This window comes from Felis catus, chromosome B3 (assembly GCF_018350175.1).
Source record: "Felis catus isolate Fca126 chromosome B3, F.catus_Fca126_mat1.0, whole genome shotgun sequence".
NCBI lineage: Eukaryota > Metazoa > Chordata > Mammalia > Carnivora > Felidae > Felis > Felis catus.
Genome location: NC_058373.1, coordinates 125202793 through 125409429, shown reverse-complemented (window position 1 = coordinate 125409429; position 206637 = coordinate 125202793). Strand labels below are relative to the sequence as shown.

General features: G+C 39.3%; 1 protein-coding gene and 1 pseudogene across 7 annotated transcripts; both read right to left on the bottom strand.

The window, feature by feature from the left end:
• Window positions 1-42294: 42294 nt before the first annotated feature.
• TSHR (thyroid stimulating hormone receptor) lies at window positions 42295-206273 on the bottom strand. Of its 7 annotated transcripts, none has more exons than XM_019831721.2 (12): window positions 206138-206273; window positions 205543-205863; window positions 114629-114700; window positions 109372-109446; window positions 89265-89339; window positions 85891-85965; window positions 84399-84476; window positions 81063-81131; window positions 74141-74161; window positions 68610-68687; window positions 47055-47243; window positions 42295-44692 (listed from the first exon to the last, which is right to left on the bottom strand). In XM_019831721.2, exons 2-12 carry the CDS (start codon window positions 205710-205712, stop codon window positions 43282-43284), a joined length of 2313 nt encoding a protein of 770 aa, XP_019687280.1. In that variant the 5' UTR covers window positions 205713-205863; window positions 206138-206273; the 3' UTR covers window positions 42295-43281.
• Window positions 181076-182656, bottom strand: LOC102900915 (annotated as a pseudogene).
• Window positions 206274-206637: the final 364 nt, after the last annotated feature.

Here is a 206637-nt window from a genome sequence, read left to right as displayed (position 1 = left end):
GTGAGCATGGGAGAAGACAGATATTTGGGGGAGGAAATGAAAAGATTCATATTTGATATATTTTTAAGTGTGTGGTGCCTGTTAAGGCATCCAGGTTGAGGTATCAAGATGTCAAGTTGGACATAAGCAGATGAGCTCAGGAATGTCTGAGCTAAATAACATCTTTGGAAATTATTATCATATGGAGAACATTTAAAGCCGTAGAAATGATTCACCTAAGCAAGAGCACAAAGAGAGATAACAGAGAAAGGAAGACGGTCCAAGATCAATCCTAAAGGCACTCCCAAGGCAGAGATTGGGAAGAAGAGTAGTTAACAACTGGCTACATAATTTGCAGAACCTAATTAATGCAAAATGAAAATGTGGGGCCCTTTGTTCGAAACTTACTAAAAATTTCAAGACGGTGACAGCAGAGCATTAAACCAAGAGTGAGGCCCTGTGTGGCTGCACATGTCACACGCCCTTGAAGCTATATCTGAGAATCAGTGGGGTGAATGAGGAAGCAAGGCCGGTAAAGTAGGAAGAAAGGGGAGAAGCTGTCAGTAAGGACAGTGTTTTGGTGAGGATTAGGCCATCCTACTGCTCTGGCTATGGTCATGGTTTCAGGGGTGGGAGTGTGACCTAAGAAGTCATTCTGTGAACTTTGGGACTCTTGCTTGAAATACTCAAAATTTCTCTTGGCAGATTGGAATGAGGAAGCACGTAGCTCCAGTTCAACTAGCAGCTATTCTATGACCTTGAGGAGAATCAAGCCTTTATAGACACAGGACAGAGAGGCAGAGCAGAAGATGGAAAGAAACAATATCCTTAATGACAACTCAGTAGGTAATTTATTCCATTTCTAGTTATCATAGATAATGATTTTATATTTTCTGTTTACCATTCTTTTTCTTTATTTCTTCTCCCTCCGCCCCTTGCTTTCCATTAGCTGTATACAATTTTCTGCATTTTCCCTTGCTGATTTGCTGGCTTGGTTTAGGCTTAGGTTATGAGACTGTGTCTTTACTCTCATGCTTCCTTAGAATTGCAGGGGCCTATATGCATATCCGTGGATACACAGTGGAAAATACTATAGAGTGAAATAACACAGGCTTTGGAACCAGATTGATCTGAAGTCTAGTGCCAGCCATACCTACATTCTCTGAGCCTTGATTCCCTCATCTGAAAAATGGACATAATAATGGTTATCTTTCATCTTTGTTGGGAGGTACAGTATGTGTAAAGTGTAGGGCACATGTTAGACTCTGAAAATATTTTATTATGTTGGTAAAAAGGGCTTTAGGGTTCTTCTGGTTTGAGTTTCATACTCTACACTTGAATCTTTAAAATGCCAAAATGTGATGCAAAGTGGCCGATGTTGTGCAACTAATAAAAGGTATAGCCAGAAGGTCTACCTAGGTAGGTTGCCTTTCCATTTCTCGAGGCAGGCAACCTATAGTGATGTTACATGACCATGATTTGTTGAACTTGATTAATCATATACAATAGTGCTTATTTATTCTTATTTGCAATACAAGAACAGGACTTCTCTTCCTACACCCAGCCTACTTTATGTATTTATACCAAATGCATGTGTTCCTTGGCATTGAGTCTGTGTCCCATTTGACAACCTGTCAGCCCGTCCTGTTGGTTTTAAGAACAGATACAAAATGATTTATAAAAATACCTCATAAATAAATTTATATATATATCCCATTTAACTCAAAGTCAAGTAATTACCCTCCTAGACTTTCTATCTTCTCCAAGGCTTATTGGTGAGAAGCTGCTGAAAGCTTTGTTGTCTTTTCAAAATAAAAGTCAACTTTATTCTGAAAGGCAAGCTTTGGGGGCCAGAGAGGGATACCTGGGGACCATCAGAATGTCTGTGTTTACTTAGCCTTGTACCTCCTTGTGTGAAATACGCCTAACTGTAATCAGAGAAACAGCCACAGCTGGCTGCTTTGCTGTTTTAAATCTCAGGGAACTCCATTTAATGGAGTAATTTCTATTCCTTCATAGTCACCTGTTTACAAGAGTTCTAAAAATATGAAAAAGCTCAACATCTGAAAACTTTACATATCCCATAGGATGAGGGAAATTTAGGAGTCATTGGGGTCTGTTTTGTTTTGTTTTGTTTTGTTTTGTTTTGTTTTGTTTTGTTTTGTTTTAGGGATAGCTGCTTGGAGGCCATGAAGCTGATCACAATTTAGGGGATTATGAGCAGCCTCCAGAGAAGAATATTCTATAGGGTTCCATAGGGGTGAATATTGAGTCACTGGACTATACATTCCATTAGGGCATTGACTGTCTTTCAAGTTCATAACTATATTTCCAGGACTGGACTCTGTGCGAGGCATGTAGAAGTACACATGTGTTGAATGAATGAGTGATGAGTGAATAAAAGTGGTGCATTGGTTAATTGGAAGGAAGTCAGAGACCTATGTCCTTCATTTTGAAAAGAGCTCGCTGACTTTCCTGCACAGCCATGGGGACTTCCACATTGTGGATAGCACAGGGGAGGGTGGCAGTGCAGGACAGGGCAAGCGGTCCAGGAAAACCAAGAATTCCGGCCAGCTTAGTTTTGACAGATGATGAGAATAAAAGCTCCCTATGGCTGTTTCATTTCAACAGGATGAATGAGAGATCTTTGTGGTTTAGTCTTCACAGAACACTTTGCCTGTTTCGTTTCATGCCAAGCAGGATGGAGGGCAGGGCTGTGCCTCTGTTTCTGGAAGTAGGAAGTGGTTCCTTACCAGCCTCTGTATCTAGAAACAGGGGCCAAAATCTCCAGGTACCCAGTCTGATGCTTGCACTCAAGACTTTGACTTTTTTTTTTCAGTTCTTTTAATGTGTTAAAGGATAGAAACATAAAATTTACCATTTTAATAGTTTTAAGTGTGCAGCTTATGGTATTAAACACATAAAGAGCTACCCTCACCACCATGCATCTTTAGAACTGTTTTCGTCTTATAAAACTGAAACTCTATGCCCATTAAACAGTAACCTCCATTCTTCCTTTTCCTCAGCCCCTGATAACCACCCTTCTACTTTCTGCGACTTTAAGTATAGCACCTCAGTGAACTCATGCATTTTTTATCTCTTTTTGACTGGTTTATGTCACTTAGCACAATGTCCTCAGGTTTAACCATGCTGTCAAATGTGTCAGAATTTCCTGCCTTTTTAAGGCTGAATAATATCTTATTGTGTGTATTTACCACAGTTTGCTTATATAAATTTATCCGTTGATGGACCGTTAGGTTGCTTCTGTTTTTGGTATTATGAATAATACTGCTATGGACATGGGTATACAAATGTCTCTTTGAGACCCTGCTTCCAGTTTTGCAGGGGTAGGGAGGGAGTGACGTTGATGTATCATATGGAAATTCTATGTTTAATTTTTTGAGGAACTGCCATACTCTTTTCTGCAGCAACGGTACTCCCACCAACAGTGTGCAAGGGTTCCAATTTCTCCACATCCTTGAGGACACTTGTTTGATTTTTGTTTGCTTGTTTTTCTCTTTGTTTCCATCCTCGTAAGGTGGTATCTCACTGTGGTTTTGGTTTGCATTTCTTTAATGATTAGTGATATTGAGCATCTTTTCATGTGTTTATGGACCATCTGTATGCCTTCTTTGGAGAAATGTCTGTTTAAGTCTTTTGCCCATTTCTGAGTCAAATTGTTTGTTTTTGTTGTTGAGTTTTAAAAGTTTTTTTTTTTTTAAGAGAGAACCACTTACTATTTATTGCTTAATTTTTCCCAACTTCCAAGTTTCTCATCTTTATTTTTTTTTCCAATATATGAAATTTATTGTCAAATTGGTTTCCATACAACACCCAGTGCTCATCCCAAAAGGTGCCCTCCTCAATACCCATCCCCCACCCTCCCTTCCCTCCCACCCCCCATCAACCTTCAGTTTGTTCTCAGTTTTTTTTTTTTTTTTTTTTTTTAACGTTTATTTATTTTTGGGACAGAGAGAGACAGAGCATGAACGGGGTAGGGTCAGAGAGAGGGAGACACAGAATCTGAAACAGGCTCCAGGCTCTGAGCTGTCAGCACAGAGCCCGATGCGGGGCTCGAACTCACGGACCGTGAGATCATGACCCGAGGTGAAGTCGGCTGCCCAACCGATTGAGCCACCCAGGCGCCCCTGTTCTCAGTTTTTAAGAGTCTCTCATGCTTTGGCTCTCTCCCACTCTAACCTCTTTTTTTTTCTTTTTCCTTCCCCTCCCCCATGGGTTTCTGTTAAGTTTCTCAGGATCCACATATGAGTGAAACCATATGGTATATGTCTTTCTCTGTATGGCTTATTTCACTTAGCATCACACTCTCCAGTTCCATCCACGTTGCTACAAAGGGCCATATTCCGTTCTTTCTCATTGCCATGTAGTACTCCATGGTGTATATAAACCACAATTTCTTTTTCCATTCATCAGTTGATGGACATCTAGGCTCTTTCCATCATTTGGCTATTGTTGAGAGTGCTGCTATAAACATTGGGGTACAAGTGCCCCTATGCATCAGTACTCCTGTATCCCTTGGGTAAATTCCTAGCAGTGCTATTGCTGGGTCATAGGGTAGGTCTATTTTTAATTTTCTGAGGAACCTCCACACTGTTTTCCAGAGTGGCTGCACCAGTTTGCATTCCCACCAACAGTGCAAGAGGGTTCCCGTTTCTCCACATCCTCTCCAGCATCTATAGTCTCCTGATTTGTTCATTTTGGCCACTCTGACTGGCATGAGGTGATATCTGAGTGTGGTTTTGATTTGTATTTCCCTGATAAGGAGTGACGTTGAGCATCTTTTCATGTGCCTGTTGGCCATCCGGATGTCTTCTTTAGAGAAGTGTCTCTTCATGTTTTCTGCCCATTTCTTCACTGGGTTATTTGTTTTTCGGGTGTGGAGTTTGGTGAGCTCTTTATAGATTTTGGATACTAGCCCCTTGTCCGATATGTCATTTGCAAAGATCTTTTCCCATTCCGTGGGTTGCCTTTTAGTTTTGTTGGTTGTTTCCTTTGCTGTGCAGAAGCTTTTTATCTTCATAAGGTCCCAGTAATTCATTTTTGCTTTTAATTCCCTTGCCTTTGGGGATGTGTCGAGTAAGAGATTGCTACAGCTGAGGTCAGAGAGGTCTTTTCCTGCTTTCTCCTCTAGGGTTTTGATGGTTTCCTGTCTCACATTCAGGTCCTTTATCCATTTTGAGTTTATTTTTGTGAATGGTGTGAGAAAGTGGTCTAGTTTCAACCTTCTGCGTGTTGCTGTCCAGTTCTCCCAGCACCATTTGTTAAAGAGACTGTCTTTTTTCCATTGGATGTTCTTTCCTGCTTTGTCAAAGATTAGTTGGCCATACGTTTGTGGGTCTAGTTCTGGGGTTTCTATTCTATTCCATTGGTCTATGTGTCTGTTTTTGTGCCAATACCATGCTGTCTTGATGATGACAGCTTTGTAGTAGAGGCTAAAGTCTGGGATTGTGATGCCTCCTGCTTTGGTCTTCTTCTTCAAAATTACTTTGGCTATTCGGGGCTTTTTGTGGTTCCATATGAATTTTAGAATTGCTTGTTCTAGTTTCGAGAATGCTGGTGCAATTTAGATCGGGATTGCATTGAATGTGTAGATAGCTTTGGGTAGTATTGACATTTTGACAATATTTATTCTTCCAATCCATGAGCAGGGAATGTCTTTCCATTTCTTTATATCTTCTTCAACTACCTTCATAAGCTTTCTATAGTTTTCAGCATACAGATCTTTTTCATCTTTGGTTAGATTTATTCCTAGGTATTTTATGCTTCTTGGTGCAATTGTGAATGGGATCAGTTTCTTTATTTGTCTTTCTGTTGCTTCATTGTTAGTGTATAAGAATGCAACTGATTTCTGTACATTGATTTTGTATCCTGCAACTTTGCTGAATTCATGTATCAGTTCTAGCAGACTTTTGGTGGAGTCTATCGGATTTTCCATGTATAATATCACGTCATCTGCAAAAAGCGAAAGCTTGACTTCATCTTTGCCAATTTTGATGCCTTTGATTTCCTTTTGTCTGATTGCTGATGCTAGAACTTCCACACTATGTTAAATAACACAGGTGAGAGTGGGCATCCCTGTTGTGTTCCTGATCTCAGGGAAAAAGCTCTCAGTTTTTCCCCGTTGAGGATGATGTGAGCTGTGGGCTTTTCATAAATGGCTTTGATGATGTTTAAGTATGTTCCTTCTATCCCGACTTTCTCAAGGTTTTTATTAAGAAAGGGTGCTGAATTTTGTCAAAGGCCTTTTCTGCATCGATTGACAGGATCATATGGTTCTTATCTTTTCTTTTATTAATGTGATGTATCACGTTGATTAATTTGCGAATGTTGAACCAGCCCTGCATCCCAGGAATGAATCCCACTTGATCATGGTGAATAATTCTTTTTATATGCTGTTGAATTCGATTTGCTAGTATCTTATTGAGAATTTTTGCATCCATTTTCATCAGGGATATTGGCCTGTAGTTCTCTTTTTTGACTGGGTCTCTGTCTGGTTTAGGAATCAAAGTAATACTGGCTTCATAGAATGAGTCTGGAAGTTTTCCTTCCCTTTCTATTTCTTGGAATAGCTTGAGAAGAATAGGTATTATCTCTGCTTTAAACGTCTGGTAGAACTCCCCTGGGAAGCCATCTGGTCCTGGACTCTTATTTGTTGGGAGATTTTTGATAACAGATTCAATTTCTTCGCTGGTTATGGGTCTGTTCAAGCTTTCTACTTCCTCCTCATTGAGTTTTGGAAGAGTGTGGGTGTTTAGGAATTTGTCCATTTCTTCCAGGTTGTCCAATTTGTTGGCATATAATTTTTCATAGTATTCCCTGATAATTGTTTGTATCTCTGAGGGATTGGTTGTAATAATTCCATTTTCATTAATGATTTTATCTATTTGGGTCATCTCCCTTTTCTTTTTGAGAAGCCTGGCTAGAGGTTTGTCAATTTTGTTATTTTTTCAAAAAACCAACTCTTGGTTTCGTTGATCTGCTCTACAGTTTTTTTAGATTCTATATTGTTTATTTCTGCTCTGATCTTTATTATTTCTCTTCTTATGCTGGGTTTAGGCTATCTTTGCTGTTCTGCTTCTATTTCCTTTAGGTGTGCTGTTAGATTTTGTATTTGGGATTTTTCTTGTTTCTTGAGATAGGCCTGGATTGCAATGTATTTTCCTCTCAGGACTGCCTTCGCTGTGTCCCAAAGCATTTGGATTGTTGTATTTTCATTTTCGTTTGTTTCCATATATTTTGTAATCTCTTTTCTAATTGCCTGGTTGACCCACTCATTGTTTAGTAGGGTGTTCTTTAACCTCCATGCTTTTGGAGGTTTTCCAGACTTTTTCCTGTGGTTGATTTCAAGCTTCATAGCATTGTGGTCTGAAAGTATGCATGGTATAATTTCAATTCTTGTATACTTATGAAGGGCTGTTTTGTGACCCAGTATATGATCTATCTTGGAGAATGTTCCATGTGCACTTGAGAAGAAAGTATATTCTGTTGCTTTGGGATGCAGAGTTCTAAATATATGTCAAGTCCATCTGATGCAATGTGTCATTCAGGGCCCTTGTTTCTTTATTGACCATGTGTCTAGATGATCTATCCATTTCTGTAAGTGGAGTGTTAAAGTCCCCTGCAATTACCACATTATTATCAATAAGGTTGCTTATGTTTATGAGTAATTGTTTTATGTATTTGGGGGCTCCGGTATTTGGCGCATAGACATTTATAATTGTTAGCTCTTCCTGATAGATAGACCCTGTGATTATTATATAATGCCCTTCTTCATCTCTTGTTACAGCCTTTAATTGAAAGTCTAGTTTGTCTGATAGAAGTATGGCTACTCCAGCTTTCTTTTGGCTTCCAGTAGCATGATAAATAGTTCTCCATCCCCTCACTCTCAATCTAAAGGTGTCCTCAGGTCTAAAATGAGTCTCTTGTAGACAGCAAATAGATGGGTCTTGTTTTTTTATCCATTCTGATACCCTATGTCTTTTGGTTGGTTCACTTAATCCATTTACATTCAGTGTTGTTATAGAAAGATACGGGTTTAGAGTCATTGTGATGTCTGTATGTTTTATGCTTGTAGCGATGTCTCTGGTACTTTGTCTCACAGGATCCCCCTTAGGATCTCTTGTAGGGCTGGTTTAGTGGTGACAAATTCCTTCAGTTTGTGTTTATTTGGGAAGACCTTTATCTCTCCTTCTACTCTAAATGACAGACTTGCTGGATAAAGGATTCTTGGCTGCATATTTTTTCTGTTCAGCACATTGTAGATCTCATGCCAATCCTTTCTGGCCTGCCAAGTTTCAAAAGAGAGATCAGTCACGAGTCTTATAGGTCTCCCTTTATATGTTAGGGCACGTTTACCCCTTGCTGCTTTCAGAATTTTCTCTTTATCCTGTATTTTGCCAGTTTCACTATGATATGTCGTGCAGAAGATCGATTCAAGTTACGTCTGAAGGGAGTTCTCTGTGCCTCTTGGATTTCAATGTCTTTTTCCTTCCCCAGTTCAGGGAAGTTCTCAGCTATTATTTCTTCAAGTACACCTTCAGCACCTTTCCCTCTCTCTTCCTCCTCTGGGATACCAATTATGCGTATATTATTTCTTTTTAGCGTATCACTTAGTTCTCTAATTTTCCCCTCATACTCCTGGATTTTTTTATCTCTCTTTTTCTCAGCTCCCTCTTTTTCCATAATTTTATCTTCTAGTTCACCTATTCTCTCCTCTGCCTCTTCAATCCGAGCCGTCATCGTTTCCATTTTGTTTTGCATTTCGTTTACAGTGTTTTTCAGCTCCTCCTGACTGTTCCTTAGTCCCTTGATCTCTGTAGCAAGAGATTCTCTGCTGTCCTCTATAGTGTTTTCAAGCCCAGCGATTAATTTTATGACTATTATTCTAAATTCACTTTCTGTTATATTATTTAAATCCTTTTTGATCAGTTCATTAGCTGTTGTTATTTCCTGGAGATTCTTCTGAGGGGAATTCTTCCGTTTGGTCATTTTGGATAGTCCCTGGAGTGGTGCGGACCTGCAGGGCACTTCCCCTGTGCTGTGGTGCAGAACTGGAGTTGGTAGGCGGAGCCACAGTCAGACCTGATGTCTGTCCCCAGCCCACCGCTGGGGCCACAGTCAGACTGGTGTGAGCCTTCTCTTCCCCTCTCCTAGGGATGGGATTCACTGTGGAGTGGTGTGGCCCTTCTGGGCTACTTGCACACTGCCAGGGTTGTGGTGCTGGGGATCTGGCGTATTATCTGGGGATCTGGCGTATTAGCTGGGGTGGGTAGGCAAGGTGCATGGGGGCAGGAGGGGCAGGTTTAGCTCGCTTCTCCTTAGGTGATCCACTTCAGGAGGGGCCCTGTGGCAGCGGGAGGGAGTCAGACCCGCTGCGGGAGGGGTGGCTCTGCAGAAGCACAGCGTTGGATATTTGCGTGGATCAAGCAAGTTCCCTGGCAGGAACTGGTTCCCTTTGGGATTTTGGCTGGGGGATGGGCGAGGGAGATGGCGCTGGCGAGCGCCTTTGTTCCCCGGCAAACAGCTCTGTCGTCCCAGGGCTCAGCAACTCTCCCTCCCTTTGTCCTCCAGCCTTCCCGCATTCCGAGCAGAGCTGTTAACTTATGACCTCCCAGATGCTAAGTCCCGCTTGCTGTCGGAACACACTCTGTCTGGCCCCTCCGCTTTTGTAAGCCAGTCCTGGGGACTCTGCTTGGCCGGCAGGCTGCCCCTCCGCCCCGGCTCCCTCCTGCCAGTCCGTGCAGCACACACCGCCTCTCCGCCCTTCCTACCCTCTTCTGTGGGCCTCTCGTCTGCGCTTGTTCTGGAGACTCCATTCTGCTAGTCTTCTGGTGGTTTTCTGGGTTAGTTAGGCAGGTGTAGGTGGAATCTAAGTGATCAGCAGGACGCGCGGTGAGCCCAGCGTCCTCCTACGCCGCCATCTTCCCTTGGTCCCCGAGTTAGAAGTTTTCTAAGTGTTCTGGATATAATTCCTTATCAGAGACATGATTTGCAAATATTTTCTCCCACTTCAGTGGTTTGCCATTTTATTTTGTTGATACCATCTTTTGATGTATAAAATTTTCTAGTTTTCATGAAGTCGTACTTGCCTATTTTTTTTAAATTTTCTTGTCTGTGCCTTTGGTATCATATCCCAGAAATCATTGCCAAATCCAATGTCATGAAGCTCTTACCCTAGGGTATCTTCTATTTTTTATAGTTTTGTGTCTTGCTGTTAGGTACGTGATTAACTTTGAGTTAGTTTTTGCATATGGTATTAGGCAAGGGCCCAATTCCATTCTTCAAGTTTTCTTAGCAACATTTGTTGAAAAGACTATCTTTTTCCCATTGAATAGTCTTAGAACCCTTCTCAAAAATAATTTGACCATGTATGTAAGGGTTTATTTTGGGGATCTCTCTTCCATGGTGTGTATTTTGTCTTTATACCTGTGCTACACTGTTTTAATTACTGTTGCTTTGTAGTAAGTTTTAAAATCAGAGGACTTTGAATCTTGGGGTCATGAAATGAAATTATAGGAGCAGTCAGAAGTCCTTTATATGTTCAAGTCCAGTGGTTTGAGCCTTCTAAAACAATTTTTGCTAGAGCAGGTCTGTGGTTTTTGCCTCCCCTTGCTTATTCCTGCCTGAGATTGCTTTCCCAGCCCTCTTGTTAATTCTGCAGACTGCTGTAGCCTTCAAGCCAATTCCCTTTTCCACTTAAGTCAACCAGAGTTTATTTCTCTTATTTGCAACCAAGAACCTTGATGGTATAGCTCAGTTCACCTGGGAATGAGCAACCTTAAGCATTTACTTGGCATGAAAAGCTTTACTAATCATGCAAAGGAGTATCTGTTGCATGGCTCAGTAGCAAGTTTCATGGTCAGTTACATTTCTATACAGTATTCAAACACTTCCACATTTATCTTTTGGCAAGAGGGGGAAAAAGATTTGATTTAGCAAAACTGTGGAAATAATGAGGCATGTCCTAAGAATCACCTTCCTCCCCTTGCAGAGAGGCTTCTACCTTTATATTAACCTTTTTTCCCATTAAGCATTTAATATCCTAATCATGAGATACACAAAATAGCAATGTATAGACACTATTATTATGAATATTAGTTATTGTTTGTTATGATTGTGGTTGGCTAATTATCCTTGAGAACAAAAGAGTTACATTTTTGTCCTTTACTTGTTGTATTATTCATGTGTTGAGTACCTACTCTGTGCGCAATGAGAGCTAGATCCCAAATGCAACCCAACACAGTCTTGGTGGAATGACTAGTTGTGAGGGATGGAAGCGTCAGGTCATGATGCTTCATCCCTCACATAGCTGCTCATTGGAGGCCAAGCTGGGGCTTGTCTGGAGGAGGCCACTGGAGGCCTATTTGTAGGGAATGAAGGAGTGTATTGAGGATCCATAGTCATCGATGTCTCCCTAAACCTATTTGAGCCCAAGTCTGCTTGCATTGACTGGGTCCTTTCTCCAAAACTTTCTCTCTTTTCTTGGTGTGAGCACATATCAAGATCCCAGGCCCTATCCTGACATGTCATTCAGTTTATATATTCTACATTATAAGGCATATGTATATATGTACTTAATGTTATTTTCATGTTCTTAAAATCCTCTTTTTGACATGTTTCATATATTCTGGAGCTTTCCCATAGAATTCCACTTCTCATCATCAAAGGACCTTGTATGGGGAGTTCTTGTTCTCAAAGAGGGCATTAAAGATGGAAGGAGAAGGTCACTAAAAGATTTTTAATTTTAAAAAATTTTTTTAAGCTTTTTAATTTATTTTGAGAGAGAGAGAGAGAGAGAGAGAGAGCGAGCACATAAGTGGAGAAGGGCAGAGATAAGAGATAGAATCCCAAGTAGGTTCTTTGCCATCAGTGCAGAGCCCAATGTGGTGCTCAAACTCACTAACAGTGAGATCATGACCTGCGTAGAGATCAAGAGTTGAACACTCAAATGACTGTGCCACCCTGGAACCCTGAAAGAGACTTAAGAATGAACATTTCTTAGGACACCTGGGTGACTCAGTTGGTTAAGCGTCCAACTACGGCTCAAGTCATGATCTCGCAGTTTGTGAGTTTGAGCCCCGTGTCAGGCTCTGTGCTGACAGCTCAGAGCCTGAAGCCTGCTTCAGAGTCTATGTCTCCCTCTCTCTTCCACTCGTCCACTTGAGCTCTCTCTCACTCAAAAATAAATAAACATTAAAACAGATTTAAAAATAGAATGAATATTTGAGTGTCAAGTGCTTTCCTTACTTTCTTAATTCCCATAATAGTCCTCAAGGTGATTATTTTTATCTTCCTTCTACAGATGGTTGATTGAGCTTTATGGAGGTTAAGTAATTTGCCTCAGATCACATGGCAAAATGATAGTGAGGTCATTGCTTGAGTGAGGTCAAGATCATAGTTAAGACTAGGGGTGCCTAGGTGGCTCAGTCAGTTCAGCATCCAGTTTTGGCTTAGGTCATGATTTTGCCATTTGTGAGTTCGAGAACCACCTCGGGCTCTCTGCTGACAGCTTGGAGCCTGGAGCCTGCTTTGGATTCTGTGTCTCCCTCTCTTTCTGCCCCTCCCCTGCTCACATTCTGTTTCTCTTTCTCTCTCAAAAATAAACATTAAAAAAAAAAAATTAAGGTCCTAGTTAGGACTAGTTGGTCTCTCTGTCACTGAGTTTTCAGGAATAAATGGTGTCCACTTTAGCTAAACCTGCTGGCAAGAGGCTGTGGCTCTTGTGGCAGCCTGGTCTGCTATTTATGTTCAGAGGATGCACTTGTGTTCTGGGAGCACTCCTCCAGTCCTTACTGTCCGTACTTACCGCTCTGAAAAGGCAGGGAAACAAACACAACGGACCAGGGCCATGATGGCAAAGTCAGTCTGGAGAGTGGTTCTGTGCTGAGCTGGCATCAGCAAAGTGGAGAGTTACTGTTTTCTTCCCTCTACTGATGGTGTCAGGTTAAATGAGTTAAAGGAAAAGAGTGCCTTTTCAGAAAAAAAAAAATCAATATTTTTGTTTGCCCGAGGGAAAGTTGTCTATATTCAGCTCACACCACTTCTCTTCTGCAGGTTTATTCCCAAGAGCTTCCTAATGCAATTGAAGTGGCTTCTGAGGAAGGATCAGATTTTTGGTATAAGTTTGAATTGACCTAAATACCACAGTTAGTATTGTGTGTTTTTTTTTTTTTTTAATGTTCATTTATTTATTTTTGAGAGAGAGAGAGATAGTGAGAAGGGAAGGGACAGAGAGACGGAGACAGAGAATCCCAAACAGGCTCTGCACTGTCAGCACAGAGCCCGATGTGGGGCTCAAACTCATGAACTGTGAGATCATGACCTGAGTCAAAATCAAGAGTAGGTTGCCTAACCAACTGAACCACCCAGGGGCCCTGTGTTGAGTTTTAATAATAATATACTTGTTAGCTTCCTTTGTATTACGTACTTTAAAAAAAAAAACATTTTTACATTTTCTACATTTGACATAAATGAAATAAGACAATCACAAAAATTCTAATACTCTATGATTACACCAATATGAGGTATCTAAAGATGTCAGATACATAGAAACAGAAATTAGAAAGGTGGTTGCTACAGGCTAGAGGGAGGGGGAAATGGGGAGTTGTTTAATGAGCAGAATTTCATTTTTGCAAGATGAAAAATTTCTGGCGATTGGTTGCACAACAGTGTGAATATACTTGGCACTACTAAGCTGTATATACTTAAAAATGGCTAAGATGGTAAATTTTTTAATTTGTTTTTACCACAGTAAAAAAAAAAATAAGCCTAGGTATCTTTTAATAAACATTGTCTTCAGTATAGAAATTAATTGGACAACTCTCGATTATACAATCAGACCCCAATACTTGGGGCACAGCCATACTCACCTGTTTGTTTGTTTTTTTAATTTTAATTTTAATTTTTTTTACTAATTTTATTTTTTTACTTTAAATCCAAATTAGTTAGCGTATAGTGCAACAATGATTTCAGGAGTACATTCCTTAATGCCCCTTACCCATTTAGCCCATACCCTCTCCCACAACCCCTCCAGTAACCCTGTTTGTTCTCCATATTTGAGAACCTCTTATGTTCTGTCCCCCTCCCTATTTTTATATAATTTTGGTTCCCTTCCCTTGTGTTCATCTGTTCTGTGTCTTAAAGTCCTCCTATGAATGAAGTCATATGATTTTTTGTCTTTCTCTAACTGACTAATTTCACTTAGCATGATACTCTCTAGTTCCATCCACAGAGTTGCAAATGGATTGCAAAAAGATTTCATTCTTTTTGATTGCCGAATAATACCCCCTTGTATATAAATACCACATCTTCTTTATCCTTTCATCCATTGATGGACATTTGGGCTGTTTCCATACTTTGGCTATTGTTGATAGTGCTGCTACAAACATGGGGGTGCATGTGTCCCTTTGAAACAGCATACCTGTATCCCGTGGATAAATACCTAGTAGTGCAATTGCTGGGTTGTAAGGGTAGTTCTATTTTTAATTTTTTGAGGAACCTCCATACTGTTTTCCAGAGTGGCTGCGCCAGCTTGCATTCCCAGCAGCAATGCAAAAGAGATCCTCTTTCTCCGCATCCTCACCAACATCTGTTATTGCTTAACTTGTTAATGTTAGCCATTCTGACAGGTGTGAGGTGGTATCTCATTGTGGTTTTGATTTGTATTTCCCTGTTGACGAGTGATGTTGAGCATTTTTTCATGTGTCGGTTGGCCATCTGGATGTCTTCCTTGGAGAAGTGTCTATTCATGTCTTTTGCCCATTTCTTCGCTGGATTCTTTGTTTTTGGGGTGTTGAGTTTGAGAAGTTCTTTATAGATTTTGGATACTAACCCTTTATCTGATATGTTGTTTGCAAATATTTTCTCCCATTCCGTCAGTTGCCTTTTAGTTTTGCTGATTGTTTCCTTCACTGTGCTGAAGATTTTTATTTTCATGAGGTCCCAGTAGTTCATTTTTGTTTTTGTTTCCCTTGCCTCTGGAGACGTGTTGACTGAGAAGTTGCTGCAGCCAAGATCAAAGAGGTTTTTGCCAGTTTTCTCCTCAAGGATTTTGATGGCTTCCTGTCTTACATTGACGTCTTTCATCCATTTTGAGTTTCTTTTTGTGTCTGGTGTAAAAAAGTGGTCCAGGTTCATTATTCTGCATGTCACTGTCCGGTTTTCCTAGCACCACTTGCTGAAGAGACTGTCTTTATTCCATTGGATATTCTTTCCCGCTTTGTCAAAGATTAGTTGTCCACACATTTGTGGGTCCATTTCTGGGTTCTCTCTTCTGTTCCATTGATCTGAGTGTTTTTGTGCCAGTACCATACTGTCTTGATGATTACAGCTTTATAGTACAGTTTGAAGTCTAGGATTGTGATGCCTCCTGCTTTGGTTTTCATTTTCAAGATTGCTTTGGCTATTCAGGGTCTTTTCTGGTTCCATACAAATTTTAGGATTATTTGTTCTGGCTCTGTGAAGAATGCTGGTGTTATTTTGATAGGGATTGCATTGAATATGTAGATTTCTTTGGGTAGTATTGACATTTTAACAGTATTTGTTCTTCCTATTCAGAGGCATGGAATATTTTTCCATTTTTTTGTGTGTCTTCGATTTCTTTCATAAGCTTTCTATAGTTTTCAGTGTATAGATTTTTTACCTCTTTGGTTAGATTTATTCCTAGGTATTTTATGGGTTTTGGTGCAATTGTAAATGGGATTGATTCCTTGATTTCTCTTTTTGTTGTTTCATTGTTGGTGACTGGGAATGCAACTAATTTCTGTGTATTGATTTTATATCCTGCAACTTTGCCAAATTCATGAATCAGTTCTGGCAGTTTTTTGGTGGAATCTTTTGGGTTTTCCATATAGAGTATCATGTCATCTGAGAAGAGTAAAAGTTTGACTTCCTCCTGGCTGATTTGGATGCCTTTTATTCCATTGTGTGTCTGATTGCTGAAGCTAGGGCTTCCAATACTATGTTGAATAACAGTGGTGAGAGTGGACATCTCTGTCTTGTTCCTGACCTTAGGGGGAAAGCTCTCAGTTTTTCCCCATTGAGGATGATATTAGTGTTGGTTCTTTTGTATATGGCTTTTATGATCTTGAGGTATGATACTTCTATCCCTACTTTCTTGAGGGTTTTTATCAAGAAATGATGCTGTATTTTGTCAAATGCTTTCTCTGCATCTATTTAGAGGATCATATGGTTCTTGTCCTTTCTTTTATTGAAGTGAGGCATCACATTGATTGTTTTGCAGATATTGAACGAGCCCTGCATCCCAGGTATAAATCCCACTTGGTTGTGGTGAGTAATTTTTTTTAATGTATTGTTGGAGCCGGTTGGCTACTATCTTGTTGAGGATTTTTGCATCCATGTTCATCAGGGAAATTGGTCTATAGTTCTCCTTTTTAGTGGGGACTCTGTCTGGTTTTGGAATCAACGTAATGCTGGCTTCATAGAATGAGTGTGGAAGTTTTCCTTCCATTTCTATTTTCTGTAACACCTTTAAGAGAATAGGTGTTAACTCTTCCTTAAATGTTTGGTAGAATTCCCCTGGAAAGCCATCTGGCCCTGGACTCTTGTTTTTTGGGAGATTTTTGATTACTAATTATTTCTTTACTGGTTATGGTTCTGTTCAAGTTTTCTATTTCTTCCTGTTTCAGTTTTGGTAGTTTATATGTTTCTAGAAATTTGTCCATTTCTTCCAGATTGCCCATTTTATTGGTGTATAACTACTCATAATATTCTCTTATTATTGTTTTTATTTCTGTTTTGTTGGTTTTTATCTCTCCTCTTTCATTCTTGATTTTATTTATTTGGGTCCTTTCCTTTTTCTTTTTGATCAAACTGCTAGTGATTTATCAATTTTGTTAATTCTTTCAAAGAACCAGTTTCTGGTTTCATCTGTTCTACTGTTTTTATTTATTTTTTTTATTTTTTTATTTTTTGGTTTTGATAGCATTGATTTTTGCTCTAATGTTTATTATTTCCTGTCTTCTGCTGGTTTTGGGTTTTGTGTGCTGTTCTTTTTCCAGCTCCTTGAGGCATAAGGTTAGGTTGTGTATCTGAGACCTTTCTTTCTTCTTTAGGAAGGCCTGGATTGCTATATACTTTCCTCTTATGTCTGCCTTTCCTGTGTCCCAGAGGTTTTGGGTTGTGGTGTTACCATTTTCATTGGCTTCCATGAAGTTTTTAATTTCCTCTTTAACTCCTTGGTTAATCCATTCATTCTTTAGTAGGATGTTCTCTAGTCTCCAGGTATTTGTTACCTTTCCAATTTTTTTCTTGTGGTTGATTTCAAGTTTCATATTGTTGTGGTCTAAAAATATGCACTGTATGATCTCGATCTTTTTGTACTTGTTGAGGGCTGATTTGTGTCCCAGTATATGGTCTGTTCTGGAAAACTTTCCATGTGCACTGGAGAAGAATGTATACTCCACTACTTTGGGATGAAATGTTCTGAATATATCTGTTAAGTCCATCTGGTCCAGTATGCCATTCAAAGCCATTGTTTCCTTGTTCATTTTTTTGATTACATGATTTGTCCATTGTTGTGAGTGGAGTGTTGAAGTCCCCTACTATTATGGCATTATTATCAATGAGCTTCTTTATGTTTGTGACTAATTGATTTATATTTTGGGTGCTTCCACATTTGGCGCATAAATGTTTACAATTGTTAGGTCTTCTTGGTGGATAGACCCCTTAAATATGATATAATGCCCTTCTTCATCTCTTGTTATAGTCTTTATTTTAAACTCTAGATTGTCTGATATAAGTATGGCTAATCCGGCTTTCTTTTGTTGACCATTAGCATGATAGATGGTTCTCTTTCCCCTTACTTTCAATCTGAAGGTGTCTTTAGGTCTCAAGTCGGTCTCTTGTAAACAGCATGTAGATGGATCTTGTTTTCTTATCCATTCTGTTACCCTAAGTCTTTCAATTGGAGTATTGAGTCCATTGATGTTTAGAGTGAGTACGGAAAGATATGAATTTATGCCATTATGTTCCTTGTAGAGTTGGAGTTTCTCGTGGTGTTCTCTGGTCCTTTCTAGTCTTTGTTGCTTTTGGTCTTTATTTATTTTTGTGTGTGTGTGTGTGGTTTTTTTTTCCATCTTTTCTCCCCTCAGTGTCTCCCTTAGAATTTCGTTAGTGGTCACAAACTCCTTTAATTTTTGTTTGTCTGGGAAACTTTTTATCTCTCCTTCTATTTTGAATGACAGCCTTACTGGATAAAGAATTCTTGGCCGCATATTTTTCTAATTCAGCACATTGAATATATCCTGCCACTCCTTTCTGGCTTGTCAAATTTCTGTGGATAGGTCTGCTGCAAACCTGATCTGTCTTCCCTTGTAGGTCAGGGACTTTTTTCCCTTGATGCTTTCATGATTCTGTCCTTGCCTGAGTATTTTGTGAATTTGACTATGATATGCCTTGTTGATGGTCAGTTTTTGTAGAATCCAATGGGAGTCCTCTGTGCTTCCTGGATTTTTTATGTCTGTGTCTTTCCCCAGGTTAGGAAAGTTTTCTGCTATGATTTGCTCACATAACCTTTCTACCCCTTTATATCTCTCTTCATTTTCTGCGACCCCTAAGATTCTGATGTTGTTCCTTTTTAATGAGTCACTGATTTCTCTAATTTTTAAATCGTGCTTTTCTGCCTTAATCTCCCTTTTTTTTCCTGCTTCATTATTCTCCATTAGTTTGTCCTCTATGTTGTTGATTCTCTCTGCTGCTTCATCCATCCTTCCTGCTGTGGCATCCATTCAAGATTGCAGCTCAGTTATAGCATTTTTTATTTCATCCTGACTAGTTTTACTTCTTTTATCTCCACAGAAAGGGATTCTAGTATATTTTCAACTACAGCTAATGTTCTTATTATTGTGACTCTAAATTCTGGTTTAGACATCTTGCTTGTATCTGTGTTAGTTAAGTCCCTGGCTGTCGTTTCTTCCTGCTCTTTCTTTTGGGGTGAATTCCTTCGTTTCATCATTTTGAAGGGAGAAAAGGAATTAATGAAGTAAAAAAAAATTAAAATAAAAATATTAAAATTAAAAACTTAAAAACAAACACACACACACAAATTGAATAAGTGATGCTAGATCCTAGGTGTGTTTTGGTCTGGGTGTTGAAAGGGGCTTGATAGATTAGGGAAAAAAGGGGAAAGGAAAAAAAAGAAATCCTTTGAAAATTTGAAAAAAAAAATGAATACACTGAAATAGACTAAAATCAAGTGATGGAAGTAAAATAGAATTTGAAAAAATTTACACAAAAGTTAAAAATATAGTAGAAAAAAATTAAAATATTTTTAATAAAAATTTAAAATAAAAATGAATTTTGTATCTTTTTGTATTCATGAAAAAGAAAAGAAATGAAAAAAGAAAAAAGAAAAAAAGAAAGAAAATTGAATAGATGGACCAGTGAGCAGACTGAAATACGAATGAAATTACTTCTTTTTCCCCAGGAAGTCGAACTATGAAGTGCTTTATAGTCCATAAACTAAGCAGGTGGAGAGACTTGTGTTCCTGAAGAGTGAGGTTGGCCTATTTGAGTGGGGCTTAGTGTAATGGCTCCATTCTCCACTAGATGGCGCTGCTTAGCTTACTGGGGTGGATTGTTGTGGCACTTGTAGGTGCGCATGCACATGCACTGGAGTGGTGATAATGGCGTCACCCAGCTACCCAGTGTCTAGTATTAGAACTCTGTTCTCCCTTATCAGCAATCATGCACCCATCCTTTGTCTTTGGCTTCCATCCACTCCCCGCTGTTACACTGTCCATGACCAAGCCCCAGGCAGCACCTCCCTCCTGAGTTTTATCTCAGATGCGGCTTTTTCCCGACCCCTTATTTCTGCAGAACTGCGGCTTTGACCCGTTCTGCCCCTCTGCAGGAGGGTCACACTGAGCAATGGCTGGGTGCCAGCTGCATCCAGGAACGTTTGTGGCACCATGCAGCTGCCAATGTCCAGAGACTGGTCGGGTGCCAGCCCACTCCAGAAAACGTTCAGGCGATTGTGTAGCAGCAGCATTTCAGGGATTATGGCAAATCACAACACACATCTGGTACCAGGCTTCACTCCCAGTGATCTTGTTCCAGCACCAGCAAATGTGGTTGTTCTCCCAGGTCCACTGGGGCCTTTGCCTGTTGGGGGTCCACATAGCCTCTACCAGATGTCCTCCCAGCAGGGGAACCGCCTCTCCCCATGTGGTCTGAAGACCGCAGACTTCACTCTGCTCCTTGGGATTCACCATCCTCACCAGAGCACCACCAGGTATTGAGCTGCAGAGTTTCAGACTCTGTGCTCCCCCTGTTTATAGAGTCTTAATGGAATTTAAACCCTCTTCTTTCTCCTTTCTCCCTTTTTAATTCAGTCCCTATGGCAGTTTCCACTTTTCCACTTTCTCTCCAGCTGCTTTTGCGGGGGGGGGGGGGGGATGCTTTGCCATATTCTTCCCCCCACACACCGCCTCTGTCCTCTCTCTGCATGCAAAAACAGCTCCCTGCCCTTCGTGGCTTCTCTCTCCCTCAGTTCACCTCTCCATGCTGCATACCTGCTGAATTCTGTGGCTCGGGTTGTACAGATTTTTGTGTTAATCCTCAGATCAGCTTCCTAGGTGTGCAGGATGGTTCAGTGTTGGTCTGACTGTATTTCATGGACATGAGACACAAAAAAACTTCCATGCTGTTCCACCGTCTTAGCTCCTCCCCATACTCACCTGTTTTGAAAGTAAATTCCCCTGGGCTCCAAATTGTTTGCATTTGGGGCTAAGCTCCTGCATCCAACTCTGGTGGTGTTACATATATCTGTGTTTAGACAGTAGATTAGAAAGAAACAGTAGGAGCTCAACAATTTTAAGAACAGAAACAGAATTTAGTTATTAAATTATTCCTTCAACGTGACCACTGGGAATTTTTATTTGTTTTTAAATATAAAACAGTGAAACAGTGTCAACTATGAAGTACAATCATTTCATTTGGTAAATGTAAATTTAGTCCATAAATGAATATATTTGCTTCATTTCATGACTATTACTGAAAATAATTGTGTCATATATGGGAGAAGGAGGTGTTAAAAATGAAATGTTCTGGGTGTCAAATATGCTAGGAACTGGGCATCAAGATCAGACCCTATTCTTTAATGATTTGAAAACAAACACTTACATTAACTAAGGAAATAGTGGCACAGTGGGGAGAGCCTGGGTTTCAGAGTTAGATGGATTTGAATTTGAATTCAGACTCCACTTTTCCTCAGCAGACTTTGGGCAAGGCTTTTAAACCCTTTATCTGCTTAAGGGGGATAAGGATACCTCTCTTGTAAGGATATTTTGCCCTGAATAAAGGAGAAAGTGACTGCAAAGCACCTAGCACAGGTATAGGATGGAGTAAGCATGATACGTGCTAGTGCAGTGGTTTCCTTGGGCCCACCAACCAGGTGGCTTACAAGAACACAAATTCATTCTCACAGTTCTGGAGATCAGAAGATCAAAGTCAAGGGGTCAGCAGGGCTGTGTCCCCTCTGAAAGCTCCAGGGGGGAGAGTCTCTCCTTGCCTCCTCAGCTTCTGGTGGCCCAGATGTTCCTTGAATTATAGCTCCAATCTCTGCCTCATTTCTCTTGGCCTTTTCCTCAGTGTGTCTAATAACTCCCTGCCTCACTCTCATACAGACATTCATCACTGAGGCACCTGGGTGGCTCAGCTGGTTAAGCATCCATCTGACTCTTGGTTTCTGCTCATGTCATGATCTCAACATTTGTGAGTTCAAGCCCCATGTCAGGCTTTGCGCTGACAGCACAGAGCCTGGTTGGGATTCTCTTTCTCCCCCTCTCTTTGCCCCTCCCTCTCTCCCTCTCTCAAAAATAAATAAAAAACATTAAAAGGAAAAAGACATTCATCACCGAATTTAGGGCCCCCTTGGGTAATCTAGGATAATCTCATCTCGAGATCTTTAACTTAATTACATCTGCAAAGACCTTTTTTCCAAATAAGGTCACATTTACAAGTTCCAGGACATCGCCATATCTTTTGGGGGCCACCAGTCAACCTGCTACAGCTAGCCAATGGTATTATGAATATTAAACACTGAATATATATTGGGCTCTGTGCAGAGTATATCCCAGAAAGAGTCCAGGCCTCTTTCGTCACATGGCAGAGCTCATTTGGTTCTTTGTCTTCTCTTTTCACTTTATGGTTCAAAGAATTTGGTAGACCTTACATACTCCTTCATTTCAGTATTTTCTTGCCCCTAGATCTTGGCAACTGAAAGAAAGTTCATGGGATACCTGGGTGGCTCAGTCGGCTGAGCGTCTGACTTCAGCTCAGGTCATAATCTCACGGCTCGTGGGTTTGGGCACTGCGTCCCACTCTGTGCTGACAGCTCAGAGCCTGGAGCCTGCTTCAGATTCAGTGTCTCCCTCTCTCTCTGCCCCTCCCTCGTTCACACTCTCTCTCTTTGAAAAATAAATAAATGTTACAAAAAAGTTAAAAAAAATAAAAAGAAAGTTCATGATTAGGAAGGTGAGGAGGCCTTTGTTTCTGATGCACTCTTGATTTTGTGCTCTACTTAATGAAACAGTCCCTGCCGTGTTATAAATACATTTGAGAAAAGAGAGAATTAGATCAAAAAGTCAAGTGGCCCAGTCAAGTGCTAAGCATGTAACATCAGGGCCTTGTTTCTACTGTCTCACTTTTGCTGCCCTTTGCTTTGGGTTTTCTGACTAGCTTTAAATCACCCAGTGTGAAATGCTCAAGCTCTGCTGTTGGCAGGAAAGGAATTTTGCAATCACCAGTGCATAATCAACCCAACTGGTATCATTGCTTTTTGTCGTTTCACAGAGGAGTAGGATAAATACGCCAGCCACACTCTGTGTTTAAGTGTAAGATTTTGGTTTGCTGCTCATCTCTGGCCTTTGGGAAGGGGGGGTGGGGTTGAGGGAAAATGGAGAGAGGAAAATAACCATTGCTAGACCTTGGCACAGGATGCTTGTCAGAGCAGGTAGGTCTGGGGTGGGATAAAAAAGCCACTCTGCATTGATCATAAGTCTTGCTCCTTGTTACTAAGTAACAAGAGGAAGGGAAAGTTGGTGCGACCTCTTAAGCAACATGCAGCTTCTCTGAAGTGGGGAGTACACTTGTAACTGCCTCTCTCAAGCTCAGACATTAAACCGTACTCGAGGATGACAGGGCCAAATGCCAGGGCTATTGCTTGGGGCTGCTGTGCTTGACTGTTCCATTTGGAAAAGAGGAGTGGAGGGCTGGGAGTTACCTGTGTAAACACCAACTCATAGTCAGGAGTCTCAGTTGCATGGTTCAAAAATCCAACCCATATTGGCTTAAGCAAAAAGAGAAATTTAATGACTTGGGATACCAGGCTTTAAGCAAGGTTGGAAGCACAGGTTCAACTAATGTTATCAAGACTTTCTCTCTAGCTCCATCTAAATGTAAAGTTTCACTTTGCATTTTAATCTCATTCTGGTCTACCCTTGACAGACTATGTCAGAGGAAGATGGTAACCACCAGTAGCTTTACATATTAATCCTTAAAGTTTGTATACCTCTCTTAACTTCCTATTTTGAAAATTTTGGACAAGTGCGCCAATTGGCCTGGCTTGGATCCTATGCCCAATCTTGGACTAATCACCATATCCAAAGAATGCAAGTCCATAATTGACCCAAGCTGGGTCACATGTCCACTTTTACCTAAGGATGGCAGGGATGGAACACTATTGACAACTGAGTAAGGACCACACGGAGCAGGAAAAATGTCCTGAAGCAAAAGGAGGTATGGTTTCTTTAATTCATCCACTTATCCATTCATTCACTCATTCAGTGTATACAATTTATTGAGTGTCTACAATGTGACAGGCACTGTTCTAGGTGCTAGGAATACAAGTCCCTGATCTCATGGAGCTCGCCTTCTAATTGAGAAAGACAGATAATTCATAAGTAAAAATTTTAAATTAAATACATCGATAAATAAGTGAATAAAATAATATTGGGAAATAATAAGTACAATTGAGACCAAATAAGGATGATGAAATACACAGCAATCAGGGGCATAGGTACCACTCCAGAAAGTGTGGCTGGGGAAGTCTTCTTGGAGGAAATAACATTTGAGCTGAGACACGAAGGGTCAAGAGGAGCTAGACTTTGCTAAACTCTTGGGTAAACATGTTTTAGGAAGAGGAAATAGCACCGACAATGTCTTTTGGGTGAGAAGGTGTTTTCTGTTTTGTTCATTGATTGTACCTCAAGTATCTAAAACATTACCTGAGACATAGCTGATGTTCAGTACACATGCCTTGAATGAAAGCACTGAAGGAAGGCCCACATGGCTGGAGTGTTGTAAATAAGAGAAAGAATGAAAGAAGATGAGGTCAAGGATTAAGAAGGGCTAGAAGGTAGGGACTGTAGGCCCTGGTGATTAAGACACTGGATTAAATTCTGAGTCCATGGCAGTTTATTGGATAGTTGAAAGCAGAAGGTAACATGATTTATTTCCTCCCCCTACCTTTTTTTTTTTTTAAACATCATTACATATTTCCAAAAGAGAGTGGATGGTAATAATACCAGTCAAAAATCATAGAAACCAAAATGCCCCTACAACTTAGTACAGTCTTAGCAGTTTTCATATGCTTGTCCACATGTGTGATCCTCACTTCCACTGCAGAACAGACGTTATTCCCTGCAGTGGGAAGGGATACATTGCTATTTAACACAAACAAACAAAAAAGGACTGTCTGGTTCTTCAAGGAGATAACAGGAGGAGTGGCATGATCCATTGTAGAGGAAGGGTGTGTCTTTATACTGCTCCCTTTCTCCTTAAAGACATTGATGCACAAGTTTAGCCACTTCCAGGAATGTGATCCTGTAAAGACTAATATCACAGCTACTGCTGTGTTTGGGGTTGAGGCAAAGGAATAGGGAAAGATAGCTGGCCTTCTATTTTTGAAGCACCTTAATGAGTTTCCCATGTTAAAAAGTAGGCTGCAGAAGTTTTAGGGTAACGAGTGAAGGACTGTTGTATGAAAAATGATGTGACATTGTTGGAACCTGAAGGTTGGTTAGAGAAGAAGGAAGAGAAGTAGAGATGGCTAGTCCTGTCCCACATGGAGTTCCCTGAGAAGAAAAACATAATTGAGGATGGTTGAGGGACTTTTGAGAACAGCAGTGTCTATGGTTCAAATTTAATGCATATGAGAGTATGATTCTGGGTATGAGGCATCCCCCCACCCTCATCACCACATCCCTTTTACTTTTAAGCCTTCAAAAAATGGTTTGATACATTAAAAAAGCTTGTCACCGTGGTGGGGAATTAAAGGAAAAAGGCGTTTTTTTATGTGTTGGGCTACTGAGAGTGAAGGGAAGATTAAACTACAGGAGGCAAGATGTGAGTGCGAATGAAGATTCAGGCATTTTCTGGTACCAATGAGGCCATGCTAACAAGTTTGTGTCTAAATCATGGCCTATATTACAGACCAAGGCGAAAATATAAAGAAGCAGAACTGAGTTTCAGGCCCGTACACTGTCTGGCCATGGCTTTGTGTTCCCTGGCCTGTGAATCAGCAGCAGAACAATTAGTCATTGTTATAATATCCTGGCTGGGAGAATGACATCAAAGGGTAAAGGACACAGGAGACATGTCTGTCAATCACACTTGGGGACAGCTGAGGATACATGTCTTCCTTGTGTCCCAGCTGTGCAGCCTGCAGAGGGAAAGAGTGCTCTCTAGGTGAGGATTTGATCTGTGACATCCATCAACTGTGAATACATTGATGGGCCCTGAATCTCTGGCAAGAGCAGAGGGGAGAAACATATTTTCAAGTAGCTCTAAGTACTTGTCTAGCTCAAAGCTACTTAACTTTCTTCCTCCTCCTCCTCCTCCTTCTCTTTTTGTTCCATTGGTTGATGATGACCCTTCAATTTGGCAAGTTCTTGACCTCATCCACTGACCTGACAGACTAGCTGAGTAAGTGTCTGTAGTAAGCACACCTAGTGACGCAGGTATCTTTCATCAAGGTTCTCTTTTTTATTCCTCATGAAAAGGTCATTCATATTTAGCAGTTTGGTTTTAGGTCATGTTAACCTTACCCACATTTGGATAAAAACTTCATCCCTTGCCACATTTTGACTCTGAGACTGGGTCTGCCAGATCCATTTGGAGCTGCTATTAAAAAGCACATCTGTCCAGCAGCTGGACTTACCCAGGACACAGGTGAGAACTTAGATGTACACAAATGTGGCATGTAACAAGTTAAGAGACTCTTTGATCCCAGTGTAAGAGAATATGTGTTTGACTCATGGGAGACCTTCTACTACTTACTTTACATAAAGTGAAACTAAAATTTTCTGTCAATTCTGTAATAAAATCAAACCTATATTTACATTGGCCAAGGAGCAAGACCTTCCATGAAGAGAAGGTACCTGAACTTTAAAGCTTCAACTTCCATTTTTCCTCTCCTTGTCTTCTCAATACTAATCTTGGCAGGCAAGGGATTGATTTTGATAAGGTGTTGATACTCTATAATATGATTGGTGGATTATGTGGTTGGATTAATAGGATAAGTCTAGCTACTGGGTGACCCAGATGCAGAAATAGGAGTAGAAGCTTCAAGAAAGAAGATGTAGAAATGGCCCAACTTCTAGAAACCTTGGGTATTATAGATCCTATAGATCCTAAATCTCAGTGTAATATTGGAGGTTGGAAATGTATCATGGTATGTGATATACAAGTATGAACTTTCATAGAAGGTCGAGCTACCTAGGGAAGAAGGAGCCAATAGGACCAGCTAAAAGGATAGCAAGAACAGTGTGACTGGCAAGAGAGCTAGAAAGGTATCTAGCAAGGTAAGGAGGCAGTTTGCCTCCTTGTGGGCCTGAAGTTGAGATCATCACAAATAAGCAGGTTGATTATTGAGTCATGTTACTTCTTTATTTCTATAACCCCATGGGTTTTTAATAAGGCTTAATTAAATATTCCTCTTCTCAACTGGCTACTGTCGTACCCCAGTACCGGGCAGTGTCCATCCAGAACAGACACCTTTTTCTAATTTGTTTAAGTGTCTAGTGTGGGCTAGCTGTGGCCTTGAATGTGCTATGAGGAACAAGGGAGGAGTCTTATGATTGTGACTGGATCAAACGCTACAGGAGGACCAGGCCCTGCCTGAGGTCAATGATAATTCATGAGAGAACCCCAAGAGGAAGAGAATCTTCTGCAGATGGTGTTGGAGCCCTAATACAGAATTGCATAATTAGTATGTATGAAATGTGTTGCAAATGTGCCTCAATGTTGGATCAATCCTTAGGGAAGCTGGCCAAGTTGTGGGGCAGCTCTGGCTGAGAGTAGCCTCATTCATTTACCTAGTGTTCATGCAGTATGATTGTGTTCGCAGTGTGCCATGATGTGAACAAGTTTGGGGAACATTGTTGTAAGGTATCACTTGTCAGAGTACATGGGTTTTATATCTTGAAGGTAATAACTAATCTTCTTCGTACTGATTATCTGTTTCCCAGAATGACCACAAACAAACATTAGAAAGTGATGAAGTAGGAAAATGTCTGCTAAATAACCTTGACCTTCAGTGAGTTTCTAAGACAGAAGTGCTGGAGGATCCTGCAGTGAACATGCATAGGTTGCTGCAAAGGATGAAATCTGGAACATTGGAGAGAATATGAGCTATTTAACTCAGAGTTAAGTAGCTGTGACAGTCTCTATTTAAAGCTGACAAACCATTCTTACTCTTACCAGTGTTAGTAGTGTGTACCTATGATAATCTGAGCTACTGATAACATTATTGTGTGCATTCTTTCTTTGAAATGTCCCCAGGCCAGCCTCCTTGTTTATATTCTCCTAAATCATAGCACCCCTTTTTTAACAGTCAGGTCCTTGACATATAGTTATGCGGTGTCCACTGAGTAGAGGTCAAACTTTACAGTCTGGCACCTCCGTGATCTGGCTTCAGTCTACCCGAATCAGTGAAGATAATGGCAGGAAACGAATGACTCACTCAAAGAGTTTAAAGGAGAATTGAATGAGCAGACTTCCAGAGTGGTGGATAAGGTTGGAAGAACCAATCAGGGATGATGAAACACCCAGGACTTAGCCACAGTAAAGTAATTACCACCCTGGGGCTAAATGGACAGGAAAGCAGGCCTGATACTAGACCCTGGAGAGAACTTGGAGCCAAAGAAGAGACACATCCTAGACAGAAGCTGTAACCAAAGAACTACTACTGCTAAAACAGTCAAGAGGCAGAGAGGCATCTGGGGACAAATACCCAAACTGTTGCTCTTCCTGCACTCTGATCTCAAGCCAGTGTCTCCATTGCCAAACCAACTGGAATCAAGAGGGCAACAGAGCGTGGGTGATGCAGTCTGTAGGGGTCAGCCTCTGCAGAACAGAAAATGTTGGGAATGCCTCTAGGAGAATAACCAGCACATTCCTTGCTTCCTTCTAATCCTCTAATCCTATGCATTAGTCATGCTGGTTGCTTTTCTTAATGGTACTATGGCAGTTCACACTTCTCTGAATTTGCTCATACTTATGCCTGGAACTCCTTTCTCACTACCCTCCTATATTAATATATTTGAAGTCTTACTTGTCCTTTAAATCCAAGGTTAAAGATGACCTTTAAGACTTCTATGATCCCCAAACAGATTCTCTGGGCCAGGAGTAAGTATGGCTTGCAAAGCTGAAAATATTTACTCTCTTTGCTCAATTTGTTTTCTGGTTTCAGGTCTCACATTTAGGTACTCAATCCATTTTGAGTTAATTTTAGTTCTGTGAAAATGCTATTGGTATTTTGATAGGGATTGCATTGAATCTGTAGATTGCTTTGGGTAGTATGGAAATTTTAACAATGTTAATTCTTTCAATACATGAGCATGTTATATCTTTCTGTTTGTTTGTGGTATATTCAGTTTCTTTCATAAGTGTCTTACACTTTTTAGAGTATAGGTCTTTTACCTCCTTGGTTAAATTTATTTCTAGGAGTTGTATTCTTTTGGGGAAAATTGTAAATGGGATTGTTTTTATAATTTCCCTTTCTGGTATATCCTTATTAGTGTATAGAAATGCAACAGATTTCTGAATACTAATTTTGTCTTGCAACTTTTCTGAATTCATTTATTAATTCTAATAGTTTTTTGGTAGAGTCTTTAGTGTTTTCTATATGTAGTATCATGTTATCTGCAAATAGTGACAGTTTTACTTCTTCCTTTCCAGTTCAGATGCCTTTTATTTCTTTTTCTTGTCTGATTTCTGCAGCTAGTACTATATTGAGTAATAGTGGTGAGAATGGACATCCTTGTCTTATTCCTGATCTTAGAGGAAATGCTTTCAGTTTTTCACCATTGAGTATGATGTTAACTGAGAGTTTTTCATGTAAGGCCTTTGTTATGTTGAGGTATGTTTTCTCTAAGCCCACTTTGTTAAGAGTTTTTACCATGAATGAAGTTGTATTTTGTCAAATAATCTTTCTGCATCTATTGAGATGATCATATGATTTTATCCTTCCTCTTATTAATGAATGTTATATGTCACACTGATTGATTTGCAAATATTGAACCATCCTTGTATCCTGGGAATAAATCCCACTTAATTGTGGGGAATGATCCTTTCATTGTATTGTTGAATTAGATTTGCTCATGATTCATTGGGTATTTTTGCATCTATGTTCTTCACAGATATTGGCAGGTAGTTTTATTTTTTTTTATAGTATCTTTAACTGGCTTTAGTATTGGGATAATGCTGGCCTTATAGAATGAATTTGGAAGTTTTCCTTCCTGTTCAAGTTTTTGGAATAGTTTGAGAATAGTTATTAACTCTTATTTAATTTTTTTAATGTTTGTTTATTTTTGAGAGAGAGACAGAGTGTGAGCAGGCGAGGGGAAGATAGAGAGGGAGACACAGAATCTGAAGTAGGCTCCAGGGTCCAAGCTATCAGCACATAGCCCGACACAGGGCCTGAACTCATGAACCACAAGACCATGACCTGAGCCGAAGTCGGACACCTAACCAACTGAGCCACCCAGGCGCCCCATTAACTCTTATTTAAATATTTGGTAGAATTCACCTGTGAAGCCTTCTGGTCCTGGACTTTTGTTTCTTGGGAGTTGTTTGATCAATTCATTTTTGTTACTAGTAATTGATCTGTTCAAATTTTCTATTTCTTCCTGATTCATTATTGGAAGACTGTATGTTTCCAGGAATTTATCTATTTCTTCTAGATTGCCTAGTTTGTTGGCCTACAATTTTTCATAGCATTCTCTTATTATTCTATTTCTGTGGTGTCAATTGTTATTTCTCCTCCTTCATTTCTGACTTTATTTATTTGAGTCCTCTCTCTTATATTCTGATGAGTCTGGCTAAAGGCTTATCAATTTTGTTTATGCGAGGAGATGATAAGTGCAATAGAAAATAATAGAGGAACATGGAACAAGTTACAATTTTAAGTAGAATGGTTATGACAGGACTCACTAAAAAGGTACCACTTAGGCAAAGGCTTGATGGAGGTGAGGGATTTGTTCATAGAGCTATCTCAGGCAAAAGTATTCCAGACAATGATGAGTCAATGCCAGGGGTCTGGTTAGGGAGTCTGTTGGTGTGATCAAGGAGTAGCAGGAAGGCAGAGCAGCTGGAAAAAAGTCAATAAAGAGGATTGTAAGAAATGAAAACAGTGAGGCAATTGGGGCCAAATCATACGGACTTTGGCTTCTGCTGAAAGAACTGGAGAGCCACTTACAAGACTGTGCAGAGGAATGACCTGATCTGACTGAAGTTTTAAGAGAACCACTCTACTCAATCTGTTGAGAATATACCAGAGGTTGGCAAATTGTTCTTGAAGGAGCCAGAGAGTAAATATTTTAGGCTATGTGAGCTATATAGTTTTTCTCCCAACTCTGCTATTGTAGCATATGTTTTTTTTTTTTTTTTTTTTTTTTTAAATTTTTTTTTTCAACGTTTATTTATTTTTGGGACAGAGAGAGACAGAGCATGAACAGGGAAGGGGCAGAGAGAGAGGGAGACACAGAATCGGAAACAGGCTCCAGGCTCTGAGCCATCAGCCCAGAGCCCGACGCGGGGCTCGAACTCACAGACCGCGAGATCGTGACCTGGCTGAAGTCGGACGCTTAACCGACTGCGCCACCCAGGCGCCCCTGTAGCATATGTTTATCCATACACATGAATGAGCCACGACTGTGTTCCATTAAAACTTTTATAGGGACCAAAATTTGAGTTGCATATAATTTTCATGTAGCCTCAAAATAGTCTTCTTCTTTTGATTTCTTTAACCATTTTGATCTCAGGATGTACAAAACCAGGAAGTTGGACCAATTTAGCCAGTAGGCAGTAGTTTGTCAACCTCTTAAATAGATTGTAAGGGGATAAAAGAACAATGGAGACCATTTAGTAATCCAAGGCAGAGAGATGATGATAATTTAGACCAAGGGAACAGCAGTTAAGGTGTAAGAAGTGGTCCTATTCTAAATGTGTTTTGAAGGTTAAGCCAAAAAGACTTGCTGATGATTTGGATATGGGTCATGAGAGAAAGGAAGAATGAAGGAAGCTCAGGATTTTCATCTGAGCACCTTGAAGGGTATGTTGCCATCAACTGAGATAGGGAAGTGTGAGAACTAAGCCCATTGACCCAATCAAAGGAGTGACACAGAGACTCGGGGCACAATGAAGTGAAGCCTTAATCAACGTTCTTGCAAGAGCAGGTGTCTAATGGACAGGCATACTTGGGGCAGTTACAGCAGGCAATTTGTCTCCTAGCATGAAGTCCTTTCCCTGATTCCTCATTGGCTGAGTACTACAGAGATTACAGCCTTACCTGGAAGTCACCTATGCCCATGTAAGGCCAGAAAGTAGTCTGATTGGAACAAATGTACATTCCTTGAGGTGATGCAGAAACTTCAGTTCTTTGGCTCATGCTCATTGCAAAGCCTGTAAAAAATAAGCCTGTGAAATGAAGAGGTGAAGAAGAACCAGGAACTGAAGTGTCTAAGGGCTTGGGACTCCAATGTGGTGGGGATGGGGATGTTTGTACATATTTCCAATAGGTTGTAGACCTATTGTTAACTAGACAGCACAGTTTTTATTTGGTATTTCTGAAAATGAATCATCTCACTTACTTCTCACAGGAAGACTGTAAGTGAAGTGGGTTTTAGGGTAGAAGATCAGAAGTTTCATTTGACATCTTGACTTTGAGATGCCTATTAGATGGTGAGGAGGCAGATGGATATACACCTTTGGAGTTTGAAGAAAAGTGTGGTGTGAAGATATTCTTTGGGGAATCATCACAAATAGATAATGTTTAAAGCCTTATGACTGTGTGAGATCAGCCAGAGAATAAACATTAATAGAAAAGACAAAAGAACTGAAGACTGAACCCCGGTATCAAAACATTAAAAGGTTGATGCAAAGAGAGAAAGGAGCAGTCAGTAAGTTAAGTGGAACACCAAAATAGTGTGGTGTCCTGGAAGCAGAGGGAAGAAAGGGAATCAATGAGGAAGAAGTGAACAATACACCAGATACTGCTATAACAATATACTGCTAGATCAATTTCGATGAACTGAAAATTGACCATTGGATTTAGCAACACGGACTCATGGATGACTTTAATGAGCTTGGTTTCCATTGAGCTGTGGGATTGAAAACCTAGTTAAGAGTGGGTTTAACAGAGGATAGGAGGAAAGCAATTTACAGCAGTGAGAAGGGCAATTCTTTTTTTCTAGCTTTGTGACAAAGGAGCCAACACCAGAGAAATGATGGGGGAGAAGTAGAGTCAAGAGAGACTTTTTTAACATAGGAAAAATAATGTCATGTTTGTATGCTGATGGGGGTAACGAGAGAAGGAGAATCCAAAGTATGATAACTTTATTATTTTATAATAACTCAAAGAGGAACATCTATACTCCATTTACTAGAATATGGGTATCCTTGTCTATAATTACACAAGGTAAATAATATACATAGATAACAAAAATAATTAGAATAATGAGCTGTAAAAAGTTTTTGATTTTTTAAAATGTTAATTGAATTCTGAGAGAGAGAGACAGAGAGAGAACACATACCAAGTGAGTGGGGAAGGGGCTGAGGGAGAGGGAGACAGGATCCCAACCAGGCTCTGCATTGTCAGCACAGAGCCTGATGTGGGGCTCAAGCTCATGAACCTCGAGATCATGACCTGAGCCAAAGTTTGATGTTTAACCCACTGAGCCACTCAGGCACCCCAAAGTCTTTGATGTTTAATTGGCAATTTTGTTTGCTACCTTAGAATTTAGGACTGTTTCTTTTGGGATAAGTTATATGACCCAATTCTGTTAAAGAAGCTGAGCTAGAGGTGCCGGCTGGCTCAGTCATTGGAGAATGCGACTCTTTTATTTATTTATTTTTTGAATGTTTATTATTTTTGAGAGAAAGAGAAAGAGAAAGAGAAAGAGAAAGAGAGAGAGAGAGAGAGAGAGAGAGAGAGCAAGCTGGGGAGGGGCAGAGGGACAGGGAGACACAGAATCCAAAGCAGGATCCAGGCTCTGAGCTGTCAGCATAGAGCCCAAAGCGGGGCTCAAACCCACAAACTGTGAGATCATGACCTGAACTGAAGTTGGACACCCAGCTGACTGGGCCACCCAGGTGCCCCTGGAACATGCAACTCTTGATCTTGGGGTTGTGAATTTGAGCCCCATGTTGGGTGTAGAGATTGCATAAATAAATAAATCTAAACATAAATAGAAGCTGACCTGATGCCTTAATTTTCCTCTTTATTAAATTTTCCTGTAGTATAGGCATTTGATATCATTCCACTGACCTTACTTAGCCTTAATTACCTGTAATTTTATTATCAACAACTTGATGATGATTTTTCCCTTGAAAAATATTTCTGTATGTTAAGGCTAATACCAATTTGTACACTTTGTCCTCCCCTTCTTAGTTCAGAGCAAGCACAATCAGAGGAAATGCAGGGGACTAGGAAACAAATCAGTGATTGTCAACTTCCACGTTCCCATTTAACACTTAGTTGACAATTTTCAGAAGGCTTTGTAATTGGAAAGCTAAAGTCATAGAAATAGTTATAAAGTTTTAGCAGACAGTTTTGAAAAGAAATTTCCAAACCTCTCTATGGAATTAAGACCAACATTAGATAATCTACTGATTTTCCAGCCTACTGGTGTCTCCCTAAACTCAGACTTTGAATAAACAAATTGAGTTTTGTCTTTCAATTAATTATCATTTAAATTAGGACATCTCTTAATACATAAGAGCACTTTGTATAAGACAAAACTGAAGATTGTCTTAGGCATGTTTGAGAAGGTTTATTCAATAAAACCTTAAAGCAAATAGGTGGATTAGATGTTCCCACACATTTTTTCCAAATATTGATTTTTTTAAACATTTTTTTTGAGATAGAGCACATGTGCACAAGCAGGGGAAAGGCAGAGAGAGAGAGAAGGAAAGAGAGAGAGAGAGAAAGAGAGAGAGAGAGAGAGAGAGAGAGAGAGAGAGAGAATCTTAAGCAGGCTCCATGCTCAGTGCAGAACACCACACAGGGCTCAATCCCACAGCACTAGGATTGTGACCTGAGCCAAAATCAAGAGTCAGACCCTCAACCAGCTGAGCCACTCACGTGCCCCCGATTTTTTTTTGATGGTTGTTATTAATATATCAAAAAAGTTAAAGAATCTTTCTCTGAAAATGGTGGACAGCACTATACAATTTCTGAGGCAGCAATGTAAATATGAAATTATTAGCCCCTGCATTTCCTTTTCAGCTAACTGGAGCAGACAATACTAAGCAACAGCCACAGGTTTCCTTTTCATTCTGTATAATTACCGTCTCTAATCTTGAACCAATCATTCCTACTCCCATACTCTGTACTATTGCCATAGCCAGCTTATGATGATTCTTGAAAATTTCTGTATATACCCCAGATAATACATCTATCACCAGTGGCCCCTTTACCCTTTATAATCATGGCATGAGGGGTATAGAAGTGGTATTTTTGGGACTCAGGGTAGAATAGAATGAGTGGTTAGAGAGAGGGTATTAGGACCAGGATAAAATAGAAGAGTTGGTATAGGTTGAGGCTCTTCCAGATGGTAGACAGAGTGTGGCTACAGGGTGAGTGGGTTTGGAGAGAACTTAGGAGTACCATATAGGCTGGATGGTCGGTTAAAGAAGAAGAAAATACTTTAACTTCCTTCAGTTATTGCTCCCACTAGTGGCTCAACTCCACCAATTAAAATAAAACCACATAGCAACTTGGATGTCTGGGAAGACCTGAGAGTGCCAGAGGTGTGTGCTCACTTTTTCCCTTTCTCCAGAGTTGGCCCACAGATAGTGAAAACAGGTATGACATCAGGCATCTCTTTTTTCATCTGGACTGTGGCTTCGATTGGTCAGGGTATCTCATTTCTCCAACATTTGTTGAAGCTATTAATACCTCCCCCAGTTCTTTTTTCTGTCAGAATGCTTAAGGAACACTGAGAAATCAGAGAAATATCTGAGAACAAATAGAGTGAATTGGTTCTATTTGTTATTAATAACAAATCCTAGGAGTCCCATATTCCCAGAGATCCACAAATCATTTGCCAATATCTAGTTTGACAATAGCTAGATTTGTCCACTATCATACCAGAAGCCTTTTCACGTGATGTCTGGAGAACTGAGGTGGAATGTAAGAAAATTTAAACCTGGGGTTTGCTAAAAAGAAATAGAGATGATATAGTTTTATTTTTCTCAAACTTTTACTTCATCTACTTACTATGGCCCTTATTAAGAAACTTTACAAGCCTCCTACAGAACTGAGGATCTTTAAGACTTTTTTGCAACTCTCTCTGGAGTTAGACCTTTAGATGTAATGCCTGTGGTGGAAGAAAACAGAGTCATGGGAATAAGTTATAAATAGGCTTTTGTCAGAATACTTCCTGCCTGAGGGTCAGATCTGTAGTGCTGTTTTTGATTGTAAATTTACTAATGATTAGAATCCTTTGTTTAAACCCTATTATGGTAAATTATTAATACATCATTACATGGTTCCCATAGGCCTGAGCTATTTCTATAGTGCATTGTGACTCTAATACCCCCAAATGGGCCACAAGGAAACATGTTGTTGTCTTTTAAGACTGAGAGGCACATGATTGATGTACAATTAGACTCTTTATTGTGTCCTGTCAAATAGCAATTGCCATCACCTCCCTAATCCCCTCTAAAATACTTCAATAAATGAAATAGAATATTCCTAAATATTACCAAATTCTCAAAATATATTCCAAAATTATACTAAATGGGTGACAGAATCAAAGTTGTTTATACTATCTTGATTACCCTATTTTGTTTAAAGTTTTACTTTTTACTTACTAAATTCATATGATAGATAATAATTAGTTGCTTAATTTTCCTACTGGAGAAAATTTTAATTTAATATGATTAAGCCGTCCAATAGAATAAGTCACAAAGAGTTTTTACTTTTTTGCCAGATATAGCTACCAAATAGGCACTTTAAGATTCACTGGCTTGCTCTCTCTTTCTCTCAAAATAAATAAATAAACTTAAAAATAAGAGGGGGTCACCTAGGTAACTTGGTCAGTTAAGTGTCCAACTCTTGATTTTGTCTCAAGTCATGATCTCATGGTCGTGAGACTGTGCCGCGTCAAGATCTGCAGGGAGTGCGGAGCCTGCTTGGGATTCTCTCTCTCCCTCTTTCTCTTCCCCTCCCCTGTTTGTGCTCTCTCTCTCAAAATAAATAAATAAACTTAAAAAAAAAAGACTCACTAACTTAGATTTATTACATCCTAAAAGTCGAAATTTTGCAATGGCTAGATTTTTGTTCAAGTCACTTTCAAAAATGTGGTCTGCCTCCTTCTCTTATAATTCTTAAGACATAATAATTCAACACTATGATAAAATTGCCCAATCTGCACCTTTCTTTAAATGTCACATGTTTTTTAAGTTTTGTTTGTTTGTTTATTTTTGAGAGAGTGAGCAAGAGTAGGGGAGGGGCAGAGAGAGAGGGAGAGAGAGAACCCCAAGTAGGCTCTGCACTGCCAGTGCTGAGCCTGATGCAGGGTTCCAACCCACGAACCAAGAGATCATGACCTGAAATCAAGAGTTGGAGGCTTTACTGACTGAGTCAACCAGGTGTCCCTAAATGCCACATTTTTAATGTTAATTATCTTAAAGCGTAATACTATTATAATAATTTCCATTCCACTGTCTTAAAAAAGTATGCACATGATTAAAAAAAACAGCAGTACACAAGGGCACCAGCTGAAAATTTTCCATCTGTATTAGTTTGCTCGGGATGCTGTAACAGAGTACCACCTGCTGGTGACTCAAATAACGGAAATTTATTTACTCCAACCTCTGAATTGAGAAGTCCAAAATGGAAGTGCTTGCAGATTTAGTTTCTGGGGTGGGCTGTCTTCAATGGCTACTTTCTGGCTGTGTCCTCCGGTGACCTTTTGTCTGTGCCCCACCCTTATGACTTATTTAACCTTAATTATCTCCATAAAGGCCCTGTATCCAAATATAGTCACATGGGGTGGGTGGGGTTAGGGCTTCAACCTATAAATTTGTGGCAGGGGAACATAATTCCGTCTATAACACCACTCAATCCCTAGTCTCAATCTCCAGAGAAAACCATTTTCAGTCGATTTTTGACTTTAATTCTTCTGGTGGTTATTTTTATAATTCTGTTATATACTTAAACATCTGGTTTTTTAGAGTATAGATATTTAGACAATATAACTTTTGGCTGGATATAATGAAGAATAGGAAATTAGTTGATTTAACATTATCTGCTAACTCCCAGCTTTAAAAAAAAATCTTTGCTAGTATTAATTTTAACATTTTCAGTTGGTTGATTTTATAACTGTAAAAAACAAATTTCGGTTTCTTATTCTATTAACTGTAGACATTCTCTCTTTTCTATGGTGTAAAAGAAGAAATTATCTCCTTTACCATGTCCTACACCTCTCCTCTTTCCCTCCCCCTTCTGACTTTTGTCAGCAATACCATTACTTTGACTTGCCAGGGTTTGTAATATTTATATTCTATTGTTAAATATAAGTGAGTCATATAATTTGCTTTTAAAGCAATTACAGTATGATGGCATACAACTATTATTAATTATAAAACAAATAGTATGTTAAGATCCATTGAGAAAGAAATACATGATTTTCTAAAGTACAACTTCAAGTAATTTTTCAGAAGGAGGATATAAGGAACATTAAACACATGATTCTCATGTAAATATAAAATGAACATTTTTCAAAGATTTTATTCAACGTATAATTTAATGAAGAAACTAGCAAGATGTTAAAACTGGTCCAAAGAAACACTTAAGAAGCTAAGTATGTATTAGCGATGTACAAATGTTAGGATGATACTGCTGGGTTAGATAAAAAGCTGGTTAATGTCCAGCTGGGCCATACACCATGCAGAAGTTATTTGAATCTCCATGAGATGAAAATCTGCTGGACAAGTTAGCCTCTGTCCTGACCGAGTTATAAAATAGCCTAGGCAATAAGAAGTCAAACCCAGCACTGCATCAAAACAACACCCAGTTATCTTCTTGCTTATTTCCAAGTTGTGGATATTTGACATAAGTAATCTTACCAAGTACTTACATATATAAACATGTTGTTATTTTGCCCTTATACTTGGATGGTGATTTAACTGGGTAGAGCGTCCTGGGTTTAAAACATTTTTTTCCCCAAAACATTGAAAGCATTGCTCCATTGTCTTCTGATAGACAGTGTTGTTAAAGGTCAATCTGAGTGTTAATCCTTTCTGATACCCAACTTCTCACTCTCTCTCTCTCTCAAATATTTCAGATCTCCCCTTTCTGACAGTTTATAAGAACTGTTCTCATGTGAATTTTTTTTCATTCACCCCTGTTAGTGCTAAGGGGACACTTTTGATCTTTATCAGCTCACTTTGTCAGCTCAAGATTTTCTCCTTCTGTTTCCCTGGTTATTGTGTTTTCTACATTTTCTCTAGAACTCCTGTTACACAGATGTTGGACTTTGAGACTGATCCTCTATATCTTTCAACTTTTGTCTCATATTTCACATCTTTTGTTTATTTGTTCAACATTTAGGAGATTTATTCTACTTCAACTCCCATTCTTTCTATTAAAACTCTTGCTTTGAGGGGCACCTGGGTGGCTCAGTGGGTTGAGTGTCAGACTCATTTTCAGCTCAGGTCAGCATCTCACAGTTGTGAGACTGAGACCTGCATCAGGTACTGTGCAGAGCATGGAGCCTGCTTTAGATTCTCTCTTCTCTCTCTCTCTCTTTCTCTCTCTCTTTCTGCCCTTCTGCCCATCACCTGCTCACCATCTCTCTCTCTCTCTCTCTCTCTCTCTTTCTTTCTCAAAACAAAGAAACAAAACAAAAAACCAAAAACTCTTGCTTTGGCAATCCCATTTTAAATTTGCCAAAACTCCTCATTTTTCATTACTACTTTTTTTTAAGTAGCTTGCTATTGTTTTAGGGTCCAGTTTTTTGTCAAATTTCTCTGATGTTACTAACTAGAATTAAAGAAAAAATACACTGTCTCTGAACTATGCTTTCCCCCACTGGAGAAATGACCTGTTTGTTCAGTTTGGTCTTTTTTTGTGTGCTATTGATGTGCAGTTCATTTTCCTCAGATGTCTGGTAATTGTTGTCATTCACCTATATTTTTGAATGAAAGATAAGGATTGATAACTCAGGTTAATGTTGTATATTTTTCTCCAAGATGCCTTTCCGTGACTGGGGGGCTGATAGTGATGCCTATGTCAATGTCCAGGCTCTGTTGTATGATGTGAGAGCAGAAGTAGGTGAGTGGGCTGCATCTGCCACTGCCCCAGACCAGGAACTTGGCCCCATTTACACTGATCACTTAATTCCTTTACAATCACTTTGTTGATTTCAGCCTGGGGCAAACACTGAATTCTAACTAACATAGGAAGAGTCAATGGGGGAGCCACATGAAACAGATTTGCAATTAATTACTTTAATTAGCCCCTTGGTCCTGTGACTTTCAGGCTTAGATGTCTGTCTAGGACTATGCAGGGAAGAACACATCCCTCTAGAACTGCAGCCTTACTCGGTCATTGCGTTCTGGGCCACAGCCTTCTCCAGTCGGTTATCTATCAACTCAAGGCCATAGACTTTCCATCCTTCAGAAAGCCACAGAGACTGGTCTGTTCTGGTGCCATTCCCCCTGTTCACAGTATGGTTTTGGCTTGGTCCCAGTTTTTACTTCTTTATTGTCATTTCAGTGGAATTTGAAAGAGAAGGTCGGTAGGTGCCAGGACTCCATTCACTGCTCTGAGCTAGAACATTTATATCTTTTAAAACAGAATGCATTGCTACCAAGTTTTACCTGTCCCCTCTACTGTGTTATTATACATTTTCCCCCAAAGACTCCAAGCAGTTAGGAGTATTTATTTTCAAACTGTTATTGTTTTGAATTCTTGTGAATACAGTTTTCATTTTTTGCCCTCACTTTTGCCTTATTGCCACTCTCATGGTACTTCCCAGAATTATACTCTCTTCTTCTAATTGGCTGCTTCTAGTATACAGTAGGTTATCCATAAAGCAAGAATCATAAACTTTGAGGGTGTTTTGAGAGACACTCCTATGGGCAACATGTCTAAGCTTTAGGGCATGAAGTTTGTGACATCTATTCTGATTGGCCTGACACTGTTTATCCTGTTATTTGGGTCTATCTTCAGATAGTTGAAAGCTGCCAGATAAATTAAACTCCAACCAGGCATTATAGATTTATTACCTTCACTAGAGCACTATTTAAATTCCTAATGTCAACACTAATCACATTTTTTCTCTTAGCCATCACTGCAGGTCAATGGATCATAATTCAATTCCTCATGAATAAGTTTTTTACATAAAGACCATTTATTATCAAGACACAATTTTATACTTAAGTTATTGGCAGTCAATAATTTGTTTTAATATGATTTAATTAGCAAATTTCTCAACTGTTTTTTTTTCCTGTCTTGAGTTTTAACACATGTAATGGTAACCCTAAAAGAAGCTCACAAATTAGACAAAGCAATACTCTAGGATTCAGCACAATCATTTCAAAGGAAGAAAATTTATTTCATGTTGTGAATGAAAATTTGAGTAACAACTGTGTTGAAGTTTCTTTTCTAGGACTGTTTCCAAAATGTTATCTCAACTACTCGAGATAAAACTCACTATCAGGATGTGAGATTTCAAAATGTTACAGGTGAGAAACACAAGCATCACACATCTGTTTAGTTTCATTAGTTACAAGTGAACTGGTGGATAAGTCATGATTTCAGTGTGTAGAGTATTTCTATTAAGATGCTGAGGTCTCAGTGATGATCGGAAATGGGTATTGCTATGGGGAGATTCTAGGTGAGTCAGGGGGACCATCTCTGGGGCCCCATTGGGTCCACTAACCCCACTCCACAGACTTACAACAACAAAAGCTTCAAATTCCTTGGTGTGGTTCATGAGCACTGAGAAGCAAATGCCATCTCTGCTGGGGATGTAATGAAGGGTCTGTCTTGACAGATAATCTGGAGAGTACATCTATAGATAAAGATAGATCCTAACCATTTTAAGTAAGGGAGCACTGTTGGGGAACAGATTTTATGTCCAATGATCAACAGGCTGGAAAGAGCTAGTAGTTTCAGAAAGAAGAAACTTCTCTTGATAGCTTTAGTGTCGCTTTACCTGAGTGCTTGACAGCTTTAGTACTATATTATGGGTTGGAAACAGGTAAGTAAAGAAACCAATCCCCGAAGACAAGTTAAATGTTTTCAATTGAATCTGCACAGTGACATAGTAACTCCAAATAACCAAAATGTGCAAAACTTTTATTCTATAATATGAATACTAACCTGTTTTGGCCTGATAATTGTAGCTGTGTAGATCTAGTAATTAGATGAGTAATTCAGATCCAGCCCAATTGGGTCAGTCCATAGAACGTTTGGTTCAGATATCACAACCAAAAATGAACCAAGAAATTTCCTGTGTTGTACCTCTAGACTCCAAAGAGAAATAGATGGCAGCCCTACAAGATAGGAAAAACAGATTCTACTTTCTTAGTGCTTTTCTTTTTCCTTTGTCATGGAAACATGTTTTAAGGGAAAGGGATACACATAGAGATTTAAAACTGGAAGAGGCCATCAAGTTCCTTCATTTCTTTCTTTTTCTTTTTTTAAGTATATTTATTTTGAGAGAGAGAGCACATACACACACATATACACACACGTGTGCGTGCACACACACACACACACATATTGGGGGGAAGGGCAGAGAGAGGGAGAGACAGAATTCCAAGCAGGCTCTGAGTTGTCAGTGCAGAGCCCAGTGTGGGGACTGAACTCAGGAACTGTGAGATCATGACCTGAGCCGAGATCAAAATGTTGGATGCTTAACCAACTGAGTCACAAGGTGCCCTAGGCTCCTTCATTTCTACAGACTTAGAGGTGGCCCAGTGATTTGCACAAGGTCCAACAGTTACCTCGCATCCAGCCTGCTTTGTTAATCAATGGGTGATTTAGTGTGCTCTGCTCATAATTCCCACTTGCTGCTGCTTAGAAATATTTCTAGAGTTCACGTCTTTTATGCTATGGGACTAGCCAAGAAGAACAATTCTTAGTTTGCTCAGTCACATAAAAACTGAAATTGCCAGTTTTTTTCTGGGCAACACATAACAGTTGGGTCACATCAGGTAGATTCTTGTGAAGAGATGATTAGTAGTTTCAGAGTCTGAAAAAACAAAGCTAAGCCTTTCCCCTCCTTCACCTCATAATAGCTGCTCCTGTATCCTGTTTGACTTTTCAGTTTTGAGGAATTCACATTCTCTTTGGTTGTATCAGGGAATGTGAAAATGGACCAAGCCAACATAAAGCTAATTTTATATTGTGGTCACCAGCTAAGTTAATAGCATTTGCCATTTGCTGAATCTTCAGTATGAAATGCTATCTAAAAGTGAGAAGCTCAGTGTTGACCTACTTCAGTTGATATTTGTTGAGCATCTTACACAATGTTGTCACTGCAGTTAGCATCAAGCAAGTCTTCTAGAAAGTGTCAGTTATTTTGATATCACCTGGGATTCAGACGTGCTGGTAGCTTTTCTTCCTCCTGGGAGATGATTAGGTTAATGCTACCTCTCTCCAGAGATGAAATTTTGCCCCATGAAACATCACCTGCACAAGGGTTAGGTCAGTCATCTTGTGTATGTAATGGGCTAGGAATACATGTTCAAGAAACCAGCCTTTTATAAGTCCCATACCACTGCGGCTAGTGTAGGGACAGCTTACAAAACTGTTTGATTATACTCTTTCGAGATGTGGCTCTGCTTATTTGGGGTTAGATGGGAGTTTTCAAGCAGTTCATAGTCATCCTGCATGTTGGGGAGACTTTGCCTCATGTTCCGGGTAACCTTTTGGACCTGAATACCAGTGCTATTCTTTGGAGAAACCCTCTGGCCTCGGTATGCCTGAGCCTGGCGTTTACAGATGCCAAACTTGCTGAGCAGGATAAATACATCCCTCTGGAAGGTTTTTGTGAAAATAGCATAGAGAAATGGATTGGCACAGGAGTTAAGTGGATAGAAGAGAACTAGCAAGATTTTGGAGTTGGTAACAGTGATGAGAGGCTTGTTCATAAGTGCTGACAGAGCATAGAATGAGATTGGAGCCATGCACATGAAGTCAGTGAAGATCAACACAGCCATCCTTTTCGCAATTTTGGTGTCTTTGTCCCCGGTGTTGTACTGGGGATTTCGGACTGTGATGTAGATCTTCACGTAACAGGAGCAGACAATGATAAAGGCGACTATGTTGAGCAACAGAACAAGGATAATATATGCCAGGGCAAGAGGTGTCTCAGTGTCCATGGGCAGGCAGATGCTGACCTTGGCATAGCTGCTTATTCCCACCAAAGGGAGCAGGGCCAGCAGGAAGCAGCAAACCCAGCCCCCAACCATGATGGCATATGCGTGCCTGAGGCGCATCTTCCGGTCCAGGCGCATGGCGAAGGTAATGGCATACCAGCGCTCCAGAGTGATGACTGTCAGTGTATACACTGACAATTCACTGGCAAAGACAGTGAAGAAACCAGCCGCATTGCATCCAGGGCCTGTCTGCCAGTCAATGGCATGGTTGTAGTACTCAGAATGAGTGTAGAGGTCTACAGAGGCAATGAGGAGCAGATACATCCCCATGCAGAAATCTGCAAAGGCCAAGTTGCACATGAGAAAGCGTGGGACAGTCAGTTTGTAGTGGCTGGTAAGGAGGATGATCAGGACAAAGACATTGCCCAGGAGAGCCAGCAGACTAACAAACCACACCACAATTCTCAGGAACTTGTAGCCCATTATGTCTTCACAGGGGTTGAACTCGTCTGACTTGGGAGTACACACCATGTCTTCATTGCCTCCACACACAGTGTAGTCATAATGGCTATCGAAGGCCTGTAGGGTCTCTTCTTGTGGGTTTTTAAGCTCCTGGCCAAAACCAAGGATCTCGTCTTGTTCTTCAAAGAAGACATAATAATGAGAGTTGCTGCGAGTATCCTGGAACTTAGAGTTGTCCTTATATCCAGCATGGCTGTCACCTAGATACTCTTCATATTCCTGGTCGAAGGGACCATTCAAAGCATTCACAGATTTTCTCTGACGCAGGCTCCGAATACTGCTGTCATTACACATGAAGGACTCAAGGATTCTGTAAGGCAACAGAAAGAAGTCACTGCTTGCTGAAAACCCCTAATGGTCCCCCCAGGACTTAGCAAAATATGCAGAATACTTACTGTGATCTACATGAGTCGACAAGATTCTACATAATCTAGTCAGGCTTGTTTCTCCTACATTACTTCCTATTACCCACCCTACCCCTTCCCCTGCTGTACTCCAGTGACATTGGCCCTTATTTCTCATCTGCACCCAGTTCAAGAACAATAATGAGTAAAAAAGCATGGATGGTAGAGTCAGTCTGCCTAGGTTAGGATTTGGTTCTACCATTTACTAGCTGTTCACGTTGGGCAGGCCTATGAAGCTTGGCTTTTCCCATTTTTATTTATTTATTAAAAAAATTTTTTTAACGTTTATTTACTATTGAAAAACAGAGACAGTCAGAGCGTGAGCAGGGGAGGGGCAGAGAGAGAGGGAGGCACAGAATCTGAAGCAGGCTCCAGGCTCTGAGCTGTCAGCACAGAGCCCGACGTGGGGCCCGAACTCAGAAACCACAAGATCATGACCTGAGCTGAAGTTGGACGCTTAATTGACTGAGCCACACAGGTGCCCCTGGCTTATCCCATTTTTAAAGTGGAAGGAGTATCTATTTCATATAGGGTCGTTAAAGGATCAGATGAGTATATTTTTTAAAACTCTTACAAAGAGCACCTGGAACACTGATATGCCATGTATGTGTTGGTTATTATTATTACTATTCAGAGCTTTTGAACTCCATGTTCCCTTTGCCTGAAAAACGCATAGCTGCTTCTACTCATTATTCAGTTTTAAATTCAAATGTTCCTTTCTCAGTGAGGCCTTCCCTGATCTCCTTAAATAAACTGTCCTACTTTGTGTTTATTTCCTTTGTAGTAGTATCTGATATCTTCTTACTTGCTTATTTATTTTCTGACTTCCCCCACTAGACTGAAAACAAAATGCGGGAGGGCTTTTGCCCGACCTATTCATTGCTATGGGATTGGACAGTGCCAAGCACGTGCTAGGTGCTTAATAAATACTTATCAAACAAATGAATAAATGGACATGATCATGCAGGCAGGCTCATGGAAGTGAGATTCAGTTTTTCACTAGCTTGCCGCACTGACATCAAAAGGGATTCTTTAATTTGTTTCAGCTGCAGAAGCAGATGTTAATTCATCTATTGGGCTCTGGTTAAAATGCCTAAAGGACTGCCTATTTCAGCTTGTTTGGAGGTTAACGAGAAAACTGGACCCTGCCCTTGAGGTACGCTCTAGCCTCCCACCCATCCCTGGTGCTTTTCTACCCCGAGGCCACACAGCCTCAGTATCAAGCCTGCTCTCACCACCCCATACCTGACTTCTGGCTTTCTGCAGGCATTAGGCCATACTGGCCTTCTTTGCACAGCTGCTCAACTTTCCCCTTTGCTTGTGCCCCCACAACTAGATCCCATTTTATTTCTTTTTAAAAAAATATTTATTTATTTTTGAGAGAGAGAGAGAGAGAGAGAGAGAGCACGAGCAGGGGAGGAACACACACACACACACACACACACACAGAATCTGAAGCAGGCTTCAGTCTCTGAGCTGTCAGCACAGAGCCTGACACAAGACTTGAACTCATGAACCCGTGAGATCATGACCTGAGCCGAAGTCAGACCCTCAACCAAATGAGCCACCCAGGCGCCCCTAGATCCCGTTTTATTTCTGACTGCAAATATGAGTCAGAAAGTCAGCCGGTAGATATTATATAGAAACTGAGCAGAAGTGAGTAAATGATAAATGAAGGTGGTGTTAGGACACAAGAGGGGAAATAATGCAGAGTAAAAATGTAAGTGAAGAAAAGATTCAGACAAAGCACAAAGAGGCCATTCCTCCTTTGCAGCTCGTAAGCAGCCTGATAATAAAAGAATACATACCATAGCTAATGTTTTTTGAGAATTTAAAATATTCCAGGTAATTGTGATAGGTGTTTTCTATTCAGTTTCCCATTTACTCTTATCAAACCCTCTGTGAATAGTAACATTACCATCTCCACAGAGGCTCAGGGAGATTGAGTAAGCAAGCTGGAATAACACAACTAGAAAGTGGCTGAGCTAGGGTACAAAGTCAGTTGACTAGTAATCATGTAGTATGATCTCTACAAGATTCTATATGATCCCCACCCCCCCTCCCTGCTGTGATCCAGTGACACTGGTCTTATTTCACATTTGCAGTCACTTTGAGTCTGCAGTCATTGTGTCCCACGGATTTCATGATACTCATGGATGCTTCCATTCTTTCTACCTGGCTCTCAAACCACAGACCTTTCCCAAACCCAGAAATTAATTCAACTTGCACTGAAACCTTTTGTTGCTTTTTCCAGACATCTGTATTTACCCTCTGATTTTCTTCTGATTCTTAAAAGCACAGCAGTGGCTTGGATAAGAAAGGTCAGCCCGTGTGAGGTGAAGGAAACTCAAGGTAAGTGGAAGTTTCTTTAGAGTCCAAGTGTTTCTTGCTATCAATTCCTTCAGGTGCTCCAGGCCTTTGGATGGCAGGGCAGTGACACTGGTGTAAGAGACGTCCCTAGGGAGGACAGAACAGAGTAGTTCAGAGAGGCGGTGAGCAGCCAGAACCTTCTACTTCTTGGCTAGAAAGTCAGGCAGGCCTGAGATTAACAGGGGTGTGTTCTCTTCTGCTGTTGAATACAGACTCAGTTCTTTAGATACTGCCACCAGCTGAAAGAGGAATATTTGGTTTCTAAGTTGATATGTTACAAAGGACTCCCCATTTTTATCACTTGGAATTCCAGTATGCATCGATACAGATAATAGCTTCACAGACATTTTCTTTTATTCATTGCAATACATGCAAACTCTTGGAATCTGAGATGGATATCAATTTTATTCCAGAAATTACAACATATAACTACTAAAGTGTCTCACAACATAAGAGAAATATATTTGAATGGGTTTAAAGGGGCCTGAATTGCTCTCAGTCTCTATGGGGTCTAGGGTTTGGGGATTAATAAGCTGTTCACTGATAGGGGCCAACACTAGTGTTATGAAAATCTTCTCCTAATGATGCAGAGCTTGGGAGTTATATAGTGAATTCCTGACTCCGAACAACCTCCCTACGCTTCCTTTAGGAGGCTGTCAACATATTTCCTGTAAAGAAAACTCCAGTATTTACATTAGTAATCAAGTCACCTCTGAAAATAATGAGGAAGGTGGTGAGGCTGGAAGCAACATAGACACTAGTGTTAGTTACTCAAGTAGAAGTAATTCACATTGTAGTGTAGCATTTCCTGTTCTTTTCTCAGTCCCAGACAGTCCAGATTATATATCCTGCTCCATCATTTTGTCTTGCTTGCATTGAATAATAGCTTGAATAAAACCATGAACATTTAACCTAATATCTCTCATTTTATATTTTATCAATTAAAATAGTCACTGAATAGTCTTAGATTTTACATGATTTTTACATGATTTTTATTATGAATTTTTAAATAATTACACTTAAAATGTTTAATATAGTTAGTAGTACTGATTAGCAAGTGAATTCCAATATTTACAGCTTCTTCCTCCATGTCGTTGCCATTGTACTTAGCTGGGATTTACATTCTCTGGGTTCAAGGCTGCTAGAACATGCTAGTCATTTTTTACAAACACGAAGCTCTCACATTAAGTCCGTTCTTACTACAGAGCTGTAATTCTCAGGGAAGGGTGCCACATTTGCTATTCTGTGTTGTATGTACTTTAAAAATTCTATAATTCAGCATTTCTCAAACTTGCCTGGTGGTAAGAATTACCCTTGGCACTCATTACTGTATGATCCCAGCTAATTTTGAAAACTAAGCAAGTATGTGTGGGAAACTGGCATAAATGAACCACTTTGCAGTTAATGAGCGAGTTGAGGGATTTTGGAGCCAACCATAGGGGAATTGTGAAGTAAGTGAAGCTAGACGTTGCTCTTCTGCCTCATCTGTCCTGTTGATGCTGTATTTTCCCTTTTAGACATGCTGTCTTCAAGGTGTTGCTATCTTCCTGCCTTCGGTTTTCTGAAAGCAACTTATGTGTCTCTTTATGCAGTGATGCAGTCATGTCAGTGAAACAAGAGAGCATCTCTTGGCTCATTTTCCCTGCTTTGCTATCTGTTGGATACACTGATTGCGTGTGTTCATCTGAAAGAGCTTATCCTTCCAAGTACTGCGTTTGCATTTTAATAGCTATTTCTTGAGAAAATACTTTAGGAACCATCCCAATTACTGAATGGCAAAACACCCCAAAACTAAGTGGCATCAAACAACAGTCTTTTTATTGTTAGCATAGCTTTTGTGGGTCAGAAATTTGAACAGGGCGTGGCAGGGGTGGCTTATCTCTGCTCTATGATGTCTGGGGCTCAGCTAGGAAGACTTGCCAGGGCAAGTCAGTGATGGGGGCTGGTATTATATGCAGACTCCTTCACTTACATGCCTGGGCCAGGGCTGAGACGACTCAAAGCTCAGCGCAGCTGGACTGTTAAGATGGCTTCTCCATGGGGCGTGGGCTTCTCACATCAGGGCAGTCAGGTTCTGAGAGGGAGCATTTTGAGAGGAAGCATCTGGGGTGTCCCAAGAGAACTAGTAGATTGAAAGGTGGGGAACGTAGAACCCATCTCACAATTGGAGGAGTGTCAAAGAATTTGGGCCTTAGTTAAAAAACAAACAAACAAACAAACTGCTATAGTAATCCATGTGGTGAGGATGGGATTGAGGCAGATATTTGCCATTCTGTAAATCAGTGTTTCTTGTCCAGGCACCAGCATGGACCAGCATCAGAATTACATGCAATACAGACTCCTGAGCCATACCCCAAACCAACGGGAGGAATCTGAATTACTTAAGATGCTCTCTAGGTAATTTAGAATCTCACCTCAATTCTCAGAACATTTTTATGAAGCAGATGGAAATTAAATCAAAGACAAAGAAATAAGGCATGTTATATCCAAAGAGACGCAGCAAACAATGGTAACTATAATTTGGATCTAGAGTTCAGGTTCAGTGCTCCAGGAACTCTTCTCTACTCCTTATCATCAATCAGGTCTCTGGAGTCTTTGAATATACATCCAGGTGCAGTAACCCTCCAGGGACTCATTAGGAATCTGTTGGGGAGAAACTGATTCCATGCTGTGTCTGAGTGTCTGCAACCCAAGCATATCTCAGATGGCCACCAATTGGGTCTCAGAGGGGCTGAATTGGGAGGGTGCTTGGACATGCATGGAGAAAAGCAGGTGTTGGGAAATGTATAAAACTTATGATAGAAACATCTGTAACATAATGGGTACATGGCATATAGTAGGTGTTCAATAAATGTCAATTCCCTTCTTGCCCAATTTGGAGTTTATCTTGAGTCAGAAGCAAGGAACCCAGAAAATATAGCTCCAGGCCAGATTTTGACTTACATATCCAACTGCTTATTTGACATCTCATCCTGGATGCCTCATAGGCAACTCCAATTTAACAGGTCCATCCTACACTTAGCTTTTGATTCCCCATCCCCACCCAACGTACCCTTTTCCATTAAATCTAGCAAAACAAAACAAAACAAACATCCAAAAAACTTTTGAATCCATGTATTTCCATCTCCAGTTTAAACTCTCTAGTCTAAGCTAATGCCATCTGTTGGTACAATAGCTTTCTTGTCTACCCTTCCTCCCTTCCAGTCCATCCTTCACATAGCAGCCAAAGTAGTCATCACATATGGGTTGAGTCATAACATATGGGTTGAATAACCTTTCAGTGACTTCCCAATGTACCATGAATAACATTTACTCTTCCTGCCATGCTCTTTAATGTCCTACAGATCTGGCCTATGCACTCATCTCAGGCACCTAAGGCCACTTACAGCCCAAATTAGAATCTATTGGAACCATCTGACTCCCTGCTGTCGAGAGCCACTTGATGAAGCTCTAACTATCCATTAGGCCTACTGTTACCTAAAGTGCTCCTGAGCTGCTGCCCTTTCCTGATGTAGGTTGCTCCACTCATGCTACTTTGGTACTTTATAGAGTCAAGCAAGAGGACTGACTGCTTTTTCTTGTTATTGGGGATTTAACCCCTCTTGCAGAGAGCTACAGTTTTAATCAGATATAATCTGGCTGCTATCAGAAAGGAAGGTAGTTCCTTTATATTTGAACACGGTTGTAACACTGACTCTCCACTCAAAGAATTCCTGATTCTTCCCTCCAAGCCTACTGGTGTTTATTTCCTATTTTCTGTCTACCATCTTGTGGGGTTTGTGTTCTCATGGAGTCTCTTTTGATCTTGCCCTACATTTATGCCATGAATGTCTATACTAAGATGCAATTGAGCTATACCCCTCATCAGAGGATAGCTCAGTTGTTTATAAGTCTTTAGCCATTTACAGTCTCCTGGTTCTCATTACAACCACCTTAGTTTAGGTCTGAATTACATTTCACCTGAGGTGTGCAAAAACTTTCTGCCTGGTCTTAGAAACCTTCTAATCCCACTTTCAGACTTAAAGACAGAATGTTCTTTCTAAAACTTGGATCTCAACATATTGCTTTCCAGCTTGAAGCCATGGTTCCTCCAAAGTCTATACAATTCTAGCCTCTTAGAAGAGTGCTCCTTGTCCCCAGTGGAAATTTCTTCCTAAATCCTGTGTAGTGTTCTTGATTTTTTCCCTTTCATTGGAGGAAATGTTTGAGTAATTTCTTAGAAAGGCTATATATGAAAGAGATATTTTCTGCATTCTTGCATGTCTGAAAATGACTTTTTTTTTCCCTATCCTTATATTCAGTTGATACTTCACCTGGCTGTAAAATTTCAGGTTGTAAATAGTTTTTCTTCAGATTTCTAAAGGCTTTACTCTACTGAATTCTATCATTCATTGTTGCTTTTGGTAAGAAAGATGAGATTTAGTTTCTTATTCTTTGGTCATTGACTGGTTTTTACTCTCTGGTAGCTTTTATGGCTCTCTCTCTCTCTTTAATTTCCAGTTTTACTGAGATATAATTGATGTATAACATATGTAAGTTTAAGGTATACAGCATGATGATCTGATACATGTATATTTTGTGAAATGATTATACGGCACTCTCTTTGTTCCCAGTGTGAGATTTCATGAAGGTAACCCTTGATATGGATCTTTTTGCACTTATTGTGCTGGCCACTGAGGGTGGGGGTGGAGCCTTCAACCTGGAGGGCTATGTTCTTCAGGTTTAGGACAATTTTTGGTATTGTTTCCAGGGTAACTTACTCCTCGTATTTTCTTTGTTCCCTCTCTGTAATTCCTAGGAAGTGAAAAAGGAACTTCCTATATTCATCAGACTTATTCCCATTTTTTTCTTGTAATTTCTCCTATTATTTTTTATTGAATCTAATGGTAGAATTCTTTGACCATATCATCCATCTCTTCTACTTAATTTAAAGAATTAATTAAAAAATTTTGTTTCCAGGGGCGTTTGGGTGGCTCAGTCAGTTAAGTGTTGGACTCTTGATTTCAGCTCAGGTCATGATCTCATGAGTTCATGAGTTCAATCCCCACATTAGGCTCTGTGCTAACAGTGAGGAGCCTGCTTGAGATTCTATCTCTCTCTACTCTTTTCCCGTTCACATTTGTTCTCTCTCTCTCTCTCTTTCTCAAAATAAATAAATAAAACTTAAACTTTTGTTTCCAGCTTCATTGAGGTATAATTGACAAATAAAAATTGTATAGAGTTACGGTGTATAATGTGGTGTTTCGATATATGTGTACATTTTGAAATAATTACCACAATTCAACCAATTAACATATCCATCACCTCACACAGTTTTTTTTTTTAATGGGGAGAATATTTAAGATCTACTCTCTTAGTAAATTTCAAGTATACAAAATGGTATTATCAACTGTAGTCACTCTGGTATACATCAGGTCCTCAGACCTTAATACATCCTGCATAACTGAAACTTTGTACCCTTTGACCAATATCTCCCTATTTCCCCATCCTTCAATCCCTGGCAACCACCAATCTACTCTCTTACTATGAGTTCAACATTTTTAGATTCCACATATACATGAGATCATGCAGGATTTGTCTTCCTGTGCCTGGCTTTGAATTTTTAGTTTTAGTTTCATGAAAGCTGGGACTCTGCCTATTCTGTTCATTGCTGTATTTTTGACACTTAGACTGGTGCTTGAAAGACAGAAAGTTGTGACTATATATTTGTCAAATACAAAGATACATTTTAAGAAGAGCTTTCATGTTTTCCTTTTTTATAGTGTATTTGAGGAAGCACACTATGTTTAGAATGTTTAGAAGAATGGCTTTTAAATTCAGACTATCTGGATTTGAATCCTGGCTTCTATACTTACTACCAGTCACTTAACCTTTTTGTGCCTCAGTTTCTTTATGTCGGGTTTGTTGAACAATAGCTGACAGTGTGTTCTCAAAAAATATCTATTATCATTATTGTCACCTTGCAATGAGACATGTCTTCTCAGATTTATCTCAGGTCACTAATTGTTGCTTTGTTGAAAGTTCTCTCCTGTTCTCTTCAATGTGTTTGGCTCCTCCAGGCTTATTTCCACCCCACTTGTTTATCTTGGTTTTGATCTTTCAAGTCACAAACGTTCTTTGGCCGGTGATCCTAGGTTGCATGCTCATGCTTAAAAACAAGGTACTGAAAATCTAATTGGGAGCTTATCCACTGGCGAGAATCTGCTTTAGGACAATTGTGTGGCCTATATGCTGGTGTATCCTAAAAATGCCAGAATATGGAGGTTTTTTGTTTGTTTGTTTTAGAATTTGTCAACTTCTTCAGAAAAGAGACTTCACATTTCTAGCCTAGAGGGAAGGCACTCTTGGCTGCTGGCATTTTACATGAATAGGGCGGTGGGTTAACATTTCCAGATACAGACCTTCAATAAATCCTTCTGTTTATAGCCCCACGTTTCACTCTGCCACTTGCCACCCCCATCACCTCCAAATCCCACACCCTTCAGAGGTTCTGCAAGGCAAGGCAGCTGCCTCCTCAGGTGTGCTTCCTCTGAGTACTCATGTTTGTCTCCTTCTCTTCTGCCTTTTCTCATTCAGAATTCTGTAGCTCACCAGACCACCCACGCACTCTCATCTGTCCTCTCCGTCCTTGTGGATTTATGTATATCAAAATGCCATTCCCATCATTTTAGGGGCCTCTCAAGAGGGAGAGGAAATAAAAGCTTAGGTTGAATTTATCACCTTAACTCTTAGTCATTACTCCATTTAATATGTAGATCTGTGCAAGAGCTTAGAACAGATACTTGTTGAGTGTTGAGTCAGCCAGACAACTAGACAACTAGGCAGATTCCCATCTCTGGTGTTGATGGAGAGAACGAGCCTCAGTCTGACAAAATCCCCAAACTCAACAAGGCAGGGATCATTTTAAGTTATTTGAAGCTGTATCTTTCCTCATTCACCTAATTTTTTATTTGACCACTTTGAATCCAGGATTTACTAACAGTGTACCTTCTTTCCTAAAATAAAACTTGCAAAACCTAGCAAGATTTAAACATTTTGTTTTGGAGTGAGAGAATATGGAGAGCAGCTATCAGCACTAAAGGGGCCCAAAATGATTTGTGAGTGTAGCCAAATGGATGGAGACCTACAGGCTGGAGGGCTGCCCTCTCTCTTAGTGACTTTGGCACTTTCCACAAAGAGCTCATTAAGTGTTGGGTACCAAGCTTCCTGAGAATTTGTCTCTAGCAAGTATTTACTCACAAAACAATGCAGCGGAGCTAAGCCTGGCAGACAGTAGGAAATCTAATTGTCTAGGTCATGGGAACCACCTCAAGTTATGTGTCTAATGAAAGTAACAGGACATGAATTTGGAAGGAGTGAGACCTGCAGGGTTATATACAGGGCAAGAATATCATGGAATTTTAATGATGCCAGGAAAAAAAAAAAAAGACCCAATTGATATTCGGTGTCATCAGAAGAACAAATTTCTCCTCAAGCAATTATGTATTCTAACATCCCCAAACATGGAAATAATTTCCATTTTTGTGATATGCATTGTCATTGTTATTTAAGATGAACGAGAGACAGAATGCCAGATGGGGAGGGGCAGAGAGAGAAGGAGACACAGAATCCAAAGCAGGCTCCAGGCTCCAAGCTGTCAGCACAGCTGACATGGGGCTCCAACCCACCAACCGTGAGATCACGACCTGAAACGAAGTCGGATGTTTAACCGACTGAGCCATCCAGGCGCCCCCAGTTGTAAATTAAATAAGCACTAATTAGCCTGCCAGTGTTTCAGCAGCAATTTCAAGTCTCTTTAATGTTTGCTTGTAATAAATGTGGGCTTTTCCTAAAGGTCAATAGGTGGAAGCTGACCCATTAAAAATGTATAGTCACATCTGCAAATTGGTAGATGAAACGCATCTAAAACAGAAAGAAGATTAATTTACCATTTAAAAGGCAGTTTAATTTATTAATACTGACTCAGAAAGGGCTTAAAAGCTTAAAGGCTTAAAAGCTATATGTTCAAGAGTGAGCCTGATTGATTATGAGCATTTTAAAACATGATATGCATTTATTCAACAAATATTTATTGATTGCTTTTTATGTATTGATCTATGATACAAGCAGCTAGGGCTCTAGCAGTAAAGTAAATGGGAAGAAATTCTTGTTCCTCTCATGCTTATATTCTAGTGGAGAGAGAGGGACAATGAAAAAAAATAAGTAAAACACAGAGTATATTTGGGGCACCTGGGTGGCTCAACCAGAGCATCTGACTTCAGCTCAGGTCATGATCTCATGGCTTGTGAGTTCGAGCCTTGCCTCAGGCTCTGTGCCGGCAGCTCAGACAGGCTCTGTGCTGGCAGCTCAGAGCCTGGAGCCTGCTTCAGATTCTGTGTCTCCCTCTCTCTCTGCCCCTCCCCTGCTCATGCTTTGTCTCTCTCTTTCTCTCAAAAAAATAAATAAGCATTAAAAAAAACACATCGTATATTTGATAATAATAATAAGTACTATGGGAAAGAGGAAGACAGGGAAGAGGAAAGGAAGAGCTTAAGAATGGGGTCACAATTGGGGAGGGTGTCAGGGAAGGCCTCATGGAGGAGACAGTTGAGCAGAGGTCCAATGGAGGTGAGGGAGAGAGAGAGAAACATGTTGATGCCTGAGGCAAGAACAGTGCAGGCTGGGAGACTAGTGTCATAGGCCCTGCTATGTTTGAGGAAGCAAGGAGGCCAGTGTGGCTGGAGCTGAGACAGTGGGGGAGTCGAAAATGTGGGTGATATCAGAGAGGTAACGGGGAGCTAGATCATATTCCTACGAGGCTGTAGGCCATCAGAAGGACTTTGTCTTTTATCAGAGTGAGATCAGAAGTCTTCAGAGGAATGGTATAATCTGACCAAGGATTTCAAAGGACCAGTCTGGATACTGCTTTGAAAGTAAACCAAAGAGAGCAAAGGGTAGAAACAAGAAGACCAAGGTCCAAGGAAGGTGCCTTGGACCAGAGTGGTAGCACTGGAACTGCTGAGAATGGTTGGAGTTTCTACAGATTGAAAAGGTAGAGCCAATGGAACTTTCTCATGCATTGGATATGGGTGGGAAAGAGGGGAGTCAAGAATGACTCTGAGAGGGGTGCCTGGGTGGCTCAGTGGGCTAAGCATCTGACTTAGGTTCAGGTCATGATCTTGTGGTTCGTGAGTTTGAGCCTTACCTCAGGCTCTTACATCAAGGCACTCGGAGCCTGGAGCCTGCTTCAGATTCTCTGTCTCCCTCTCTCTGTCTGCCCATCCCCCACTCATGCTCTATCTCTGTCTCTCTCAAAAATAAATAAACATTAAAGAAAATTTAAACAAAAGGTTAAAAGAATGATTCTGAGATTTATGGTCCGCAACTAAAAAATAGACTTTCCATTTCCTAAAATGGGGAAGTGAGGCAGGTATGGAGGGAAAGATCACGGGTTCAGTTTTGGACAGGTTGAGTTTGAGATGCCTATTAGACATCCAGATGGTGATAGTGATAAGCATGCAGGAGAAACATACAGGAAGGAAGTGCAATGTGTGCAGCTTGCAAATTTAAATAGGGTGTTCAGGGAAGACCTCGATGAGAAGATTACATTTAAGCAAAAATTGAAGGAGGCGAAGGAGCAAGTCCCATGGATACCTGGGGGGAAAGCCATCTATGTAGAGAAGACAGTGCACAACCCCTACGTGGCAACATGTTGGAGGGGGATGTGTTCAGTGTGGCTGGTGTGGAGTGTTGAGTAGGAAAGAAGTAGGAGATGGAATCAGAGAACAGATCATGGATAGGGAGCTGTTTCAGCAAAGTCTTTGCTATTTGTAAGGACTGGAGCATTTTAAGCAGAAATTGAAGAAAATGATCTAGGAAAGTTGGAGAATTACAACAGGTGCAAGAACAATCATATGTGAAAGGGGCTCACTTTGTGCCCCTTTGTGCCCCTAGGAAGAGACGGTGTTTCTGGGTCAGTTAGTGCTGGTTTGCATTCTAGCACCATCGCTTATGGCCAGATGACCTTGGGGACTTACCTATTATCTCTGCACCTCAGTTTCTCTTTGTTAAATAGGGATAATAACACCTGCTACTGAATAGTTAAAAAGGGTAAAGGTGATATACTATCTGTAAAGAACAGAGAACACAGCTGAAGCTCAAAAATATAATTGCTTTGTAACTCAGAAATCACTGTTAACCTTTCCTCTATCTCTCAAGTTTGTATAATTATATTTCTTTTAAGCCTTTTGCTTCTGTGACCTATGAAATCCCATGGAACTTACCATATAAGCATAATGGATTCTTCAAAGACAAACTACCCATATACTGTAAGTCAGTATGGTCAGCTCTCCACCAAACAATGACAAGAGGAAACGATGGCAATTTATTGCCAATATTCAGATACTGAAATAAAAACCTATCCTTTTTTTTTAAATTTTTTTTTTCAACGTTTATTTATTTTTGGGACAGAGAGAGACAGAGCATGAACGGGGGAGGGGCAGAGAGAGAGGGAGACACAGAATGGGAAACAGGCTCCAGGCTCCGAGCCATCAGCCCAGAGCCTGACGTGGGGCTCGAACTCGCGGACCGCAAGATCGTGACCTGGCTGAAGTCGGACGCTTAACCGACTGCGCCACCCAGGCGCCCCAAAAACCTATCCTTGTCCTTAGTGTTGAATCCTCTCCCTCTCCTCCCCAAAACACATACGAAATGACCATCACCACAGTGGCTAAAGGACCTCAATGCTACTGGTGAGACGTGAAAAGTCCACTTTCTTTTAAGGTGTTTATTTCCTTTAGACTCAGAAACAGAACATAATTAACAAAATGGATTTCAGTGACTTGGCAGAAATAGTGTGTCAGAATGATAACTCTTAACTACCTTATTTCCTGTCGCAAGAGTAAAAATCTCAGAAGAGTCAAAGAATTTAGCATTCATCTATACTTACTTGGGAAGAACTGAGTGCCTAATTGTGCACACCAAAAACTGTTTCATGTGCTTATGTTTGTGGGTTATTTGTTGAAAATTTTAATCCTAGGTTAATTTATCCCTCCTATCAGTAATTCTGTTGTCAGCATCTTCTAGTTAATTGTAAAATCATGAGTAAAACGTGCTATAGAGTAATGATTTTTGCCTCATCTATTTGGCTCTATGCAATCTTTTTTTCACCCCATGACTGATTGAGACTTTATGTGGGTGAAATCACCAAAAACTCTGAGAGGAGTAGTGTTGGAGGGGTCAGAACCCTCTGGGATTGATAGGATGAAATAAAATAATTTATACAAAATATTTAGCAGACAGCCTAGTAGGCGCTTACTTAAAGGTAGATTGTTTATACTTAAAATTGCAAAGACGATGTGCTCTGACTTCGTTACGGTTGAGGACTCCTGACTAAAGAGCAGTGATTGGTTAATAAAACTGTTCAGAATTTATATGTTTTAGAACATTTTGTAAGCATTGTTTTCCTAGAATTCAGACTCAGCAAATATTCTTTTATGTTCTATCAGTTTTGATCAAAGTAAAAAGCCCTTACTTAAAGAACTAATTTTAGCAAAACCATGTTACAAGAAACAGTTGATGGGTTTGTGAATTATTCATTTTTATAAATGAAAGGTCATCCCAGTTTACTGTCCATATTGGCATAGATATGAGAACATTTATTCAGACTGAATCCCCTGGTGGAAAACGCATGATCATTTGAGGCCATTGCTCCAGGACACTGGCTCTTGGTGCTTTGGAGAACTTCTCTTTCAGTTAAAGTAAAAAAATTTTTTTTTTTAAATTTTTTAGCGTTTTATTTATTTTTGAGACAGAGAGAGACAGAGCATGAATGGGGGAGGGGCAGAGAGAGAGGGAGACACAGAATCTGAAACAGGCTCCAGGCTCTGAGCTGTCAGCACAGAGCCCGACGCAGGGCTCAAACTCACGGATGGTGAGATCGTGACCTGAGCCGAAGTCGGCCGCTTAACCGACTGAGCCACCCAGGCGCCCCTAAAGTAAAAAACTTTTGAGGATGATAGTAGTTGAAATTTTAGTCAGTTGAAGAAATGCAAAGGTTCATATGATTTTGAGGACCTTTGTAATAACTCCATCACCTCTCTCCCACCAAGAGTCAGCCCTCTAGTTTAGGAATTCTCTGCAATGTTTTCTCATTAGGTATAAAAAGTAACCCTACCATGATAGATTGCTGTGACTTAAAGTATTAGCTCTGTTTTCTCATATCAGTGGCTATGGTAGTAAGAGATGCTACTGATCAATAAATTTGGATTTTTTTGTTATCCAACTCTTGTGAATTGTTGACATGAGTCTTCCAGTCTGAAGATTCCTAGGACTGAAGTAGGCCATCCTACTTCAAGAAGCCAGCATGCACACAATTATGGAAAGGTTTCTATCTACTCTTTCTCTTCAAATTCTTCTGTGACCTTCCTTGTAGCTCTCAAGGACTGAACAAAATGGTCGCAAGCCATCTCCTTGCCTCTGGAGACACAGGTGTGTGTCTTAGGAGGGATGACCCACTTCGGTTGCTTCCCCAACAACTTGGATCCCTTGGCAAAGGTCTGCTGGCTTGATGGCTTGATGCCCGAGCCAGAAACTGTAAGAGTATGTTTACCTTTGCAACTCATTTATCACTCCAGTGAGCAGAGCAGCCTAGCAGACAAACCTCCTCTGGTTTTCCACCCCTAGGAGGTTCCCTTCCTGTCCAAGAGAGCTGCCCCAAAGGCTCTGTTTGACAAACACAGAAAGGAAGACAAGGAGTGCCAGGCTGATTAGGTCTTTGGATTTGATCTTGTCCCTCTCTTTGGAGGTCCAGTGCCTGCCAAATAGCCAGGAGATATAGATGAGCAGTCACAGCACAGTTGTTGGGACAGAGGTATCCAAGACTAATAGTGTCAGGGCCAAGGGTGGGTGAAGGTGAAAGGAAGAAGGCATGGGGGTGAGTTGAAAAGGGCCACAAACTGTAATGGGTTATATAACTATTACTAATATTTCCATAGTAATTCTTCAGTGGGCCATCCTTGACCTGCTGAGTCAGGTCATGTTCCTCACAACATGATTTCAACACAATACACTTTTCCAACACTATCCTTTGCCCCAAATTATGTTTTGTTGCTGTTATTGTTACTATTCTTTGAACACATCCTATGTTTTTCAGTAGAATTGCCTTTGTTCTTTCTCCATCTCTGTTGCAATTCTACCCCTTATCTGAAGCCCATCAAATACCATCTTTTTTAATGAGGCCTTTGCTGGTCACCCTACCTAGAAATGGTATCTTGATTCCCTAAATATCTGTCATGGCTCTTTTGACATCAAACTTACAGTTATTTATTCACATTTCTCCTAAATTTGGCTGTAACCTCTTTAAAAGCAGAAGTTATGTCTTATCCTTATAACATTCATGGAGTTCAGTAGGTGCTCAGGAAAATGTAGAATAAGTGAGTAAATGAACACCTTGCACAAGTTTGCTTCATTTTCTTAAAAAAATTTTTTTAATGTGTATTTATTTTTGAGAGACAGAGCATGAGCAGGGGAGGGGCACAGAGAGAGGGAGACACAGAACCCGCAACAGGCTTCAGGCACTGATGTGTCAGCACAGAGGGCTGTGCTGACGCAGGGCTTGAACCCATGAACCGGGAGATCATGACCTAAGCCAAAGTTGGACGCTTAACCAACTGAGTCACCCAGGCACTCCTACAAGTTTGCTTCAGATTAGCTATTTCTCCTTAGAAAGGAAAGAGAAAAGGAGAGGTTCAACTATGGATGGTGATGGCCTGGGGGTCAGGACTAAAGCTGATTTCATTTAGGACTAAAATGTACTCAGGATTGCAACTCAACAACAAAAAGACAAACAATCTAATCAAATAAGGTAAGATATTTGAACAGACCCCTGACAAAAGAAAATATACAAATGGTTATGAGGTACACGAAAAAGTACTCAACATCATTAATAATCAGGGAAAACAGAGTAAACCATAATGAGAAACCACTTTATAGCAACTAGAATGGCTAAATCAAAAAGACTGACAATATAATGAGTAAGCAAATATCAAACTTTCATACCTCTCTGGTTTGAGTAGAAAATGGGATTTTTGGGAGGCATTATTTCCTATGAAGTTAAATGTAATCTGTCCTGTGACCTAACAATTTTACTCCTAGACTTTAACATTAGAAAAATACATAGATATGTGGTTGTATACGGAAGGTGGAGCATGAGGGAATTTTCTGGTTGATGAAAATGTTTGAAGCCTTGACTAAGATAGGATAAGATAATTTTGCCCAAACTTATCAAATTGTATACTTGAAAACTGCATGTTATTGTATGGAAATTATATCTCAATAAAAAAATAAATTTGTACAGGCTCATACCTAGAAAATTATGCATTCAACACACCAGTGGACTTCAGATATGCCCAAAAGAACTGTGCCACAATTTTTCAGCCATCTAATACTATGATTTTGTGAAGATCATTGAGTAAAAGATAAGAACATAAGGTGCTTATTCTTCTGTAAACCCAGATGGCAGTGCCTTGATCTTTAGATTTTTAAATAATTCATTTGATCAGCTAATAGCAACAAAAGTTTATTTTTGTTGAGGCATGTTACACAGACTCAAGGATATTGTTACAGAGCTGTTCTCTTCTTAGGAGATACTTATAATAGTAACTGGGACTATTATAATCATTTTCAGTGGTAGGTTAAATGCTTATTAACGTAAGTTACATAATTTAGACCTTAGAGAACTCTGGTTATTATGGAAGGCATTGCATTTCAGTGCATTCTTTCCTTTGGGATTATAAACACCGAGAGCTTCTCTTTCAAAATAAGATTAAAAGAAAACAAGATAATCAAAAATGAAAAGCATAAAAATAGAAAATCAGATTGCATGTCTTGATTAGAAAAACAATAGGTAATAAATGTTATTGAACTCCCAAACTATATTAAAAGGCTTTAAAAAATAGGAAAGGGTGGAGAACAGGCCGTACTTTAGATGTTGCACCTGTTTTGAATTAGATTCTTTTTTGAGAAATGACCTTGAGAAAAGATGATAAACTAAGTGGGCAAAATTTACTGTTTTTGTTGACTGTTAGAAATGACTGTATTCTTTCTCAAATATCTTTATGAAGCAGAAATATATACCAGCCATTTTTCTTCTCTTTAGTTGGAGTTTAAGGTGTTCCAAGTTGGCTTTAACACCAACTCACACCCAAATCATGGCTATTTGGTATTCAGTTACAACTTATCAAATATTTATTGAATACTTGCTGTCTTGTCTTTTGAAGCAGGGAAATTACAGAAAGTGTAAGACATAGTCGATTTCCTTAGGATCTTAAAATCTGGTTAATAGGGAGAAGATCTGTGGGAAATACAGTGATAAAGATTTTGACAAATGTTCAAGACAAGAGGTACATGGTGATGTTACAAAGCCATTCATGAGTAGTTACTAGATGCTCTTTAAGACAACTGCCTGAAATTTGAAGGGTGAGATTGAACTCTTTGTTCATTTCTTACTTTCCTGCTACTGGCATTTCAAATGCTGCCATATCCATTGTCCTCTTTTCCTGTGCTTTGTGGTTTTCTTTTTAAATTAAATTCTAATTTTCATTAAAATAATGTGTGGACCTATTTTTAAAAAGCAAACTACACTGGAAGCTTAGTTATACAGGCTCTGGTGCAATTCCTCCCTGCAGTCTGCTTTCTGATGCCCTGAAAACAACTACTTTTAACTTTTAACTGGTATTTTTTCCCCATAATTGTAAATATATTTTGATTTATTGGCTTTTGATTTACCCACTGACTTCCTGCTAGGGAAGATGAGGATTTAGGTCTCTTCTATCACCCTACACACAAATTCTCCTGACACCCCCTCTAATCTCCTGAAACAGTTTTAGGACATATTTGGTTAAGCTTATATTTAGTATTTTGGTTATTACAACTCTGCATATTTTGATTTCATTTCCTTTCTTGTGTAGCTTTATTTCCTTATGAAACATCTTTATGAAACATCTCTCTTATTTATGTACCTTGTTTGGATGGACTTCTTGCTAAGTCTTGCACATGCTCTAAAGTTCTCTAAAACATCTATCAAAATAGTTTTTCATACAGCCAATCCTGTCAGATAATGTATCAATCTATTTTATTTCCAGAACTTTCTCTTGGACTCTCTTGGTGGGGAGGGTTATCAGAAGTCTCCATTCTAGCCATTTATTGAGATTTCCTCCATAATCACATCCCCCATTACCACCTACATTCCAAAGCATCTCAAATACATCTCTAGCCCTGATCTCTCGTGTTACTTTCCCATCTGTAGCTATCACAGTCTACTTGGATGTGTCACACATACCTCAGACTGTTCTTCACCACTATACCAACTCCTCCCACAGTCTTCCCTTTCTCAGGAAGTAGTGATCCCATTCGTCTGACTGCTCACGCCAAAACCCTTGCAGTTGTCTTTGATTCTTCTCTTTTTCTCATTCCCTATGTACATTCCATCAGCACATCATATTGGCTTTACCTTTAAAATATAGTCTGAACTGACCGTTTCTTATTGCCTTCACTGCTACTACCTTGTTACAAGCTGCTATCACCTCATGCCTACATTATTTTTATACATTCCTAAGTGGTGTCCCAGCTCCCAGACTTGGCACCCTACTCTCAACACAACAGCCAATGTGACCCTACTAAAACAAAGGTCAGATCATGGCAAAAGACTCCAATGGCTTCCTCTATATCTAGGAGCAAATAAAAGACCTTAAAGTGACATTTAAGGCCATCCACAAGTTGCTCTCCCCACCCCATTATCTTTTTGACCACAACTTCTATCTTTTTCCTATTTAGTTTACTCTTCTTGAGCTACAACAGCCTCCTTGCTATTCCTCAAACATGCCAGGAATGTTCTTACCCGGGGGTCTTTGCACTTTGTCTAGAATGCTTTTCTTTCTGGTAGTCACATGCCTTGTTCCTTTATGACTGTCATATTTTTTCCCAATTGTTACCTTCTCAAAGAGGCTTTCCCTGACCACCTGTCAAAATAGGAACCCCCCCCCCCCATCAAAAGCTCCTAACGAAGAGTGCTGAGCTTAGCCTATGATCAATAAATGTTTACTGTACATTTTCAGAGGTCGATTAGGAAGAATTTAATCGAACTGATGCAAATGGGTCAGAATGACAGGGAAGGAGTAGAAATTTCAGGCAAGTGAGATAACTAAATCAGAGCTAAGTTCTGAAAAACCTGAAATTAGAAAATTTCTCTCATATTGTCATAATATTTGAGAACAAGTGATTTAACCAAAGGAGAGACAGAGAGGAGAAAGAGCCAGAGCTCGGGACTGAAATACTGGGGGCAGTGATCGCTAGTGAGAAAGATTAGGAAGGAGTGAGCAGAAAAGCTTAGAAAGGTAAGAATAATGAAGTATCAAGAGGCAGGAAGAAGCGAAGGTAATCACAATGCTTAACACTCGTGAAGCATATACAAAGTGCTTTTAGTTTATTTTCTTACTTAAGCTTCACTACTTTTAGTAACTCTGCTTTGACAAATAAGATCACTGAGACATGGGTCTCACAATTAGTGATGAAAGCAGGAGTCAAGTCCAGGCCTCGCTCCTAATCTAGCTCACTTTTCACAACCTGGCCTGTGTCCAGAAGCAGGAATTGCATTGTCAAGTAGTTGCACAGCTGCTCTTAACTTGGCCAGAGAGTCTTGAAAAAAAAAAATCTTGCCAATACTATCAAAACAACTTTTAAGCAACAGAAACAAATAGATACATTAATTTACCACTTAGAAAGAAGTATAAATGGACAGTCTCCCTTAAGGACAAACTACTGAAATATCTTTAAAATGTGACTGCTATTTAAAGGCTACAGCATTTACAGAAGTGTGATTCAAGTATTTATTGTATACCGTATTAATTTTGCTAACATTTTTAAAGCTAGTACTATGTTTTAGGCATTGTAAAACGAAGTAGAACTGTAGAAACAAGACAGGCATAACCCTGCCCTCTAGGAGCTCTTGGAGAGATAGACAGAAACATATTACTGGTGCCTTGAGATGCATACATAGAGGGGCTAGAGTACAGAAGAAGAAAAGGTTATCTTTCCCTAAGGAGAATAAGGGTCAAGAACGACCAGTGAGGAGGAGGTTTTTGGTTGAAAGATAAAATGGTAGTAGGTGCTAATCAGATAGATGAGGTTGTGGTAGGGTTTTCCAAGCAGAACGAAGAAAGAGTTTAACATAGCCATGTAAGTAGGTTGGAGTATTAGGAGAGCTAATACAGACAGATCATTGGTCAGGGGTGTATAGTGGTGTGAGAGACAAAGCTGAAGATTATAATGGAGCCTTGCGTGCCACACCAAGGTCTTTATCCTGAGGGGTACAGGAGACCAGAATTGGTGTTAAGATCCAATTTGCATTTTAACACACACAGGCTTGGGGAAGACGGAATTGAGAGGGACTGAGATAGAAGGCAAAGGGAGATTTGGAGGCTCTTGTCATCTAGACTAGTGCTACTCAAAGCTTGGTGCCCACTGGCCAACTGTTTCTTATGAGTCCTTGACAAATGTGAGAAGCTTGTACTGTAAGGCAAGCCAATGACTTCATGAAGCACACTGTTCAGTTGGGGCAACTTTGCTTTTATGGGAAGATTTTCTCCATAAAGGAAGCTGTATTTTGATGTACATTCTGGGGCTAGCCATTCACCTTGTAGTGGCCCCGATTTGAGTGGTCGTAGTCTACATCATTGGTCTTTAAATTCTTCCAAGGTCACATATTCACATGCAAAAACTGTTTGAGTATGTGCCTTTAACCTGTGTACATTTATGATCTCCATGCACACATTACTGTAATACCATGTTATATACACTATAAAACACACTAAACATACATTTTAAAAGGATAAGATGAAAATAAATGAGTAACCTTTTAAAAAAATTTCACTAAAGTGAAAGCACTGTAATTAAATATACTTCACTAATTTTGAAAATTTCTGTTTAACCCTTTCTGATATAGCTATTCAGAAGTCTGCTTCTGTTTCAGTCTAGGTTTAAGTGGCTGTCAGTGAAAAAGTCACCTCACAAAGATAGATGGTTCCCCATGGACTAAGGCAGGCATGGCTGTACTCACTAAGTTAAGATTCTCAACTCTCAATCCAATTCAGGAACTAAATGCAAGTTTTTTATTGAAATTCATATTCTTGGATGTCCATCAGTTGTTTTTGCACACTAACCTATGCATGTGTCATTTTCATATTTTATACACGTGGATTTTAAGACCATTGTAATTATTGATTTGAAATATTTTTAAAAAGGATAAAATTCAATTTCTGGTTTTAACAAACATAATTTTCATAAGTGATATTCACCATTCTCATCAGGAAGATTACATAACTTGGAAATGTTTTTAAATACCTGTTTCTAAAGGCCATTTCCAAAGCACAAATTTCTTCAGAGAAACAACATTAATTAGTGAAATATCACCTTTATCCTGAAGGAGCAGTTATAATTCTTTAAAATTTTTTAAAAAATGTTTTTATTTTTTCGAGAGAAAGAGAGAGACAGAGCATGAGCAGAGGAGGGGCAGAGAAAGAGGGAGACACAGAAATCTGAAGCAGGCTCCAGGCTCTGAGCTGTCAGCACAGAGCCCGACTCGGAGCTCAAACCCATGAACTGTGAGATCATGACCTGAGCCAAAGTTGGATGCTTAACCAACTAAGCCACCTAGGTGCCCCTTGAAGGAGCAGTTATAAAGTTGTCTTTTTTTTAATGTTTATTTTTTTATTTTGAGAGAGAGAGAGAGAGAGAGAGGGAGAGGGAGAGGGAGAGAGAACAAGTGGGGGAAGGGCAGAGAGAGAGACGGAAGGAGAGAATCCAAAGCAGGCTCCTCACTGTCAGATCAGAGCCCAACAGAGCGCTCGATCCCACAAACTGTGAGATCATGATTTGAGCCAAAATCAAGAGGTGGCTCAACAGACTGAGCCACCCTGAGTCCCTATAAAGTCATCTTTTAAAAGTATCTTCCAGGTTAAAAAAAAATCACATAGAAGGCCAGCACATTTTTTTTTCACTTGACTTTTTGTAGAAAGAAAAATGTATAATGCTTTTAAGTACTTTGCCCTCAGTTAACAATGAATCCCATGTGGTATAGTGGATTTTTAGGGTCACTCTGCCCTCTCATATGGCACCTATGTGTTAAGAAAATAAGGCCATATGGGCACCTGGGTGGTTCAGCCCATTGAGCGTCCAACTTCAGCTCAGGTCATGGCCTCACACTCATGAGTTTGAGCCCCCAATTGGGCTCTCTGTTGTCAGCACAGAGCTCACTTCAGATCTTCTGTCCCCTTCTCCCTGCCCCTCCATTGCTCACGTGCTCTTTCTCTCTCTCTCTCTCTCAAAAATAAAAATAAAACATTAATTTAGAAAAGAAAGAAAATAAGGTCATAAATTCACTTAACTAGGTGCATTCAATCTAAAAAGGAAGTACAATTGTTAGAAGTGAGTGACGATGTTAAGTACTCAAGACTGTGGATCACCCACTGTTCCCTGGGAATGTGTCCGTTCCTTACCTGACACCTGAGGGGCTGCAGTCATCTGTGTATATAGTACCAAAACTTAATTTGTCCTTATTTAAAAACATTTCTTAATGTTTATTTTTGAGAGAGAAAGAGAGAGACAGAGTGTGAGCGGGGAGGGGCAGAGAGAGAAGGAGACCCACAATTTGAAGCAGGCTCCAGGCTCTGAGCTGTCAGCGCAGAGCCTCACGTGGGGCTCGAACCCATGAACTGTGAGATCATGACCTGAGCCAAAGTCAGACCCTTAATGAACTGACCCACCCAGGTGCCACCTTATTTTTAAAATCTTAAATATAAATAGAACCTCTAATATTTATCCTTGCCTCTAATGGATTACCTTGTGCCTTCTCCTGGGGTGCTGTGTTCTGCTTTGGCAAGGACTGGACCAGATGTTCAATGGTGAGATTCTAAACTGCTGTTTTTAAAAATAATTATGTCTCATCTTTTCCAGTGATTGTAAATTTTACCAGATAGGAGTCAGACAATTTATACTCTTCCTTCTTCATGCCAAGCATTGTGCAATGCACATTCACACACATTTTTCTCTGCACAGAGTGCCTGCCACCTGTTTGTAGACCTTGTGTCTCAGAATTTTGCAAACAGCACCTGCTCAAAGATGCCTGTTTTGTTTTTTTTTTTTTTTTTGCACTGGGGGCCTCCATGAATGTCCAACCAAGGTGGCTTCCTAATGAGGCATCCGGATGGTACGGTGGAGTGTGAGGGCTTCTGAGTGTCAAAGAACAAGAACTTTCTTCCAAGCAGTAGCCTATACAGCTGGGTGGAAGACTACTGAGGATGTCTTTAGCCAAGACAACATGGCCTACGTGTAAACATCAGCCGCTTCTCTTAGTGACTGTCCTTTATTCCAAATAAAATAAAATAAAGACCGACATATTCTTCTGTATGTCTTACTCACAGCAAGGTTGGTCCACTGTATACTCCTCCAAATGCATCTTGGTCAATAGCTGTCAAGTACTTATTCTTGTTCAGGTAACTCGAGAGAGAGAAAGAGAGAGAGAGAGAGAATGAATTAGGTGAGGTTAAGCGAATTGACGCAAATTCCAAAATAAAATGTGAGCATGGTTTCCCTAGCTATTAACTGGTTTCTAAGAATTTGGAAAACACCTTACCTTCTTCTGGCTTAAGCACTCAAAACATTCTAGGTTTTAGTGGTGCAAGGTTTATACATATTAATTACGGCAGAAGTCTTTGAAAGTGAGCATGTTCAGGATCCAGTTTGCATATCTAGATTTTATAAAAATTGTCTCATTCCCTATTTACAGGCATACCTCAGAGATGCTGCATATTTGGTTCCAGACCACCACAATAAAATGAGTCAAGTGAATTTTTTGGTTTCCCATTGCATATAAAAGTTGTGTTTAGACCATATTGCAGACTTTTAATTGTACAATAGCATCATGTCTAAAAACCCAATGTACATATCTTAATTGAACACTTTGTTGCTAAAAAATGCTAACAGTCACCTGAACTTAAGCAAGTCATAATCTCTTTGTTGGCGGAGGGACTTGCTTTGATGATGACGGCTGCTGACTGATCGGGGTGGTGGCTGCTGAAGGTCAGAGTGAATGTGGCAATTTCTTAGGACAACAGTGAAGTTTGCTACATTGATTGACTCTTCTCTTCAAGAATTATTTCTCTGTAGCATGTGATGCTGTGTGATAGCATTTTACCCACAGAACGTCTTTCAAAGTTGGGGTCAATCTTCTCAAACCCTGCCTCAACTAAATTTATGTCATAATCTAAATCCTTGAGTTATCATTTGAACAATCTTCACAGCATCTTCTCCAGGTGTGGATTCCAACTCAAGAAACCACTTTCTTTCCTCATCCATAAGGAGCAACTCCTCATCCATTCAAATTTTATCATGAGATGGCAGCAATTTAAATATAATAACAATAAACAAGTTTGAAATATTGTGATAATTACCAAAATGTGACAGACACAAAATGAGCAAATGCTGTTGAAAAATGGCACCAGTAGAGTTTGCTTGATGCAGGGTTGATTCAAACCTTCAATTTGTAAAATGCAATATTTGTGACTCACAATAAAGGGAAGCGTGGTAAAATGAGGTATGCCTGTACCTGATCAGTGGTGACTGTAGTTTTCAATCCACTTCAGTGCCAACTGATTTAAATTTTCTCAATATTGGTCAATATTCCCATTTGCTTCTGAAGCCTGGGCTTAAATCAGGAAGGGAGGGGTCCCTGGGTGGCTCAGTCGGTTGAGCATCTGACTTTGGCTCAGGTCATGATATCACAGTTCATGAGTTCCAGCCCTGTGTCAGGCTCTGTGCTGACAGCTCAGTGCCTGGAGCCTGCTTTGGATTCTGTGTCTCCCTCTCTCTCTGCCCCTCCCCTGCTTGCACACCATTTTTCTCTTTCTGTGTCTCTCTCAAAAAATAAACATTAAGAATATTTTAAATCAGGAAGGGAATGACCATGGTGAAGGTGATGAATTTCTTTGGGGCAGGGTTGCCTGGTTTAGCAAGTAAAAATACAAGATGCCCAGATAAACAATGAATAACTTTTAGCATAAGTATTCCCCATGTAACTTTTGAAACATTCCTATACTAAAAAGTTGTAGTTTATCTGAAATTAAAATTTAATTAGGTGGCACGTATTATCTCTGACAATCGTGTTTGTTGGGGGTGGGGCAGGTTATATAGATAAGATTACAGACAATGAATGTGTAAATGAGTGAATAAAAACAAAATCAGGGGTGTCTGTGTGGCTCAGTTGGTTAAGCATCCAACTTTGGCTCAGGTCGCGATCTCACAATTCATGGATTTGAGCCCCTTGTCAGGCTCTGTGCTGACCAGCTGGAGCCTGGAGCCTGCTTCTGATTCTGTGTCTCCCTCTCTCTCTGCCCCAACTCAGACTCTGTCTCTCTTTCTCTCTCTCAAAATAAGAAACATTAAAAAATAAAAAAAAAAATCAATGTAGCTCTCTTCAAAAGCAGTGAGGTGGGTGAATTTCAACTTTTAGTGACACATGAGATTGTTTTAAGGAAAAAATAATCCCGAATGAAAGAAGACTCAGCATATGGTGTGGTGGCCACGTGACTTTCTTGATGGCAGTGACAGACAGCTGGTTTACAAATGCCACAGGGTACGGGCAGGACATGGCTTTTCAGGAAGTGACTGAGAAAATCCTAAGCTTCTAGGACATTGTTAAGTCTGAAATGGAGGGGTTCAATTAATCTCATACATACACACACACACACACACACACACACACACAAAGACCCGATTAAGATGTGGCAGGAGTCACGTGTGCCTTCTGGTTAAATGGCTGTCATGTCAGGCTGTCAATAACAGGCTTCATGTGGTCACTGTATGACTGTCCCTCAACCCTCCGTGTCCATGAAATTCCTTTGATCAGTGATAGCTAGAGCAGGCAAGAACCATCTTGGAGAAACAATCGGAGAGAAGACCCTGAACAGCATGATTTTGTAAAAAGACAACTAAGCAGAGTGCTGCACTGGCTGGCATCTCTTTTTGTATTCTTTGGACCTTGCAACTTGCAGATCACATTCCGTTCCCAGACTCATGTGAGGATCGGTGAGCTCATCTCAGTTTTTCCTCTTCATTGCAGACTGCTACAAGTGAAAATCGGCTTGCTCTAATCATTAGAAATTATTGTAAAACTAAATAATTGCTTGTCCAATTCTGTAGTGTTTTCATCTGATATTCAATACGCCCCCAAGGATAAGGAGACTGGTTGATAAGCATTGCAGTTTACCAGAAACGCCGCAGAAGATTTCAAACTGGGAAAGCCAGCCAGAGTCCAGGAGGGGAGAAAGGATGGAGAGAGGGTGCAGCCAGCTTGAACGGAGATGAACTGAGTCTTGGGGGAGGCTGTGTTCTCTAAAACCAGCAGGGTTGTTGGGCACTTTATCTCTTAGAGTTAATTAGGTGCTCGCTCAAAAATGAAACTATTAGGGGCGCCTGGGTGGCTTAGCCAGTAAGAGTCTGACTGGCTCAGGTCATGATCTCACTGTTCATGGGTTTGAGCCCCATGTCGGGTTCTGTGCTGACAGCTCAGAGCATGGAGCCTGCTTCAGATTCTGTATCTCCCTCTCTCTCTCTGCTCCTCCCCTATTCACACTCTGTCTCTCCCTCAAAAATAAAGATTTAAAAAATGAAAATATTAGTCCACGTGTAGGTGTTTCAAGGGGCTTCCTTATTATCACAGATTGTGCTAATTCCGTGAAGCTTTTTACCTTGGGTTCAGATTGCTGATCCCACTTTCCATTTGAAGCTAAGAGGATGGGATGGGGACATAGATTTTTAAAACCCTTAATATCCAAGAGGAAAGTGGTTTTGTTTTGTTTTGTTTTGTTTTGTTTTGTTTTTATCATCCTCATTTATCACATAATGTTACCTGAGAATGTCAGTCTGGTTAGACGGATGCCTTCACCATGATTTAGGCTGATTCTCCTAGAATCCACATTCTATAAACAAGCTTGGATAAATCAATCACAAACCTTGGTAGGCTACATGAGTAAGCTATTCCAGACAATGATTCCTTTACAGGGATGGGGTATGTGATCATTTTTGCAAGGATATCCTTTTGCAAGGATATGGTTGACATAAATGAGCTTAATAGACAGTGTAAAGTCTTTGAGTCAGAGTTGAAAGGAAAGACTTCTTGAAATCCAGGATTTCTAAATACAAATACTGTGAAGGGCTTATGGGAAAAGAACTAACATTTCCTTTAGAAATGATACGGACACTGCTATGGGTGTGTTCAATGCTTTACACTGCTTATGATGTGTATCTCACAGTTAAGGAACAATGTAGTCAGAAAAATGAGGATGGTCAGGAATTAGTTGGGGAAGAATATCCAATTGATGAACTTAGCATGGAAGATACAATATTTATAGCTCACATCCTTGTTCATTGGACTTATCCTTGGCATGTAGCAGCCATTCAGTAAAAACTTGATGGATGAATAAATGAATGCCCAGTTGCTGGGTAACTCCTAGCTAGAGGTGCCCTATATATTATGTTTAGGTGAGGAAGTGACCTATGTCAGAGGGAGGAGGTTGACACTGTGGCAAGGAAAGTTGTGGTTGCTGTGGAGCTTTGCTCTCTGGGGAATTTTGGATATATTTCAGCTCCAAGATGGAATTTCAGCCTGCATTTCCATAGTCCCTTTAGGGGAAATTTGGGCTGGCACCTGTTTATGTTGTGAGACTCATGGGAATACTTCTGTAAGGAACCATGTTTCCCCATCTATGCGTTGGTTATTTGGAAAAATTAAAGGGAACCCCTGCCCAGCCCTCATTGCTCCATGGAAATCCTTTTGGTAGCAGAAATCAGATCTGTCTATAAACAGTAACAGGTGAGAAAATGCTCAAGGTTTCAATAGACAGAGGTAAAAGCCAGCCTTAGAGCATATCTTACAAGCCATTCAAATACTCCATAGGAAATAATAGCCTGCTTAATGCCATAATCTTCTCTATTGTCATCTTGTCCCAGTGCTCCAAACTGTGGTGTTTTGTGTCTAGTCAACTAATGTGTGAGGCTCATTAGCACATGAATTGTGTTGACTTCTCTGTTCATAATGACTAGCTGTTCAGTATGTTCTTAGCAGATCAACATGGTATTTTTTTTTCTTGCCCAAATGTTTACTGTCAGATAGTAGCTAGTTACTTGAGTTTGACAATAGAAAATACAACACCGAGAATCAGACATTAAGTAACATATCCCTATGCCAGATTGTGTGAAAGAGAGGGTGGAAAAGAGGTTCCAAAGAATGAATGTGTGGCTTAATTTACAACTGGGAGCAGTTCAACTTCTGCTGAGCAAGGGATGCTTGTATTATCATTAATTTCACATCTGAGTGATGACAGTGTGCTTGGTTCCATATGAAATCACAGGACCAAGTGCTTTTACACATCTGCCATGATTTTCACGAACTTTTACCCAACTACAGCTGAAGCATCTGTGCTTGTTCTTAATGTGAAATTTGTCCAACTTGGCTGCAATTGCATTCTTTGGTTCCACTAAAAAAAGGTCTAAATGAAGTTAAATCTGCTAATTTCAGTAAATTGACACAAGGCGGATGATGGGGAATCATTGTTCTTTCAGACGATGACACATTGTTTAAATTAGAACCTAAAGATACACAAACATACTTCTGGAGAATTTAGCAATTTGCTAACATGCTAAGTGTAATGTTTGTACACAAATAGAATAATAGTAGGATATTGATGTGTTCACATTAGTTTAAAATCACAGTTAGCATTGAGACCAGAAGCAACAGCCCTATGTTAAAATCACAAAGTGAATACTATTTCATTATTACTATGGAAACTTGACCTCTGTTTTCTCCATCTGCAGCTCAACTCTTATCTTCCTGTAGTTCCCAAACCACCTTAGCCCCATCATCATCTTGATTTTACCTTGTATTTATATGATACCTTTCACTGAAGTGCTTAACTCTGAAAAAAAAAATAAGTTTCCATGAGCCAGGAATCAGAAACTGAGGGTAGAATGATGAATAGATAGAACATTGTTTTATAACGGAATTTCAAATTTGGATTCAAAATACTAATTGGAAAGAAAGATCTTTGTTTTCTATTATGATTGGATCTGAACTTTCAAATCCTAAAATATTTTTGTCCAGATACTTCTCTTTATCCCATACTTGCCTTTGACCTTTACCAGGAATTGGAAGACTATATATTTTATCACACAGTCATCCTCATTGAGTACCCTCATCTAGAGCAGAGGTCCACAGACTACGACCATCTGGTCAAATCTTGCCTGCCACCTGTTTTTGTAAATAAAGTTTTATTGGAACACAGGCTCATTATTATTATTATGTACTGTATGTGGCTGCTGTTACACTATAATGGCAGAGTTGAGTAGCTGCAACTGAGATCATATGGCCCACAAAGCCCGAAATATTCATCTGGCCCTTTCCAAAAATGTTTGCTGATCTCTGATCTAGATTTCTAAAAGTCAATAAACAAACGATTCTCATTTAAATATTTCTCACGTTAGTTAAATCCTCCCAAAAACCTTTAACATTTCACATAAAAATGTCAAGAAAGTATGGTGAAAATGGTGCACTGATTTCTTTCCTATGTTTAAAGGCATAGTTACAGTGAGTACAAAAGACTATAATTCAGGGAACCGTGAAATGAAATCCATTTCCCCCAACTTTATAATTCTCTGCCATTATCCAGGCCTCTTGTAGAACCCAGGACATGGTCAGAGGAGAAAGATGGTGAGAAGGTAGAGAGAGTCTTCTTACATAGCCTCTTCATAGGTTTAACTTCAGAAGATCATCAGATGATCTGAAACTCTACTGGCTCTTAGATTCTCCATAGACTGCCTCTAAAATAGACCTTGTTAAATTTATCTGCCACTCAACAAAGTTACATATCAAAAGATTCTTCTTGAGTAGCATTTCCCCAAAAGTGTTCTGTGGAACACCAATCCAGAGAGAGGCTTCTGGAACCAAGAGCTCCCTGGGAAGCTCTGCATACTGCCTTCCTCTCTTGGATACCAATAATTCAGCTTGTCCTAGTAAAAGACCCAAGAAGTCTGCCTTTACACTTTGTTGAAATTTATAAGGGTATGAATAGCTTTTTAAAAATAACATCCATGGGGTGCCTGGGTGGCTCAGTCGGTTGAGTGACTGACTCTTGATTTCAGCCCAGGTCATGATCACAGGGTTGTGGGATTGCGCCCTGTATTGGGCTTCAAACTGAGCATGGAGGCTGCTTAAGATTTTCTCTCTCTCTCCCTCTGCCCCTCTCTCCCAGTTGCGTGCTCTCTCTCTAAAATAAAAACAATAAAAAAATAAAATAAAAGTAACATCCATTAATTTACCATGGAAAAAAAATTCAAGGAACGTAGTTTGGAAAATGACACAAGAGCTGGGGAGAATCTGGGATAGAAATTATTGCTCCCTTGTTAGTGTTTCCATCTTTTCAATAGAAAATGTCTCTAAATTCCTGTGATATTCTGCAGCTGATTTGATGACCGAAGCTATAAAATAATATGCTGCTACACTTATGCTGAGAGTCACGTAGCACAGCAGTCTCCAGATTACAGAAGATTCACTTTGGAAATCTCTTTAAGTCTTTGTGGAGTTCTCCAACGTGACCAAAAGGCCATTTATGAGTAAGCATGAGATGTATTGAAGCAAAATGGTCAACATACATGGCCTAACTTCAATCCCAGTCCTTTGAATTTAATAACATTTTACCAGCCAGCCTTTTTTCATCAAGGTGTCTCCCACTCAGACCTCATTTGGAAGTTCGCTGAATTGGTGACCTTGCTGCATTGGTAAAGCCAGGTTCTCACTGAGGAATGACACCATTGCTTGGGGTGACTCTTTTCTGAAACTTCTACAGATTATTTCTTGAGTCTTGAGTGGCCTCTTTTCTCTCCCAAGTGCACTCTTCTTAGCTGCAAGATATTTTAGCTTCTGTATTTTGTGCCTGTAATAGACTGAGCTAAGAAGTGTTCTTAGCCCATTTTCCTGGGCTAAGCAACAAACCACAGTAGCCAGAGGAGTTGCCTGTCCAAGCCTTGGTCGTGGCTGCTAGGTCAGCAAATATGAATCCCAGGAGGGCACAGGAAAAAGAGTCTTGAACAAGGGGATCCAGGTCCTGGCTTTGGTTTGGCTCCACCAGCTAGCTTTACCAAATTTAAAAAGCCATGTTAAAAAAAAAAAATCATGTGTTTGTTCACTTTGGGCTTCATTCTCTTCATACGCAACTGTGACTGTTGGACAAAAAGACTGATAATAACATACTCTGCAGCCACGGTTCTTGATTCTTGCTTTACACCGGACTCACATAGGGAGATTTTTTAATGGCCATGCCCTGGCTACACCCAAACCAATTACACCAGAATGTGTGGTAAAACCTAGGCATCTGCGCTTCCAAATCTCTTCAGGTGATTTCAGTTTTTGGCCAGTATTAAGAACTATGCTATGTAGCCCTAAAGGCTGAATTTTACACCCCACATCTTTGTGCTTAAAAAATGATAGCTGAGGGGTGCCTGAGTGGCTCAGTTGGTTGAGCGTCTGGCTTCGGCTCAAGTCATGATCTCACAGTTCGTGGGTTCAAGCCCTGCGTTGGGCTCTGTGCTGACAACTTGGAGCCTAGAGCCTGCTTTGGATTATGTGTCTCCCTCTCTCTCTGCCCCTCACCTGCTTGTGCTCTGTCTCTGTCTCTCTCTTAGATATAAATAAACACTAAAAAAAATTTTAAAAAAATGAGAGTGATGGAGAGTGATACCTGTCAATGACTACATATAGCAAGATAAAGGAACAGATAATTTAAAGCACAGCTCCTAATCATGGGCTTTAAAATCTTTTGCTTGTGACAAATAAAATTTTTACAAACAAATGACTCTATACCTGAGGTTGGGTTCTGGGTTTTTTTAATCTCATCTAGCATTCTGAAAAAGTGGTTTTGGTTCAGAAAAGAGCCAGCCAGACACACTGAATTCAGGAGCCTTACGACCACCTTTGGTCTCCCTTGAACGTTTCTTCACTGTCCCCACCCCTGCCCTTACTAATGTGGCTCTCTGTTGCCTTAATGCTAACATCTTAATGCACCTGCTGTCTAGCATGGTTGTGTGACAGTCTTCTGATATCTTTATACCCTAGGCATCTCAAATTGTCTTAATTATTTTAAGAAGTCCCAATTCTCTGCTTTATTCACAGAAAATTTGAATTGGGAAAATTATTTCCCTTAAGGCCACAGCTTTCTAGGAATAGTTGAATCAAGGAGGAAAATATTTGCTTAGATTCACATAATATTGAAGTTGAATGCTAATAATTAAAAAAAAAACTTGATAAATCTAGGGAAAATCATGCTTATACCTCCAAGTAAGTAGGCCAATGTTATTGAATATTTAGTGTTTAGTTATTTTCTTTTTTTTTTAATGTTTATTTTTGAGAGAGAGAGGGAGGGAGGGAGGGGCAGAGAGGAAAGGGGACAGAGGATCCAAATCAGGGTCTGTGCTGACAGCAGTGAGCTCGATGTGGGGCTCAAATTCACAAAGAGATCATGACCTGAGCTGACATTGGACGCTTAACTGACTGAGCCACCTGGGCACCCCAGTGTTTAGTTATTTTCAATCTGAAATGGATATTTTAGATATGGCTCATTTCTCCCTACTGTACTTTGACCCTTAGTACTGCTGCCCTCAAGTTGACGCCACTAAGAACGCATGCTCAGTGTAGGCAGGGAGCACATTTCTCTTCTCCATCTTTGTGTCACCTGTGAATAGCACAGTACCTGGCTCATTGTAGGTGTTAATAAATACGTTGAAAAATAAATGAAGGATTATGTAAGATTTGTATGATAAAGTTAAGACAGAAGTAGGGTCTTTCCAATACTGTAAATAAAATTGATGTATAAGTTTTCATGTTACTCTATTGAGTCTTTTCAGTCTTCTTTTATATTTGTGTATTTTTAAAATGACTAAAACCTTAATGAGACAGTTTAGAGAAAAGTACTCTAATCTCTATTTTTTAAGTTTATTTATTTGCAACAGAGACAGAGAGAGAGAGAGAAAGAGAGAGAGAGAGAGAGAGGGCACAAGTGGGGGGGGGTGGGAAGAGAGATAGAGGGAGAGAGAGAGAATCCCAAGCAGGCTCCACACTGTCAGTACAGAGCCCAACGTGGGGCTTGATTTCATGAACTGTGAAATCATGACCTTAGCTGAAATCAAGAGTCTGACGCTTAACCAAATGAGCCACCCAGGTGCCCCTCTAATCTCTATCTGATAAAGATCATGAGAAAACCAAAAGCCTGGCAAAGAGTGAACCCCCACTTCAAATGGAACTCATAAGGCCATGCTGGGGTTTAATGACTTCAAAACCTATTAGAATTTATTCTTTAAAGATGGAATCCTACCAGAATTAACCACTTAACTCCTAAGTCAGAACAAGACCACTTAATCTGCATGTGTGTTATTTGTCTGCTTGTTTGCATCCAGGGCCCCTGCACATGATTCTGTAGGTCATCCACCTTCCCCTGCTTGAGTGTGGTCCACACATCAGCAGCAGCATCATGACCTGGGAGCTTGTTAGACATGCAGAGTCCTGGGGCCACCCCAGATCTACTTAATCTGATTCTGCATTTTAACAAGATCCCCCAGATGGTTTACATGTTCAGTAAAGTTTGAGAAGCACTGTATAAGAACAGATCTAGAACCATAGGCCTTCAGGTTTTGCGACAATCACTCCCTGAATGTAAAATAACTACATATGAAATGTTTAAAGGGAAAAAAAGATGGAATCACAAATATGAGTAAGCAGTAAGACTGCCAAAAATGAGCAGGCAGGGGCACCTGGGTGACTCAGTCGGTTGGTTGTCCGTCTTCAGCTCAGGTCATGATCTCACGGTCCGTGAGTTCAAGTCCCATGTTGGGCTCTGTGCTGACAGCTCAAAGCCTGGAGCCTGCTTCAGATTCTGTGTCTCCCTCTCTCTCTCTCTGACCCTCCCCCTCTCACACTGTGTCTCTCTCTCCACTCTCAAAAATAAATAAACATTAAAAAAATTTTTTTAAATAAGCAGGCAAATTTTTTAAAAAAGTAGATAGAAGTTCTAGAATTGAAGAAAATATAATTGTTGAAAAAATACTCAGCGATATGTTATTAAACAAACAAAAATCTGTTGTTTGTTGTTCCAGCTGACTCTTACCACGGGGAGTTTTCTTTCTTCTATGTGTGATTTAAAAAAAGATGTTTGTTTATTTATTTATTTTGAGAGAGAGAGAGAGAGAGAGAGTCGTGAAAGCAGGGGAAAGAGAGAGAGAGAGAGAGAGAGAGAGAGAGAGAGAGAATCCCAAGCAGGCTCCACGCTTTCCACACAGAGCCCTGCACAGGGCTCGATCTCACAACCATGAGATCATGATGTGAGCTGATCTCAGGAGTCAAACGTTTGACTGAGCCACCCAGGCGCTCCCTCCTATATGTGATTTTTGACTGTGAGCTCATACATATCTGATTGATCTTGATCTTTAAAAAATCTAGGGGGCCTGCACTGGTTTTTTTCCTTCTGTCGAGGTTTGCATTTATTTCTGCTGGAATCAGAAGGTACTCCTAGGGTGGTACCACTCCAGCTCTGGTCCAGGTTCTCTGGCTTAATCTAGAAGTCTCTGATTTACCTCACTACCCTGCCTTCTCACTGCACTAAAGCCTAGTATCTTGGCACCACTGATGTTGGCAGCCATCCCTAGGAATGTCCACCTTCTGTAAGCACCCACCACTTTGGCTTCAGCTCCTGGTTTCTTTTCCCTCTCTTGGAGCTATGACATAAAATATAATCTTTTTAAATGTATGATCTAGTGGTTTGGTAGTAGGAAGGCCCTACAAATTAATTCGTCCACGACACCATGGGAAGGAGACTCTACTAAAGCTATTTTATCATTTATTAGATATTAGGTTAAAACACAAATTAGTAGGGCTGAGCCAGTCCACAAGCTCTTAGATACAACATATATTCTGGTGTCGATACTGGGGGCCCTAAAGATCTGACAGAAAAGTACAACAAAGACAGAACCCCAGTTCGATGGCTATCTTTTGGTCAACATCCTGTTCTAGGCATTATTTATTTTGGGGGCAGGCAAAAGTTGGATATGTCAACTTTTTTTTTGCCTATGGGATAGGCAAAAGTTTGATTCAGCCATTTTTGAGTGAATCAAATATAGACTAAACCTTTTGGAAAAGTGCTAGAAAACACAAAAAAGATAAACCTTACTTTCTGAACAGCTTTGGACTCAATTAAAGACACCTTTTACTTCATGTACATATAGATGAATGTTTACACACACACACACACACACACACACACACACCTACAAGAAAACTGAGATGTGAGGGCGATCTGGCTGTGACATCTGTCACCCATTGATCACCAGGGTTGAGTCCATTGATCTGGCTGGCTAGGCAGGTGTGCACCACTCCATATGCATCCCTCCTGAAGCTGTGCACTTGGTCGAAGAGGACAACCTGGCCCTGTAGAGAAGCACTCTTCTTCAGTCAAGGGTTTATAAGTAGCTGCACAATCCTGCTAGAACCTCCAAACAAGCTCTCAAGGAAACTGAAGATGAGACCATGGTTCTCCATTTTATCAAGGATAAAACTTCGGGATTTAGAATTGGAGTCATTGTAAGTATATACTAAAGCTGCCTCTTGCTAAGTTATTTAACATCATTTCCACGTTTTGGTCATGCTAACTCTGGGTTTGAGGAATGCTCTGGTAGAACCTATCTCTAACAGAATTGTGACCCATGGGATGATCCCCCATTGAATGGATGTGGGAATGTGAAGGAAAACAATGGTTTCCATGATTACCCTTGACTTACACAGCATCCAGCTTTGTGCCATTGAAAGCATGTCCTTGGATTGAAGTAAAGCCATTGTTGTATAGTTTCCTACAATCAACAGAGAGAGGAGAAATCAGTGACCCATAAGAGGTGAGGGTTGGGCTTCAGTGTTGTGGTATCAGAAATGTGCATGAAGGTTCTCAGGTCCCACAAGAAAACTTTACAGTATGTCTTGCTTGGAACATAGAGTAATATCTCCCAGGGTGAATCCCCATTTTCCACACATCTCCCAGTAACTTCAAACTGTTTCTCAGAAGTGGATTTAGTTGGAAGAGCAAAGATTTGCCACGATTAAGAATTTATTTTGTGTGTTTTTTTTTTCATTTTTATTATTTTTTATTTTTTAAATATGAAATTTATTGCCAAATTGGTTTCCATGCAACACCCAGTGCTCATCCCAACAGGTGCCCTCCTCAACGCCCATCACCCACCCCCCATCAACCATGGGGGGAGGGGGAAAAAAAGATTGATTTTTAAATGTTTTACCTATACTCAAAAAAGAAGAGTTTCAGGTAACAGTTAATTCAATGTCAGTAATGGAGGAATAACTTCAGTTTCTTAAGAGGTCAATTTTAAAAGATACTATTCATCTGAATGCATAAGCTTTATATTTTCCTATTTAAAATGCCACTTCACATTTGTGTTTTATCCACATTTTTGTCCTCAGGGCTTATCATAGATTAAATGCTTAATAGTTGCGGGCTGAATCAAATCGAACTTCAAAGACAAATCTAAGAAAACAGGTAGAGCATTCTCTTTTGTGGAAATTTTGATGTTTTAAGTGGTTGCTATGTTTCCATGACTAGCTACTTTGTGCGGTGATCCCTGGGACTGGACTGAAGTGTCATCTCCTCTATGTACTACTCAAGTTACTGAGAGATGGGGGTGACTTGCCAAGGCCACATTGAGGCGGAGCTGCCGGGAGTCAGGATTTCTGTCCTCAGGAAGTGATTCTTCCTAAGTACCCAAAGGAAAAGGAGCCCTAGCCATGGGAGCTCTGGTCTCCAGGGGGATGCATGGGGGCTATTGGCATCCAGAAAGAGAAGGCAGCCATGACCACAGTCAAGTACAACTAGTGACAGTTGTAGGGGAATTCTGAAAACCTTTGTACCCACCACCTGTTAACTCTGGTGACACGCTATGAAGCATGCAAAAGACTCTTCACTTGGAATTTTATCTGGCTCTGTCACTTCATCATATGTGATCCTGAGAATTTCTCAACCTCTATTGTCCTCAGCTTTCTTATCTGTAAGAAATATGATATTAATACCTAACCAAAACGTTGCTGGGAGGATCAAATAGCTATATGTTTACTGGTGAGAGACACTTAGGACATGACCGTGTTAAAAGGGATACCCTGAAAACTGGCATTTATCCTATGTAGTTGTGGAGAACTGAGACTAATCTTTGTTTTTATTTTTGATTAGTTTTAAATAATCATACAATGAATTTAATTCCAGCTACTAATGTGTCCTGGGTGAGGATTGCAATGCACAGAGGTGCTAGGCACAGAGGCTGAAGAAAGCTCTGATAATTTTTTCTGAACTAGAGTTCTTTTATATTATATGTGAGAATCGTGAGTTTGAGATTTCTGTTCTCCCAAACTTTACTGAGATTCCTAGACAATGAAAATATTCTTTGTTGGAATTACATTTCAGAGATTAAATAAAACTCTTACTGGACAAACAGGCTTTAAAAAGGGAAAAAAGTGAAAGAAGAAAAAATAGTGAAAAAGAAAAAAAAAAAAGGATTGCAAACTCTGAAACTCTATCCTAACAGGAATATGCATGTAAATTCTGCTGTTGGACTCATACCCTTTCATACTTTTTGAGCATGAGCTTCAAAGAAGCAAGAACATTCTTTTTCAGGAATGTAAAAATAATCATCTGAAAAGATAGTGGGCAACTCGTGCCATCCCCACCACTAGATGGCAGGAAGCATGAGATTCCCTTATTTGGATGTTTGTTAAACACCTACTGGGGCCTGTGCTCAGTGGGACAACCAGCAGCTTTTACTTGAGAGGGCTGCTTGGGATATGAGGTCCTTAGGAAAAAAAATGCCAAAAGCTGAAGGTAACCTTCTGTAAAGAAATTGAGAAAGTATTTACATACAATGAGTGGTAAGTGGTACAATGGAAACCTTTACAGAGGAGACAAATGGCCTTGGGGTTTGGGACTGAGCAGGCTAAGACTCCAGGTCTTTGCTGTGTTGTCAGATGAAATGGTGGCCAAGAACGAGTCTCTTTTCAAGAGAGCTCTCTCCTTGTTTCGAGAAGGATGAACTGAAATGTTCCACTGTGGATAGAGTCCCAGAGGTTGAGATAGCTTCAGAGGGCCTAGATTGATAGACTTAGAATGGCTTGGAAGCAGCCCCTTACAAGAATGGCAGGGGAGGCTTGGATCAATTGTGCTGGGGAATAATCCAAACAAATTTATATATGATAAAGAACCCCTGGACTGTAGTGTGACCAGAGAAAGGGAGCTGGGTGACAATCCAGGCAAAAACACCACCAGGCCTGAGCTTGGACAGTGGTATTGAAGCTAGAGACAAGGGATCCTTTGGACAACCTCAATTTTATTTTGTGGCTAATTTCATGAAAGAGGGGAATTTCCTACCAGTTTGGAGAATTAACTTTTATACTTCTATTAGACTTATTAGAACATTTTATAAATTTCTCTAATAAACTTCTCCTTTATCTAAAGAGCAGAACCCATTCAAACTCTGGAAAAGTAATGATATAGAACAATACTGTTTTCTATTCAATATGGCTTTATAGGAGTTTCATAATAGTTGTGATGACCAAGTTGAATGTGAGTACAGAGAGCATGAGAAGCCCTTAGTGGCATTATTTTCGAACTCAGTGACCTTGGAAGAGTTCAATTTGCTCTAAGCCCAGGTTCTTCCTCTACACAATATGGATACTAGAATACAGTTATATTATAAGGTATGCAGGTCAAATCTGGTCCAGTACTTGTTTTTGTAAATGAAATTTTATTGGAACAGACAGACTCACTAGTTTATGTATTGTGTATGGCTACCTTTTTCAGTTGCCACAAAGGCCATGTGGTTTATAAAACCTAAATGGTCTTTTACAGATAAATCATGCTGACCATTTGTAGAGGAGAATACTTGTCTTGTTACCTAAACCATTTGGTCGTCTACTGAGTACCATACCATAAGGCAATCCTCTTAATTAACTACTTTAGTAGATGATACAGCACATCCTATAGTATATTTCTTGGATGGGCTATGAAAATACGACAGTGGTCCAAATAAAAATTGCATTTTGGTAGAAGTAGAACTGGCAATACTCACAGTGTCAAGGTTTCATTGCACAGTCCCTGAAAAGCATTCGCAGGGATGGACGTCATGTAAGGGTTGTCTGTAATTTCACTGCAAAAGAGGGGGAAAAAACACTTGGTAAAAAAAAATGCTTTCCTTCTGGAGCTGGGCTCTTGCTCTACCTATGCTCTCAAATAAATAACCTGACACAATTTAGTTTAATCTTGTTTCTTTTTAAGTTTCATTGACATTTCTTAGCTGCTAGTGGCTAGAGGTCCAGTGAGGTGCTGAGAGCTGTCCCAGGTGGACACGCAGTCACAGCCCCAAACGTGCAGGAAGCAAGTGCACTTTGAGTGTGGGCTGAGGTCCCCGACTTAATCCTCATTTGCAAGGGGAGCAGGTGGATCTAGAGTATTCTTGTAAATCTGCGACCAATACTTTGTCCAGAGTAACTAGAGTTTTCTAAGTGTATGGAACCTATAAGAAAGGTTGGTAGAAGGAGATCAATGAATTTCTTTTCATGAATATTACAGAGTGTCCTCTACTTGCAAAACACTGCCAGCAGATGCTTCCGGAGAACATTTGTGTGCCAGTCTAGTTGCAAGAAGACTGCCTACATTTTGAACTGAGCTCTTCTGCAGCAAAAGAGTGTGGTCATTTTTTTCTAGCAAAATCCTGAGAGTTCAGATCCTATCACTCCACATTTTCCTGTAGCGCAGACTCAACCTGTAACTGCATAAGTCCTTTTACTTCTATACAGGTAAGACACTTGACTGTGTCACAGGTTTTGGAAAAGGGCACATGGCCACCAATCAGAAATCACAGGAAGCAGTTTTAACACCCCTAGTTACTACTCCTTGGGACTCTTCTCAGACAAAATCACTTAGATTCTCAATTCCTCAGTTTCTTCATTTGTAGAATGGAAAAAAATATAACTTCCATTTATACCTTATAAGGTGGTTGAGAGAAGTAAACATAATGCCTGGGAAAGTGTTTGAAAAGCTATTAAAAACTATGTGGAAAATAAAGTATCATCATTATCATCAAATTTCCCTTCCATTCAATAATTGCATCAGCAAACACGCATGCCAAAATTTGTCCCATCAAACAACAACAACAAAAAGAAGCCTTTTCTCCTGACCCAATATCCTCTAACTACCGCTCTTTTTTAAGAGTAAAACTTCTCAAAAGAGTTGATGGCCACTGTCTCTAACTCTTCCCTTCTGACTCTTTTTCTTTCTTTTTTTTGTTTCCTTCTGACTCTTTCTTGAGCCAACTCCAACCAGACTTCATGCTGGAGCTCCTGTGGAACTGCTCTTGTCAGAGTCACCAAAGTGCCATATTACTAAACCCAATGGTCATTTCTCAGTCCCTGCCTTGCTTCACCCACCAGTGTGTTTGTAACAGCTGATCTCTCTTCCCCTTGAGACAATTGCTTCACTTGGTTTTTACCAACCCTTATGACTACATCCTACTTCTTGTCAGTGACAAAATACTGCCAAATATTGCATGTGTGTATACTTACAGTATAAAGAATACATCAGTAGAATAAACTTTGGTCAGGTCAGGGAATACTGCAAGTCCAGTGTTGAAAATGCCACTAAAGTGCATGAAAGAGAAGAAAAGAACAGAAATAAGGTAAGAAAATCAACACATAGGAAGCAGAATAGTGTAATAGCATGGGTTCTGAAGTCAGACTAGAATCAAATCCTAACTCTTTCTTTCAATACCTGAGTGACTGTAGGCAAGTCCTAAACCTTGAATGGGATGTTGTTCCCTCAAGGTACAAGAATCTAATTTGGTCCACTAGGGTTAATACATTTTCTTCTGTTTAGAGGAATATGAGGATTCTTTCCAAGGAATCCAAGTAGAATTCCTAGAAATAGGAATTCAGGTTTCTGTGTGTGTGTGTGTGTGTGTGTGTGTGTGTGTGTGTGTGATATTTCCCTGTTTTAATTGGAGGACATTATGGGAAGGGCAGTGGAATAGGGGGAGGATGGGGTAGATAGACAATATAATACCCAGCTCCAAGCCAGGCTTCCTCTTTAGAACTCCACATTATATTGTGTTCATTATTTTGCCAAGAATGATTTTTCCATGAAAGTCACCTGGGAATAGCATGGCAGCAGTACTATTTAGAAAATATGTCTAGACAAGGAATACAATCAATCAATGATAATGTCTTCACTCTCCAAAGTTTGTGTCATCAGGGGAAAATGTCAAGATTAAAAGATGTACATAAAACAGTACTAATACAGCAACTCTCAGGCTCCTGATGCCTCTCAGATTTGGTTAATTTAATATTTGTTGCAGCTACTACAATGTAGGTAGTGGAAATAGATTTTTTTTGACAGGTGTGGCATGGCATGGAGTGAGACTTAGATAACCACCAAGAAAGTTTTAAAGGAAGTCTTCCAGCAGAGAAAAAACTCTTATTCCATTGATATACCTTCTTAGGCAAATTCTGACCTGACTCCTTTTATTTTATTTTATTTTATTTTATTTTATTTTATTTTATTTTATTTATTTTATTTTCTGTTTTGTTTATTTATTTATTTATTTATTTAGAGAGACAGAGAAACAGAGACAGGAAGAGAGGGCATGTGTAGTCATGAGCAAGTAAGGGAGGGGCAGAGAGAGAGAGGAGAGAGAATCCCAAGCAGACTCCACGCTCAGTGCAGAGCCTGATGTGGGGCTCGATCTCATGATCACGAGATCATGACCTGAGGTGTAATCAAGTTGGATGCTCAACCTACTGAGCCACCCAGGTGCCCCTGACCTGACTCCTTTTAGAGGGGAAGGCATAAGATTTGAAAGAAAACAGGAGGCCGAGGTCTCAGAAAGAGCAAATGGGATATTCCAGATAGCAAAGGAGAGAATTCAGATTCCATATAGAACATGTGAAGAGCAGTAAACAAACAACAAACAGACTAGTCAATTGCAATAGAGGTTCATGTGGAAGAGTGTGGAGGGAAGAAGGCTCTGGAGTTAAGGGAGGATCATGTATTGGGGCTGGAAATGCCAGATTAGGAACCGGGATCTCTTGTTTCTTCAAAACCCCAAACAAGTCCATCTCCTTTTTGACGTGCCCTCAAATTTCCTGGACCCCAAATAATGTTGTACCTCTCATTTATCACCTACCATTATTTTCCAGTAGGAGAGGAATTTTTTGATTCCATTTATGGGAACTGGCATATGTTGGGAACAATATGTTCCCAACTAGATTGTAAGCTTCTTGAAGCTTAAGGACAATGTTTTATTATCCTATATGTTCCCTGCAGAGTTCTGCACATACTGAGGGATCATCGTATCAAAGAATTATTGATTGATTGAAACTCAAGATCCATACAGGAGTGATTGCCTTGTCCCATAAGTTTTTTTTTTTTTTTTAATTTTTTTTTTCAACGTTTATTTATTTTTTTTGGGACAGAGAGAGACAGAGCATGAACGGGGGAGGGGCAGAGAGGGAGGGAGACACAGAATCGGAAACAGGCTCCAGGCTCTGAGCAGTCAGCCCAGAGCCTGACGCGGGGCTCGAACTCACGGACCGCGAGATTGTGACCTGGCTGAAGTCGGACGCTTAACCGACTGCGCCACCCAGGCGCCCCAACTGTAAGTTTTTATTACTCCCCAGATACGCCTCCAGCCACATCTTCCATCGCTATTCTCCTCTATTCTCTCTGCATCTCCCACTCCCACCTCTTCAATACTGAACTATTTTTAGGTCCCACATGAGACACATGTTTCCATACCTCTGTGTCTTTATCATGCTAATCCATCTACCTGTATTTTTCTTCTACCTCTCCCCCTTCTTTTCCTGGATGACTTCAATTCATCTTTAAAGACCTAATTCATAAAATATATATGAATATACACTTTTATTTAAAAGCCCTAGATGGAAACAACCTAATATTTTAATTGTGATTATTTCTCAGTATTCGGATTAAGGTTGATTTTAATTTTTTCCCCTCATAATGTTTTTGTGTTCTAATCTTTTACAATGCATGTGAGCAGGAGAGAAGGGAAGAAGGGAAGGGTGCTTCCAGAGGGTGCCTAGAGGACCTGAGGCCACACATACACATCCATTGAACACATTTTTTTTTTTTAATTTTTTTTTCAACGTTTATTTATTTTTGGGACAGAGAGAGAGCATGAACGGGGGAGGGGCAGAGAGAGAGGGAGACACAGAATCGGAAACAGGCTCCGAGCCATCAGCCCAGAGCCCCACGCGGGGCTCGAACTCACAGACCGCGAGATCGTGACCTGGCTGAAGTCGGACGCTTAACTGACTGCGCCACCCAGGCGCCCCTGAACACATTTTTTATTGAGCACCTGCTCTGTGCCAGGCAGTAAAGATGCAATAGAGAGAAAAAGTGCTGTGGTCCCTGCTCTCAAATAGGTTATATCTAGCTCATAAGGTGTCACCAAAGCAAAGCAATAGTGTTGTCTCCTCCATTTTTGTCCTCCCAACTTCCAAGAGATTAGGTTTTGCCCTTTGTGGCTTTTTCTTTTCTCTGTGACAGTCACTTTAACATTGTTGTGGTACCCATTTCCTAAGAAAATTGCCCAATGGCCTCTCAGAGTTTTTTGTTTTGTTTTGTTCTGTTACACTCCATTTAAGGGTATTTTCTTCCTCATGTCTCTTGGATTAAGTCTTTGCTCCCAGCATTATGTGCTGACTTTTAAATAGGTTTTTCAAATGTGGATCATTTCACCTGATACCTTCCCTGATGGGAAAGGTTGGGGTGTAAATCACAGGATGTGATTTGTTTCAGGCCATATACCACAAAAATGGCTCTGGTCCACAGCATCCTAGGGAGACTCCTGGCTGGCAACAGCATTGTAACTCTCTTTAGAAAAAAAGGGTGGGGATAGGATGGGGTAGAAGTTAATACTTACAGGAACTTCAGGAGGGGGAGCTCTTTTAGGGCACCAGGATCTATGTAAGTTAAACTTCTGGTATTCCGAATCTCTCTGTAAGAGTTACAAGAAACACATTCACAGTAATATGTCCATTTCTGTCCTTGTCAAAGAATACACATTTACGTGGTGCCCCAGGAACTGTCTCTGCCAGGAATCAGCCCCATCAACAACAAGCTCCTCCTGGCTCCTCCCAGGGACACAATAACTATTCAGCCCTCCCCATCATTGGCTTAGTTTCAGTCCATCTGAATTTATGGGTGACCTTTCTCTTAATTGCAGTCTCATATCCTTCCCCCGCCCCCACCAAATTTTTTATATTTAAATAGGAAAGAAAAGCCCCTCCAACGGCTGTTGAGGACACATATCTTTATTCTTAATAGCACACATATCCTGGCCTTGGGTTGGGAAGTTGAACAGACTGAATGATGGATGACAGCAAGGCAATAAGAGCAGAGAGCTTCCTTCTGTCAGTTGCTACTTCAGAGGTCGTGGTTGTAGTGTCTCAGCGGTTCGCTTGAGTTTATTTTTCTATATCAGTAATTTAAGACTTCAGCACATGTGGTGTGATATCATGTATGTCTGTAACTCACATACTAAGGTGTATGTACATGCCAATCAAAATGCATAGTTAGCATTAGTGAAATTCCTGACTGTTAGAAATAGGTTCTCATTGGCAAAATTAACTGTCTTCAACACACGTGTATTGGTTGAAAGCGTTTACAGGCACTCCCTATGCTTATATGAAGAGGACAGAAGAACCCAGTAAGACCTGTATCCTTTCCCCTAGGGGATGGCACCTAAGGCACCTAAAGGAACGTGCATCCACTTGTTGATAGAAACAACTAGAAGTAACAACTAGAACAACCACTGGTAGAGAGTCACAACCTAGCATCTGGCCTGGACTTTTTCTTAACAGTTTTACGGAGGAAGAATTTTCATAAAATTCACATATTGCAGGTATACAGTTAGGTAATTTGTAGCAAATTTATACAATTGTGCAGCCACCATTACACCCCAGTTTTAGAATCCTTCTGTCAATTTCTGTCAAGGACAAAAGTGATTGCATGCCCATTTGTAGTTAATTCCCACCCCGTCCTCCATGACTAGGAACCACTGATCTGCTTTCTACCTCTAAATTTGCCCTATCTGGATGTTTCATATAAATGAATTATACATATGTAGTCTTCTGCATCTGGCTTCTTTCACTTAGCTTGGCGTCTGTGAGGTTCATACACATCACAGCATATGTCAGTGCTTTGCTCCTTCTTATTGCTGAGTACTCAGGTGGAACTCAGATCAACTGTTGACTCTGCCTCTTCTTTCTGGCTACATGATCTTGGACAAGTGTCTTGACCTCTTTGAGCCATAGTTTCCTCATCTATAAAATAGGGATAATAATAGCACATTTTTAAGAAGACTCTTGTGAAAATTAAATAATGTCTGTGAGGGGTTGGACATGTAGCTGAGCACACAGTGAAGGCTCTGTGAACAATAGTTTTACTCTGTTATTCTCCTGAATGGACTGAAAGCTAGAACAGACATCAGAGACTCGAGGTTGGAGGTGATGCAATGTTCACACAAATTTAAAAACAACAATAACAACAACAAAACACTAGGTTTGGTATTTCACTAAGGATGTTGAGTATGAGACAGATCTTGGGAAAGAGAGGATAGAATTAACTCTGAGAACAGAAACCATCTACCCATCCCCTCACCCCACCTCAGCTCACTGTCTTATTAAGATAAACTACTGGTCCATTATATTCATTAGCATAAATTTTGCAGAGACAGATAATGTTATTGCTCATTACTGGAACTTCTTGAAAGACATATCAGTGCTTCAACAGAAAGCATCAATAATTTATATCCCAAGACTCTTGGAACCCCTCACCCCCAAATCAAGATCCTGATCCTACATGGAAAGAACCACTTATTTATTTAAAAAAAAATTAAGTTTATTCACTCTGAGAGAGAGAGAGAGAGAGAGAGAGTGCACAAGTTGGGGAGGGGCAGAGAGAGAGAGAGAAAGAATCCCAGGTAGGCTCTGCACTCAGTGCAGAGCCCGACGTGGGGCTTGAACTCATGAACCATGAGATTATGACCTGAGCTGAAGGCAGAGGCTTAAATTACTGAGCCACCCAGGTGCCCCTACTTATTTATTTTCAAATGTTTGTTTATTTTTGAGAAAGCACAAGAGGGGGAGGGGCAGAGAGAGGAGGACAGAGCATCTGAAGCAGGGCTCTGCCCTGACAGCAGTGAGCCTGATGTGGGGCTCGAACTCATGGAACCACAGGATCATAACTTGAGCCAAAGTGAGATGCTCAACTGAGCCACCGAAGTGCCCAGGAAAGAACCACTTTATTTATTGTTTTAAAGTTTATTTATTTGAGAGAGAGAGTGTGTGAGTTGGGGAGGGGTAGAGAGAGGGAGAGAGAGACAGAATCCTAAGTAGGCTGTGCACTGCCAGCACGGAGCCCAATGCAGGGCTTTGACACACTAACCATGAGATCATGTTCTGAACCGAAATCAAGAGTTGGAGGTTTAACCGACCGAGCCACGCAGGTGCACCCAGAAAGGCCCACTTTTAAGTACATATAAAATTTTGTCCTGGTTTGAAACTAAAAGCCCTGTATTTCTGGAGCTCTGCCCGCCCTGGGTAAACTGGGATACTTGGCTACCGCATTGCACAATCTCATAGTTGTCCCACCTGTCCCTCTAAAGATACTTTAGATGCTTCCATGTGGAAGTGCTCTCTCTCTCTCTCTCTCTCTGGTGAGCAATAAACTCCTTGTCAGAGCTTTCCTTTTGGGGAGAAGGGTTCGAACTGCTGTCAGTCAGATGTAAACGAGTTAGGAGAGTTTGCAAACTGTCTGAGTGTGGTTTGCAGTCTGGAAAGCTGCTCCATGAGAGAGTACTGTTGAACAAGCCGGACTTGAGTGAGGGCCCCAAGAGAGAGCCACAGTGCAAGGCAGCCAGCCAGCTGAAGCCGCTTTAGGGGTAGTGGCTAGGGAAAGGAGAGACTGCTGTGGGCTCCAGCTGATTAAATGAGGCTGAAGCTACCTGACGGCTCTAAGGGCAAAAAGCCGTGGGAGAGGCTGCAAGGAGAGGTGGGGAGAGACAAAAGAGGTGGATTTCTTAGGGGAAATCTAAGAGTACAAAAAGGGACAGACAGACAAGAGTTACCTCAAGAAAACATCAAGGAAAAGAAGCCACTTTCTGAGGTAAGAAGACAGCTGATCATGCTCATAAGTGACTTAAAAAAAATAAAATCTTTGCTGAGAGAAAGATAAATAGATACTGTATGACTTCACTTATATGTGGAATCTAAAAAAGCCAAATTCCAGGGCACCTGGGTAGTTGCATCTATTAAGCGTCTGACTCCTTGATTTTGGCTCCGGTCATGACTTCCAGGTTCATGACATCAAGTCCCCTGTTGGGCTCTGTGCTGACAGCACAGAGCCTGCTTGGGATTCTCTGTCTCCTCTCTCTCTGCCCCTCTCACATTTGTTTTCTCTCTCTCTCTAAAAAATAAATAAACTTAAAAAATAAAAATAGAAAAGCCAAACTCAGAGAAATAGGGACTACAGTGGTGCTCACCAGGGGCTGGGGAAGGACGGGGAGATGGGGAGATACTGGTGAAAGCGTACATCTATTTATCAGATTAACAAATTCTGGGGATCTAATGTACAGCATGCTAATATACTTGAAAGTTGCTAAGAGAGATCTTAAATGTCCTCACCACAAAAAAGAAATGGCAATTATATGACAGGATGGATGTGTTAGCTAATGCTATGGTGGTAATAATTTTGCAGTATACGAATGCATCAAATCAACACATTGTACACTTTCACCTTACACAGTGTTACATGTCAATTATACCTCAAAACTAGAAAAAATAAAAACCCTACTGCAGCACAGAAGGGGGAGGGGCACGGACTGCCAGCTTAGCTAATGGAGACAGATGTGAGAAGCGAATGCAGCTGGCATAACCTTTTCAAAGACAGAAAGCAGAGAGGAGTGGAGGTAAGCACTCTTGAACCTCTGATAAGAGGAAGAGGGTGAAGGAGGAGTCCGAATTTGAATGAGTTCCAAGCATGCCTGGGAGGGTGAACTTGAATCACACAATTTTGCGTTAAGGGCAATTTCAGCCAAACAGTGCAGGAGGCGACTATGTTGCCAGGAAGCTGGGGACACCAACAGAAAGAAAACATGTATGCCATTGCGGCACAGCAGGTTGGAATAGAGAGGACCCCAGAGTGAGTCTGAACAAAAGCTGGAGACGGCGGTGTCCCCGGCTCAGTGGCCTGGGTCCCTGGCTGACTGCCCACCTTCTCCTCCACCCAGGACTGTCCCAGGAGCAAGTAATAGCCTTCGCTTATCTTAGGGCTGTTAACGTAGTTTTATTTTTGTCTATTTTTTACCGCAATTAGCCTGCCCAAATGAATACAATAAGCATCAATAAAATTCTTTAAATACAGGGCGCAGTGTTAATTGTGGTCATCGCTGGTAGATAGTTCTGGAATCTAGGAATGTGTAATTTTCGCTTTTTATTTTATCATGTTTAAAATTAAAAAAAAAATGAAACAAGAGGCGCCTGGGTGGCTTGGTTGGTTAAGGGTCCAACTCTTGATTTTGGCTCAGCTCATGATCTCACAGTTTGGTGAGTTTGAGCCCCATGTCGGGCTCTGTGCTGAACCTGCTTGAGATTCTCTCTCTCTCTGCCCCTCCCTGCTTGTGTTCTCTCTGTCTCTCTCAAAATTAAAAACAAACGTAAAAAAAAAAAAAAGCATACAAAAAATTCCCCAAATTAAAAAAAGGCAAAGGAATATATATTCTGTATAAAAGTTTAAAAAATATATCTCCAGTGCCAGATCAGCTGCTTCAATCTTCTAGAATGCTCTTCTATGGAGTGGGGCTTTTTAGATGTGCAGAGAAATATTTGAGGATCTTGAAGCTCACTGATTACAAAAGCCCAGCCTTGGAGATTTAAAGGGTAATAAGGCACTGAGTATACTTATCACTCAGGATAGCTCTACCAGCGAGGGGGTGGGAGAGCTGACTTAAATGAAGCAGGTAACAATCATCCTCATTTTTCAGACAAAACAATGAAGACACGTATAGCAAGGGTATACATAATCTCCTGTTACACAGAGGCAGCCCTGGGTCTTAACCTAGGAATTGTGACCCTAAATACTGCTTTATTTTTAATTTTTTTAATGGTGTTTAAAGGAGATCATCCACCAGAACTAAAAAGAAATTTAAATACTCATTATTGTTTCATTTCCCTTCATTGGATTTCAAATAAACTGGGCATTTAAATGACCTGTGTTAACAGTGATGCCCTGAATGCCTTGTTTTCACAAACCAGCAGATCAATACTCTAGCATACATTAGGTTTATTTAATCATCTGACTAGATTCCGGGCTTTTTCTTTGGAGAAACATTTGTTCATTCTTAGTAAGAGTAAAGAACTGAGAAATTGGCTTGTTCAAAACAGCTGGCATTGAGGCAGGCACTTAGTACACCCCCAGACAGTATGGGAAATCAGCAAAGTGACAGAAGAGAGTTCCCAGGTTGGGGAGAGAGAGAAAAAGGAAGAGAAATGAAGGTTTAAATCCTTCTACTATTAAGGAACGTTCCAACTACTTATTTCCTTCCATTTTCCTGTGCCCGCTTTCCCTCTCAACTACTCACCAGGCGTCAGAACATGGTACTTGCCTGTGATCCTTAGCCTTAGAGATATTTGTCCAGCCTCAGCACCCCCTCCCCTCCCCAGTTCATGAGTAGAAAGCATGCCAAGCTGGGAAACAAACTGAGGGTAATAATAAAGCTGATTTGGCATTTCACCTGTAAAGTGAGAGGGGGACCACGGCAGGCCGGGAGACGAGACAGTTTTAGACTTGCAGGAGCACAGACACTGAGTTGGAACGAGATGTCTGGAGACAAGACAAGCTTCCCTGGCTGGCATGGTTAAACTTTTAAGAAAAACAAATGCAGGGGCACCTGGGTGGCTCAGTCGGTTAAGCATCCATGATCTCAGGATCGTGATCTCAAGGTTATGAGATTGAGCCCCATGTCAGGTTCCATGCTTAGTGTGGAGATTAAGATTCAGTCTCTCTCTCTCTCTGGCCCCTCTTCCCAGCTCATTCATGCTCTCTCTCTCAAAAAAAATAAATTAATTAAAAATTAAAAAAGAAATACAAATATAATAATGTGTAAGACTGTGTAAAACAAGAAACTGAATGTGAATAATGGACAAAATCCTAGCTCTCGGCCAGCCCCCAGATTCTTTTCAACTCTTCAATTTGATTTTCAATTTTTTTTCTAGTCTGCTTTTAAGAAGCAGTAGTTCCGAAAAAAGTGGGAGGCATGGGGCACATGGGTGGCTCAGTCGGTTAAGTGTCCATGATCTCAGGGTTATGAGATTGAGTCCCATGTCAGGCTCCATGCTTAGTGCGGAGATTAAGGTTCCTTCTCTCTCTTCCTGTGCCCCTCTCCCCAGCTCATTCGTGCTCTCTCTCCCTTTCTCTCTCTCACTCTCTTGCTCTCTAAATAAATACGAAAGAAATACAAATGCAATAATGTGCAAAACTATGTGTGTAAAACAAGAAGCCGAATGTGAATAATAGCCAAAATCCTAGGTCTCGGCCAGGCCCCAGCTTCTTTTCAACTCTTACTTCAATTTGAGTTTCAATTTTTTTCTAGTCTGCTTTTAAGAAGCAGTAGTTCCGAAAAAAGTGGGAGGCATGGGGCACATGGGTGGCTCGGTCAGTTAAATGTCTGACTTCCGCTCAGGTCATGATCTCCCGGTTCCTGGGCTTGAGCTCCTCATCTGGCTCTGTGCTGACAGCACGGACCCTGCTTTGGATCCTCTGCCTCCCTCTGTCTGCTTCTTCCAAGGTTGCATCCTCTCTCTCTCAAAAATAAAGAAACACTGAAAAATTTTTTTTTAAAAAGTGGGAGGCAGGCCACTTTCGCTTTGATTAGGTCTGTTCACTCTAGTGGGCACAGTGGAGAGAGATTCATTAAAACTAAAGGAACTTTACTGGACGTTTATTACGTGCAACTTTACTGTATTCTCTGGGAGGCATAGGGAGGGAGTAAGTAGTTACTTAACTACTTTAGAAACAAGGTGTGTATATATTGGCAAAGCCATAATTTTGTTACCTTAAATACTTTAAATGCGGCACAGTAGTGAGGTGAAAACTGGTACGAAGAACTAGGTAAATTAATTTTAAGGTAACATTTTCTGATAGGCTTTTATCACATAAGTCCCCCATGTAGTATTTTAACATCAAGTATTAATTTTAAGATTGATGCATATTGAAGGAACCCTTAATTTTTATTTTTTGTTTTTTTACTTTATTTTTTAATGTTTATTTATTTTTGTGTGTGTGAGAGAGAGAGAGAGAGACAGCATGAGAGGGGGAGGGGCAGAGAGAGAGGGAGACACAGAATCTGAAGCAGGCTCCAGGCTCTGAGCTGTCAGCACAGAGCCCGACGTGGGTCTCAAACCCACGGACTGTGAGATCATGACCTGAGCTGAAGTCAGACATTCAACCGACTGAGACACCCAGGTGCCCCTGAATTTTTACTATTATAAATTATTACTATTTACTATTACTATTACATTTACTATTATAAATTAATTCTGAGACAACTGGATTTCTATGTAAACTTTTTCTCACTCCTCTGTTTATTTTTTTAGGGAAAATTTATAGAAGTGGAATTACCAGGTCAAAAAGTATGGTCTGTCAAAGCTCTTGGTGTATACTAGATCCTTAGCTTTTGATGTCCTGATTTTTAGGCTAGCAGTAACTTTTTGCTAATAGTCTATAAATTCACAGAATTTTTTTTTCCAAATTACCAATTCTTTTTCAATGAGAGAAATCTTAATTATTTTACTTTGATAATTATCAATGAAGTGTTTCACTACTAACATTCCATTACTAAGGGGAAAATAATCTATAACTGAAAGGTGGTATTCATAATGTTGATGCACCTTTTAATTTATTGAGGAATTAAAAAATAATAGATGTTAATTCAAAGAGAGTTTATAAGTCTTCAGATTTTTATATTTATTTTTAAATGTTTATTTATTTTTGAAAGAGAAAGTGAGTGGGAGGAGGTGCAGAGAGCGAGGAGGAACAGAGGATCCAAAGCGGATTATGTGCTGACGGCGGAGAGCCCTATGCAGGGCTCGAACTCATGACCCGTGAGATCATGACCTGAACTGAAGTCCAACGTTCAACTGACTGAGCCACCCACTCTGACATATCCTCAGATTTTTAAAGCTGATTGAAGAAAATGTAAGTGTTCCAGCAGATTTTTCCAGTAGAAATAGGACATTATAAAAGTGATTTTCTGGGGCAACTGGGTGGCTCAGTCAGTTAAGTGTCTGACTTGATTTTGGCTCAGTTTGTCTGACTTGATTTGATCTCACAGTTCCAGGCATCAAACCCCATGCTGGGCTCTGTGTTGGCAGCACAGAACCTGCTTGGGATTCTCTCTCTTCCACTCTCTCTGCCCCTACCCCCACTCTCAAAATAAATAAATAAACTTTTAAAAAAAGTGATTTTCCAAATTGCCTGTATGATGCATATAGCTAATTAATTGCATGACTATTGAATCATCGGGACTAAGATGAGTACTTTTGAAATCCCTAATAAATCCACTTGACTCAATTTAATGAAGCAGTGAATATTAAATCTTATCACATTATCTGCCATAAATCACAATTTTTATCTACCCAGTTTATAGAATTTTTATTGTGATTTTTAAAAAAATCCACATAAAAGTAAAAACATCCTTCTAATGGCAGCCTTTTCTTTATTTCTGTTTTTAATTGAAGAGAGATGGTTTTGCCAGACACTCTTGGTTTCAAATTCTGACTCTGAAATTTCTTAGCGGAGTAAATTAGGGCACAAGCCCCATGAAGTATGTATTACCATCTTCAGTTTGTGTCGTGGAAACTGAGGCTTAGTGAGATTAAGTGAGAGAAGATACATGAAGCACTTTTAGCAGAGCGCTTGCCCTTAAAAGGTGTTCAGTAATTGCGGCTGCTACTATTAGGGGGAACAATGGCAACAATCTGTGTACAATTGAAACCATGAACTAGAAGATAGAAGTGACCAGGTTTCATCATTTTACAGATGTAAGTCTTTATCAAATGTATACTTTGGGGGCCAAACTGTACCCCAGTGGTAGTTTAAAACCCAGGAGAACTGATTTAAATCCACTTAGGACTCTCAATAACTTATAAAGAAACCTGCCATTCTTGTAGTTTTCTTATACAAATCTTCAACGTCTTTCACCCATTGTTAACTAATACATAATTGCTACCTCTTCTGGGTATCTGTTGTCGTATAACAAATTACCCCAAACTAAGTGGGGTAACAATTTTGTGGATTAGGATTTCAAGCATTGCTAAAGTGGGCTTTTCTTCTGCTTCATGTGGCATCCACTGGGATCACTGGTTGGTATTTAGCTGGTGTCTGGATCAATCTAGAGGTCCAAAGTAGTTGTGCTTCTATGCCTGGCCCTTTGAAGGTGATCGCTAGAAAGCTAGGCTCAGCTAGGCCCTTCTCCATCTCCGTGTAGTAATTCAGAGCCTCCCCATATGGTCTTGCCTTCAACAGGGTTTACACAGTGGCTTAAGGCTCCAAGCATCTAAAGTGAAAGCTGCCAGTTCACTTAGAAACTGGGCCTGAAAATGCATGGTGTCACTTACACCGTAATCTATTGATGTACCGAAAAAACATTTCAAAATTTGAATAAAACCAGAAATCCATAGGCCCAGGAATTCCAGAAAACCAAAAGCTGGTTAAATACAAAGACAATGTCACCTAGGTATATTATTTTGAAAGCCCAGAATATAAAGCCTTAAAAGCAGCCCGAGAAAAGAGGGCATGTTCGTTATAGGAGAACAATGATAAGAATAGGAATGACTACTCATCAGAAACAATGAAGGCCAGAAGACATTGAAAGATACCTTCAAAGGGCTGAAACAGATTGCCTTGTTAGAAGTCTATACCCAGTGAAAATAATTTTTAAATATTAAGGTAAAATAAAAGTGTCTTCAGATAAAGAAAGCTGACAAAATTTGTGGCCAGCAGAACCACACTAACATGCTAAAGGAAGTCCTTCAAACTTACGGAATTGATTGAATCATTGGAAAGAATGAACACCGGAAACATTAAATATGTGAGTATATATAAGAGACTAGTTTCACTTAAATTCTTTAAAAGTCAATCAACTCTTTAGAAAATATAGTAATGTATTATGGAATTTATAACATATATAGAAATAAAATATGTGGCAAAAATATCACTGAAGATGGGAAGAGGTAAATGCAGTAATAATTTTAAGTTTCTTACATGTCATGGGCATTGGTATGATAAGCCTTCTTGATGGACTATGTTAAATGAAGGATGTATTTTGTAATCCCTTGAATAACCACAAAAAATATTACAAAGAGCTAAAAAGTTAAAAGGTAGAATAAAATATTAAAAAACAAAAGCAAAGACAAACTGATTAATCCAAAAGAAGCCAAAGGAGGAATAAAGGAACAAAGAAGATAAATAGAAAATAATTGAAAATGGCAGACTTCAACTATATCAATAACTGAAGTAAATGTAATGGACCAACTACTCCAACTGAAAGGCAGAGATTGTCAGACTGGATATAAAAGCAAGGTCCAATTATATAAAATATATTATATATATAAATACATAAAGTTATTGAACTCAATTTTCTTACTATAAAATTATAGTAGCTACTTAGAAGTGCAAAGATTAAGTGAAGTGTTGAACATTTAGCATAGTGTTGGGAGACAGTACATTTTCTAAACATATGTCAGTACACACATATACCAAATGTTCTATCAATCAGAATTTTTATTAATTCAGACGGACCTCTTTCAATTCATTATTTTAAAAGAGTGTGTTCAGTATATATCCACTTATTCCTTCTGGGGGCTTTAATCTGATAGTTTCTTTGTAGTTTGATGTAGGTGATTGGCACATAAAACACACTGCCTTGTGGAAACTATTATCACACATTTGTATAATCACAAATTTTAATAAGTTCTGTAGAGGATTCAATGATGGATTCACAAGGAGAATAATGTAGGTGGGGGGTGGGTGGGTAGGATCCAGGGTATGTCTAAGTAATATTCAGGAAGAGAAAATAAATAATCAGTAGAGTTAAATGGGCAAAGACCGAGATTAAAGAACTTGGTAGACACAGGCAAAAGCATTTGAAGGTCTTCAGGTGGGGAAGATCTTGGACTGTCCAAGGAATTAAAGAACACAGGTTCACAGGAATGGAGTGAGATGAGGAGACAGATGTGGGCAGGGGCCAGCTGCAGTCCTGGGCCTGGAAGTTTCCTTTGAAAACCGTGGATTTATCTTAAGAGCAAAATCACTCTGGCTATTGTGCAGAAATGAATTAGAGGGGTCCCAAACAGGCAAGATTAGTTAAGCTATGAAATTACTGTATCCCAAGCAAGAAATGATGATGGCTTGAGCAAGGGTTATGGCAGTGGAGAGTAAAGGGTATAATTTTTATATATTAGAGTAGTAGAATTAACAGTATGTGGTGAAGGATTAGAGGGGGGTGATGAGGAAAGAAGGTATAGTGATACCCCTCAGGTGTCTGGAATTTGCAATAAGATGAATGGAAGTGCCATGTGCTGCCTCAGCAAATACCGTAGGAGTGGTGGATTTTGGAAGAAGAGGTAGATTTCATTTGGGGCATTTAAGGAGTGACATACATGTGAGACATCTGAGAGGAGATGTCAAGGAGACCAAAAGGTAAATGGCCCAAGAATAAAAAGAGAGGCCTGGACCAGTTATGTCAATCTGAGAATAGTTGGATAAGGTCACATGGGGGAAAATCACAGAGTAAGAAGAGAAGAAGACACAGCACTTGGGCACGTGGAACTCCAGTGTTTAAAAGTGTGGAAGTATAAGGAACCAGGAAAGGAGAATGAGAAAGACTGGCCATCATGGTAGAGGATGACCAGGAGTGTGGGATCACAGAGGCCAAGGGAGGAGGGTTTAGGTAAGAATATAATGAGGGGTACCTGGGTGGCTCAGTTGGTTGAGCTCCCGACTCTTGATTTTGGCTCAAGTCATGACCCAGGGTGATGGGATCGAGCCCCACATTGGGCTCTACATTGAACATGGAGCCTGCTTGAGATTCTCTCTCTCTCTCTCTCTCTCTCTCTCTCTCCCTCCCTCCTCCTCTCCCCCTCTCCCTCTCTCTCTGCCCCTCTCCTTCGCTTGTTCTCTCTCAAATAAAATAAAAAAGAATGATCCACTGTTTTGAATCCTGTGTATAGCTAAGATGTAATTTAGCATAACGTTAGCACAGGGTTAAACGTAACTATTTGTTGAATGAATAGGTAGCTTTTTATCTTTGGAATGCCAGATCTAGGTCACCAACAATTTTAGTGCATATTTTCTAGCATTGCAATTCCTACCACAGAGTACAGTCTAAGCATGAAGTGGGAAGTGAGCTCAGAGGAGTAATGTAGTGCATTAGCAGAGACATTTGAAAAAGTAATGAAAGGACGTTTAGAAGTGGGGATGATGGGCTGTGAGTCCTTCCATACAGCCTATTTACCAAATCACACAGCCAAAAGCGAGGAAGAGGGCAGCTGAGGAAAGACATCCATGAAACAGAGTAACATTATGTTCTTTAACTGCTTATGTTCTTACTGAGGCCTTTGAGTAAGTGTTGACAATATGCACTGACATTTGCCATCTACACTTCAGTATCTATATTGTAGCAAATCCAACTTGATGAAGGACTCTGTTTCCTAAATAAATCAGAGGGCTTCAGTTCTCTGCTCAAGAGTCCTAGGGAGGTTTGGCTGATGGTGCTATGCTGTTTATAGATGAAACAAATCATTCTTTATTGATATCTTAAAAACAATTTTTTTAATGTTTATTTATATTTGAGAGAGACAGAGCATGAGCGGGGGAGGGGCAGAGAGAGAGGGACACAGAATCTGAAGCAGGCTCTGGGCTCTGTGCTGTTAGCCCAGAGGCCCATGCAGGGCTCAGATTCAGAAGTGGTGAGGTCATGACCTGAGCCCAAGTAGCTGTTTAACCTACTGAGCCACCCAGGCGCCCCTCTGTATTGATATTTTGTTTCATGCTTTCCTGTCTATCTCAATTCTTTGAGGGAGGGAGAGGGATTCTTTAGCTCTGTTTTTCTCATGCAAGTAGTATAATGCTTTGTTTATAGTCATTTCTTAATAAATGATTACAAACTAAAGGCATTAAGCATTTGGGTGGTAGGAGCCCAAAAGTCTTCACTATCCTTTTCCTTTGTGCCAACGAAACTCATTTGCAGATATGTATTAGGCAGATCTGGAGAAAGGCAAGATGCGTTATTCTCCTATTTTCTAAGATGTTAGACTCTTAAGATCTCATATACATAAGAGAGATATCCTTTTAAAAATCCATTTCTAAACTCATCCTCCTTTTAGTTTTTGTATTTAATAGTTTTCTTTCCTCCTCAAAGTTAACACTTTCCCTCAGAGGGAGAAAATGCATATTTCTAAGAGAAATGTTAACTACTAGAATCTTTATGAGGAAAAGGCCACAATAAAAACAAAACAGTTGCTTTTAAGAGCTGCAGGATGCATATGGAGCTTTGTCACAAATTAATTTCTTTGATTTTTTTTTTGGAGAGGGGCAGAGAATCAAAATGGTATAATAAGGGAGCGTTATATTTGGAGTCTGGAGATTTGGTTTTGAATTTAAGCCGTTGTTCTTACTGACCTAGATTCTCAGTTCTCTTGGATATTGTACTTTCTTTAGTTTCAATTTGCTGTTCCTTTGTAAATTTCTTGTGATAGATACGTAAAATACGTAATTTATCGTCAGCCTTCATTTTTAATCTGTCTTTTTAAAGCCGTACATTTTCTTTAACTATGACTTTAACTGCATCTCATGGGTTTTGATTTGTCATATTTTTATTGTCACTTAAGTTAAAATTGCTTCCTAGTGTCTACTGATTTCTTCTTTGACCCATGGTTATTTAGAAGTGCATTTTTTATTAGTCAGAGAACATACTTGATTTTAATTTTTTGTAAGCTATTGAGACTTGCTTTCATGGCTCTGCATATGGTCAATTTAAAAAAAAAAATTTTTTTTAATTAAGTAAACTCTACACCCAATGTGGAGCTTGAACTTAAGACCCTAAGATAAAGAGTCACATGCTCCACCAACTGAGCCACACAGGCACCCCTGCATGTGGTCAGTTTTAATAAATATTACATGTGTCCTTGAAAAGAAAGAATATGTACTCTGCAATTGTTGGGAACAATATTTTATACAAGTCAGTAAGCTTAAGTTTGCAAATGATGTTCTTCAAACCTTATTAATTTCTTATCAGTATTACTTTTTTGGTATGCATAGTCTGTAAGATAAAACCCTATTAAAACAAATCCCCACTATGATTGTGGATTATCTATTTTTTTTCAGTTCTATACATTTCTGCTTTTACATGGTTTGAAGCTATGCCCTTACAGATATTCAAATTTAGAATCATTATATCTGTCTATAGTAATTCTTTTTATCATAATAAAATTTCCCTTTTTATATACAGGAAGACTTCATGGTCAACATGTATTGGTATATTTATATCAATTTTCTCTTAGTTATTGTTTGCATGTTAATATTTTTATCTTTACACTTTCAGTCTTTTTATTTATTTATTTATTTTTTTTAAATTTTTTTTTTCAACGTTTATTTATTTTTCGGACAGAGAGAGACAGAGCATGAACGGGGGAGGGGCAGAGAGAGAGGGAGACACAGAATCGGAAACAGGCTCCAGGCTCTGAGCCATCAGCCCAGAGCCTGACGCGGGGCTCGAACTCACGGACCGCGAGATCGTGACCTGGCTGAAGTCGGACGCTTAACCGACTGCGCCACCCAGGCGCCCCACTTTCAGTCTTTTTATATCATTGTATTTAAAGTATGTCCCTTGTAAGCAGCATACTATTGAGTTTTTAGTTTTATTAACCTATCTGGCAATCTTTGTATTTTAACTAGAATAGTAAGTCCTTTTACATTTAACACAGTTAATATAAATATTACTTGGGGTTAAATCTATTTGTTGCAGAAGTTCTTTATTCTAATTTCTTGCTCTTTTTTGTATTATTTTTATTATTCTGTTCCTCACTACTATTAGCTTGTTAGTTATCCATTCTTTTACAATTATTTTAGTTGTTGCCCTATGGATTAAAACATGTATTCATTATTTATAAAAGTCTAACACAAGGGGTGCCTGGGTGGCTCAGTTGGTCAAGCATCTGACCTCGGCTCAGGTCATGATCTTGCAGTTCGTGGGTTAGAGCCCCACGACAGGCTTTGTGCTGACAGGTCTGAGTCTGGAGCCTGCTTCGGATTCTGTGTCTCCCTCTCTCTCTGCTCCTCCCCTGCTCATGCTCTGTCTCTCTCTCTCCTTCAAAAATAAATAAAAACATTAAAAAAAAAGTCTAATACAAGTTAGTACTGTTACCATTTCTCAGACAATTCAAGGACCTTAGAACAATTAAAAAATTTTTTAATGTTTATTTATTTTTGAGAGAGAGAGACAGAAAGAGCATGAGTGGGGGAGGGGCAGAGAGAGAGAGAGAGAGAGAGAGAGAGAGAGGGAGGGAGACATAGAATCTGAAACAGGCTCCAGGCTGTCAGCACAGAGCCCCACACAGGGCTTGAACTCATGAACCGTGAGATCATAATCTGAGCTGAAGTCAGACGCTTAACCGACTTAGGCGCCCAGGTGTCCTGGACCTTAGAACAATTTAACACCATTTATAACCCTCCCATTCTTTATTTGCTATTGTGTATTTTAATTCTGTGGATATAGTTAGTCCTTGCTTTGCATGGTTCCAATATGCATAATATTCAGTTACCATTATTTATTTAAATTTAAATAATATCTGGTCCCGACCACATGGTTCAAATTTTGGCTATCATAATATATTGTGTGAATAACTGCACAAAACTTCGCTGCCAGCTCTTCAGTCTATGCATCACTATGTACATAACAGATGTGTATCATGATAGGTGACCAGTTACACTTCTTTCAAAGTCATTGGTCATCAGTCACTGAGCATCTGTTATCCAGTTCATCTATTAACAGTAACACTGTGCAGCTGTATTGGCTCCTTGCCTTCCAGTGGTAAACCCATATGACATTTTGCAAAAGTGGATAATTGAAAGAGGGAACTGACCGGCAGAGATAAAAGTGCAGCAGAGAAACAAAATGTGATAATGCTGGAAGTGAAATTTGAATTGAATATAAATGGAGTCATAGAAGAAATAGCTGAGCGTGTGAATGTTGATACATCCACTATTTGAGAGACTCTAGATATTCAATCACAGGAAATTTGTGAGGGCAAATTATTGACATTACTGAGCAAAATGGTTGTGAATGAAAGGATGAAAATGCCCCAAAAGAAAAGACGCTGATTAAAAAAACAAAATTCAATTAAAAGAACTGTAAGAAATATTTTATGACATTGAAAGAGCAGAGAATTAAATATTGGAAACTGATCCAGACCTAGAAAGAAGAATGACAATTTGCCAAGACATTGACGTGATGTTCTAGTAAGTTACATAGCAAAGAGAAAAAGGCATGTACTGTTCAAACTACTCTTGATTTTTTTTTTACAAAGAAATAAAACATTTTAATTGTAAACTTTAATTTTAAAGTTTAAAATTACAGTGTGCTAAATAAGTATCAGTGTACTATTTTTCCTTCCCCTATACATTTATAACCAACAGTAAAGGAGATTTTACTGTTTTGATAAACACTTTTAAAAGTCACAAAACAATCCTAATTTTTTCATTGATTATTAAGATCACTTTGCATAGTTTCAGCATGCAGTTTTATGATCCTACACCCATCATGCAGCACAAGAATTGCCTGTGTTTTTAAATTTATTTATTTATTTATTTATTTATTTATTTATTTATTTATTTATTTAAAATATTTCTAGTGTTTATTTATTTTTGAGAGAGAGAGAGAGACAGAGTGCGAGCATGGGAGGGGCAGAGAGAGAGGGAGACGTAGAATCTGAAGCAGGCTCCAGGCTCTGAGCTGTCAGCACAGAGCCTGATGCGGGGCTTGAACTCACAAACTGTGAGATCATGACCTGAGCTGAAGTTGGACACTTAACTGACTGAGCCACCCAGGCACCCCTAAATTTTTTTAAATGTTTACTTATTTTTGAGAGAGAGAGAGAGAGAGAGTGAGAGAGAGAGAGAGAGAGAGAGAGAGAGAGACAGAATGTGAGCGGGGAAGGGGCAGAGAGAGGGGGAGACACAGAGTCTGAAGCAGGCTCTGAGCTGTCAGCACAGAGCCCAACGCAGGGCTCGAACCCACAAACTGTGAGATCATGACCTGAGCCAGTCAAATGCTTAACCTACTGAGCCCCAAGAATTGCCTGTATTTTAAACCCAGAAAAATATTTTTTGTTTAGTTTTGTGCAGTCCAGTGTCATTTATATTTACCTTTTGTATTGCTTGCTTTTCATTTCCTTCTGTACTTCTGGGCAACTATTTGGCATTATTTTCCTTTAACCTTAAAATTCCCTTTAGTAGGTTCTTCATATGAAGAACTTTTGTTTGCTTGAAATGTCTTTCTTTTGCCTTCAATTTCGAAGAAATTGGCAGATATTTACCATTGTTAATTTTGTTGTTATCCTTATCGTAGGTATCTTTCTATTGCTTTTATAGACTGTATCATTTCTGTTGAATGAATGATCAACTATCAATCCTGTTTCTACTTCTTTGAAAGTGTATATGTGTTTTTCCCCCTTTGGCTGCTTTTAGTGATTTTCACATCGTCTTTGGTTTTTAATACCTTTACCATGACGTGCCTTGATGTGTTTTCTTTGTATTTATCCTGTTGGGGTTTGTGGTAATTATATCTGTGACTTGACATCCTTTATGAATTTTAGAAAATTCTCTTTAAATATTGCTTCTCTCCTTCTTTCTCTTTTCTTTTTTGGGACCCAATTACAGGTATTCCAGACTTTTTACTGTGCCATATATTTTTTATTTTCTTTTTCTCTCCATGGTTCAGCCTGGATAAATACAAATATAAATATATTTAAAGTTTATTTCTTTATTTTGAGACAGAGACAGCACAAGGGGGAGGGGTGGGGCAGGGGCAGAGAGGGAGACAGAGAATCCAAAGCAGGCTCTGCACTGTCATTGTGGAGCCTGATGTAGGACTCAGTCCCATGGAACCATGAGATCATGACCTGAGCTGAAACCAAGAGTTGGATGCTTAACTGACTGAGCCATCCAGGCGCTGTGGTTGGATATATTTTTCTGACTTAATCTTCCAGGTTACTGATTCTCTTTTGAGCTGTGTCTAATTTGTTGTTAAACTCGTGCTTGGATTTTATTTCAGTTATTGAATTTTTAAGTTCTTGTTTCTATTTGATCCTTTTTATAGTTTCTAATTCTATTTTGAAATTCTCTAGTCTTTAAAATTTTGAATATATTAATTATAGTTATTAATTAAAGATCTGTGCCTAATAACTCCAAAACTCTAACATTTGAGTTTCCTCTCATTTTCTGTTGTTTGTTTTCTTCTCCTGCTTTTTTTCCCCATATGTTCTTGTTTTGTTTTTTTCTGTGCCTTGTTATTTTTTGTTGATTCAAAGCCAGGCATTAGTCTTTGTGAGAGTTGATCTATTTTCCATACTTCTGTGATGAAGCTGTTTAGGGATCCCAGCTAAAATCTTGGGATGTTAGTTTACTGAGGAGCCCTCCTCCTTCATAAGTCCTGAACTCCAATCTTTGATTCACTAGCCCTATGATATTGCCTAATCTTCTGTTCAGTCGGAGCCTCTCAGTTGTTGATTACAATTCACAGAACACCTCAAGAGGAAAACAATAGAATGTTGTTTTGAGGATTTGCTTCTCTAGTTACTTTCAGAGTAATGATTGATCTGTTGGAAGCTTGCCTACCATAGCTAAAAGCAACATTCTGAGCCTCAGTGTTCTTGAAGGCAGCAAAATGCAGTGCATAGGGAAAGAATTTTCCAGTAAGATATTTATGGTGTAAAGATTCTGCTCTGATCCTTTAGTAACTGAGTGACTAAGGAAAACATATTTATCCTTTATGAATTTATGTTTTCCTTATATAAATAATAAAAAAATAATATCTACTTAATAAGGTTGTTTTTTTGAACCTTAAATATAGAACATAGAACGTTTATCATAATGTCTAGAACATACTAGGTATTTATAGAAAATAGGTATTTTTGTTTCTTCAAGGAAATAGTTAATATTTCATAGTATTTCATAAAATTAAGTGGCTGCCTAGAAGGATGTAATGTGATTATTTACAACTTTTAATCAATTGTAATGGACTAGAGAAATAAAAACAGAATAATTATTGACGAAATGTGCTGCCTGGTTTTGACATGGTAGGCATGGTGCTTAATGCTTACATGCATTATATCATTCAATATGTATGCTCACCATATGAAGTTAAAACTCTTATTAGCTTTATTTTACAAATAAGGAATGTGAGGCTAGGAAAGATTACATGATTGTGCAAGGTTAGACAGTGGGTAGACAGAGAAACCAGGGTTCCAACCCAATTATAATCAACTCTAAGGCCAGAGTTTGTATCCTGACTCCTGTTCTAATCTCATGAAGCTACATTTCTCTTCTATGTTTTCCTAACTGAGGAAAAATGTTAGATATACAGAATCTTGCACAGGCCTGGAATCCAGTTAGTAGTCAGTAAATATGTATTGACTCACTGATATCCACACCAATGAAATCTGCTGACATACTAGTAATAGAATGAAATGACAATTTGAGAAGAGAACTTCTAGTTTTGACTTTACCTTTCAACCATGGAAATGGGATTTTGGATGGATTAACAAACTGTGAGAACAAGTCAAGAATTTAATCAGACACAGAAGTTTTGAACCATGGTCGAACACCCAGCTGTTAACAGCCATTTGGAGCCCAGAATTATCAATCAAGACTGGCTATGGTGGGGTCTGTGCTGCACTTTTCATTGTACTTACATGTGAGTCATTTTACTCAAATTGTAGAAGGAATGTGATTCCAGTCGCTGCAGAGTTGCATCTATTGACAAGTAGCTGAATATCATAAAAATATAATGCAAAGTAGAAAGTTAGTAGGGTTGTGAATGCCAGACATACTTCAAACATACTGATTTTGTTAAAACTTCTTTGTCAGGGGCTTCCCAGATCAGACAACATGTATAACCTCCATGATTTCTCCCTAATTATGCTCCAATTAGTTATACTTTTTTCAAATCCTGTGATACCTGAAAGCTTCCCAATTCATTAGGTCCTATTCATCCCTAAGGTTTCATTTAAATGACACTTCCTTCAGAAGCTTTTCCTGAATTTCCCGATTAGGTAAAATTTCCCTTAAGTATCCCTTATTGCACCAAGAACTCCTTTCATTAATTATCACAGTACAACTTTCTAATTGTTTGGATATTGTCTGATTAGGCTGTACATTCTCTGAAATGGAGAACAGTGTCTGCTTTGTGTGGCCTTTGAATTTTGAGTGTCTGTCATAGTGCCTGGCATGTAGTAGAGCCTCAGTGAATATGTGTTAAGGTAATGAATAAACAGTGAATTACTCAAAATAGCAGAAAATGAAAGAAATTAGAAAAGAACACAATAATAAAAAAGAGGCATTTTTAACAGTGTAACTGCATGGGATTAGAAATAGAGTCTCAAAGAAGATGAGAAATTTATAATTCTCTAGCGGAACATTCCGTAGGGTAGTGACTACATGTCTACTCAAGACTTCTTTATTTTGATTAATCTGAAAATTCAAGACTTTTCTGGAACTTTGTAAGCAAAGGATAACTCAAATAAAGGCTTTAATTATTATAAAAGAGAAAAGAGAAACTTCTAAGTACAACTTGTCAAGAATACCTAAGGAATACTGTTTCAAATAGCCTCCACAAATTCCATCTTGTTATAAGAATGACTAACGCAGCCAAACTCAGTGACTGCTTTTTATTGAGAGGTATCTCTATATTTGGGAAAATTAAATATTAATAGATGGTGTCCACCTGTTGTAATAACAGAGATTCTCAACCCTGGCCATTCAGCTAAACTACCTGGGAGGCTCTTAAAAGATACATATGTCTAAGACTCGGTCCAGGATAACTAAATCAGAATTTATGAGGGATGATGTGCAAATACTTTTATTTAAAAAAATCTATCTTTTGGGGCGCCTGGGTGGCGCAGTCGGTTAAGCGTCCGACTTCAGCCAGGTCACGATCTCGCGGTCCGTGAGTTCGAGCCCCGCGTCGGGCTCTGGGCTGATGGCTCGGAGCCTGGAGCCTGTTTCCGATTCTGTGTCTCCCTCTCTCTCTGCCCCTCACCCGTTCATGCTCTGTCTCTCTCTGTCCCCAAAATAAATAAACGTTGAAAAAAAAATCTATCTTTAAATTTTGAATTAAATCTGCCAGTAAAATGTTTTCATTAATACAATGTTTATAAAAGGAACTCTGTTCTATTTGAGTTTTTATCACGTCATTGGGAATGTTCTAATGGTCCTGTACTTCCTGTTTTATCTCTTCTCTAAATAATTATCCTTTGATTTATCAGGTCACCCAAGCCATTGCCACTTGTAGATAACATTACATAAATTATTTTAATCCAAATATATTTTTAGTATGGAAGGAGCAATGGAAGACATTGAAAAGATTATTTTTTGTGTGTGTATGTGTGTGTAGAGATCTGCAGAGATTTATAATGGATGAAGCTGTGCCATTTGTAGGAAAAGATGAATTTTGAAAGCTACAAACTTGTTTTCCTAACTTTATAACATACCTATTGCTCTGAATTTTCTCCTGAATTTCTTAGTTTAGAAGTGTGAAGCTTTCTCAAAGGGTTACTAGAATGGTCATTCTGTCCACGTCATAAGAAGTTCCAGTTTCTCCAACTGAATGATACATCCTTAAAGGGCTCTTATGGCTCAATTGGGAAGACAAGATGTAGGAACCATTTATTCACTGGGGTGAAAGATGTGATTCTCTGCTTGCTTATCCCTTTTTTATAAACAGGAAAAATCAGATCCCATCTCTTCCTCAAATTTCTTCTTAGCATGTAAGTCTTATGTAATCACTAGGGTGACCATATCATTTATCATCCAAACTAGGATATTTTTGTGAGTTACACAGGGTGCTATTAATAATTATGCATGAATAATAGGTGGAAATTTGTACTGAACCAGTACAAACCTATCCAGGATTGCCCAAATGTTTTCTCTCTTGCCCCCTAGGCAGACAAGACCTTTAACTATTACTTATGTATGTCTGCATGTTTTCATTCAACAAATATCTATTGAATATTTACTCTGTGTCAGTAAGTGGGCATTGACAAAACAGACCTGTTCCCCAGCTTCAAGGAACTCATAGTAATGGGTGATATAGGTACATAAATGAGATTAGCATATACAGTGATAAGTGCTCTGATGTGCTTCAGGAAACATTTAACCCAGACTAGAGAATTCAGCATATTCTCCACGGAGGAAGTCTTAACAGGACCTTCAGATCTGCCTGGATGTCCTGTATATCTCAGCCAACCCTCCCTCTTTTATTGTCCATCACTTTTATTTCAAACCTTCTCAAATTTCTAACTCTCCTAACTTCACCCTCAATAATTAGCAGATAATCTTTTAATAATTTGTAGAAAAGATTGAAAGCTTGAGATGAAAATTCCTTGAATTCTCCACCAATAAACCTATTAATCACCTGCATGGCTTCATCTCTTACTACTACTTTCTTGTTACAATGTAAAAGATGACAATTTTCTTGTACCAAGTCAATCCCTTTATTTGGATCCCATCGCTTCTTGCCTTCTCAGGGACCCCCGAATTGTTTGTTCTTCATTCTCTTTAGCCTATCCCTCTCCAATGATGCCCTTCACTGGTCCCGATTACATCTGCCTGGAATGAAGGAAAAAATCATGTCTATGTCCTGATTACCTGCTGGACCCATAGCTTGCTTGATGCCTCAAAGGTAACTCAAATGCCATATGCCCCAAACGAACTCCTAACTGTCTCCTCGATTCTCCACAGCAAATTCGCACAAAACTTCTCTATCTCAGCAAATATGCTCATCAACCACACAGGTGTCCTGGTCAGACACTTGGATGAAATTCTCCATCTCTTCCCACCTCCAAATCAATCAACTTTTGAGTTTGTTAGTTCTCTTATTTATTTCTCAAACCTGGCCACTTTTTCTTTATTTCCCCTCAACCATTAGCATTCAGTTCACCATCCCCTCTGCCCCAGGGACACTGCAACAACATCCTCACAAGTTTCCTGTCTCTAGTCTTACTCCATTTGACTCCCTTTCCACAGAACAAGCGAATGTTTCTAACACACCTGATCTGCCACTTCCATCCTGATAACCATTTAGTGGCTTGGACCTTAGGGAAGATTTCAAATTCCTTTACGTGGTTCACAAGGCCTTGGACTTGCTTATTCCCCAGTTTCATTTCTCTCTACTGCCCTTCTTCCCACTTAAGCTTCAGCCTCAACAAGTTTATTTTAATTTAACCAACAGTGCAGCTTTCCCCTTCTTCTTGGAACTATCTTTCTACTTATTTCCCCCCCAGATCACAAGTTAGGTGTCATTTCCTCTAGGAAGCCCTCTATGACCACACTCTCCATCTAGGTAAGATGCTTCTTATATGAGTTACACAGCACTCTCTAACTGACTACACCATAGTATATCTCTTAGGAAGGAAAGTGGAAACTCCATGAGTTTTGTCAGATGTCATATGTGAAGCATTTAGCGAAGTGCCAGGCACAGAGTAGGGCCCGATAAATATTTGTTGAATGAATGAATAAAGTAATGGTCAAGCTATTGGGACATCCAAGCAGAGACACCAAATAAGCAATTATATAAGAAGATGAGAAGGGTATTTCAAGTTGTTTAACTTTTAGGCCACTAAACGCTGGTGCTGTTAAACGGAGAAGAAGGAACAGTTTAGCAGGAAGATGAGTTTATTTTGGCTATGCTGTTTGAAGTGACTATGGGACATCAAGATGATCATACTTGGGAAGAAGCTTTAATTCAGGCCTGAATTGTAGCAACAAGTCAGGGCTAGAGATACTCATTTAGGAACTAACTGTATTGGGTAACAGTGAAGCCAAAGGAATGGGAGTGTCCATTCAAGGAGAAGAGGGTATGAAGGAACTGGGACAAAAGAAGAATGAACTGATATTTAAGGAACTGAATGAAATGAAATAGGAAGTTAGGAGAGGAGAGTGAGGATGAGGAAGAGTAGTTCAGGTAAGATGTTAAAAAGAAGGATGAGAGAACAATATCAAGGAAATCAAAGGAGACAAGAATTTGAAAATAGAAGGGCTGTTCAGGAAATCAAAGACTGCAGAGATACATAGTTGGAATGGTTTCTCAGCCTCAGCCCTGTTGACATTTTGGACTAGAAAATTGTTGTGGGAGGATATCCTGTGCCTTGTCGGGTGTTCAGCAGATCCTTCGCCTCTATCCATTCAATGCCAGTAGCACCCTCCTTTCTAGTTGTATCAACTAAAAATGTCAAATGCCCCTGAAATGACACAACAGACACTCGATAAATGGTCATGAAATGAATCAATTGAGCCAAAACCCACACAGGTTGCTCCTGGTTGTATTGTCATTTGGTGTACCTGAATTATCTTTGTGGCTTGTCAGAATCCATTAAACGAAATAAGGCCCTGGTTTATTTCATATACAGTTATACTCTTTGTCAACTCAACATGGAAGTCCTTTTTATCCTTACTCTTGAGTGCATAACAATTCAGTTTTCCAAGGTTTAGAATTATTTTTGTGGGGTTTTTTTGTTTGTTTTTTTAATGAGAGAAGTCTGAAATCATTAGCTACATTTCTGACAAAATGTAAACATTTGTCCTGGTAAAAAGTGAATCAAGAATCCGTAACTGGGAGAGATGGACTAGCCAGTGTGTGTATGGGAGAGATTCCCAGCTAACACTCTGTTGCATCCCAAGATACATTAAAATACGTTGAGAATTATTAAATTGTCAAGATCAAATGAATTTAATTTTGCAGTACGTTTAAGAAATTAGGAATTCAGGATTGGAGATGTAGCAAAATCAAATAAACATCTTTTACATATACTTTTCAAGTACATTGGAAATGCAAATATCATTGTTTTATGCAGATACAATGTATAACAAGTATTTTTCTTGATAGAACACATTTAGAAAATAACATGGCTGGCACAGTTGCAAACTTCTCTTTATATTAAAAAAGTGACTTACATCCTGGAAATATTGGGCAGATTTGAAAATGCACGACTGGGAATGGTTTTCAGATGAGTCTCTATAAATTTCCTATAAAGATAACAGTTACACAATTAGAGTTTTAATCATTGGATTTTTCTAATAAGTCACCTTAATTATGAGCAATACATTATGAGAGGTATCCTGGTCCTTATGACATCCATTTTATCATACATAATCAACAAAAATAATACTCAAGGAAAAACAAACATACAGTTTTCCCCCAACAAACCAAGAACTGAGAGTGAGAGTCAAATGCAGAAAATAAAACTTCAAACGTCATCTTTGAATTTGTGGTAAACTCGTATACCTTGTGTGACATCATATTCAAATTATTAACTGGATGGCAATATCCCATATTTATGTTTCAGCATAAAGCCGAATGTTGCCTTAATATGGTTTCACAAATTTAGGCCTCATAAATTATCCATCCTTTCTCATAGGTCTCTCACTTACATTCCCTTAATTGGATTGATTAAAACCTATTGGTCCAGATCCAAGATTCTGAATTTAAAAATAAAAGCATAGCAACTTATTCAATTAAAATCTCCCAGTAAAAGTGGGCCATGCCAAAGGAAAACAAAGGATCAGGTACACACCTGTTGGGTATCACCCAAGGAGATTGAGTTTCTCAAGCTCAAAGATAGTCCTGCATATAGAACCTGCTCTAAGGGCATGGATCTTGAGGACATGCTTATTGTAAAATTGCACACACTGCTTATAGATAATGTGGACTTAATTTGTAACTTCACTGTCTAAAAATTTGGGAGTTCAAAAGTAAATGACCTATTACGAAAATTAGAGTAAGTTTACAATGGTATGTAAGAAAGTTGACTTGGAACAGAAATACCATCTAAATGTAATTTAATAGATTTGGGGTAAAAGATTCAAATAATGTTTATATTCTTTCACAATGCATGAATTTCTGAAATATATAATTCATGTTTCTTGAATTCTCTCTTTCTCTGTCACACACATAAACACATACACACTTGAAGTGAGAACAAAGATCTTTTTCCTACTACTGATTTAGTTGTAGTTGATGGAGTTCGGGACACGCTATCCCAAAGCATGGCAATTTAGCATGTTGAACATTTTAAGCTGGAGGAATCTGAGAAACAACAGGTGCATTAAGGACTCTGATCTCCTTCTCCTCTGAAGCAAGTCATAAGACTCTCGTGTGGGGGGTGCCCTGCCTATATCCTTATCTCAGAAAACACCAAGGGAATCTGAATGAACACTGAATAAGCTCCCTTCAGTTTTCTACCCTTTTGTTCTATCACATTTTCCCATGACTTTACATTCCTCATCAAAACAGCATAAAAACACTCAGGTTTAATCACCTCTTTGGGTCTTCATTTCTTTATGAAGGCTTCCATGACACATAAACATTTTCCATTAAATAAATTTGTACGTTCTTCTCTTGTTAATCCATCTTCTGTTATAAAGCCCCAGCTGAGGAACTAGAAGGGTAGAAGGAAAAACATACTATTTTCCTCCTCTACAGTTTCTGGTGATGAGGATTGGATAGTAGAAGGCTGGGATACTCCATCACCTTGGAGACTGCAGCTAAGGTCTGGGACAACTGGCAGAAAGCCAGCAGAATGTAAGAATTCTTAACGTATCAGTTTTCAGGATCTTTATCTTCCTTGAGAGAGGAAGGTAAACACTTCTCCTTGCTGTTTCCTTTCCAAATTCAGGTTAGCAGGAAAAAATATTTGTATTTGTCAAATCTTTGGATAGTGACCCTTTTGAGTTTAGTGTTAAGTACCCATTGTTTATTGATCCTTTCCCTCCCAGAGTCAGCTATTGTCTTCCTGTTTAGGTTTTTGTTTTGTTTTGTTTTTGTGTTTTGAGAATCTTGCTTGGCTTTTTACCTGCCAGGCTATGCAGATCTTCAGTTGCCTTTTAAGAAATTTGCCTAGGAAACAAAGATTCTGTGTTTTATCAAACTAATTTCCTGTGCTTCATGTTGTCTTTATAAGGTCTTTTGATTACTTACTTATTAAGGTCTCTAATATTAAAAGAGGGTTTTGTTCACAACTATGTAATGTTCTATATTTGCCTTAAAAATCTTCTATTGTCATTTGGTTAAATAGTTGACCAAGACCTTATTTAATCAAGTGTTCAGATCTTTTGATATTCTTGACAAGTTTCCCCAAATCAAATTCTAAATAAAGTCTTTCTGACTTTGAACTAACTTTGAGCTTTTCCGGAGGATTCCTGCAAAGCAGACTTAAAAAGGGCCTGTATTATCAATCAATTTTCTTGTTGTACTTGTATAAATAATTGGGCCAAGTTTAATAAGACTAGATTTATTTTTGCAAATAAAAATAGTCTTTGATTATCTATGGTAGAAATGGAGGTGGCTGTAGAGAAAAATTTTGTTTCAGTTAGAAAGTATTACCCACCCTTGTGAATGTTTGCCGTCTTTGAACTATTTTTCATTTCCTTGTAAATTAGATTCCATTTTGTACATCTTGTCAGTTGTTACCATATCCAGTTTTCTCTCACCTTCCTGACTTGTCATCACTAAAAACGAAAACTACCCATTTTTCAAAGTCCTATAAGCCGAAGCTGGATGATGATATAAACTTTTAGGGAATCACCACAACAGATCATGTATGGGTACTCTTTGTACCTATAACTGTGTGGGTCACTCAGAAATTTCACTGGAACATCTAATTCCATCACCAGAGACATTCACACTGCAAACCAAAAAAATTTATTGGTTGTTACTCCCTGCCCTTACTACCCTACCTACAGGTGCTTTGAGCCCAACATCTAGAAATCGTGACTGACCACCCTCTGGGTTCAAAAATTGAATTTATAGTTTGTTGGAACCATTAACCTTTGTTTTTCTTTTATTTCCATAGAAATGTATCTCATTAAATGCCTGATTACTAACACCGTTAGAAGCCTAACAGATGGGTGCCCTTGCTGCCACTCATATCATCACCTTTTGAAATGAAACAACTCTTTAGGATTGACCTATTCCTAGGACTGAGAGCCTGGTTTGCTAGGACAGGGGATGATCGATCTACCCACTAAGTTTCTGGACTGTCAAACTTCTTGGGGAAAATTTCAGATGAGAGAATAATGGGGTTTAAAACATGCTACCCCAAAATATAATACCTTGGCATATTGCATATTTTAAGCTGAAGGGATTGAGAAACAGTAGGTTCAGGAAGAACTCTCTGAGCCCCTTCTCCTCTGAAGCAGGTCATAAAAGACTCTCATATGAGAGGTGCCCTCCCTATACCCAGATAAAAGAGCAATCTTATTTCTGAAGACAGAGGGATGCCAAGGGTAATCTGAACACATAGGCTTTGCTAGATTTCCCCAGTTTACTACCCTTAGCTCATACCCCTTTGTCCAGTGACATTTATCACCACCTTCCATTTTTTATCTAACCTAGTATAAAAATGTCATTTCTTCAAGTCTTCATTTCTTCCTAAAGGCTCCCAAGTCATGTACAACTTAAATAAGTATTCTTTTCTCTTGTTAATGTGTCTTTGGTGATAGAGCCCTAGCTGAGAAGTTAGAAGGGTAGGAAAAGATGTTTCTCTTCCTCTACACAGCATAACATGTTTTAAAAGACAAAATATTTGAAATGCTGACATTTTACTCATTCTTCTCAGCCACGTTTCTCACCAAAGAAAGCCCACCAATACAAATGGACTAATAAGGATTATGGATTTCAGAACCATGATACAATGATTCTGAGATACAATATGCACAATAAATCTTAAACAAAAATGAATGGGGGAATGACAGCAATTCTAGCCCTAGATGAACATTAATTATCAATTATTAGTGGATGAACTTAGTTTATATCATGATGATTATAACATAGCCTGACACAGAAGACTGATTTTAATAATGTTAAACAAATGAATTATCACAATAGAAATTGATCACATAAATTGCCAAATTCAGTTTAGCAGTTTGTACATTTTACCTGGATATATTCATAGTAATATACACATAATCTGGAAAAATAAACTCATTATTGAGTTAAAACATACTTTTAAACTCTTGGTATTAATTACCTTAGTTACAACTCTAAAATTTATCACCTATTAGCTTAAGCTTTCCTTCACTTTCTTCTCTTTTTTGAGTTTATTACTTTATTTTGAGAGAGACAGAGTGTGAGCAGGGGGAGGGTCAAAAAGAGGGGGAGAATTTCCAGCACTGACAGCACAGAGCCCAATTTGGCTGGAACTCATTAACCTGTGAGATCATGACCTGAGCTGAAATCAGGAGTCAGACATTCAACCAACTGAGCCACCCAGGCGCCCCTTCTCTCTAACTTTTAAAATGTTATTAGCCTGAACATTATGAAAACATGTAGGAAGAGTTTTCTTCCAAAGTACCTTTTTCTCTTCAAATAAAGAGCAAAAAATAATTGGCTGGAACATGGCGTCTAGCTGATGAAATAATAAAGACAGCATGTTTGTTTACAGAGCCTGTGTTCCATTTTCCCCCAATAGTCTTACTGTAAGTTGAGGATTATGGAGAATAAATTATTGTGATACGTGGATGCCTTGTAGCTCCCTAGCTAATCCCAGGTGCATGAGCTTTAAAACTCATAGAGGTTTCATGGTTGTTTTGTTAGGCGGTATTTTGTAGCTAGAGCTAACTGATACATGGTTATATGACCTATTTCTCTGTGCCTTCACACGGGCAAGCAGCTGCATGTGTTTTCCATTGTCTATGTTTTCAAAAGCAAAACATTTATTTAAAGAATTGTGTAACATTGTGATTACTGCTTTAAAAGCAGATGGTAGAGGAAAAAAAGCAAATGATTGTGATTATTTGGCTAGAATATTTTATTTTACTTTCAGAATAAATTTTGAATATTTGTGCAAAAGGAAAAAGACACATTTAAGTATATATTCTGTTGACAAAAACATTAGCAAAGCTTCAAGGTGTTATACTACTGTCCAAAGAATTAGCATCAAAATAGTATTTATTTTGGATGAAAATATACTAGGTACTGAAGAGACTTAGTTTTTTATGTTTTTGATGGTTCAAAATGAGAAGGCAGTGATTATTCTTGCTATAATGAAAAAAACTCAGAAAATGTGCCTCATACAAATAGTAGCAGTATTTACTATTAATGACTAGGGGCATCACATACAATTCATTGGGGGAAAAAAGCTTATAGTTTTATACCTAAGTGAGGTATGTACACTTAGTAGTTAAACAAGTTGGCTTTAGGATATGGAAAGAATAAATATTTAATAATGAACATTTATATTAATAAATTTATTTTAGAATAAATAAGAGAGAATAAATATTTAAGTTCATGATGTAATTTAATTTATTTTTATATGAGTTATGTAACCAAGAATGATCCACAAAGGTATGCCTTAGAATCAAATGTTTCCTTTCAGCCTTGCCAAATGTCTGCATTTAGAAGATATAATGGTGAAACAGAAATGCATGTGAAGTGCCAGTGATTGACTTGAAGAATTTGCAGAATAGGATCCATTTTTAAGGACTGTCTTTTTTGTTCTTGCAGTAGCAATGCGGGAGGGGAACCTGGTTAATGCTAGTAAAGAGAACAGACAGTTCTCTGTGTTCCAACAACAACAATTTGTGCTATTAAATTTTTCACATGATGGTAGGGTCATTTCACTGAAATTTTAACAACATGCAAATCCAATCAACATTCTAACATTTTGTTTTGTGTGAGTTCCCTGTAATCATAAATACATAGTTTTTATGTATGTGTGTACACGTTGGTGTGAGGTTTAGTTAATTGATGCTGCGTGGGAAACATCCTATTTATCAAAAAATATAAATTATGAATGGATGAGCATGACTGAATTTTACTGGGTTGAGAAGCATAGTTGATCTTCCTTGCCATGGCTAAGCTTGTGTGTGCCAGAAACACCAACTTCCCATTTAATCTCTTGGCAATCAGGCTGAGAATATTTTGTGATTTTGCATCAAGCTTGTTAAATATCACCACTTGGATTTCAAAGGCCTCCTTTTGTATTAAATACCTGTATCAATCAATCAACCAATATCTCACTGAGATATGTCAAGTGCATAACATTGAAATAGTCATTGTGACCATAGAAAGTACTAGTAGTAGAAAAAGAAGAAATTGTTACAAATAATGCAGATACTTAAATATTATGAAACTGTGGATTATAAAATGGGCAAATTAATATGACATTTATCACTTGCCTGCTGTTTTTACTTTGCTGAGAAGATTCTCATTAGTGAATTTATTTTACTATTGTGTTATATATATATATATATATATATATATATATATATATATACACACACATACATACATACATACACACACACACACACACTGTGGTAAGTTATGAGGAATGTAGCAAGTACAGGAATTAAAGTCAGGGATGTAGATCCAGAAGGATCATGCAGCCAAATATTTGGGACTCTTTATATAACATACAGACTGTATTTTTAAATATGAAAAAATTATTATTTAAAAATTTTTTAAATATTTATATTTGAGAGAGGGAGAGAGCATGAGCACGGGCAAATGGGGGAGGGGCAGAGAGAGACAGAGACAGAATCAGAAGCAGGCTCCAGACTCTGAGCTATCGGCACAGAGCCAGAAGTGGGGCTCCAACCCAAGAGCCCTGAGATCATGACCTAAGCCAAAGTCAGACACTCAACTGACTGAACCACCCAGGTGTCCCTAAATATGAAAAACATTTTAATCTGTACTATGTGTGTTTTCTGTTTCAGTGGTAGAATGGCATTTTAGTCAATGTTCCTACTGAATTATTTATAAGTAACATAAAAATACCAGGTGATACCTACAATTCAAGGTACTATATTGCAACCCACCACCAGATTCCAAATGGAGATGTGAATCATCATTTTGGGACAGTTAATTTCTGTTTGAGCTTTAACTTTTGTGATCTTGGACTTAGAAATACAAGCAATGTCTTGACAAGTTTGGCTCTATGGAAATTGTCTAGCTTAGGCCATCTGGGATAGTTTTCTATACACAACAAATAATTTGGTTTAGTTCTCCAGATTAAAAAATATATATACATAATTTGGTTTTATTTCATTATTTGGGACACTTTGTGTATTAAAACTTAAAATATTTTTTAAGTTTATTTATTTATTACTTTTTGAGAGAGAGAGTAAGAGACTGTACAAGTGGGAGAGAGGCAGAGAGGGAGAGAGCAAAAATCCCAAACATGCTCTAGCATGGAGCCCAACATGGGGCTCAAACTCACGAACCATGAGATCATGACCTGAGCTGAAATCAAGTGTTGGATGCTTAACTGAGCCACCCAGGCACCCCTGTATTAAAAGTTTTTAATACAAATTTAACGTATAATTTACAGCCAGTAAGATGCATAAATCTTAAATGTATAATTATATACTTAAGTGTATACAAGTATGTATGTGTACTTATACTTTCCATATGTACACATCTATTCTCATGACCAGGACTTGGATCAAAATATAGACTATTCCCCTGCCATGCACCTTTTCTGACCAAAACACTTTGAAACTAGGTGTCAACCATAAGAAAAAATCTGGAAAGACCATAAATACATGGAGGTTAAACAACATGCTACTAAACAATGAATGGGTCAATGAGGAAATCAAAGAAGAAATTTAAAAATACATGGAAACATGAAAATACAAGAGTCAAAACTTTTGGGATGGACAAAAGTGGTCCTCGGAGGAAAGTATATGGCAAGATAGGTCTACCTCAAGAGCATGAAAAATCTCAAATAAACAACCTAATCTTATCATCTAAAGGAGCTAGAAAAAGAACAACTAATGAAGCCCAAAGCCATTAGAAGAAAGGAAATCATAAAGATTAGAGCAGAAATAAGTGATATAGGAACTAAAAAATAAATAAATAAAAACACCAAAAAACCATAATAGAACAGATCAATGAAACCAGGAGCTGGTTCTTTAAAAAAATTAATAAAATTGATAAACCTCTAGCTAGACTTATTGAAAAGAAAAGAGGAAGTTCTCAAAATCACAAATGAGGGAGGAGAAATAACAACCAATACCACAGATATACAATTATAAGAGAATATTATGAAAATCTATATGCCAACAAAATGGACAACATAGAAGAAATTGAAAACTCCTAGAAACATAAATTGCCAAAACTGAAACACAAAGAAATAGAAAACCTAAACAGACTGATAACCAGAAAAGAAATTGAATCAGTAATCAAAAAACTCCCAACAAACACAAGTCCATTACCACAGATGAGTTCCACCAAACATTTAAAGAGTTAATACCTATTATTTTCAAACTATTCCAAAAAATAGAAAAGGAAAAAAAAACTTCCAAAATAATTCTATGAGGCCAGCACTACCCTGATACCAAAACTAGGTAAAGACACCACTAAAAAATAGAACTACAAGGCCAATATCCCTGATGAACACAGATGCAAAAATTCTCAACAAAATGTTAGCAAACCAAATCCAAACGAATTTAAACAATACGTTTAAAAATTCACCACGATTAAGTGAGATTTATTTCTGAGATGCAAGGATGGTTTAATATTCACAAATCAACATGATACATCACATTAATATAAGAAAGAATAACAACCATTTGATCCTATCAGTAGATGTAGAAAAAGCATTTGACAAAGTACAATATCAATTCATGATGAAAACCCTCAATGAAGTAGGTTTAGAGAGAACATACCTCAATATAATAAAGGCCATATATGAAAAATGCACAAGTAATATGATCCTCAATGGGGAAAAACTGATAGCTTTTCCTTTATAGTCAGGAACAAGACAAAGATGTCCACTTTCACCACTTTTATTCAGCCTAGTACTGCAAGTCCCAGCCACAATAATCAGACAATAAAAAGCAATAAAAAGCATCCAAATAAGCAAGGTAGAAATCAAACTTTCACTCTTCACAGACAACATGATACTCTGTATAGAAAACTGGAAAGACTCCACCAAAAACTGCTACAACTGATAAATGAATTCAGTAAAGTTGTAGGGTACAAAATCAATGTACAGAATCTGTTGCGTTTCTATACACCAATAATGAAGCAACAGAAAAATTAAGAAATGCAATTCCATTTACAACTGCACCAAAAATAATAAGATATCTAGGAATAAACCTAACCAAAGATGTGAAAGACTTATCTATCCTCTGAAAACTATAAAACAGTGATGAAAGAAATTGAAGACGACACAAAGAAATGGAAAGACATTCCATGCTTATGGACTAGAAGAGCCAATATTGTTAAAATGTCTATACACCCCAAAGCAACATACACATTTGATGCAATCCCTATTAAAATACCAAGAGCATTTTTCACAGAGCTAGAACAAATAATCCTAAAATTTGTATGGAACTACAAAAGACCCCAGATAGCCAAAGCAATCTTGAAAAAAAAAAAGCAAAGCTGGAGACATCATAATTCTGGACTTGAAGTTATAGTACAAAGCTGTAATAATCAAAACAGTATGCCACTGACACATAAATAGACACACAGATCTATGGAATAGATTAGAAAACCCAGAAATGGACCACAACTGTATGGTCAATTAATCTTCAACAAAGCAGGAAAGAATACCCAATGTGAAAACCAATGTTTCTTCAACAAATGGTGTTGGGAAAACTGGACAGAAACATGCAAAAGAATGAAACCAGACTACTTTCTTATACCATATACAAAAATAAATACAAAATAGATTAAAGATCTAAATGTGATACCTGAAACCAACAAATCCTAGAAGAGAACACAGGCAGTAACTTCTTAGCAACCAGCCATAGCAACTTCTTTCTAGATATGTCTCCTGAAGGTGAGACAGGTGAAACAAAATAAAAAATAAACTATTGGGACAACATCAAAATAAAAGCTTCTGCACAGTGAAGGGAACAACAAAACCAAAAGGCAACCTGCAGAATGGGAGAAGATATTTGCAAATGACATATCTGATAATGGGTTAGTATCCAAAATATACAAAGAATTTGTAAACCAACACCCAAAAAATGAATAATCCACCTAAAAATGGGCAGAAAACATGAGTAGTCATTTTTCCAAAGAAGACATACAGATGGCCAACAGATATATGAAAAGGTACTCAACATCACTTATCATTAGGGAAATACAAATCAAAACTACAATGAGATATCACCTCATACCTGTCAGAATGGCTAAAGTCAACAACACGAGAAAAAATAGGTGTTGGCAAGGATGTGGAGAAAAAGGAACCCTCTCGCACTGTTGGTGGGAATGCAAACTGGAGCGGCCAACTATGGAAAATACTCTGGAAGTTCCTCAAAAACTTAAAAATAGAACTACCCTACAATCTAGCAATTGTACTACTGGGTATTTACTCAAAGACTGTAAAAATACTAATTCAAAAGGATACATGCCTCCTGATGTTTATAGCAACTTTTTCTACCATAGCCAAATTATGGAAACAACCGAAGTGTCCATTAACTGAAGAATGGATAAAGAAGATGTGTTGTATATATTAAATGGAATTTTAGTCATCAAAAATGAAATCTTACCATTTGCAATGACATGGAGAGTATTATGCTATGCTGAGTGAAATAAGTCACTCAGAAAAAGACAAATACCATATGATTTCACTTATATGTGGAATTTAAGAAACAAATGGGAAAAAGGAAAAAAGAGGCAAACCAAGAAACACATTCTTAACTATAGAGAACAAACTGTTACCAGAGGGGAGGTGGGTGGAGGGATGGGTGAAATAGGTGATGGGGATTAAGGAGGGCACTTGTGATGAGTCCTGGGTGATGTATGGAAGTGTTGAATCACTATATTGTGATTGTAATAAACACACAGCACTCACTATGCCAAACACTATAAAAGCGCATTACATATATCATCACATCTTCCTAACAGCCCTGTGAGTTAAGGTATATTATTATCCCCATTTTATAGGTGATGATCTGAGGTACAGAAAGGTTAAATAATTTGGTAAAAGCTACGCAGCTGCAAGTATGAGAGCCAGCTTTCACTCACAGGGAAAAAAAGACATCAGATTCTTTAGCATATTCTACTGCCATTCTGCAAAGTATAGAATGTGGATAGCAATACCTACCACATAGGCTTGCCATGGAGATTTAATAAATTATTATTGGAAACACTTAGAACAACATTGGCATATTATGAACACTAACGTGTTTTTGTTAAAGAAACAAAAACATATAAATCTGTTGGCCAATTTATTAATCAATGATGAGAAATACAATGTCCAATGGGCCAGAATATTCATGATGACATGCGTATTTTTTCTTGTGCGCAGACTACTGTAGGGAACTAAGACAGATGCAGAAGATTGCTTGAAGGGCATGAAAAAACAAGGAGATGAAATGGATTTTAAATGTTCTCAGGCTAAGAGAGCCTATCAATACCATTTTACAAGGAATGGTTTTGCCTGTAGGGTATGATATCCACTAGTTTAAACATCCACAGATTTAAGTTTCCTTTGTCCAGAACATTGACTAGATGGAAATTTCCACAATTCTTATCTGTGACTCCACTTTTTTTCTGCCTTCAACTGATCAATCCTCTGCCTGATGGATGTTTTCTTCAACCAGATTACAGAGGGTCATACTATTTCCTTTATAGGATTTCATATGTCTCTATTATGATCCCTTCGTGTTACTTAAGAAATTTACTTTATTTCATTTGTTTCTAATTTTCTAGTAAGCATTACAGTGCAGCTTCAATATTATTGGCAATATTTTATTATAGACCTATCCTTAGACTCTTGTTTGTGTTGTGTTCCTTTTAAATGAAAAAAAAATGTAAGGGCACCTGGGTGGCTCAGTCGGTTGAGCATCTGACACTTGATTTCCACTCAGGTCATGATCTCATGGTTTGTGACACTGAGCCTCACATTACCAAGCCTGCTTGGCATTCTCTCTCTTCCTCTCTCTTTGCCCCTCCTCTGCTTGTGCGTGTGGACATGCTCAATCTCTCTCTCTCTCTCTCTCTCTCTCTCAAAATAAATTAATAAACTTAAAAGAAAAAAATGGAAATGGTTTCCTTTAATACTCTTCTTAAACAGGTGAGGAAACCTTTAGGTTTTGAGGAGCACAGTTTAGAACCTATGTATTTGTCCAAATCTTGTCATTTTATGGACGAAGTAAGGTCCATAAATAATCTGGAGTTCATTTATAATCTGAAGAAAGATTAAGTGACTGAAGTTCATATGATAAAGTGAGAGCAGTCCAGTTTCCTGCAAACTTTTCATTGTAAAGCATATATAGATAACCTGAAGATTCCTTCCTTTGCTATGAAGCTGACTCTGAGGCACTTCAGGAATCAACATGTATTTAAAAATACTACATATAAGTTGAGAGCCTACCACATTCCAGGCATCACGCACGGTGTGGGGAATGCAGTGGTAAGCAAGGTCAGATGAAGGTCCTGCCTTCATGAAGCTAAAACCAGTGGGGGAATTTGACATTTAAAAAAAAATTTTTTTTTACATTTATTTATTTTTGAGAGACAGAGAGAGACAGAGCACGAGTGGGGGAGGGGCAGAGAGAGAAGGAGGTACAGAATCTGAAGCAGGCTCCAGGCTCTGAGCTGTCAGCACAGAGTCCAACGTGGGGCTCGAACTCACAAACCATGAGATCATGACCTAAGCCAAAGTCGGAGGCTTAACCGACTGTGCCACCCAGGTGCCCCAACAAGACATTTTTTAAGACCCACTTAAGTAACTATATTATTATCATGGTGTTAGTGCTATGAAGGAAGAGTATAGATCTATGTGAGTGTAGAGAAGTCCTCTCTAAGGAACTGATTTAAGCTGAAGGCTGCAGTTGACAACAGATTCTGAAATGAAGTGTCAGTGAAGGAAGCAGGGTGGTGGATTGGGAGTCAGGACTTCATGAAATTCCACCAAAAAAGGGCAATAGCAAGGTGAGGTAGATATCAAAGTGAATTATATATTGCAAAATACTGAATGTCAGAAATTATAATGTTTGAGGTCTTAAAATGATGCCATAAACACAGCTGGCATTCAGTATGTACTTCTAGATAAAGCAGCTTGGTGAACACTTGTCATCTGTCCAGTGTTCTAAAAGTAGTTTTTGTTTTTGTTTTTGTTTTTTTACAAATGGCAATGTAGGCTTTGGCAGAGGGTGAAACTTTTTTCTGGCTCTGATATGCGAATTGGAAATAAATTCACGGTCTCATTAAAATTTCAAAGTATTGTCTGTGAATTTTATCGAGGGAGAAAAGAATTTATTGGCTTAGGACACTTTCAAATCAGTTCCCAGTTTCAAATTAGGAAAATGAGCTAGATATTCAAGAGATAGTATGCGTATATTTGTCTCTCTATATTCTATTCAGAAATGTTGAATACAAAGGTCAAATGTATTTGGAGGAGGGTGGTTTGTGTGTATGTATGTATACATGTGTTATATGTATGTTTTTGTTATTACTATTATGGAAAAGAAAAATAATTTTATCTGAAAAATGCAAGTACTTTCCATTCCTAATTTGCATTTCAGGTGTTAACATTGTTTTTTAAGTTTATGTAATTTGAGGGGGGGCAGGCAGAGAAAGAGAGAGAATCCCAAGCAGGCCCCATGCTGTCAGTGCAGATCCCAACACAGGGTGCAATCTCACAAACCATAACATCATGACCTGAACTGAAATCAAGAGAGAGACACTTAACTGACTGAGCCATCCAGGCGCCCCAGGTGTTGACATTTTTGTATGAGTTAATTCTCCTTTTTGTGTTTGTTTCAACTGTTCTACGTTGATTTGAAACCACATTCTTCCTACCCACCATCTCTGTTGTTCTTCATTCGTTTGTATAGATCAAAATTTCCATTTGGTATTGTTATCTTTCTACCTAAAGAACTTCCTTTAGTGTGTTATTGCTGCTTTTAGTGCAAGTCTACTGGCAATGACTTTGCTTAATGTTTGTTTATCTAAAAAAGTCTTTGTTTTGTCTTCAATATAGAAAGATATTTTCACTGGGCATAAAAATATAGGTTGGCAGTTTTCTTTCAGTAGTTGAAGGTGTCATTCTGTTGCATTACAAACTGTGTAGTTTCTCTTTTAAAATATTCTCTACCACTGATTTTCAGCAGTTTGATTATAATGTGCCCTGATGTAATTTTCTCTGTTTGTTCTTCTTGGGGCTCATTAGAGCTTTTTGGAATTGTAGGTTTAGAGTTTTTCTCAAATTTGGAAAATTCTGGGTCATTACCACTTCAAATATCTTTTATTCTGTTCCCTTTCTCTCTCATCTCCTTTTGGAGCTCCAATCACATGTATGTTAAATGAGTTAATATTTTCACAAGGTCAGTGATACACTCTTAATTTTTTTTATATCTTTTTTTCTCTCTGTACTCAATTTTGGATAGTTTCTATTGTTGACTTTTCGAGTTTTTAGGGTTTTTTTCCTTCTGTAATGTTTACTGTTATCAAACTCCTTCAGTTAATTTTTCATTGTATATATTTTTACCCATAAAAGTGTCACTTGGTTCTTCCTTATATCTTCTTTATGTCATGGTTTTTTTTATTTTCTTAAGTTTATTTAGAAGCCGTATAAAAAATATTTTAAAGTCATTTCCTATAATTCCATTATCTCTGTCATTCTAGGTCTACTCCTACTAACTGTTTTTACTCTTTATTGTGGATCATACTTCCTTTTTTTTTTTTTTTAAATTTTCGTTCCTGTTGCCTGGAGAGATAAGATAATGTGGAATTTGCTACTGGAAGGAAAAAAAAAAGATCTACTGAGGTTCACTGTGGTAGTAAACGATGGCTACAAATTTCCCTCTCTTTGAATCTGGGCTGGCCTTGGGTGCTTAACCAAAGAATGTGGTAGAAGTAATGCTGTTGGATTTTGAGATTATATTGAAAGTCTTATAGCTTCTGCCTGGGTCTCCTGGAATACTCTCCAGGAGAGCCCTGAATTTTCATGAAAGAAGTATGACTATCTTGAAAATATCACTTAGAGAAGCCACATGTAGAAACTGGAGTCAAACTCCCACTCAAGACCAGCATTCAGCCATCCCCACCAAGGCAGCAGACATGTGAATGGAGCCAGTTTAGACTCTCCAGCCATACCCATTTGTCATCTGAATACCACTGAGTGAACGCTTATGATGCCATAAGAATGATTCAGCTGTATCTTACTCTAATTCCTGACATATATCATTAGATATCATAAAATGGGTTTTCTAATTGATGTATAATTGACATACAATGTTACATTAGTTTCACAGATTGAACATAGTGATTCAACAACTCTATGCTATGCTCAACACAAATGTAGCTACCTCCTGTCACCATACAGCATTATTACAATACTATTGGTTATATTCCCTATGCTGTACATTTTATCCCCCCAATTTGTTAATTCCATAACCAGAAGCTTGTACCTCCTATTACCTTTCACTCATTTTGCCATAAAATGATTTTTTTTAACCTCTAAATTTTAATGCAACAATAGATAACCACAATACCTCCTATATGTTAGCTATTGTGCTAAGAATTTTATACATGTCACATATTGCTAAGAGTAGCAGAGTAGCTATGTCTTAACGTAGTAAACCTCCCCACCCTGAGATAAAATCAGTAGAATTGATAGAATAAACTCCTACAGGGGTGCCTGGGTGGCTCGGTCAGTTAAGCATCCGACTTCAGCTCAGGTCATGATCTCACAGACCGTGAGTTCGAGCCCTGCGTCGGGCTCTGGGCTGATGGCTCAGAGCCTGGAGCCTGCTTCCGATTCTGTGTCTCCCTCTCTGTCTGCCCCTCCCATGTTCATGCTCTGTCTCTCTCTGTCTCAAAAATAAACGTAAAAAAAAAAAATTAAAAAAAAAAAAAAAGAATAAACTCCTACAGAATGATAGCAGGTAAGCTTCAGGTCCACTGTTCTCTTTTCCTCTATTATTTCTATTCTGGCTATAAAGTTACTTGAAAACTTGGATAATAATAGGATTTAATAACTTGTAAGAGGCAATCTAGGAAGGAGTCTTCTCCATGTAGCATTGTCAGTATTTATTTTACTACCTGTTTTCCCTCAGTACGATGGAGAAGAGACTTCAGCTGCCTTTTGACTGGACTGGCCTCTCTCAACTCTGCTAGTAACTATCACTGTGACTTTAGGTAAGTTATAAACTTTCTGAGCCTCAATGTTTTGTGCATGTGTAGAGAAGAACATTTTTGTTTTGTTTTGTTTTTTCACTAATCCACAGGGTTGTAATGAGAATCAGGTAAAATAAGCTAATTGAAATTAGATAGAAAATTTTATGATTGTGATTATAAAACTGTTAATAATTATTATAATTAACAAGAATTTAAGTACTTATCTCAAAATATGTACCCTCACCCCACCATCATAGATAAAGAAGTGGTTTGGAAAGAACAGACCAAGTTCAGAAATTGAACTTGGTTCTGATTTAGGAAATACTGGAAGGTAGAGGTTGAACTAAAGGTTCCATGTGGTCTAGGCTCATTGCAATGTCATTTTCAAAGAAATACTGTTAAGTCAATAAAAGGAATTCCTATCTTGTAAAACTTAAAGAACATTGAAGGGAAACCACTCATAATCCTCACAACACATTTTTAAAGGTTCCTTCCTCCACTTCTCCCTCTTTCAAAGCTATAACCTGATAAACTTCCAAAATTCTGTCAAATTTCTTCCTCCCCTTCTCTTTCTACCTCGGTCTTTCTTAAAAATGTTGTGATATGCAAACTGGTCTAAACTTACTAGTTATTTCTGCCTCCTTTTTAGATATCTTACTCTACCCATTTTCCTGATTTTGTACACAACTCATACAAGGAAATGGTTTAGAGAGAGCCTTCCTTTGGGGTAAGGAGGGAGGCACAAGCTAATTACAACAACATTATTAAAAAAAAAATGACATTAAGGTGATTAAGATGCTTTCTTATAACAGCCTGAAAACCAGCTACTTTTTATAAGGCTGCAAACTGTTGAAAGTTGCATGAGACCCTCTAAACGGGATATGCTTTTTAATAGTCATTTTCTGAAATCATTTCAGCTGGAGGACATTTAAAATGAGTCACCTAAAAACGGCCAAAACCTCATTTTTCCCCCATGAGATGACTTAAAAGGTTTTACTGTTACTTCAACCTTAGGGACAACCTTCATTAGTATTATCACTGTATCCATTATCCAATTAAGCTTTACTGTATCCAGTATCCAATTAAGCAGACTTGAATTTGTGTGTGCACAAGAGAAAGTGCTATTAACATTGTCAAGACATCAACACACCTTGGATGAGATTTTCCTTATTGAAAAGAGTCACTGGATTTCCCCATCTTTTCCATGATGCCATAAGCAGGTCCTGAGGCAAGGATTTGTGTGCAAGTGATTTACTAAGGAAGTGTTCCCAGGAAAAATCACAGAGGGGCAGAGGGAAGCAGGACAGGAAAGAGAAGGCCAAGGCCCAGCCTCAGCGGGGAGGAGCTCTGGAATGTCTTAGGGTTTTTCTTAACTCAGAGTGTGGGCTTTCATAGTCCTACTTCAGTCCTCTGTAAACTCTTCAAATCAGCTTCAGGCATTTCTCTAAGGAGGAGGCATGATCTGCCAGAAGCAAAAGCATCCTGAAGTTGGGAAGGGGCATGTAGAAATAGTAAGAGAGACCTAAACTGATATGGAGTACCACATGTCTGGGGTGCCCTCTTAGTTATGTGCAGATAAATAACATAGGAACAGACACTGGCAGCTTACCAGGTGCCTGCTGCTGGGCTGGCTAAGTGCTTCACATTCATTATTTTATGTAAACCTCACAACATCCCTATGATATAAGAGTATTCCTATTTGTCAGCTGGGGAAGCTAAGGTTCAGTAAGATTGACCTTCTCAAGGTCACAGAGCAAATTAATTGACATAGATATGAACCCAGGCCTGCTGAAGCTGTCCTGGGAAAAAGGGAAGAGAAGCCCTTTTGTGAATTAATGGAGCTCTCTATTCCATTACCTTCTGCTTGAAGGGCTGATTACTAAAGACGATGTGAAACAGTTTATGCAAGATCAAGGGCTCCTGAGAAAGAAAGCTTTTACCCCTTCCCTTCTGAGCTGAGATGTACTAGAACCTGTCCAAAGGATGGAGATGGTTCTCAGTGAGATCTACTAAAAGGAAAGACACCTAGGGGCCCCCATGATGGAACTCCACTGAATGACGGGCAGTATAGACTTCTGAACTAGACCCTGCATGAGTTTAAACAGTTAGGGTGCTGGGGCGCCTGGGTGGCTCAGTCGGTTAAGCGGCCGACTTCCGCTCAGGTCACTATCTCGCGGTCCGTGAGTTCGAGCCCCGCATCGGGCTCTGTGCTGACAGCTCAGAGCCTGGAGCCTGTTTCAGATTCTGTGTCTCCCTCTCTCTGACCCTCTCCCGTTCATGCTCTGTCTCTCTCTGTCTCAAAAATAAATAACTGTTAAAAATAAATAAATAAATAAATAAATAAATAAATAAATAAGTAAACAAACAAACAGTTAGGGTGCTAATAGGAGTTCTGTGCAGGGTGGGTCTGTCGCTGGGTCATCCCTTTTAATCTGACCATAATGGAAATAATTAACTTGTCATGAGAAGATAAGCTAGGGCATTATACTTTGAGGCATCCAAACATGGACTTTGCTTGGCTGAGTGTAAGATTTTCTTTTCTTTGAAGAACCACTTCATCCCAGACAGGGATCTGGAAGAGTAGTGGCTTTGTTGCAGCAGTGGACTATTTCTACCTGCTCTTAGGGAGCAAAACTGACTTTGTGAAAAAGGTCTGTTTCTGTGGATTTTTAATAATACAGCAACAAGATAGAGGATTAAACAAAACTGCCCTCTTTCTAACACCATAGAAATGAGACACTTGATGTAGATGTTTTGCATTCATGAAATTATCCTTTAGATTTCTAGCTCCCCTAACTATTCAGAAAATGAAATGAGTTTGGATGTATGTTTTCATTGAGAGAATAGTGGTGATGACTCAAAAAACAAATTATAACATGAAAGAGATGGTGTTTACCTGTTTTTATTTTTTTCAGACTATCTACTTGGAGAAAAGAGACTAATTGTTATTGTTTTCTTTCAATAGCCTAAAAGCATTTAAAATGTACTCAATCTTTAAAGATCTAAAACATGGTATTTCTGATAGTTTCATGTGGATCCTTTATGCATACTATAGTGAGCATTTCAAAGTATCTGGACAAATCAACAAACTATTATTTAGGTAGGTGCAATTTGCAACTGACTCACGATTCTTTGGATTACTCGTAAAATTGTTTCTTGCTGCCTCTCTCCGAAGATGAGCAAAATAAACCTAAAGAATAGGCTTGTTTGTGGGGCGCCTGGGTGGCTCAGTCGGTTAAGCGTCTGATTTCAGCTCAGGTCATGATCTCACAGTTCATGGGTTCAAGCCCTGCATCGAGTTCTATGCTGACAGCTCAGAGCCTGGAGCCTGCTTCAGATTCTGTCTCCCTCTCTCTCTGCCCCTCCCTCTCTCTCTCTCATGAATAAACATTAAAAAAAATTAAGAAAAAAAAAGAATAGGCTCATCTGTGACAGCAAAAAATATGGATGAATGGATAGATAGATAGGTTAATTGTAGTGTCCAAAGACAAGGGATTGGTTAAATAAGTTATGCTACATCTACTAAATGAAATATTATTCTGCCATTAAAATTTATTGAAAAGTTATATGGGAAGAGCATGAGAAGATATTTAAAATTTACTGTTAGGTAAAAAATGAACCAGTTACAAAAGAGCACATGGATTACAAAACAGTTTTATGTAAATTGTATAAGATGTGCAATAAATGTACCACAAAATGTTAGTTGAAGTTTTCAGGGAGCAGGATTAAAGATATTTAAAATTTTCGTTTTGTAATCTGTGCTTTTTAATTTGCCTACCAAAAACATCTATTTCTTATTTTGAAAGTTATTAACCATTTTAAAAAGTGTGAACAGGTGGAGCAGGGTTGCATCAAAATTATTCATAAGTATAAGCATGCATAAAGTTCTAGAAGAGTTATTCTTTCATTAAAAGGTCAAAAGTATGGGCGCCTAGGTGGCTCAGTCGGTTGAGCGTCCGACTTCGGCTCAGGTCATGATCTCGCGGTCTGTGAGTTCGAGCCCCACATCGGGCTCTGTGCTGACAGCTCAGAGCCTGGAGCCTGCTTCAGATTCTGCGTCTCCCTCTCTCTCGCCCTCCCCCGCTCATGCTCTGTCTCACTCTCTCTGTCAAAAATAAATAAACATTAAAAAAAAAAAGCATGGGGGTTGAGGATCTGGGGTTGGGGGTAGTGGAAAGAGAGGAGTTTTGGTTCCTTCATCCCAATACAGTAGCTGTAAGCTCCCTTCATAGAGTAGAGCTGCACTGTCCCATATAGTAATCACAGCCACATGTGGCTACTGAGCCCCTGACGTGCAGCTAGTCTGAACTGAGACGTGCTGGAAGTATAAGATACATAAAAGATTTTGAAAACTTAAGAAAAAGAAGTACAGTATCACATTAATAATATTTTATTTTGATTACATGTTAAAATAATAATTTTTGGATATATGGAGTACATTATTAACATTAATTTCACTGTTTATTTTGTTTTGTTTAATGTGGCCAGTAGAAAATTGTAACTTACATATGTGACTTGCATTATACTTCTCTTGGATAGCACTGGAGGGTAGAGTTCAGCCTTAACATTCTATGTCTTTTTTTTGGACCACAAAGGATTCTTAGGAAGTTGTTCTAAATATACAAGATACTAAAACAATTGAAAGAAAAGAAGCAATTACAGATTAAAAAAAAAAAAAACCTTTTAAAATCTGAGACAAGATACCCTGTTGGTATTCTATAGTGGCAAAGTATAAATAAATAAGAAACAATGTAGATAGAATTGCTCTTAAAATATATTTCTCAACTGAAGCTTGATGTTTTTCCTAAAACCACACACTTGATATAATTACTATAATGCAAATTACTATTAATTAAAAATTAATTAGTGCTATTACTATTCAGTTAAAAGTTTTTTAATAAACAAATTCATCAAAATATTAATGAAGATACTTAGGAGCCCATGCCCACTTTGTCTCCCATGTGTGGAGTTCCTTCAGAGGTATGACTGTAGGAACAAACTGGATGGTGATTTGAGATCAAGAGCAGAGCGGCAAGGTGGGTGGAAACCCATGCTCTTCCAAGTATAAAGCTGTGTATGACAGCTCAGCTTTCCATCTCCCCGTCCTCAGTTGCAAGGGTATGGACAGGTTTGTGAGATCCAGGGCTTATACGGGGTGTACCTGAATACTCAAATCTATGGAAGGAAAAACCTAGGGATTCCCTGGTGGATTTATTTATCAAGGCAATGGTTCTCCCTCAGCTTTTGCAGACAGGTCTGAAGTTTTAGGATGCTATAATTTTATATGAAAAGGAAAGCAAACCATGGTGTGCACCCCTGAAAAACTTCCAGTGTCATGATGGAAAAATATTATGACCGAAAAGGCACATTTGCTCCATGCACATTGTATACAGAAATCATTTCCTATTGACAACCCACTGGAGTAAAACAAAAAAGATAGTAACTCCACATACATATCCCCCCTACCCCGCCCCCTCCCGGCAATCCTCTCAACCAAAACCAAAACCAAAACCAAAACCAAAACAAAAACACCCACGTGATTTTCCATTTTGAATGAAACAGCCTAAGTGGATGGGAGATCCACATGCATCTGTATCTGGGAGGTCATATTCAGATAATTCCATTCAGAATGATTAGAAACACTTTTCAGTAAAGTCCTTTCTTGAGTGATGTCATTGTATATAGCAAAGCTGGCTTCACAAAATGAAAAATCTTTGGTAAAAAGAATTTAACATTTATCTCAACATGGTTTTTAAATAGTGCTTCTTCTGTATCTTAATTAATTGATTCTACTTTAATTGATTCTACTTTAATTATGATAGGGGATGAAATATTCTGTTATTAATTCAGAAAATTAATAACAGAATTACTAGCAGAATTAATAATTAGAATTAATAACAAAGTAATAACAGAATAGAATTAATAACAGAATATTTTAGAATTAAGAAAAGAATTAATAACAGTATTTTATCCCCTATCATAATTAAAGTAGAATTCATTTTCAATAAAATTCAGCACAAAAATTTTAGATTTTTAAAAAAATGTATTTCGATGTGATAACCTGGAACTTAATCTTTGAGAGAAAAAATGAATTTAACCAAAAGCAACATGTTTTTTTTTTTTCTGGAAATTAAGTGAAAGACCATTTTCTGTAGCCTTTTAGCCAAGATAGAAGGAAAAAAAAAGAATCTGGTCTATTTTGTTTCGACAAGAGAGCAGGCAATTGAAAGCTCCCTGTGGCAGTGATTTCATTTTTCCTCAAGGGCTCTTGAGGGTTCACACTGGAATGCCAGTGACCTTGTTTTTTCAGAGTTTGTACCAGCCCTTCTCAAATGCCCTCTTTGCTCTAATAAATACACTCCAGTAATTGTAGGTACTAAGTTTCTAGAACCTATCAACACTATTCCCTAAACATCAAGGGGCTGTTCTTTATGACAAAACAGACTTTCTGCAAGACTCTCACTAAATTCAACATAATTCCCACCACACATCCACCTTATATTATAGTTCGAAGTGTAATGTTAAGTAACTACACAATATAAAATTATTTGGAGGCAGTTCTAGGGAATTATTTTTATAGTGCTAAGGTTTGGAAATTCCAGACAATATTGGACAGTTTCAACAAACCATGTGACAGACAACTGGCAAGGATGCAGTGTCCCTGGTATATTTTTTTTTTAAAGAAAGACTAAGTTATTATTTCACTCTCTTGTCTTTAGACAAATGGTAAATGTTTTGATCAACTTAAAGGCTACCAGGGAGCCCAACTTAGAAGTGTTTCCCAGAGGGGCGCCTGGGTGGCTCAGTCGGTTAGGTGTCTGACTTCAGCTCAGGTCACGATCTTGCAGTCCTTGAGTTCGAGCCCCGCGTCGGGCTCTGGGCTGATGGCTCGGAGCCTGGAGCCTGCTTCCGATTCTGTGTGTCTCCCTCTCTCTCTGCCCCTCCCCTGTTCATGCTCTGTCTCTGTCTCAAAAATAAATAAATGTTAAAAAAAATTAAAAAAAAAAAGAAGTGTTTCCCAGAATTGCCTTACTCATTTATACCATTTAGTACAGAAAATTTTTATTTCCATGAAGTAAGCAAGCATGAACAGATTGATTTGACTTGGGATTTTCCTCATCAACACATTTTAAAACCTAAAATCAAGTCACACATTTTTATTTTATCCATTGTAATGATAAATAATAGCTACTATTTATAGAATTCTTCTGGGCTCTGTGCTAATACTGTTCCATGTATTTTCTCACTTGACCTTTACAATGATGTGTGAGATTTACCATCATGATCTCTATATTATAGATTAGGAAACTGGAAATGAGAATGGTTAAATAATTTGTCCAAGGACCTTGCTCAAGCATTGCAAGGCAACACACCCACATGCAAACACACACACACACACACACACACACACACACACACACACACACACACACACCTTAATCACCTTTTCCTATTGCTTCTCTGAATATATTTTATATTTAATAATATCAGTGACTATTTATGACTATTATCTGTCCAAAGGCTATAAACAGACTGAAGAGGATGTGGATGGAGAACAATAATTCAACTCAGAGCAGTTTTGTCTCCCCCCTCCTTCCATGTCTTTCTCCCTTTTTTCCCTCACTCCTATGCCCCATGTTCTCTTGTCCTACGATTTGCAATATAATTGAGAAGCTAATACATATAATCCTCAGAAGCAAATCATAAAAGGGTTTTGATAACATTGAGTAAAATAAGATGGAAATAGGTACTCATAATTTTTAAAATCCTTCAAACATTCCTATAGAAAAACTAAGGAATGCTTTCTCAAAGATGAAAATAAAATTTTAAGTAGAAACAAATGAGTGTGATACCTCTGAAGATATCACAATTTGTCTTTGTTATGGTTTTTAATTTAAGTTTATTAGATGATTCAAATTTTTTATTTCTTCCTGTGTCAGTTTTGGAAAGTTGTATTTTTTTTTTCTAGAAGCATGTCCATTTTATCTAAATTTTCAAGTTAGGACCATAGTGTTTTTAATATCTGTAAATGACATAATGATAATTTTTTAAATATCTATATGCTCTGTAATGACATATACCTTTTCATTTCTGGTTCTTTTTTCTTTATGAGCCTCATCAGAGGTTTATCAATTTTATTAGTCTCTTTCAAGAATAAATTTTAGGTTTTTTAAAAAATTTCTCTCTCAAAAATTTTAAAGTTGTGCCTATAATTCACTAATCTGAACTTCTGTGCATCCATTTCTATTGCTGTTTTTTCTTTTGATTTTTTAAATTGCATTCTCTTCTCTTCTTATTTGTCTTTTTTTTTTTTTTTTACATTTATTTATTTTGAGAGAGAGATAGAAAGAGCACAAGTGGGGTAGGGGCAAAGAGAGAGGGAGAGAGACTTCTGAGCAGGATCCACACTGTCAGCACAGAACCTGAGGTGGAGCTGGAACTCACAAACTGAGAAATCAACACTCGGTTGCTTAACCAACTGAGCCATTTAGGCACCCTCGTCTGCTTATTTTTATTGTGTGCAAGACATTGTACAGTACATGAAAAAAAGCGTTGACATAATCTGAGTCCTAGAATTATTTTCCTTCAAAGAGGATTTACATTTGCCTTTTGCAGCTGGTCAGGGGCACCAGCAATCTTAAATCATTTTAATCCAATTATAGGGACTGAGATAATTTGAAACTACATCAGTCCCAGGTTTTCCCAGTACTCCTTACTCTTAGGTGGAGCCCTTTGAGATCTCAACTCAGTGTGTAGGGATTTAGCAAAGATCCCTTCTTGACAGACTTAGATTAGATTTTTTTAAACCATTTAACCTTATGGGGCTGCCAAAACCTCTGTTCAGTTTTTCCCTTAACCTCTTCTAGAATTATCAGCCACTCCTACGAGTCACTGCTCTGGGTTTCTTTATCCTCCTCTTTGCTTCACAATTTTTTCCTACCTTGATTTGGTGACATTAAAAAAAAAATACATTTTATCATGCTTTGTCAATTTTCTCATTAGGAGTGGTTTATGTTATGTGTGTGCTTTGTGCGTATTATTTTGATATTCTTGAAGCAGAAATCCTTTATACTTTGTTTTTAATTTTTACCATTGATCTGTGATTTCTTATGTCCATTTTACATGTGTACGTATTTCTTTTTCATAATGTGTAAGATTTATGGTCCAATTTTAGTTCTTCAGGTAATTTTCTTGTTGCTTAAAATACAATTTTATATAATATAGTAAGTTCTCTCTTTCTTTAACCAATCTATTAATTCCCCACACTGAATGATAATGTTTTTTAGAATGATTTGCTTCTTTTACCTCCTTGTTATACTTTTCTGCTATACTTTCGTTTGGTTATGTACTTGATTTTAGATCAGTCTTAAACAATACATGTTGAAGATGAGAAAACAGTATACTTAAACTACCTCCCATCTTCTCTCTCTTATTCAGACAGGTGCCCTGAGATAGTAGAAAGAATTTTCAGTTTACAACAAGGTCCAAAGTAAGACAAGGGTTTCAGTCTCTCCCTCTCTCCCTCTCTCTCGCTGTGGGTGTTGTGTGTATGTATGTATATATAAGTATGTCAATGGGGTGACCTAACCATAACCTCTCTTCACCCATCCATCTATCTTACAAATATTTATTATGCACTTGCTCCACGTCAGGTGCAGCTTTAGGTTTCAGGAATACAGCAATAAATAAAACAGGGAAAAAAGGCCTGCCTCCATGGAGTTTGTATTCTGTAGATGATAAAGATTGATAGTCTCAGGCTGCTTATTATTTACAGTTTCTTATCTAATCTGCTGAAAGAAAGATAACTTCTTGAAGAGTTAGCTTGTCTACAAATGCCCTCATCAATGATCACATCCTCTGCCTCTGCAGGGTATCTTGTGGGATTTCGGGAGCTCCTTGAGCTCACCCGCTTTGTTCTGTACATGCTTTGCCCCTTGATATGATATGTGCCACCTGCTTTAGAGAACTCTGCCTTCTCAGCCTATGATCTCCAGTATCCCCCTCATTTCGGTCTACTCCCTTCCTCTCCTCTGATTTTCACTGATCTGACAAATGTTCTTCATGTATATTACAGTACAAGTTAATGAAGATTTTCTAATAATCACAAATGGGAGTGTCTGCTCCTAATTTTTCTTGTTGATTTTGGTTGGTTTCCAGAGAGCAGTATAGGATCTGGGTGTCTTTACTATACTGAAACTAAATATCTCATCTTTTTTGCTTTTAAAGTGAGGGGTCTTGAGCCTAGAATGGTTCAGTGATTTGGTCAAGGTCTCATATATAATTTGAAGTAAGAATCCAATCCTAGAACTCAAGCATCTGGGCTCCCAGTTCACTGTCCTTTCCACCATTATATTTTATTTTACATTTATTTAATAAATATTAAGTAAACAAATTAATATCCATAAAAACAGCTTCAGATTTGTCCAAACCTAACTTCCTACCTCTTCTCACATTAAAAACACAAGTACATATTCCTACTGATGTATTCAGAATTTTCCATATAAGCAGAACCAACAGGATACACACACACACACGCGCGCGCGCGTGTGTGTGTGTGTGTGTGTGTGTGTGTGTGTGTGTATGCATAAGGAATTGCCTTGTGCAGTTGTAGAGGCTGAGAAGTCCCAAGATCTGCAGTGGGCAAGCTAGAGCCCCAGGAGAGTTGATGATGGTAGTTCTAGTATAAGGCCAAAGACCTGAGAACCAGGAAAGTTGATGCTATAGGTTCTAGTCCAAGTTGGGGCTCAAGACCGAAGAAGAGCCAATGTTTTAGTTTGAGTCCAAAGATAGGAAAAAGACTAATATTCCAGGTCAGCAGTCAGGCAGTAGGAATTTCCTTTTACTGAAAGAGGATCAGGACAGCTCTTTTTTCCTTTCAGGCCTTCAGAGAATTTGGATGAGGCCCACCCACACCAGGGAGAGCAATCTGCTTTATTCAGCCTACTTGTTCAAATGTTAATCTCATCCCAAAATAGAATAATGTTTGATCAAATATCTTGGCAGTCTGTGGCCCACTCAAGTTGACACATAAAATTAACCGCACACCCATACTATTAAAGTCCAGTTTTGGATCAGTGAATGCAATATACTAGCTGTTGAGTAGCATCAGTCATTGAGAAAATGAGGTTGTCAACTTAGAAAAATATAAAAGTAGATCATAACTGAAAGTGCAGCCATATATTTACTGATATTGTTATCTAGAAAATGTCTTCTTTATCATAAGTCAGATTATATATTTCACATACTTAAAAGTGGCTAAGTGGTTTCAGTAAGCTGCAAAAAAATATATATATATACACATATATATATGTGCATGTGTGTGTGTGTGTATATATATATATATATATATATATATATATATATATAAAGACTTGATCCAAAGCATTGTAAAATTACAGATTTATTCCCAGAGTGGTAGAGCAATTCATGTCATTCAATAATGCTTACTGTTAGAAGGTAGAATTGAGGTTTTGATTTTCTAACAACCAGGCTACCGGATCTCTCATCCACCAGATTCCTTAGATGCAGGGAACATGGTTTATTTCACTCCCCCCCACCTTCCTCCCCTGTACTGTCCTCTCTTCCTTACTTTCCCCTTTCTCTTTCCCTTTCCCCTTTCCCCTACTATGGTCAGTAGATTTAGGGAAAACAAAGACGGGGGAAAAAAACACAGAATCTTTTTGCTCTTATCCTAGTGAGAAAGACAAGCAGGCAGAACAACTAACCTAGGTGAATGGCATGAGGTCTCCAGTGCAATAGTGATTCATTGTGCTGTTAGTAGACCTTACGGGGGAGGGGACACTTCAGTGGGGCCTCAGGAATTCATCAGCAAAGAGACACATTCCAGAGGACATTATTAATTAAATGATACAAGTAATCTCATAGTCTTTTAGTACCTTTTTTTTCTTAAGGCATCTAAGCTTACTTCATGTGACTTGCAACCAAATTACTCAAGTTATGACCTCCACCATTTCCTGTCCTCCCCATCCAGCTCTTTGATTCCATGGATTCTGACTCCAGCTTCCTGTATCTTTCTAACCCTTATTATTTGGACAACTTGTTTGGATATTTCTTCTCACTCTTCTTGTCCTCACCTCCCTTTATATTTACTTGGCCCTCTGCTTGCATATTCTTGTTAGCCAAAAAGTAGCAACTCAATTGAACATTTGTCAATATTCAGATTAGTACTTACTAATTAGTACTTACTTATGTTTAATATTTTATATTTTGGGGGAGTTATTAGCAATTGGATAATTTTAAAACTATGACTGATTACAATTTGTAGAATTACTGGCAATGGAGAGATTGTGGATATTACTAGGAAAATTCTTTCTCATTCATTACCTCTGTTTCTGTATGCCAACATGTCTCTATTGGCCACTGACATTATATCAGGTACGTGAAAAGGGTAGACTTATATACCACAAGTACTACTGAAGCACTGCAGGTGGAATATAATGTGCAAATTAGGTACTGGCCTTTGGAGCCAGATTGCCTGATTTTGCAACTCAGCTTTGCCACATATTAGCCATATGACCTTAGATAAGTTACTTGCCTCATACCCGTCTCATGGGAATTAATACACATAAAGTGCCCAGAACAGTGCTTGGCACATAGTAAGTTCTCAATGAGGGTTGGCAGTTAATTGTATTCCATATTTATTATTGAGATAACATTAAAGGTTTTGTATACACCTGTCATTTTTAAAGTGTGGTCTCTGAATTAAAAGCATCAGCATCACCTGGGAACTTGAAAAGAATGCAGATTCTTGGGCCTTTACTCTGGGGTTGAGAGTCCAATGTGTATCTTAACAAGCCCTGTCACAGGTGATTCTGATTCATGCTCAAGTTTGACTAGGATAAAGAGCTGTACATAGAAATCAAGAAACCTGGGTTCCCAACTTAGCCTTCTAACTTATAAGTTGCATGACTTTGGGATATGTTTAATATTTCTGAGCATGACTCTGAGATCAAGGATGTTGGGCTGATGCAAATTATGATCAACATAGCAAAACAGTATAAATTCTTGATGACTCTGCTTATTACACAAACTCATTCAGTGGTTACTCACACTCATTTGGAAAGTTCCTATTGTTGGAGCACCTGGGTGGCTCAGTCAGTTAAGCATCCAACTTCGGCTCAGGTCATGATCTCACGGTTCATGAGTTTGAACCCCGTGTTGGGCTCTGTGCTGACAGCTCAGAGCCTGGAGCCTGCTTTGGATTCTGTGTTCCCCCGCCCCCACTCTGTCCCTCCCCCATTTGCACGCGCTCTCTCTCTCAAAAATAAATAAACATTTAAAAAATTAAAAAAAAAAGAAAGTTCCTGTTGTTGCCCATGTTATTTTGGTGATATCAGCTTCAGATTATTATGGAATCTTCTTCAAGAAGTTCTACCTTTCCTGGTCTTTTATATTATAGGAACTAAACCTCATGTGTGTACCTGTCTAATCTTGTCTTTACAAATATAAACAGATTAATCATCTGCATCTGCTGGTATGGGGATCTGATTTGGCCTTGAGATCTTCAGGTAGGCCCATGTGTACCTTCACTTCCAATCTTTGTCTTCAGAAGATAGTAATCTGAGATAGCTTTCTGGTCATTGAAACCAAAGAGTCTGAATTTGATTGCTCTCATCCATAATGTTGTAGTTGACTTTACCATATTAAACAACAAGGAATTGTGCAAAATAGTGTAAAGGAAAGGAATTTGAATGTAAATATGATAATGTATTGAGTGCCTATCTTCATCTCTTTCCTTCTTTAGGAACTGATCACTTCTGTGGTTTCTAGTCCATTGCTTCAGACTTCATCTGAGTCTCAGTCACAGTTCACAAACACATACGCGCATGCACTCACATACCACCACCACCACCACCACCATAACCACACATATATGTCTCTTCTTTTACCATTGCTTCCCTAAAATGAATGTGGTAGCTATGGTTCTTGTCTGCCCTTCATTCATTACTGTTTTCTAGTTACAGAAACCCAATTTTTCATACAACCATTGCATGTGGTTCAAGTGGATCCCTACAATCTGCTCCCCACCCACCATTTTCTATGTGAGGAAGTGGTCTTCTCATTGGGATCATTAGCAATGAGGACAATGTAAGCCTAGAGCTATTGGTGCCCATCTTTGCCACCATAAAGGCAAGGTTATCTGGGAATAAACCTATGCAGAGTGTTAGTTTTACAGCTGGGTGGGACTGTGAGGAGAATGAAAGGATCTGGGTGAGACTATTTTTTTCAGCTTTAAAATGAGTTTGGTTTGGTCCACAGTATTGCCAATATGTAGCATATGTTGAAATCTTACTATATGTTAGTCATTTTGCTAAATATTTTCTATGCATTAATTTCCTTTAATACACAGGGAAAATCTATGATGCATAAATTTCTATCCTTCTTTGATCCCCATCATTGAGAAAACTGAGTCCCATAAGAGCAATCCCATGTGGATTAATAAGTTTTGCTCACCATTTTAAGTCGGCTTCTGTTAATATCTGGCTTAATGGTAAAATCTGAAAAACAACTTGTCAAATAGATAAATCAAGATCTCTTTGACCTTAAAGTCCATGTCCATAATCATCATCAATAAATTGAAACATTTATTGACTTGACCAACTACCTAAACTCACTGAGTGAGTACCTGAATTTGTTTCTAGGTCTAACAATCTATGTTTCTAAGAAATTTGAAATGGCTAAAAATAGAAATAAACATATACTTCCTTCAGAGTCAGCAGGAAAATACCCACCCACCGATCCATTTGTCCATCCATCTGTCTATCTAGTCAGAATTGATCTGAAGTTGTTCCCTGACATGAGTATCAGAGATTCCTTTTATGGTAACTTTTTTAAAAAGTAATTTCTATACCCAGTGTGGGGCTTAAACTCATGACCCTGAGATCAAGAGTTGTATGCTCTACTGACAGCCAGCCAAGAGCCCCTGAGATTCTTTTTATTTATATCAGAGTGCTTTTCCAGAATTTTAGGTCATGGTGCTTTTCCAGAATTTTAGGTCAAACCATATGAAACCCATATGAAACAGCTGATATTAAACTATTTTTCACCCCAAAAAGTGGCAATTCCACATATTTCAACCTAATAAAAAGATTAGAAAGGTATGTATGTGCGTGTACATCTGTAGAATAAAAAAGTTGTTTTGATTATAAGTAGATTTTCAAAAGAATTTACACACTTTAAAGTGATCAGTTAAGTCTATTCAGCTGAATTATTATGCAAGCTTCCTCTGAAACATAATGACTACTTAATTTAAGTAATAGCCACACTCTTGAGTCCTTTTAGTTAGCATAAAGTTGACAGGAAGAAAACAGCTCTGTTAGGCAATTAATTTCATTACAAAGAACGGATTTTTTTTTTTTTAAAGTAGGCTCCAATTCAGTGTGGAGCCCAATGGGGTGCCTGAACTTATGACCCTGAGATTGAGACCTGAGCTGAGATCAAAAGTCAGATGCTTAACCTACTAAGCCAACCAGGCACCTCAGAACAGATTTACTTTTACTTCATAAATGGCTTTTAAAAAGTAAACATTGCCATGAATATTAAGACTTTCATGGTTAATGCTGCATATTTTTAGCAGAATTCTAGCTTTGGCTTAAAGTTTTAGACTACAGATGACATCAGTTTTCTTTGTTTCGATATAACTTATTGAGTTCACAGGTGAACTGAGCTTAATTATGTCTCTGTATTTTCTAAAATCATTATATCATCTCTGTCAATCCACCCCAGTTCCAAACTTGCCTTTTCTCTAGTTTCCCTCATCTCAATAAAAATCCCTGTGAGTTGTTCAAGCTAGAAACTTGGCAAAATGTAGGAGTATTTACAACTTTGTCATCAAGAAGTGACTTGCTGCCATTTGCTGTCTACATTCATAACTGAAGAAAATGCTGAATTGGTTAAATATCTGTGAAAATAAAGATACAATTGTTTCCCATTCAAGTTCATGGACCCCAGCTATGAAACCCTAAAAACCTACTTGTAGGGATCCAGTGTCCCAAAGGAGAAACGTATACAGCAGGTGCCTTTGGGTACAGGGAAGGAGAAGAGGAATGAATCCCTCATGCAAGAGACAGATTAAAAGGTTTTGGTTCCGACAGACGGGACCTGAGCTCCCCTGTGCCAGAATCTCTGGGGGAGCGGGTTGAAATGCAGATGCCGGGGACTCACCTCCAGGAGCTCATTCAACAGAAAGTGTTGGGGACTGCTGAGAAGATGGCGGCATAGGAGGACGCTGGGCTCACCGCGCGTCCTGCTGATCACTTAGATTCCACCTACACCTGCCTAAATAACCCAAAAACCCGGCAAAAGACCAGCAGAATGGAGTCTCCGGAGCCAAGCACAGACGAGAGGCCCACAGAAGAGGGTAGGAAGGGAGGAGGGGTGGTGTGAGTTACACGGACTGGTGGGAGGGAGCCGGGGTGGAGGGGTGGCCAGCCGGCCAAGCAGAGCCCTCGAGTCTGGCTGGCAAAAGCAGGGGGGCCGGATGGAGTGTGTTCCGACAGCAAGTGGGACTTAGCATCGGGGAGGTCATAAGTTAAGAGCTCTGCTCAGGAAGCGGGAGGGCTGGAGGACAACGGGAGGGAGAGTTGTTGAGCCCCGGAACACAGAGCTCAGCTCGGTGGGGAACAAAGGCGCTTGCCAGCGCCATCTCCCTCGCCCATCCCCCAGCCAAAATTCCAAAGGGAACCAGTTCCTGCCAGGGAACTTGCTTGCTCTGTGAAAACATCCAACACTGTGCTTCTGCGGAGCCACCCCTCTGGCAGCGGGTCTGACTCCCTCCCGCTGCCACAGGGCCCCTCCTGAAGTGGATCACCTAAGGAGAAGCGAGCTAAGCCTGCCCCTCCTGCCCCCGTGCATCTTGCCTACCCACCCCAACTAATATGCCAGATCCCCAGCACCACAAGCCTGGCAGTGTGCAAGTAGCCCAGATGGGCCACGCCACCCCACAGTGAATCCTGCCCCTAGGAGAGGGAAAGAGAAGGCACACACCAGTCTGACTGTGGCCCCAACGGTGGGCTGGGGGCAGACATCAGGTCTGACTGAGCCCCGCCCACCAACTCCAGTTATACACCACAGCACAGGGGAAGTACCCTGCAGTCCCCACCACTCCAGGGACTATCCAAGATGACCAAATGGAAGAATTCCCCTCAAAAGATCTCCAGGAAATAACAACAGCTAATGAACTGATCAAAAAAGATTTAAATAATATAACAGAAAGTGAATTTAGAATAATAGTCATAAAATTAATCGCTGGGCTTGAAAACACTATAGAGGACAGCAGAGAATCTATTGCTACAGAAATCAAGGGACTAAGGAATAGTCAGAAGGAGCTGAAAAACACTTTAAACGAGATGCAAAATAAAATGGAAACGTCCACGGCTCGGATTGAAGAGGCAGAGGAGAGAATAGGTGAACTAGAAGATAAAATTATGGAAAAAGAGGAAGCTGAGAAAAAGAGAGATAAAAAAATCCAGGAGTATGAGGGGAAAATTAGAGAACTAAGTGATACGCTAAAAAGAAATAATATATGCATAATTGGTATCCCAGAAGAGAAGAGAGAGGGAAAGGTGCTGAAGGTGTACTCGAATAATAGCTGAGAACTTCCCTGAACTGGGGAAGGAAAAAGGCATTGAAATCCAAGAGGCACAGAGAACTCCCTTCAGACGTAACTTGAATCGATCTTCTGCACGACATATCACAGTGAAACGGGGAAAATACAAGGAAAAAGAGAAAATTCTGAAAGCAGCAAGGGATAAACGTTCCCTAACATATAAAGGGAGACCTATAAGACTCGTAACTGATCTCTCTTTTGAAACTTGAAAGGCCAGAAAGGATTGGCAGGAGATCTTCAATGTGTTGAACAGAAAAAATATGCAGCCGAGAATCCTTTATCCAGCAAGTCTGTCATTTAGAATAGAAGGAGAGATAAAGGTCTTCCCAAACAAACAAAAACTGAAGGAATTCGTCACCACTAAACCAGCCCTACAAGAGATCCTAAGGGGGATCCTGTGAGACAAAGTACCAGAGACATTGCTACAAGCATAAAACATACAGACATCACAATGACTCTAAACCCGTATCTTTCTATAATAACACTGAATATAAATGGATTAAATGCACCAACCAAAAGACATAGGGTATCACAATGGATAAAAAAACAAGACCCATCTATTTGCTGTCTACAAGAGACTCATTTTAGACCTGAGGACACCATCAGATTGAGAGTGAGGGGTTGGAGAACTATTTATCATGCCACTGGAAGCCAAAAGAAAGCTGGAGTAGCCATACTTCTATCAGACAAACTAGACTTTCAATTAAAGGCTGTAACAAGAGATGAAGAAGGGCATTATATAATAATCACAGGGTCTACCCATCAGGAAGAGCTAACAGTTATAAATGTCTATGTGCTGAATACGGGAGCCCCCAAATATATAAAACAATTACTCATAAACATAAGCAACCTTATTGATAAGAATGTGGTAATTGCAGGGGACTTTAACACTCCACTTACAGAAATGGATAGATCATCTAGACACACGGTCAATAAAGAAACAAGGGCCCTGAATGATACATTGGATCAGATGGACTTAACAGATATATTTAGAGCTCTGCATCCCAAAGCAACAGAATACACTTTCTTCTCAAGTGCACATGGAACATTCTCCAAGATAGATCATATACTGGGTCACAAGACAGCCCTTCATAAGTATACAAGAATTGAAATTATACCATGCATACTTTCAGACCACAATGCTATGAAGCTTGAAATCAACCACAGGAAAAAGTCTGGAAAACCTCCAAAAGCATGGAGGTTAAAGAACACCCTACTAAACAATGAGTGGGTCAACCAGGCAATTAGAGAAGAAATTTAAAAATATATGGAAACAAATGAAAATGAAAATACAACAATCCAAACGCTTTGGGATGCAGCAAAGGCAGTCCTGAGAGGAAAATACATTGCAATCCAGGCCTATCTCAAGAAACAAGAAAAATCCCAAATACAAAATCTAATAGCACACCTAAAAGAAATAGAAGCAGAACAGCAAAGGCAGCCTAAACCCAGCATAAGAAGAGAAATAATAAAGATCAGAGCAGAAATAAACAATATAGAATCTAAAAAAACTGTAGAGCAGATCAACGAAACCAAGAGTTGGTTTTTTGAAAAAATAACAAAATTGACAAACCTCTAGCCAGGTTTCTCAAAAAGAAAAGGGAGATGACCCAAATAGATAAAATCATGAATGAAAATGGAATTATTACAACCAATCCCTCAGAGATACAAACAATTATCAGGGAATACTATGAAAAATTATATGCCAACAAATTGGACAACCTGGAAGAAATGGACAAATTCCTAAACACCCACACGCTTCCAAAACTCAATCAGGAGGAAATAGAAAGTTTGAACAGACCCATAACCAGCGAAGAAATTGAATCGGTTATCAAAAATCTCCTAACAAATATGAGTCCAGAAACAGATGGCTTCCCAGGGGAGTTCTACCAGACGTTTAAAGCAGAGATAATACCTATCCTTCTCAAGCTATTCCAAGAAATAGAAAGGGAAGGAAAACTTCCAGACTCATTCTATGAAGCCAGTATTACTTTGATTCCTAAACCAGACAGAGACCCAGTAAAAAAAGAGAACTACAGGCCAATATCCCTGATGAAAATGGATGCAAAAATTCTCAATAAGATACTAGCAAATCGAATTCAACAGCATATAAAAAGAATTATTCGCCATGATCAAGTGGGATTCATTCCTGGGATGCAGGGCAGGTTCAACATTCACAAATCAATCAGTGTGATACATCACATTAATAAAAGAAAAGATAAAAACCATATGATCCTGTCAATCGATGCAGAAAAGGCCTCTGACAAAATCCAGCACCCTTTCTTAATAAAAACCCTTGAGAAAGTCGGGATAGAAGGAACATACTTACACATCATAAAAGCCATTTATGAAAAGCCCACAGCTAATATCATCCTCAATGGGGAAAAACTGAGAGCTTTTTTCCTGAGATCAGGAACACGACAGGGATGCCCACTCTCACCGCTGTTGTTTAACATAGTGTTGGAAGTTCTAGCATCAGCAATCAGACAAAAGGAAATCAAAGGCATCAAAATTGGCAAAGATGAAGTCAAGCTTTCACTTTTTGCAGATGACATGATACTATACATGGAAAATCCGATAGACTCCACCAAAAGTCTGCTAGAACTGATACATGAATTCAGGAAAGTTGCAGGATACAAAATCAATGTACAGAAATCATTTGCATTCTTATACACTAACAATGAAGCAACAGAAAGACAAATAAAGAAACTGATCCCATTCACAATTGCACCAAGAAGCATAAAATACCTAGGGATAAATCTAACCAAAGATGTAAAACACCTGTATGCTGAAAACTATAGAAAGCTTATGAAGGTAGTTGAAGAAGATATAAAGAAATGGAAAGACATTCCCTGCTCATGGATTGGAAGAACAAATATTGTCAAAATGTCAATACTACCCAAAGCTATCTACACATTCAATGCAATCCCAATCAAAATTGCACCAGCATTCTTCTCGAAACTAGAACAAGCAATCCTAAAATTCATATGGAACCACAAAAGGCCCCGAATAGCCAAAGGAATTTTGAAGAAGAAGACCAAAGCGGGAGGCATCACAATCCCAGACTGTAGCCTTTACTACAAAGCTGGAATCATCAAGACAGCATGGTATTGGCACAAAAACAGACACATAGACCAATGGAATAGAATAGAAACCCCAGAACTAGACCCACAAACGTATGGCCAACTCATCTTTGACAAAGCAGGAAAGAACATCCAATGGAAAAAAGACAGCCTCTTTAACAAATGGTGCTGGGAGAACTGGACAGCAACATGCAGACGGTTGAAACTAGACTACTTTCTCACACCATTCACAAAAATAAACTCAAAATGGATAAAGGACCTGAATGTGAGACAGGAAACCATCAAAACCCTAGAGGAGAAAGCAGGAAAAGACCTCTCTGACCTCAGCCGTAGCAAACTCTTACTCAACACATCCCCAAACGCAAGGGAATTAAAAGCAAAAATGAATTACTGGGACCTTATGAAGATAAAAAGCTTCTGCACAGCAAAGGGAACAACCAACAAAACTAAAAGGCAACCAACGGAATGGGAAAAGATCTTTGCAAATGACATATCAGACAAAGGGCTAGTATCCAAAATCTATAAAGAGCTCACCAAACTCCACACCCGAAAAACAAATAACCCAGTGAAGAAATGGGCAGAAAACATGAATAGACACTTCTCTAAAGAAGACATCCGGATGGCCAACAGCACATGAAAAGATGCTCAACATCACTCCTTATCAGGGAAATACAAATCAAAACCACACTCAGGTATCACCTCACGCCAGTCAGAGTGGCCAAAAGGAACAAATCAGGAGACTATAGATGCTGGAGAGGATGTGGAGAAACGGGAACCCTCTTGCACTGTTGGTGGAAATGCAAATTGGTGCAGCCGCTCTGGAAAGCAGTGTGGAGGTTCCTCAGAAAATTAAAAATAGACCTACTCTATGACCCAGCAATAGCACTGCTAGGAATTTACCCAAGGGATACAGGAGTACTGATGCATAGGGTCACTTGTACCCCAACGTTTATAGCAGCACTCTCAACAATAGCCAAATGATGGAAAGAGCCTAGATGTCCATCAACTGATGAATGGATAAAGAAATTGTGGTTTATATACACAATGGAGTACTACAGGGCAATGAGAAAGAATGAAATATGACCCTTTGTAGCAACGTGGACGGAACTGGAGAGTGTGATGCTAAGTGAAATAAGCCATACAGAGAAAGACAGATACCATATGTGTTCACTCTTATGTGGATCCTGAGAAACTTAACAGGAACCCATGGGGGAGGGGAAGGAAAAAAAAAAAGAGAGAGGTTAGAGTGGGAGAGCGCCAAAGCATAAGAGACTCTTAAAAACAGAACAAACTGAGGGTTGATGGGGCGTGGGAGGGAGGGGGGGGGTGATGGGTATTGAGAGGGCACCTTTTGGGATGAGCACTGGGTGTTGTATGGAAACCAATTTGACAATAAATTTCATATATTGAAAAAAATAAAAAAAGTGTTGTGCAAACTGCAAAAAAAAAAAAAAAAAAAAGGTTTTGATTCCTAGAGTTGAATCTTCATCTCTGCATGTTAGTTTCTTGGGTAAGGGCCAAGACGTGGGAAGGAAGGGCTGCTTGGAGTATCTAGGAGTATCTAGGAGGCTCCATCCTAAGTATTGGGGCTCCCAGTTTCAGTAAAGCACCTCTGCGGCCCATTTGCCATGGCTTTAACAACAGGTGTTTAGTGGTATGGATTGGAGGTTGGAAGAGCCCTCAGAGTGCTCTGCTCTAGGTAGGTATTGGGTCCCTCTTCTCATTCTCTGGTTATCAACTAATGGAAAGGAAGCCACAGAGGACCAGGAGAGTCTCAGACTTTAATTAAAAGGTTTTTTTTCCTGCTGAAAACTGTAATTTTCTTTTTGTTTTTATTTTAATTCTAGTACAGTTAACATACAATGTTACTTTAGTTTCAGGTATACATATGTTATTTCAACACTTCCATACATCACTATAGAGAATAAACTGATGGTTATCAGAGGGGAGGTGGGTGGAGGGATGGGTAAAATCAATGATAGGGATTAAGGAATACTCTTGTGATGAGTACTGGGTGATATATTAAGATTCCTTGATTTCTTTTTCTGCTGCTTAATTTTTTTTTTTTTTGCACACCTTTTAATTTCATACCCACTACACACACTTGACTCCTTTTCTTAATCCGCAAACCCAACCAACTGCCCCATCTTTTGACCATAACCCATATGCTGGGCTGTCTTTCCCATCACTGTGGCCTAACCTACTATATAGCCCTCTGCTCAGCATTCACTGTTTCCATTCTCAAAAACACTCTTCACTCTTCAACCAGGGATGTTGCATTTCTTTTCAAAACAAATCTCAAACCTGTATGTGGTTTCCCTTTCCCTTAGAATAAAGTCCCAAATCCTTAACCGTCCTTGAACAGGGCACTGTGTACTTCCTACCTGACTTTTCTCTTGCCTTTCTATAGTTTCTTGATTACATTTACTACATTTCTACATTCCAGGCTATTGCATATACTGTTCCATTCTAGTCTTCCCTCCAGGGCCAACTCATATGTGAATGGCACCCCCTTGGGTTGTGCAGTGTACTACCTATACAGTTCTACACTGCAACCCTGTCCCCTGCCTTCTCTCCCTTCCACACTTCCATACGTATCTTTTGTTTGACCTCTGGCTTAAATTATACCCTCTTCCATGTGCTCAACTAGAAACAGGTACTTCCTTTTCTACACATGATACTTCTAATTGTCATTCCACTAGACTGTAATGTCCATGAGAACAAATACCATTTGTGCTTAGGATAGTTCATCAGCATCAGTACAATACTTGACACACAATGAATGCTCATTCATTCACTCATTCATCCAATAATATTTATTAAACACCTCTTATGTACCTAAGTGTAACACACACACACATACACACACAGGCTTAACAAACATTTGTTACTGAGTTTTAGAACTGAGATTGGCTTAGACAAAACCCTTTACCTTTTTTTTTTTTTTTTGTCCTGGTAAGTCTTGCTTGTATTTTGGCACAACTTGAGTCACCCTCTTTATATATTGATCTTACCACAGGCTCTCTGGAGTTCACCAACACATATGTTTTGTTATGAACACTTATAAAATCATGTGTCTGCTTCAGATTCAGAAAGTTTGATCATTTTGTTACTATTTGTTTAAGAAATGTACTTTTTTCTTTTAGTTTCTCCTGCTCCTCAGACTGCCTCTAGTTTCCATCCTATAAAATGTCTCTTGTTGTGCCTCTAGAGTCCTGACCTTTGTCTTCACAAATATAACATGCTTTTATTACTAAGTTGATCTACAAGAGAAATGTAATCCTAGGCCTTGTTCAATTTCTGAGTTGGTTAGATTCCAAAAGTTTGTTTGTAAATCTGTTTCCTGGGAGTTTGAATGCATTTTTCCATAGGATGGTCAAATTTTGAGGCCAGGCTCCCAAAGCCTACTTCATGTATTCAATAGAGTGGAGCTAGGACCAGCTTGAGTTTTGTGTTGAACTATGAGGAGGCCATGGCCATTGCAGGAGGAGAGTTTTATCTTTCCATTCTGAGTGCAGGGTTGTTTCTAGGTAAAATTATGAAATAAGCAGCTTGCTTTCCAACACCCCAACATACATCCTTTCTCACCTCTCTGTGACCTTCCCTCCTGCCCCCTCATCCTCAGTGTCCTCATATGGGCCTTACTCATTCATTGTATGGCTGTACCCAAAACCAATTTAACCCCAAAAATTCTTTGTCAAAATTACCGTGTCTCCTCTTCCTCATTTGTAGTTCCTCTCCCATCTCTGGAAAACCAAAGGTGGAATTAATTCACCCTATTGGATAGCTGACTGGTTTCATTAATTAAGCCAAAATTCTCAGTTACCCCAAAAGGGATCTTAGGCAAGGAAAACATTCGGCTTGGTTAAGGAATATGTTTTGGAACATCAAGAAATTTGTCATTTACTAATTTAAAGGGCATTTCCTGAGCAGCTTTCATGAATTAAGCTGTATGTTGTCAAATAAATTCATGAACTGAGCTGTATTTAAGTTTAAGAGATGCCCTGAAGAATATATGAGCTAATGGGAAGGGCAATTAATTCAGTAGAGTGTATTCATTACTATTAGAGAAAATTGTAAACTATGAACTTTGGGGTGCTCAGGCTTCCCAGAGGAAGTGACGCTGAACTATGATATAAGTGACAAATAGAAATCTGTCCTCTGAGTAGGACATTCTAGACAGAGGAACAACAAACACAGAGGCATGGAGGCAAAGGAAAATATGGTCTATTTGGGGAAATGCAGTCAGCTCGTTATAGATAGACTATAAGTTTCAAAAAAGGAAACGGAGCGACAGGAAACTGGCTCTGGCCATTCTTTTCCAATAAGTGGCATTTATCTACTTATTTGACATTTTGCAATTCTTCCCTTCTCTTACTTCTATACCAGAGTTTCTCCCAAAATCTACATTTGAAATTTTCTCAATCATTCTGAAAGCAATTGCAGAGGAAATTTTGGACCTAAGGGCTGTGAAGGCCTGAGCACAGCCATTTTTATGCATCGTGTTTGCTAAGTTCCTCTCTAACATAACGCTTTTCTACTCTTGACTTATTCTTTGGTGCAGAGGTCAAACATGAATGTGAATTACCTAGGCGTTTTGTTTGAAACTCATATTCTTAGGCCCCATTGCCAGTGTTCTCATTGAACTGATTTGAAGTGTGTCTGGAAACAGATTTTTAACAGACTCACAGGTAATGTGGATCCAAGCTGTGTTGAGAAATAACAGTGTAGTCAGGCAGGGCTGATTTTGGCTTAAACTATAAAGTGGGAGAGGTGTCCCTTTGTGTGCTCCCTCCCTTTCTTATATACTCCTGATGCCCTTAAGCTGCCCTTGGATTAGTCAGAGCTTTAATGGGGTCCAACCAGCCATTACCCTGATGCCTAGTCCTGTGTCTCCACCATCCAAACTTACCACCTATAAAATCACAAAATATTAGCAGGACATTAGAATTGGCTGACACTTGTTAGTAAAACCGAATCATTGCTCAAATTCAATTTCCTTCTTAGTTTACCTTTATAATTCCCAAGTGCCCTTGACATTCCACCAACTTTCAGGGCCTACGCTTGAGTCTTATTTCCTTCATGTTCCTCTCTCTTTTGCTATTAAAATTCAAGGAGGTGACATTCATACACTGGATATCTAGCACCCATCTAACACTAAAACTGTGTTGGAATAAAACAAATTGAAGTTTTTACCAGTCTTGAAAACTGTATGCTAGAAATTTAATATAAATTTTAAATTGAAAATAATTACTCTCCCCCCTCTTTTTGTTCTCCTTTACCACAAAACAGATTTTTCTATCATTTTCCCATTCAACTATCCAACTTCTTTGCCAGCCTCAGGTTTTCAGAGCTATTTTTTAAAGAAACATTTTAGAGGCAGTGCAGAACTTTATGGCAAGAAAACTCAATGCTCATTTAAAGTTTCTCAAACAAAGGGATTTATGTTGTTTTCAAAGTCCAATTTCTATGCTTCAAAAAATAACATGTGACATAGAGAGGTTTTGAGTTTATATCAAAACACTGATCATGATCCTAATACTCAGAACCAGACCATTTCTGTATTCATACCACATAAACAGGGTTTAAGAACTCTATCTCCAATACTCAAATCACCAGTCTAGGAAATTGAAATGAAAATTAGGATAAGGTGAAGGTTTATTTTTAAGGAACATTTGATCCCAAACAAAGTTAAACTTAAAGCATAAATTCTGTTCTTCCTGACACTCTAGTTTCTCCCTGTCATTACAGTTGGCCAAAACTATCTGTATGAAGAACCAGGTCTTTGGAAAGCATTTAGGAAATAACTTTTTGAGATTGTGTTCCACTAACACATCATGACTAATAGCTGCAGGAACTATGACCAGGTCTCCAAGTCATTTTATGTGTCCTACTTGGTGTGGGAATTCTATGACAAAGTCCGTTAGCCTTATTTTGGTTGCCAACCAAAATGCTTCCATCCAATGAAATTGTGGCAATCGGAACATGTTAAAGAGTCTTGTAACATTAACTGTAGAGTGCCATTGTTCAGTCAGACCTTTAGAGCTTGCATAGACAAGTCCAGGGGTGTGCCAAGGATGAGATGAAGAGGAGAATGAGGAAAGTAGAGAAGGAATCTATTGAAGACTGTTTTTCAGCCATTCTACCTGTCGTTTCATATACATTATCTCACTCCCCACTTCCTGGACTCTGACACACAACAGAAAGATATTTATTATTTGACATCTTCTGAATCAGCCAGAGGACCTCTAAAGTCATGGATTATCTGCTGATACACAGCCACTTTCTCTGGTCTAACCCTTAAATTTAGCTCATCTGGTTTCCTCCTGGGGAGACAAACACTTGCATTAAGGCAGACCTTCTAAAGGTTCTGAAGAGGACCATCCCTGACATTGTCTGACTCTTCTTCAAGGCTGCAAGCAAATGAAAAACAGCCCTTTCTCACAAAGGAGCTGAAAAACCTTGATATAGAACAGATCTCCAATTGGCTTTTGGACTGAAGTAACTGAGCCAACAAGATATTTTAGAATGTTTATTGCATTTCTCAAATTCAGATGAATTTTATAGACCCATTTCTCATGGGCATATCCATTTTAATCCTAAATTAAGGATTAGTACATATTTTTTCCACAAATCACTCTATGAGTAGAAATAATCCCACAAATATCATGACCCGTAAGGTTAATACATGAAAATCCTTTCATCAAGAACTAGGATTATACTCTGTCCCAAATCGAGCCAAATAAATATAGATGATGCCAGACCACTAAACAATGTTTTCTCGGACTCTAAAAGGGCAGAGTAAATATCACTCCTTGGGCCATATGTGTGGTCTGGTATGAAGAGTAAGTTTTAAGGTCCAGGCCAGTCACTTACTCTTCCCAAAAAACCAGTGCCCAGTGTCATGAGAACTTGGTTAATAAAGGCCTTAACTCATAACAGTATGGTGGACAATAAAGAATGGCTATAAATTTTCATTAGTTTGAAAACTCTTAGAGGACTGAGTGTGCATGTTTATCTTCACAGCAACAATGTTTATCATTATGGTGATCGTTTAATCCTATATAAGCATACATTCATTTAAAATTATCTAAATGTCTGTACAATCATGTACATCTGTTAATATTTCCTCACAAGAACTCCATAGAAAAAAATATTAATTCATATTTTCCAGGGAACTTTTCAGTGTCATCGAAACAAAAAAGTAACCTCTTGTTAGAAGTTAATACTTATGACTAAAAATTCCAATTACTATTCCTTTTAGGCCATAAATATTGTACCACATTTTTAAAACTTGATAAATGCAATGAACTTGATAAATGAAACACTTGAGAATGTAAAAGCTGGCTCTTTGAAAAAAATCTAATGACACAGAAAAACAATTAGCAAGATTAAGCAGGAAAAAGGGTAAAGCACAATACATAACTGTATTAGGAATGTAAAAGAGGCTGTAACTATAAATATTGTACCAATCTATAAAAATAACTTAAAATGGTAGCATTATCTTTGTATAATTTAAAAATTTAATGAAATTGATAAGTCTCTAGAAAAAATGACCAAAAATGGAAATAGAAAAAATTGAATAGACAAATAATGATTAAATTTTATCTCTCCATCTATCCTCATCCCCAAACAAGGCATCAGCCTGAATGAATTTACAATTTATGAAACCTTCAAGAAACTGATACTCTCCTACTTATATAAATCATTGCAGAAAAAAAGGGAAAAGGGAAAGAAGGGAGAGAAGGAATGAGGGAGGAAGAGAAGAAAACAAGAGAGAGAGAGAGAAAGAAAGGAAGGTGTTCTGACTCATTTTATAAAGCTCATACAATGTTGACACTAAAACTAGATCTGAATAGTACAAGAAGAAAGAGTCAAACCTAGTCATGCTCAATTCCTACCTTTAGCTAATTGGGTGCTCTTATCTGGGCCTTTGAATCTTGAGAGTGACCACAAGATGTAAGAACAGTTGGGAAGTTTTGTTCGGGGTAGCCATGGCAGTGACCATGATAGAACCAGCACTCAGTGCCAAGAAGCAACAATGGCTGTAATGGTGTCCTTGGCAGCATCCTTGGAAGTGGGTTTGTACAACATCAGATGAAGTTAGTCAAGGGTAGTTTCTATGACTTCCAACCCTAAATCTGGACTGATACACCTATAACAGGAGTCTACCAAAAAATACAGCAAATTTCATACTTAATAAAGAAACTTTAGTAGCATTGCCTTTAAGGTTGGGAAGAGAAGGTGCTACTACTGGATACTGTAGTGGAATTCTTAATGAACTAAAACAAGAAAAATGTAGTAATTAATACTGGAAAAGAAGAAACAAAATTATTGTATTTATATATCTTTCTGTGGGGAAAATCGAGGGCCAGTAAAATTGGTGCAGACAAGATTAGTAAACAATCACCACTAACATTCTTATATACCCACAAAAATCACTTAAAATTTAATTTTTAAAAAGTCTAATAAAAAAGTGAAAGCAAAACTGGTAGATAGTAAAAAAGACCTCAATGGAGAAAATTATTAGATTTGATAGAAAGGAAATTAGAGATGTATTCAGCTAGATCATAATTAAATTATCTCTATAATAAAAGATGGCATAAAGTTAAATGACCAGAATATAACTCCCTCATCAATACATATATTTAAAGTTAAATTAAAAGGCAACTTAGGGACAAGGAGAAGACAGTTAATAATTGTATACCAAAGCATAATTACACAGGATATATAAAGAACTAAATAATTCACAGAAGTAAAAATGATCTATCAGGGGCGCCTGGGTGGTGCAGTCGGTTAAGCGTCCGACTTCAGCCAGGTCACGATCTCGCGGTCCGGGGGTTCGAGCCCCGCGTCAGGCTCTGGGCTGATGGCTCGGAGCCTGGAGCCTGTTTCCGATTCTGTGTCTCCCTCTCTCTCTGCCCCTCCCCCGTTCATGCTCTGTCTCTCTCTGTCCCAAAAATAAATAAAAACGTTGAAAAAAAAAAAGATTTAAAAAAAAAATGATCAATCATCATTGGAAATGTTCAATCTCGGTAGTTATCAGGAAAATGAAAGTAAGTATAATATTTATCAGATTGGTAAATATTTAATATCTGAAGATATTATTAGGATATATAGAAATAGGAATTTTTATATACTACTCTTAGGAGTGAATTCTGCTACAATCATTCTAAAAAGTAATTTGGCAATGTCTGCTAAAATTGAAGTTAACTATATCATACAACCCAACAAATCCTTTTTTTTAGGTATATAGCCCAAAGAAATAGGTACAAGATGACATATACAAGATTGTACAAGGATATTCACTGAAGCGTTCTTCACTAGAGTCAGGAGCAACTTTTAAGCCCATCAATAGGGAAATGGATAAATTCTGATGTAGTTACACAATAAAATACCATTCAGCCATTATAATAAATTAGATTACATGCATCAACATTAATTTCTCTTCAACTCATGTATAGAGTCAAAAAAATCTGCAGAATGATGCACAAAGTACAATACCATGTAGATAAAATCTTAAATTATAAAATAGGTATCTATGGATATGACATATATGATGAAACTACAAAACAAAGATGATGTACATCAACTGCAGCAAAGTGAGACCTAGAGAAAGAAGGAAAGTCATGGAAATGGAACCGAGAAACTCAACTGTAACATTGTAATTTTTCAAACACAATTAAAAATATTTTTTTAATGTTTACTTATTCTTGAGGTGGGGGAGGGGCAGAGAGAGACTGAGACACAGAATCTGAAGCAGGCTTCAGGCTCTGAGCTGTCAGCACAGAGCCTGATGCAGGGCTCGAACTCACAAACTGTGAGATAATGACCTGCGCTGAAGTTGGATGCTTAACTGACTGAGCCACCCAGGCGCCCTTCAAACACAATTGTTAATGATGTTTCTCCGTGATGGGCATTTGTTACAGGACACTGTGTATCTTTATGCATTCGAAATATTCCATAATAAAGAACCTATAATTAATATGTAGAATGTAGCCAGTATATGAATAAATGTGACCTATAAGCCAAATGATGCTATTGAAAAACATTTGGCAACTCAGAAACTTCATCACTCAAAAAATCTTCCCATATCTAAGACGATATCACTTGTTTCCTCTCCCATAAATTATAAGGAGATATGATTATGTTGACATTGTTTTAAAGATCTGAGAACATGGAAGTTATTAATTATAATCACTCTTCTAAATTAACATCATAGATCTCTCCTTTAAAAATGTGGGTATTTTGCCCATATAATCATGTTTAATGGGGATTAACCTTGATTTAAATTCATTTTTAGGCAACAAAATTATGTTTCCTCTGAGGACTGTTTAAGGAAAATACAATCTCATACTGCATAGGTACACTGCTGTAAGTCATGGATAGATGTACTTTTATAATCATTAAAAAAGGAAATTCTTTTATTTTTTAAAAAATATGTTGCTTTTAACATTTATTTATTCTTGAGAGACAGAGAGAGACAGAGCGTGAGCAGGGGAGGGGCAGAGAGAGAGGGAGGCACAGAATCCTAAGCAGGCTCCCGGCTTCGAGCTGTCAGCACAGAGCCTGACACGGGGCTCGAACTCACAGACTGAGAGATCATGACCTGAGCCAAAGTCGGATGCTCAACCCTACTGAGCCACCCAGGCGCCCCCGAAAAAGGAAATACTCTTAAAGAACTAATTTATGTTCTGATTATTTAAAGAGAAAAATGCCCACTATTCTAGGATAATTTGAGCTTCTAAGAATCTCTTAATGCAAATACCTTTAAAGCTGATGCAGGAAATAGGAAGTTGATGTGAAATAGCAGTTCTTCACATTTTAAGAATAATTCATCTATGATAAAGAGTTCAATTTCCATTCAACATTCGTTTTGCCTTATTTTACACATGCATGTAATTTCAATGCATGTGTCATACACGGAATAAAAAACATAAACTACATAGAGTTTGTATTCAAGATAAAGTTTCTAGCAAATTTCACTCTTGGTTATAGAAAATGGTACTAAGAGTGTCTTGTGTTTGTCAGATGCAACTACTTAGCAATCAACATGATTATTGAATGCTAATTACTAAAACCAGCGAGTTGTATCCAATTCTCTGTCATCAGTGTCAAAAACAGATGTCCAGAAGCTATCAGAGTTGAGTCTGAACACCAGGACTAAGTGATGTGTCCAAGTCTGATCAATATTCTTAAGGACAACTTGCAAGGAGGTAGACCATTACATTGCCCTACACTCACAATGTTTTTTTTGTAGTCTATCAGTTTAGAGAGCTAAGGAAGTTGAAATGACAAGTTTGAATCTAAGTGATCATGCTCTCCCCCTGTTCTGTGACTATAGACTTCATTTTTAATCACTGATTATGAGGAATAAACTGTCAATTTAGAAGTCAACAACACTGCTGGTTTACAGATAAAAATGTGAAGCTCCATAACGCCTCACTCCTTAAGTGTGGGCTGCACATAGTGACTTCCCTTCAAAAAGCACAGTACTGAAGGGAGAAAAATAGTAACTTTACAATACAGAAACCTGAAAAGCCTTACCTTATCCCGGTGATCAAGGTTAATATCAATAATGATAAGTCATGTTGATAGTATGTACCCTTGATATGATTTGATAAGTAGGGCATTTACCTCTGTGTTCTTCGTCCCAAACACCCCAAACCCTAGTCTGATCATGAGAAAAACATCAGAGAAGTCCCAATTGAGGGACAATATACAAAATACCTGACCAGTACTCTTAAAACTGTCAAAGTTGGGGCGCCTGGGTGGCGCAGTCGGTTAAGCGTCCGACTTCAGCCAGGTCAGGATCTTGCGGTCCGTGAGTTCGAGCCCCGCGTCGGGCTCTGGGCTGATGGCTCAGAGCCTGGAGCCTGTTTCCAATTCTGTGTCTCCCTCTCTCTCTGCCCCTCCCCCGTTCATGCTCTGTCTCTCTCTGTCCCAAAAATAAATAAACGTTGAAAAAAAAAATTAAAAAAAAAAAACTGTCAAAGTTGTCAAAAACAAAGAAACTTTGAGAATGTCAGAGTCAAGAGGAGCCTAAGGAGACATGATGAGTGTTGTTGTCTGCTCAGGATGCCATAATGAAATACCATTAAGTGGAGTGGCTTATGCAGACGTTTATTTCTCCCAGTTCTGGAGGCTGGGAAGTCCACTGTCAGGGTGCTGGCAGATTTGGTTCCTGGTGTGGATTCTCCTTCTGGATTGCAGATGGCAGTCTTCTCACTGGATCCCCACAGGGTAGGAAAAGAGAGGAACACTCTGAGCTCTCTATCTCTTCTTAGAAGGGCACTAATCCTGCTATGAGGGCCCCACCTTTATGACCTCATCTTAGCCTAGTTACCTTACGAGGGCCTCTCCCCCAAATGCCATCATGTTAGGGGGCAGGGTTTTGATATAAGAATTTGTGGTGGGGTGAGTACAATTCAGTCCATACCAATAATAAAATGTACTACGGTCTCCTGGATGGTCATTGGGTAAAAGGTCATTAGGTAAAAACTAAGGAAATAGGGATAAAGTATACACTTTAGTTAATAATGTTTCAATATTGGTTTACTGATTATGACAAATGAACCATATTAATATAATAATAGTGCATTGTGGACTGAGCTGTGTGCCTCCCAAATTCATATGTTGAAGCTCTCACTCTCAGTACCTCAGAATATGACTATTAGAAGATAAAGCCTTTAAGGAGGTAACTTAGTTAAAAAAATAAGGTCATTAGGGTGGACTTTAATCCAGTATAACTGGTGTCCTTGTAAGAAGAGGAGACTATGGGGCACCTGAGTGGCTCAGTCGGTTAAATGTCTGACTCTTGGTTTCAGCTCACATCATGATCTCACGGTTTTGTAAGTTCAAGTCCTGCATCGGGCTCTGTGCTGGCAATGCAGAGCTTGCTTGGGCTTCTCTGTCTCCCTCTCTCTTTGTCCTTCCCCTACTTGTGCTATCTCTGTCTCTCTCAGAATAAATAAATAAACTTGAAAAAAAAAGGAGTTTAAGACAACACACAGACCAAAGGACAAGCAGCAGAGGACACAGTGAGAGGAGGGGGCCAGCTGCAAGTCAAGGAAAAAGGCCACAGAAGAATCCAACTTAGACTGTACTTTGATCTAGGACTCTAGCTTCCAGAACTGTGCGAAAATAAATGTATTATTTAAGCCACCCAGTCTGTGGTGCTTGTCATGACTGCTCTAGAAAAGTAAAACATTGGGGAAACTGGGGGTGGGGTGTATAGGAACTACCTGGACTATCTTCACGGTTTTTCTGTCAAATAGAAAACCATTTTAGCGCTGCCTGGGTGGCTGAGTCGGTTAAGCATCTGACTTCAGCTCAGGTCATGATCTCGTTTCGTGAGTTCAAGCTCCACATCAGGATCTCTGCTGTCAACACATACAGCTCACTTTGGATCTTCTGTCTCCCTCTCTCTCTGCCCCCTCCCTAGTGCTCTCTCTTTGGGCTTCACTTCCTAAAACAAAATTAAGGTATTTAAAATGGTTGGGGTGCCTGGGTGGCTCAGTCGGTTAAGTGTCTGACTTCGGCTCAGTCATGATCTCGCAGTTCGTGAGTTTGAGCCCCACGTCAGGCTCTGTGCTAACAGCTCAGAGCCTGGAGCCTATTTCACATTCTGTGTCTCCCTCTCTCTCTGCCCCTCCCCCGTTCACATTCTGTCTCTCTCTCTCTCTGTCTCTCTCTGTCTCTCTCCTTCAGAAATAAAATAAACACTATAAAAAGTTTAAAGATATTTAAAATGTTTTTTTTAATGTTTATTTATTTTGAGAGAGAGAGAGAGAGAGACAGCAAGGCAGTATATGAGTCAAAAATGCCACGGGGAAGCCTGTTGTTATACCTCATACAATTCGGAAGGGTTACTTACCCTCTTTAAGCCTGTGTGCATTTGTCAAATGAAGGTGGTAGTGTCTGCCCTACTTATTTCACAGGGTTATTATGGACATCAGTGAATCTAATACCTGCAAATGCAATGTAATTAAAAGACTTGTCATTAAATGTTTCACCCAAGTCCCATGGCTATTTTAGGCAGAGGTCAAATTACTTCGAGCTCTTATTAGCTATTAATCTGGTCCTCCTGCTACCACTCCTAACTGACCCCATACTCAAGAACTTCTGTAGCCCAGCAGTTTCTAGGGCACGCTAAGTCATAATCTGTGGCATGTTATAATCCACGTTGGCCATCTCAAACTGCAAATGCTTGCCTTTCATGTTCAAGGTGCCCTGGGGAATGTGACATGGAGACCAACACTGCACCCTGATGAGCAACTCCGTGAACAAATCCTGCTTGCGGATTTATATTGTTTCTGCATATGAAGGAAAACATGTTTTTCTATTAAGTGTGATACTTCATAGGTGGTCTCCAAAGTACAGTGTCCAAGGCAATAGTTTGTGGTGCAGAAAAAATATTAGAACTTGTGACTTGTGATTTTAGAACTTCATACTCTGGATTTCTGTTTCTGTGTGTTTTATAATTTACGTGGTATATTAATACAATAGTACGTATCTGTAAAACATACACACACATATATTTTAGAGTGCTGATTGGGAATGTGCACAAAAAAAGGTTTGGAGACCACTTCATTAGAGGACAGGAAAAATCAGACCATTGGGTGGACAAGTATGAACTGGAGCCTTGGTCTTTATTTCTCTTAATACAAAAGCAGAGGCAAGTTACACATTTTCATCTGTAGGGCTATTTTCAAACTATGGACTCTACTACTCATTGGTTATGTGCCTTGCGCAAATTACTCTGTCTTTCTGTGCCCCAGCTCTTCTTTCCTTAAAGTGGGGCTCATCCCAGTACCTCTGTTGTGTTGGAGAGGGATGAGCAGAAAACTCTGAATTTATTAGGATGGAAACTTTTGATTAGAAAGTCATATGGTGGGGCACCTGGGTGGCTTAGTGTGCTGAGCATCCCAACTTTGGCTCAGGTCATGATTTCGCAGTTCATGAGTTCAAGCCCCACATCAGGCTCACTGCTGTCAGTGCAGAGCTTGCTTCAGACCCTCTGTCTCCCTCTCTCTGCCCCTCCCCCACTTTCACTCTCTCAAAAGTAAATAAAAACATTGGAAGAAAGAAAGAAAGCCATGTGGTTGCAAAGCCTGCAGGCCTCACTGCTCAGATTTATCTTTCTCCTTGTTCATTAACCAATCTTGAGCCTGACTTCCACTACCTCTGAATCAGAACAAATCAGAACGACATAAGGCCATCGCACCCAAGTTATATGGGGTGAGCTAGAAGAAATGGCAGGAGCCATTGCTAGAACCACTTTCACCAGGAAACAGAGTAACTGAAGAGGCACATAGACTAGCCTTAGGTACCCCTATTACTGAATTGACTTTGGTAAAGAAATAGATTTTTACATACATTACTAATGGTAGACATTCACCTGCTGAAAGGGAGTATGAAAGGCATTCTAAGCAGGGAGGAGAGGAGATGCAAAGTCATGGAGGTGTGAAAATGCTGGAAGTGTTTAGACCTGTGAGGACTCCAAGTAAACGTAAATATAAAAGCCAAATAAATGAAGCATGCTTATTGGGTCCACTGCTGTATGCCTTATGTATACAGCCTAATAAGTAGATGCTTAATAAATATTCATTATTGTTTCCATAGCTAAGTAGAACATACGGGAGGTATCAGAACCACCTGTAGGAGGCCATTTTCTTCTTCACATTACAACCTCTGCCCTTGGAGATTCTAATACACACACAGGAAGTGTTAATGTATAGAGCCACTGTTACAGACATGGGAGTGAGTGGGTAAAGGCCATTATTCTAGGTTAGTGCTTTTCAAACTGCAGGTTTTAGGGGTGCCTGGGTGGCTCAACTGGTTAAGTGTCTGACTCTTAATTTCAACTCAGCTCATGATCTCATGGTTTTGGGGTTCAAGCCCTGCATTGGGTTCTGCACTGGCTGCATAGAGCTTGCTTGGGATTCTCTGTCTCCCTCTCTCTGACCCTTTCCCACTTGCACTGTCGCTGTCTCTTTCAAAATAAATAAATAAACTTAAAAATATATATACATATACATACATACACACACACACACACACACACACACACACACACACACAAACTGTAGGTTGTAAGCCATTGGTAGATCATGAAATCAATGTATTATATCACAACTATCCTTTTTGAAAAGTGAGTTAAAATAGAACACATACATACATAAATATGTCTGTATCCTAGGGTACATTGTAAAGTATATTTTTTACTGTGGGTCATGATCTAACATGTGAAGCCACTGGTTTGCATTGTAGTTGGTGGAAGCCTTGACTAAAGCAGTAGTTAGATTCTAGTGATGACTGTGAAAAAAATTGATGGGATTTAGTGACTTACTGAGTGACTTACTGAGGTAAAGCAAAGTGCAGACTCGGAGTTTCAGAACTAGCTTAAGGTAGTTGGTGAAGTGCCATGTCTTTAAAACTGAGATTAAGAATGAGGGAGTCGGGGCACCTGGGTGGCTCAGTCGGTTGGGCATCCGACTTCGGCTCAGGTCAAGATCTCATGGTCCGTGAGTTTGAGCCCCGCGTCAGGCTCTGTGCTGACCGCTCAGAGCCTGGAGCCTGTTTCAGATTCTGTGTCTCCCTCTCTCTGACCTTCCCCCGTTCATGCTCTGTCTCTCTCTGTCTCAAAAATAAATAAACGTTAAAAAAAATTAAAAAAAAAAAGAATGAGGGAGTCAAATGTTGTGGGATTCTTTGGGGGTTGAGTGGAGACTGGGGGCAGGATGTCAGCGAGAAGATAATGAGTTCGGATGAGATGAGTTGAGTTTGAGGCTCCAAGTGGACATGTCTGTGAAGCAATAGGAAACATAGTCTGAAGCATAAGGAAGAGTTCAGGGTTAATGACCAAGTCTGTAGTCATTATTACCCAGATGACAGCCGACATGTTAAATTGGATGAGATTTTCTTTCTTTTTAATTTTTCTAATTGGTTTCTCCACCAAAAAGAATTTGTATCACAAAATTCAATTTCATTTATATTTCAGTACTTGAAACACTTCCTTGTGACTCTGTTAGGAAATATTAGTTTAGCCCAGAAATAAAGAATACCTTTTTAAAATTCCTTTTAAATATGATTCATTGATGATACGATTAATAGTAATAGAACCTAACTAAATGAATCAATATAGGTACATTTTATGAGACTTAAATTTTAATAAAATTTATATAATTCACTGAAGAACATTAAAAGGACAATGTGAAATTTGAGGCAGTTTGAGAAAGCAGTAAGATAAAAACCTAATGGCCTATATTCCTTTATTAAGATTGTGCCAGAATTGACCTTTAAAAGATTAAGTCCATTATGTGCTCATTATGTTACTGAACTGCACAATAATTTGTTCTAATATTGTTCAAGAGAAAAATAAGTATCTTGCACAAAAACCATAATATGCTATTCTTTTTCATTTTAAATATGAATATTAGGCATTTTTCCCCAATAACTGCTTTTCCTTGTAGAAAATTCTAAGAAAAACTTACCATATCTAGTTGTCCATTACACAAATGCCAGTTTCTATTCTTTCTCTTAAGTATTATGTGTTATTTTTATTTTTTGAATTTTAAGCTGTTGTGGTAATAACATTAGAGATCTACGCACTTAAAGTTTTAAGTGTACGATACATTAAGTGTGCAACAAACTATTGTTGCCCGTTGGTAAACAATGTACAGCAGATCTCTAGAGCTTATTCACCTTGTTTAATTGAAACTTTATGCCCATTGATTACAATTCCCCATTTCCCTCCCCTTTAGCCCTTAGCAACTACCATTCCACTCTTTGATTCTATGTACTTGACAGTTTTAGTTACCTCATATAAGTGGAGTCATGCAGGATCTTGAGGACATTACACTAACTAAAATATACCAGACACAGAAAGACCAACACTGGATGAGGTTTCCTAAGGAGCCTGGTAGTGTTCAGTAAGGACTACTCCCAAGAACAGAATCCTTGGGAAGGTGAACCTTTAATGAGCAGGTCTCAGGAGAGTTAGAATAGAGGCAAGATAGGAGAAGAGTCTATTCATTACAGAAATATGTTACAGAAATATCAAGCAGAATAAAAACTGAACCACAACCTTTATATAGGTGGTTGAGTCATTAAGGATCTCTAGGAGGCAGTTATCATAGAGTTAAGTAATGGGACAACTAACCAGTTTTAGCAAGTTAAAGAGTAAACGGGAAGTACAAAGTATGATCTCTAAAGAGAAAGTATGGTTTTGCTTTATGACAGAGAATGGAAGGAAGCTGACAGAGGGTTAACTATGGGGAGGCAGGGTAGAATAGGACTTTTATGTGCAGAAATTAGATAACATTTGTAAGTGGTGGTGAAAGATAATATTTGTAGGTAGGATGATGGTAATAGTGAACATAAGGCGCTTACTATGTGCCAAGAATTATTCTAAACACTTTACATAGATCAGCTCATTTTAATCTTCACAACAACACTGAGGTAGGCACTATTATTATCCCCATTTAAATGAGGAAACAGGCAGAGAGGTAAAGCAAATTGAGCAAGTTCACACACAACTATCAGACACAGGATTTGAATCCAGCCTGGGGCACCAGAGTTTATGCTCATAACTTCTACACTTTGCTGGGGAAGACGAAGGTGCAGGAAAATAGGGCATAAAGGGCCACAATCCCTTACCCAGAAACTTTTGGGGCCAGATGTATTTTAGAATTCAGAAATTTTCAGCTTTTAATATACATATATTTTCTTATAGCTACGTAGGATCTGGGGCTGTACCTTAAACACAGTCACATTGGTAACCAACATCTTTGTAGTAAATGTATCAATAAATAAAGACCAACCTCACATCAATTGGGATGAAGTTCTTCCAGGGGTTAACAGAAAACTGTCAACGTTCAGAGCTGTTTGAATTTTGGACTTGCAGATAAGGAACTGTGCTCCTGCAGTAGCCAAGCATATCCCCGAGGGGGAGGCAAAGAAGAATCTGGTAGTGGGATCTTGGAAAGGGTTAGAAACACCTGCTCCTTTGTGAAAAGAGAAGCAGGGAAAAAGGAAAAACAGCAAGGTTATGTCCCAACTCCTCGTTCCCATCTCCCACAAAATCCCTGTTTTCCTGTCTTAGTATAAGTCAGATGCTGATGGATGTCACCATTTTCCCTTTAAAGTCTAGAATGGCTTGTCCTTGCTTTTCCTGTATTTTACCTGACCCACCAATGGGGTCAAGGTGATTCTACCTCTTCCTTCCAGGTGTCGGTGAGACAGAGAAAGGGGAGAGAGGTTGAGGCGCAGAAAATACCACAAGAGAGATTTTTTATAGTACTTGTTTCTTCTTTGTGACTAGAAGTAATTTATTAATTCATTCATTTATTCATTCACTCACTCATTTTGCTACCACTGGGGCAAAATCCTTAGAAAACAGCTAAAACCTTGGAGAGTACTTTAGGGACAAGTGAAACAAAACTTAAGAGACTTCATTGTGATGCCCAGGAATTTAGAGAGAAAGAGAGAGAGATTGAGAATGAATAAGACATTGAATCATGGAGTGCCTGGGTGGCTCAGTCGGTTAAGTATCAGACTCTTGATTCTGGCTCAGGGAATGATCTCACAGTTCATCAGATGGAGCCCCGTGTCAGGCTCTGTGCTGACAGGACAGAGCCTGCTTGGTATTCTCTCTCTCTTTCTCTCTCTGCCCCTCCCCTGCTTGCTCTCTCTCTCAAAATAAATAAGTAAACTTAAAAAAAAGACACCAAATCAGGCTGACATGGATGAAAAGAACAGGAGCCCAAATAGAACTAATTAAGATTGAGAAGGTATTATTTTTTTCCAGAAGGTCTGTAGCATCTATCGCTGAATCTCACCTTTCCAGCCACCGCCAGGCCCAGGTTGCAAGAGTCCCTGGGTTATGTGTTTGGCTGGCTGGAGCAGGGAATCCTTAACTCAATTGGATAGGAGAGGGGAAGTATGAAACATTCCCGGTATTCCCAGTAGTCACTTGGACATATTAATTTAGAAAAATATTGTTAAACGTAGTGTTGGCTACTAAAGTATTCCTGGTGGTCCAGTGCTTAAGGTACATGTTAAGCCAGAAAATGGAGAATGCATTCTGGTTTGCAGGTTATTTCTGATATGGTATTACAATGTCAGGCATTTCGGGGGTTAAAAAGTCTTTGGTAGGCTAGCCAGGAAATTTAACATGCATGTAAAATACATTCCAAACAACCAACTTTTGGAAAACAACCCTATAAGTTGGGGACTGCCTGTTTTTATATTCCCTTTGCCAAAGCTACTAAAATTTGTAGCAAAATAGAGATTAAAAAATAATATATTCTTGTGACTCAACAGTGTGGCAGCATCTTCAAACTGAGAGTGTAATTTTAGAGTCAATATTATTTTCTTGGGCATTTTCTAGAACCAAAGAGAATCAAGTGGCAAGTCACCACATCTGGCAGTATGAATGGAGAAATTCTGCCTTTACCTTTACAGCTAAAGTAGCTCTTTCAAGTTTAATTGTCAGCGTGAATGGGGGCACAGGTCGTATTCTGATCAAACCTGCTGATGTTACAAAACTGAGAGATATAGCAGGTATGTTACCGAAGAGACACAAACATTTTGCTCCTCTCCCATCTCCTCCATCTCCATGATTCAATATGGTAGTAGTTTGGAGGATCATGTTGCATTTGCTATGGAGAAAAAAAGGGGGTGTTGTGTTTAGGATAGAAAAGACTTATGGGAGGGAAGAAAATCATTCAATAGAAGTGAGATTCTTTCTGATTTGTTTTATGGTGCTCTAGTGGACACACCTAAGACCATGGTGGTAGATTTTTTTCTAGTATAGGAAAGAATAACAGAATTTCTCAAAAATTAGATAGTAGGTTCTCTTTCTCATGTGTATGCAAAGAATGAATATCATGCATCAAGCTCAGGAGAGTCTTACGTTGGGTAGAGGGTCAAAGTAGATGGTCTCCAAGTTCTTCTTCCAATACTAAAACTCCATAAGTCCCGTGAAAATTATAACTACTCCCGCTTTCTTCCCCAAGCAATATGATATCTTCAAAGTCAGATGCCAATGGGAAAATTCTAGTTGATGCTAAGCCCCCAGTCGGCCATACAATTGTGCAATCAAATTTTAAGTGTTCCTAATGGAGTCAGCCAACCTGGGACTGCTCATTTCCTTAGTCATGGAGATGTACTTTTGGAAACCAAAATCTGTAGTAGGCAAAAATCAGTCCAAGCCATGTGGCTTTCCAACAGGGTATGATTACAAAAAAAGGCTGAAATTATTATAACCCAGAAGGGGAAAAGTCAGCAGAATTCATTATCCTTATAAAATACATTCTTTGATCCTTCCTTCTACCATATTGTATGCACTGTTTCCTGGGCTATCTAGTGGTCAGTGAGGTCAAGATAATGTTGTGTATCTCCTCTTTCCTTTATATTGGCCTTACAGAAACTGAGAGCCAAGATTAGCCATTCTAGTATTTTGTTTTTTTGTTTTTTGTTTTTTAGAATAGTTACTATTTAAGAAGTTCAAGTTTTTCATTGTTGGAAATCATTTGGAATTCTCTAGCATGTAGCCGTAGCTTCTACTTGATCTTTGTAAGTAAGAACTTCAAGACATTGCAATGTGCTCACAAATAAAGTCATAATGGAAGTCTGTTTTTCTCCTTTGTAACACCAAATGAACTTGTAATTGCTTGATCAATGTTGGCTGTCCATCTGGAATGCAAACTCCATGAGAGTGTGGACAAGCTATCTGTCTTATTCAGCATTCCATGTCCATTACCTAGAGCAGTATTAACACCCAAAAAATGTTGAATGAATAAATCTAGCAATGAAATGATTACCTGTTCTCTCAAATGCTGCTTGTTATCTTCCATATCACAACACACACACACACACACACACACACACACACACACACACACACTCCTTTGGAACAATTTCTTAATAGAATAGAAACAGTTTACCTTTTTGTTTCACAAATTGCAGAAAGAAAGCACTACTTTCTTGTTCCCATGTCCTGGATCAGTGCAAAGATTCTCTTTCTTCCTTTCAAACTACTTCATTGATCTTTGTTATCAACTATATCAAATGGGTACTGGGACAGTTCATAGTGGTGTAAGGACAACTCATCCAGCTTTCAAGATTTCCCTCTAAAGTACAACAAAACTGGGGCGCCTGGGTGGCTTGGTCAGTTAAGTGTCCAACTTCGGCTCAGGTCATGATCTCATGGTCCGTGAGTTTGAGCCCCATGTCGGGCTCTGTGCTGACAGCTCAGAGCCTGGAGCCTGTTTCAGATTCTGTGTCTCCCTCTCTCTCTGCCCCTCCCCTGTTCATGCTCTGTCTCTCTCTGTCTCAAAAATAAATAAACGTTAAAAAAAAATTTAAAAAAAAGAAAAGAAAAAAATAATAAAGTACAACAAAACTGCTTCTAAGTCCCATACAGAGGGGAACAAGCTGTGGATGGCTTCCCGAGTAGGTAAATACCACCTCACGGGACAGTGGAGACCAGCGGCCTCATCAAAAATTTAGGTTAATATAGAAGATCTCCTGATGCTTATATAACTTTGAATGTCTTTTCAGGCAAAATTCTTTTCTGAGAGGCAGACCAAAGGCAGCTAGAGAGTGTGTGCTACCTGGGAATTGGGAGGTGGGGAGATGGATACTTCTAAATACCAACTTTCCCTGTCTAGCAATTTTGCCAGAAGCTGGACAATCCAGTTTCTAACCCAGGATAGTCTTTTTTTTTTAATGTTTATTTATTTTTGAGAGACGGAGAGACAGAGTATGAGCAGGGGAGGGGCAGAGAGAGAGGGAGACACAGAATCTGAAACAGGCTCCAGCCTCCGAGCTATCAGCACAGAACCTGACATGGGGCTCCAACTCACGAACCATGAGATCATGACGTGAGCCAAAGTTGGGCACTTAACCAACTGAGCCACTCAGGCTCTCCGACAGAATAGTCTTAATAATAAAATTATCTTGGTTTGTGTATTATGTACTTGTTCCATAAATACCTATGTATATATTTCATTCAAACACTGTGAGGTAATTATTGTAGGTATTGATTATTATCATTGTTATTCCCATCTATCTTGCATATGCAAAAACCGTAGAGTTTAGATGACCATTTTAGGGTTAAAGTGCTAGTTAGAGGCAAAGCTGGATCTCTATCTCTAGGTGACAAAGAAGCATGGTGAAGCAATCACAGGATGAAAGCCCATTCAATCCCAACTCTGTTTACTATCTACATGATCTTAGAAAAATCCTTTGCATTTTCTGAACTTTATTTTCCTTACTGTTTTCAAATGGGGGCTAAAGAGGTATAGAGGGATAGGAAGCAGGTGTTAATTTTGTCCTGTTTACCTCATGGATTTTTTCTCGTGGGGATATTAAAGATCAAAGTGCTTTGTAAGGTATAACTGTGAGACTGTATTACTTTCCTAAAGAAGTTTTTATTTTAATTCCAGTTAGATAACATACAGTGTTATATTGGTTCCAGGTGTACAATTTAGTAAATAATCCAATTCAAAAATGGGCAGAAGACATAAACAGACATTTCTCCAAAGAAGACACACAGCTGGCCAAAAGATACACAAAAAGATGTTCATCATCACTTACCATCTGGGAAATGCAAATCAAAACTACAATGAGCTATCACCTCACACCTGTCAGAATGGCTAAAATCAACAACACAAGAAACAAGAGTTGATGGCGATGATGTGGAGAACAGGATTACTCATTCACTGTTAGTGGGAATGCAAACTGGTGTAGCCACTGTGGCAAACAGTATGGAGGTTCCTCAAAATGTTAAAAATAGAGCTACCCTACTATCCAGGATTGCCACTACTGGAAGTTTACCCAAAGAGGTGGTATTACTCATATTCCCAAGAGAGGTGTAGAGCATGGTACTATGGAGTAGCACAGGTTTCATTCAAGGCCCAGGGCCCCCTCCTTTGTACCTATATGACCTTGACTGTGTTCCTGAATCTCACTAAGCCTCAGTTTCCTCATCTGTAAAATGGGAACAATAAAAACTGCCTCATAAGGCTAACATGAAGATTAAGTGAGATTAAGTGCAGAAAACAGAATCACCAAAAGGTAATAGGAGCACCATCCTCATAATGTGTCTTCTTTACAATGGAAGAAATGGACGTTCAGTAGCTGATTGATATGGTGTCAGGACACCCAAAGAGCAGAGCAGTAAGAGACTCAGTAAACCAGTGTTTTGTCTTGTATTGGCTCTGAGAGAAACAGATTTGGTGAGTGGAAGCTGGACAAGAAGCAACTTTTTTTCTTTTTCCCTCCTTGCTACCACCCCACCCACCTCAGTCTGTAGGCTCTATTTCTTTAGGGTTTGAGAAAACAGGAGTCCCTGGAGGCCCAAGGTGGGACTAGTACCAAAGAGAGTTTTCCTCCTCTGTTGCTACAGGAATCCCAAGAAACCTTAGGCAAGAGATTGGATCTAAGTGGGGCCATTGCTTAACACCCAGGTTTTCCTGATTATTAGGACAACACTTCTTCCCAATGAGGACAAGGTCTGAATGTGGGAGTTTTGTGAGCCCCGTAAGTAACTGGAAGTAAACTTTTCAGATGAAACTTGCTTGTCTCTTGCTGCTGCCTCTGCTGGTTCATGACAGAGCAACATGATTCACAAATTTTGCAATAAATAAATTGTAGTCACTTACTAAGTCATAGAAGAAAGTTTCTAAGAATAAAGAGGAATCATGGGACTGTGTGGCATCATATTGCATAACAATTCATTTTAAAATAGTTCAAATCTTCCAGGAAAGGGAGAAAATATTGGTAAATCAGAGAGCATCTAAAAATTCAAACAAGGCTGCTAGGTTTATGTTGGGACTTTGGGATTCGGTTGAAAGTTTGACAGAAAGGAGGATGAATTAGTGATTCCATTCTGGTTGATGCTATTCATGTGAATTTCTCATCACCAGACAGTTGCAATTTTGAAAAATGTATTATATTTATAAGGGAACAACACCTGCTTTTAAGACACAAGATAGAAAACCTGGATCAAAACCATTCAGAAAAATTGGATCAAAAACATGGATCAAAACCAGGAAACTCATTTTTAAAATTATTTTTTAAGGCTTACAAGAAACATATACAGATATTCTAAAAAAAATTACTTAACTTTCTTCAAAAAACAGAAGCAAACAAAACAAAACAAAAACCTGATGTAACTAGTTTTTTCTACATGAGAAAAGGGAAATGGAAAACTTTAAGATTAATATGTAGGTAATTAACATCAGGAAGGGTCCAAAATATGCAAGTATTTGAGATAGAGGTAAACTGAGCTCCTTAATTGTCCACCACTGCTTTGCAAAGTGGGTTGGCCACACTGAGTTATTGTGTACAGAAAGAAAATACATTAATATTTCTTTTTCTTTATCCCACACCTTCACCTATATATGTGTCTTATATATATGTACAAAATGTGCTGATTAGTATAGTTGTATAGCATGGAATTTAGAAATAAATGTGCATATTAGGAATACATGTTCAAAAATTTTATTGATGGGAGTACACAGTGAATTAGATATGGAGATCATGACTGAATGATTGGCTCAGTTCTAAATTCTACTGGGCAAAGTAGACATATACTCATAGTTACATATGATTATTTACTTTGGCATCAATCTGTGAAAAATATTTGGGGAATATGGATTGTGTGATGAGCACCATGCTAGACATAGACAGGAGTACAAGAAATGTCTAAACTATAGGCATTCAGCCTGTGCCTGAATGTTTCTTTGACAGTCTCTCCATCTTGTAGAAGAGTCTGTTCCACTGTTGGAGAGCTGTTATCATTAGTATATTCCTGTTTATACTGCATCTGAATTTGACATGTGACAACCCAATTTGGAAGTACAATTTTTTTTGGTCTAAGTTTTACCTACAAGGGCAACACTGGATAGCTTTTATTATTATTATTTTTATTTTTAATCTTAATTTATTTTTGAGAGAGAGAGGAGAACAGAGAGAGAGAGGGAGACGCAGAATCTGAAGTAGACTCCAGGCTCTGAGCTGTCAGCACAGAACCCGACACAGGGCTCAAACCCATGAACAGTGAGATCATGACCTGAGCTGAAGTCAGATGCTTAGCCAACTGAGCCACCCAGGCACCCTTGGATAGCTTTTAAATATCCGAAGACAGCTCAAGTCTATCTTTTATTTCTCTCTTCCCTTGGGCCCTACTTGGGCTCTTTCAACTCTGTAATATACTCTCTTAAATGGCAGGCATGTGAAGTTAGTCTAGTTTGTCAATTCTGTTTTAAAATGTGATTGAAAGAAAATAAAAATAAGATGTGATTCAACCTGTGCTGAATGCATGAGATTATCATTTCTCTTGATTTGGATGCCAAGTACTATTGACAAAATTAATAATTAATATTATTGAAAATTTCATCTGTCTCTTTATGGTTGACTAGGGTTCCCGGAAGTTTTTACTGTGAACTCTGGGCTAGGACTTTACTAGTTTATTTATATAATTTTACTATTTAATAATTATTATATAATTTATTATATATTATATAATATATAATTTTACTATTTAATAATTTACTAGTTTATTTATATAATTTACTAGTTTATTTATATAATTACCCCTATAACTGTGCAGACCTAAATGTAGGGTTTATATTTATCTCAGTTAAATATCATCCTGTGTGCATTTTGATTTGTAGCATGGCTTCCTGGGATTATTTTTTTTATCTTGCCTCATTCAACAAAAATTAACTAAACCCCCACTAAAAATGCTAATCAGTGTTTTGGGTTGTGGGGTCATCTGAAAAAATAAGTCATAGTCCCTTTTCTTGAGTATCTCACATTGTAATCAGGACACTGGACATAAACTTCTCCATCATGCAACATGTTAAACTCTATAACAGAGGCATGTGTAATGAACATGCAAAGAAGAAAAGCATTTAAATAATTGGTAATATTTTTATATTGATTTAGAATTTGTGATTAACTTGCATATCTTATTTAACTCTCAAAACAATTCTGATGGATGATAGTGTTAGAAAATAGTCATCAATTTACAGAAGCACCAGAGGCTCAGAACAGTTAAAGGACCCAGCAAATAAGAACTATCTTTTCCCCCTTTTTTAAAGGAAACCAGGACAAAGTGATTTTACTTTTCTGGCTCAATGCTTATTTTCCAAGATTCCCCAGAAATTCTACATAGTGCCCTCAGAGATTTATGACCAATTCACTTTGGCACCTAGGGATGTAATCTTTTCAGGTTTGTTGGTATAAATTCATTTAAAACAACTTCTCTACCTGTTGTTGAGATCAGCTTCTCAGCTGATCTTGGTCTATAATACACCTTTCAAAGTTTGAAGTCCATGAATAGAACTTTTTTATGCTCCTGTTTGTCATCTGCTGTTATTTGCTAATTTTCCAGTGTCCCCTGGCTGTGGCTGATTCTTTCCTTATTTTTCCTCTACTCTGAACACGGCTTTTGAATACTCCTTTCGATTGAATTTTCTCTTCAATTGCCAGGTCCCTTTTTCCTCCTCTTCTCCAATGTTTGACAATAAAATATGGAAAGAGCAGTAGTGTTACTGATAAAATGAAGTAAAGTCCTTGTGATGGGGTTTTGGGGTAATGGTACGGTTTGGAGCTGATGGCCAAGGAGGAATTCTTGAAGGAGTCTTTGGTGCAGAAAGGTGATTTTATTAAAGCACAGGGACAGGACCTGTGGGCAGAAAGAGCTTCACTGGGGCTGTGACAGGTGACTGATTATATACCTTCAGGTTGGGAGGGACTTAGGGACAGTGTAAGTCTCTAAGGAATTTTGGAAACAAGATTTCCAGGACCTTGAGGGGCTAGCTGTTGTTAGGGAAAACATTTATTACTATTTAGTAAAACCTCAGTCATGAGACCCTTCAGATGTATGACAGGGGCCATATGGTTGGAGCATAATTGCCAACATATACTTGGGGGTTAAAGATAAAGGAGGTTTACAAAGGAATTTTTATGTGTTTAAGGAGACTCACAGGATCCCAGGGAGGGAAGGATAATGTTAAGCCAAGATTCCCTTTTGTCTTATCCAGGCAGCTGAGCTTCTAGAGGGAGATCACTCTGCCTGTTTCAAGGACTTGTCAATGGGCTGTAGGCAGTAAAGGAATTTAATTTTTCGTTTGCCTTTGTTTCCTACATCACCATGGCAAGCACTTAAACCCTCTTACATCTTGATGAGGGTAATATTAGGGCTCCAGGGAATGCCCTGGAGTCTATAGGCTTCTGGGAATCAGAGTATGGATAAGATTGCCTTTTTCTTGAAGTTTACTAAGTTATCCATGAACTGAAGGCGACTCCTGTCCTGCATGACTATGATCTCTATCAGTCAACCATTTTGCTTTCTTTCCTTTCCCCTGTTCTTGGGCAGCCAGGAGTGTCCAAAGAATAGCACACATATCCCACGTGGGGGTGGCGGGGGGAGGTGCTGTGTGCTAGCTTGTGCTTTGCCTCATGCTCCCTCATCACTTGGAACTGTCACCATTAATTGCTTTCAAATTTTGGCCCATCTTTATGAAATTTGTTTCTTTATTCCCTCTTTGAAAACAAACCTAGGTTATTGAACGTCTGGGCTGGAATTTCTGTTGAAGAAAAATATTCAGAGGCTCTTGGAGGGTGTCCAAGTTCTCAAGTCTTTTTTGTAAGTAGGTAAAACCACTTGTTTGAAAAACAAAATTCTCTCCTCTTAAGTCTTTTTTGTCATGTGCACTGGTGAGCAATTTTCATTGAAATTATGAGTTACATATGAGAACAGAGTGACAGGTTAAAAAGATGAACTCTTTTGCACTATATTGAGTAATTTAATAGGAAGAGAAGTTTATAGGTCTTTTAATTTTGAATCATAACATCTATGAGAGTCAATAATCCCTCTCTAACCTTAAAAACTATAGGGCATCAATGATACTGAAGTTATGAGCACAAAGATTATGAAGATCTAAATTTTGACTCCTACATAATCCCCACTCAATAATTAAAACCCGGAGAATTGAGACTGCTAAAAGTTGACAATCAAGCAGTACTACCAATAGAAATAACCATTCATATACTAATCTTATTAGAAGATGTCTGCACTCATGGGCCATCCCATCCCTAGGTCTAAAAACTGACACCATCCCAGACTGACTAAATCAAAGAACCCTAATGAGCACACGACCCAGACTATATTATGGCCAATGCTCAGACATTTGGGGCTCAAACCACAGCTTTATACCCATGGTACTTGAATTGGTTCCATTAACATATTTCAAAAAATGATCAGCATGTATACTATAAAGTCATTAAGAAGCAAAATAAGCATTAACCTTTAAAGTTAAAGATTGGGAATTTAAATCTCCCCTTAATGATATGCCACAACTAGATACATCAACTTGATTCACCAGTATTATGTCAATAATTTTTTTTGTTAAAGCAGAAATTTATTAAAATCCATTTTATATAGTGTTTTAGAGATAAAAAACATGGAGAGTCCTCAACATTCAGGCCATCAACTCTATCTTCAGAAGTGCTTCAGGAGAAGACAGATTCTTTGCCCTCGCCCCCAAAAGATACTTCTATTTATACTGAAAGTGATGCTTTATACTGAAAGTGATTTATTCTGAAAGTGATGCTTTTATAACCCCACCTCTCAAGAACAATCCTGTTGAGATCCCAAAACCTCTGCCAAGTGAAGCGATATTAGCAGAGAACCTTCTCAGAATAAAAGTGCCTGATTCAGAGGTGTAGTGCAAGAGATACATAACATGGTGACTGCCTCAGAGGAGTGTGCCCACTCCCAGTAGGTGGGCCACGAAAGAACCCGAGGGCCTAGCTGAGCAGCCACTAGCTGCAGAGTGTGGCAAGATGGGACTGCATGGCCTCCAGGGCCTCTTCTTCCTCCTCATCTTCTGATGCAGCCATTGCTCCTGAAGGTCTGGGCTCCGGGAAGGCATCGGTCACTTTACTAGGTGCTTTGCCCAAGGCACCTGTTGTGATTTCAAACAGAATTTTGTCAACTTCCATTTCTGCTGCTTCTTCCATTTCTTCCTGATCATCCATGCTTTCAAAAAGTATCTTCTAACATTTCTTCTATGATGCCAGCCTTCATCATCTCTTTGGATAGCTCCCTCATGGTGGCCTGGATTTCTGGGATCTTCACAAGGCTCTGCATGGCCTTCATCACTTCTTTGCTCTTTTGCAGGGAACCAGCCACTCGCAAAACCACCAGCTGGTTCTTCATCCCTATGAGCACGGAGTTCACGTGAGCATTGGAAGCATAGAGCTTGCTCACAGCAAGCTAGTTTTTATGAGCTATGTATGCATTTGCCAATTCTTAATTACGATTAAGAGAAAAATCAGGACTTGTTCAATCTGCAAGTCTTCTTATTCATGAACATCACTGTTTACTTGTATAAAACATTTAAAAGTTATTCCTGTTTCAGGCCTCTGTCTGATGAGGGAGCATAAGGCAAGCTGACACCTTGCAAACCTCCCCCACCATCATCCCCAGGTGGGATATGTGTGATATTCCTTAGGCACTCCTGGCTGCCCAAGAATAAAGGAAAGGGAAAAACAAATAACTGATAGAGATCACGGTTCTGCAGGATAGGAGTCTCCATCACTTTACCAATGTCTTAGTAAATTACAAAAAAAAAAAAAAACAAAAAAAAAAACATCTTATCAATAACCTAATCTCCAGAAACCTACAGACTCTGTTTCCTGGAGCCCCAACATTACCCTCCCCTTCATAGTGATGTGGGGAGCAAAAGCAAGAAGAAAATAGCAAATAAAATTAAATTTCTTTGTAACCTGCAGCCCATTGACAAATACTTGAGGCAGGCTGAATATAATGTCTCTCCAGGAACTCCCTACTGTCTTAATGTTAATGCCTTACTAGAGGGGGAAAAAACAGCCTTAGCTTGACAATAGCTAGACTTCCCACATCCTGTGAGTCTTCTTTAGCATATGAAAGTCCTTTTGGAAACTTCGCCTTTTCTTTACCTCCCCCAGCTCCCAAGTATATAATATCATCCTCATAATCCAGGGGCAGGTCTTTCTGCCCACAGGTCCTGTCCCTGTGCTTTAAAAAAAAAAAAAAAAATCACTTTTTCGTACCAAAGATGTCGAAAGAATTCTTTCTTGGCCGTCAGCTCCGGACCCCTACTACCACTCCAAAACCACATCATGTTTAAAGAAAACTGCCATCAATTTTGTGTTGCTAGTATCAAAGTGCTTCAAAAACTACCAAAGTAGCAGTTGTAATAGGCTGGGGTTTAGGATACTTTGTTGGACTCATCTCATGTACATCTTCTAGTCTGACTCAAATCAGCAGCCTTTCAATAGGGCATGGAATCCAGCTTTCCAAAGAGCCACTGAAGGGCCAAAGGTCAAAACTGAAAGTGTGGGTGGGAATGGGGTGGGGAGGGCAATTCTGATCAGTGGGAAACAGGAAGTGGAGGGAGTATGCAAACTCCTTCTTATGAACTGCCCTAAAGCATGGTTCTGCCTGTTTCTCTTTTCCTCATTCTCACATCAGCAAGTAACCTCCATCTCAGACTGTTTACTGGGAAACCCAGGATAGGATGGCTGTTGGCTAAAAGTATCTGTTAACTAGCACATTAAGCATTCATTTTAATCCAGGATAATTTTGTGAACCTCCTGTATGCAAAGCACTAGTTTAGTAATTATAAGTGAGGCAAAGCTGAACAGAACTCAGTCTTTGACTTTGGGCATTAATATTCTAGAAGAGAAGATAGAAAAATTGCATAGGCAGCATAGCTCCAGGGGATTCAGAAGAGTGACTTTCTAGGTCTGGCTCTGCCAGTCACTGGCTGACATTTACTTCTGAGTGAGACATTTATTGTCTTTGGGCCTCTGTTCTCTTAGCTGTAAAATACAAGGTTGTGTTAGATAACCTCAAAAGTCCTCTCCACATCTAAAATCCTTTGCTTTTATAAATTTAGTCTAGAAGAAGGATGACTCCAGTCAGTTCTGTATGATAGATGTGTTCTCTGAATCCAAGTGCTGTGGGAACCAGAACGTTAGAGACTTGGGAAGCTTTAATGAAGAAGGAGGTATATGAGCTTGGTGGATTTGTAGGATTTTGATGGGCAGGTAGGGGACAGATGGGCATTTTAAGCATGAGGAAAAACATACTCAAAGGAATATAAAGGGAAAGTATATGTCTCATGCAGGAAGAGCAATGAATAGTTCAGTCTGGTTGAAGGGGTAGATGGGCATCTACATTTAAGAGACTGGTAAAGTAGAAAATGGAAGATCCAAGCTATTGCATTAAGTTTGAGCTTTACCATGTATTCTTTGATTTAGTATGTGTATAGAACACTTACTATGCTCCAGGCAGTGAATGAGGTGCTGAGAACACAGAAATCAATAAGATGCAGTGCCCTCAACAGGCCTGTGAGCAGTGGGCAAAGGAGTGAAACTAGTGTGCAAAATCCTGTAACATAAATAAAACTTAAGTACAGAGAATGAAAGTGTCGAACATCTCAGAGGTATAATAACAATAGACAGGTAGAGAGGGAGTCAAGGGTGATAGGACAATAGGAAAGAGAGAAGGATGAGCAGTTTCTTTGATAAGAAAATGAATTTGTTTTGACGTTGAATTTGAGGTCCTTCCAGACAGCCACATAGAAATGTGTAAATAGTAGAAGAATATTGGTTTGTGACTAGCTTGAAATGTTGGAACAAGAGATTGAGATATGTGTATATTTTCTAAGTAACTCATAGGTCTGAGAGGGATTGTCAAAGAAGAAAATATAGACAGAAAAAAAGACCAAAGGGAACACCTTAGGGAATGCCCATGTTTAGGAGTTAGAAGAAGTAAATGGCATGAACCAAGAAGAGTTAAGACTATCAGAAATGGTGGGCAACCAGCAAAAAGGATGTCAAGGGAAGAAAGAATTTCAAGAAAGATTGGGGGGGGGGGGGTTGGACAAGATCAAAGGCTCCCCAAACTTGATGGACCAGCTGCATTAAAATCAGTTGAAACATGTATTAAAACTATGTAATTTGTGTCTTGATGGATCTTCAAGAAACTACTAACAGTAGCTGCCTTGGAGGGAACCTAAGGACTACAAAGCATGAGTAAACTGTATGAACTGATATCCTAGCCCTCCAAGTCAACTACAAAATTACATCACTGTCCCTTCCTTGGTTCATGGCTATGGCTGTATGAATTGTCCCATATGAGCAGCTAAAGTTAGAAGACAAAAGCCAGAGCTTGGTTAGTGGATCATTTGGTTTGGTATATAGATGTTGGTTAAGTATATCCACCCAAAATGGACATGAGCTGTACATGGAGAGGGCCTTGAAAGACAGCAGCAAGGGAAAATCTTCCCAATGGGTAGATTTCATGGAAAAATAAGAGTATATATGGACTCAAGAGCAAAAGGATTGGCCAGCCGGTAAGAACCTGGGAAGAGAAAAGCTAGAAGATTGTAAGAAAAAATGTCTGGGCCAGATGCATGAGTATGAATATATGGGTGTGGGCATAAAATGTGAAGATCTTTGTATCAGATATTAATGACCACCAGTAAGCAGTCACCAGAGAACAACAATTGAGTAACTAAGGCAAAATGACTTGATCAGTTAAGAATACCTAGTCTTTGTCATTGGCCACCCCAGAACTAGCACCACTGGCACATTAACAGAGTGGAGACCACATGTTAATAGCATGGGCCCCCAATAAGTAAGGCTGATTTCTTTCCACCATTGAAAGTCCAACCAGTTAGCAAGCAAGCTCAATGTGGCACTATTTCTTGAGGGTACAACACTGTTGCAAATTGATCACAATGAGGCCTTTCTTCCTGGAAGGACCAGTGGTATGTCATAGTAGTTAACACGTATTCTTGGTAACTGTTCACCTTTCCTGCCTCTACAGCCTCAGCCAAGCACCACTATCTGGAAGATTTTAAAGTATCTGATCCAGGTATACAATCTTGTACAACACAGCATCTGACCATGAGACCTATTTCACAGAAAAAGAGATAGGGAGGTAAGCTCATGGTCATGGGATCCACTGGTCATATCAAGTACCACATAACCCAGGAGTAATTGGTTTTACAAAGCAATGGAATAGCCTGCCAAAGGCATAACTTGTTGGCAATACTCTGCCATGGTGTGGTATCATCATAGCAAATCACAAATATCTATTTGGATGTTGTGTCCCATTAGGAAGAATGTGTGGGTCTTGAAATCAAGGGGCAAAAGCAGGAGTGGCCTCAGTTGCCTTTATACCCAATGACCCACTTAGGAATTTTGTGTTTCCAATCCCCATAATTCTAGGCTCTGCAGGAAACTATAAGCTATGATTTTCACCTGGGAGTTTTGGACTTTTTATGTGCAGGGATCAGTAGACTAAAGGAGGAGTTAATATTTTGGTAGGAGTAACTGATCCTGATCAGTGCGAAGAGGTAAGTCTGCTGTGACCCAATGACGGTAGGGAGGAATATATGTATATATGTGGAATTCATTTAATCCACTTGAACATGCCTTAGCACTTGCTCAATTATAATGGACAATTATATGAACAATTCCAGCAACTCCTGCCTGAAAGGAGTATAGTTACCATGGGTTCAGACCCCTCAGGAATAAGAGCTTGGATTATACCAGCAGATAAGTCATCAAGGCCAGCAGAGGTTAAAGCTGAGTATGAGGGGAATTTAGAATGGGCAGTGGAGAGAAACGGAAGCACCAATTGTGGTCCTGACATCAACTGCAGCAACAGGGCTGTAGTTCATCCCCATAACCTGTCGTCTAAATTTCCCGCAGGAAGACAGATCCACTGAAATCCTGGATGCTCTGTTTTCCAAATGTGTATGAGGAAGTTGATCACATCACAAGAGTTGCAAAAAGCATGGAGGTGAGCACTCTATTCAAGACGCACTTCCATTGAATCTGTAGGTTGCTTTGGGTAGTATGGACATTTTAACAATGTTGATTCTTTCGATCCATGGATATGGAATATCTATCCTTTTATTTGTTTCATTTTCAATTTCTTTCATCAATGTTTTACAATTTTCAGAGTTCAGGTCCTTTACCTCCTTGGTTAAGTTTACTTCTAGGTATTTTATTCTTTTTAGCATAATTGTAAATGGAATTGTTTTCTTAATTTCTCTTTCTGCTACCTCATTGTTAGTACATAGAAATGTTACCAATTTCTGGATATTAACTTTGTAGCCTACAACTTTACTTAATTCAAAAACTATACTCAAATTAAAAAAAAAAAATATATATATATATATATTAAAAAAGAACTCACTTGCTGTTAAGAGGGAAGGAGTGCAGCTAGCACTCCTAATTGGCTCATATCTCAGTATCTTACCCCCTTGTGCAACAGTAGCGCTCCCTTACGTGCTGATCAGAGATGCACTTTGTGGCACCAGGCAGTCAAAGAGTGTGATGTGGGGAAACAGAGGGAAGTGATCATCACTACAAAAGCTACCATTGGTTCAATCCAGAAAAGGATCTAAAAATGTCCACTGGATTTTGCAGCAAAGGTTGTTAGTGACTTTGGCAAGAGCCTTTTCAATTGAGTAATGGGAGCAGAAGCCAAATTGCAGTAAGTTAAAGAATGAATGGAAGTAAAAACGTCAAAAGAACAACTTGAGAAAAGTCTTAATGAATGCTCAGCTGCAAAGGGAAGGAGGCAGCTAGGGAAGCAGCAGTGGCGGATGGACTGAGATGTGAGAACTATGGCGGGATTTTGTTTTAGTAGAAAGAGACTGGAGTGTGTTTAGATAACGGTGGGAAGAAGATGGGAGAGGAGATGGGAAAAGTCAAATTAGGGTGAGGAGAGCAGGGAGCATGGATGCAGGTGGAGGATAGTCTGCTTGCATTGTTAGAAGAGTAGAGGGGAAAGGATGGGTGTAGATGCTTTTAAATTGCTTTATTTTGTTGTTTTGTTTGTTTTTACAGTCTCATTCTTTTAAAAATCCCTGCATGATAAATCTGTGTTTCTCAAAATATCTGATAAAGCATCACCCCCTCTTGCATATTCTTTTTCTGCTGAATGAGAAAGCTCCCTGAATAAAAAAGATCACCTTGTACACTTGAACAATTACTTCCCTGGTCTTCACAACGGTTCTCCGAAGTAGGACAGAACCATCCTATGGTTTCATTTAACAGATATAAAGATAAGAACACAGAAGGATGAAAAGTACCTTGCTAAAATGTTCACCAGTAATTTCCTTATTCAGTGGGAAACTTCCATCCTGTACTCTTCACGATGACTTCTCTCATTCAAGAGATTTTCCCTCCCTCTTGCTATTGAAAATGAAGATACTGGGGCGCCTGGGTGGCGCAGTCGGTTAAGCGTCCGACTTCAGCCAGGTCACGATCTCGCGGTCCGTGAGTTCGAGACCCGCGTCGGGCTCTGGGCTGATGGCTCAGAGCCTGGAGCCTGTTTCCGATTCTGTGTCTCCCTCTCTCTCTGCCCCTCCCCCCGTTCATGCTCTGTCTCTCTCTGTCCCAAAAATAAATAAACGTTGAAAAAAAAAATTAAAAAAAAAAAAAAAAAAAAAAGAAAATGAAGATACTGGATATAATGTGAAAAGAAAGAGTAGCCCCTTCAAACCACTGAGTTTTTTGATCCTGAGATATATACTTTCTATAAAGTAAGTTTCTTATGAGTAAAAGGAGTTCTTCATAAGTACATTAAAACTTCTATTGTCACACAGAACTGAAGCAGACAGAACCTTAATAGAGTGTTTCATGCTTCATAGCACACATTTCAGAGCTTCTGGCTTTGTTGTTTTAGATTCCAGGGATTCGGGATGGTTGTGAAATGAGAACTTGGTTATGCTACATAAGAAGGCCAGCCAAGCATTAAATAGGGGCATCTGGAGAGTCTGGAAACCCTAATAGGCTTGTCAGCCAAATTCTGCCATAGAACAGTTAGATCCTTACGGATTTATGGGCCCTAATAGGACAGAGAACTCCCATCCATGGTTAGAATTTCAGTCACTTTACCCTTTATCCTAACAGTAACTCCCCAGGGACAAATATCTCTGGAAGAAGATAAGCAATCTTATAAATATTTAAAATGTGCTTTTTGCACAGTGGACAAGTGTTTGGTCTTAATAAAGCCACATGATCCTCAAGCCCAACAGCTGCTGAATGGTCCCTGTGTGGAAGCATGCCCTCTCCAAATCAATATAATACCCACACTGAGGATTAAATCAGACCAGCTCTCACAGGCTCTCAAGCCCACTACTGCATTAGTGATAACAGTTAACTTCGATCAGGCTTTATTCTGGTTTACTAGGTATTTCACATACACACTCATAGCATTACCTCACATGATCCTCATGACTACTCCATGATGTGGGCATAACAGATCTTACTAGTTTGTTCATCCTGTGAGTTGAGCAAATAGATTCTTCCACACAGTGAGTTGGTGGAGAGCTAGGATTTGACTACACGTCTTCTGTCTCCAAGTTCCAGAGTGGGGAGGGAAGAAACAGCTGAGAAGTAAGCTCCAGTAAACCTAAGGGAAATAATAATCTACTTCTTTCATTTAACCTTTTTTTATTCTTAGCAAATTTCCTTTATTGGCATATTGGTTACATTTTTTTTAATGTTTATTTATTTTTGAGAGAAAGAGAGTGAGGGGGGAGGGGCAGAGAGAGAGGGACAGGGATCTGAAGCAGGCTCCACACTGATAGCAGAGAGCTGAAGCAGGGCTGTAACCCACAAACTGCAAGATCACCACCACAGCCAAAGTTGTACGCTCAACCAACTGAGCCACCCAGGCACCCCTATTGGTTAAATTTTTAAATGGAGATATAAGATAGAGAAGCCAATATTATTTTTTTTTTTGGTGTTTATTTATTTTGAGGTGGCGGGGGTGGGGGGGAGTGGGAGAGAGAGAATCCCAAGCAGGCTCTGCACTGACAGGGCTCAATCTCACAAATTGTGAGATCAGGACCTGAGTCAAAATCAAGAGTCAGATACTTAACCCACTGAGCCACCCAGGCACCCCCAATATTATTATAATAAATACCATTACAAATGGGACATTGTTTAAGTTCTGCACCTTGCCTGTAACACAGAAAAACCCTCTGCATAAGTATTGGCTCTTAAAAGGGTATAAGTTACAGATAATGGCTCATGCATTGCTATTAAGTCACCTCTTTCTAGAAGTGTTGACTAAAATTCCATGGGATCCAGAAGGCATAAGCGCATGGTGTTGCTCAGCCCGCTGGTTAGAAACACTCTCCTTCACCAAACAGGTACTCTCAAAACCTTTTGATGTGGGAAAGTAGTTTTGTAGCTCTAAGCCTTTGAGAATAACTATGAACATTTTTGGCATTCTAATGATCATCTCCAAGGTGTAAGGCATTGAGACATGGAGTGGGACTGCTCTCTACACTAGGGTGTTAGAAATGAACCTGGCTGAAAAGTCCTGAAATTACATAAAGCTTGGCCTGTTTACACCTGTCTTCCTATCAGGCCACTTGTCTGATGGCCCACACTCTTTCCCTGCAGTGTGGTTGAAATGTAAAAACATTATGCCAAGTTAAAGAAGCCAGGCACAAAGGTCACATGTTGTATGATTGCATTTATATAAAATGTCCGGAATAGGTAAATCCATGGAGACAGAAATCAGATTAGTGGTTGCCAGGGGTTATGAGGAGAAGGAGAATGGGGAGTGACTGGTTAATCAGTAGGGATATCCTTTAGAGATGATGAAATTAGTTTGGAACTAGAGGTGATGGTTATACAACACTGTGCATGTACTAAATACCAGTGAATGGCACATTATATGAATTTCATGTCAATTGGGGAAGGGGAGGGAAGGGAAGAAACACAAGGGAAGGGAAGAGACCAGATTTAGGAAGATAGCTACTATAGAGAGAGGGCCTTCGATTTGAAGCTAGAGGACCTGAGTTTGAATGCTCTTTCATTTACTGGCCCTCATCTAAAGTGGAGTCAAACAGAGCTGTTGTGAGTCCCAAGTGAGATACCATATGTGAAAACACATAGCATGGGGCTGGACACAGAGTTGACACAGTATGTAATTAAACAAACAAAAAAATAACAATGGCAACAGATTTTTAAGGCAGTGCACAAAACCCATTTAATTCATATTATAGCTCAAGCAGTTATTATGTAATAGAATAACAGATTAATAATTCATAAGAGATAACCATTATGGCAATTTTCAGTAATCCAAATGCTCTAAAGAACTAGATGCTTTTGTAATTATAGCTCAGAGTTTATTTTTCTGGCATCAAGGCATTAACCTAAATCTAAAAATTAATGTTATGGCAAATTCTTCACTCTAGTTCTGTGTTTGCACTACATCAAAAGTAACAATTTCTTCAATTTATGATGCACATTTTTAAAAGAAAAACCTTAATATCTCTGAAACCAGAAATCCACTGATTGAAAGGGAGGCTGGATCCCTCGAAGGAAATTTTTTCAGTGTCCCTTCAGAGGTGACTTTCAACAACCAGGTGGATAGGATGACTCATTCTATGGATGTCAACTGCAGTGCTGGTAGAGTGGGCGTGAATGAAATGGTCATGGTGGCAGGGATGGAAGCCAAGCACAGGTTCGTTTTCATCAAATCTAGTAAAGATACTACCTCTTTGAATAACCCAAACTACCAGTAGTAGAACCCTACACTGCACCCTTGATAAGGCAAATTTCCTCCAAAAGAACAGCTAGCCAATTGGTGGTAGTTTGATTACACTGGACCCTTTCTACTTGTCAAAAGTAGTAATTCATTTTAAAAAGAATTGTGACTTTGGCTTTGAGTCTGCCTTCCCTGACCTCACTGCCTCCACTAGGGTCACTATTCGAAGGCTTATAGCTTGCCTGATCTACCAGTATGAGGTCCTACAGAGTTCTGCAAGAACCAACTTGTTGCACAACACTACAACAGCACAACACTCAACCAAGAGACCCATTTCATGGGAGAGAAGGTACAGTAAAGGGCACATGACCATCATATCCACTAGTCTGACTATGTCTTTAATCATGCAGAAGCGGATTGCCTAGCAGAATAGTGAAATGACCCATTAAAGGATCAGCTACGGTTCCAACTTGGGACAAAGCCTGGACGGTTGGGGATCCACCTCAGTGAAGTGTACATGTTGAACCAATAGCCAATATATGCCAGTACCCATGTAGCTAGAATACATGGGTATGAGGACCTAGAGGTGTTGGTAGGATTGACCCTTCTCATCATCACAGTGACCTACATTCAGAATTTGAACTGCCTGTCTCTGTTCTTGCCAGAGGTCCTAGTTTTTGGGTGTAAAGACTACTTCCTCCAAGTAAGGGCCTGATGCTATAATGATCACCTGGTTATTTGGGCTCATGATACCAGTAGATGAATGGGCAAATGTAGGAGTTTCTCTCCTGATAGGAATAAAAGAACCATGAGAAGCGATGGTTGCTGCTTTACATCAGCAGCAGTGAGGAGTATGTCTAGAACCCAGGGATTTATCTGGGACATGTCTTGGTTCTTCTGTGACCAGTGATAATGGTGAAATAGGGCAAATATAGCTAAGAGTTTAAAACCCTTGGAGTTGAAAGTCTGGGTCCTTCTCCTAGGCAACCACAGGCCAAAGTCTGGGCAGTGCTGAGAGAAATCTAAAATCAGAGTTGAGGAGAGATATGACTATTAATTACAACCTTGGGATCAGCCACAATAGAGGAGACTTTTGCTTATTTCACAAGCCCTCCTGCATTATGTCTTTGCAAAGATTGCATTTTGAAGGGAGCTCTGTGGCAGATTGGACTTGTATCCCCCTCTATCTCAGAAAAGACATAAGGTCATTTTATTTTTACAAAACAGAAGGTCCCATATTTTGGTATGAGAGCCAGACATAATTAAAAGCTTGGGAAGGGGAGCCTGGGTGGCTCAGTCGATTGGTTGGTTTGTTTCGGCTCAGGTCATGATTTCATGGTTCATGATGTTGAACGATGCATATGGCTCTGTGCTGACAGTGTGGAGCCTGCTTAGGATCCTCTCTCCCTTTCTCTCTACTCCTTCTCGACTCACACTGTCTCTGTCTTTCAAAATAAATGAATAAACTTAAAAAAAAAAAAAAAAAGAGGGCCTCCTGGGTGGCCCAGTCGGTTGGGTGTCTGACTTAGGCTCAGGTCATGATCTCGCAGTTTGTGAGTTTGAGCCCCGTGTTGGGCTCTGTGCTAATAGCTTAGAGCCTGAAGCCTGCTTCAGATTCTGTGTCCCCCTCTCTCTCTGCCCCTCCCCTGCTAATACTCTTTCTCTGTCTCTCAATAATAAATAAACGCCAAAAAAAAAAGAAAAAGAAAGAAAGAAAGGAAGCAAGCTTGGGAAGATCTGAGTGGTTCATAGGGTGAATTGCATTAAAGACCTCTTAATACATCACTTGAGATCCTCTCAGCCCTACCTGTCCTATTCTAGCCACGCCACAGCCGCCAGATCTATGTGAGTGCTGACTAGCTTCATCCAGGTGCAACCTGACAGAGCTGTACCTCAGCCCTGCCTCTGTTCCCCTCACTTTCCACCCTGGGGCATTTCTGTAAACATCTAGGACTCCATCATTATCCATGCATAAGAAACCTGGAAGGCTGGTGGAGATAACACCCCAATCTACAAGGTGGGGGCAGGGGGATAAGAACTCATGGATAAAAGTTTCCCTTTCCTCCCTCCTAGAGCAAGGGTCCGAGATGCATAGCATTCTCAGGTGGCCATATGGGATCAACAACAACTTGCCTCTAGTAGCAGCAAACTCTCCTTGCCTCCTTTCTTCATGTCACCAACTCACCCTTCTGCTCCTTGGAATCACACTCCCCAGTGATTCCACAGGCTCTGCTTTCTGGAGAATCCAGGCTAAGACATTACCAACTCCTTTCTTTCACTCAGACTCCACACACTCTGTGAGGAAATCCTGTTGACTTTACCTTCATCATAAATCCAGGACTCAACCATTTCTCACCACCTTCCCTGGTATTAAGCCAGTTGGAGCCATGGTCATTTCTCACTTGATTAACAAATATAGTAGCCTGGGTGCTCCTAGGAAAATGTAAATCAGTTTATGCAATTTTGGGGGTGGGGCTCAACATCCTTAATAGCTATTTATCTCATTCAGAAAAAAAATATACATGTATGTATTTGTATGCATTTATATTATTTTATACTTATTTAAGGTATATATTTATATTTACATATTTTTAGTGTCTCATAATGACCTACAAGGCACAACGTGCTCTGTCCCCCATAACTCCTCTGATCTCATTTCCTGCCATCCTCTCTGCTTCAGGCACATTTTTCTGCTTGTCACTTACAAACATACTATGCAAGTTCCTCCCATGTCCCCCCCTGACTCTGGGTCTTTCCATTTATTCAGAATTTTCTCCCCCCCAGCCCCAGATATCAGCCTGGCTTAGTTTTGGGGGCTCCTTCAGGTCTTTACTCAAATGTCACTTTGTCAGTGAGGCCTTCTCTCACCACTTAAAATGCAACCCCCAGCCTTCCTTCTCCCTGTCCCTCCCTTTATTTTTCTCCATTATACTCATCACCATCTGACATACTATGTGTGTTATTTACTAATATTTTTGGCTATTTCCCCCCTGCTAGAATGTATGATCAAGGAGGTCATTTATTATATCTCTCCATACCTAGAGTAGTACTTGCAAATATTAAGTAATCAATAAATATTTGTTAAAAAGAAAAAAAGAAGAAAGGAAGGAAGAAACACTGACCACAATAAAATGCCACCTATCTAGAGTAAGATTTCCTATCATCTCAAACTTTGGACCATGGCTATGTACCCAAAAATAACTGGAAAGGGTGTTGAGAGAGAAACAGAGCAGCCACAAAGCTCACTAAAGACTGTCACAGGAGAGCCCCTCATTTGTGCCCTCTCTTGAGATCATTTATTTATCGTCATGTACAGATCCTTTCCCTAAAGTTAGCCTTCTAGTTTCCCAGCTCATAAAAAGATTGAAATAACAAAATATAAAGTGACAGTAGCTGGCAATAAGAAAAGACAATTTCAGTCCCTCTCTGGAGTTGAGTAATTATGATAATACTCGGGTGTGGGTAAAATTAAGCTAATGCCTGCAAAAATGTTAGCCAAGAGCTTCATGTATCATATAAATAGAGAGATCATGTTTTTGAAAGAAAAACTGGGACGCAGGGAGCTCTTTCCAGGTGCAAAAGGGGTGTGGAAAGTTTAGCTAAAATGATGAGAAAATATTTGAATTTCTGGAATGTTCTGATGGCAAGATATTTTAAATAGGGCTGTACCAGAAAAACCCAGGGCAGATTTACATGTCAATACATGTAAGAGAACACTTAAAAGATGCTTTAAAAATCACAAAGGTCTGCTTTGTAATTCTAAGAAAAGGATTTGCTCTGAAATTTTCTGACATCCTATATATTCTTAAGGATTCATACAAAAATGAAGAAAGTAAGGAGAGTCTGACATCAAAATGGAACACTGTGAAATCTAATTTGTAGCTCCGAACAAATGGAACCATTTTTACTCATACTTTAAATTTCCTTCAACTATATCTTAATTGCAGTAATAAAAGGCAAAAGAATAATTAAGCAAGCAGATTCAGTGAGAATGGAAACAGGAGAGGTAGAAAGGATTTAATGTCAGATATAAGGCATTAGACACTTATAAAATCTGTTTTTAAACAGTGACTTGAAGAATAGCCACACTGAGTGAACTTCTGTGAGAAGAGCCTATTCAAAGGATGAGCTAAGTGTGAGGCATTAAAAAATAATCATAGCAATATAGTCAGGAGAAAAAAAATCACACTCAAAGGTCAAGAAGTTTTTGCTTATTTTTTAAATATATGTTTTAGCGTTCTTTGTAATGCAATAAAAAGATTAAGTCATGGTTAATACCAAATGTATACTGTCACACACAAAAAAGCCAAGTTATTCCAGAATATAATTTCTTAACTTTTTTGGGTGGGGGTTCAAGGACACCTTTAATAATCTGAGGTAAGTTATAGTTTCTCTCAGTCGTGCCCTGATGTACAAATTTTCATTTAATCACAGATTTCCAGGAAGATACACATGGGCTCCTAGGAAGCCCATGAATCTCTGGTTAATAAACCTTCATCTCTAAGGTAATAATTAACATACTTTGTACCATAAGAAAACATTAAAGTAATCAAATAGTTGGATCAATTAAAATTAATGATTTCTCAGTTCTGGAAGGGGGAAAAAACTATTCCAATTAATTGATAAATCCAAATACAATCCACGCATTTAACAACATATGGTAAGTTTTTATGAACTAGTTTTCTCTGTCCACTGCTTCGTCAGAGCCAATAGAAGAAAACAGACTCACACTCCAGGATAGCCAGGGTTTGTTCACACAGGTGAAACAGTTAGACATTCTGGATCCAGGCGTCTGAGAATAGGACTGAATGGGCTTGGCCTCTGCAGAGCAGGTCTGGCTGTTGAGGCTGGCTTCTTAAGCACACACAGCACTGCCTCCTAAAGTACTTTACTGGCCTCTTTCAGTGACTGCCATTCTGTACACCATCACTTGAGTCAAATTACTGGGATATTCAAATATAGAGTTGCATTATCCTAAAGGTAGAAGCGAATCCTCTGAAAAGTTACATGTGAAGCTCCACAAAAAACAGCTACATGATGGAAAAGAATTCAAAATTGTCACTCATTTTTTAGAAGCTAAATAAAAAATAACAAACCCAGAGACTTCAAAGAAGTGTCCTGCTTGCTCTGGATTGCTTCAGGTTGTCCCAGATATCCTGGGGCTCTCTTCTACTTTCCTCTTGCTTAGGGGTGCTACATTTGGAAAGTTGAGGAAGCACTGGTAGAGTCAGTTTCTTGGAGGTGGCTGTTCAAAGGAGCATCTTTCACATGGTTTTTGTATCGTGAAATAGGGTCAGATGGGTGGTGAGGCATGCGGCACCCCAGCAGATGTCATTTTAATGTCTAAAAACTAGTGTCTCGGGTGGTCAGGAAAAACATTAAACAAAGGTAGAATTTCATCTACCTTAACAGGGCAATAAACCCAAGGACACTGAAAAAGAATTAAAGGGTATGAAGAACCCGATGGCATGATATTAAGGTGCCTCTGGAGACCTTCATCCATGCATTCATTTATTAAACCAGTATGCAATGACTACCAATCATATGCCAGGCTCTTTCTGGGCACTTAGGATACACAACTGAACAAAGTAAACCACAAAAACAAACCAACACAAAAACCTAGCCCTGTGGGGAAAGATATAAATAAGAAACATAGACAAATTATATCATATATTAGAAGGTGCCAAGCTCTATGGAATTTTTTTTAAAAGCAGGAATGCTAAATATTAAGTAGAGTGATTACGAAAGCCTTATTGAGAAGGTAACATTTGAACAAAAACTGGAAGGAGGTGAGAGGATAAGCCATGGGAACATCTGGGAAAATAAGGTTTGAGACACAGGGAAGAACCTAATGTGGAAAAGCCTGACAAACATGAGGAACAGCAAGGAGGCCAGTGGAGTAAAAGTTGAATTATGAGTACGAGTAATAAAATAGAAAAAGAAAAAAAAAAGAAGGTCTGAATCATGTAGGCCCTTTTGGGCCACTGTAAGGACTCTGGTTTTTATCTTGAGATAACTAGGAAGCCGAGGAGGGTTGTAAGCAAAGGACGGACATGACCTGACATTCGTTTTAAAAGATGTCTCTGGCTGCTGTGTGAAGGATAGACTGTGGAGGGCAAGGCTGGATGCAGGAGAGCTCTTTGGTGGCTCCCGCAATAAGCCAGAGGGGAAGATACAAGTATCTTTTTTTTTTTTAAGCAATGTGCTTTTTTTATTTTTTTATTTTTTTATTTTTTTAATTTTTTTTTAATGTTTATTTATTTTTGAGACAGAGAGAGACAGAGCATGAATGGGGGAGGGGCAGAGAGAGAGGGAGACACAGAATCGGAAGCAGACTCCAGGCTCGAACTCACGAACCGTGAGATGGTGACCTGAGCTGAAGTCGGACGCTCAACCGACTGAGCCACCCAGGCGCCCTGATACAAGTATCTTAACAGAGCCAAGGAAATGCAAAATTCAGTTGAAGCCACGAAGGAAGTTCACTACCATGTAGGTGGGGGTTGCAGAATTTAGGCAATACCAAGAGACCAACCCTGTTTAAGTTATTGACTTATAACGTGACAGTTACGGGACAGTAAACAAGGCTCAGGATGTCCCAGCATGTCCCGTGGGCCTCTGGACTTAATGGTCTATTAGTAAGATCTATTAGTAATTTATCCTCCAAAATCTAATTTGAGAGTCAAGGGAATGCTCTTAATTACACCTGGATAACAGATGTAAGAGGAGGCTCCTTGTGGATAGGGCAACCCTAACCATAAGGAACCTAGGAAGCCAGTGGACGTTTCCATAAGGAACTGGTGTTCTTAACTGGTGGGGGAAGAGCGAGCCCAACTTGCTTAATGAATAAACATCTTTTAATTTGGGAAAATTTAGAATTAAAAATAGAAATGGGGGGGCGCCTGGGTGGCTCAGTTGGTTAAGGGTCCGACTCTTGGTTTCAGCTCAAGTTGTGATCTCACAGTTTCAGAGTCCGAGCCCCACACTGGGCTCTGCACTGACAGCATGGAGCCTGCTCGGGATTCTGTCTCCCTCTCTCTCTGCCCCTCCCCTGCTTGGTCTCAGTCTCTCTCTCTCTCTCTCAAGAATAAATAAATAAACATTAGAAAAAATAGAAATGAGGGGTCCCTGAGTGGCTCAGTCAGTTAAGTGTCTGACTATTGATTTTGGCTCAGGCCATGATCTCACAGTTCGTGAGACTGAGCCCCACATCGGGCTCTGTGCTGTGTGGAGCCAGCTTGGGATTCTCTTCTCTCATTCTCTCTCTGACCCTACCCCGCTCATGCTCTCTCTCTCAAAATAAATAAACATTAAAAAAAATAGAAATAAAAATCTAAGTCAGACCCATAATATTAATTTGTGTTGAATTTAAGAATACTCAATATAGGGTGCCTGGGTTGCCCAGTTGGTTAAGTGTCTGATTGCGGCTTAGGTCATGATCTGGTTATTCATGGGTTTGGGCCTGGCGTTGGGCTCTGTGCTGACAGCTCAGAGCCTGGAATCTGCTTCGAATTCTGTGTCTCCCTCTCTCTCGCTGCCCCTCTCCTGCTCGTGCTCTGACTCTCTCAAAAGTAAATAGACATTAAAAAAATAAAAATAAAAAAAGAATACTCAATATATATTTGGTATTTTGAGTATTGTGTTATTTAAACTCAGTCTATTGATTGGAATATCTAATAGATTGGCCTTGCAATTTCAATTTAAAATGTATAATTGAATAATTTATATTGACCTGTGATTTAAGTTGAAATGGGAATTATTTTTTACTGAATTTCCTCATAAAGTGTTTACTGGGAGTCAATAAATTAACCGTTCTAAGTGTTCTGTGTGTATCATAGGGGATATTGTGCTTCACTGGAAAATTTTGCATTGACTAGAGCATATTCTTCCAGGATTCTGAGTCTGATTCAATGGGAGCTCTTTCATAATTGTGTAGATTGTAAATAATTGATAGCAATGCAAAATAATTCTGTCTATAGACATGGCAAATTCTGTCCTTTCTGGTAGAGCTTCAGTTGACTTCCCCCATCCCCTGACTATGAAAGAAGTCTTTTGCCTCCATTAGCATGTCCATTTCAATATTCCTCATCTATAAATCTATTTTGTGGATTTTTAACGTAATTGCAACATTTTACCAGTTTCCTCACTGTAGTGGGTTGAATAGTGTCCCCCCAAAATTCACAACCGCCTGAGCTTTAGAATGTGAGCTTATTTGGAGATAGGGTCTCTGTAGGTGTAATTAGTTAAGTATACATCATCTTGGATTAGCGTGCACCCTAAATCCCATGACTGGTTCCTTATAAGAAGGGGTGGAGGACACACAGAGACTTACACAGAGAAGAAGGTCATGACTGAAGAGACAAAGACTGGCGTCAGGCTGCTACAAGCCAAGGAAAACCAAGGATGGCAGGCAGGCATCAGAAGTTAGGAAGCAAGGAAGGATTCTTTCCTTGAGCCTGCCAGGGTAGCATAGCCTTGTCAGTACCTTGATGTCAGACTTTTAGCTTCCAAAAATATGAGAGAATAAATTTCTGGTGTTTTAAGCCATCCAGTTGTGGGTACTCTGTTATGGCAGCCTTAGGAAACTAACACAGAGTTAAATAAAATCTTTAAGGTGTTCAATTTATTGCTGTAGGAGACTCATGATTTTACCTTTCTTTGAAAATTATCCTTTAATACCATTAACTCATTCATACCTCCCAGCAATCCAACGAGGCAGGTACTATTATTATCCTCATTTTATAGATGAAGAAACTGAGGTACAGAGCAAATCCTGATAGTGCCCAGAGCCTGCCCTCCCCAAACGTGGCATCTTGGCACTTTGGATATTTTAAACTGGAGAAATCTAAGAAACTGATAGTGCAGACAGGGCTATCTGACCCTCTCCTACAGCAGGTCATAAGCCCCCCGCTGTGTGGAAGTGCCTTCCCTATACCCAGAGGAAAGGAGTATCCTTTTCTGCAAAGACGAAAGGAAGGCAAGAGGAATCTGAAGGAATAAACTCGCTGTTTCCCCCAGTTTTCTACACTTAGCTCACCCCGTTTTTGTCCTATCACATTGTTCCATGACTTCCCACTCTTTATCAAACCCGATGTAAAAACAATCAAGGTTAATCGCTTCTTTGGGTCTTCATTTCCTTATTGAGAGTTAAGGAATGCTATTAATTACACCTGGATAACAGGCATAAGTGGAGAATCCTTCTAGATAGGGCAACCCTAACCATAAGGAACCTAGGATGCCAGTGTCCTCACTCCATGTCACATAAACTTATTTTAAGTAAATATATGTGCTTTTCTCCTGTTAATCTATTTTCTTTATTGTTGCTACTAGGGGTCCTAGTCAAGGATTTAGAAGAATAGAAGGAAAAATGTTTTTCCCTTCTCTACATTTCCAAAAGTATGCTGAAGAAATGGTAGACCAAGGCATTCAACCATGATGATCTCACTCCAGAGAGAGTGCCCTTAACCATTCTACTCTCCTGCTGCTATAAACAGCACTGGGATGTCTATAAAACTTAGGATTCCTGGTACTAATAAAGCTTAATTTAATAGACTTTCTAGACTTTTCTAAGTATTTGGAAAGCACATTCAAGTGCTTTAAAAGAAAACGTATTATGTTTGTACTCAAACTATTATTTTATTAAATTATTTATTAAAATATGATTAAATTATAAAGTCTTCCATCAAAAAATATGTCTTCCTTAAGGTAATTATTATAATTAAATTTACAAATAAAATAATAAATATATGGAAAACTCAGAAAAGAACTAGTCTTTACATTTATTACTTTAATGAATCAAATATTTGTTTTTAAACAGTTACCCCTAACAAGTCATTTTTTTTGTTGTTGTTGGCACAAAAGCTGCCTCCAGAATTGGAGAATTGGAGGAAAAACTGACATCAGAATTCACCTTGACCTGTACTGTGTCACAAAGAAAGTAGCAACGTATATTGTTGCCCATCAACTCTTTCACTGTTCAGGTTAGAATTCTTCAAAGCTCTTCAAATGAGTAATTCAATCCCCTGGAACACCACTTCCTCACCCTCTACCTCCACACATGCAACTCCTTATGACTACTAGTTTAGGATCCTACTAGTTTAGGATGTAGCTCATAACATTCCCTGAACCCAAGTTGAAGTCAGTCTCCACCCCCCATTCCCACCAAGTACACTCTCAGCACACTTACACAATTATAATTGCATATTTATGAGATTATTTGATGGATATTCAGCTCCATCCTAGATTGTAAAGACCCCTGAGGACAGGGACATGTTGATGTTGTTCTCTGCCAAGTCCAGAGCGTTAGCACATGTCTGGAATGTAGCCAGTCCTTAATAAACGTTTGCAGGATGAAGGAAGTGATGAGCAATGGTGAGGGCAGATAGCCCCTCTTTGGTGGAAAATGCCCCATTAATATGTGTACTATTAGAAGGACTCAGTTCTTCACCTCCTACTACAGACACCAAAAGTGGGGGAAAAGGGACCTCCCTCCTCCTACTCCCCCCAGCAGCTGGGACACAGCAGGTAACCTACGGCAGACAATCAGATGCTCCCATCTAGAATATTACTTTCTGACTGGTGATTCAAAGTGGCAGGAATGGTTGAGACGTTACTGATAGCAGTACACAGACAGCCCAGCAGCTACAGAACTAGGTGCCCAGCACCACAGACGTCCAGTGGCTGTGGTTATGGTGTTGTCTGTGGAGTTGTTCCAACCAGATGGTTGGCTGTGGCTCCAACTCCCTGGCTGCCCCGGGCTCTGGCTTGTTTTAAAAGCCAGGTTCTACAATGATTCTGTAAATTACATGTTATTGTTTCAGAACATTTCTTCCCTCCTTAAGCTAGACAGACCGGGTTTTCTGTTACTTACCATCAAAGACCTTGAGTCACACACACAGAGGAGAAAAAAGAATAATAAATCATGGAGCCCAGAAGCATGAAGTGACACCATCTCTGTAAGACATAGAGTATTTCTGTATTTGGCAAGCATGTGGGTGCTAAAGCAGGGGGCTTCTTTTTAGGTGGGAAATCAAATGCTATTCAGGTTATGACCACTGATTGTGACTAAAACAGTTGTGAAATATGGAATAAATGCACAATTCCCTAAGTGTGGAAACCAAGTATGATGTGAGATTATTTTAGGTGGAATGCCCACATGGCATTAAATAATATTGAATACCAGTGAAAAAGTGATTCCTTTTTCCATGGTTTTTCAATTCTTCTGATACCACCAAGGACAGCATGTTGAATTGGTACCTCTTGAATATTTCTCTAACACTTACACTCTTCCCTTTCTTTAAAATTTAATTTAAATTTATTTTTTTAATTTTAATTTATTTATTTTGAGAGAGAGAAAGCAGCAAGAGGAGGGGAGAGGCAGAGAGAGAGAGAGAGAGAGAGAGAGAGAGAGAGAGAGAGAGAGAGAATCCCAAGTAGGCTCTGCACAGTCAGTGCATGGAGCCTAACCTCATGAACTAGAAGATCATGACCTGAGCCAAAATCAACAGTCAGATGCTAAATCAACTGAGCCACCCAGGTGCCCCTAACCCTTTTCCCTTTTAACAAGGGAAAGTCAGCCTCAGGCATAGAGCATTCACAGGCAATAATCTTGAGCCTAGAATGTAATTATATTTGTGTTTTCAATGTTTTTAGCTTTCTGGGTTACCTCCTAATTACAGCAAGTTATGCTAATTTCCCATTTATAGTCATAATATAAGCTTTCTAAATAAATTTCTTTCAGTTAAAGAAGTGAAATACTTAAAGATACTGAATGTATAATAGCACAGGTGGGACACAGATCTGGCAAAAATCCTGAAGATGTTGAGTGAGTGTCTTCAGTTTCAAAAATAGTGGGCTAGTCCATCAATTAGAGCCACAGATACAGATGCAGAATGCAAATTAGCAATAATGGAAGCAAAATCCAGAACCTGAAAACAGTAGCTATAACAGCTCCTTCAGAAACATTTCTGAAGGGGGGCGGTGCCTGGGTGGCTTAGTCAGTTAAGCATCTGGCTCTTGATTTTGGCTCAGGTCATGATTTCATGGTTTGTGGGTTCAAGTCCCACATAGGGCTCTGCACTGACAGTGCTCCTCCTCTCTCTCTCTCTCTCTCCTCTCTCTGCCCCTTTGCTGCTCTCGTTCTCTCTCTCTGTTTCAAAATAAATAAGCTTAAAAAATTAAAAAAAAGAAACATTTCTGAAGGCACATAAGTGTGTGATGGACAAACCTTCACTCCACTGGAGGGGGTGAGATAGTGATTGTCACCATCATGAACCTGAAAGTGGATAGGTCAAAGGACAAGGCAAGGTAAGGTGGCACTTTCTTGCGGAAGAAACCACACAAATTGAAAACAAAAATCAAACCCCACCCTCATTCAGAGAAGGGGTAGTCCTCTTGCGCACAGGTAGCAAATGGCAATTCTCTGAATGAGAGTAATGGGTCCATCTTGCTATCCTTGGTTCTGAGGTGATATAATCTATAATTATATGCCAACATTAAAATTTTTCATTTTATTCTGCTGGGTTCATTTAATTTCCCTTAAATCAGTATTCTCAATCAGGAGGAGCAATTTTTTTTCAAACTACCTGCATATCAAAGATTCTAGAATGTTCCACTGGGGAGTGGGAATATCAGCTCTCCCTTACTTCCTACCTAGTTAGAATCACTGTTATAATAAGAGTGAATCATGCTGTCTTAGATGGGGGAAGTAGAGAAGATTCAGAACCACCGTTTCAGTGGAAGTCACAAACAGTGAAACTGTCTCCCATCCATCTACTGAACCACACGGCAAGTGTATGGGTAATGCAGAAAGGGACAGTCTTGTTTACTTTTCAGCACCATAATACATGGATAGAGATTAAGGCTTAGGAAAAAATGCTCTCAGCACCATAATAATTTGTAAAACAGCCAGCCATGGTTACACAGCATCTAGATTCAGAAAAATGGTTGCCACCCAGAACAGGCTTTAAGGTCTGTTTTGTTTCAGCAGGAAATGCCTACTATAACACAGATACAGTCTTTCTTTTCCTCCCTCCCTCCCATTCTTTCTTTTTGCTTTCCCTCCTTCTTTCTGTTCCTTTTTCTTCCCCTGCCCAACTCTTACTTTTCTAAGTTCTTACACATTTTTCTCTCCTTTCTATTTTTTTTCAAGACCATATTGGAGAAAAGCTGGCAGGGTTAGACCTGCTTTCATCTAAGGGCAGGGGGCTTAAGAGTGCAGCTCGGAGCTATTTCAAATCTTGGCACCACAACTGATTAACTGCATGACATTGAACAAGTGGCCTTGCTTTTTGTGCCTCAGTTTCCCCATCTATAAAACGAGAATAGTAAAATTACCTACTCAGTTGGATTTTGTGAAGAGTCAATTGGTGAGTTTGTGTAAAGTGCTGAGGACAGGAGTAAGCACAATAAAATGGTTAGCTTTACATATTTGACTTCTCTCATAAGCTTTCCTTTGACAAGAGTTCTACTGCTCCCCCCCCCCCCCCCCCCCCCCCGCCAAGATTTGAAAATCACTTTGCTACTGTTGCAGATGGCTGTGGCCACTGTCTAAACTGGCATGCCTTTTCACCCACACTCTTCATCACTGTCTCTTCTCAGAATAACTTCGTTCTTCAGCACACCATCCCTCCCCTACCCCTACTCCCATTGTTTTCAAGGTCAGATTCTCCCTGCTCCTGTCTTTATCAAGTTCTTACTCTTTGTGATCCAGCGGATCCCCTCACTTGCATCATCCATCAGACAGTGGAATGCACCTAACTGACGCCCCTCTTTTACTCAGAGGTAAACTTGGGTCTTCCCAAATAAATGACCTCCCCTATTTTCCCAGTTGGTGGGGCATGAAGAGAATGGTCTCCTGACTCTTAGTCCCTTGCCTTCCTCCAACATTATCCTTTCTCCTCGACATTTGGTGGAACTGTAAACCGATGGCTCCAAGTTCCCCTCCACTGTCAGAGCCATGTTTCTCTCCCATGACTTGAAATTCTACCCCCTTCAAAACTGTCTCTAAAGAAGTGGTGGACGGACAACATCTGAGGCTTGCATATTCATTGGTTCACTTACTCACTCAACAAGCTTTTGCTTGCGCACCAGAAGAGTTCCAGGCCATATGCCAGGTGTGGGGAATTCAGAGTTGAAAGACAGGGTCTCCGTGCTAGAGGTCAATTCTTGAGTTGCTATTAGTGTTATTAATATCTGAAGTGAAAGATTCAGCCAGGCCTGGGCAAAGTGAAGAGCAGCTCTTGAGAAAGGGCAGCTCCTGCTTGCATCTTGCACCAGGGTTTTAGCTTTTCCCGTGTTTTGAGTAACTAGGATGGCAGCAATCCCAGGTTTGGGCAGTTGCGTTTTTACTCACTGCACACACACACATACACACAGCCCTTTGGCTTACTCTCACGCTCTTTTTGTGCACTTCTGGCCATCTTTGCAGCTGTCCCTGGCCTCTCGATGCTCCCCTCTCCTCTCCCAGGTACTCACAGAGTCTGCGTGCTGGGCGGTAGGCTGGGGATACGGTGAATATCCTTGCAGGTGACTCTGAAGTCATCTTCCTGGTGACACTCGCAGGGCGGAGACGGACACCCTTTCCCCCCCAGGCTCCTGGGCAGGGAGAGAAGTAACGCCAGCTGCAGCAGGGGCGTCTGCCTCATTTTCCAAGGGTCCCAAGGCTAGTTCTTCATCCTCCACTGACGTCTCGTTCCCGGCCCTCTGCGCTTTGGGCTCCCGCGGTCTGGAAGGCAGACGGAGGCGTGGGAGGAGAGAGGACTCGCTGGGGTTGTGACTTCAGCACCCAAGAGGAGGCTGGAGAGGGGAAAGAAGAGGCTCTTAAGTGTTCGGTTTCCCTAGGCAACTCTCCACCCAAACAAGCCTAATTGCTTCACTCCCGTCCCGGGGCTACGCAGCCCGCTCCGTCGGTTCCCCGACACTCAACACCAGTCCGGGCTGTCCCTTCTGCGTTCCAGCCGAGTTCTCTCCAAAGACTAGTTTAGAAGATGCCTTGTCTCTAAACCCAGTGGGCCGCTTTCCCCGTGGGTAGCCTCCCACGGGCACCGCCTGCCGGGTCCACCGCACGCACTCTAGCCGGAGAAAGTCCTCGCGGCTGGACTGTCCCGGGGTGGACGGGGGTCCTGCAGAACTTCAGCTTCTCCCCGCCTAAGATGTCTCTGCGGAGAGTCGGCGGCGGACACGCGTCGGTGGCCACCCGGCGTGCGGCTGCAGCCGGGCGCGACACCCCGGGCAGATCGTCGTTGCCCGCCGACTTCCGCGCAAACCTGGATCGCAGGGCGCGACCCGCCACACGCACCGAAACCTGGGCGCGGAGTCGCCTGGCCGCGCGGGGCTCTCCAGGCAGCAGCGCGCTCTGCGAAGCGGGCCAGGAACTGCGCTCGGGGGCCATCTGCCGTGCACAACGGGGAACTGCAGGAACAGTGTCGTGCGTGCTCTGATCCCAACTCTGAATCCAGCTTTGCCATTAGATTTGAAGCTGGACCGTCAATCCTGGTCTGCTCAGGAATTTTATTGAACCACATTCCGCACCACCACCACCCCCAAGATGGGAAGAAAAAGGATACATAA

What these genes read in the sequence shown, in the direction of transcription:
- TSHR (XM_019831721.2), bottom strand. Translation starts at nt 205,712, where the DNA reads ATGAGGCAGACGCCCCTGCTGCAGCTGGCGTTACTTCTCTCCCTGCCC. An exon ending in GTTAAGCACTTCAGTGAAAG is followed by an intron (nt 68,688 to 74,140) that starts GTATCATATAAA and finishes CTCTCTCTCGAG; the next exon opens with TTACCTGAACAAGAATAAGT. An exon ending in AATCAGAAGAAAATCAGAGG is followed by an intron (nt 44,693 to 47,054) that starts GTAAATACAGAT and finishes GTTGCCTTACAG; the next exon opens with AATCCTTGAGTCCTTCATGT.